The sequence below is a fragment of the Indicator indicator genome, chromosome 20 (assembly GCF_027791375.1).
Source record: "Indicator indicator isolate 239-I01 chromosome 20, UM_Iind_1.1, whole genome shotgun sequence".
In the NCBI taxonomy this organism is placed as follows: domain Eukaryota; kingdom Metazoa; phylum Chordata; class Aves; order Piciformes; family Indicatoridae; genus Indicator; species Indicator indicator.
Window position 1 is genome coordinate 5,834,708 of NC_072029.1, and position 288,358 is coordinate 6,123,065.

Below are 288,358 nucleotides of genomic sequence, written 5' to 3' on the forward strand. Positions count from 1 at the left end.
GAGCATTGACTGTTTGTTAGTGTGAAGAAGGAATACTCCATAGCACCACCAGAGCTACACCTCAAACTGCTAAACAAGAGGTTAAGAAAAACCCAGCCTGCCACCAGCGAGGCCTGAGTGTCCCTTCAGCTGGAGTCTTGGGGAAGGGGGTGTTACAGGACTGCTGCTTTGTTTGTGGACCTAAGCTAAAGGTAAAAAGTGTCTGGTGCATAGCACCTAGCAGGAAGTGACCTTGTTCCTACCTGAGCAGTAGCACAGCAACCAGCAAAGCTGGAAGGGCTTTTGGCTGGGTGGCTTCTTTATCTGAGAGGGGCTGAACACTGGTGTCCAGCTTCTGGTAAGATGGAGAGAAGCAAAGTTGGAATTTTTAGTGAGATTGTCAAAGTTAGGGCATGCTTAAAATCCTGACTTGTTAGAGACTAGTGCCAGAAACCCAAGACAGGGGTGGCCCTGATGGAGCAACCATCAGCATAAGGGCAATAATGAGAAGGACAGTTCTGACATCCAGACACAAAGCCAACTCACCAGCCCTTTATAGAAAGAGACCACATCAAAGCCAAGTTCACGTGAGGGCCAGATGCAGTCAAAACCAACCTTGTTGCAGTGAATGTGCAGATCCTGACATCAAAGACGATGCTCTGTGGCTGATCTGGCACCAGTCCAGCAGAAGCTGATGCTGCTGTCCCTGTGGAATGCCTCTGATGCCAAAGCAGCCACACCGGGCCCTGGCAGCCCAGTCCCTGGTTCAGTATGCTGCCCTCAGCTGTGTCTGGGCACGGTGTCACCAGAGCAGCACAGCACAACTACTCTGCACTTTCAGAGTCACAAGCTTTTGAACTTTCTGCTCCTTTTGTCACCAGAGTCCAGCTGTACTGACAGCAGTGACACCACAGCTCCTGGCTTACAGGAGCCAGCTGATTCTGGCCAGCCTGCGACACTTCCAGTCCTACTTCATCAGCCTCAGCCCTTCAGGTTGTGCTAGCAGGAACTGCTCTTTCAAGCAGCATCCCTGGGTGCCATTTAACTGACAGGTTTTCTGGTGCCTGTTTTTCATAAGCTGCACTGTTAGTCCTACCTGAGGAGAGCTCTTTTAGAATCAGACACTCAATGTTTCCATTGTTTTCAGACCCTCTCATCTCACAACACAGTCACACTACAAAATCTCCTCTGAAGGTTTAGTGAATTCATACACTGACAGCTGTGAAGTTGAGAATAACAGAGCCCAGCCATGGAGATCTCCAGGACTTTACAGAGCAGCACCTGTTTGCCTTTCATCTAGCCCTAACCTAACCAAAATCAGAGCACCACCAACCTTTATAGCACCTCAGTCATATTCTCCTCACTTGTGCCTGGCTCTCAGGTTCTGGTTTTACAAAATCCTTGGCACTTTGGGCTGTGCCCTCATCATGGTCCAGCAATGGTGCCCTCCCTGGGCAGGCTGCCATGAGTGCCCCTTTCTGTGGTGTTCTGCTTGTCCCATCAACATGGACATGCAAAGAGGCTCAAAACAGACTCAGATCTGACTGAGGTAGGTGCAAAGTCATGGGAGAGAAGCTCCAGCACAGACCCTCTAAGACCAAAAGCTTTTCATGCACAAAGTCATAGTAAAAAGGCACTTGGAGCGACAGCTCACAACTGCCCAGGGAAGAAAAAAAAAAAAAAAACCTCCTTTGCTAGCAGGCAAACATTAACATCACTTAAAGGCAATGTGCATTCTGTGCTCAAATTGAAGGTGTAGGAAAAGTTTAAATGCCAAACCTGGAGTGACCTCCATTTTCATGGCCACAAAATTTCCTAAAAACCAGCTCTGGTGGTGGACACCAGAACTACGAGAAAACAAAGCCAGGTCATGATTTAACACTTCTCCAGTGAGCATCAGCTCTGACCTCAGTCAGCACAGACTAGATCCACTGCTAAAGGGGCCAGTTGACTCATCACACAGACAACTACTACCAACCCCAGGAGAGGGCCCTGGAGGTCTTGGACTCTTGCTCATACCACCTTCACCCCACAGCCAAACACAAAAGCTAAAGATTTGGCTGGGCAAACTCCTTTGGCCCTTGAGGAACCAAACATGAAATAAGACTGGATGGAGGGCCTGGCTGAAGCTTCCACTGCTTCACTACAAGAAGAATTCCTCCTAGATAGGGATCTCTGAGCATCTGGTGACACTGACTCACATTCCTCATCCCAAGACCTACACCAGCTCCTACACCTACTCACTGTGAACCTCCCTTCCAGTTCCAAACCACCAAGTCTTTCCATGAGGAACGAGAAAGCAATAGGGAGAGAATCCATCACTTCCATCCAGGCCTGAGCAGCACTTGTGATTAGGCACTGACAGCCATCACTGCAGGTACTCAGCCTGACCAGTGTGCCAGGATGGCCATGTACAGTCTGCCCAGCCTTAAGGATTTCCCTTCAGATAAAGTGTTTGTCAGAAGCACTGCTCTAAGCCTCTCACATGTGAAAGCTCTTACAAAACACAAAAAACAAGAGGAAAAAGTTTCTTACCAGTATCTGGTGCTCATCCTTCTGCCTTAAGTCCCATCTGAAGTCCATGCCAGAGAGAAGCTGAAGCTGCTGGGCAGGCAGTGTGTAATTCCTGCCACACACGGTGGAGGTAGAGCAGCTCTTCAGCTTTTACACAGCAGATTTTAAAGATTTCCTGTGCTGAAGTTCTCCCAAGTTCTTACTACATTTGCCACTGGGTTTTTCCCAATAACTAAATTTGTTTCTCACTCCAAATAGAGCCTGTTGTTATTCATAGCCCCAGCAGACTAGCAGCTCTGCCTTCACTGCCTTGGGGAGAGACAGATCACTCAAGTGCAAAGCTCCCCTCTTACACGCTTGAAGGTTTCTCTCTCTAGGGGTACAGCAAATACCAACAACAACTCCTGTCCTTCCTAGCAAATCAGGCTTTGCAGATTCTGGATCATTCTCTTTGTTCTCTTCTGGGTAGTCTGCAACTTCCCTGACTGATCTACTGAACTGGGCACAGCATTGCAGGTGAAGCCTTCCAAATCCAGAGTGGAAACGAAAGGTGACTTTTATCCTCACAGGCTCCACTCCCTTTGGAACAGCAGAAAGATTCCCATTGCCAGGTATATTTTAAGGAACAACACATCTCCATTTGCTTGTGGTCCTCTACCCCAGTCCTATCAGTGTTCCACCACCAAGTCAACATTCACCCTACCACAGCAGCAGCTTTTTGCTGCAGCCATTTCAATCACCTTGCTTTACAGTTCCATCACCTCTCTTTGAGGGCTCTTACACCTTGCTGAAGTTAAGATTTCCTTGTATCTCTTGCAAACATCTCACTTGATCTCACTCAAGAGTCTTCCTTCCTAGGTGCATCAGTGGCACAGAACCACACTCATGGATCCATCAGCACACAGAGATCAGAGCTCTAAACAGATTTAGTTTCCAGCGCAGTTAACCGGAGAAGCTCTGCAACAAAATCGAGATTGGTTACTTTGTGGCTAGCACATTTCCCATGCTGCCCTCGCTGTTACCAACTACCATCTAGGTGTGACCAAAACCAGCATCAAAGTGTTCCTACGGGCAAAGGGGCACCCATGGAACCCTGTGATCTTCCCTGAACTTTGATGGGCATGGGATGATACGTAGTGAAACGCTGATCTGTCAAAAGCAAGACAGTCGGCAAACAGTTACCAGGGGCTTCCGCAGGAAGTTAACAGATCTTCAGCCTCTGATTTCTAAGTTGGAGTTCATATACATCAGCCTCTGGTTTTTCATTTTAACTTTGAATTAAAGCTCAAATCCTTACTAGAATCCTGGTATTAAATCAGCGTTGGAGTGGAAAGACAATACTTTAAGAAAGCCCTTAATGTTTCTGGCAAAAGGCAATGCTCACTGCTCACATTTATTGCCACTCCTTACAGCCCAACCCCCAACCTTCATTCCAGCATTTTAAGTTTTGCATGGATTTTCCCCCATTTCTGGGAAACAAAAGAGCAAGTAAGGATTATTCACTTTTCTTCAGATATAAAAATCAAACTATATTCAGTGCAAGGTATACACCCCCCCTCCCAACAGGAGAACTCTTGGCCCGATAAATTTAGCTTTTAAGCCTTACTCTGTACTTAAAACCTGCTCATGAAGTCTATGCCTTATATATCTTAATGCCTTTAGAGTTCTTACCCATTTTGACTTTGGCAAAGTCACAGCACTATCAATATCCCTGTGGGGCTGGTAAGGAGCCTGCAGGGCTGGTAACAAAGGTCTGGTACTGCAGGGCACACAAACTTAGGTGAAAGTTAAGGTCAGAATTACTGCTGCTCTCTAACTACAGTCACAATGACATTCCCCGTGGCAGCAGATGAGCTCAGATGGGTATGGTCTTGGAGTCAGAGCTGCAAGAAAGCAAAACTGGTGTGCAGAACTCCATTAGTCTCACGCTGAACAGTTTCTGATCAGTTCTCTTTTCCAGAGCAAATTCCTCACACTGTGTACTCTTTTGTTTCCAGCATGGGTTTTCCTAAAGGTCCACCCATGTTTAAATACCTTGCTGCCACTGTCAGACATCAGCAGGAGCAGCTCTCCAGCACACAAACATCCCTTCATTCTTCAACACACAGAATCAGCATGACAGTAGAAGATTTATTAATATTTTCTTTTCCTAAGGCACATGATGTATAGAAATACTGAGGTACAAAAAAGCAGCTTCCTGCACATGAGATTGAAACCTCATTCTGACAAAGGTGAGCTCCAGGTCTTCTGCTCAGCACATTCAGCTTTTAGCCATTTTTTTCTTTTGTACCAGTTCAACAAGCAACTTGTATCTTGCTATGCACTCCTCCTGAAAGGGAAAACAGAAGTGTTCATTCAAGGTTGGCATTTTAGTGTTGCTTTAACTCTACATGTGCTGCCTCACTCTGGAAGAGGAGAGAGGTGCAAGGGGTTGGGGGTGGGGGTGTTTGGGGTGTCTTTTTGGCTGGGAGGTTTGCTTTATTTGGTGTGGTCCTTTTGCTGTTGCTTGGCTGTTTTTTCTGTAGTTGCTTTGGTTTGGATTTGTGGTTTTATTATCTTGTTGGTTAGGTTGTTTTGGGTTTGGTTTTGGCTTTGGTTTGTTCAGGTTTTTTTATTTGTGACTGAATTTCAGGAGGAAGATCTATGTCTAAGTGAGGAGCACATTAGAAAAACAAACTTGCAAATTCTGCTTCTTAATGGGTAATTAGAGTACAGAAACCCCAGCAAACAGCTGGCTGGTATTTCTTGCCTATGTCTTTAAAAGCAGTGGTTGAACAGTTGTGCTGCAATACCCATTTCAGAACAGTTATTCTGGTGTGAGCCAGGCTGCAGATGGGTTCAGACAAACTTTATGGTCACCAACACAGCACCTACTGACACCAGAGACTGCTGAACAGCTTCAGAGAAACACTCCAAGCCCCTAGCCACGTTTCCTGCTCCCTCACACTGCCTGGCACAAACAAAACAAGGGTTGTTTTTCAGCTACAAGGACAAGGAAGCACAACTAAGCTATCACAACTCTAAGGAGATCTAGCACAGACCAACTCTAGCAGTGACAAAGCTACTGAAAAAGATGATACTTACAAAAAGAGCATGGGACAGATTACTGAGCATGTAACACTTGCAGCTGGGTTACTCATTTTGTTTGCTCATTGAGATGGGTTGAGAAAGGTATTGCAAAAGTGTAAGCAAAGCAGCTCACCAACATTTGGTTACTAACTTTGAATCAAAATTTGGTTTAGAATCTAATTTGTCCTGCAACTGAAGATCTGAAAGGCAGAGGAGAAGTAGGTGTTTTAAATGAAACAGGAGGTAGTTCAGCATTTTCTGCAACAGATCAAACTAATGAAATGAAAATGTATTTCAGATGAACCCAACAAACATGACAGTAACACTCTCTAGGTTGATTATGTCTGGGCTGGGAGGCTAAGTGAAGACCCTCATTTCTAAAGGTAAATCAAACTGGCAGCAGATGGATTTCCCCTCACTTCACACAGAGCAAAGCATACCTTGCTTTTCCCAGGAACACATTTGGCTATCTTATCCCAGCGATCTGCTGTTCCCTTTGGGTACTGCTGCAAGGCCATTTCCAAAAGTTTCTGCTGATTCTGAGTCCACAGTTCTTCTGGGGCACGGCTTTTCTCCCTTCTCCTGCCCTCCTCATCACTCTCTTCTTCCTGCTCTGTGTTATCAAAATCTCTCTGGCGCCTTCCTCTGCCCTTCTCTTCTGGCACCTCTTTCGTTGCCGGCAGACCCGCTTCAGGCGCTTTGACAACCTTCCGTTTCCGAGGTCTGGTTTCACTTGCAGTGGTCTCCTTGTGGTCTGTCTGGACATTCATCTGCTCTGAGATATGATCATAGCTCCCCATCTCCTCCTCTTCCTCCCTTTCTCGCTGGGTGATGATATGGTCTGGCAAATTCACATTGGCTTTGATGTTCTTGGAATTCTGGGCCAATGTTTTAAGCTCAGAGAGCCTGATGACACCTGTGGGAAGTATTGTTGTTACACTTCTGAAAAAGGAAAACCACAGACAAGCAGGGGACTGCCTGCAAGCAGAAGGTGCAAAGAGGAGAAAAGGCTCTTCTGGATTAAGAGCTGAAGGAAGAGGTTCATCAAGAAATCACAGAATGGTGAGGGTTGAAAGGGAGAAGTGTTCTAGATCTGGAGATCTAGTTTGACTCCCCTGCTACAAAGCAGGTTCAACTAGAGCAGGTTGCACAGGAATGTGTCCAGGTGAGTTCTGAAAGTCTCCAGAGGAGACTCCACGACCTCTCTGGGCAGCCTGCTCCAGGGCTCTAGCACCCAAGGTATTTTCATGAAGCAGTGAACTTTGCCAACTAGGAGCTTGCCTGGTCTCAGTATTCTTTTCTGTGAGGGTGATGAGACAAACAGGTTGCCCAGGGAGGCTGTGGATGCCACCTCTCTGGAGATGCTGCAGACTAGGTTAGATGAATCCTTGAGCAACCTGGGCTTGTGGAAGGTGTCCCTGCAGGGGTTTGGAACTGGATGATCTTTAAGGTCCCTTCCAACCCAAACCATTCTATGATTCTATTAGTAAATTATCACACCAATTAAAAAAAAAAGAAAAGCCTGAACAAGTGAAGAAAGCCACAGTAAGTTAGAGTAAGAAAGCCTGGGAGGGTGTAGCTAACTGGAAGCAGTCCCTCAGGATAGCCAGCAGTCCTCTCTTTGCTCAAAGTGAGGCAAGGCTGCAGATGTCTCTCTGAAAGGTGCCTGCCTGAAAGGTGTCTAATGCACTGTGTTTGTGTGGCTGCTACCCAACCACTGCTTTGTATAAGCATCAACAAGCATCCAGAGGCACCCACCTGGAGAACACGTCACAGAATCCTTCAGTTGCTTGGCTTTCATGGTAACCTGCATGGAAACAACAAAAACTATTAAAGGACTGTTAAAAATGACATTATTTGGGCTAGTGAAGAATTCATTAGCAGCTTCCTGCAAAACACTGAACATATATTAAATACAATGAGGCTGATGTTCTCTTGCTGGCTCTGTTGAATCCCAGAACGGTAAAAAAAAGAACTTCCTAGACTTTGTCCTTTCCCAAAACACTCCTAGCTTATTAAAATTACAGAAGCAATGCTATACCTTTGTACTACTATAAGCAGAATACATCACAGGTGATGTTCAAGTTTTGGGTGTTTTTCACTGTTAAACCCTGATTCCCTAAGCTTAAAGAAACAAACAAACAAACAAAAAACAACAACATCACAGAATCATAGAACTATTCCATCTGGAAAAGACTTTTAGGATTATCAAGTTCAACTATTGCTGGATACAAGGAGTAGGAAAAGAAGGCACCAAATTAGTTGTCTTTTCTATATGAGTTTCGCAGTACTGAACAAAAGAACAATGTAACCCAGGCAGGTCCAGATGATGAAGCATGCTAAGGGACAAGCATTCGCTCCCAAAATCAAATACCACAGTCTGACTGCCAAAGATCAGCAAAGCCATCTCCTAAATCGTGGTATTTCAAGAAAAAAGTTTATTACTGAGAATCCAAAGGGTAAGAGCTGCCTGCTTCAACCTCTCTCTGTATACTGAAACCTCTGTCCTGGTGAGAAAGCAACACCAGACTGAGGAGAGGCTGAGAGAGTTGGGGCTGTTCAGTCTGGAGAGGAGAAGGCTCCAAGGAGACCTTCTTGTGGCCTTCCAGGATCTGAAGGGGGCTACAAGAAAGCTGGGGAAGGACTTTTTAGGCTATCAGGTAGTGACAGGACTGGGGGGATGGAACAAAGCTGAAGTGGGGAGATTCAGGCTGGATGTAAGGAAGAAGTTCTTCCCCATGAGAGTGGTGAGAGCCTGGAATGGGTTGTTCAGGGAGGTGGTTGAGGCCCCATCCCTGGAGGTGTTTAAGGCCAGGCTGGATGAGGCTCTGGCCAGCCTGATCTAGTGTGAGGTGTCCCTGCCCATGGCAGGGGGGTTGGAACTGGATGATCCTTGTGGTCCCTTCCAACCCTGACTGATTCTACGATTCTATTTTCATTTTTACTGAAGGAAACAGGTTTCTTTCCCCACCAAAACAAGGGTTTCCCCATCCCAGATTTCTAGACCTCCCTATAGATAACAAAGAAGAGAGGTTTCATTTGAAATTATGATTGTTATACCAAGTGATCTAGAGCCCAAAAACACCACATAAAAATGTCTTAAAACATAGTACTCGAAGAAATTGACAAACTTCTAACTCCTGAAAAAATTTCATTAATGTCTGACTTCATTTTTTTGTGAAAAAGATACAAATTGAAATCAAGTAGTCAGTCTGAGTGACCCAAGGCAAACTTCAAAACCAGTACTACCTGCCCCCAACACAAGAAGGGTAAGGAACTACTGGAGCAGGTCCAGAGGAGGCCAGGAAGATGATTAGAGGGCTGGAGAACCTGCCCTATGGGGACAGGCTCAGAGAGCTGAGGCTGTTCAGCCTGGAGAAGAGAAGGCTCCAGGGAGACCTTAGAGCAGCCTTCCAGGACCTGAAAGGGGCTACAGGAAAATTGGGTATGGACTTTTTACAAGGGCTTGTAGTGATAGGATGAGGAGGAATGGCTTGAAGCTGGAAGAGGGGAGATTTAGAGTGGAGATTAGGACGAAATTCTTTCCAGTGAGGGTGGTGAGACACTGGGACAGGTTGCCCAGGGAGGTTGTGGCTGCCCCCTACCTGGAGGTGTTCAAGGCCAGGCTGGATGAGGCCTTGAGCAGCCTGGGCTGGTGGAAGGTGTCCCTGCCATTGGCAGTGGGGTTGGAACTGGATGATCTTCAATGTCCTTTCCAACCCAAACCATTCTGTGATTTTTCTATACCTGGGATGTGCAACCTTTGATTGCTACCATTTGAGTTTTGAGAAGTCACTAAGTTATGCAACATAAATTGCTCCACTGTGTTTTCTACTCAATTTCTTATCAGAACTTGCTTACATGATTACTTTTCCACTAGCTAACAGGTACCATTGCTTGGAAATACTGTCATTCAAAGCATGAAGCAGTTGTAGAATTGCTCTTCTAGTTTATTATTGCTGCCTGTCCTTGCATAATACTTCAAAATTACAGTTTTCATGTCTATTAAATTATGAGTTTTATCATGGCTGTGAAAAGTTATGCTAGAAGCCTGCTATTACTGACAACAGCTTTCACCAGAGCATCAGCCAGCCCTTGAGAAATCCTGGGGATGGAGATACCTCAAACAATAAGGATCAATAGTGTGAAATTGATTTAAAATAGAAGAGGGTAGATCTCATATTCCTGCAAGTACCAGTACTGCTGAACAGACACACTGCATTAATTTATAGGCATCCACTTTAAAGGTTGCTGTCTCTATGCTCAAATCACTTAAGCATGCCTGTAGCCCACCCAGGGATAGGAGGAGTCACAAACACAGTCAGGAAGGCACATGAATGGTGAAACAGGTTCTCTCAGATGACCAAAAGGAAGATGCTTGATGCAAGCAGTGAAATTGCTGAAGTAGAAATCAAACCATCATACTGTGGGACCTACAGAAAGAAGCCACAGGAACAGCTGACTTCTGAGAACTCCTTTCTGAATTCAGTTTCAATAGCTCTTTAGCTACAAAAAAGATTTTACTGAAAGCAAGTGGGATTAGTGGGATGATTTGATTCGATGAAAGCCAGACGGAGCAGGTCTCCTCCTGTACTGCTGACAATTACTCCAGATCACAACACTAGCTTGCTACTCAAAAAGACACCTAGCACTAAAAACATTCCTCATTGTGACCATCCAGATGTTAAACCCTTTTTTTACCCTGGACACCTGCCATGTCTTTCAGATGGGACAATCACTGCTTCAGAGATACACATGAGAAAAAAAAAAAAAGAAATTATTCAGAGTCAGCTTAAGAGACTCTCAGTAGCACAGGCAAAAGTAAATTTTGCTGTCAGAGGAATGAGACACTACTTTTCACCCTGCAGGGAAGGCAGGCATAAAATACACACAGAATCATGACAGATCTAGAAGGAAACCCCTATAAAGTCAGGTACAGTGATCTTCCTGCTGCCATCAGCCCATCACTTCAGCTGACCCCTCCAGCCCAGCTCTACAGGACAATGCTAATGGGGCTTTGAAGCCTTTGCCATTTGGCTGTCTCCTAGCAGTTTTCTCTGGACAACAATCCACCTTCCTTCCCAGAACAAGGCACTACTTTGATTAGGATTGCAGCAGATAATGGAAAAGAGGTGGCTACCCCAACAGAAACCCCTCAAACTGTGAGTTTAGTTATGGGGCAGTTTAAGATGTGGCCTGCCAAAAAAAGGCAAACTTGGGCTGAGCCACCAGCTGAAGAACACTAGTCTTTCTCCAGGTTAGTTTAAAGCAGCAGCAGATTTGCTCCTGTTTTCAGGAGACAGGGAGAGGAAGATCTTGGCAACTAACGTCCTGCTGAAGTTGGAGACTTCATACTGTGGGTTTTGTTGGGTGTTTTTGTCAGTTAAAATCCTGTTTGAGAGTCTTTAGCTCAATACTACAGGCACTCATGTAAGGGAGGAGTTTGGCTCCAATGCTCATTGCAACAACTGCTTGGACATCTTTGCTTCTTGACTGCTGATGCAAAATACATTACCCTTCCTGAGAGTAAGATGATTAATTCTGCAATGGAATTCTAACCTAGCTCACCAGGTTGTGACATTATGGGACATGACATCAATTCAAGTCACTCTAAAAAGCTGCAGTATCACTCTTTGACCACCCTACCAGCAACCTATTTGGAATTTGAAGTTGTTCCACTGCAAAAGAATAATTTTCTCCTCCCCTCCAAGTATCAACAGAGACATTCTGGTGTGTCTGTGGGATTTGACATGTTTGGAAGACTTCACTCTCAGATTGAGGGATCTACATGACCTGCACATGGTCTAAACTCCATCTTGGATATTCATAACCTCTTTTGGGCCTTGACCCAGAGCTCTAATTTTATACTTCAATAAGCAACTGAAGAACTACTGATTACATAAATATATGCAAGCTGCTAAGGGTGATTGTTTCAGAACATCCACAGTGTTAACTTAGTTAACTCAGACTAGGATACAAAATGAAATGTCAAATAGATTTAAGAAAACAATCTCCAGAAGCAAAAAACCCTAATAAATTAATGAACTTTCACACGTGGATCACTTTCCATAGAGATGCTTTCTTTCTGGCAAGGTAACAAGCTTGCATGTGTCAAAAATAAGAAACCTGTCTCAGAATGGCACATAAAGTACAAGTGCCAACTCCCAGAGTCGAGATTTAAAGATTCAAACTGTTGCTTGGCCATACAAGAGATACTGCAAAAAGACAGCTTGGAAAGCTGCCTGGCAGAAAGGGCCCTGAGGGTGCTAATGGACAAGCAGCTGAAGAGCAGCCAGCAGTCTGCCCAGATGCCCAAGAAAGCCAAAGGCATCCTGGCTGGGATCAGCAATGCTGTGTCCAGCAGGAGCAGGGAGGGGATTGTCCCCTGGGACTCAGCTCTGGGGAGGCCACACCTTGAGTGTTGTGCTCAGTTTCAGGCACCTCAGCACAAGAGAGATGTGGAGGTGCTGGAGCCAGGGCAGAGGAGGGCAAGGAAGCTGGGAAGGGTCTGGAGAATAAATCTGATGAGGAGTGACTGAAGGAGCTGGGGATGGTTAGTGTGAAACAGAGGAGGCTGAGGGGAGACCTCATCCTGAAAGGACATGGTGGAGAGGTTGGTGCTGGTCTCTTCTCACAAGTAATTAATGATAGAAAAAGAGGGAATGGCCTCAAGCTGTCACTGGGCAGGTTTAAACTGGACATTAAGAACAATTTTTTTCACTGCAGGAACGGTCAGGCATTGGAATGTGTTGCCCAGGGAGGTGGTGAAGGCACCAACCCTGATGTGTTTAAAGGTGGTTTGGATGTGGTGCTTGAGGATATGGTTTAGGGAAGACCCTTGCAGAGTAGGGTTCTGGGTGGGACTTGTTGATCTCAAGGGTCTTTTCCAACCTGAACACTTCTGTGTGTGTGAAATAAGCACTGCCCCTCCCCCAGCCTTGCACCCTTGGGTTTTGGCATAATTCAGAATGTGTGCTCAGGTGCAGCCACCTGTCTATTGTCCTGCTGTCTGCCTTACTGGTTTTCTGTACAGAAAGCAAATCCCCATCAGCCCATTTCTGTAGCACAAGTGCACAAGATTAGCGACTGCAGCAGCAAACAGAATCAGTTTAAATCCTGTAAGACAAGTGACTGATATTACTTCACAAGTATGAAATCTGAGATCTCTTTGCCTTTAATTTAAAAAACCTGTACCTAATAATCACATTAAAGTCTGTTTGGCATGCCAGACAGCTTTTACTTCCTCTGTTATTTTTACAATTTGAATGTCCTTTGTAGTTACTGAAATTAATTTATGCCTTTCAGCAAATATTTTTTTCAACTTTTTATCTATAGAAGGTAGCTATTGTCAAGTACAATATATTTCTATGATTTCACATCTAAGTGCTTTTTCTCAATTTTTTTTTAATTCTGTAAAAGCTGACAATCATTAGTATAAAGCTTCATAAGCCTTAGCATTTGTCAAATCAAACAATATCATTTTTTCCCAGAAATAGTAGTTTTGAAGCTCTGTTCCATTAATTATTTGTACTATGTTATAGGGTGTTCACGGTGCTTAGGAAATTCAAACATGACTTTCTGGTTTCAAAATGTCAATTATTTCCTTAAGTACTGGAGGACAGGAATGAAGAACTAACCCTGGAGCAACAAATTCAGCAAGGAAAACAGGTCAGAGAACAGATGTTCAAAGGATGACAGAGCAGTGGTACAGGTAACCAGGTCAGCAGGCAGGATTCCTGATCAGAATTAACTGAACTCTGTTTCCCTTTTAGGAGCAAAACACTTGAAAATCTAATTTATAACACCAACCAACTGCAATAAAAATCACTTTAAAAGTTGTTGAAGCATTCAGTTGTGAAAGCAATAAGAAAGTATTCTACTAAAGCAGTTGGAAACCATTTTTTAGGGGGAAAGTGCTGAAGTCACAACATGCATGTATTAAAATGACAATTAGCCATTTAGATAATTAAACATACTGAACAGATGAGGACAACTAACCTTATCTGTTTAGTGCTGATTATCCATTGGCTGTTAAAAGATGTTTTCCTGAAGGAGAGACCAGATAAACATGCCCTAGATTTAACATGACAAAAGTCAAGGCAATAAGCCCTCTTGCAGCAAGCCCTCTTGCAGCACTTCTGCACCAGGCTGCAAGCTCTGAGCAGCAAAACACAGTAGGGAGGCTGCAAAGATCTTTCTGCTGGTATCACATGAGGCAGCATAAACAAACAGCAGAGCAGAATGAGCTCAGGACCCTACATCATGGGCATAGCTGGTTACTGTTGGATTGTAGTTGGCACTTTCCCAGTGGCCTCTACCACACTGTGTGGATGTGCCTGTCTGGATGGTGAATCTGGTGGGCATACCCACATGGTAATCCTCAGTTGTGCAGTATTTTGGGAATTGCAAGCTTAAAACGTCTACAAAACTCTTAATTTGAGTAGCAGGAAAAGGAAAAAAAAAAATCTGAAAGGAGACTTTGTTAGGAATTACTGGATTTAAGATCAGTCAAGCTAAGGTACATGCAGGGATTACTGACCAGCTATGGTGACTGTCTGGCTTTAATTTTCCATTTTTAAAAAGAGTTCACACATGCTTCCAATTGCAAGGAAGGTTTGGTTTCCTTCCCCTTTCCTCCTAGATAGCTTGTACTTGCTAGTCTAATCACAGACCATATGAAGGACCTAACCTCAGGCAGATTCACTACATTAATGTTGTTTCTCCCAGATGTTTGTGCAACCTGTTCTTAAAAGCTTGCAAATATGGAGCTTATTCCACTGCTTCACCATCTCCACTGTACATCTTTGCCCCTCAATGTCTGACTCTGCATCCTGTGATCAAATCTGAATTAATTACTTTTTGGCTGTAAAACTAACAAAGTGCACAACCCCCTTTTTTATAATTCTCTTTTTATGTAGTGGAATACTCCCATCATCAGTTCATAGCTTGTCTCAGTTCAACAACCTGAAGTCCTTCAGTCTTTCCTTGCAGGTCCCACTTTAGAGACCCGTTCTCTTCGTTCTCACCTGGACTCTCTGCACTGAATCATGTGTTTAAGGGCAATACTGAAAACTAGACACAAACTAAGGGTGCAGATGCAGGGCTACTATCCTTCTGTGTGTATATTCCCAGGAAGATGCTTGCCCTCTTCACAAGGACTTGCTAATTGTTGACTTGTATCTTGCTTGTTATCTCCACTTATCCCCCAGGTTTTTAAGAGCCAGCCCTGGCCAGTTGTTTGGCAGATCCAGGGAGGTTCTCCTCCCCCTCTAATCTGCCCTGGTGAGACCTCACCTAGAATGTTGCATCCAGTTTTGGGCTCCCCAGTTCAAGAGGGACAGGGATCTGCTGGAGAGAGTCCAATGGAGGGCTACCAGGATGCTGAAGGGACTGGAGTACTGCCTGGGGAGGAGAGGCTGAGAGCCCTGGGGCTGTGCAGTCTGGAAAAGAGAAGACTGAGGGGGAATTTGATAAGTGTTTGTAAATATCTGAAAGCTGGGTGTTAAGAGGGAGGGGACAGGCTCTGCTCAGTTGCACCTTGGGATAGGACTAAGGGCAATGGATATTACTACAGCACAGGAGGCTCCACCTCAACATGAGGAGGAACTTCTTCACTGTGAGGGTCCCAGAGCACTGGAACAGGCTGCCCAGAGAGGTTGTGGAGTCTCCTTCTCTGGAGACTTTCAAGACCCATCTGGATGTGTTCCTGTGTGACCTGTGCTGGATTCTATGGTCCTGCTCTGGCAGGGGGGTTGGACTCAATGACCTTCAGAGGTCCCTTCCAACCCTAACATCCTGTGATCTTTTATTTGTGAACCTAATCACCCTGCTGTGTGTCCGTGCCTATATTCCTATGTTAACTTTACCCTAATTTTGACATCTTAATTTTTTCCAGTTTTAGGGAATATGGTCTTTTTGACTTGTACTGGGTTTCCAATAAATTTTCAGTTCCTCTTAGCTTTGTCAGATTTATGTAAGCTCACCTGATTCTGGGTTATAAAAGTCATGTTCTAGAAAAACTAAGAATTTTCCAAGCTGAACAAATCTCTCTGGAAACGAGTTAGACACAAACTTTTGGGGCCTTCTTTGTATGTGAAGAGGCAGTGTTAAAGCTCTAAGCATTAGAAACTTTGCTTCATGCTGTTCCAAAACTTATTAACGTAATGGCAAGAGAAGAACTCAGAAATGTATTTTTAAAACCTCCAAAACAAACCAACCCCCAAAAGCAAGTTAAAACAACACCAGGAAGCTGAAAAGTTCAGAGAAGCCAAACTATCATTCTCCTCAATCACTTCATCCTGCTAAAAAGTGGCCAATAGAAATGAATGTAGTTTGATGTAGGAATTTTCTTTTTTAAAAAGGGTAGGAGTTTAAGACAATTTCAGATGGAATTTCTTTGGAGTGGTTAGAAGGAGTGAATGTCACTGATGCTTTTCTGGTATATAGGAATGGTTTCAGCTTATTCTTTAAAAAGTATTGAAGCATTTTCTAATGCTAAAATAGTTTTCTAACTTTTTTTTTTTCTGCTGAGGAAGAAAGATTTGAGACAGAAGCAACAATAGAAAGATCATTTTGGACTGGATTACTCTGAGCTGTTTTTTTTATTAACACCTGTTTAGCTAATCTACTATTAAAAAGGGTTTCAAAACTTGGAAACAACCACAGTCTACCTTCTCAATCTTTTGTACTGTAATTCTCTAATTGTGAAAGGAAAACCCAAGCCTTACTGCTCTTGATACTTTACAAGTAGAAAGTGGTCTCACATTTTTTTAAACTAAACTATTTCCTGTGCCACAGAAAACGTTGGAAAAGGAAATTCAAATTTGTCCTTGAATGTTCTTCTTGGGACCCAGTGCATTTGCTAGATAATACACACTTCAAACTCCCTCTGACCTGTTAAGTTAGCTGTAAGCAAGGGATTCCCAAACTGCACCACACAAGCTGTGTCAAAACAGGATCTCATACACCTAAACTCCCTGCACCTCTCCCAGTGGAAGCAGGGAACAATTCTTTGGGCCACCCTGCCTACACACACAAACATCTCTTTTTCTGTCCACAAAGTTTAGCAAACCCACAAGTTTCCCCTCCAGGTTTAGCACAACATTTCTTATTCAACTGTGCTGATGTCCAAGCAAAGTAAGAATCTTTGCTGTAAACTTAGATGTTATTCTATGCCATCTTCAACAAATTTAAAGGCTAAAGCTCTACATTCTGTCTGAAACGGGCTGCCCAGAGAGGTTGTGGAGTCTCCTTCTCTGGAAACTTTCAAAACCCACCTGGATGTATTCCTGTGTGAACTACCCTAGGTGATCCTGCTTTTGCCAGGGTGTTGGACAATCTCTGGGTGTCTCCTCCAACCTCTTACATTCTAGGATTCTGTGATCTTGTTCAACAGAGAAGTGGATCATAGAATCATAGAACTGTCAGGGTTGGAAGGCACCTCAAGGATCATTCAGTTCCAAACCCCTGCCACCTCACACTAGAGCAGGTTGCTCAGAGCCACATCCAGACTGGCCTTCAAAACCTCCAGGGATGAGGCTTCTACTACTTCCTGGGGCAACCTGTTCCAGTGTCTCACCACCTTCATAGTGAAGAACTTCTTCCTGACATCCAATCTGAATCTACCCATTTCTAATTTTGCTCCATTATCTCCAGTCCTATCACTACCTACCATCCTCAAAAGTCCCTCCCCAGCTTTCTTGTAGATACTGCAAGGCTACAGTAAGGTCTCCTCAGAGCCTTCTCCTGTCCAGACTGAACAGCCCCAACTCTCTCAGTCTGTCTCCATAGGAAAGGTGCTCCAGCATCCTCATGGCCTTTCTCTGGACATGTTCCAGCATGTCCAAAGAAGGATATGTATCTGAAGCAGTTCCAGTTTCAACAGTTCCGATACTGTTTGAGATCCAGAGAAGTTTCCAGGGAGCTTTTAAGTGTTTCCTCTTAAAAGCTAATAGCTGCAGCTCTATGCAACAGGATGATAAAGGCAGCAGAAACTCCAGTAAGTAGTCTGACCTAGCTTTACCACCAACTGGAAATTTAGAGAAGTAAAAACTTGGGCAGAGAACACTTACATTTATCATACGGTTGGAGGTCACTGGAAGTAAGAAGGATTATACTCACAGACTGTTCTCCATACCTTAAAATCCCTGAGAATTCTTTTTTTGTCATACAAGCAAAATCTCTTTAGAGCACAGACCTTGCTTTCATTTCTCTTTCCAATTCACTAAAAAGAAGAGCATGCTGCTCAAGACTTCTCACTTAATGGAGGACACAAGCAGCTTTGTTTTGTCTTTCCAGTACTGGATGGGTGCAGGTATGGTGACCAAATAGATTATGGAACAGATTCTGAACAAAGAATGTTTTGACACCTGCCTCAAGGAATAAAGCAGACAATGGGTGCAAAAGGCAATCTTAATGCAATGTGAGTTTCATGATGCTTCCATGTAGAACCATTCTGCGTGTCTGTACTATCGGTATGAAGCAAATTAATCAGGTTTTTCCAAAGCAACCTCAAAAGATTTTCCTCATGCACACCACATGCTACCAGGCCACGTGAAATAGTTTTGCTGTTAATATCTGGTCTGTAAAATGCAGCATCTTTTTAAGAAAGTCACTGCACTTTAGGGTCCAGGTGCTTCAGGAGTATGATAAACAACACTAAACAGAAAAATTTCATCATGGTTAGTAGCTTCTTGCTTTCATCTACTTACTTGCAAATATGTGTAGGTCTGAAACAAGAACACAAATGGCTTGTTTTCTAGTATGTGTGAATACCAGAACTGTATAGATGCATTAAGTCCTTAAAAATAACTTCTAACCCCATCTTTTTGTGGTTATATAAAGGGAGGGGAAAAAAATTCCACTTAAGTAATACGTAAATTGCCCAGAAGGCTCTAATGGGTCACATTTCACTCCAGCCATTATTTAAGATAACTCCTGAAATATAATGAAGAACATCTAATGTCAAAATGTACAGCAACAGATTTAAACATTATTCTCATTAACCCCTCCAGAGCCTATAAAATAGAGTCAGCTGAAAGGGCTTTCAAATGGTCCTCAGCAGACACTACATCATGTCCTAGTGATCTATTGCTTGCAAAGGAAAAGTCTTTTACAGCCTGGCCCCTAAGGGTTTTAAGATCATAACACTTAAAATCCACAAGTATAAGCTTTCTTTGATACCTGGTACAATACTATAAAATATGAATTAACAGAGATATTAATCATTTTACACCCTATCATTATTACCCCTGCTATAATCCAGAAAAGGGACTGAAATAGTATCCTGTGTAGCTTGTTTTAAAGTTTGCAGAGATATTTCAGTTTAATTAATGGAAACCACCTGTCTAAACACTTTGGGCTCATCTCGTAAGGACAGCCCTGACACAGAGATGGAATCTTTAACCAAGTCACAAACAGTGGCCTGCAGGGAAAGGAGGCTGCTCCAGCCCCCAAAGCTCATTGTTTTGCTGTTGTTGGGTTACAGTAGCTCAAGTTATAAGCACCAGAATCCCCCATCCAGCTGATCAGTTACAGCTGTTAATTGTGGATGGAGAAACTGGCTGACATCTGCTTCTTGCGTGGTTAGTTAATGGTTCACTTCCAGGTCCTAAAAGGATTGTAGGCTCTCTCGACAGACAATGTCTGCCCCATGCACGTCTGCCTTCCACACTGCCTGTCTTGTTCTGGTTTGTCACTCTCTATACAATGCAAATCCGAGTGAACTCACATCTGCCACTGATCGACCCAATTCGTGAGCAATCTTTTCCCATCGACCTGGGGTCCCCCCTGGGAACTTAACCATACTTCTTGTCAGCTGGCTGAGGTCCTCCTCTGTCCATTCAGGTGCCTGTAAAACATTTGTAAAACATTCATTACACAAGGATATTGGACATATTTTTGTGAGGTAATACACTGAAAAAAAACCCTTTCAAACCAATTAATCAAATAGTGTAAAAAAATTTAATAGTTTCAATTAACTGTGTAGGACCTCCCTGTGCTATTGTCAAAACCACAGCAAATCAGCAGAGCAAGAGTAAGATATTAAAATCCTTAACATCCAAAAAAATGCATTTTGTACGTTGTACACACTAGCATTTAATTTCTATCAATATTTATACAGTAGAGATAATGGTACAGGCAAAAAACAGCAATGCTTTAATTAAAGATTAAATCACAGTCTAAGGTGCAACATTTTAGGTGTCTATTGAATTGCACATGTAAGACAAAGCAAATGTGCTCTGTTTTTATATTTTTTTTAAAGCCTCTAAACAGAACAGTCATTTTAGCTTTTGGTCACTGTAATCATCCCACGTTTTAACATTCTGAGATGACTGAGGAATGAAATCTGTTGATTCTAATATTCCATTAAGACTATTAAGCAACAACCCACAGCCCTCCAGACACGGCTGTGCCACAAAACCTAACCAAAAGCTTCCACTATCCAATGCCCAAAAGACGCAGAAATATTTTGCTCTAACTCATAAGATGATCTGTTAAAAAAAAAAAGGCAAGGAAAAAAAAAGCTGTCTCCATCAAGGCCAAATAAAAGTGAACAAGCAAGGAACAGACACTTACAGCAGTTTAAGGCATGAAATCCAGCTTGCCTCAGAAGGCAAGATGCAGTAACCACCTCTGACATTTGCAGCATCTCTGGCAAGGAGCCGCAACAGAATCTTTGTCCCCATCAGCACTTTGCTGGCTTATTCCTTTTTAAGGAAGGCTTTATGACATACCTCTCCTAATCAGCATTTCCGATAATGAACAGGCACATATCAAGCAGTTTGCATTACAGAGCCATCAGCACAGAACAACAGTCAGAGGTGAGTGACCCCAGGGACCATCTCCACAACTACAGCAAAGCTTCTCCCTGACACTAATCCTGCCTGTCATTCTCCCACTGTGCTCTAACCACGCTGACATCCGCCTGCCGCACTGCAAGCTTAACGGGGCCCTTCCTGACTTTTTACTGTCTCCCCCAATCAATGGTTCAAGCGTGCTCTTTTCACCATGTCCAAATGGCAGCTTCACTCATAATCAAAGTGCATTGCTCCTGTTAAAGGGCTTCCCGAAAGGCTGCACCATTTGCATTCATTTGCAAAGCAAACTACTTTTATTCACTTTGTTCTGCTATCAAGAGTGTTCCCTGAAGCAGATAAATTGGCATAAATACAACCTGCCACTTAAAAGACAGTAAATAATAGCCAATAGTAGCAAGGATTTCATCAATCGTCCTAGTTTGGATCCATGTAGTCCTTTATTCACCGCTGAAAGCCTCGGACATTCATATTCGGATCGTTTCTAATACAAGGATAAAATGAATTATCTATGATGGGATGCTTAAATAACCTGGGTGTGGGAGAGATCTCACACATACATTACAGGCATTACCATACAATCACACTCTGGCCTACAGAAGAAGTGATAAATACATAGAAAATCTCTACATTAACACAATAAAAGTAATCAAGTCCAAACAAGTTAATATAATCCATACACTTATTCATTATACTCCACACCATGGGTGTATTTTATACTAGAATATTCCTCAAGAGATTTGTAGAAGGAAGATTTGGGGTAATGTTTTTACAAAAGTTTTCAGCACAGTAATTTAAACAACTCATTCTTCCCAGATATTTGGTTATAAGCCTTTTGTTCAAAAAACAGTCAAAATTAATACCTCAAAATTGGCCTTAATAGGCTGTGTGCTGTAATTTTCTATTTAATTGCTATCAAAACTTTGTAGGGGGGTTGTTTTGGTTTGGTTTTGTGGTTGAGTTTTTTGTGTGTTTGGGGTTTTTTTTTTGTTTTGTTTTAAATTCAAAGCTATTCTCTTACCATACCTAAAGCATATCTAAGCAACTACACATGGAAACCAAGATGATCTTTTCAGCTGGAAGCTTTCTGCTAAGTTTTATTTTCAGGCTTTTTTAGCAAGCTTTGAGTTTTTCTTGTGTGCTCACAACTTTCCAAAGTATTTGTAAATATTGCAGAACTCATAAGGTTATCTTCCTAACAGCCAGTCAGTCTGTATATCTCTCTATATATATTTAATTCACAGCACAAGAATTCATCAGCTACGTTAAAATATCGACTTGTTAATTTCATTTCAAGATGCCTAATTTTAGGATGTGAAGATCTAAAATATAAATTTGGAAAAAATCTTTGCAAAAAGCTTTCAGGAAACCCACTCTCAAGGGCTAAGGCTGTAAAAGAGCTTTTGTGAATTTGCAGTTCCTCAGCAACAGTTAATTGTGTCTTTAGATGCAACAGCACCTACTGTGATCCAACTACTACAAGCAGCTATGAGGGTGGTCATGGTGTGAACGTATTCTCCCTGTTCTAATCTGTAGCCAACTGTAACTGTGAGAGTCAAATGAATGCATAAACATACTGCTTTGTCACCTAAAACCATGTGTGTCCAATATTACTGAAACACTGGGCCAAAATTCATCTCTACAGTAAAGCAATGGAAGACACCACATGGTGAGGGGACAGCTGTTGTTACTACACAAGCATTCAGATTTTGCATCAAAAAAGCCTCAGTCTGGGATTAACTCCTCATACTGAATGCAAAATTAAAAGTACAGAGTTATGGTTCTCCAGCCTTTAAAATGAAAAGGAGCCACAAGTGCAGATACAAAAAATTCATGGCATTCCCGTAAATAATAATCCTTTACCATGGTTTAGCAAACGGAGCTGGCAGCACTGAAGGATTAGCTCACCCAAACCACTAGGCACCTTCTATAGAAAAGAAACAGGAATGTGGTTTATTGTTTAGCATCACCCTCACAGGTGCATCTGCACTTACCACTTCCACACTCCCTCCTTCTGCACACCACAGTTTGACACTATTCAGGTTTTTTTTGTAAATCTCACTCCGATTTTCAATTACTTCCAAGGCAAATTTTCAGACAGCAAAGCATTTCTTTCCAAGGAAACAGTCTGACTTGTTTAGAGCTCTTAACATTCATGACCATAAAACTGCAGACCCTTTTATTGATAAAATTAGAAAGCGGCTAGTATGTCATACAGTTTACACAAACTTTTAATATATATAGTTTATATATAAACTATACAGCTTATAAAGAAATTTTTACAGTCATTTATATTGACTTGACAACATGAGATAATTGGATTTTTTGAGAATAATTTTAAGCTTTAGACCATTTCTTGCTGTAGATTCCATTAAAATCACTGCTGTATGGAAATTTGGGTCATGTTTTCTTTCCAGCTAGGACTTCGTACCAGGCTTCATCTAATTTTGGTGATTCACTAATTTGAGCATGTCTGGGCCATGACCTTGCAAATAAACCACGAGGCAGAATCTATTTAAAAATACCTGTGCAAGCATTTGTAGAACAAGGGTCCTAGTAAAATCCCAGAGGTCAGGAAACATTTAACCTACAATGTAGTGTTGTTTCCATCTAGTAACTCTATGCAGAATGCAAAAGTTTTCCTGATTAAATTTCTTGCCCATAAGGTCTTATTTTTCTTACAATATACTTCTACATTCTCACAATTTCTTGCTTTACCTGCAAGAAGTCTGAAGTCAGTCTCATCAGCTCTAACACACATCTGCTACTGCAATCCAGCTCGACATGGGGGATCTGCTATAGTTCTAAAGACCTCTTGTGAAGCTCTAAAGATCTGGTACAAGGCATTAATGACCTGAACTCATATTCAAAGCCACACATACAGAGGGTCCTTTGCTCCTTCAAAGCTCTAACTCAAATCTGAGTTCCACCAGCATGGTTTATATTAAGGGAGCCAACAAAAACAAGGGCAGCTCTAACTTTTCAGAGCAATGGTCAAGGCAGACCAGGAAGCTCATCATTTGTGCTCAATGTGTGCAGCTGCAGAAACTTTACAACACTGTGATAACTTAAAAAAAAAAAATTAAAAAAATTACTTCTATTGTTCATCCTTTCCAGTCCCACTCTGCTCTAGAAAAACAGGGCCCATATGCAGGCACCAACAGTAAGAGGAAGGCAAGCATATAGCTTTTTCATGCTTCTTCTCAGACTCCCAATTATTGTCAGCTCAAGAAATTCCTCTAGGCTGATATATTTTATCTATTTAGTAACTCTCAACTAATCTTTCTTTTCGGTATTTTTTTCCAGTCTCCCCTGATACTATGTAAACTTTCTGGATTTGCAAGACCAATTTATGAGTTGCACATGTCTGCTACCCATTATACAAGGAACCATCTGATTTTGCCTGGTTTGAACCTGGCTCCTGCTAGCTTTGATGGCACATAGCCCTTTGCTTTCAGTGAACCAACAGTCTATGCCTACTGACTTCCATGTCACTTCCTATGAAGTGATGTTTTTGAACAAAGTTTTATTTTCCCCACAAACTGTCTCTTCCCGGCTAAAGAGACCTAATCTGCTCTGCTGGTTCCTCATGTAAAAGCCATTTTATGCATAATACAGCCCATGAAGCCTTTTTCTAAGCCACCTACCATTCCCTACCAACCAGCCTCTTTGAAATGAGGCACCAAACTGCATGCAGCAGGAGCAAGCACAAGTTTACGCAGTGGAATAAGGATTCTCCTGCTTTGCTTTCTATTCCTTTCTTAATTTCTAGCATTTGCATTGGTTTTTGGAATGGGCCTGAGGTGATGTTTTCCATTAAGCCAGCACTGATAATTCCTAAGATCTGACTCCTCAAGGATTATGGCTAGCTCTGAGTTCATCTGCTTGTGCATGGTTAGGACAGTCATCCACTATATCAGCATTTGCATCACGTTGTATTTACATGCTGGGGAATTTTTCTGCCAATTTATTGCCCAAGCAGTCAAACTCAGAGGATGACTCTGCAGTTCCCATCTTTGCTGTTCCAAATACTGCTGTCATTGATAAGCACACTCAGCTCAAGGCTCAGCTTTTAACCTTATTATCATGCTTGCCATACTATATGAATACACTCAGCAGCATAATTGCTAGCAGAAACTCAGCTGAACCCCACTGCTAACCTTGCTCTACTCAAAGAGATATTTATTTCTACCCTCCATTTCCATCTTTTATCTAATTACTTATCTGGGAAAACATCCTTCCTCTTATCCCAGGACTGCTTTCTTTCCTTAAGAGCCTACAGACCTTGTTAAAGTCTTCTGGGAAAATCAGGAAGAGTTTCCAGACCACCTTCTCCCTGCATATTTGTTAATCCTTCTACAAAGCCCAGAGGATTTAAGGCACGACTTCTCTTTATAGGAGCAATATTTAGGCCTCCAAGCAGGTCTCATTAGCCTGGTGTTCACCAATTCTATTCCTTATTTCCATTTTTGATAGTTTTTCCTGAATAGATGTGAAATGTACAGGTCTGTCAACATTCCTGAATTCCACTGACAACTTAACAAATAGAATGACATATTTGCTATCTCAGTCCTGAGACACCCAAGAAAATCATCAGTTAATTGAATTATTAAATCATTTTTTTTCTTTGAACTCTTGGTTGCACATCCTCTGGTCCCAGTAACTTAAATAATTTAATCTTAAACAATATATTACATAGGTCTAAAGGACTGTTAGAGATTAATTTTAGACTTTTTCAAAGCAGCTACATGTAAATATGAAGATAAACCAAATTATCTTCAGTTATATCTTAAGCTTGTCAAGATAACAACCTAACCATAATAACTTGGGATCCTACTAATCCTCACAAAGAAGCCTTCAGCATTAAAATCTTAAACAACATACATCATGTAAAGAGACAAAAGCTCTGAGAGAAGAGTGAGAACCCAAGAAAAGCAGCATGAAGTTTCATCTGCCTCAGTATCAGGTCTTCTGCTATGATCAGCAGCAGATGTTTTATGACAGAGATTCTTTCCCTCACAGCTCCTCAAACCAGATTAGGGATTTTCTAAGCACAAAGTTCAACCAGTTCCTGATACAAAGCCAGCAATGATGTTGTCTGCTCTCCTCATCCCATTTTTGCTCAACATTGTAAGTGGCTTTCCACACACTTTCAGTCTGCTTACCACACCTGCTGCCCTGTCATCTCTCTGGTCAACGTATTTCTGTGCTGCTTTACAGCTCTACTCATAATAGAGGAGGGAGAAAGCAACAACAGAACACTACCAGTAACCAGTGTGGTTGCTTTCATTTCTAAACACACCTGGAGACAATTTTGCTGCAGTAGGAGAGTCCATAGGACGAGACCGGACTCCTCAGGAAAAGATTTTTCTAGACCTTGCCTGTTTCACAGATGCTGATTAGTGCTGCCCTGATCCCTGCATCATACCTTGCAAGTCATAGATTCAGAATGGTTTGGGTTGGAAGGGACCTCAAAGATCATCTTGTTCCAATCCTCCTGCCATGGGCAGGGGCAGCTCCTACTAGACCAGGTTGTTCATCCCACCTGTTCCAGGGTTGAAGCCTCTACAACTTCTCCAGACAATCTGTTGCAGTACTGGCCTCACCACCATCATGGGGAGGAACTTCTTCCTAATATCTCATATAAATCCAGCTTCTTCCAGTTTGAAGCCATCACCTCTCATCCTGCCACTCCATGCCTTTGTCAAAAGTTCCTTGCCAGCTCTCCTATAGCCCTCCTTCAGGCACTGGAAGGCTGCTCTCAGGTCTCCCTGAAGCCTTCTCTTCTCCAAGCTGAACAGCCCCAACTCTCTCAGCCTGCCTTCATAGAAGAGCTGCTCCAGATCTCTGATCATCTTTGTGGCCTCCCTGGACCTGCTCTAACAGTTCCATGTCCTTCCTGTGATCAGGGCTGCAATGCTGGACACAGCACCTCAGGTGGGGTCTCACCAGAGTGGAGTAGAGAGGGAAAAATCACTTCTCAACCTACTGGCCACCAGCAGAGGGTAACCACACTAAAAGACCATTTCAGTACTGAACACATCTTTGTGGATATACAGGAAACTCCTCCAGGAACATTTTGCAATCATGTATTTATTTTCTGTTCTTTAACTAAGCATTGAAGATCTGCCCTTTCATCTTACCATTACTTTGTCTCTACCAGAAGTCTTGCTGATAGAACCTGTCAAAAGCTCCACAAAATCAAATCAGACTGTAAAGCTCTAAGAATGAAACAAACTTTTCTTCAAATTCACAGTGGCTTTTTACTATTATTTTAAAATTGGCCCATCTAATAGTATCACTTGCTTCATAATTTAAAAAAAAAAAGTTACCCACTATGGGCTTCATGCTAACCAGTCTGTTGTGCCCAGAATCCCCAATGAGGCTCAGAAATTGGTGTCCTATTTCCATCTCTCATTTCAGGGCTCATTTAAGTAATTGCTACGTTATTAAAAGCTGTATTAAAAGGGATTTAATTTTAAGAATTCTTTTTAGGTCAGCTAATGGTGAAGACAATTATTCCAAGGAGTTTTTTGTTCATCAACTTCAGATGAATGCTTCAGTTTGAAGCACTCCCTCCCCACTTGCCTTCAATACGTGATGTCGGCCTCTTGTCTCAACTCCACTGTAGCAAATATGGGTGAAAAGGATTTTTAGCCCCAGCATCTTCTTGAAACTACTTTATACTACATCTATCTATCTTTCTCTCATCTACTACTTCAACAAAATCCTTGGTAGTGATCCTTCATCTATTTTCTTTCCAAAAAATATGTAGAAATTTTTGTTCCTGGGCTTACCTGCTTTTGGATTTGTATTTGACATGCAAATCTTACCCTCTTTTGCTAAGCCTTTCCCTTTCTGAAACTTTTCCCCAATAATTAAGCAGCTATCTTCACTTTTTGGTCTGAAACAAGAGTAGCTCAATTCCACTGAGATGGGTGTATCTGAGGTGGTTCTATTTCGTACCACGGTGATTATTCATACATTTGACAGCATTTTTTAAGCCCTCAAGCAGTCTGTTAACCTGCCTGAACTGCACGCTAACAGATTATTTGTAAACATTAAAAAAATTAAAAACCTACGTTGCCTTTGAGAGTTTAAACAGATTACAAACCAAAAGGCAAGTATGTCCCTAAGTGTCCCCATGCTTTCTGAAAAGCAAGGCCAGTTGCAATCTACTCAGAAACATCAACTACAATCTTTATGTACATGTCACAGCTAATGCAAGTCAAAAAGGAATTATTATTGAGCTTTCTCATTCCCAAGATGTGCATCTCTATGTATCTATATATATCTATACATGTGTATCTCTCTAATTTTTTTTTTTTGCTTACTTAACTTCAACAGGAAGCCTAAGTGAGCAATAGCTTGTCCCACCATCATCATCAGTACCACAATGCGCTGCCAGGTTACTACTGGACTTATAATGAACTACACCTTAACACTGAAAAATCTGTATTCTAGCAGACAGACAAGAAGCAAGGGAGTGGGATGAAAAGTAAATATAAATCAAGAACCAGATATGTGAAGCAGTGAGACAATTTTTTTTTTTTTAGTTATGTACATTCAGCAAGTGGCAGCTACTTAAAAACCAGTGGTAATCAGTCACCTGGCAGAAGAAGTGGCACACAGTGACTTAAAAATGAAGCACTGGATGAGCTATGTACTCACAAGGCGATTGCTATCATCCTAAATTCATTCCAACATCCCTGGCTTTCACTTCCAACCACTGGTCCTTCTGTGTCTTCCCCCAAGATTGAACTGAGCAGCCAAATTCAATAGCAAGTATTTTCTCCCAGGAAGACATCTGCTAAGCTAATAAAGCCCCTCCAAGTATCAGTAAATACTATTTCCAACCCTTGGATAATTTCTACAGATATTCTTTGTCTGTTTTCCACAATTTTTCCTATATATTCTCCAAATAAGACCCAAAGAGCTCTTACAAGAAGGGGCTGAGGGAACTGGGGTTGTTTAGTCTAGAGAAAAGGAGACTGAGGGGAGACTTTCTCCCTCTCTACAACTCCCTGAAAAGAGGTTGGAGTCACATGGGGGTTGGTCTCTTCTCGCTAGTAACAAGTCATAGGATGAGAAGAAACAGGCTCAGGTTGCCCCAGGGGAGGCTTAGGTTGGAAATGAGAAGAAACTTCTTCCCTGGAAGGGTTCAGAACCAGTGGATCAGGTTGCACAGGGAGGTGATTGAATCCCCATCCCTGGAGATGTTCAAGGCCAAGCTGCACAGAGCCTTGAGCAACCTGGTATAGTGGAAGGTGTCCTTGTCCATGGCGGGGGGGGCTGGAACCTGATGATCTTTAAGGTCTCTTCCAACCCTTTTGGGAAGAATTCTTTGGGGATCTCCCCTCAAAACTGCTGGAGTATAAGATTACCAGCATCTATGATTGCACAAGTACTAGATTTCAAGTAAAACTAGCAATTACAGTAATCTACAAACCTACCTCCAGAAGAAATTTTAGAAGTTATCTATTTGGTACAACAAAGTATTGGTTTAATTTACTACACTAATAGTTTTGGGTAAAAGTTACTGATTTTTACTCAGAGGTTATTCCCTCAGTGGTTTCGGGAAAAAAATATTTTTCCTGTGGTTTAAGAGATGGCATGAAAGTATTGGCCTAACACACCACACACATGAGCATCCAGGTATTAATTTACCTTAAACTGGATGACCTGGGGGAACTTGAGAGAGGAAGAGAAAAATCCTAATACGGAACTTCACACATAGCAAGCTCCCTCTAGTATTAATATAAAAATAGGTTAACCAGTTTTTTTTAATGTCTCAGACACCATTTTCTTCCTAAAGGAAAAAAAAAAAAAAGGAGCTAAAGCTAAAAAGTAGTAAAGCAAAGTCTCTAGCAATATACACCTGAAACAGGTTGTTGCTCTGCAATTAGCTTTCACAGTCCAGGTTCTCCCAGGCTTTGATTCTAGATTTTATACCAAGCTTTCTTTAACCTATAGCCTTTAGGATGCAGCAAAGTTTCAAATATCCACCTCTATCACCATAAAGCCATCTGAATAGTCCTCCTATGAAGTAGATTTTGCTCAAGAACATGGAAAAGTAACTCAAATTACACTGTGTTTTTTTTAAAATTAAACTCTTCTGCCATATTTACATAAAACCCAGCTAATTTTGTTTTTTTCTGTTTGTCATTACAGCAAAGCATGGAGGGGAAAAAAAAAGGTTCTTTCTTGCTGCATTCTCAAAATAAAATTTACTTTTCTATCAGGCAAGCCAGAGGAAAAATGTCATAATTAAATGGGTCATAAATATAACACTAAAATTAGTATTTAAGTCAATGTAATTGAACAGAAATGAAAATCTAGGTTTTAATTGCATGTTACAACTCCAATAGCAGCACTTAGCAGAAAGTGTTAACTCATTTTTTTCATTGTTAGGTGCTTCATGGCAATTGTTTTAACACAGAAAAAAGTGAGAAGCTCTTCAGTAAATTTGATTGTAGGACACTCAGGCATGCAGACCAAATAAACCATAGGTTGTATAGGTAATGAAGTTTGGCCTGTGATACATTAATGTGGAGACAAAGTCCCAGAGAAAGGGAATACATGTTTTTTTTTTTTAATTCACTCTTGGATTTTTAAATGCAGTTCGAAAAGTATTTCCATTTGATAGAGAACTTAATGACTTCTTCAAGAAAGTAAGTTTGTTATTTTCATAAACTTCACTAAAGAAGTTCTAAGTCCCTAAGAGTGCAGGGGGCAACTTTCTGTTTCCTAATTACTTGATATGTTAAAAATCTGTGGCCATGCTGTTAAATTCACTAGAGAAGATGAGCCCAAAGGCACGCAGACACATTAATGTGTATGATTAGTCTTTACTAGTAAGGAGTATTTTTCCTTGCAAGGTTATTATTTGTCTCATGAAGCACTAAGCCGGCTTAGCAAGCGTCAAATATTTAACCGCACTGGGCTGGATGCTCTGCTTTAATCCACTCTGGTGCAACAGGGCTTGTTAAGGGTGTTTTGAAAACATTACCACATGGTATCAAACCCAATCCATACTCTAAATCATCCCCAACCTCCCAGACTGCATCACAGTGACCGAGATACTACTGCACAGCTAATCCTGCCGCCCGCCTGCTCCGCAGCGCTGTCCTCTTCTGCCTCTCCTGTCCTTTGTCCACCTTTTCTGTCCTGCTTCCTGGCACATAAGCATGTAGAGACCTTAGCTCAGTAACTTCTGGATTTGTTACCTTTTTTAACATTGGCCTGCTGCTGGCAATCTGTTTCTCCTACTTCCATTCAGTTTAAACAGCTTATCCAAAATCAGGGCAGGGGTTGTCCTCAATCTAGTTTTGACTATCTCTATCAGAAGCATTTCAATGCCACAGTTGATGTCTAAATAACATTCTTCCTTCCACATCAAAGACAACTAAACTCTTTCACTGGCAGTGCCATCTTGCACCACTAGCAATCAGTTACTGCCTAAAACACTGGAACTAAATCATCTTTCAGGTCCTCTCCAACCCAAACCATTCTCTGACTTTATATCCAGTCAAGACCAGTACAGTTAATAAAAACAACAGCAACCATCAAGCACACACACTAGAAGTCACTTAGTACCCAGATTCTCTATTACTTTCTTTCCAGAGCTCTTGCAATCCATATTTCCCATGTGAAATACGTATTTCCCATGTGTATTTTGTGTCTACAAATGTAGTGGGGAGCTCTTGCTCTATCACCCAGTGACTCCTCCCCAGATGAGAAGGGAGGATCAGGAAAAGGAGAGAAGACCCACAGGTTGAAAAGAAAATGGATTTAGTTAAATAGACAAACTAATACCAATGCACATAGAAAGTATGCAAAGTTATACTCAGCTTACCAAAGGTGCAGCAGTCAGAACATCCAAGAAGTCAATCCTCAGAAGCAGCAGGAAAAGGAGCAGGCTCATGAGGAGTCTGAGCAGGAAGAAGAACCTGAGCAGAAAGCTCCCCTTTCATCAGCACACTTCTCCCTTCACACTGATGGGACACACCTGTAGCCAACTCAGCTCAGCTGTCCTGGCTAACTCAGAGCTCCTGATAGCCTGCAGTCCATGACATTCTGTCCCAGCAAGGTCATTGTGTCCATGTGTGTGTGTTTAAACAAATTAATGAATCCAGATGCACCCATTAACTCTTGATTAAAAAGAGAACACCAGTAAGAGAACTTTGGATGGTCAGAATGTTGATATTCCCTCAAGACAGCTATGTGAAAACTCTGATACTATACAACACATCAAATCTGCTACTTTCCTAAGTAAACACATGTTGTCAGTGCATGCTCACCTTGTGAAAGTCCAAAGGCTGCAGCAAGCCCCAGAATTTCCTTTCCTTTCCCATCATTTCCAATTTCAGTTGGAAATGATGGGAGAACCTCCCCTCCTTCACAATTTACATCCCAAGAACAGTCACTGTATTTAAGAAATTCTGCCTGAACAGAGAGTCCAGAGCTGCATCTGAAAAACTCTTGTGTGTCTATCTACAGAGATGACAACTTTGCACCCCTGACTTCAGCTATTGGGTAGTTTTCAACTGACAGTCTCAAAACACCGAGGACTACAAATGGAAAACACACATTGCAAAACCAGTCAGGCTGACTTATGGCAGCAAGCCACATCAATCACTACTTTTGGGATATAGATTCAGTTGAAAAACTACTGAAAGCTAGAATTTGACACCACAGCATCTATAGCATGGTGTTGAAATCTGTAGGTTATTATTCTTGTCTGTACAAGACAAGAACCTATGCTACTATATTTAATTAGACAGGAAGTTTAAAAACTCAATCACGATCAGGAAACATCAAGCAAATGTCAACTGTATGGCCTTAATCCAACACATATGCAGGGCTGATTGGGTTTTTAACTAGTGTATAAGTGTTTATATAACATATTGTTACTATCTTTAGGAAATGTCCTTAGGGAAATATGTATTTGGCTGTTTGTTTCCTTTGCAAGCTAGACGGATTTTTGGTTGTGCTGTGAAACATTGTTTCCAAAAAATCTTTTTCCCTAGCTGTCACGTCAAATAATTTCTCTAGATCATTTAGATGCTTTTTAATATTCTCCTTAAAGGGTTTCATAGCATAATTCTCCTGCTTGGACAGATTACAGCAGCTCTCCACCCAAACTAGTTCTAGCCAGCCTGAGCATGGTGCATTTGAAAGCAGAATGTTATGGAAGTGTTTCTATTATATAAACACAGTTTTACTTTCTATAAATACAAGAATAAAGAAATAAAGCTTCCCACGCTTTGTTCACCTATCCAAACTAACTAACAGGCTGATGAGAGAAAGGCAGAAAAGGAAAGATAGACTCCACACACTTACATAGCAGCTGCCCAGTTAGTTTTTATTCACTATCTTTACATACTCCTGAACTATTTTAGGCAAAACTAACTCATGCTCAACTCTTAGTACTTGTGGCATTTATCCCAGTCATAACAACTTTCTCCTACCAATCTATAGCTAGAAGAATTTATTTTCTTCATTTTATATTTACAAATACATCTTTTTCTTTGATGCATATCTGCCATAAAACTGGAAAAAAAACTGCTTGAGATGCTAGTTGAAGAATATATCATCACACTCTTATAACTTTACTCTTCCTTGAGAAAACCTGAGGATTGAACCCACCAAGTTTACTTAACATTGCAGATGGAATCATATTTCTGAACCTAATGATTTGATATTCACAGCACAAAAGCAGAGAGGTCTTATTCTAGATTTAAAGATGTGGCTCATCCTCCCCAAGGGAAACTCAATTAAAAAAAAATAAATATCACATTTATTCTCTCCTTAAAACTATTCAAGCCCACAATAAAGTTCATAGTGGCTTAAATATTTAAAAACAGAAGACTGAAAACAAGGTTATTATCTGAATTTAAGGAAATAGAATTCAAAAGGTCATAAATGTATTGTTTCTAAACAAAATAAAACATACACCAATTGGCTGGAAATATGGTAAATACTCTAATTTGCTCGAACTCATCTGCTCTGGTTTAACAGTCACATAAAGAAACAAAAAGAAGCTATAAACCCAACAATGCCTTTGGCTGTTAAGCATGATACTTGAAAAAACCTAAAGTTTTTCTAGTTTTCTTTTGTTCATTAGACTGACTGACTTGGTGCTAGCAGAGAAGAAGAGAAACAGAATCACTACTATGCATTTTAGAATAACCAAGGTGCTCATCTGCTTTTGATAAATCGAGTCCTGTTTATTGTTACCTCACAAACACAGGACGAAAGAATCACTGAAAACATCCAGTTGGAAGAGCCCTCAAAGATCATCCAAGTCCAACCCTCGATCTAGCACTGAAAGGTCAACACTAAACCATGTCCCTAAGCATCAGCTCTACACACTGCTTAAACTCCTCCAGGGATGGTGACTTCAGCACTGCCCTGGGCAGACCATTCCAATGTTTGAGAACCCTCTCTGTGAAGAAAAGATTTCCTAATGTCCAGCCTAAACCTCCCCGGCACAGCTTGAGTGCCTTCTCCACGCTGTTCCAACTGTAGTTCAATATTTTATTATCAAGATCATTCTGCTGCACAAAAGAAACTTGCATACACTGTTCTGTACCTGTTCACTGACCTCAGGCAGGAGCCTGAGTATATTATAGAGGGAGATTTATACATCTGTTTTTAAAAGTGTGTGTAAGGTGAAAGTAGCTTTTGCTTTAACACTAAAAACTCTTAAGTATGATAACTGTAGGAGTTACCTGTAGGGTATGAACTGTAGAGTTATTTTAAAATGCAACCCCCAATATTCTACTGAGACTGATTACAAAATGGTTGCAATAACAAAGCCTGGAGTCTTCTGACTTCACCCTTTTGGTATCACTCCAATGCAGATTTTGGGTTGGTTTTCTTTTTTTTTTTTTTAAATGAAGTATCTTTTCAGTGATACTACATTGCTGAAGAGTTTTGTAATGGCATTCAGAGATTTTCACCTCAGGGTTACTGAATTCAATATGGCCCAGATCAATAGTGACTCAAAGTCATCACCATTTGATGAGAGTGTGGAGCTTAGGTTAAAATGTATTATAAGCTTGGATTAGCTCATAGTGAATAGCTTCATAACTGACACTAACAGGTATGGCTGCTGGCAGTCTCAATATAGAGCCTTCAATTCAATGGGCACACAGTGATTTGCTTTCTCCACCTACAGCAAGCCTAGGGTGAGACACACCAGCAGGAGACCACGAGCACCCTCAGACTGCTAGCTGCTTACTTGTACCTGTCCCAGGAGTAAGAGAGACTGGGAATACAGACACATTTTTCAGATATCCTACTTGTTTCACTGCTTTGAAAAGGAGTATTACTTCAAAACTAGATGACCTCAAGCAGCACACTAAATCAAAATACCCCTCCCCCTCAAAGACCAATTCATTAAATCAGCTGGTTTACACAGCACCTTAATCCTGCTACCATATAAACTGCTTGCTTCAGGAATTAACATTTTTTAAAAGCCTAGAAACTGTACTCAGGTAATCTGTCATATGATGTCTGATTAGAACAAGCACCATGTTATTTGCTACTAAAGAAAAAGCATACTCAGATTTCACAGCACCACAGATGTGGGAAGATTCAAGGCAGAAGAGAGCAGGTGGCAGGCTAGCTGGCAATTATGAAATGTGCAAGATTATAAGATGACTAAAATTTAATTGTCAAAACTATACTTTTTAAGCTAACAAAATAATAATAATAATTTAGCATTTCTGCCAGAAATGCAGAGAGACCTCCTTTGTAAAATTCAAGTTCCACAGCCAGATTTCAAATAAAACCTTCAGGATTAAAAAGCTCACTCAGATATCAATATCCTATTTATGCAACACAGAGATTTGATGGCTCAGGCTGGGAAAAATAAAAACAAACTGCAGTTTAACCAGAGAAGAGATGAATATAAGATGACCACAGCCTACAGTTCAACAACTGGAAAACAATGACAACTACTCTGTTTCACCACTTACCAATGAACTCTGTAAAAGCAATGCTTATGTATACCTTTGCTTTGTGGTACTTCCAATAATCCTAATTTAAGGATAAAAGTAAAGCGTAACAAATGGAACAGAATCACATTACCTAAGCTTCTCAAGCTCTGTGCACAAAAATAGTTTTTACTATTCCTGCTTTAGTAAAATCAAGCCAGGTGCTCCAACACCCAAATGCCAAGAAGTGCTGTATGATAACATGAAAAACAAAAATAATGAGAAACATGATTTTCTATCCATACATCTGGTCCACCTGGAAGGGATCAGGCACTGTTTTTCTCTGCCTTTATCTCCTCTCTACAGAGCAAGTAAATATCAAAAGGTCATTAGTATCCACCCCTGATCGAGAGACAACTTGGAACTCTATCTTCAGAGATGAGCGAGTCAAATAACGATATGGAATGAAGAGGAGATGCCAGTGGGAGAAGATGAAGAATCTGTAAACCAAAAGGAATTATAATCCTGGTCCCACTGAAGATAGCGATAAATCTCCCATTGATTTCTCAAGGGCCAGGATTTTCATGCAACAACGACATCATTCACACAAACAATGAACTCTCGTGAAAACAACCTGTGTTACAAATCATGTAAAATCAAACTACAACAAAGAACATGAGATAAATCCTACTGGGAGAGAAATTACTTGGCCATGATTCACCAACAGAATGATTACAGAAATATATGTATTCTTGCATGAATATTTGTAGATATGACAGAACAAGATCAGATGGAACAAAAAAATGCCTTCTAGTAAGTTGCTCTTTTTCCTTCCAACTCTACCCAATAGGTTGCCCAACAGCAAAGTAAAAGGTTAGATGGTTAGAGAGTGCAATAGTGGCTTAACACCCTATGCAGGCCACAAAATGATGCAGCTGAGAAGGAAGCCCATGGTAACACTCCCTCTCAATTTCCCTTAATTCCTAACTGCCATGCACAGAACACTTTTTCCAGTCAATTTCTGGTGACAGATAAAGGAAAAAAAAATATATCAGAAGCTCAAGCTAAGTAAATTAAGATCCTTATCTCTTCCTAGCAACCCAGAAGATCTAATCTGGGAGTACAAACACTCAGCGACAAAACAAAAACAATTTCAGAAATAAACTTTCCCAGTACTTGCTTTGAAGAGCTTTGTTATCAGCATGAGAATGAGCTTTGAGTAATTCTTCCACAGTCAGACACGGATGGCATGAGTATTTTCAATGGTGCCATATGAATATGCAGTTTAATGCTGGGTAAGAATGATTTCCTATCTAGAAAAGACCCTCAAGTGTCTCATTGCTTCACTTCCATGCTCTCAAATACAGTTGAGTCTGCTCACGTTGTTTTCAGCAGATGGAGTTAAAGAACATGGTACATGGTCACAGAGAAGTTTCACAACTGGTATAGGCAACATGTCCACTGAGGCCAATTCTATGAGGCCAGGAGCCAGGTCCTGAACTTGGGTCACAACAGCCTGATGAATGCTCCAGGCTTGGGAAGCTGGAAAATTGTCTAGTGTAAAACAACCTACCGGTGCTGGCTGACAGCCAGCTGAAGATGAGCCAACATGCTCAGGTGGCCAAGAAGGCCACCAGCATCCTGGCCTAGATCAGGAATAGTATGACCAGCAGGACCAGGGAAGTAATTATCCCCCAGTATGCAGAACTGGTGAGGCCACACCTTGAGTACTTGGTTCAGTTTTGGGGCCCTCACTACAAGAAAGACATTGAGGTGCTAGAGTGGGTCCTGAGAAGGCCACAAAATTTATGCAAGAGCTGGAACCCCTCTGCTGTGAGACTTGGGGTGGTTCAGCCTGGAAAGGGCTCCAGGGAGACCTCAGTGGGGCTTTTCAGTGCTTAAAGGGGGCTGTTTCTTCTTGTCGTGTCCTTTGTCTCATTTTTTTAGCAGGGTCCGTTGTGCCAGGACAAGGTAAACAAAGCAATGACTGCATGCTCTCAACTCTCAGGCAGCTCATCTACAGAACCAAGGAGCAGAGTTGTTACTTTATCCTGGCTTGCATTAGAAACATGGTGGCCAGCAGGAACAGGGAGGTGATCATCCTCCTGTACTCAGCACTGGGGAGGCCACGCTTCGAGTGTTGTGTTCAGTTCTGGGCCATTCACTACAGGCAGGACCATCAAGGTTCTGTCCAGAGAAGGGCAACAAGGCTGGAGAAGGGCCTGGAGCACATGGCCTACAAGGAGCATCTGAGGGGAGCTAGAAGCGTTCAGTCTGAAGAGGACAGCTCTCTAACTCCCTGAAGGGAGGTTGCAGTGAGCAGGGGACAGCCTCTTCTCCTTGGTGTCAAACCACAAGAGCAGAGGAAATGGTTCCAAGCTGTACCAGGGGAGGTTCAGGCTGGATGTTAGGAAATACTTCTGCACAGAGAGGATTCTCAAACGCTGGAATGGTCTACCCAGGGCAGCAGTGGATTTGCCATCCCTGGAGATGTTTAAGCAGCGTGTGGGCCTGGCACCTAGGGACATGGTTTAGTGTTGATCCTAAACTGGGTCGAGGGTTGGACCAGATGATCTTTGAGGTCTCTTATAGGCAGATGTTTTCTGTGATTCTGTGATTTCCTTAAGTGCATGAAAATATGCTCCAGTGTTTAAGGATTCAGTGTTGACCCTTTGCAGAGAAATCAAAAGCTAAGCACATTTGAAGAACAGATTTGTTACAGAAACACACAAGTACGCATCATGCAGATGTACTAAATAATACAGAAAGAGAAAATTAACAACAAGAGAAAGCTGACAACTGGAGTGTCATGAAACGTAGGAATCCAACAGTGGTAGATGATTAAGCAGGTTTTTGCCAAATTCAAACTATTGTAGTAAAAAATTTTAGGTCTGGCTAAAAATGGAAGGATGTATTCTTCACAGGCTTGGAAACAACTAAGGAGTAAGCAAATCTGCAGCACAGAGGAATCAAACAAATGCCAGCAGCAATTTCTTTCACTATTTTGACACAGAAGTCAAAAGGTTGCCCTAACACACCCCAAACACACCACTCTTCTCATCTCAGTCTTACAAACAAGGTACATTTCCAAGTCAGGAGATGAATTTGTAACACTTCTGTTACCTGTGTATGTCAGTTCTAGAATGAAAATTATACATTTCCAAGCCAATATGTTTTAATAAAAGTTCCCAGCATATAATTAGGCTAACTGCCACTACAAACCCTTCTCTCTAGAAAGAGCCTTAACAGTAGGCATAAATCAAATTGTTAGGACTTTGCCTTCTGTCAGATGAAATACACAAAGTATATAAGCCATAATCAAGAGATAACTACACCTGGGTATTAAGTGAAGATTTCTTCTTCCTTTTTTATTTTCTTTTTTTTTTTAAATAGAGAAGGATCTATTCTTGCAACCAAAATATTATTAACTGCAATTAAGAGGAAGAACCAAGCCTCAAAACTCGAGAGCACTATGTTCATTTTTAGTGAACAAGAATAGCATTTATATTAGAAATCATAGAGACCTTTTATATATTTTAATCAATCACATCCTATTATAACAAGATTTCCACTGTCATTGCACAAATTACATTGCACATCAATCTCATCTTTTCCATGATGTCTCTGCCTGACAATACTTCTCTAGACTTCAAGGTGGTGGTACACATACAATATTCCACTTAAGAGGCGAGCAAGAGAACCAATATTGCAAAGGTATAACAACATGGAATACTTTGAACTTACCTTCTTTTTTTGTGTCCTGTTCCTGCCTCCCAGCCAATCATCCATCTGTTCCTCAATCTCTTCAATTGAAGCTCCATGATCATATGATGGGGTATATGCATTTAACTCCAGAGCTGTGTATGCAGGGAATTCTGATTTGGGTTTCCTGACTTTAGGCTTCTTCTCCTCTATACAAAATTAGAAAATAAGTAGAAAAAGTGATGCTACTAATACTGCAGAGAAGAACAATTTAGAAGCAGACCTTGCTCCTCACCTCTTAATGCTTTATTAACATTTCCATTAAGGAAGTAGCTTCAATTTCTTTGTTAAAAATCTAGTTCAGAGTACTATGCAATAATTTCATTTTAATAAAAAAATAAATTGCAGCACCCATTGGCCTCTCTTCTTAAAGAAGCATGCCTTAAAGAGCCAAATGAGACCCTCAGCATCTCCGTTAGCTCTTGTCACTGCTACACCATCAGGCAATTGTGATTAGTATAGGCAAAAGCATAGGGAGCTGTTAAGAAGATGTCAGAAGTCCAGCTGACTTCAAAGAAAGTGCCAAAGGTAGAAAGGTTGAGTTTTTTTAGACAATTTTGTATTACTTTATGGTCAGGTGTGCTGAGTAAAAGCTTCTGAGCCAAGAGATAGCTTTTGTATTCTCAGATCCCTGTAACTACAAATAGTTCTGTTCCAGCACTCACACGTTTAGGAAGATTCAGTGTTTGATCTCATTTCTCAACCTGATCATTGTTCTCTGCTTTCTGTCCTTCAAATAGTAATAAATGGAAGCAGCAAACTTAGAGGACAAGGTGGTAGAACAACAACCACCACCACCACCTAAACCTTAGCAACAGGAAACATATACCCTATATAAGATGGTCTCAAAAGATAGCTTTAAGAGTGATTGAACTTTAGGAAAGACAAGAGGATGAGGATCAGAAGCAGCAGCTCAAACATTCTTCTTGAATTCCTGAGCTGCAGAAAGCAACCATAAACCTCAGGTATGCCAAGTGGAACATTTGCTTTTTCCCCGTTGTATTAAAACCACGCTGTACTCACAAGAACTGGATGCTCCTAATGATGTTACTCAAGCCACAAAGTCTGATCTAATAGCTGGCTGCAGCCAAAAGAAATTCTACTCTGTTGCCATTTTTTCTGAGCATCACAGGAAAATGCCTGTTTTCCATTGAAACCTTCTGAAAAAAAAATCCTAAAGAGGACAGAGGGACTGTTCCCTACAGATTCTGATGCAGAATTCCTTTTCCTAACAGTCTGTGTGCAGGAACAGCAGAGGCAAACAACTCCATGGACTTGACACACTCCTAGGAACTGAATATTTATAAAAGCAATAGATGGGGAATCTGATCAATGTCTATAAATAGATGAGGGGTGGGTGTCAAGGTGAAGGTGCCAGACTCTTTCTGGTGGTGCCCAGTGATAGGACAAGGAACAACAGGTATGAGCTGGAACACAGGAGGTTCCACTTCAACACAAGGAGACACTTCTTTGCTGTGAGGGTGACAGAGCCCTGAAGCAGGCTCCCCAGAGAGGTTTTGGAGTCTCCTCTGGAGAATTTCAAAACCCACCTGGATGCATTCCTGTGTGACCTGCCCTAAATGATCCTGCTCTAGCAAGGGGGTTGGACTCAGTGATCTCTGGCAGGTCCCTTGCAATGCCTAACATTCCATGATTCCATGAAAAGTTTCATGGCACCTTTCAGAAGTCCAAAAAGAGTGGGAAGTTCATATGGATCTTTAAAGTTAAGACAACAACTAAGGATATTTTAAACTTCCAAATGTACATTGTTTAGAGATCTGCTTTAGTGGGGAAAAAAATATCTCTAAATTTGCTTGTAACTGTTAAGTTACTCTTAATAAAAGAAATATTAAGTAGCAATTTGTGTTTGGAACTTTTTTGTAACCTATAGGTATGCAGAGCAAATATAATGGAATAGCATCTGCTCACCCAAAAAAACAAAACTAAAAGAAAGCCCCAAAACCTTAAACAGAATTTCTCTCAATGTTCAGATGTTATTGAAGACAATATTGGTGCAAAATTATTTTTGCCTGTTTCAAAAGATAACTTTTATTATAATCAAATCACATATATTAACATTAAAATGACATCATTTCCCCCCTATATGGCCACATGCAATAGCTTCTGGAGTCAAGAGTTAGGATTTGCAAAGGTAAGTAACAACAGTTCACTTGCTAGTTACTGCAAACATATAGTCTGGTTAAAATATTCTAGGAGGTGACTGTCTACTATTTGTCCCTCAAAATAATGCAAATAGTTATGGCCTGAATGCATCTAAAATTCCAAAATGAAGACTGTAAATCACATAGGCTCCTTCTGTAGTAATTTATAAGTAAGTCTGTAGCAGTATTTCCAGAAGACACTGCACCTTACTTTATCAAAAGTAGTATCTAGGCTTTCTTCAGGCACCTAGGTGAGATAGAAAGACTTAACGTTTAGGTAGGACACCTCCTGTTTGCTGACCATCCAAGGAATGACAAATCCCACCTGGAGAAGATGGCTGCACAATGTGAAGCAGGAACTCAACCAGAATTAAGACTTGTCCCTACCATGTCCCACACATAGACAGAAAGATAGAGTTCAGCATATCCCTTACTGAGATAGTGGATTTTTAAAAAGAAATCAACAGAATTGAAGTCACAGCACCTTTGACACAAGGCTTCCAACAATCCAGTGAGAACTGTTTCACCTCAGAATTTTCAAAAGCCACTTTTCAGAATAGGAAAGCACATAAAAGGGGGTGCAAAGGTAACATTAGAAAGGATTGGAGATAGGGGAAGTTCAGAAGTTATGTTCAGAGCTTCTACTGTACAAGATGAAGTCTCAGCTTAAGGCAGCGAAGCTTTCAGGTGAAGATGGAGAAAGTAAAGCCAGCTCAATAAAACAGAGGAATAGCTTACTCTCACCACTATTTTCTGGGAACATTATGTATTTTAGTTGCCAAATTACAGTGTAGTCACTTTGAGTTTATGAAAATAAGTAATAACTAAAACAAAATAAAAAGAAAAAAGGAAAAAAATCCACAAACCAACAAAACAGAAAAAGCCACAAAAAAAACCCCAAACTCAAAAAAAACCCCAACCAAAGACCAACCAAAGTGCAAGTAATTCATCAAAGTACACAGAAATTTTACTTGCCAGTTGATGTAAATGTAAAGAATTCAGGTAACTTTTCAGAGAAACAAAATGACCACTTCATATAGAAAGAAAGAAAATAAACCAAAACCCAAGGGTCAAACTTCTGCAAAGGAAATATGACACATCAAGCTTACACCTCCTTTCTCTGCAATGCTTCTAAGCTTTAAGCAGCAACAAGAATTCACAGAATTCATAGAAAATATAGTCCAAAAAAGATAGTCTTGAAAAAAATCACAGAAAGCAACTGACTAGCATCTCAGGTTTGATACACAAGAAATATGACCACACACAGGGATAGACAGGAGCCAGTAAGACACTGCATGGAGATCTCCTTTTCTTTCACCATTGTTTGCTTACCTAGGTAACTATGGAAGACAACTAAAACATTTACAAACTAAAATTTGGTGAAAATACGACTGAGAAAAAATAAATTAATCACATGCATGTAGAGCAACACAGTCAGAATATAACAGACTCAAAAAGTCAGGAAAAAATTATACTAAGGTTTTGACAGCCTATTGAAAAAAAAATGGAGCAAACTACATTCAGTATCACTGCAAACATGGAAGAAAAACGTGTATGTTTAAAGTATATATGTTTCTGTACTAAAAATCAAAGGGATTGTATGAATCAAAGAATGTTAAGGGTTGGAAGGGACCTTGAAAGCTCATCCAGTCCAACAGCCCTGCCAGAGCAGGAGCACCTAGAGCAGGTCACACAGGAATGCCTCCAGACAGGTCTTGAATATCTCCAGAGAGGGAGACTCCACAACTCCCCTGGGCAGCCTGTCCCAGTGTTCTGTCACCCTCACAGGGAAAAAAAAGTTTCCCTCATGTTTCCATGGAACTTTCTATGCCTCAGCTTCCACCACTGCCCCTTGTGCTGGCATTGGGCATCACCCAGCAGAGCCTGGCTCCAGCCTCTGGGCACTCACCCTACACATCTTTATCAACATGAATGAGGTCACCCTCAGGCTCTCCAAACTGAAGAGGCCCAGCTCCCTCAGGCTCTCCTTGTAGGGAAGATGTGAATGCAGCACAAGTTAGAGATAGATCTATAGTAGTGCTGTAGTGAGACTTAGAGGCTAGTTTATTTTGGAGCAAATAACTAAAAATGTGCTGTGATGAATCTAATCTTAACTACAAAAAAAAAAAAAACACCCAAACAACTTCTCACAAACTGGAGGGGTTTGATGATGTTCACCTTTCTCTGAGTTATCTATCCTTCCCAAAACTTCCTGTTTCCCCCAAATACCTCACCAGGACCATATGAAAGGCTTAGAAATAAAGCCTCTTCCAAAGGAGCCCCATAATGCTGCATCTTAGTGGAATTCTTTCCATTAGATCTGGAGGAAGTTTTGCGGAGTCAGGCCTCATGCGGTCCAGCTGAAACAATTGGAAACAGCACACAAGCTTGCAAGCAAGTTCAGAATCCTTTCAGCAGGCCAGCTGAAACAATCAGTGAAAAGGATGATACTTAGTTTCCAAATTGTTACCTCTAAACCTAATTAAGTGATCAGAACATTTACACCCAGGCCAACCACAAAAACCTACACATTCTGTGAATGAATCTTCTCTGAACCTGCCTGTCAGCAGAGCATTACTGAGCAGGCACCTGAACGGTGCATTTTGGCAAGGATTAATCCTAAACGCAAGGTATTTGTCAATTGGTTGGAAGGAAATGTAAAGCCATCTTCAGTCGGTTGCCAGATGGCAGAAATTTGGTCCAAATGGTTCACAGTGAAGAGGGAAGTACAGGAAGAAGTAGGAATATGGACTGGCTGGTAGTCTGGAAACCATCAAATCAAAAGTATATTTGAAAATTACACAGTTAAGTACCTTATGCCAAATCTGCACTTAGGAGAGACTGCATGCAAGGAACCTTTGATGTAACAGCTTACTGTTATGGTAAGTGATGGACAAGTGATCCGAAAAGAGCTATCAGAGCAATGGAAACTGAGGTAATCTGTGATTCTGTTAGCAGTAATAACAGAAGAAATATGGTTTTATAATCAAAAGACAACAAATGTTAGAACACTGGATGCAAACCCTGGGTCCAATATTTACCACTACACTGGAAAATTAACTAGAGTACAGAAAATCCACAGAAACTAAAGGCTAAAGAAATGCTTTACATCAAGAAAACCTGTAGATAAATAAAACTTCTTAAGCTCAGAAAAATGCTAATAATGAACTGTAAGCTAAAGCTAGAGAAATCCACACTGAAATTAAAATATAACTATATAACAGCAGAAGTAATTATCTGAACAAACCATGAAGAACTGAAGACATCTCAAGGTTTTCTGATGAGTACTGTAACCTGCATGTAAGATGCTAAAAGCTGAAGTGCCTCCCTGGTACATGTCAAACAAGACAAATCATGGGAATCAGTAGTTTTAGATGATTTCTGCCTGCAAGAGTCTGAAATAAACACGTTATACTAGATGGTCTAGTGATGTCTTCTATTCCTAAATTTCATGAAACAATTTAAAAGCTAACCAAGCAACAAGCTCTACCCCAGACTGGGAAGGGATAAGCTATACCCCCAGGCTGCGTGGAAAGCACCAAGCCTTAATTCAGTGCAATGCATCAAAATCTGGATTTTTCACAGCAGGCACTCAGGTATGGCATGTCCTACTATAAAGCTCTGTACAGAGATAAACACCACTAGATACACCATCATAATACAGAAAGAATAGCAGTCATGCAGCCATAAGGCTAATCATTTTGTATTTCAGTTAAAGCTTGAATAAGGTGAATGAGGGGAGAAAAAACAAACAAACAAACAAACAACCCAACCAAAAACCAAACAAACCCCTCCACACACACACACAAAAGGAAATCTAACTAAGTACTTTCAAGATGGTTTACAACAAAATTGTTTCTTGCCATAAATTTTTCCAGGTGCCTTGTATATCAGGGCAAGAATTCTGGATTTACAAAGCAAATATATTCAGTAACTAGGGAGGTCAGAGGAGTTCGCCTGCAGTACCCAGCAGGTCCTTTAAGACAGGATCTAAAAAGGCATATCTTAAAAACAGATTTATGTCTTTGTACTGAAGGCTAAGGAAAGCAAATATAACAAGAACAGAAAGGAAGGACACTATCAAGACTAAGGATAAAGAAAGACAAATGTGTTTTCCCCCCAAACAGATGTGGTTGAAAGTACTACAGAGAGCAAGAGAGGAGCGGTAGAGCTGCTAGAATTTGCCTTGCTAACTACTCAAACTTGCCAATTCCAGTTTAAAAACTGGCAATCACCTGCCTCCACTGACACTGTATGCCTAAATCTTCTCAGCTTAATGACTCTTCAGTTCAGTTAATACATGCTCTACTCTACACTCCATAACTTAGAAGAACAGGGCTATTTATTGCTACAGAAGCATTTCCTGATACAAGATTATATATATGTGACACTACAGGAGAAGAAGAAGTTAAAAGGAAGTTTATTAATTAAAGCACTTCCATTTTAAAGTAAATTTTCTGCTTGGGTATCTAAATATGAAGAATGCAACGGAAAATGTAAGGCAAACCATTTCTATTTCTTTACATGAACTACCTAGTTATCTATAACTCCACACAAACCTTCATGATTCTTAGAACCATGAAGCCTGCATATTGTAAGTTTTTATTAAAGGTTTGTGGCTTTTTCCCCACGGTTTGTGGCTGAGGGAACTGAGGTTCTTTAGCTTGGAGAAAAGGAGGCGGAGGAGAGATCTTCTGCCTCTCTACAACTGAAAGGAGGTTGGAGCCAGGTGGGGGTTGGTTTCTTCTCCCTAGTAACCAGTGATAGGATGAGAGGAAAAGGCCTCAAGTTGTACCAGGGGGAGTTTAGGTTGGGGATTAGAAAAGAAACTTATTTTCTGAAAGGGCTCTCAAGCACTGGCACAGGCTGCCCAGAGACGTGGTTGAATCCCCATCCCTGGAGGTGTTTGCAAGAGGCAGAGATGTGGTGCTGAAGGACATGGTTTAGCACCAGCCTTGGTAGAGCTAGAGCATGGTTGAACTTGATGATCTTAAAGGTCTTTTCCAACCAAAATGATTCAGTGATTCCATGCTTCTAAGGTACTAATGACAATTTTGAACAGACTGAAGTGATCAAAACCAGTGCATAAGTTCCAGAAAAATATATCAAAATTTTGCATAACACTGACTTACCAAGAAGTTATTTTTTCACACTCCTTATAAACAGCACTTCAATGACATATCAAATACTGTGCATCCTTTAATACATTGCAAACTGTATTTTCCTCCTCTAGTACGCTTCCCTGGTTTTAGTTCAAGCTGCCCACAGAGTTTCAGCAGGAAAGCAGAGAGACATGGCAGTAAACTGGCAATTAGGTCACGAAAAAACAAGCAGTGCAAAACAGCCATCGCTAATCTGCAGAGATACATTTACTCAATTAGATAGATGGAAATATTATGAACTCACATTCCATGGTCTCTAAAACCAAGAAGAATGGGGGCAAATAAAATGCATGCTTGCTGCCTTGCAAACTTTCCTTGCTAATTGTTAAGTGACAATGCAGAACAACACTAAAACAAGCAAATTCGACAGATGCTTTGCATGCAACCTTCAGGAAAATAATATTGTTTTTCCCCTGCCCCCTGTAACACAGATGCAGCTCTTGTTCTTCTTTTAGGACTCATTTCCTTGTAAGAAAGGTAACTGACAGCTGATTCTGCTGCCCAGCAACAGCACTGCTACAGGTGACCAAATGACCAAATGAATTCCATGTTAATTTTCAAACTCTGCTAATTAGAGGTGGTGACTCTCAATCCTTCCTCTTGCTCCTTGCCAGCAAGCCTACCAAGAGAGGACAGAGTGCCAGTCAGTGAGACTGGAAAACTGGTGAGAACTGGCCCCCTGCTCACATGAATGACACTGGGTCACCTGGCAGACATGGAGGTCACATGCCATGTCACCATGTCACATCCAGCAGCATGACAGGGGACAGGGTGGTGCTTCTGTGAGAGGTCAGGGGTGACCTGGAGGAGGATGTGTGCTAAACCTGCACCTCATGTGTGGGTACTGCTACTGGAGTACCAAAAAAAGCCAGTGACTTATGTGACACCTGGCAGAGGAGAAACACTGAAAAGCCCACATGTGGTCTTCCAGTGAAAAACAGGAACGTTCATATTACAATTTTCATGACTTTGTACTTCCATCTGCACTTCTATTTTCAAATCCCAGTCCTTTTGGAACAGCAGTTCCCAAGGAAGAACACATGCCAGCTATTCTGAACAATGGCAATATGTTACTAGCTGACAATTTAACAAGTTTTTAATAATCCAAGTCAAGACCCTTTTCAAGGGCCTATTTTGTGGCAGGTATCTCAAACATAATAGCAGGCCTCCCTTACAAGCATTAAATGCAGTGTTTTGCTAGATTTGGCCTGGGTCCACGATGTTCACTGATGTGATGAATGGTACCCATTTTCTCAAGAGATTCAGCCATGGATAAGTTGGGAATTATCACCGGAACTGGATCTCTGCTGATTTTACAGAATTAATGGATTTTAAGTGCTAAAGACTTATGCATAACCAAAGCTAGCAAATTATTACAGCACACTCAGTGCAGAATAAAGCAACTTAAAAGCAGGCCCTTAAGTACAGTAAATAAAGCAAGAACACATACACAGATAGACAAAAAAAAAACTTTTAAAATTGTCTTCAGAAGAGGGGTAGGGTTAATCATTGTCAAAAGCAAATAACTGGAAGGAAAATCACCTATAATTATTCTGAATATTAAGGGAAATGCTAATATTCTTCTCTGGTCTTTTCTAGGAGTGTAAAGACTTTAAGGCATTTATTTCAACAGCAGGAATCCATCTCCCAGGTCTGCATCCATGCTTTTGGAAATTCAAATTATGTACAATTTCTTCCACAAAAATCAACTCAATACACACAAAGGAAGCATTGAACATATTTTAAAGAAGTATTTATGGACCTAGAGAATACCAAGATGCTCAAAAAGCAAGAGGTCACTTCTGAAAGCACATACTCTGATCTAGACATCTGAGATTTCCCTCTACTGCAAAGCAGCATTTCCAGCAAAGCATGCTTGTGTTGCTACAGTATCACTATCACGAGTTTTATGCTTCTATAGGAGCAAACCAGCAGCCAAAATTAGTCACAAAATTAAAAGCTTCACTTTAACAGCAGCAGAGAAATTATCTATAAAGCATGTATTTTAGAAGATGATACAAATGTTTATTCATATACATCCGGTGTAGTAGGCATATCACATTACAGCTTTGTTTATTAAGACAGTGGTAAAAACTCACTCTGAAGTGTTTCAAGTTCAGCCTTAGCCAGGGCATCTTCTTTCGCCTTCATTTTTGTTTCTTTATATTCTATATATAATTGTCTGGCATCCTTTAAGAAAATGTTGCAATGGCATTAGCATCCTTATACAAACAAGTTAGTGCAATGGATCTTTTTAAAGTTCTCAACCTCACAAAAAAAAAAATACTTAGATACATTCATTTCCTTGAGTTCAGCAATTTGCAGTAGAAAGCAATTGTTTAAAACACAGAATTTTTGTGTAATACAGGTTCAAATGTAATTGTGTTGCTATTATAGACTATGATGCTCAACAACCTGCAAAGTAAAATGATTAGAACCACATTTCTGATCACTACCTACAGCTTTGTATGAGGCCAAGCTCTCACTTCGCACTCATCAGCAATCTGGAAGTTCAAGAAAGAATGAAAAGTTTTTAATTAGAGTTGTGTGTACAAGGACAAACAGAGGCAATTGCTAGGCAGCAGTCAACTTGGTGTGCACAGATGACAGTGCAGCTGCATGCTCCAAAATTCAACTTGTTCCCCTTTGTTTTCCTTTTCTTTTTGTTTGTTTGGTTGGTTTTTGGTTTGGGTTTTTTTGGTTGGTTGGTTGGTTTGAGTTTTGTGCTGTTTATTTTAACCAACTTCTACACTGCTATTCAAGTGGTGAAAATATATATTAAATTTTTTTTCTCCAAGAATTAGACTCTAATCTGAAACCTCTTTGGCAAATTTACACATAAAGCTAGAAGTCCCATCACAAATCTCCCAATAAGGTACACATTTCCAAACTGATGAATTAGTAATTACAGATTTGGTCTGAAAGCTTTTCAATGTGAACAAACAGATTGCTGAAGTACGAGCTCTGAAGAGTTTTACTCCTACTTGGCAGTTTAAGAGATTTCTGTACTCACTCAAAAACAGTGAAATGCTGAAATGGACCAATTATTAGTTATCATTTCCAAGCATGCAGAACATCTATTGTATGAATTCAAAACTATAGTATTAGATAAACCTAATTTTAGTTCTTTATAGCCAAAAATAATGTTATTCTTGTTGTTACATTAACAGTTCCATTTTTTACATATAAAGGATGATTTCAACTTTCATACAGGAAATATTGTAAAACACAAGTAAATATTTTTATAATTTCAACTACAATCCCATACATTGAACAAAATTTAGTCTCATTAAAAACTAAAATAAGACATCTTAAATTCTGAAAAGAAAAACTGAGTCAAGCAGTCATTGCTGCCTCTAATAGCAAAAGTCATCCAAAAACACTATTTCCTCCAAGGTCAACCACAACAGTACTACTTTGCCTTTGACTGGCATCTACCCCTTCAAAGGTACTTGAGGAAGGTGGGAAAATAGGTCAGAATCATGATGCAGCTCTGAGTAGAGCTTTGTACATTTCGGAGACACCTCACCAATACAAGCCAGAGCACCTGAAGCCTAACCCTGACAAATTTCCACAAAAGATCAGTAAGGCTTCACCTCCTTCCAAAATACCTCTTTTTACTCTCTAGCTGTCTCTCCATTTGGATACAGGACAAGGAAAGCTGCGTTTCTCTGCCACATTTGTGTTGGAGATCACCACACACAGAAGAAATATTAAGGAGTTTACATAACTTTATGGTGCTGGAATGTAACAGATGAGAACAGCTCACTTCCTTACAGCTTTGGTTTTGGGAATGGGGAAGGGGGGGGAGGCAGTTGGTAGTTTTAGTAGAATTGGATAAAAAAAAAAAAAGTGTGGGAGGCCTACCATTAACAGCAGCTGTGAAGGCTCTGAGGAAACATTCAGTTTCTGTTAGAACATTGAATTACAAAACCAGGCTCAGCACTGGGTCTCCTTTTCAGCTTATCTGAAACGTGAATTCCCTGCCACATATGGAAACTTTCCCTCTACTCAAACCATCGCACCAGATTTGGATTATTTGCATCATTAAGAAACAGAAAGAGCCCTAAAATGTAATGGTTAACTTCTGCTGTAAGTTGGAGACATTTGGGTTGTGTGGCGTACTCAGGACTCAGACACTAATACCCAAAAAATGCTTTTGTTTAAGGCTATGATTTCAAAATGGCTACAATTAACTGGCATTTAAATTTAACCCATTTGACACTGAAAGCCAATATTTGATGCTAAATTCTGGTGTAAAATCCATTATTGCTTGTGGGATCTCCAGACAGCAGGCACTAGGGGGTAACTGTCAATCTCTCCAGCATGTCAATCACGGAACAATTGGAAATGTGGCTCAGATGAAAATGAGACACAAAAGCTGAACAACAAAGAAAACTAGTCAGAAGCACACGGATGAAATTTAGTGGTACTGTTGCTTTATAGATAGAAAATGGATTATCACTGCAGATCGAGTCATACACAGGTAACAAAGGCAACATTAGCCTTTTATCTTATTAATCAGAGTTTATTATGGCTGATACCATAATCACACACACACAAAAGGAGACTGCACATTGAGGCACACAAGAATGTATACATATAAAGCAAAGCAAAAAAAAAAAAATCAAAATGGATTTTGAAGATTTGAAAATCAAATCCTTCCCACAAAAGCCTAAGAAATGTCTCTCCACAGGTTGTAAATAAGAATTAGAAGACATACCTGAGTAAAGGTTTGAACCACAGACACAAACTGTATGGCTATTAGACCTTAAGTCAAAATGAAAAAACACTGGAGAAGAGTTTAAAATAGGAAGTTCTTTGAAGAAAACTTCTGCCTTACCATAAATTAGCACATTTCAATATATTCCTCATCAGTTTTCAATAGTATCTGTCTAAAGAAGAATATTCGTTTTCAAGCATATTTGGGTTTGGTAGGTAGGGTATTCCAAAAGAGACCTCTGTTCAGATTTTTCACTTTTCCAGAGCAATACATTTAAGCAGTCATTTTGTCTCAATACAAACATTTTAGGGCCCTAAATATGATGGCAATACAGATACAGCCCCTTCCAAGCTAAGGCTCCTTCCTCAAGATTCAGTAATGATTCTTCTTTTAGAGGATCTTTCCCCAAACAGCTCAAAATACAACATCAAAATTATACCTGCTGTGTGACAGATAATAAACATAAGAAAATCCACATTTTTATCCTTCTGGGAGTGGACAGAGGAAGGGGAGACGCAAATCCAAATACAAGGCTTGGAACTGTTCTAACCAAAAGCTCCAGCTTACCTAATCAGAAATATTTTGCTCTCAATTGCAGGAATTTGAGAAGTTTTTTTTTTTAAAAAAAGCAAGACTAATAGATTATTTTTCTTTCTTCCCCATCAAAGCAGTAACATGCATGTAGTTAAACAAAAATAATAATGAAGGGGCTAATAGATGGTAGCTTGTTAGACTAGGATTTCAAATATGTTTCTGAACAGAAATAGAACAAAAAAAAAGTATTAGAAACACAAAAATGCTACTGTTAGAATTTCTAAATCATATTTCAACTGCATGTAAAGGAAGTTACTGTGATTACCCTCATATTTAACCAAAAATATTCAAACAAACCTTGAAGAAAACTAAAACTGATAAACACTTAATGTATTTTTTTCAGTTGTAGCCAGAAATAAGAATAAAGAACACTGAAAAACTGTTGTTCCTTTTTAGATCAGTATTATCTTGTGTCAATAAATTTGAGGCTGCCAAGAAAAAGCTGCACTTGAGTGACAGAGCAACACAGAAATTCTTGCTACCGGATTTTTAAGGGCTTTTTGTTTGTTGGTTGATTGTTTTTGTTGTTGTTGTTTTGTGGGTGTTTGTTTTTTGTTTGGTTGGTTGTTGTTTTAAAAATCCCCAGATACAGGATTTATCCAAACTGTACTAATTCTGAACCTAAAAACTTCAGAGTAAGACCCAATCTTAACTCTCATTGACTTCTGGGGAGGGCGATGAGGTTTTGTTGGTTTGTTTGCTTTGTGGGTTTTTTCTCCCCCTGCCAGTTAATCTTCCTGGCTTTCTGGTCTACCTCAGAAAGACTACAGGTTAGGAGAAATAAAGCAAACATTGCAAACAGCTTGCTGTACTGGCCACATGTGAATCTTCATTACAGAATTTGTGATAGAATCAGCTTTACATTTTAGTTGTCTAGGTGAAGGACTGATACAAACAGAGTTTACACTTAACTGGTAACTTTGCCGCAAACATACTTAAAAATCAGTATATTGAAATAATTTTATTTACATTAACTCTTATTAAATCAATTTATAGGCTTAATGAGAAATATTCGTATAAAAGGTCCTGATTAATTTGTCTGAGTACAGTCGTCTTCTACAATTTGTACCAAAAAATAAGGGAGAGAAAATGGAGTCAAATTAAAGCTACTACAACATCCAACCTTCAATTTGCTACTTCTAGGCAATAAAAATGCCTGCCATTATACCAGAGCAAAAACCACTCTTTTGATGGGTTTATAAACTAGCAATTTCAATGTGTTAGGGCAAGAAATAATGTTTTTAAAAACCCTTAAACATTATGATTTGTAATTCTCCTTGGCACTATTTACATGTTTACTCAAAGGCAAGCTAGTAAATAAATAGGAATTGCATTACTTCTTCCTTTATAATCAGAAAACGTTGCTTTGATTGGAATGATACCTGGTGTGACCAAGCTTTTCAGCTGTGTGCAGCCTGTGGGCAGTTAAAGTGTAGTTCCCAAGCCTCAGATACACTGGGAGAGCAGCAGCAGGCTGGGCCTCTGCACTGTTTGCTGGGTAGTCCACATCCCCAGAGGGGGAAACTGAGGCCAGGCAAGGCTGCCCTGAGATCCACTTGCATCCTGTGAGGCCTCACACACCATTAATTGGGAGGCAGCATAGAATCATAGAATTGTTAGGGTTGGAAGGGACCTCAAGGATCATCCAGTTCCAACTCCTCCACCATGGCCAGGGACACCTCACACTACAGCAGGTTGCTCACAGCCACATCCAGCCTGGTCTTAAAAACCTCCAGGGATGAGGCTTCCACCACCTCCCTGGGCAACCTGTTCCAGTCTCTCACCACCCTCATGGGGAAGAACTTCTTTCTAACATCCAATCTGAATCTATCCATTTCTATTTTTGTTCCATAAAAATATTTTTCTATCTTCTCTTGGAACTGCTCTAACGTCCACGCTGGGTCAGAAGACATACAGTCAGTGATCTGAAGAAGCTGAACAAAATTGGCTGCCGCAGAACAGCAGGCAACTGAAGGCAAATTTCTTTAATGACTTATATTTACTTGAAAACTTCTACTATGCAGCAAAGCACATTTTGTCTCCAGAGCCTCAGACTCTACCCTGTTAGACAAGTTATTTTTGCTCACTTGCATACACCCAGAATACTTGTTTTACCATCCACTCTCCTCTGACCTGCTTCTAAGCTTCCAATTGACCTCAGGGTCAAGAGCTTCATCCCTACTTTGGTTCTCCCAACAGCTGCGAAATAGCAAGAAACAGAGCAAATTGGCAATCACTCGTGCCACACATCCTGAATTGCTTGCTCCCCACAACTTCTATCAGCATTAGTGCTGTACAGTAAGTTGGAACACCTCAAAACCCTGCAAAGCTGGAATTAAGAAGCTATTTAACCTCACTGACTTGAATAAATCCCTTCAAAAAATATTTTTTTAAAGGCAAAAGTTATTAAATGCAATAAATTTTATTTTAATCTCAGATGATGATTTTTATGTAGTCATATGTGAAGAGAAAAACAACCCACAAAAATGTTTGCTGACTTCATGAAACCTTGCTTAAAAGCTACCTTTGCCAAAGGAGATGCCCTGCTGGCAAAGCCTCTTGAGTTTAATGACACGTTGCCAATCCGTTTAAGGCCAAAGCTGAACCATCTCTAAACAGGTGTTGAAATGTAATCATGGATTAAGAGAAAACCTGAGGACAAAATGCCAAGAAATTAAACACCTCTGGGTCACCAGTTTGAATCTGTTCCAGTCTACTAAATCAGCTACAGTAATTACTGTCTGGTAGTCTACAGCAAAATAAATTACTGGCCTTTTTGTTTTAATTCACTCTGTGTTACACAAAGGCCTTCAGAAACAAAAGTTTCAGTTGTAGTTGGAAGTTTTGTTGATAATCTTACTAGGTTCTACCCAGTGCAGCTATGGGTTGAGCTCGAACTGCCTCCTTGCTACTGGGGAGCCACCAGAGGTTCTTGCAACAGTTCCCTGCTAGGATGTATTCACTACGACTACACTGTTAGACAGGGGAAAATTTTCTTAACAAGAACCCATTTCTGTCTCAAGCAAACCAAAGCACTTTCTGCTTCATGTGACCATAAGGAAACACTTTTTCACTGTGAGGGTGACAGAGCCCTGGAGAAGGCTGCCCAGAGAGGTCGTGGAATCTCCTTTTCTGGAGACATTCAACACTTGCCCAATGTGTTGCTGTGTGACCTTCCCTAGATGATCCTGCTCTGGCAGAGTGTTGGACTTGATAATCTCCAGAGGTGCCTCCCCACCCCTAACATTCTGGTGATTCACTACACTAGAGACAACAGCAGGCTCATCATTTAACTAGTAAAGAAAAATATTTCTTAGTGCTGACTGGCATTAATGACGTTGCTATAGAAAATAAAGACATCCATTGATAAGCTCAAGGTGGAGGAAAAGTAGTGGAGAGGAACACTAACAAACACTGAAGGAAGTATTTGTGAAGAATAATTAACACTTTCACAATGGCCACTTCTCTTAAGTTGTAGGTCTGTGTCTCCAAAGTTAAAACTCTAGTTAGGTTTTGGGGAAGAAACTGCCATTTACATGACTGTCCTCCCACAAAAGCAAGGTAAGGTTGACCCAACTGTCCACCCTGCACCGAACTGAAACTCTTTCACACTATCTGTAGCTACTTTATTTCCTTGTAATGACTATTTTCAGTTCCAAAAGGCATTTTAATTGAGTTTTGTTTCTCCCTCTTTTTCCTTTTTTACCTTTTCCTTTTTTTTTTTATTCCCCCCCATTTTATTTTGATATATATTCCTCTTCCAGGTCATTCTTATGAAAAAGCAAAGTATAAATAACCTTAGAAACAATTTACATTATTTTCTGTCTTTTACCTGAGCCTACATTATAAGAATTAAACCTGGTTAAAGTCAATGTAATTTACAGTCCACTTAGTGTTTCTTTCACACCACAGACATTTGGATGTATGGTACATTGTATATATTTTTTTCCCTTTGCTTCTTCAAACAAGCATAACAATGCTGCTTTCACCCCCAAATTCAACTGAACTAAATGTGTAGCTATAAAGACCTATGTATTCTCTCTCAAAACACAATTGTCAATAGTTTTGTTTTTTTTTTTAAAAAAAAACAATCATTTTTTAATTTCTCTCATCCTCCTTTCTCCCTTTTTTCTTCCAGTTTCTTGACATAAAATGCAGACTATGACAAAATGGCACAGGCCATCAGAAGGGCATGCAAACAAAGCATTTTTCTTTAGTAAAGGCCCACCTTAATTATTTTAAGTGCCTCCTTCTGAAATCTGACATTTTGAAGGAGGAGGGCAAGTAGGAGAAAGGATAAATGAGAGCCAGGCATGGGCAGAAGCTCAGCAACCTGAAACCTCAGACAGAGCTGTTTTAAGTAGAATATTCACGTTAATTAATAGGGAAGAGATGGACGCTAGGTAAAAAGGAATCAAATACAAGAAATTGCAACGAGTTTAAACTGACTTTTGCTCCTGATTTTTTGGTTTTGGTATTTTTTGGTGGTGGTGGTTTGGTTTTGTGTCATTGGGGTTTTATCTGGGATTTTTTAATGAAGTTTCCTTAGAGGGAGAACTTGTGTATATAGGCAAGTAGCTTTGCTTGGTGAATTTGAGAAAGTTCAGCAATTTCACTAAGAAGGCTTTGAAAAACACAGTGGAAGAAGTATTGCTAACTCTTACCTTTTTCTAACCCAAACAGGGCTAATTTAAATATGGATGTGTTTTTACTCTACAATGGCATTAATTGCAGATGAATGACAGCCAACTTTGAAAATAATCTGTCAGCTCTCAAATGACTGAAGAAATCATTCAGATTAGCTCAATAAACAACTAAAATCTGTAGCAGACCTTCTTATGTCGACCACTGTAACACCTTGTTAAATAATTTGCATGTGTAACTAGCAAGTATAACACTCCTCAGTATCTGTAGGAGTCTTATCTAGAAGATAAGCTGCCCTAGTGATTCTATTTACACTAAAAGCCTGAAATACTCTGAAATCCTAAGCCTATGTTAATGTATTACTGAAGAGAAAACCACTTCTACTCAAAGCAGGATCTCTGTACACCAGGGTGTAATTGTACAAGTAGAGCTACTTTTTAGCCATTTGTTGGTAACTGCAATTAAGGTCAAAGGTGATAAATCTTAGACACAACTCAAAAAGAGCCCAGAGGTGTCTCTGTCCAATTAACCACAATACAAGATATTTTTGGAACTCTTATTTCAGAAAACATTTCCAACGTGAGATCACTGCTGCTGTTATGCAGCAATTCTTCTTTAAGTATTGTTAATTCGTAAGCTACAGTAATTTATTTCAGTTACCTGAGGTCCTGAATATTCTTAATAGTGAAGACTACTTACATTTTATTGCATTTTAACCTAAATAATTAACAGGTCATATTAAACAACAACAAAAGCCCTGCAGATAAGCGGCAGTGTAATTTACATGTGGGGCAATTCACTCTGGAATTCCACCTCCTCCTTTCCTCCTTGCTCCAAAGCCTTCCAAGCTCTGCATTCCTCTACATCATGCTTCCCTTGGCACCAAATCCCTGCTTGCTGGTCTCCAATTTTCCAAGAGTTATTGGATAGCTTCTTTTCCGCTACCATTATAGATTTTAAATCCTCAGCAAGGAGTACTGGCTAGGTGTTTACAAAGTGTGAAATACCACTTCAGTTGCATTCATCTTTTCTGCCTATTCTGGCAGACACAGGAGCTACATTTTGAACAGGAAATCTGCAATCTGGCATACTGACTTCTTAGCAGCCTATCTTTAAATCACAAAAATGAGAAAATTACAGCTTAGAAAGATTATACCAAGTCCTAATATAAAATTCTTAATCAACTTTGCTATATTCCATCATATTTTGAATATTTTCCAACTGAGGCAATAGACAAAGTACGACAATTATGAAGAAAGTCTCAGAAATGCAACAAAAGCACTTGCTGAACTTAATTCTTTTCCATCTGACTCACTTCAATGACACATGATACAACAGTTGATTTAATTAAGCAACAGCATTTTTGCTTTAAAAACTTGCAAAAAGAAAAGATTCTTTAATGAACTCACCACACAGTTATAATGAATCTTTTAAAAGAGGAAGAGATATTCACTTTTGGATCTCTTCATACGGAAATCTAAGGGCAATAAAAATGGATGCTGGCAGACTACACTTTATTGCATTTAGAACTTTTACAAGCCTTTTGCTAACAGATTAGGAATTGGGAATTATTCTTTTTTCCAACTTGAACATAGGCAGAAATTGAACACTGATGCCATTTACAATGCTTATACTTCAGAATTAATACTCAGTATTTCCACAAACCAAAGTAAAATCCACCTTGCATTGCTTGATCCATATTCATTAGCCACGACAAGGGTATTAAAAACAAATGGGTGCATTCAAGGGAAAAGAAAAGAAAGAGCATGTGATATTAGAAGTTATTGTGCTAACTAATCTAAATATACTTACATTGCCTGAGTATCAGCTAAATTTTAGTTTACAGCACTAGATTAAAAAAAAAAAAAACAACACACAACTGTGGGCGAGTCTGCCACACTTCTGTTTATAAATTACAACCATACCTTTCTTACTTTACCTTAGTCATTTCAGAGATCAATTTATATCATTATCCAGTCACTTTAAAGAAAAAAGCTCACTCAGTCAGAAAAAGTAATTTCACTTTCTTCTCAGATTTGAATGACATTAACATTTGCTACGAAAACACAGCATTTGCCTATTTGAGATAAAAATACGTTTGTTAACAGATAGCTCAGAAGCCACTGCTATTCCCAATTAGACGTGTGTCTGTATAACCCCTCTCTCATCATTTATTCCTATAGTGTTGCCTCACAGGAACTGCTGCTGAATTCCCTACCATATTCAGCTTAATACCCATTTAAAATACATTCATATTTTGATGAATTTATGATATTCTATTTGCCACCAAAGAGTAGATGCGCTCGAGCCAAAAACATCTGTGACAACAAGTGCTATACGTCCGATTATACATAATAATACCATCAAAAAAGTAAGAGTAGTAGAACTTTAAATGATTACTATTACCTGGAATAGCTGAGGTAAAGCTTTCACAGTGAGGCAGAACCATATTCCCAGCTTGCATGGAAGTAAGTCATGCCACTGTGGTTTGTCCAGCACTCTGCAGGCAAATAAAATCGTACCGTTTTCATTACTGCCCACTCCAAGTCAGAACTTTGCCATTATCCTTTAAGATGATTAGCACTTGTCAAGTCCTCCAAAAATGTGAGCAACATAACACTAAAGATATGATTTGAAATTTAATTCAAGTTATGTAACAGCTAACTTCTAATCATTGTGGTATTTTAGTCTCTTAGAAGGGACTTTCCTTCAAGAAAATGAATGTCAGCCACATCATCACAGTTTAAACTCCCCCAAACCTGAAAATCCCCCAAGCCTTAACCAAGTGTTCACAAGTACTGACAAGCAGATATGAAGACTGTAGCATAAACAAAACAATGCATAAAAATTAATGTCATTTGCAGTTCACTGGAGCATTACTCACTGATGTCATCAGCAAAGAGGACAGGCAGAATGGTCTCTGATCTCCATCCTGCATTGATCCAGTTCATGCCCCTGCTGTGTGAACTATTTAAACCCTTTATTTCTTTCTATGAATCGATAGAAGAAATGGTGGTATCTTTTGGAGTGTCCTATAAAGTCACTATTTCTCCATGTTTTTCTTAACAAACAATGGTGCTAGGAGCCTTTACCAACAGGCTTGTTTTAAAGTTAATCAGATAAAAAGCGTTACATCAGACAGGCACTAAAACTCCACAAAAAACTCGTTGCTCAGTAGGGTAATAAACTACAGCTTAAATAAAATCAAATTCGTTAACTGTAATCCAAGGCAAAAATCTTTAAGAAAGAAAAAGTTGTAAAAATCTTCTAAAATCCACTTGTAGAAAACACTGCCCTTCTGTAAGGCAGATACCATTAATTCAGCCTTATCTTTCAATCATTGCTGAGCTGCTGAATAAACAGCACACGTTTATTTACCAATCAAACCCTGAAAACACATCTACAGGGGCACACTTGATGTCAGCAATGGCTGTTACTACAAACACACTTCTCAGAAAATATTTCAAAGATGCAAGCAGAAAACGACAGAACTAAACCAGTAGCCGATAAAACGTTTTAAAACGCAGAAAATGAGAGTTCCTTCCCACCTTTCATTTTTGTCTAGAGCAGCAAGTTTGGCTTCATCTGTAGTCCTGCTGCCTGTTTTTTTCTTCTTCTCCCTCTTTTTTCTGCTAAGCAGTTCATCCTTGATGCAGAAAGAACTACGGTTACAGGTTATCATTAACATGTAAACTACAAATGTTACTGGGACTCTTCTGTGAAGGGTAAACAGTAGAGTAGCATTTATGCAAATGGCTCTAGGGGTCCTACATGATTAAGTAAAATGATCTATCTTAACAATAACTGTTGCCATGGCATCCAGTCTTTAAACACACATGAAGTCCAGTTCTGTCACTCATGTGTATCTCCATAGCAATCAAAGTTTTCTAAGAGGAGAAAGCATTCAACTTGCCTCCTTTCTCATTCATCAACTTCAATAAGGCAGTGGAAAACAAAAAAAAAAAAAGTAAATAGATGCTAATATATGAATATTTTTCAAGTTATGTTTAGGTTTCATTCTAGTCTACTAAGTGCAAGATATTTTTATATAACACAAAATAAAACAACCAGAAAACAATGTAGTTTATAATCCCTAGCCTCTTAACAAAACCCCAAAACAGAAAGCATTTAGAGAAGGATAAAGACAAAGCAAGTATGACTTTCAAATGAGTAAGAACTGATTATTTTTAAACATTGTTTAGGAAAGCTCCAAACTATAGAAGCATATGATTCTGCATCAAGAGATGACAGAAGAGATTTTTATTCCTCTTCCCTCCAGTTAAAAAAAAAAAAAAAAAAATCAAAGAAGCATGTCTTGCTTTTTTATTACTAATTCTAAAAAAATTAAATAGTTTATATTCCTATTCCTGACATGCTGAATATCTCATTCTAGAATTATCACTGCTTTAAATATATTTATGTTAAAATAAAACTAAAAACGGTAAAGATCCCTCCTACTACACAAACTTCTGTAGGAAATTCAATACTAATAATTGAAGCAAGTTTGATTTATTACCAATACTTACCAGCTGTTTTTCCAGGTAGATTGACCAAACCACAGCATAATGACCCACTGTGAGTATAATGAACAAGAGTAATGCCAGCTCAGCATTGCTCATTTTTCTCACCCGCCTGTAGTAGAATACAGGCTGTCGCCAATCTGGTAGTCCATTGATCAGAATATCATCATACCTACAGTAGCAAATACAACAGGCTTTCATGGAGGGATAAAAATTGAAATAAGCCACACCATCCAATTATAAAACAAAACAGATGATAATCCACAGCCTGCTTGAATAATACACACACAAAGGATCATTTGGGTTTCGGGGTTGTGTTTTTTTAATAGAGCAATGCCTTGTTTTGTCAGCTGCTAGGATTGCATCTGGAAACAAACAGAATCCAGAACCAAATGCTGGGGAGATGTATCTAGTCCTTTGCAAAAGAAAAGGAATAGTAATTTAATTGCTCCTGCAACATCCCCCTCCATCCCTTGCTCAATTCATTCACTCCTGAAATAACAGACTTGGAGACATGTAGATGTGTTCTATCTGCTTGGTAATCAGTGGGCCGGTCTCTGTGACAGAACTAAACAAATCCCAAACTACTAAATAGGTAGCAAAAAGTCTCAAACGCTAGAAATCTTTTTTTTTTTTCTTTTCTTTTACAGATTTAAAAGGACTACTGTTGGGGGGAGGGGAGAGGCATCTTGGCTTTTGTTTTGTCCTTTAAGAGCATGACATCCATTAGGTAAAAATGCTGCCAAACTTAACATCCATTCTGTGTCAGAGTAGAATTTAAGTTAAAGGCTTGATTTTTATGTTATAAACCGAAGCTCGCCACTGCTAGACAATTTTGATTTTCTATTTGAAAAAGCTGTCTCCAAACCCAATTTTAAAACTGTTTAATTTTGCTAACACTACTGTGCCCGCACAGAAACCGGTTTATGACAAATTTGTCAGGTTTGCTTCCCACAAACGCCTTGAAATCTCTTCGTGTGTCTGGACTCTTTTATTTAGAGAGCCTGCTGTTATCAGTGTAAAAATTACCCAGAGGCACACATAACGTATATTTCTATTTGTTAACTTTTCAGGGGAGAGTTTCACACCGAAATCTCTTGAGCAGACTCAAAAACCTGCATGTTCACGACGCCGCAACCTGTTAATCTGAAATTGAACGCAACTCATTACATATTCTAATCACAGCGTTTCCAGAATTAAATCTGCACTGAAAGGCCTAATTTGGTGCAACACATTGACCAAAATATTTTAATTAAAAATATTCTGAGTTAGTCGCAGGCCTAATTACAGGAATAGAAATAGGGCCTATATTGTCATGCAGGTCAGTAGAACTCAGTAGTAGGTTTTTCTCAAGTAAATTGACCGATCCAGGAATAATAGCGCAGCTGCTAAACTGCCAGTCTTGACATGTAAATCAATTTAAATGCAACAACTGCACTAGCTACTTTGATAGTTATTAAATTGATACCTTGGAGATGGACTGGGAGAAAAATAAATTCAACAAGCAAATTCTTTTTTTTTTTTCTTAAAGCAAAAAAAGAGGCAATCATTTTCAATTAAAAAAATATACTTTCATTTGGTGCACACCGAAAAGCTGACTTCTGATAAAACAGCCTTTCAAGCTGGCACCGTTACTTCCATGCAAAAGATTGAGCACCTCAGGATTCTGCAATGTTCTGAATGCTACCAGGAGTAAAATTCATCTTACACAATTTGATCTTCCATGACAATTATAAGAATACCAAGATTAATATCCGTTATTGGGAAATTTGAAGTGCTAACTTTCTTCCTCTCCCAGTAAGTCAGAACAAATTAACTACTGATGCCTTAACACAAATTCTGCTCAAAAAAATTCCTTAGACTATTATTTCAAAATAAACCCTCTACTTTACTTTTTGTTTAAGTAGAAGTTTCAGCATTTAAAAATAAAATAACAACACATTTGCTAAACATTTTAGTGTTAGAATCAAGAAAATAATTTAGAAACAAAACCATTTCTAAAACAAATTAGGTCAAAAACATTTCATAAAAGATGCTCTTCCCTGAAATCTTCAGAGAAACATGTAGAATCAAGAGGGAATTTTTTTAAAAATACTACTATAAAATGAATAAGCATTTGCCTTTCTTATGCATGAAAGGTTGTTAACTGATGTACTGAAAATGTGGCTACTGATTAAATAAGGTCCATAGATGCCACTGGTAACAATATAGTGATATGTAAAAAGAGACTGCAAACGAACATTTGGCAACCAGGTTCTTTTTAGAAACTGTCTGGTAAGAAAAAATAAATTAAGACAGCAGAGTCTCTTGCATTAAACACTTTAAACAGCACTCTGTATTTACTAGGCTATGTCCACTGTTCTGAACAACAGTCTCCAAGGATTAAGTCTCAGAATCAATGCTCTATTGATTTTACTATCAATGAGCATTATGGCTCACACGACTGGCCATTTTAAGGGAAGATAGCTTCTATTATAACCCACTTTTTAGAATATATACTGTTAAAAGATAAATCACTGCTTTCAATAGTAATTAAGCTCTGTATTTGAAAAATAAAGATATCAATGATTTTTAGGTTTTCAACTGGAAAATGATCCTGCCGAAACTCAGAAGCTTCCTGTCATTTTTACATCTTGACTTCCAAATTTAGGATGTGGTTTAATTAAAAGCAAGTTTCTAATTAAAGAATTTCTCTATAAAAACTTCTATTAACTATGAAAGGTAGGTAGTTAATCTATGTGCATCAAAAACTACATTCAAAATGTAACTACAAACCATTCTTCTTTTGCTACCCTATACTCTGTGTGAGAAAAATAAAAACCAAGCTGAAAAGGAAAACCACATCTGCAGTATTTTTTCCTCTGACATATATACACAGAACACAGCAGATCTCATGCATAGGAGTATGCCTGCCAGTTGTCTCTGAAATGAAGCAGTCAGCAAGCTAAAAAACCCCAAAGCACCATTACAGAAACAAAAAGACAATACAGTTCCCATATATAACTTCAGCTGAATCTTTATTCTTAAACTCAGGATTCTAGAAAAGGTTTGTTAGTCTTACACCAACGAGAAACCAGCTGCAAGATTATTAACATTTCATTCTTCTGTAAAGTTTCATGAAATAGTTTTAGAGCACTTTGGAGACCCAATTACATTGTAAGAAAAATAAATAATCCATTAGCTGTAGTAGCTAATTACAGTATCATCTATTTTAATATAATTAGATTTTATTTTTCCCTTTAAGGGGGCCACTGCATTTCATACTTTAAATAATTTCAGAGATCTTATATAGTTTATATACTATAAACTAGAATTAATGAGATGTGTTCTGAACTACAGGAGGGCTGCACTGACATTTTTAATTTTGGGAGCCTTTTTTTCCTCAAGCTGTCAAAGACATCCACTGCAACATCAGCCACAACAATTTATACCTCTGAATGCAGATATTTAATTATAATGAGAGCTAAGATAAACACCTTTCTTACTCTAAACAAGTATATCTTGATTCCTTTGCAAATGCTTCCTGTAATCAAGTCCACATTGTTACAGAGCATAGGCTGGAAGGTAAAAAAAAAGCTCTTTGAAATGGAAACAGTGAAATTAAAATCTAAGACGTTTTTTGGGGGGGCACTAATTACAATTAATAGAAGAGTGGAAAACTATCCACTTTTTTCATAAATTAAAAGTATTCAAAGGCTAATAAAATTTATCATTGTCAAGCTGATTTACCAATAAATGCCCTAAATTAAAGTGCATTTCAGGAAGTGCACCTATGTCTCCATACCCTAAAGATAAACTGCTCTGTAGAATTTCACACACTCCACAGTGAGTATACAGAAGATAAAATATTATGTTCTGCTGCTGATATGTTTAATTTAATGCTAAACACTGCTACATTAAACAATGTTGCATGTATGTTTAATGTTAGAATATTAGAATGTTTTGATTATATATCAAAGTGTGTAAGAGAAAAGTACTAACAGAGTAATATTACTATATTCTACTACTACTATTAGTATACCTCACAAGCAACTACACAGCTTTTCAAAGAAGCAAACTACATCTTAATCACAAAGCCCTGTATTGTTAGGAGAGCAACTATAACATTTTAAGAAAGGCTTCTGTCATCAGATGAAGTAAAAAATTGATAACAAATATGAAAATACAAAGCTTTTTGGAAAATAATTACACATAGCTGGCCAGCAGATCTGCCCTTTTAGAACACTGCATACACACACTTAGTACCTCTGCCATTCACCAAATTGTGGAGAAAGCATGTTAGACTCAGTTTTATTGTTTCAAAATAAGCTAACCATAACTCCTACAGTGCAGGACCTTATTCCTGCCTTTACTGATTCCAGTCCATGAGTGCACACCAGGACCAGTGCTGGAGTACATCACTTTGAGATAACACTAAGAGGCAGGTATGGCTCACTTCACTGTACAGTGGCAGAAGCTTCTGCTCACCCTTCGAGGTGGTATAAATCCTGTGCCCCAAAGCATCTGGGTGGCCAGTTGTGAAGGCATTCCCAGCTAAACTGCCAGAATTCCTCACCAGCTAACTTGTAAAAAAATGGAAGTAATTTTCCTCTCATCTCAGGAATTTTTTTAAATGCTTCAAAAATAAAAACTACCATGCTGCCAAGGGAAGGAGAACAACAACCACAAACAAAACCAACACAAACCAACCAAAACAAAAGCAACAAACCAAAAAACAACCAACCAAATAAACCCACGAAAACATACACACACAGAAAATATACCATCCAAACAAAACACCACAAAACCAACCAACTAACAAACCCTAATAACGTGGCAGAAAGCTTTGCTACAGCAGATTAGTCTCTGGAATCAGGATATAAGCCCTAAGAAACAAAGTACAGTCTTTCCCCAGGGCACAGGGGAAACCTTGAGGCTCTTCCACTAGGTCCATCACCTCACACAATTTACAGCCAAATATCAACATCTAGAGTAAGAAGATCCCAAAAAGCAACAACCCTTCCCTTTTTTCTCCTCTGTGCTTGAAAGAAACCTGACAGCAGAAACATTACTACAGGGGGAGCAGCTTCCAGCATGCTTAAGACTCCTTTTAAAGACCTGCTACAACACCACCTTACAGGACAGCTTCAGGTCTATCATGAGATTGTGTAATAAATCTGTTTCCTCAAAGCAACGTGACCATACAGCTCTGCTATTCTTCATGTTATTTCTAAACTCTGCATTTAACTTCCAGAAAATTCTCAGAAGGTAAACACCATTTAATCTACTACATTCATATTTAATCAGCTAAAGAAGCAATATCAACCACACATCCACACTGAACAAGAAAAACACAACTTTGTCTATGTACAAATTAAGTTATTGACAGTGAAATCAATCTAAGTTAGAACAATCTACTGCTGCTTTAACTTCTCATTTGTAATCACTGTGCTGCAGTAATTAACAAGATTCTCACAAGTAAGTTGGCCACATTTACAACGTAGAAAAAGCTTAGGAACAGAATTCATGCATGCTAGTGTGAAGCACTACCATGTAAGGAAATTTCCCCAAGTTGCAAGGAAATTCTTGTAAGCTCTGAAGTTCCATCACAAAGCATATGTAAACAATGTTATAAACAAGAAGACAGGGAAATGTGGGGGCTAACTCACTTTTCAAATGGTCAGAAACTTTTTTTGACTAGAACTTCACAATGTAATTCTCTTGTGAGAGGTGACCACAATCCACCAAATTTCCAGGAGTTCATCTATAAACTACATTTTCATGACACTTCAAGAGTGGACTATCAAGAAAAAAAAAAAATGGACTCCTGCAAAGATATCCACAAAGCCAAAAACCTTTCAAGAAATGCCTCATGAAACCCTGTCTAGACTTGCAAGCCAAAAGATGACTTACTAAAACTCTAACCCAAGAGCAAAACTCTTTCAGTGTCTCGATTTTCTAGATAATCGTTAGTTTAAATTATCCATTTAAAAAATGGGGGAAAAAATAATTCCAAGTAGTCTTCCAGAAAGCAGATCAGTTCTTAATCATATCCCCTTCAGATACTGCTAGACCTGCTCCTGAAGCAGCAAGGACAGCTATCATTTATTTTTAAAAAATATGATGCTATGTGTATCAAAGTTTGCAGTACTGTAGATAATATATCTAGAAGAGAAAACAATGAACTAAGCAACAGAAAACAATGTTGAAGAAGACATACACTGGAAATAATCCCTAAATATCATGCAACAAACCTTCTACTGATACAGTGACACACCTGAGAGCTGAGTCTGTGGCCTGTATTTTCAAGCACAGCTTGGACAGAACAAGCAATGATAACTGGACACACCTCAGTAAGAGGGGATAGAATTGCTAGGTGTCAAAAAAATTGCTCCAGACAACAGCTAGCTTTTACAGTTCTTTCAAATACTGTTTTTAAAGGAGAATAACCAGTGTATCACACAACAACACAAAGCAGCTTCCCCTTTAAAGCCACACAATCTGTACTTAAACATACATAGGAGTTACAAACTCAAACTGTGCAAAGAGTTACAATTAAGCCAAATGGGACTTCAATACATTACTGGCCTGAATGCTTTAAGAAGCTGTGTAAATTCACTCACCTCTGTCTCCTTTCTTCATCCTTCAAAACCTCATAGATGGCCACCAACTAAACCAAAAACAAAGAAAGAAAAAAAAAAAAAAGCAACAAAAGAGTTTACTTTAGGATCAAGCTTATAACATTTGAATAGTAGTATCATATTTTACATTTGCCAACTAATGACCTTCAACTAGTTTTCACTTTTCCCTTCAACACTAAGCAGCAAACTCAGTGACATATTTAAACTGCCAGATACTAAACCAAGCAGCAAAACCTTTTTTTTCCCTCCTCACATCTGCCAAACTGAATCTTGTCTCAGTTCCAAATTAAAAATAAAAGATAGTTTCTTTCCTCCTAAAAGTCTAACTGAAAGTAAGTAGCCTGTATTTAGTCATCAGAAGTGTATTTTTTAAAGGCAGAGCTAATTACAAGTCTCGTGGTTTCACTCTAAAGATTCAAAAGGCAAAAATTGAAAAATTCATATTAATTATTTTCGTTAACTCACGCCTACACATCCATTGAGAGATGATCAGAAATTTTCCCTGCTTTTGGAGACTATTTGTAAGCAGTCTTACTAAAGTGCAAAACACATTTTACTCCTAAAAATCTAAATACTATGTTCTAATTGTTTTTAATATACAGGGAAATACTGAGTTATCCAACAAATTAATTCCACAAAAAGTGTACTTCTTTTTAATCTACCTCTTCAAGAACAATGTAATTCAGTGTTTCATAGATTCATAGAATGGTTTGGGCTGGAAGGGACCTTGACGATCATGTAGTTCCAACCCTCCTGCCATGGGCAGGGACACCTTCCACTAGATCAGTTTGCTCAAGGTCTCAATTCCTACCTAAGTCATTTCAAAGGTGTACCATGGTTCTTACTAAAGTGACAAGATCTTAAATTCTGATTCTGCTTTCCCTAGAAGTTTTCTGACCCCACATTGCACTTACTTGCCTAAACTGTGTTTCTGCATTTTCATCTTTATTCTTGTCCGGGTGTAAACTAAGTGAAAGCTTCCGATACGCTTTCCGAATGTCTGCAGACGAAGCATCCTGCAAGAGGAAAACAAAGCAAACAGTCAGAAACCCACACCCAGAATTTAGTTAAGATGTGGAGACAGTCAGCCAAGGAACTAACACCACATAGTCCGAGACATCCAACAACTAACCCATGCAACAAGCCCACCCTCAATGACTGTACAAGGATTCAGGCCAATTCCTCTCTCATCTTGATTTCCTCCATTACCAGACATCCACTACAACGGCACCTGACAAAATTTTCTTGCTTAAAAACTAACCCAGGCACCTTCTGCACCATTCAAAAGTTCAACTAAAACCTGAAAATTACTGCATGTATTCAAGCAAATTTTTTTGCTCAATTTCTCAAACTCAGGACTTACTGTGAACTTTACCCTTATTAATATTTACATCTAATTCATCACATCCATAGAAGTTCCATTCACCTTCACCACATCCAAAGAATTGTATTTTTCTAAAGCAGCTTTAAATTGGCAGTCTTGAAGCTTTAATGTAGCACTGACATCAATCTGTAACTTAATTGATCTATGAATTGCACATTTTGGGAGAGAAAAATAAAACTCAAAATTTAAAATATATCAGTGATCATGGAACCATAGAATTGCTTCTATTGGAAAAAAACCCTCAAGATCATCAAATCCAACTATTTTCTAACTCTACCAAGGCTGATGCAAAACCATGTTTCTCAGCACCACATCTGGAGGTCGAAAGACCTCCAGGGATGGGGATTCAACCACCTGCCTGGGCAGCCTGTTTCAGTGGTTAGCAACCCTTTCAGGGAAGAAGTTTCTTCTAATCTCCAAACTAAACCTCCCCTGGAGTAACTTGAGGCCATTTCCTCTCACCCTATCACTGGTTGATGAGGGAGAAGAACCACCAGCCACCTGGCTCCAACCTCTTTTCAGGGAGTTGTAGAGAGCAATGAGGTTTCTCCTCAGCCTCCTTTTCTCCAGACTAACAAACCCCAGTTTCCTCAAGCTGCTGCTCACAAGACCTGTTCTCAAGACCCCACACCAGCAGGACATGCTCCAGCACTTCAATGATTTCCCTGGAGTGAGGGCCCCAAAACTGAACCCAGGACTCGAGGTGTGGCCTCACCAGTACCAAGTACCAACTTAGCTGCACAATGTACCAATTTCTGAATCAGCTGCTGTTTGGCACCATAAAGATACCCAGAAATGGAAGATTTAAAGAGTTGTATTACGTAGTATGTAAGTATTACACTCACCAGAAGATCCACAAAGCAACACATTTAAAAGAAGTACTTGTATCGGATTACTAACATGTCCAAGGCAATACCTCAAGAAATCAATTGGTTTATCTGTCAATTTTTAATTTCTTGATTTTCTGTATTTTATATTCCCTGGTGTATTCTTTCTCTCAAAACTACAGATTAGAAAACACCAAAATCCAGATTGGAATTAGCTGTGAGAGGAACAGAGCTGAAATAAGATAATAATTACTGCAATACTATAATTAGCCTGTCAGGCTTTTTATTACAGATCATTATTTTCACTTTCACATTCTCAGGTTTACAACATGAGGCTGTAATACTACCACACACAAGTTTGGACCAGGGATGACAACTAGAGAAAGCCTGGAGGAGGGGAAAGAGAAAAAGTAGGAGAAAATGCAGAATTTGACAAAATTAATCTTTGAAACTGTATTTTAAGGAAGCTATAATCCCCTAAGACCAGGCCAAGTTTCCATGGATCTGAGTTCCAAGTTTCCAAATTCTCTTCTCTGTCAAGGGAAGGTGCTTTTATTACTCATAGGGAAGATTTTCCCTGAAAAGACTGCATTTGCATTCTTCCATTTTTCCACTTTCTAACAGCTCCCAAGTCATATGCACAGCGAAGCAGAATTCCTCTGGTTAAGTACCAGCTTGATTCCAGCATGGTTACTGCCAGTTAGTTGTTTTACACTGTCATTGTTTTATAGGTTTATTTTTAAATCTTGGTTAGGGGGAAGGAAGCGACAGTGACTACATATCTATTTTAAGCACAAAGAACCATTAAATTCTTGAGGTGTAGACTCAATGGGATTATATAAAATAATGTGAAAATGCAAAGTAAGTAAATTAGGGATTGACACCATGATAATTTCAAGAAACTAGTACCTCTGGACCACGTATTTGGGGTAAAACACAGCCTATTCCTTCTCTACCACGCTTCTAGATGGGCCTGGTATTATTTTTGGAACACTCCCAACGAACACTTGAAAATCTGATAAAGTGTATTAAAGAGCTGTCCCACAGGATTCTTGCAATTTCTTCAAACAACAATTTGCACTTCAGTTTTATTTGGGAGCAGTGTGATTATTTGTGTAAAAGATCAGGACAAAAGCTAGCTTGTCTTTTTTGTGCTTAAGCAGACCAAGAGATCCCAAGTCAGCTTCGGAAGAATAAAGCTTCTTAAATACAAATAAAGCTTCACCTGGAGAAGTTGTTCAACCTTCAGAAGTTGAAACAAAAAATTTATAGATTTAAAACACCAGATCATTCATCTTAGCTGCCAAAAATTAAGTCGAGATTGTTTTGTTTTCCCTCATCTACCAGCCCAGTCAGCCACTTCATAAATAACATAGGCCTGTCTTTAAAACAAAATATAATATTTCAACACTGTTATAGCAAATAAAGGGATTCTATTATTCTAAATGGTTGGAAAAGAGGACAATAAGTAATTAAATATGGGATACTGCTGTAAGTCATTTAATTACAACTGGTCCATAAAAATCACAGGATCATAGAATGGTTTGGGTTGGGAGGGTCTTTAAAGATCATCCAGTTCCAAGCCCACTGCCATGGGCAGGGACACCTCCCACTAGCCCAGGCTGCTCAAGGCCTCATCCAGTCTGGCTTTGAACACCTCCAGGGAGGGGGCATCCACAGCCTCCTTTAGGCAACCTGTTCCAGTGTCTCACCACTCTCACTGTCAAGAATTTCTTCCTAATTTCCAGTCTAAATCTCCCCTCCTCAAGCTTCAATCCATTCCCTCTCATACTATCACTACAAGCACTTGTATAAAGTCCCTCCCCAGCTTTTTGCTGGCTCCTTCAGGTCCTGGAAGGCTGCTATGAGGTCTCCCTGGAACCTTCTCTTCTCCAGGCTCAACAGCCCTGACTACCTCAGCCTGTCCCCACAGGGAAGGTGCTCCTCTGATCATCTTTGTGGCCTCCTCTGGACGTGCTCCATCAGTTCAGTGTCCTTCCTGTGCTGCAGACCCCAGAGCAGGAGGCAGTACTCCAAAGTGACAAGCCTGCCTGCTGCCCAATTCCCCACAACGCTGTCCAACACCACACAGGAAGGTGTTACCTGTTCCACACACTTTGCTAAGCAATGCTACCGATGGAAATGGTGGGCATCTTCAAGCAAGGTTCCAGATCCACCCACAGCTGTCCTGAGCAAAAGTTGTTGGTGTTTGAGGAAAGCCTCTCATCACTACAGAACTTCACAGCAGTATATGACCCTAAATAAGCTACAGAAAACATTTTCAGACTAATAAAGAAACATCATACTGAAGTTACCTGTTCTAAGAGACTCATTTATAGCTGACTGATTGTTGGCCACCTTCAGTAACACTTCCACACAGGCTGAGGAAGGGACAGCCTCTGCTCACTTGTGCCCTGTGATAGGACAAGGGGCAATGGATGGAAACTACAGCACAAGACATTCCACCTCAACATGAGGTGGAACTTCGATACTGTAAGGGTCACAGAGCACTGGAACAGGCTGGAGATGTACGAGACCCATCTGGATGCATTCCTCAGTGACCTGCACTGGATTCTATGGTCCTGCTTTGGCAGAGGGATTGGGCCCAAAGATGTCCAGAGGTCCTTTCCAACCCCTAACGTCCTGTGATCCTATGAGTTAAGACTCAGTGTTTTCTACAGACTAAGACATTTTACTACGTTTTTAGGGCAGGAGTCCAAAGATTACAGAGAGAAAACCATGGCCACACTAAGGTTCTGTTTGTTTTCAAGAAAAAGCTCATATGACATGTTGGATGATTTCATTTAAACTCAGAAATCTTGATCAGAGTTTCATTTAAGGAGGCAAAAATAATATGTGTACAGGCATATAGGTTACTAGAAGAAGGAGGAGCTGGCGATGTCATAGACACCTAGTGCCTTCAGTGGTGTCTCCAGCACTGTGCTTCTAGCTGGTAAGTTTTGCCACAAATTAAAGCCTGTCACACTATCTCCCTCATGTGGATAAACACCAAGAGCATTGCCCTACTTCCACAGCTACCTTTTCAAAGTGACATTGTTCCATCACACTTCCAAGGCTGAACACCTCTTCCCACATCTATTCCCTGATAACAGATCTTACATGTCGAGGACTCATTGCAGCAACAGCACACACTTTCACAAGCAGCATCTCCATCCACTATCATACAAGTCACTGCTGCTCAGGAGGGCACAGGCAATGTGTATTTTCAAAATCAAAGCAAAAAAGTACTTTAAAAAAGAAAAAAAAAAAAAAGGAAAATTAACATTCTAAGCTAAAAATCAAACCCACTCAGCTGTCAGCTGCATGTGCACTTGCAAAAAAGGACACAGAGCAGACAAGCCAATGGAGGCAAATGTGTTTTGTGCTAGAATTGGTTCTCAATCTGCAAGCCTGTGTTTGGGTTGGCCACTGTCTGGCCTCCTATGTGTGCAAATATGCAAGTCTTCATGTGGGAATTTCTTAATTCCTAACATTTCACGAACAAGCAGTGTCCATTTGTCTAACTACATGACCCCTTTCAATCTTTTTACACTTCTTCACATAATCCCTTACACTACCAACAAGCATTTTAGCACACAAACAATACTACCACTTGAAGGACTCAACAGTAAATCCAAAACTAAATACATTTCTTAAGGTACTCTGCTGGAATTTTTAATTTTTGTCTAAAATCAAGTTCCCTGGGTGGGGGAAAAGAGGAAACATTTTTCTCACTATTTATGCCATTTACTTTTGGCAATTTGTTCAATTTAGACAACGAAAAATACATTATTAAATCATACTGACTCAGCATCATTTTCATGTGCTCTGGTATGACCGGGAAAGGTTTTATCATTAGATTACAAGCACGTAAGAAACAAAGAAAGAATTTCTTTTGCTGGACAACAGGTCTGGTGAGGAGCAGCTGAGGGAACTGGGGTTGGTTAGTTTGGAGAAAAGGAGGCTGAGGAGAGACCTTCTCCCTCTCTACAACCAAGGAGGTTACAGCCAGGTGGGGGTTGGCCTCAAATTGCCCCAGTGGAGGTTTAGGATGGAGATTAGGAGCCACTTCTTCACTGAAAGGGTTCTCAGCCACTGGCACAGGCTCCCCAGGGAGATGGTTGAATCCCCATCCCTGGAGGTGTTTCAAAGAGGCAGAGATATGGTGCTGAGGGACATGGTTTAGCACCAGACTTGGTAGAGTTAGAGAGTGGTTGGATTCAATGATCTTAAAGGTCTTTTCCAACCAAAGTGATTCTATAATTTCTTTAAAGAGCATCAAAAATTAAATCTAAATAGGCATCTGCCTTCCTTAAAAAAAATAATCTTGCTGTAAACTCTCAAGGATTCAAATCTGTGCTCTTCTGTCTATACAAATTCAGATTCCCACCTACCAAGTTCACTTCCATCCTTTACAATAAGTAGAAAAACTGGTGTAGAACAGTACATTACTCTGTTGCCTTCTATTCCTAATGTAACTATGATTACTAATGAAGCTAAAAAATCCAGCCTCACTGTGGTCCCAAGACAATTGTTGGTGAACACATAACATATCAGATATTGCCATAGGCAAACAGTGATTAGGTCAAGGGGAAAAAAAAAATAATCAATGTCTACATAGTTTTCACTTACCAACATATACAATTCAAAACCTAAATTGTTCCCTCGAGTGCAATGCAGTTATACAACAAGACTTAGTTACTTACAATTTAGCAACTGCTGCTAACACAGTAAATGTGCTCAATTCATCTTGGGTTTTAAAGATGCCTGCTGATGTCTTCAAATAGGTGGCATTATCTTTATTAGCAATGGGAAAGCACGTGGTCCAGAGGACCAAATATGCAGATAGAAATTGTGTTTCTATTGAGCTGCAGTTTGCCCCATCACTTTTAAAGGGTGAAAAGAGAATGACATCAGTGTTATCTATTTCATTGCAGTGTTGCTGACTAACGGTGTAGAATTTTCCACAGTGCCTGTCACTGAAGCTACACAGCAACAAAAAGTGACAACTGTACAAAGCACAAGCTGACTGTACTTCAAGTGTGAATCTTTGGGAGGCCTTTTTCAGCCTTCCCAAACTATAAATCAGACTTGGATAATTTCTGTGCTGGCAGGGGTTTATTCAAGATGCTGAAGGGAGTGAAACATCTCCCTTAAGAGGAAAGGCTGAGGAAGCTGGGGCTCTTTATCTTGGAGGAGACTGAGGGGTGACTTTATTCGTGTTTATAAAGATGTGAAGGGTAAGCATCAGGAGGATGGAGCCAGGCTCTGCTCAGTGATATCCAATGACAGGACAAGGGGCAACAGGAGCAAGCTGGAGCAGAGGAGATTCCACGTGCACATAAGGAAAAACTTTTTCACTGTGAGGGTGACAAAACACTGAAGCAGGCTGCCTAGAGAGGTTGTGGAGTCTCCTTTGCCAGAGACATTTAAAACCTGCCTGGATGTGTTCCTGTATAACCTGATCTAGGTGATCTGCTCTGGCAGGGGGGGCTGGACTCTATGATCTTTCGAGGTCCCTTCAAATCCCTGTGACTCTTCAACAATATTTTCCATTCAAAATTTCTGTGATAAAGCAGGGATAGAAGTCATTTCAGTAACCATCAGGTATACAAGTTGAAGCAGAAGGGTATAGAAAAAGAAACTAAAAGCAAGCTTTGTAAACCACAATCACATGTTTTTCTCCCAAGACGCACAGGCTGTCCCACAAACATTCACCCAACAAGTAGCAGCAGAGAACCGGACAGAATCCACAGCTGCCTACTAAGCATTGTGTCAACATTGCTGCTTTCTACCAGACTGTTCTCTTGTGAAGTCCACAGAAAACCAATATCCATAAGTGTCAGTGACCTAACAAGCATGCCAGCAGGCCAACAATTCAGTATCCAAAGCCCTCATTCCTCAAGCAACGTCAAGGAAGACAGTGTCACCCATCTTAAATGTCTCGTTATCCTATGGGGACAGAACAGCAACCACTGTTGCTCCAGAGCCCTTCCCCAGGTAATTCTTAGGACAGAACACAGAGCTATGACACTTATTCCAACCCATCCCTACTTGGTTCAGCAGAAGCTGACACCTCTTCAATCTGCTTCTGACTCTGAAAGCTTAGCATCATGTGTGCATCACGCACTAGCTTGCATTTGCTCTAGACTTTATGCCTTTTATTTTCCTAACAGAGAGAGGGATACAGAGGGGGGAGGGAGGGGGAGGGAGGGGGAGGGAGGGGAGAGGGAGGGGGAGGGAGGGGGAGGGAGGGGGGGAGGGGAGGGAGGGGAGGGAGGGGGAGGGAGGGGAGGGGAGGGAGGGGAGGGAGGGGAGGGGAGGGAGAGGGAGGGAGAGGGAGGGAGAGGGGAGGGAGAGAGGGAGGGGAGAGGGATACAACAGAGGGAGGGGAGAGGAGGATACACAGAGGGAGGGGAGAGAGGAGATACACAGGGAGGGAGGGTACAGAGGAGAGGGATACACAGAGGGAGAGGGAGGATACACACAGCGAGGAGGGTCAGAGAGAGATACACAGAGAGAGAGAGATAGAAAGGTAAATATCAAACAAACCCACCAAAACCATTAAAAAAAAAAATCAGACTCTTTTAGAAACAAAAAATTTCTGCCATCAGCACTCATAGCCTTAAATGTCACAACACAGCTTCTGTGCACAAGCATCCCTGTTTTCTCAACAGCTTTTCAGAATGTAATTTCCTTTTAAAAATATTATTATTAATAATTTTAAAACCATACATGCATGATGTTTCTACACACACAAATTGCTCAGCAGCACCAGAGGAAAAGCACCAGCTGCATAAAGCAGGTATACCCATACCTAACATGGCTGCTCCTCCAACAGCAGCCAACAGCACAGGACTAGGAAACAAATGAATCTTCACCTGTATAAAGTTGATTTAAACACTATTCCCATACTTGCCTCACATGCATCAAATGCAACCTGCTCCTAATTTCAGCTCTTATGACCAGACCAGTTCCAAGAAGTACACCTGAGTTTGCCAAGTTTGCACTTGGAAAAACATCTATGAGAGAAAGAGTTTTGCAGCAAATTCCAGAGGAGGGAAGGACCTGCTGGCAATTCTGAAGAACATAACTCCAGGAAAGCAAAGCAAGTGTCTCCCAGAAGGCCAAGCACTATCTGTGAACATTTATAGTTAACAGATGCCAGCTGAGTTTTGGCTCCAACTTCTTGCTCTGTAACTTTTCTTCAATTCACCCTTTATTTTTATTGAACTTCTTCCTAAGACGCTCATCTTTTCCAAGGATGTAAAAAGAGCTGAACTCCAAATCTGCTACCTCTCTACAGATGAATGCTCCAACCACAGCCAGGCAGGAGGAGAGATCTGCTCTGCTGCAAACCGAGCCATGTACCTCACGACATTCCGCTGATTTAAACCAAATAACGGCACAGCAGGGAAATACAGAGGAACTAAAAATAATGCTAAAAAGGTGCTTTAATGCTTTTTTATGTTGCTAAGTTTTAAAGCAATTCATGAAATGGAAATGAATACAAACCAGCACAATGTATTCCTGTGAGCTTCTGATAACTGGCACAATCCCTTCACTGGCATGTTTGTTTCCAGGGGAGTGTGTCAAATGAAAGAAGGCTGTTTTCAGCCTAGCATGCCAAATGAATGAAAATTCTGCTGCCTCATGCTTGAGAAACCAAAAAGTGTTCTCCTCAGCACATGTGCACAATTACACCAGCTTAGGTTTTCCTGACCAATTTGAACAACAATATTTGTATTTAATTTTTTTTCCTTTTCTCTTTCTTTCACTTAGATTTTCAGAAAGTAATTAGACAAGAAAAATGGGATTGCCCAAGAGAACACTGTCTGGTATAAAGCTAAGTTCTGATTTAACATCAGCTTTGTCTTTGATACACACAGAACTCACAAAGCTCAAACTCTCAACATTTTTAGAACTACTCTTCAGATTCAAAACAGAAAAGAGCTCTAAAACAACAACTGAGTATATTATTCAAGCCAATACTGACTAATTTGAGGTCTTAACTACTGCTATAGTTTATTCCATTTAGATTTTGATTCTGGTAGTTCAAAAGGCAGGAAGAAGTAGGTCCCCTTGATTTATTTCACGTTTTCCCAAGAACACTGTTACATATTTGGTTTTATTCCATTGTATATATTAGGTTTATCATTTACATATTTATTTAATATTTGTTATGTGTATTTTTATAATATAGTTATATATTTATACCACTTGTGGTATTCCCTTATAGGATAAAGTTATTTCTAGAAAGTTCTCTTGGAAAAGCTGCCTATTGCATCACAGATTTCCAGTCTACAGTTCTCAGGTAAAAATACTGCCTACAATATTCCTGATCCTGCAACACATTCACCGGAGCTACCTTGCTACAAAGACAGACCACTGCTTTTACAGTCACAAAAGCAAAACGTGATGTCTCCTGCAGTGCATTTCTTGCTTGATGCCCTTCTCCCCAGCTAGCACAGCCCCCTGATTTACAGGAGAGGTGACACTACTATAGCCAAGGAGAGCTGAATGCAGCTCACACTCACCATTTTGAAGCATTTGTGCAAGGCAGAAAAGACCTTGGGGTGTTGGATCTGACAAGTTCCAACCTTTCTTGCACCATAATGCCCAAAATGAGCTACTTGATTGTTTGTATCATTTTCTTGCTACATTTCAGCATCAGGCCTTCACTTCCTCTTGCTTATCCTGTGCTCATTCCACCCTTCCACCAGAACTGCCGTCACTGACCCATATGCTCACACACATCTAGCCAGTCTTTTCAAATAGCTGCTTCACAGATTTTTGAAGGGAGATTACTTATGACCACAGACTTAGGTCTTAACAAAAAAAAAAAAAAAAAAAAAAAAAAAAAAAAAAAAGAACAAAATAAAGTAAAAAAAAAAATGCTTAGGCTACTCATTACTGGACTCCTGGGTCACCTGAACTGCTGCTGTCATTTCTGTGACTACACCTTCAATTGGTTTGCAAGCTCTACAACTTTTCCTGGTTTTGAAAGGTGTTTATTATTCTCCCTTCTGAGATCAAAAAATGAGTAATGGGCATATGAGAGACAGTATCTAGGATGTATGGCTGTAAAGAAAATCATTACACAGCCATTCAAGAAGGCAAGAGAGAATAATTACCTCCAACACAGAAGTTTTCCAAAATCTACTTGTTATCTTATGTATACAACATACATGACATTTACATGGTGAATAATCCCCAAAGGCAGCTACTTTCAGAATAAACAGTAATTATTTCTTAGCCACTCCCTCAGCCCTATCAGCAGTGAAGGACTCCAATTTCTATGCCTATACACCCACAGGTATCCATCATAGAAATTTTTATACACACACAGAGGCCAATATAAAAACAAGGGGACCTCCCCAGCACCATTGCTTATGCAATGCTCTTGTTATTGTAATTAATGCAATTGCTGCATAACTTCACAAAGTATTTTAAGAGCACAGATAAATAAAAGCTGTTAAATAAATAATTCTTCTCCTATCTTAAGTAATGTTTTTAACGCACAACATATTTCAAACAAAAACGTGAGTATCATAAAGCTTCTCTTGCAGGTGCAAAAGAAACTGGAAGAAAATAAATCGTACCCTGAATAAAGGATTTAACTGCCCAAAATGCAAAGATGTATCAAACAGATTTTATGAGGTTTGTCCCAGGTCCACTGATAGTCAATATTTTAACAGGCAGGTTGGATTGCAGAACTGCTATTAAACTGGTAGTTAACATTAACCTGAGAAAACCTACAAAGAGAATTAGAACTTAAGACCCCAATCGATCCAAAAGAAAAAAACATCAAAAAGAGAACATTATTTTCTACGACTCATGCTCTACATCTGGACAGAATTAATCACCTCCACAAACACACAAGCAGTTAGGCAGACAGGATCAGTGAATCACAGGCTGAGCATGCGTCGGTGGCGTGATGCTGGCTCTGAGCAGCACAGCCCATCGTGGCACGAGTGCTACAGCAATGAGCAGCCATATGCCACTTCACCCAGCAACTGTAAGACCTCAGCAGATTGCTGTGTCCAGTTCAAACAATGCAGTTATAGGAAGCTATAAGCCTGTTAGGAAAATAAGTCCTCCCCCAAAAATTGCAAAGTAGGAAAAAAAAAAACAACAATAGACTTGTACAGAGAAACTGAAAGGACAAGAGTGACTTAAGCCTGAAGGAAAGGAAATTAACATCTTCAAATAGGCAAAAGGTAGCTTTAAAGAAAAATGCCATAAATACAGAACTGCTGCAGCAAGTGCAGAGCAGAGCCACAAGGGTGATCCAAGGGCTGGAGCACCTCTGCTATGATGATAGGCTGAGGGAGCTGGAGTTGTTCAGCCTAGAGAAGACTCTGGGGGACATTATAGCAGCCTTTCAATACCTGAAGGGAGCCTACAGGAACGTTGGAGAAGGACTTTTCATAAGGATGTCTAGTGATAGGATAAAGGGGAATGGTTTTAAGCTGACGGAGAGTAGGTTGAGTCTGGATCTTAGGAAGATGTTCTTCAGTATGAGGATGGGGAGACTCTGGAATAGGTTGCCCAGAGGGGTGGTGGGTGCCCTCTCCCCAGAGGTGTTCATGCCCAGGATGGATGAGGGCCTTAAACAACCAAGTCTGCTTGAGGGAGGTTGGAGTAGATGATCTCTGAGGTCCCTTCCAACCTAAGCCATTCTATGATTCTATGAATTACCTTTTCTGATTTATCAGGGCTAAGCAGTAACTGTCAGACAGCAGTAGAGGAAGATCCCAGTTAGGCAGCAGGAACACTCCTTACAGAAGCATCATCACTGGCATCACTGGAACAGACTGCTGAGGGCTCCTTTACAAGCAGTCTTGCATACATTTATCAGGCATGACTCAGACTTAACTGGTTCTGTCACAGCAGGGTAGAAGAGGTCACTAACAGTCCTATGTTTTAGAATTTAAATATCCCTTTGATGATCAATTTAATAATTATTTCTGAAAATACTCCAAGTGGATTTACTGCATCTGTTTATGTAGTTTACAAGGTCCTGGCTGAAAGGCAGTATTCTTGTCACACTGCAGATGACAGATGCTCACGATGGAAGAGAAAGAGTTAGTGAGATTTTTCACAACCTCTAAAAGGGTTTTGAAAGGAGTGGCAAATAGCAAGAGGCGAGAGGAAACACTTCTCTGCTCTGAATTTGAAGTCCCAAGGGGCTCTGGCTGCATGCCTTGGACCACTAGGCATTAGGCTTATTTTTCCTGTTCTGTAGCAGTTACTCTGAACTACTCAGAAAGTCATCCTGCAGTGGAAAATGACTTACAAGTCATCCACATAATTTCAGCTTAGAATACGTTCTCCATCCATTATCAGCATTGGACTGAAAAGATAATACAGAACAGCTATAGAACAAGGCTGCTTGAGAATATCAGACAAAAATAAAAGCAAATCAAGCAGGCGTTTCTACAAAAAATAATTAAGGCCTTTTCTTTGAAATCAAGCTATTGCTTTAAAAATATTCTGGATTTGGTTTATTATAAACACCCTTTATTCCTGCAGCAAAAAAACCTAAATAAGGATATGGTAGAACCACTGCTCTAAAGCATGTCCAGGCACAGCAATTAGAATTTCTTTATTTAAGAGAGAAAGCCCAAGCATCTCTCTCAAAACTATACATACATTCGTATGTTTACAACAGATTGATCTATATATATAAAAAATAATACAACATATTTTTTCTAATTGCTTCCACTCTCTTTTCCCTATTATTAAGCTAGCTTCTGTACCACACACTAATATTTCTGAAGGACTCATTTTGCTGAAGCAATGATGTATTTCTTAGCTTAAGGACACTTAAAAATAGCCCTGACACTGAACTTGAGCTTTGAGCTCTAGGTATACCTGAGTTTGCAGTCTTTCATCTGTCCTTCTAGGGTCCAGAAGATGACATGAAGCATTTCCTGAGATCAAAAAGTTTTTTACCTCACTGCTACAAAATTCATTGTTCAGTTTGGAGAAATCCTTAATACCTCTCTCCAGAAAACAACCATAGTTAAATGAAAGGCATAAAATAAAAGATCTCCTGGAGGTGCTTATGTTTTATGTATTATGTATATTCATGCATTATGGGAACTTTGTTCTCCTCCTCCCTCAAGGAAAAATTGTTCCACCATTTCTTTCTGGAATATAGAATAGAAAATATCTACAAATCTTGAAAGCTTAAACAAATTAGGGTAAATGCCCAGGGTGGAAGCAGGGGGGGGAGGAAATGGTTGGGTTTTTTTAGCTTCAAATCCAACTGATCGGAAGAGTCAAAAGGCTGTGTATTTTTAACCAAAATCATTACTGACTATGCTAAGGTAATCTTGAGATTATATAGGATACTAATATCTCTGAAAGCCCTGAAATACATTTATAAATCCATATTAATCAATTCAAAATGCATTTCTATTAGTTTTCTCAAATGCATTGCTTTAAATATCTAGAACTACAAGCAGCATTTATCAAATCCCTTCTTGCTTTATTTAGAATACTTTCTATTGAACTAGTTAGGATTTAGCCCTACCCATCATGTAGGAGAGTCACATAATGATCCCTTTATACTCATTAACTACCATTTTAATGAGCTATTACTACCTCGGGACTCAGAAGACCTCAGGGAGGTTGTAACATGCCACTACCTATATAGTAATTCACTGCTGAGTTAGTACATAGCCTCCTTGAAAGAATACAGGAATGCCCTCCACCACTGCGGCACAGATGCCAGCATCAGCAAAATTTCTGTGTGTAAGACACATCCCAGACTAAAACTTCAGCTTATTGGAGTTTAACTGAGATGTTAACAGCTTGCCTACTGCTCTGGCCCATCACTTTGCTAAAAGTGTTCTAGATTCTACTCCCAACAAAGTGAGCTGAAAGCATGAGCATCCCCTGACCACCTCAACTCATGTTTGATGGCATAAAGCGTGGCAAATCTGATGAAGGGCCAGGGCAGAAGGCAAGAGACACCAACAGACTAAAAGACACTAAAAGACTATTCAGAAAACCTGCCATAAATTAGCCTCAATTAAAAAAAAAAAACCACACAGAAAATTAATTGATAAGCAACTGAAAGATAAATAAAATTAAAGTTAAAAAAATGTGCCTCCATTAAAGTTAAAAATATGCACCAAACCTGACATGAAGGCAATTCCTTCCCCTTCCCTTTCACTAGCAGTTGGATAGAAAATTGGTATTATGGTCGCTACAAATGCTTATCTGATGTTATTTCCAGTGAGAAGGAGCTAAATAATCCTTAGGAAGATAATTACCTCTCAAGCTTTATGGCAGCTGTGGGCACATGCCGTCACACAGTGCCACACTGTTCTCTGAACCACCCTCCATGTTTTTCAAACCAAACCCTTTGAACTGAGCCACAGAGGTCCAAGTGAGAGGCAGAAAGATCATTTCCCTGCTTCTCAAAGCCTCTCCCTGCAAGCAGTTACTGCTCTTCTAGTCCTGCTTTGCACACATTGTTTGCATCAGGGAAGGAGGGGAGTAATTCATAGTGATCCATAAACCTCCTTCTTGGCCTGCAGGAGCCAGAAGAGCAGAAGACAGAGTCAACCCAGTATGGGAGACCCTCACACAAGAGAGCATTCCCCTACAGAAACAGCCTGAAGAACAGCTGATAGGGGCAGCGTGTGCAGGGCTTCTGCTCTCACAGAAACATCCAGAGCAAGGCAGCAGCCAAACCATAGGCTTTGAAAACACAAACAAGTCTAGAGGAGACACAGGGCAGGTCTGCACATGGAGAAAAAGCTGAGATGAGTGTGAAGTAAAGACTTCTCCCTGACACTGTAAGCATTCCTCAGGTGAGTGCACACCTTCTTGCTACAAAAGGCAGTGGGGTATAAACCCATGTGTGTGCCTGCTTCTGTTTATACACATAGACAAATGATGCAGCAAAGCCAAGCCTTTTCTGCCTATCACCACCATCAGAGGACCCAGGGAAGCAAAAGAATAGCTCTTACCCAGCATTGCCTCTGAGTTCACAAGTGACATAGATTGGGAAACACTCCCTGCTCCTGAGAGAAAACTAAGGGGCAAATGTAATATCAGTTCTTCAGCCATTGATACCACTGATACTGAAAACAGTAGCTGTACAGGGCATATTTGCCTCCTGTCATCTCTCATCCACCTGTAGAGACATTATCAGGTCACAACAGAGTTGGAACTGAACATCTAGAAAGAAGAGATCTCCTTCCTCCACTCTATTTTCACTTCCCCATCACAAGCAGAACTAACAAAAGGAATTTTCTACTGACACCTGTATTTTAAGGATACCTCCTCAGTCTGTAAGCAACAGTACAGAGCAGGATAGAGAGCAACAGCCAGCTGCAGGAACTACAAAGTTGTGTGAGTAGCAAGGCAAACACTGTAAAGGCAGAAAAGACCAACATAAAAAAGTATGCCTCTTCCTCTGCCTGTGAAAAAGAAGAATCAGCAGCTGAGTGAGCAGCAATAAAAACTTGGCACAGGTTACATCCCATTAACTATGCTACCAGAAATCTGTTTCAGCCAACTGACCGCAGAAGATAGTGGCTATTACCAATTCATTTAGTTCCCTCTCAACATGGGATTACAGGATTATCAGCATCAAAGACAACAGTGAAAGCTGGAAGATAAAACTGTGGTCCTACTGCCTGAAGTAGAAACATCGACAAAAGCAGAATATTTCAGATGCAAAAGCTACAGGAAAAGTTCTGTGATCACAGTTAAGTGAAGCAAAGACAAATCCTAATGTGAGTTCTCTCCCAAGTTTTCAAGTTTTGAAGTCAAGACCAAAAGAAAGATCAACAGACAAGAAAGTATGTATTTAGTAGGTAACTTTTGACACAAGTGGAGAGGAGAGGAATGAAACTGCAAGCCCATGACTACTGCACAGAAAACAAGCATTGTTACTGATAACCCTACAAGTATCAAGCCAGATTTCCCTCCATTTCATAACCTCAGCCACAGGATCAAATCTAAGAAATGAAAAAGGAAGGATTCCATTAGATGCAATTTTCTCCTCTCATAATTTGCCTTTTTTTTTAAGGGAAAAAAAACAAACCAAAACAAAAACACCACAACACAAAACAGCTGTGACAGAAATACTGTGAACCCGCTCTGAACAGATCAGCCATAGCAAGCACCACCGGACAAACTAAAAGAAATGTTTGCTGCAGGGTGAAGAAACTGAGGAAGCAAGACAAAAAGAAGAAGGGGACTAATATTAATCTGTTTCCTCATCTAGCTCCCCTCTTCCAATTAGTCCCACACAAACCCTGAGCCAACTTCAGGCAGATGCCAGCAGTGGAAGCTGTATACCCCGTGGCAATGTTGACAAAGAGAAGACTGTTGGCAGAGACACCAAAAGGATAAAAATTTTTGGTCAAGTCTATTGTTCTTTGAATCAAGAGAGAGGGCAGTAACTAAAAAAAACCCAACCAACCAACCAACCAAAACCCCAACTTTTTATTCCTTCCCTTTTAAGTATCAAGAGAAGCTATTGCTAAAAATAAACATCGTTAAAGGATGAGTATAATTACATCTGAACTATAAACTTACAGTTTCAAAATTAGGGGATAAGAGCAATATGATAAAAGATACAGACAACAATGATTATTGTGAACAGGTAAAGGAGGCTGGGGAAGAGCTCAGCAGTTCCCTGCAAAGCAACAAGCAGCTGTCGTTGTTATTCCTGCAGCATGCAGATGACGACTGCTTACCCAGAGAGCAGCCAGGAAGGATTTCTTCCTGCACGTTTGTTCACGTGTGGCCTCATCTGCTCTTAGCTGCATGCTGTTCAAACACGTTTGGAAGCCGTGGTTATTTGTTCTGAAGCCCAGCACGATGGCATCACAGTTCATCAATAATACTATTCACCACTGTAATAGTTGAAGAGAGCATGCACTACTTCCTTTTTTTTTATATAAACTGCAAAATTAAGGTAAAGTTTCCAACTATTTCAGGTGCTAATTTTATCTCAAACATAATTTTTTCCAAGTGCTCAACATTCCATAGACTCAGGACACAGACTTTAATCGACTGCAGCTGCAGCTGCAAACCCTCAGCATTTCTGCATATAAGCCCCTAGTATCTCAAATTATGCAACCAGAATTGCAGAGCACTCAAATCAATTAGTCACCACTTGGGAAAAGTTTCGTTTAAACGACTTGCCTAGCATCACATAGGAATTCTGTGGCAGAGAGAGGAACAGAATCCAATCCTCAAGGGCACTTTTCGTCTGACTAGCTTACCCATGAAACCATTTTTTTCCCCCTGCAATCTTCTCCCCCACTCTCTACATACCCTCAACATTTACAGGTTAAACAGTTTTTACAGACAACAGGCTCTTTCAATACATAAGCCTGAAGCAGCATTGGGGCCAGATCTCTCCCTGAGCCTGAATAAGTAAAGACCCTGTAGAATATAATGTAGTGAATTAAAAATCATCACAATGAACAAGCACAAAGAAACCAAATTAAGATTTGAGACATTCTGAAAACTGACATTCCCCAGTTTTACAATATGAAGTCCTGGAAATTTGTTACTGCTCTTCAGCAGTGGTGTTAGGTACATAGCTGTTGTAAAAGAAGACACAGAAACAGGCAGATGTAAAAAGAAAAAAAAAATATATTTGCATAAGCAATGCAGACCTGCTTGATAATACTAACTTACAAGCAGGGCTTTAATAAACCCCAGCTCTCTGAAGATTCATTTTAATTCTAACAGGCCCCACTAAACTGCAGAATGCTCTGGCCAGTTATCAGTCTGCCTATTTCAAATTACAAATCTTAATATAAACATAACATAAAATGGATTATTCCTTCAAACAAGCAGTGTAGCATTTCTGAGACAGGCAGTAGCAGACTGGTATCTGTGCAGAACTCAAACCCAGCAGATGCTGTATCATCCTAGCAGTGTGGGGAGAAATCAGCACACTGAGTGCATCAATTAGGCAGGGGAAGGAGACTGTGTGTTACAAGCAGATGAGCCCAGGTGTAGACAGACAGTTCTGAAACACACAGTGTCCAGGCAACTGATGATTCTCTTACAGGCAAGAGTACCTTTTGTCTCGAAAGACCCAGAAATATTTACCAAGCACTTTCTGCAAGGCATATGTATTTTTATCATGCAAGACAAAGAAGCACAAGACCCAGCACCTTGCAAAATCTCTCGAGTATAATGAAAGTAATGAGATTCTAAAAATAATGGCAGCCACACAAGGAACTGGCTAAGGGTTTTAATTACCAATTCTGTTAGGGTACAACAAAGTTCTGCCTTAATAATTCAGTAGAACTTCTCTACACATGAGAGTACTCTGGAAGCTCAAATGGAGATGTCTACTTTCAGACCACAAATGACTGCAATCATTCTTCATCCAAATTACTGGGAATCTTGTGGAAATAGAATTTGAGGCACGTTTACAGAAGCTGTAAATAACACACAACTGTTTTGCTTATGTCAAGAGGCACTGTTAGCATTTAGCAGTACAAGATACACTTGCAATACTTTTGTATTACCTCCATCTCGTTTTATCATCACATTTAGTAGAAAACATCTAAGAATCTAAAAGCCTCATATGCCCTGAAAGACAAATTTCATCAAACTGAATAAATACGCATAACCAAGTCTTTTCTGAGAAAAAAAAAAAAGAAATTGAAATAAAACCTAAAAGGAATAAAAAATAAAAAAAAAGGAAAAAAGAAAAACAACTCCCCCAAAAAACCCTAAGAAGACACAAGCAAACAAATAAACAATAAAATAAAACCACCAAGACAACAACCAAGAACCTAAGTACTTGTAGCCATACTTTTGAAACACTTTTATATTTGATGTAATTTTCCTGCACTATGCAAGAATAAAAGAGTAACTCAAAATATAAAACTATACTATTCCCACATGGAGCAATCAAAATTTGTATGCAATTAAAACAACATTGTTTTACAGATTAAAATTCCAGCTCTGCAGGTTTCCAGGAATCCTGGGACTCGTGCATGTATTAGATTGGAGTCAAACACGACTGCTGCCTAAACACTGGTAGAATTATGCTCCCAAATAAACTGACAGGCACGCTAAGCTTTTATTCAATAATATTTATAGATCTAGAAGCAGACTTAAATATCCATGAACTGAAAAATTACAGGCACCTTTACAAGCCAGACAACTTTACATCCAGAGAATAGTTTATCTTACCCATGAAAACCTTTCTGTTTGTATTGATCTAGAGCTGCATGAAAGGGTCTTGTTTAGAAAGGATTCTTGACATAGCGAGCGTTCCTTGTATGAAATGAAGAAAATTTCCATAATCATCTTAATTTGGACAGACTTTATGCACAGCACATAGGTTCTAAATTATATGTATAAATTCTTTATATAATGTTCTTCACCTGAAAGGCTTTAACAAAGGGGTTTTTTTAAAGTCTTCACAACCAGCTGCCTCTTTTCAACTAATAACGTTAGATAAAACCAAGCAGGGATCAAAGGGAGAAAAGCAACTCTCAGAAATGAGGGAACAACGAAACGAAGTAGAATAAGGTCCCCCAGTACACAACTATTAGTTTCCATATTACTATAGCAATATTTGTAGAAAAAAAGTGGAAAAAAAATATATTTGACCTATCTTTTAAAAATATGTGCCAGTTAATCATCATTAACAGGAGGTACAAAGAAAGACAGAAGTAAAGAAGCTATAGTGATAAAACAACCAAAAAAGGGAAACTTTTTGCTTTTGGCTTTCTTTGCTGACTGAGTCTCCAGCAATATTTAACTGTGTCTGAAATTTAGGTGAATATCAACTAAGGACACAAAACTTGCTGCTCACTGAATTAATGAGCTGCAATACAATGAAATTAAAATTCTGAAAGGTTCTCTTCTGACAAAATAAAACAAAAACATTGAAAGTTAATTCTATCAGCAATTTGAAGTTCTTCATATTAATTATCCTTACAACAAAAGAAGCCAAGTGCTACAGTTTTATCTTTATCACCTTTTTTCCTTTAATTCTATGATTCTAGTTAATTAGAATAAAATTGTTTAGATCTCTCCACAGAAGGGAAATTTCTGATTATTTTTACTAATTCAGCAGCACTAATTAATGAATTTCTTTTATCACTATAAAGTAAACCCAGGTGAAAATGAACCAATGTAATACTATGAAGTCTTCAGTTCTGGTAGGGCATTTTCCCTTCTAAATGACAAATTTCAGTATTGCCTTTCAATACAGAGTTAATCCTTTGTTCAAAATACACATCAGTAAAAAATCCAGGAATATTCAAGGAAATTTACCCATATATTGCTTGGTATTTTGTACACTTTTATGCCTTTCCCAGGAATTCACTTGTTCCTTCAATCCAAAGAAGTATGAGTTTGAGATTTGTTTAGCAGCCAAGGAAAAATAAAAACACCATCAACACTGTGTTTTTAATGCCATCAAAGAACTTCTGTTTTAATGAGAAATACAAAGGTACAACTAAGAGACAATTCCAGTAAAATTTCAGTTTGAAAATTCCAGTAAAAGAAGAAAGCCAAAGGATTTTTAGAAGATCAATATGAATTTGCCGACTTTCACCTAAAATTGAGACCTTTACTATAGTCTAAAACTCTTAACCAGATATGGAGAACTAAAAATATCATCTTGCTTCTGGGGAATTGCTCCTGCTGCACTGATTAATATAGGAACTATTTAGTACAAACTGGTTATCCTCCAGGAAGCGTGAGAGTTGAATTACAGCCACAGTCCCTTTTTGTGACACTCCTCCCCTGCCTCCTTTTATAAAAAGTGATTTCTTGAACACAAGATTTAACAACTGTATGCAGTCCTACAACATAAATCCCTGGAGGAATAAATTGCCCATCAGAGAAATAAGTTTATGATTTGGATGAACAAAAATAACCCAAACCTAAAACGGATTTTTTTTTCCTTCTAAGTTGCACTTGCTAAAATTCTTGATAATTAACTGGAATAACAACACTTACTTTGCACAAATATATGTATTTTTTACATATCTGATTTTGGGCAATTATGCTGTTCAGCCTGTGAAGCAAACAGAGCAAGATTAACACTAACTTCCTAAACCGAATTTATTTCATGTTCCAACTACTCTGAGAATTTTCTTTGTACCTTTCAAATTCCCCTAAATCGAACAACAGCTGGAAAAGCCTGCAGCACCAAATTGCATTGCACCACAGCAGCTAAGATTTTCCACTGAAATTGAAATAAATGCGGCCACCTCACATCACATAATGGGGTGAAATCTCATTGTTTTCTAACAAGTCTTCCTCAAAACAGCACCGACCAGAAACTCACCTCAGTGCCATTTTATGGCACACAAGAAACTAATGCACAGCTGAAGAAATGCTACACTCCCACAAGGGCATGCCCAGCAAATGAGCCTCCACTGGTTGAAACAACCATTCTAAATATTGCACTGTCTTCAACCCCATCTTCAAACCCTCTTTCTACCCTTACATAGAACATGTATTTGATACTTATTTGATCTGCTAAACTTGAATTTTACCCACTAAGTGTGCTCTGCCTGCCATTACATTCAACCAGCAAGAGCAAGCTGTCCATTAGGCTAACAGATGCCAGCTAATACTAATGTACTTAAATGTTTTTGAAACTTAAGAGTGCCTTTTAAACATGAGTGGCATCTGAAACAGAAGTTACTGATAACTACACTAAATTGTCCACTTCTCTTCAACTGCAAGTTTATGTAGTGCTGCCTAACACAGAACTAGAACAAGGTTGCTGTTGACTAAAATATTTAATAACCATTCAAATTCTTAATTTGCTCAAGAGTTTCTAATACTAGTAACAGGCTGTACATTCACAAAATTAATTTTTAGCTTTTTTTTAAGTGTTCAGCCAAAATCCAGAACTGCAAACCATTAGCTGTGTACTTTAACAAACAAGTTCAATCAAGGTGCTTGCTGTCATCTGTGTGGATGTTTTTGATACTCATTCAAAATCACTTACATGTCAAAGACACTGCATGAAATTGAAACCTTCACTAATGCCAAGGTTTGACCCAAGATCCAAAATAAATCTGCATGTACAGACCCTTGTACCTATACAAAGCGCCAATTACTTCAAATAAGGTTTTGTCTGTGCACTAGAGTCCACCCATGTGGAGCCAATTACTATAGCAGGACCATTATATGGTTCATTTCCCCATACCAGCTTGGCAAGAGGTGTACATGGGTGTAGGGAGTGCAAAAGAACCTTCACTAATAAAGTGCCTCAAACACACATCTGTGCATTGTAATATTAAATATTACAACAAACACTTTGCTGAGACTAGACAATGCTAAACAGAAAATAATCCAGGATAGTTTCCAGTTTGAACAGTGCTCTTCAATTTTCTTTTTGATCCATCTGTAAAATCTAATTATCTTTTTTGTTTTAAGAAAAAAAAAAAATCTAACTTTGTTTAAAAAAAGCTTAATGTTGCTGATCGTTAATCTCCATCTCACCTTTCTAACAAAATCTGATAATGCCTGCAAATGCTGAAATGCTGCAGGGTTTGAACAGAGGGTGTGAAAAAAAAAACAAAAACCAACCAGAATTGCAGGCTCTTCAAGAAGTGCAGTATGTGTGTAACAGCAGAGGCACCGATATTACTTATTGATTATATCTGCTGCCATTCCCTTCCTAAATGGGAAAGTTGCAATTATTACAAACAGGAGCAAACCACTTAAGGATAAAAATCTCTCCCCCATTGGAAGTACTGAAGCTCCATCTAGAGGCTTTTCTTCCCCCACTGTCATTTGTGGGATATGTAATATCACCTAGAAATGTGAACAATATTAAATGTCAGAGGCTTCCTTTGTACCTCCTCTTTTGTTATTCATAATGGGTTCTTGCCCTGAACCTTTGCCTGGTAACATTAGCTCCTTCACTGCCATCAAGTGGTAAGAAACCAAAACTGAACTTAAAAACTTAAAATCTCAATAATCACATTAAATAATCAGTATAGAAGAGAGACAACTACCACCACTGAACATTGAAAATCGTCATGGTTCTAGTCGTTGAAGTTCTGGTGTGCCTACTCTAGGAAGTCTCATACAATAAAATTCAGCAATGGTTTCCAATCTTTTCTTGGAAAGTTCATTTTTACTTCAACTTTAACAAAACAACAATCTACATCTATATTCCCCAATGTTCTATTTTGAACACAAAGACGTCACAAAGTCATTTTTAAGCAACAATATCTGTAATGCTTAACACTCAAAAAACACTGAATTTAGCAGTTGGGAGGAATCCCATAACATACTTTGAAGGAACAGTGCAAACATTTCCTCAGGCTTAGCACTGCCTATTGGCAGCATCTCAAAAGCAAGGAGGAAGAAGCAGCAGCCCAGCTCTTCAGCAGTCCCTAATACAGTAAATATGCAGCTATGTCAGTCTCTCCCTTTGAGTTTCACAGCTGTAATCAACTGTGGACATTTGCTATATTAGGAGCAGCACCACAAGAAAAAGGGACCTACAGGGAATCAAGCACACAACACAACAAAAAACTGGGAGGTTTGTCTACATCAAATAACAGGGAAAAGAACTAATAAAGTAACAGCAGAATGGAGCCAGGCTGCAAGACCCTGATTACTTCAACACAGTGATTGACTTCCCTTAGAACTGCTCCCACAGTCATCCATCACTCCCACATACAATGCTTCGAATTGCAGAAATCCCACAAGGTCTTCACCACAATCAGGAATAGCTCTAAACCAGCCCTCCTAGCACACAGACAGCAGAACTGCATTCACTGCTTCTGCCTGCTCTTCCACACACACAATCTTCCCTCATCGTACTTCCTCTTCAGCAATCACTCCAATTGCCATCACAGAAGATAAAGCGCAAAGACTTCTCGGTGTTCTCCAAGAAAGAGCTATTGAACCATTCCTCTCAAACCCTGTGTCTGCCAGTCTGCGGATTAGATCTGCACTGGGCAAGTACCAGTGGCCGCTCACCTCCTCCCGTCCCAGCAGAGCCAGCTCTCTGCTGAAAAGCAGGCTCACACAAAGCAGCCTGCTAAAGCTTCACCATGGGGAAAGCAACCTCCAGACAGCCAAACTTCCCAGCTGGAAAAGGTCACTCTGAAAGCACTGACTTCTGTGTTTGCTTGGCCCTGCAACCCAGCCTGCTCCTCCAAAGATGCCTCATTTCTAGCCCAGCAATTTTCAAACACAGTTGTGAAAAATGTTTCTTCAAAGTAACCATTGGTATAACACTTACATATTGAAATTCAGATATCAGATATTTGTTTGAGAATGACTGGAGAAAGCCCCAAATAATAAAAACTTAGGACAATTACTACTTCTGCAACACTGGGAAAGCAGGAGTTGGAGTGATACCAACATGCAGACATACAAATGGATCTTCAGAAATGGCATAAATAAGAACCACCCAAAAACTGAACCAAAGACAGAAATCAGTGAAGATGCAGAGAGAGAAATCAGTGAAGATGCAGAGAGAGAAATCAGTGAAGATGCAGAGAGAGAAATCAGTGAAGATGCAGAGAGAGAAATCAGTGAAGATGCAGAGAGAGAAATCAGTGAAGATGCAGAGAGAGAAATCAGTGAAGATGCAGAGAGAGAAATCAGTGAAGATGCAGAGAGAGAAATCAGTGAAGATGCAGAGAGAGAAATCAGTGAAGATGCAGAGAGAGAAATCAGTGAAGATGCAGAGAGAGAAATCAGTGAAGATGCAGAGAGAGAAATCAGTGAAGATGCAGAGAGAGAAATCAGTGAAGATGCAGAGACAGAAATCAGTGAAGATGCAGAGACAGAAATCAGTGAAGATGCAGAGACAGAAATCAGTGAAGATGCAGAGACAGAAATCAGTGAAGATGCAGAGACAGAAATCAGTGAAGATGCAGAGACAGAAATCAGTGAAGATGCAGAGACAGAAATCAGTGAAGATGCAGAGACAGAAATCAGTGAAGATGCAGAGACAGAAATCAGTGAAGATGCAGAGACAGAAATCAGTGAAGATGCAGAGACAGAAATCAGTGAAGATGCAGAGACAGAAATCAGTGAAGATGCAGAGACAGAAATCAGTGAAGATGCAGAGACAGAAATCAGTGAAGATGCAGAGACAGAAATCAGTGAAGATGCAGAGACAGAAATCAGTGAAGATGCAGAGACAGAAATCAGTGAAGATGCAGAGACAGAAATCAGTGAAGATGCAAAGACAGAAATCAGTGAAGATGCAAAGACAGAAATCAAACCAACAAAAATACCCCAACAACTGAAGTATGTGAGAATGTTAAAAAAAGGCAAGAACTAGAGATTGGAATATACATAAGGACTATAACGTGCAGCCCAAAGACACATACAGCTTTAAGCTCAAGGCACTACCAACTGCCTGTTGCTTGGCAATTCAATCTTGAGGCCCAAATGAAAAGCCCAAAACAATTTTAGACAGTTAGTCACAGAAAGCACAGGGGTTAGACAAAGAGGTTGTTCCTGAGGTAACTGAAATATAAGTTAACCAGGGTGCATAGAGCCACTTTGGTTCCTGAGCTGAAAAGACAGACTGAATTTATGATGAGCAGTGAAAGCCACAGTAAAATTTGATGGCAGCAGGAAAACATTTAGAAAAAAAACAACCAGCCACACAATAAAGATAAAAGATGACCTCCAAGATTAAGAGTGACAAGCAGAAGATGACATTGAAGATTTTAAAAACCAAACCAAACCAAAACCAACTACTTAAATTTTACTTCCCAAAACGCTTACACGTAGATCAAGCTGACTGCAGAATTCTAAACAGATGTAGCGAATAACTGGTAAGAAAAAGTAACCAGGGGAAGAGTGTTTTAAAAGTACTGGATAACCCTGCAGAGAATCTTTGAGTGATATTTACAGTTCTTCAGGAAGGGATGAAAAAAAAGAAAAAGAGGAACCAGAAGACAAAGTACAAGTACATCCCTTAGCAGGACAAAGGAGACTGTCAGACTCTTCATTCTTTCAGCCTCCAAAAATTAGAACAGCAACAAAACTTAGCACAAAAGCCATGGAAAGTGTCATCAAGGAGATGCAAACTATTAGCTTTAGGAGCTGTAGGGACTATCACCACAAACTGAAGAACAGAAGGTTCCCAAGATATATTTACAAGCCCTAAGAATAATCAAACATCAGAGTCAGCTCAGCAATTCCTAGCTGTGGCCAGCAGAGACTCCATGCACTGTCTGCCCTCAGTAAAGGGCAGTAGCAGCAACAACGTTGTCTTCTGAAAAAATAAAGCTTTAGGCTTAGCAAAGAAGGCGTTCATTAGTTCTCTGATTCTCCATCACTATCCTAGGATTGACAGTTTCAAGACAGGGATCTAATTTGGGGGGAATAAGGGAAAAAAAAATTCTCCTTGATGCCCAGTGAACTAATGGCTACTGAAAAGTGGAAATCTGCCCCTCTTGCCAAACAGTAATCTAGAAAATGAAACCCTGGTAGGCAGGTCTAGACAGATCTGCTATTAAGTCCTGGGAGGAATTAAAAGATTAAAGAAGAGTTAACATAGGCCATTCCTTTTGAGGATTTGTTTGCATCTTTTCCTGGTAAAGGAAATAATGAAGAGTAACTAAAAATATGCAGAGAGTCTATGGAAAGCATCTGCTTCCTTTTTTTTTTTGGGCCACAGGTATTTATTATTGCAGTAGGAGCAAAGGGCAAAGGGAACTTGCCTTTGCCCTTCCTTGTCAAGAGAAAAGTATCAATGGGACTCTAGAAGGAAGGTGTGTCTAGAAATGAATGATCAACTCACCTGAAACAGTCTAGACCCAGCGTTGTCAGAAAATGGGGAGGCTTTCATACTTTACCTAAACAGTACTACTGAGGTCCAACTTACAGAAACCACAGGACAGCCTGGGACTCCATGAGTAATCCCTGTGCAAGTTGAGGGGTTGGGTGGGGGTTTTATACTGATAGCAAGTTCTGCTCTTGCAGCTGGAATGGGAAATACCTTGCGTATTTGTCTTAGCTAGACTGCAAAATATTGAATACCTGATCAAGATACAATTCTATCCTGACTGAGAAATCAATTTCAGAAACCAACCTAGTCCACTACTGTCCTTCCTGGCCACAGCATCAATCTGATCACGTCTAAGCAGCTGTCATGTAAGACACTCATATCTCATGACAGCAGACAGGATAACCAATACCCTGATAATAATGGGATTCCATTAATTCAATGACAGTGTCTTTGAGTTAATCTGTTAGACGAGAGCACAGAAGCTCTGGCAATGCATCTTACATATTCCAGAACTGAAGACACTTACATTTTACAGGCTTCTGCTTTCTTTAGGTCAGGAATTTAAGATACCATGCCCCTGTTAACAGCCCTCTAAATATCAAACAAATTTCTTTAAATGAATTAAACAGGAAAAAAATGTTGTTTAAAAATCTGAACTTTTAGGAAGGCAAACATATAGAAAACAAATTAGATTGTATCTTAGAAATAAAACACGTCTATCTCTATTCAGTGTTGAATGGAGTTTACATTCATAAATAGGTTTATAACAGAAATTGACATCCTGCAACACAAAATGGCAATCTCTGCAAGAGCACTTTTGCAACAACACTAGAGTCCAAACTTCCTAGTCTTCAAACACAACAACATGAAGGCAAACAAATGTTCTGTACTGAAAAGTTGAAAACATTGTGGTTTAGAACAGGAAGCGTAATACCAAGATTAAAGTTCTCTATTGTTAGCATGCGATAGGATTACCTAAACAGTTTGGATTTACATACAGTCTGCTCAAACTTACATCTTCAGAGACTGATAGAATTAAATATTGTATTTTTAACCCCAAAATCAAGATAAAGACAAAACAATTGTGATAACTATCAACTGCAACACTAAATCATGTTTAACTGCACCTATACAGTGCAATCCATTGTTGCACTCTGACAATCTGGAGCCTATACAGGATGATCATAGAATGGTCCATGCCAGAAGGGGCCTCTAAGGTCATCCAGTCCGACCTCCGCACAGTCAGCAGGGACATCCCCAACTAGACCAGGCTGCCCAGGGCCTCATGAAGCCTCACCTTGAATATTTCCAGGGAAGAAGCCTCAACCCCCACCCTGGGCAACCAGTTCCAGTGTTCCACTACCCTCATAGTAAAGAGCTTGTTCCTGGGTCCAGCTGTTGAGTTAGCTCAAAATAGGAGCTACTCACCACCACCATCTCTCCCATGAAACTGTTCATCTGAACACTGCACCCAATACATGCTCCCTACAAAATCTGACTTTCCAGAAAGTGCAGTGTGATTTCACGTTTCATTACTCCACTTTTCTAGTTACTGTTGCTTTGGGTTCTCCCAGGTGATTTCTCAGTGCTTCACTCCAGATACTAAATGTTAGCAAAGAGCCACATCTATCCTAAATTCACATCCCCTGACATCAGTCAAGGCACATTCACAGCATGGAAACTATGGGTGGGATTACAGGGCTTAATTACTTTTGAAAGTACCTAGCAGTATGAGTTTATCAGGTCCCTGAACAATGAAGAGATTGACTCTACTTAGCAGAAAATTGATTGTACATTAAAACTGTACTAAACCCTTGAAATTCAGTACATTTTATTCAATACAACTTTAATATGTTCCCTTAAAGTATTGCATTTCAAACAAGTTCCTTGCTGCAAAATTTATTCTGGCAAGTTTCTACCTTCTAAAAACTTCCAGAAGTGAAGGCATTTCATAAACCCTCTTCATGTCTTTCTTCTCAACAACATTAGCATTTGATAGAAGACAGAAAAAAATCGACATTGTCACTGTGATTTCTATAACTGAAACAAAACAATAGCAAAATCCTGTTTAAACCAACAGGAACCAGCAAAGGTGTTGCTAGTAAGTGGTACCATCAAAAACAGGATAACTAGAGTAAAATAATCTCATTGTTTCCAGAATTATATACTCAAGTACATCACAGCAAGAACCTTGCTGGGGGATTAATGAATCCACAGAATTACTATAGTATGAAGGAATCATTAATCAAAAGGGGGGGGAGGGAGGGAACCACAAATCGACTCTGTTTAACTCACATAGTAATAAAAACCACACCCTCCCTTTTACCTTTGGAAAAGAGAAAAATTGTCCAAGACTGAGTTGTTAAGGAGTTAACGCTACTTACTCCAGAAAAGCAAACAGAAACAGGTAACATAGTCCACTGCTCCTTCTGGATATCTCAGTTAAAGACCTGAAGCAATGTGCTTAATCATACATGTAGCAGTTGGTCAAACAGGGAAACTCTAACAGCAGCCATTCTCCCTTCTGCAGACCAGAAACTGTAACAGCAAGGTGGTGGATTTTGTGCTAGTTCCAGTAGAATTCATGGAACACACAGATAAAAAGATTGTGTTGACTACCTTGCTAACTTATTCATACAGACTTATGTATCTGTTCAAGCAAACTTAGAGTGGTAATTTATTTGATTTTTCCAAACCTTTTTATTTAAAGCAGGATGCCAGCTACAGACTATGAAAAGGTTCATTCAAGAATAAAGCTACAGCCATGCAATTTAATAATGTATATAACGAGTTTTTCCTGTTGGAGATGCTCACAAGATTCCCACATCAACATATTCTTTGCAGTGAACAGTTCAAGAAAAGCCTGAAATAAATACGCAGACATATGACTCCAAACAGATAAATTAAATGCTAAGAAGTCACCAGGACCAGGGCTTTCACCTGAGATTGCTGAAAAATTGTACATACAAAGCTGCTGACCTACAGGTGAGGAAGGTAATCCAGTGCTGCTGAAAACCTGGAAGGCTGCCAATGGGATTCCCATACACAAACAAAAAAACCCAAAATAAACCACCAGAAGAGATCCTGGGAACTGCTAACCAGAAAGTCTGGCATCCATCCTTACTAAAGGCAGTAGGGGCTATAAAAATGAAGTCGTCATAGACAAGGATAAAGGTGTTTTATTGGAAAAGATGCTGCACAGCTTCTGCAAAGAGAAACCCTGCCCCACCAAGCCACCCAAGTCCTTGGAGTGCATCAGTAAAGGGCAGAGAGAGGAGGGCAAGCAGACACAGTACAGCCCAGTTTTTCAAAACTTCTGACAAGGTTCCACACCAAAGGTTCTCAAAGAAACAATCCTGCAACAGGGTGGGAGGAAAGAGTCTTACAAACAGAAAATTAATGAATAGGATACAAAAAGCAAGGCTTAACGGCCAGTTTTCAGGGCAGAGAACAGGCAGCTGAAAGGTCTCCTGCTGGGGAATCGGTGCTGGAAGTGGCTTTATTCAGCACTTTCAATGACAGGCTGAGGAGCAAAGCATGCAGTGACATCTCACAGCTCACAGGTGACACTATGTTTGGGGTAGATACCAGATACAAGCAAGGGAATGCCAAAACAAGTAATATGGAGGGGAAAAAAAAAAAAAGGGCTAATGTTCAGCATAGGTACAACTATCACTTCAACTAAACTAAGGCTACACAGAGCAGTTTGGAGCTGGCAACTACAAATCCTTAAACAATCCAAGACATTGCTGACAGTTCTCCAAACCACCAGTTGACTAAAAGGCACCATCAAGAATGCACTTCTTAACATTACTGATCCAAAACTGTGGAGGTGGAGAGGTATAGGGGACGAATGGACTGCAGAACATTGCTATGTTAGCATGTTCTGCCCAAGTAATACCATCTAGTGTCACTGGTTCCTTTATGAAACACGTACAAGGGTTATACAGAACAATATAAATAATGAAAAAACAGGCTGGAAATCAGCCAGGACACATTGACAGCATCCAGCACTCTTTGAGGGCTTTCAAGGAGCTTGTGGATGACAGAGTGGTGTCCTAATGAGACCAAGAAGGCTAGGGAATGGAAACAGGCCCCATAGGCATCAGGATCCATTGCTTGAGACACAATGCTAGACTGTAACGTTTGTGAACAAGACCAGGCAAAGGTGTTCAGCATTCTCAAGTGCAAATAACACTTTATCTTAACTGATACCTGTTCATACAGAAAAGAAATCCTGTTTAGAAGCCTTCTTGGCCACATGGGCACACACTGGCTCATCTTCAGCTGCTGTCCATCAATACCCCCATGATGAGCAGTTTTCAGCCACTCTGCCCCGAGTCTGGAGCATTCAGGGAGTTGTTGAGACCCAAGTGCAGGACCTGGCCCTTCATCTTCTTGAACCTCATAGCACAGGTCCTTCTGTAGAGCCTTTCTATGCTCAAGCAGATCAACACTGCCTCGCAGATTAGCACCATCTTCACCAAGTACTTAAAACAGCACCATCAATACTCCCTTAAAGCTTTTCTCTAGGCTAGAAAAACACCTTAATTGTAAAATGACTCGAAATGGATCATACAAGGTTTATCAGTCAATGGAATGAAATTAAGACTGCCTTCAAGACTGCCTTACACAACTTCACAAACATGGCAACCACAATCCACAAGGGTCAAGTAGTAAATAGCCCGCTCAGAAGTAATTTGCAAAATTGCATGCTAGGCTAATTACATGGCTGGTTTAGATACCAACACAGGCACATACCCAAGAACTTCAGCAAAAGTGATGAATTTGGGACAGGCATAAAATATACTGCCTTGGGTATGCACCAGAGGCCACCAGCATGGGTCACGATTCCTCACCAGGAAATTGGTCACTCCCTTCAATGAATTACAGACCAAACAATTTCTAGGAAGGAAAAACAGTCCACTTTTTATTGCTGCAATTTGAAGATCAAGCTATTACAGATACATTGGATACATCCTTAAAGGGTTAGTGAAGTGGGAAGTATAGCAAGGGAGAGCTGAGACATTATTGTTGCTGCAGACAGAATAAAAATTCAAGATTGCTTGTTTTATCTTTTTCACAGCATTTTGCATACTCTTAGTTCCCCTGGGTTCCCAAACATAGTCATTTCTTGATGCTATATGTTCTTCTACACAGCAAGAAAGAAGAAAAATATAATCTGAAAGAAATCAGGCAAGTATTATATGAATGAATTGTCAGGGAAAGTTAACAGTAAATGTCTTTGAAACTACTTAGAATGGCAGATTCTGAAACGCTTTTGTGTCTTTGAGAAAGCAGCCAACAATGAGAGAAAAAAACCACCCTGGATTTCCTTGGACAACATCCAAGCAGAAATTTAACAGGAAACAATAGAGAAAAGCCATTTTAATGGAAAATACAAGTTTTACAAGTCTAGATGTCTCGGTCATTTTTAAATGCATCAACTGTGAACAGAAAGATCAGGGAGTGCTGCGCTGACGTGAGCTGTCAGGGCACTTACAGAATAGATTACATTAAGTGTCAGCAATTTACCCAAAAGTCCAGCATTGTTAAAAAAAAAAGATAATCCAAAACAAAACCACACATACAACCCCCCCCACATTCTGCCCCATCCTCAGTTACAAATCTGAGCAGCTATCAGAAGGGCTTCTCTGTGGTGACTCTCGTGAGCAATTAAACTAATCTGGAGTTTGGAGCAACTTTGTTCTGTAGGATCCAAGTGAATGATCTCAATGACGACTTCAGTTTAATCATTTACATTTTTTATGACAAGCAGTTTCCAGAACTGATGGAACTCTCACTTTCATGATTCAAATAGGAAATTTAAACCCACGAAGCGATGCAGAATTATGTTTGGATAACATACTGAGAAAGAACATACAATTGTTTTTATGGAATGAACTGAGATTACAGCTAAAGCCACTAATGCTATGGAGCTCCTTACTGCCTCAGTGCTGACAGTATATCTGGGGGCTTGTTTTGGCTGTAACTTTCATAATAGAAGCAAATTCTTAAAAGTGAAACAAATACCTCAACACAAAAAAGATGTGGAAATGCTGGAGCCAGGGCAGAGGAGAGCAACATGGCTGGTGAAGAACCTGGAGAATAAATCTGACAAAGAGCAACTGAAGGAGCTGGGGATGGTTAGTTTGAAAAAGAGGAGGCTGAGGGGAGACCTCCTGGCTGTCCACAACTACCTGAAAGGAGGTTGTGGAGAGGTTGGTGCTGGTCTCTTCTCACAGGTAATTAGTGATAGAACAAGAGGGAACAGCCTCGAGCTGCCACTGGGTAGGTTTAGGCTGGACGTTAGGAAAACTTGGAATGGTCTGCCCAGGGAGGTGGAGTCGTCACCAACCCTGGCTGTGTTTAAAGGTGGTTTGGATGTGGTGCTTGGGGATATGGTTTAGGGTGAACCTTGTAGAGTAGGGTTCTCGGTTGGACTTGGTAATCCTGAGGGTCTTTTCCAACTTGAATGTTTCTGTGATTCTGTGAAAACCAACATTTCAGAACCTCTCCCTCAGCCATCACTTCAAATAAATGTCAGGAATTACTAAGATCCCTCACTGTTCAAATAAAGGCCTGCTACTATTACCACCTAGTTGGGTATCATAGAAGTTAATTATTTTTGGCAGTTTGGAGCAAGAAAATGGAAACATTTCATCCTTCCAACAAAGAACTCCGATGTTGCAATTGACAGTGCATTAAAATCTAATGCCTTCCAAAACTACTAGGCCTGCTTAGTATATATTTTTAAGAAGTAAAAAACAATCTTGAAACAGGCTTAGACCATTATAGATGATGTTTAATTGCTAGCCCAACAACTTTGATGCCTCAAAGATGAGTAACTGAGGTATGAATTTGCTCAACGTCATTTCAAGGCACAAGACTTTCAGCCAACATCCTCTTTATCATGCAAAGCCAAAATAATCTTCAAGAATGAAGCAAGAAAAGCCTACAGCTCATAGTTTTTATACAATCACCTGAAAAATGATGCTATAATTGCATTCATGTGAAGCTCTGTCTCACTAGATGATGCGCTTGCAAAGCTTGGAAGACTGAAGCAGTATTACCAACCTAGATTTTCTCCACACATTTGCAGGTGATGCACACTTCATGACTTTAGTAACACTATACCCATGTATGCTAATCTTAAAAAGCAGCAGGGATGGGATCAGCCTTACGTGTTAAAGAGCAACCAAAATATAAGCCTTTGGAGTGCAGTCACAGGGAAAAACAAGCTGCTGACTTTCTGGGTTATATCTCCTTATTTCCCCTTCCTTGTCATCCTCACGTGCACCTTGCCTGCCAAGGAAGACAGAAGACGTGCATAGGTACAAGTAGGCTGCTCTTGCTAAAGACCTGAGAGCATTCCTTGAACAGACACCACTCTCCCTCACATGTGTCTTCCCACTTGAGGGGACTGCTGTGTACTCCAAGCTCCCATAAAGCTCTACAGCAAAACCAGTTTTATCTAGATGTATTTTTTTTTTTTGCTGGATGGTGAACCATAAGGCAGTGCCAGACAACATAACACTGCCAGGCTCAGAGACTGCCATTCTCTCTGAGAAACAGGTTACCAGATCTATGTCCAAGAACTTTCTTTCTGTGAATTCACAACTTTGGAACTGCAGCGAGGCATGCACTGTCATCAGTCAGTACACCTACATAAAACAGATTATGAAAAAAACTATTACTGACAATTTTCTTTAGCCTCCCATAGCAGGTATGTCAATGTGGTGCTAAGGGGGGTAGTTTAAAACCAGAGTTGGAGTTAAGAGAATGGTTGGACTCAATGACCTTGTAAGTCTTTTCCAACCAGAAGAGTTCTATGATGCAATGATAATGCCCCACAATACCATAAAAGCCGCAGTGTCATGCAGCTCATTCCTGACAATGTTCTTGGAGAGCAATACCAAGAGGTAAAATTCAGCACCAGTCACTTAAACTACAATCTTAAAGGTGCATCTGCCTCAATTGTTTAGTGCAGATCAGAAATGCAGATGTAAAGCAATCTCCTTATTACACCATCAACCATGTACCATGAAACAGTCCTGGGGTAGATGAGCTGAGTTCCTTTTGGGTAGAACTGAACTGTATCAACATCAAATCAGCAGCACAAACAACACCCTTCAGCACAAACAGGCACTGAGGCCATGCAGCCACCCTGGAGTCAGTTCAAAAACAAGGAAAAAAAAATCCCTCAAATGCAAACAGTACAGCCACCAATTCCTCAGCCCCAAACACTGTCTTCTCCAGACACAACCCTGGCAGACCCTGCCACTTGCCAAGGTACACACAGCTCCTCTGTCCCAGTCCTCTTGAAAGGAGCCTATTATAGCCCAATACATCCAGCTCACTCAGAGGGGTTGTGGTTTCCCACTGCCAAAGTAACTCAGCTGCTTGGTTCTGTCTAGCAGCTGCAAGAAAGTGCCAACACACCAGGGTCTCACAGGCTACAGGACCAAAATCAGGTTCTGTATGTGCAGTTCTGACCCTGTGATGCAACGTCATCTAGCAAACCCATCATCCAGAACAGCATGAATATGATGCTCTTAGCTCTCTACAGTAAAGCCACATGAATAGACTAGAGTGTGGTTAAAATAAATACATGCCACAAGGAAGGCCAATACTGAAGAAAACACCTCTCAACATTCTGGAGTCAGGGGACTATACATTTATCCACGATGTTGGCCAGCAAGCCTCACCCATGTGTTAACTCTTCCTCAAACCTGAGCTCCCAGAGCCTCTTCTGCTATCTCAGAGAGCACTTAGAGAAGCTGTGTTTGCTTTCATACACAGGCCTAGCAGAACTTTGAATACAAGCCTGTTCCCTTATCTGATTACCAGTAGAAGCCAAAGCCTTTTTCAGAAATGTCTTGGTTCTGACTGGTACATAACATATGCTCTCCACAAGCCCAATCTAGCTACACAACTCCTGCATCTTAACACACCTTCACATTTCCTAAAAATGTCTTGATCAGATCCCTCATATCCAAGAACCAAAGCATAAAGCTTCCAAAGACACCAAGAGGCCTTCCTTACTGCACACCTAAAAGAGCAGAGGAGCAGATAATTAATTCCCTTGGAGCAAACAGTTATAATCAAAAGCATATTTTGGCAAGGTGATCCAGATTCAGCTGATGCCAAGTTGATTCATCCACAACTTATTATATTTATGCAGGTATCAGCTACTGAAATCTGTTAAGAGACAATAAAATTAACTTGGATCAGTTGGTTTGTTCACCATACAAGCTTGTAGCTCCCCAGATATGGCTGGAATTTTTCCAAAAAGTTGGTATCACATTTGCATGTTCTCATTCTCAGGTAAGAGAGGAATTTTAATACTGAGTCTGCATAGCCTCCGGTTTAATTCTGCTGTTCCATCTCAGTTTTTAGATTAACACTGGCTATATCAAAGTGATTACTGAGGTTATTATTACCTCTGATCTGGCAAGAGTTTATGACTATTTTCTTCAGTAACCACTTGGGGGACATGGAAATGTAATCTTTTCTCAAGCCAAAGGTTATCTTCTCTCACCATGCTGCTAGGTCAAACCTCCAGAGAACAGCAATGTTTTAAATGAGCAACCACAATCATCAATTTAAGAACCACCAAAGAAGCAGGAAAGTAGAGCAATTCCCAAATTGTTTAGAACAGCATATACAAGAAGTTTTGTGTTGCTACTATTGCTATGTTACCATTAGATCCAATGGGTTAACAAATAGATTGATTGTGTCCATGTATAAAAATCAGATCCTTCTTAATCTAGGCACTCAATCCTAACACTCGGGGGTTGGACAAGAAGACCTCCAGAGGTCCCTTCCAACCTCAACCATTCTGTAAGATACCTCATCCAGCATCAACTTGAAGTCAAGCACCAAGGACAGTTATTGTAACAGTCAAGCCACTCACAATCTTAGTCTTCCTCTGGCATTCCACACTCACATCAAAACCCATTTCCATTAGCTCATTCTCTGTCTCAGGAACCATTCTTGGAAAACACTACAGCGGCTTGAAACCTAACAGTCTGACAGTGCTGGATGACAGTCACCTGACAATGCCAGGAGGCTTCCACAAGGCCCTCAAAAAGACAAAATGCAAACCCATTACTCCCACATATACAGACCAGCAACAAAACAAACAGAAATAGTTTCTCTCCAATCCCAAGAAATAACCCAGCAGCCAGAGGCTTCACCAATGCTTGCTAGAGAAGAACAGGGCTTCCCATAATGACTTCTGCACCCTGTCAGTTGGGGCCAGTATCAGCTTCTGACATTGCGTTATGAGATTCAACAAACAGCCAGTACCACAATTCTCCCATCAAAACCCAAGCTGCTTTAAAGCCTCATAGAAGCATTGGAGTCATTCCCTCTACTTTTTCAAAGCACAAAATGACACGTTAAAAAAAAAAATTGGCAGCCCTGATGCACTACTAGTAACATACATGTTTGAGCATCCGTTCCTCAGACCCAGAAGTTACATCCTGCATGAGGGAGAAGCACACAAAGAAGGGGCTATCAGGACCCAGTACAAAGCAATGGACACTAAGAGGAATGTGGAAGGGCAGAGGAGGGGAAGGCAAGCTTTGATGAGTTGAAAAATAAGAGATGGTCCAAAGGTATCGCCACAAAGGCGATGCTGACCCTTTTGTGCTAAAACCTGAGTAAAGGGAATAAAACCACTGGCACCAGAACTACAAAAAGTTAATCAGAGCACTCTAGTCAAAGGCATGCCAACTAAAACCATGGTGACATACAAAATATCCAGTAAGCTCCATTAGACCATAGCTTTAAAAATAGCAGAGAACCTGAGGAAACACGAAAACAGTACGTATAGATGTTATGGTAAAGGCAGCTACAGCAGATCTGAGATTTGTGCACTTCCCTTGACCCGATTACAAGGCCAGTTACCCTTCCCACAGGGTAACTTCAGTGGCTGCAGCTGCCTAGTCACTGCAAATCAGAACACCACTTCAGTATCTTGTTTGAGGCTTCAAGCTTAGGTCAGAGGTGGAGAAGCAAGCAGCAGAACAAGACAGAGTGTGGAAGAACCTATAAACCTATACAGCATCCTCCAGCGCTTACAGATTTCTATCAAAGCTCAACTCCAACACTGCACACTCTAGTTCTGTGCTCACAGGTATATTCTGCTGCATGTGCAAGGCTTCTAATACTATTTACACAGGTTCAGTCCCAGGAAAAAGGATTGTGGAAGATATTAAGGAGTTACATCACTAATTGAAAGAAACAAAACTTTGTACCCCTACATCTTCTAACACAATAATTGCCTTTGAGGAAACAAACCCTAGATTTTTAGGCTCATAAAAGTGAAACGTGGGTAGCAGCATTTGCTGTGTTGTATCTATTATGGTATTTGATAGTATTTAACATTAGAAGTTCAAGAAGGAGTAAAAGAAAGAGATGAAATTGACTTGGAATCCCTCAGCTGTCACTAACAACCACAGCTGATAGTTTCCAAAACAGAACCCTTACCTACTGCAGACATTTTCCCTTTCTTTATAGACATGGCCTAGTGAACTGTAACCGAAAACACCTCTATTACCTCAAAAACTACCAGAATTACATCAGAATAAACTTTAAGGTTGTCAGGGAAGCCACGTGAGTAGAGGTGCCAGAAGACAAACAAAGAACAAAGCGTATTTTGGGGACTGTGAGTAAAGTAATAGAATATAAAGAACTGCATATTTAATTTTTGAGGAGAAGAATACCCACCACACTGGGGGAAAGAGACAAAAAGAGTGCTGCATGACGAGAGATCAAGCAAGGTCACACAAGGAGCAGAGCATCTGGAGGTATGGAAGGCCATCAAGTGGAAGCCAGGACAAGTGATACACGTTGAAGATGCCAAGTGGCAGCAAGACCAGCAGCCACATCCAAAACACACACAAGAAACACAGGACAAAACTCCTGGGAACAGGAGTTCCTGTTTTGACTACACCTGTATGAAAATTACCTGAGGTGCACAATAAATGCTTTAAGATAATCTTAAGTGTTACCTAGCAAACAGAGGCAAAACCCACCCACAATAACCAAGATGCACAGAATGTAAACAAACACAACAATCTACAATCCATCACCACAGGAAAGGGTCACAGCCTGCCACATGGCACACGTGAGAGAAAACAGGAGACACAACACATGGCTAAGCACAATCTTAAGCAGACAAGGAACCAGCAGCTATGCAAAATGAGGAAAAGATGAGAAACAGCCATATGCAGGGTATGTGTGCAAAGCAGGAGAAGCCCAGAAGCTACTTCTGTCTAACTGTAGATGTATCTGGGGAGATATTCGGAAGAGCAACAGGCAGCAGGAACACACAAAAGTGCAGTGGGAGAGACAGGGGTGATTTATGATGGGGATAGAAGGATGAAAAACTGAACAGTACTTCAAGCAGAGCTTCTGCAGAGGGCACGGATAGACTGAGGAAGGCACAGGAGGCTTGACCAGAGCCTCAGGAGCCGGAACACGGGGTGGGGGCCTGAGCGCAGCAGCAGAGCGGGGCAGCCGCAAGCGTGCCCGGGCAGGAGGCGAATGACAGCGCCAGGCGAAAAGGGAAGGGGTCGGCGGCATGCCCAGCGCCCGTGTGCCGCGGGGAGCAGCCGGGCGGCGGCGGCGCAGAGGGGGAGGGGGGAGTCAGCCAGCCATGTTCGGCGGAGACAGGGACGGCGGTGACAGCCGAGGCCCGTGCCCCTGCGAAGGGACCGAGGCAGGGGGCGGCAGGGAAGACGCGCCGGGAGATCGGGCGGCGGGCTGGGGGGAGCCCGGTCCTTCACTCACCTGCTGCACCCCCAGGAAGTCGTAGAAGTTCCGCGGCACCTCCTCCACCAGGTCGAAAAGCTCCAGGTCGCCGCTGTCCCAGGCGCGGGAGCGGGGCACTAACAGGGCCACCAGCACCAGCAGCGGCAGCAGCCGGAGGCGCAACGCTGATCGCGGGCGGCCCATGACCGCTTCCTCCGCGACAGCTGCGGTGGCGAGGACGTGGCCACCGAGGAGACACCACTGCAGCCGCGCACGCCCCGGCGGCAGCTCCACACTGAGAGGGAAATAGACAGGCCCAGCCCCGTGGCGGCCGGCCCCGCGCTGGGGGACAGCCCTGCCCCACCCGGCCAATCGCCGCCGCCGTGCACTGTGACGTCAGGCACCCGTGCAACGGCTGGCGCTCGCGCAGTCGACGGGTGGCTGGGGGAAGGGCGGGGCGCTGGCACGAGCGCTCTCCGCGCGGCCAGCCGGGGTTCTCGCGCCCGCCCCGCGTCACCTCCCGGCCCCTTCACCCCTCCTCCCCTTCCACCCCTCCTCCCCTTCCCGCCGCCTTCTGCCTCCCGCCTCCGCCCTCCGGGCAGCCAGAGTCCCCTCATCGCCCCGCTGTCACCCGGGGTAACCCCGCCCGAGGGTAAGCCCCCACAGATCTCCTGCTTCCTGGGAAGCGGGCCCTGTACCCCCGCCCCGAGCAGCCGTCCCGAGGAGACCCTAAGACACTGTCAGCAGTTGTGGCCTCGGGGTCAGCAGCGCTGACCGGGGGAGATTTGTGGGTAACGGCCGGTGCCCGCTGGAGGGAAAGGCGGCACCTGGGAGGTGCCTGTGTGTGTGGCCACGGGGGGACTGCGGTGCCACCGCTTCCCCTGGTGCCCCTCCCCCGCACCAGATCATCCCTGGCAGTGCGTTGGATTTATTAATTCCTGAAGGGTGCATCTGTATCATTGCAATAAAATCACTCCAGCATTTTGTCAGTATCAACTCGATTTTAAAGCTGGTTTCCGTGGACCTTTCATTCTTTCCTTGCTTAAATTAAAGATGAATGCTAGATGAGAAAGTAGATGGAGACTGCATGGCTTAACAATACAAATTATCAATATTAATTCACTTTTCTCCAGCATGGTCAAGATTCTGTGGACACACCATCCGTTTTGTTGCTCTTGAAGCTAGGCCTGCTTCATAACGCACTGTCAAATCTTCTCTTGAAGAATTAAAGACAGTTGCACTCCTCCAGAATATATCCATAAAATGAATCAAGTTTTTTCTCATTTAAAAACAGGTTTTTTTCATTTTACAAAATCCCAAATACCAATCCTGCAGGCACCTGAACTCACGTGAGAGGAGCTAGGCATCGTTTACAAAATCACTGCACAGCAGAGCTCTGCCCTGGATGCTCCATGGGAATACCAAGAAGTGGCTTTAAAAACACCCTGCTTAATTCAGAGTAAGAACTTGAACTAACACAACCATTATCAATTTTCCAACTCATAAAGTATAATGTAGTCTTAGATGTTCTCTTCTATTGAAACCATTCTCTTTTGTGTAAACTATTTAAATATTAATTAGATTAATATTTAAACTCATGTTTCCACATCCCATATGCATGCCCACTGGGCTGCTAGCATCATGATTGTGCCTCTGGCTCTGTTTTCTGAAAAAAAACACCTAAATCCATTTGCTAGGAAATGATAATTTAACCAAGAGTGTTTGACACAACCTCTTTAATTCACCCTTCTGTAAAGGAGCACTTATCTGTTCATTCTCATCATCTTGAAAATGTTTCTGCTTGATCACAGAAGCAAAAAAAAAAAAATCCTTTTTTCTAGAGAGTGACAAAGTAAAGAGAAAGTCATGGGCTACGTAGTTTATCAACTGCTTTGTTTTGCTGCAATGACTGAAGCTGGTATGGATCAGCTTCTTCCCTTGTCCATATTTTCTTAATCTGTTCTGTTTTGCACACCAGTATTCACAGCATAAATTCCCTTTGTTGCCTGCTGTGTCTACATTTTCCTTGCTTTCAAGCCTCAAGCTTTACTGACAAAAATACCAGCTTTACTTTCAAAAAGTTGCCTACTCATAAGGTTGTAGAACATAGTTTAAAGATGCAAAGTACCCTCAGAAGCAAGGCCAAATGAAAAGCTCAGTAAGGCAGTTATTTTTAAACTAAAGATTTTTTTGAAATGTGAGATTTACAATAGTCCACTAGCCTTAATAGAGGCTCTCCAAATTCTTCCCTTCTGCCTCCTTCCATACGTTCCATACCAGTTTCATCTTGCCTCATCAGCTTCTAAGCCTCCCTAGTAAAACTGAGAGTGAAATGATCAACCTCCAAGAGAAGCATTTGTTATCTTGATCTTAGTTTTCACCATTCAGAATTTGTTATGAAGAATTACCCCTCAAAATCCACCTCTGGCTGCTCTTGCTGAAACTGTTAAAACAACTTTCAGAAACAAAACCAGGTGATCTGCTCTGTTCCACTGAGACTAGGAAAAGGTGTCCTGACACTGACCACCAGTTGCAGGTATCTTATGGCTTTGATTTTTTTCCCCAGAGCAACAGCAGATGACAGCTATTTTGAAAGACACATCTCAGAATTCTTCAGAGAAATTATGATTTCTTTCAGCCAGCAGGAATATTAATTTAGAAAGAATAGGGGGGGGAAATGCACTAATGACAGTGGGATTATGATTATTTAAAATCCACACTTAAGAGCTATCTGACATCAAGGTCAGGATACTTAATTTATTTCAATAGGCTTTAACAATGTGGGAAATTTGAATACTCCTTTTTATTCTGCTCCTTAAACCATTAGAAGAGAAGACCTGACACTATATGTAACATTTCTAAAAAGGAATTTTTTTTTTTTAAATTCTAGACTATGAATTTATATATGAGTTTAAATATTTCCATTAAAATCATTCTGTACTCTAAGAATAAAAACTGAAATTTTGGAAAGAAAATGCTAAAATTGTTCCTAAAACACTAGAAGCACCACCATGATAATGACCATAATGACTCTTATTTTCACAACAAGGGTGGTAAAGCACTGAAACAGGTGCCCAGAAAAGCTGTGGAAGCTCCAACTTGTTCAAAGCCAGGTTGGATGGGGCCTTGAGCAGCCTGCTCGAGAAGGAGGTGTCCCTGCCCATGGTGGGGGCGTTGGAACTAGATGATTCCAATGCAAACAGTTCTATGATCTTCTCATTCTTCTGTTTTCCTCTTTAAAGTCATGAGTTTTTTTTTTCTTGATGAGTCACTAGACTCCTTCCCCCTTCTCCAACACTTCAATTACTCCAAATCATGCTAGGCTTCCACAGTGTAGAATAAATCCATTAAATTAGAAGTCTGTTCTCTCCTTCGGTTTCAGAGAAAGCCTTAAAATACAGAACAAACATAATCAAACTCAGCATTGCTTGCCTTTGCTATAAGCCTGCAGCCATACTTGTGAGAAGTTCCCAGGGACACGTGCACTGGCTGGTGAGTTGGGTGACCGGTGACAGAGTTCAGTATTAGTATTGTGAACTCTGACACAAAGGTAGGGGAGAAGGCAGAGGATTATACATTGTTGTTGTTTTGGTTTGGTTTTATTAAGGTCTGAAACTACTCATGTTGGGAGGCATTAGTATCTTTTCCCATGACTCAGACTTAATATTTAAATGGCTAGAGGATCAGAGAAGGGTTTGTAGTTCCATTTGTAGTGTCCACTGCTAGGCAGCTGCTTTACTTCAAGAACACAGAGAGCTCTGAAGGCAAGGATCACATTTCCTTTCTCTGCCCCGACTTTGTCTGCACATGCAGGCAGGTATCACCGCACCAGGTACGCTCAGTCACAAAGCTCTCCGTCGCAAACCGAAAGGGAAAGCAGCATATACAGAAATAATTTGTTTAAATAAATCTCTGTTCTGATGCTAATTGACAGTAGCACCCGAGGCCTGAGGCATGAACCAGTTATTATTAGCGTTTTTAACAGCACTGAAAGACCAACATGCTTCATAAGCCCAGTAGGATTCACACGCTCGCCTCTGAATAGCTAAACAGCCTCCGATTTTGATGTCTCCAATGAATAGCAGACGTCCAGGGGAAAGAGCTTATTAAGGAAGGGACCACCCCTTTTCCTCCTAATGAGAAAACCTTATCTCCAGCCATTCCAGAGCCTGCCTGCTCTGCAGTCTACTCCACTCTTCTGCCCGGGCTGTTCGGCTGAAGTGCACTGCATAGTTTTGCACAGTAACGTTAGTTTTCTCTGCTAACAGAGCTGGCTAAAGAGTTCCTTGTGCCCTCCCCCCACCTCTGTGCCTGTTTGCTGTGCTAATTCATTTCTGTGTGAGCCACGGCAGGAATCGAATAGCCAGAAGACTCCAGGTGTTTTTGCAAAAGGCAGCTCACACACATCCAGGTCTGCGCACACATATGCATCCATGGATTCCTGTGATCCGATTTACAACACAGCCCACAAACAGCTGCGGTGGAGGAGCAGGAACAAGAGGGCAGAGTAGGCAAGGAACTGCCTGGTTTAAACTGGCTGTGCCAGTGAAAAGAACCCCTTTGCATAACCACACTCAAAGAGCCGAGAGCAAGCTGCCCCCTGAGCCCTGGGAGGAATTCTGTTCCACAGCTGGCAGGACTGCTGGAGGACTTGCACCAGGAGAGGGGTCTCCTGCAAAAGCCAGATTGCAGTAACCTTGCTTTAAGGGGTTGTGTACTGCTCTGTCCTGATGGGCAATCAATCCTCTGGCCATTGCTTTTTTAAGATATTTTTTTTAAAGCCAGATCATTTTGCAAATGCAGTTTTGAGTGTAGCTGCACTAACAGATGAATGGAGTGGAGACCAAGGGAGGGTAACACCCAGCACGGCAGTGATTAGAGAGGAGTGGGACAGGATCACTTCAGAACCACCCTGCCCACTGAGAAGTTTGTAAGCAACATGCCAGTTGTGTAGAGCAGCTGCTGCCTTAGGCCAGACATAGGTCAAAATAAAGAGAAAAAATGTGGGAATGGAAAGGGAAGCAAAAGCAACAGAGCTGAACCCAGAAAGCTCTTACAGTTCATCAGACATGAAAAGAATGTTCTTTAGGAAAGAGCTAATTCATGCCTGGTCTAAGCAGCTCAGTGATCTCTTTTGCTCTTTTTTAGCTACATTACTGGTTTATATTTTTTTTCCTCCTTTGTCTTTACATCATCATGCTAAAACCCAAACAGTCCCTGCCTGCTGAGCATGCCATGCCCTGTGATGCTGTTTTCCAAACAAAAAAACTACCTGAAATCATATTAGCAGCATACAAGATGACTCACAGAGTGTGGGATAGGAAAAGAAGGTTCCTCTTCAGAGTATCAGCCATACCTTAGCAGCACAAAGCCAAAACATTAAAGCCGTGATCATTACAAATGACCTTTTGCCAGCATGAGTGCATTTTGCTGTGTGACCCAACAATTGTCTGTCATTCTGGTTTAATATGTATTTTCCAGAAGAAAAACGTCAACATAGGGAAGCACCACCTTAGGCAGAAATTTAGGAGGCACAAGAAGTAAGACAAAACAAAATCAGTGATTAGAAGGCTTATGCCATCTTTTTCAGCAATGGATTCTTGACACCTCTCAACATGATTTGTGGCTTAAACTGTAAGTGGATGACTTCCAATGTCAATTTTGTTATTACTGTTCCAAGAACAACATCCTGGTGCTACATGTGGAGATGTTCAGCATACGCAAGCTGAAAACCACTGGACAACTTCTAGAAATATGTACATCCCTTTCAAAGTGGCAATCCAGGGAATGTTATTCTAGCTTCCCAGAAGGAGAGCTCACACTGTATGGACAACATGACTAATCTCCAGAGAGGAGCATATCTAAAGATGCTGTGCAGCTGAATTCCCACAGTCCATAACGTAAGACCAACTGGAAATCAGGGGTTCTCAAGACTACACTATGTTCTTAAGACATCTCTGATAATCCCCCCCAGTAAAAAAAAAAAGAAAAAAAAAAGAAAGAAAAAAGAAACATAATTTTTAAATCTTGAAGGTCTCATACAGCTTTCAAACAGCAATGCTAATTCCTTTTGTTCTATTCTGCAGTGATTATCAAAGATTGATGGAACTTGTTCATAACAGGATTATTCTTAATTATATGTGACACATTAAGTATTGCTTAGCAGGTTTTTACTTGCACTCAGTGAAGCAATTAGTATCTCTTTTTTTTTTTTAATTTCAGGTAAATGTTCCTAAAAGTGTTTTGTAAATTTTTTTTTTTTTCAAAATTAATTCACCACCAGGGGGCAAAGAACCAGTTCTCCAGAGAGAAGATTTTGTATCGGTTTCATACATGCATGACCCTTCCCAAGGTCCTTTTCTACTTCACAGTAATTGCAGATGTGATTAAAAAAAAAAAGTGTGCAGACCTAAATATACACCAGAGACAAATTTTTACCTTAATTTTTACCTTTTTTTTTTTTTCCAGCTTTGACTGCTCCAATGGCAAGAAAATAGCTGGGAGAGCAAATGATGAACACAAAGAGGTAGTAGAAGATGGCTGCTGTGTGAGAGCTGCTTTGGTTCTCTGTGCACGTGGTTTTACTGTGCCTCCATCAGGTCCCACATTGTGCTGTGTCTTGTACCAACTAGGCACTAAATAAGGTACCAACAGTGATTCAGTACTGCAAGCAGCATCCTAGCACTCAGCATAGAATCACAGAATCATTCTATGTCAATTGATTATAATTCCCTGCACAATGCTTTCAGTGCTGGTTTGTTCCTGCTTGGGCCCTCCATGTATTTATTGCTTTGCCACAAAGGAGCTGATGTTAGGAAGAATTTGATCTGGCAAATGAAAAGAAGAAGTTTAAATATCATCAGAGAATTTGCTCATTGTTATGCAATGGATACAATTCTCTTTCTTAGTACATCCCCCATTTATTAGCATAGGTATGTTTGTGACATTTGCTAAGGTATCCTTCTGAGAAAGGAAGATAACAGCACCACAAGATATGTTGGAAGCAAATCCAAACCCCAAAATACATCACTATAGCCTAAATAAGTACACAGAACTGTGGCCATGCAGAGAGAGCACAACACACCATCGGTACAATGGAAGAGCTTGTTACAGCAGATACATGTAGGAATTAATCCTGGCCAGCATTTGGTCTGTGGGATATCATTTCAATAAAAGGATTGAGTCTGTTCAGAGAGTGAATTGAAAGCTATGAGAGATGAACATAAACTACAATATTTACTCAAGACTGATGTATTTGTGCCATAGATTTTGTTTGTGAGATAAATTGCTGTCTGGTTCAGAACTGTGGATAATACTTTGAAATTCCCTCACCCTGTTCAATAAAATTTTTCAATAAAATAGAGTTTAGGTTACATCTTTTTGACGTTTAAGGCTAGCAGACTGTGGTTATAGAGTGCAAAACCAGTGGAACTAACTAAACACATGAAGACCATCAGCATGATATGTCTTCATTTGTCTTTCCAAGAGAGATCCTGTAAAAACTCTTCAAATTTATACTAAATAAAACAATGCATTTAATTGTGATTAGAAAAATAAATCCATTAACACCAGAGGAATTCCAGTCTATACAGATACCAAAAGAAAAACCTAGGAAAGCCAGACTGAACTGAATAATCACAGTTACAGACACAGCAAAAAAAGCACATAGCTAAGAACCAGTATAAGGAAATAAGGCTGGATTATTCCATGATTATATTTACCCAAAGGACAACTTTTAAATCCTACCCACAGCTCCACATGCAAACATGTATCTGCTAAAATAAGCACTATTCTGTCTAATACAGTTTTCTTAGATTAATATGATGTCAAGTAGAGATGTTTGCTTCCTGCAGTCACTTGCTGCTAAAAAATCTAAAGTTCAGTGTTAAACATATCACAGCATCTTCCTGCTGATGTATTAGATTGTATTGTATTGTATTGTATTGTAGTATGGTATGGTATAGCATAACATAGCATAGTATAGTATAGTATAGTAATAGTATAGTATAGTTGCATCAAGAGAAGCATAGCCAGCACGTTGAGGGAGGTGATTCTTCCCCTCTACTCCACTCTGGTGGGACGCCACATGCAGTACTGTGTCCATTTCTGGAGCCTCTATTACAAGAAAGATCTGGAGATGCTGGAAGGTGTCCAGAGAAGGGCCATGAGGATGAGCAGAGGGCTGGAGCTCCACTCGTATGAGGACAGACTGAGAGAGTTGGGGTTGTTCAGTGTGGAGAAGAGAAGGCTCCAAAGAGACCTTATTGTGGCCTTCCAGTATCTGAAGGGGGTACAAGAAAGCTGGGGAGGGACTTTTTAGGGTGTCAGGTAATGATAGGACTAGGGGGAATAGAGCAAAAATAGAAATGGGTAGATTCAAATTGGATGTTAGGAAGAAACTCTTCCCCATGAGGGTGGTGAGACACTGGAACAGGTTGCCCAGGGAGGTGATAGAAGGCTCATCCCTGGAGGTTTTTAAGGCCAGGCTGGATGTGGCTCTGAGCAACTGATCTAGTGTGAGGTATCTGTGCCCACAGCAAGGGGTTTGGAACTGGATGATCCTTGAAGTCCCTTCCAACCGTAACAATTCTATGATGCTAATATTATGTTATGCTATGTTATGTTATATATATTTATTTATATTATATTTAAGTTTCCTTCAAATAATAACATAAATAGCCCAAATTCTTCCTTTCCTTGTATAGTTGTGACTTCCATTTGCTCTCCAAAAAAAAAAAAATTCATTAAAAATAAATAAATAAAAATAGAGCAGGACACATTACTTTCATTACAAGTGCAAAATGTTATTTTCAGAAAACCAAATTACTGTCCAAAGCACTTTGCCAAAATTCTGCAATATAATTTCTCATAAAATCCCATTAGCCACTGCAATTTCTCCATAATTAACCTCTCCAGTAAGTAGTCTTTAACAGAGCTTTAACAGCTCTCAGTGATGGAGGGGAGGGAGGCATGTTGTTGTTATTATTTGGTATGAATTTCACTCACTACTAAACTAAAAGTCAAGCCGAAGATTTCTGATGCTAAGAACCTGTCACTGAAGATAAAAGCTGCCCTAAACACAAAGAACCGAACAGGTCCAGATCTTAGAGCAGTGGATCCCCTCTGGAATTCTCCTAAAGCAATGTACTTTTAGGCAAAGCTGTCTACTGTGAACAGCCATTTCCAGTCCTCCTTAAATATGATTTGTCACTGAAAATATTTAACCTCTAAATTCTAAGATCCAAGTGTCTGAGCTTGTCTTGCTGTTTACTTTTTTCAGTCACTGTAGTCATATAGAAATATTTCATGTTCTGTCTATGCCCTTTAATCACATTTTCTTCCTGTATTTGCATTCCCTCTCACCTCCCCTGTGCCTACCGTGTTGTGATACCAAATAAATATTAAATATGTTGTACTCATTTAGTTCTTCTTAACCAGGCATTCAATTCACATAACAAATAATATTCCTGTGGGCAAATATTAGACAAGGAACGTGTAATATAGAGTGTTATTTAGAAAAATATATTTAATGAATTCTATCAAGTGTGAGGTATAAATATTGACTTCACCATGTGGCACATACAGGTAGAAATCACTTAGTGGAAGCTCCTGATATATATTCTCGGTCACTGGAAGCTTGCAGAGCACTTGCACAGTAGTATTACCTGGATCCACTTTTATACTTCCAGCACAAAGCATCCAAGAGTTACAAGACAAAAAAAAAACCAAACTATATTGAATGGTTAGTCAATAGCATGCAATCCTCCCCACACCCAAACTGTGACAAGCAACCACCTTTAATAGCTGTGCTAATGGATGTGGTAGACAAATTACAGATCCACTTATTTTCTTTCACTTGTGTTACAGAGACCAAACAAATATTCTCTTATTTTTTGACCCATAATGCAAATCCCAAAACTCACACCCTGCAAATATTAAGGAATTTGATATCAAATTCCCTTTCGTACAAATATATCCTTGAATACATATATTAACGTTAAAGAACAGCGCTCTTCTCCTTATTGCATTTATTTCAGGTTTGCTTCTATAGCCAAATTCGATTTTTCAATGTTGTTTTTGTTGTAAAATATTTTTTTAAAAGCAGTAAACAAACATCAGACTAACAGAGTTCTAATCAGTGCTGGATCAAAGTGCTGTTATCTCTCTCTACAGGTCAGGGAAGGACTCCATTATATCACTTAAGCACCATTTAGAGCTGAGTAGGTGATTTATTCTTGCAGCACGTTAGAGGAAAGGGCAGAAGGAATTCTCTTTGCAGGACCTCCTGCTGGGTCCAGGCTGCCCTCCCACAACTCGCATGTCAGTGACAGATAATTTATGTGCCACCAGCCATCGGTGATTGCAGTCCTATTAGACACCAAGCTGGAGAACACACATAGAAAGCCAGGACAGTGCCAAGTAACACACTTCTGTGTGTGCCTAGCAAATCCTGCACATGGCAGTGAAGCAGAGCAACTGAGCATGCCCAGCTGAGCTGCAGTTGTGACCTAATTGCTACCACCTTACAGAAGAGCTCATGTCCTACATGACAATCACACAAGGCACAGAACTTCCATGCTGGATGCTGTGTGTTACAAGGGATGTCTGTCAGTCCTAGCTAAGGAAAGGCATGGTGTCTGCTCTTCCCTATGCTGCTGGTGTGAGGTTTGCCTGTGGGGAGATCCTGGCAGCACAGGAACTGCCATCCTGTCTGTCCTTCAGCTTTAGAGACCACCAGCAGCTCCCTGCAGCTGTGCTCACCCTTCCTGGCACTGTCCCCCATTGCTTTGCACAGCTTCCTTTTCCTCCCTCTCTCCATCTGTCCCAGCCCCTCCACATTCCTCCAGTTCAGCTTGGCACTTGTGCCAGCCTCAGCTGTGGAGAAAGGACCTGGGCATATTTGACCTCCATTGGCACATCCACACACAGGGCAGCACTCAGAGCTGGGGCCCTCTTGCTCTCTCCTAATGCAGGCCCAAGAGCCACTCCTGCTGCCTTTTCTGGGAGACAAAAACCAACTAATGTAGGCCAGGCAGACTGGGACCGAGCATTTGGTAACCTTCCAAAGGCTACTGATAAATGGACAAGTTCTAGCCAAAAGTCCTACACTGCCACTGACTTCCCTTTAAGGTAGCTTTTTCTTTGAAAGAAGTGGTCTTTGGGACAAACCCACCATGTTCTGTCAGCAGCTCCAGCTGAGAACAGGTCAAGCACTCTGGCCATGAGAAACAAGCCAAAGCAGGTCAGTGGAGCAGGAGATGTCTCTGTGACCAGCTGCTCTCTAGCCAGCTGACAGAGGTGAGGAATGCTCCAGATGCTGTAGCTAGTGTAGAGCAATCCTGCCCTAGTACCTTGCTGAAGTTTTAGGTTGAAGAATGCACAGGGGGTTAATAATAATAATAATGAGGTTTTCCACTTAAAAGATTAACTGTGCCTTTTTGGTCCCTGTTTTGATTTGGAATGATTTTCCCTTATCCCTTGGGAACCTGTGTGACTGTTGTCTGGTTTCCCAGAAGGATTAAAATCACGACCTAGGCCTTTCTGCAATTCAAACCAAGATAACCTGCCCCAGCTGTGCCCCATATCCAGGCCCAGTAGCAGACTCTGACCCCACTCTTCACACTGCTTTTCCTGTTCCCACTGAGCAAAGGTGCAGAATTCAGCAAAATGGTGACACTTCCATAACTACAGCACTTCCCATCTGTGCTAAATCCCATCCCCTCTATGGTCTTTAATTTAGAGTACAGGAATATTGAAACCAAAACTGCTCTGGGAAGAGGCATGGGTGCAGCAATGGGTCCCTCCTGAGCTGGAATTTCTCTGTGTCCTTATAGGAAATGTTAAATACTGTTGTAGTCTGCTTTCTAAAATTTCACTCCATGGCTCACTGCTGAAGATAAGAATCTGTTAAATTATATTTTTAAAAATATATTTGCCTTGTGGAAAAGAACATTCAGCAAACATTTTGCAATACTATGTATAGGGCAACTAGACACACCTTCTCCTCCATATTAAGAACAGTAGAAAATAGCAGTGGCAGTCAGAGAATCATAGAACGGCCTGGGTTGGAAGGGACCTCCAAAGGTCATCCAGTCCAACCCCCCCTGCAGTCAGCAGGGACATCCTCAACTAGATCAGGCTGCCCAGAGCCCTGTCAAGCCTCACCTTGAATATCTTCAGGGATGGGGCTTCCACCACCTCTCTGGGCAACCTGTTCCAGTGTTCCACCACCCTCACAGTAAAGAACCTGTTCCTAACATCCAATCTAAATCTGCTCTTCTCTAGTTTGAAGCCGTTGCCCCTCATCCTATCCCCACAGGCCTTTGGAAATAGTCTCTCTCCATCCTTCTTGTAGGCTCCCTTCAGGTACTAGAAGGCTGCTATTAGGTCTCCCCAGAGCCTCCTCTTCTCAAGGTAAACTGGAAGTGATGGTCACAATACTCTCCTGGCTATCATTTAAATACACTTTGGTTATATAGAATCGTAGAATTGTTTTAGTTGGAAAAGACTTCTGAGATCATTGAGTCCAACCATCAATCTGAGACCACCATGGCCATTAAACCATGTCCCCAAGTGCCATGTTCACACATTTCTTGAACACCTCCAGGGATGGTGACTCCACTGCCTCCTTGGGCAGCCTGTTCCAATGCCTGACCATAAGGTTATTCCTAAGGTTCCTCCCTGGGAAACCTATTCCAATGCCTCATCGTAAGTTCAATTTTGTTACTCTTTTACCCAGGCTGTCTCCTGAAACCACACCTCACTCCAGAATATCTTGGGTACACCATCAACATTTGTGCCTGTTAATAGAGTGATCTTGACTTAAAAGGAGATAAATAAACTGGTCAGTTTAAATGTCTAAATTGCCTTTAGCCATCAGTCCTCTCAGCGAGAGAGCTGTAATTACCATGAAACACCCAGGGAGGCACTTACCATTGTTGCTTTCTTTTGTTGTTTTCTTTTTTTTTTTTTCCTGTGTTATATTGGGACTTATAACAGATTATACTACAGTTACTGTAAAGCAGTATTTCCCAAGTGGAAAGCCTTCACAAACTATTTATTTCCCAAGTGGAAATCCTTCACAAACTATTGTCTCTCATCCTGTTTGCATGCGTTTTTGCCAGCAAGCCACCAAAACATTCCTTAGACAGTGTGAGAAGCAGCATAAAGATTTCTTTCCTGAAAGCAACTTTTGCAGCTGAAGAATGGGCATGTTGCATCTTATTGTTTTCTGGCTACATTTTGTCTTTTTTTTTTCTGAATGATGAATCAAACAAAATGGTGGTTTCTCAGCCACAAGGGTTTTAGAAACATGATATTTAATTCAATCTTTTTTCCTTAATAACAAAGTATTGTACCTGTAGTCTTTGTGCTCGTTGTAGACCAGAAGCTTTGCCAGGTTTCACTCAATCAGAAGAAGATCAGTCATTCCAGAACTGAAAGCAGTTTTCTGGAATACCTCCATAAAAAACAACATTGAATAACTTAACTGAGTGCAAGGACTTCTAAGTTGTAAAGCATTACAAGGCAATTTTTAACCTTGGGCTTTTAAATGTGATGCATAAATATACCATTTCATTCCTTCCTCGTTTAACTTCAGAGACAGTTTTACATACGTAACACCTACGAACATTAAATAACACTCATGGTAAAAGGCACTTAAAGAAGGATTCCAGTTTGAAGTAGTTCTTGCTCCTTTCAGCCTTGCCCACCTGATGGAGCAGAACACGTGGATCTTTCCCCACCATTAGTTTTTCTTGAGCTGTAATAATGATTTATTGTACTTTTAAATCCTGATCTGGAGTTGTTTCACTGCCAGCTCAGAAGACAAGATAGTACCAGCAACAGAATAGATACACAAGTAGAAGAAAAGATAGCGAGTAAAGGATATCTCAGAGAAACCAGGACACCATGTCTCTAACTCTTCAGAAATACCCTAGAAAATGGAAGTAAAGCAGGGCAAGAATTTGTTCTGTTCCTGAGAAGATGAAAAAGTAGCCTACAAAATACTCCCAGTCCAGTGTACCAGGTTAGATGAGTAGCCTATGTGCAGGTGAGAAGGAACAAGACAGCTGTTACACAGCACTAAAGAAAGAGACTGAGAGAGTTGGGGCTGTTCAGTCTGGAAAAGAGAAGGCTCTGAGGAGACCTTATTGTGGCCTTCCAGTATCTGAAGGGGGCTACAAGAAAGCTGGGGAGGACTTTTTAGGGTGTCAGGTAATGAGAAGACTGGGGGGAATGGAGTGAAAATAGAAATGGGTAGATTTAGGTTGAATGTTAGGAAGAAATTCTTCACCACAAGGGTGGTGAGACACTGGCAGAGGTTGCCCAGGGAGGTGGTGGAAGCCTCATCCCTGGAGGCTTTTAAGGCCAGGCTGGATGTAGCTCTGAGCAACCTGATCAAGTGTGAGGTGTCCTTGCCCATGGCAGGGGGTTTAGAACTAGATGATCCTTAGGGTCCTTTCCAACCCTAACAATTCTATGATTCTATGACACTATGAAATGAAGAGGATTCATCAGTTACAGGAAGGCAATACTAAAGAGGTACCAGTTTTCTATGAGAAATCAAAAAGTGTGTGATGCTTTATAGGAGTTAAATTGTAAGTTCGTGAAGAGATGCAATTGCAAAACCAAACTGAAGACTCTATAAAGTCCACAAAATGCAGAAAGAGACAAAATGTAGACCTACAAAGCAACCTTTGTAAGAAGTAGACCAATTCTGCAGAAGTCTGCAGACAATAGCTGAAAAGAAGCAACGAAGAGCTAGGAAGTATAAATCATAGCAAAAAATTTGCAAGAGACTGCTACGTGCAAAGACTGGATTATCACTTTGAGCTTGAAAAGACTGCCCACAGGTGGATACCACACACAAGTAATACTGTATTTGAACTTACAGCAAGGCTGGAAATTAATATCCACTTGTGTGGAATACAAACAAGAAAAGCTCATCTCACTGGAGTTGTAAATGTGAACTGCAAGCCAAGGCACAACAAAATTCAGGACAGTTAACATTTGTAGCCATTTCAGAAATGAAGCATTGTATCTGTTTGAGGACTGGAAATGTTAGATACTAGATGATGAAGCAAAAACTGAAGGAAAACACAAATCCAGGAAACAAAAATAGAAAGGAAAAGCGGAACATAATGAAACAGATAACGGACTAGAGAAGTACCACAGGAAAGGTTGTTTATCTGCAACTCTTTTTCTTTGAGATATGTAGCTGAATGTCACTCATGCTGTTGGTGTAACTATGTCTAAACACTCTAGATTGCATCTGGAAGGGAGGAACTGAGGACCATTGTGGATCTCAACAATGTGAGAGTCATGGCTGTTCTGGAGAGTCTCATGCTCTTCCAAACCAGGAGGTCTTGGAAGATGTGGTCTCAGCTAAAGGTGAAGATCCAACCTTTGTAGACCTACATCTGACCAAACCACATCTCAGGAGTCAGCAGACTCTTTCTCAAAAGCTGACACTGCCTGAGAACTGTTGAAACACACATTCTTCTTGCAGGGGGGAAGGCAGACAGGTGGCTGAGCCTTTGAAAGTGGTCAGCATCCTGCCTTCAAACAACCCCTGTTAGGGCCACTAATCATTAGCTGCCTGACAGAATGGGGGTCTTTCTGTCTGTCCTGCACATTTGTCCCACCTTTATGTGCTACTTTAATTTTCACTTGCCACAAGAACTCAATTCTCCTCTCTTTCACCAGCACATAAGAATATGGATTAAGTTGCAAAATTTAATACACCCAAAAGATGAAAATGTTCATGCTCACTTTCATATTTCTTTGTTCTTAGCTGTAAAATGGGGATAGTAAATTTAACAATACAGCTCACATGACTCATTAGGCTTCATTAAGATTTCCACAGATTGTATTTTTCAGCTACCAAGTGTTATTATTTTTATCTCTCTCCCTCTGATGAAGGGATTTGGAATGGCTTTCAACATATTTCTTATCACATTTGCCTTTTATTTTTTTAAACTTGGGCATTCAGGATCCTGCTTCTTGAAAGCTCTGTGTAATATCTGGGTTGATAGCACATCTTGAGACTCTTCTGAGATAGCCCCAAGTGTTTTATACATATACTAAAACAACATTCTTTGGTTAAAATTAAAATACAACCCCCCCAAGTCCTACCTCCTTGGCTGAGAACCACAAAAGAATGCACTTGTGACCTGGAGGAGCCTGCAGTTTGTGAGCCTGGCCATCTAAATTCACATTATGCCAGAAGTTGTATTTAAGATAAATCATTAAGGTTGTGATGACAAATACTCAAAAGTTAAGTACCAGAATTAGGACCAATTCCAGAATAAGTTGCTACCCATTCATTTGACAGTAATTTCTAGACACAAAGCTAAGAGTTCTGTACTGGGTGCTTAAAAAGTTGCTTTGTAGGACTGGCTCACCTGAATACTGCTGGACCTTCTTGTGTCAGCACAATTTTCCCAGTTCTTTGTGAACCACACTTCTGAATAATTCACCACACACCCCCCAGTGCCTTAATGCCACGACAAGCCCCCTATACTCCCTACACAAGCCTATTCTCAAGTAATTGAGTTGATTATTTTGATGCCCAAATGAAAAGGTTCTATGGAATCTATGCAGTGCACTTTTCTTTTGTGCGCAATAATATTCTACACTATGCTGACAATTTTAGGGCTTTAAATCACCAGAAGAACAACTAACAACTCTTTATGATACCACAAAATGGCTGTATTGTATTCTGAACCATAAAAGGCTGATGTGAAAATTATAGCTGAGGTTTTACCTCCGGGGTGGGTTTTTTTCATTTCATTTGTCTGTTTTCAGGCTACTTACAGATGGATTTTCACCACGACGTAACAAGCAGTGGCAGCAGCTGAACAGAACCTTTCTTTACAAAGTTAATATCCTTTCAGCTTTGGCTGATTTTGAACCCAAGGAGGGTCCTTGGCAAAATAAAAATAATGAAAACGTTCCATAAAGCAAGTAAAAATTAAAGAAATATATAAACAAACATATTAATAAATATTTTTAACTCATTCTTCCTGCTAGCACTGCTTTCTTTGAAAATTGTGATCTAGTAAAAGCTTTCATGAAGGAAGCCCTAGCAAGCTACAGGGATAAAATATTTTTCCTGCTTACCGGTTTCCCATTCAGCACTATCAGTCACAACTTCTATTCCCTCGCTTTTTTTTTTTTAAAATCCTAAAATTCTCCCATTACAGAGCTCCTAATGATGCTCTATGAACCACCCACATTCCCAGTTAAACTCTGCTTCACATACCTTAGTGGGCCTTAAATGATGTACAGCTGTGAGCATGACCCTTTGCCCATTATGCAGGTGTGGGAGGATGGACTGTTAAAAAAAACCACAAGGCCCCACAGTGCAGAGAACCCTGCCTCACCCTTCCTCCCCAGCCTTGCTCAGGAGGGCCCTGAGCAAGCTCCTTGTATACTGCTTTGGCATTCTACCAAAGCCACCAGGAATGGGAAAGTAAAGATTTATCTACTGGCTGTAAAAATATGACCCAAGATGAATCGTAGAATACCAGGTTGGAAGGGACCTCAAGGATCATCTGGTTCAGCCTTCCTTGTCAAAAGCACTGGCTAGCACAGGACAGCACCTTGTCTATCAGAATCTTAAAAGTGTCCAGTGTTGGGTACTACAGCACTTTCCTGGGAGATTATTCCAGGCTGGTTGTCCTTGCTGTGAAAATTTCCCCTCTTTTGTCCAATGGGAATGTCCCCAGCAGTATCTTGTCCCCATTGCCTCTCTTTTCCATGTGACTCCTTCTAAAAGGGGAGTCTCCATCTTCTTCATAGCCACCCTTTAAATACTGAAGCATGGTGATAAGGCCTCCCCTACACCTTCTTTTCTCAAGGCTGAACAAATCAAATGCTCTCAGTCTTTCCCCACATGGCAGCTTCCCAGTCCTTGGATCATCTTTATGGCTCTTCTCTACACCCTCTCCAACCTGTCCATGTCTTTTTTGTACAGCAGGGACCAAAACTGAATACAGGACTCCAGGGTGGGATAATGATTTCTTTATCTCTTCTGGTGATGCCTTTGTTGATGCAGCCCAGCATCCTGTTGGCTTTCCTTGCCATGGCAGCACACTGCTCACTCACACTGAAACTGCTGTCCACCAGGACTCCCAGGTCTCTTTCCACAGAACTGCCCTCCAGCCAGGTAGATTCCAGTCTCTGCTGCATTCCTGCATTGTGTTTGCCCAGGTGCAAGACCTTCAGCTTGTCCCTGTTGAACTTCATAAGGTTCATGCTAGTCCACTCTTCCAGCCTATCCAAGTCTTCCTGCAGGATGGCTCTCCCTCCAAAGGATCCACTTCCCCATTTAGTTTGGTGTCATCATCAAACCTCACCAGGTATACTTGATCCCATCATCCAGATCACTTAGGAAGATACTAAACAGCGTTGGGCCCAATATTGATCCCTGGGGGACTCTGCCAGTTGGAAAAGGAGCAGCCTGTCAGCTAGTTCCCACCCACTACACAGACCACTCATCTAGACTGTGATGCAAAGATGAACGTTGGAAGCTAACATTCAAATCCATGTGCCTTTTTCTTTTCTTTTTTACCTTGTTTTGTTTTGTTTTTTTTCTGGGGGGAAGATCAGATTGCCCACATATTGACTGCTGACCTACAACACCTTCTTGGCAATCTTGAATTTACATAAGGTTTCTTTTTTTGTTTGTTTTTCCAAATGCTGATTTCCATCCATGAATCTATGGGGCAAGCTAGATGCTCCACTGAGATGAGCAGCTTTTGTGTGTGAATGACAACAAGGGTTCATATGGATTTTTATTATGCAGATTAAATACTCTCTAATTACACATAGTGGAATACTCCCTAACAGTCTGCTATGTTATGTCAATAATCCATTACGATGTGAATAGATGCTTGGTAAAACTTCTGCTGAAAGCAAATGAGCCCTTATCAGCTTGTTGGAAAAAGCTCAACAGGATTGTAGAGAGACAGTCTCATGAACTGCTCTGGAAATCCGGAGAAAGATCCTGAGGTGCTAAAGAATCATAAATACTAGTGAAAGCACAGAACTTCAGAACTAGACTTCACTTTTTTTCCTTATGCATTCCCCGTGGCAGCAGGAGCAGTTCCACTAAACCCCCATGGTGTTTTGTTTTCTTGCCACAAACAAGTGCTCAGTGATGCCCAGTGACAGGACAAGGGACAGCAGTAGAAGTTGAGGCATAGAAAGTTCCATGGAAACATGAGGAAGAATTTTTTCCCTGTAAGGGTGACAGAACACTGGAACAGGCTGCCCAGGGGGGTTGTGGAGTCTCCCTCTGTGGAGATATTCAAGACCTGCCCGGATGAGTTCCTGTGTGACCTGCTCTAGGTGCTCCTGCTCTGGCAGGGGGCTTGGACTGGATGAGCTTTGGAGGTCCCTTCCAGCCCCTGGCATTCTGTGATTCTGTGATTTACTAGCCATGCTAGTCCAAACTCAGGGCCAAGCCCATAAAGACTGGAGTTACACAAAACCTCAGTTGTGGCCCTTCTGAATTTTGAGGTGCCCGATTCTGCACCCTCAGCAATGTTGTCAGGATCTCCATCTGTGTGACACACCTGCACGATCCCCAGAGCTGATCGGAGTGATGCTGAAAGGATGCCTCACAGTTTCAAAGGAGTACATTTGTGGCAATTCTTGGGACCCCCCTTCTTGTTTTTTTGATAAAGTCACTGCAAAAGATATGATGAAAAAATAACAGAGGAAAGGAAGACAATTTGCCTGTTGATCTAGCATTTCTTGAGTTCCTACAGCTGGTGGTGCATGTCAATCATATTTTATTAGCTGGAAACAGAGCAGTTGGATGGATCTTTTCTCTGGCATTAAGGTAGATCACATTTTTTGCTCTTACCTGATTAACCTTTATTGCTACTGCTTTGGTTTACCAAGATAGAGTTTGTCACTCTGCAGTCCTGTGTTGAATGAAATCAAATGCATTGCAGGTTGACTCATTTCACTGTGCTCCCCTCTTTAGCTCAGTATTGCAGATTGTTACTCATTCTGAATAAAGCAGTCTCCAGATGAAACAAATAAAGCTTATTTACAATCTAACAACAATAAAAGTCAATGTGAACAAAAATTTACAGGTTGCTTTTATTTGTCTTTTGATTTCCAAGTCTTTAGAGCATACATGAACATGGTTGCTAGCATTGTTCTGCAGGCAGGGACTGACTTCTAGTTAATTAAAGTTGGAATTCTTGCTGTAATCATGTGAATTTAAGAGTTGGGGCTTTGAAAACAAATACTAAATATTCTCTGACTCTCAGGTGAATCAAGAGTTATCAACACTCAGCTGCAGAGCTGCATGAATCACTGTGAAATTGATTTTTATCACATGGTTCCACCATGCATCCTGTGGGCTTTTTTGGGGTTTTTCCATGCATTTTTAATACCTTACCTGCTCTCTGGCTACAAATCCTTTTCCCTTCAGCAAATTCTAACTTTCTAAACACCTGGGCAGTTTCAAACACCTGATACTTAACTTCCATCAGCCTTCTAGGAAAGTATTTTTTTTCTGTGTATATTTTTCTGCTACAATTATATACTTCTGAGGTACACTATTCAGTCTCAGAGGATGAATAGTTGAAGGGCTAAAAGTGAGAGGTAATAGATACAGCTTCCCTATAGGGCTCAATGCTTGCTTCTGTCACTAGTAACGGGTATCCAGCACTTAAATGATCACACTTGCATTGCCCAAAGTTATTTTAGAATTGATTTGCTTTCAAGTTCTGCTGCTTAAACTCACTTCAAAAGATTTAAACTGCATCTTTTCAGGCACATTAATTCTACTGAGGCAAGTGCAATTCCATCCTGCAACGTGCTTAAATCTTTTGCAGAATCTTGGCCTTACAAACATGGCCCTAGAGGTGGAGAATCCCAAAATATTTTAAATCTAATATAACAGGAAAGGGAAGGGAAGGGAAGGGAAGGGAAGGGAAGGGAAGGGAAGGGAAGGGAAGGGAAGGGAAGGGAAGGGAAGGGAAGGGAAGGGAAGGGAAGGGAAGGGAAGGGAAGGGAAGGGAAGGAAAGGAAAGGAAAGGAAAGGAAAGGGAAGGAAAGGGAAGGAAAGGAAAGGAAAGGAAAGGAAAGGAAAGGAAAGGAAAGGAAAGGAAAGGAAAGGAAAGGAAAGGAAAGGAAGGAAAGGAAAGGAAAGGAAAGGAAAGGAAAGGAAAGGAAAGGAAAGGAAAGGAAAGGAAAGGAAAGGAAAGGAAAGGAAAGGAAAGGAAAGGAAAGGAAAGGAAAGGAAAGGAAAGGAAAGGAAAGGAAAGGAAAGGAAAGGAAAGGAAAGGAAAGGAAAGGAAAGGAAAAGTTAATGTGATTCCAGGTATATATTTGTGTGTGTCTAGACATATACAACTATTTTTTTCTTGTTGCTTGCTTGGAAGGATAAATCCATTTATATATATCCTTGTAAGGAGATGATGTAGATATAGATACAGAGATGGAGATGGAGATAGAGAGAGAGAGACAGAGGTAGAGGTAGACAGAGACAGAGACAGAGACAGAGATACACACATAAGACTAGCTGAATTCTGAGTTTTATTCAGGCTGTTTCTACTGTCCAAACACACAGTTCCCAAAACATAACTATTTTTTTTTCAATGAGCAGAATAACCACACTCCCTATTTACTTGGTTAATTGGCTAAATGCCATAATTCAGCTTCATATTTTTAAAAATGAGGGGTCTCTATTAAATAATTTGACATAAATCACGGAGGGATTGAAGAACTGTAAACAATTAATAATGATAAATAGGCTGCAATTTGTTGAAATAGATGCAAAGAGGTATCTAGGGAGATGCTGAAGAAGTCAGTGTTGAACCAAATTTACTGCCATCATAAATGTTCTAAAGGGGCAGTTAATTAAATGAATATATGATATTTTTAACATTTCAACCTAACCAAAGATGGGGGGAAAAAACAGTAGCAATCAAAAGAAAGTGGCAACATGAGATAATTTCAACTGAAATGTAAGATAATTATCTGTGAAAGAGTAATAATCATAATTATCTTTCCTTCACACAATTCTCTTCATATTTAGTTATGGTTTAAAATACATTCAAGAACTGAAGACACTGTTGGCATCAGAAGCCTGACACACAGGCTGTTAAAATGGAAGGGAGCCTTTCCCTTAATGCCAGCAACTTTGGCTCCAGCCTTACAAGAATCCCTGGATTTGGGATGAAGTTCATGTAGACAGTAATAGAAACCAACATATGTTAAGGAATACAGAATAAGGATAAGGTAATAAAAAAAATGGCAATTTTTCTCTGTACTGACACAACAATGGTATAATTATAATGAAGTCACATCAGTATCTGTGGACATGGGGAAGGGTAAAATGCTTAAAGTAACTTCTTTGTATTGCTTAGTCTTTTTTCTCCCATCAGAGCATGAGAATGCACAGAGCAGGGACGGTTCTGGGATTATTATTTATCCTGCCTACTTCAGAAAACACAGTCATTTGTTTTCTATGGATTTTCATAGATTCATAGAATAGTTTGGATTGGAAGGGACCTTAAAGATCATCCAGTTCCAACCCCCTGCCATGGGCAGGAACACCTTCCACTAGTCCAGGTTGCTCAAGGCCTCATCCAACCTGGCCTTGAACACCTCCAGGGAGAGGGCATTCACAACCTCCCCCGGACAACCTGTCCCAGTGTCTCACCACCCTCACTGTAAAGAATTTCTTCCTCATGTTGGAGGACAGGGCTATAGGAAGTCAAAGAGCTGAGGAGAGGTCTGTGTTAAACTAGGAATGTCTGAAATCTAATTTTCACATAACATAATCTTCCTGAGTGTGATGTGTTAAGTATAATAAATGAACAAGCACACAGTACTTTATGCATAAGCAAAAATAAATCAGTGCAAAGACCCTGTAATTCATCTGGTCAAGAAGACTTATTAGACAAGGTCAAATTACATGAAAATCAATCTTCATAGCCCAAATCTGATTTGCATTAGTAGATAAATGTTTACCATAATTCCAAATCAAAACCAAGCCCATACCGTAATTCCTTCATCCATGCTCAGGTCCATGGCACCCAGGGACAGATTGTAACTTACAGAGGCTGTGCCTGAGCTGGGCTCAGCCAGGGGACCTGTGCAGAAATGCTGCTCTAAGCAGAGAGACATAAATAATTTCTGCCTGGCTCTGGAAAAAGTCCTGAGCCACCCCAAAGCTATTTTATAATCAATGAAAACTAAGTCTAATAAAATGTATTATTTTCCTTTGTCCTTTCTTCTGTCTCCAACAGGAAGAAGAGCTGCCCTCCAGTCCTTATCCCCACTTGACCAGATGAGAAATTCAGCCTGCTCTCCCATTTCAGAGGGCTGTCCTAGACATGGACTTCAGCTTGCAAGCAGTTTGTCACCTTGCAATAGACCTCCTCTTCTTCAGTTATATGAGCTGCACTGAGGAGTGTCTATGGACCTCGCCCGAAAAAGCTTTAGGAAATGGTTTGAGGAATGCCAAGCAGATCTATTTTGATTTTAATGGTTTGGGGTTTGTGGGTTTTGTTTGTTTGTTTGTTTGTTTTGGTTTGGTTTTTTAATCTGGAACTATTTGCCACATTCAGCTCATGCTTGCAAATGACTTTGGCTGTCCTCGGATTTCTTTTGGTGGAGGAATAAATCTCTAAAACCCCTGAATCTCAGTCTGATTGCATGTGACATCAGACTTCTCTGAGAATGATGCTCTGCCAGCAGCTGTAGTCTCAGGCAGACACCTGCCCTCAGGAGCAGCAAGTTTAACCTGTGCTATAACATTAGCACTAGGAGATGCTGCACACTTGCTCCCAAGGAAGCTCTGGGGGGCTGGAGGATGCTCATCAAAGGATGAAGGTTGCTATAAGCACACATGTGCTGAAGATCCACTTTCAAACCCTGCCCAGATTCAATGCTAACACCTACACTGAATTTTCTGTCCTAACCTTTTATTAATGAGAAAGCCTTAAAATGTGGTTTGTGCCTCCATATTTCTCAACTGAATTCAAATAATAGTTTTGTCCCATTTGAGCCAAATCCTAACTCAAGCTGTCTGGCTGGGACACAAAGAGTGGACCCATGCCAGTGGACAGCACTGTGCATCCTGCTGCAGTCTGAAAGGTCTTCTTGGGAGGCTGGGAAAGCCTGGAACACCTCAGTCTCATCTTCACTTGCTTACTCTTTCCAGAGGTTTTATAACAGCACCTCTACTTTCTGCTCTATCCAAAACATGACAAATAATTAGAACTTGCTTTAAAAATTAACTCAAAGATGTAACATGATTTTAGAGGTGCTGGAGAGCCCAGCCCACTGCAGGAGCACATATGTCATAGAATCATAGAATTGTTTCAGTTGGAAGAGACCTCTAAGATCGAGTTCAACCTTCAAACTAAGACCACCTCAGCCATTAAACCATGTCCCAAAGTGCCATGCTCACACGCTTTTTGAACACCTCCAGGGATGGTGACTCTAACACCTCCCTAGGCAGGTGTTGTTCTTCCAGATCCTCAGTTCCTTCACAAAATACTGAGATAAAGAAGTATTGAGAGGATCTGGTACCTTACAGAGTATGCCCTTAAATTTAAATCCTCAGGCAGCTGCTTAACTACTCCATCTGGACAGAAGCAGATCAGAACTCCCAACACTGCCAGTGCCCACCTCTGTCCTCCCCCCACCTCCTCAACTGCTTTCCAGTTAATTTATGTGGGAGGAAAGACCCTTGGGAACTGGCCTTTAATACCACAGCTGTAATCTGCTCTGAGGCAAGCACAGAGACTCCTGCTCAAGGATTTGATGTCTGCAGAGCTGTGTGGTAGTTAGGTCTGGTTTTATATTGCCCCTCTATTTTTTTACATTGTTTTCTATTGACTTTAATTTTAAAAATTAAAAAAAATTGGGAAGGCTGTTATTTTTCCAAAAAGGAATAAAATTTACAAATAGAGAACTGTTTGCCTCAATAAAAGCTCAGTACACATATTAGAAAACAAAGAAGAGGATGGTTTGTTTTCTTTAAGCTAGAGGACAGGAAAGTTAAAATTAAGGATTAGAGTTGATGTTTTCCTCTAGTTCCTAAGGTACCAGAGCACTGGATGAAATCATAGGATTTTTCCCAGACTTCAAACACTTGAGAAATGCAGTTGCATTTCTGAGACATTTGCTGCTCAGCCCCACTGCTTCTACTCTGTAAGACAATGAACCCACCACTAAGTGCTTAAGTCAGAAATCTTTCTTTCCTTTTTCTTTCTTTTTTTCTTTCCTTTCTCTTTCCTTCTTTTTTCTGTCTTTTTTCTTTTTTCCTTCTTTCTTTCTTTCCTTTTCTTTCTTTCTTTCTCTTTCTTTCTTTTTTCTTTTCCTTCCTTTCTTCCTTCCTTCCTTCTTTCCTTCCTTCCTTCCTTCTTTCCTTCCTTCCTTCCTTCCTTCCTTCCTTCCTTCCTTCCTTCCTTCCTTCCTTCCTTCCTTCCTTCCTTCCTTCCTTCCTTCCTTCCTTCCTTCCTTCCTTCCTTCCTTCCTTCCTTCCTTCCTTCCTTCCTTCCTTCCTTCTCTTCCTTCTTGAGCTAATCAGGATCATTCTAGTTGAAACCCCACATACCTCTCTAAGAGTAAAAAGTTCTGTTCAGATGTCTTGAGCTTCAGCCATCTCCTCCAGATTTTCTGCATGGCTTGAGTGGTGGGCTGTGTTTCCAAACTGTGTACAACAATATTTCTTGCAGATGTCAAACATATGCAGTAGGAAAATGAACTGCATGGCAAGCTCTGTGACTGTGCAAAAGTGACTTTTGTTATGGGAATTCCCCTTTCACAGGGAAGAGAAAGGGCTAGATAAGGACGTGGAGCTCCAGAAAGAAGATCCTTGATGTCACGCTTCTGCTGTGTGCAGGGATGAGGACTGGCTGTGCACAGGCTTTGCAAAGAATCAGAACAGCATCAAAGAACTGCATGATTCCATCAGCAAATTCTTATTAAAACAAAATACTCCTATGAGGCTGGGTTTTGGGTAACACTCAGGTCACATGCACGAGTAACTCTTTTTTTAGGTCTTATTAGATGCCAAAATGTGTCACCCAATTGCTCCCTTCAGCAAGGGCTTTTTCTTTCCTGCTTTTGGTGATAAATGGATGCGATTTCATGTCTTCACATTCATGTGAGACCAGAGTAAGACTAGAAGAGTTGACTGGGGAGGCAAGGCATGCTTTTACCTCTGACAGCTGCACAGTTCATGGCCTCATGTCCTTCTTCAGACATGGGAGCAGTGACCTTGGCCAGGCGGTCCCCCGGCGTCTCATGCTTGCTGAAACAACCTGTCAGACCACAGTTCCGAAAAACCAAATGGACAGCCAGCAACTTACAGGCTTTTGGGAGTGACTGCAGCACCTTTGAACCCAAACTCATGGTTTAGGAGGTAAAGCAGAGCAGAACGAAGTAGCAGGATGTGTTTCCATGAGTAGATAAAGGTACTGCTGATATGTGTTCCATAGATTCTGAGTGAAGGTAGCTCGGTCTTTCTGTCTTTGATCCTTGTGTGTGGTCCATCTTTTGCTGGCTATCAAGGCTAAGCCTCAGTTTTCCACACTCTGTTATGAATTATCTCTCTCCCTTTTATAAGGGTCTCTTCTTCTTGCTCTGACTTTGGCCCTGCATCACTTTGTAACTAAAAAAGGGTCTGTATTCAGTCTTACAGTTTGCTACTACATTTGCATCCAAACTGCACACAGCTTGCACACTACACAACCCAATTTCCTCACAAATTCCTTGCCCATTAGTATTTTTGTAATCAACAACTGAAAGACAAACAGGAACATAATTTTTACAATGCATACATGTATTACCTGACCCTGCTGCATGTCTTTTGTGTGCTGCCATGAAGACTGTAGCTCAGTCTTATTCTCAGCCAAGAGCAAATGAACAACTGAGTGCTGCCTATTCGGTCATGTCTCTAATCTGTGGTTGCCTACAGTACGTGACTGACACCTATTTCATTCATAGTGACTTGTAATTGATATCCCACTGAAAGCTTGTCTGCTGAAGGTTAATTTTAGAAGATTCCACCTGAAAATGTGATGTTTACCCTGACAGCACAGGCAGAAGGCAGCGCTGCTGGTATCCATGCTTCTGCCCTCAGTGAAATCCTCTTTCAGCCAAGGAACAGAAACAAAACCTTAAGCACAAGACCCTACATGATCACACCTAATCAAGATGACACAACTCCCAAGCACGGATTATGGAACACTTAGAGAGAACTCTCGAGTCACTTCATGGTGATTACACAAGTTACGCAAATACAGGGCAAAGACAAAATTTATCAACATGTTTGAGAGAAGTGGAGCAGCTCTCGTGAGTGCAATGAAAAGGCCAGATCAAAGCAGCAGCTCATGAGTCAGAGCTGGCTGCCAGGACTGTGTCAGCTGGCATATTACCTCCCCAAGCACCTCCACATGCCCAAACACTTACTCTATAAACTGTCAGCCCACCTGTGTTGGAGGAGAACCTCGCTTTGATGGAGCTCCAGAGATCATCTCAGAGAGGTGCCCCAGAGCTGACATTTAACTCACAGTACTCCCAGCAGGAAGGCAGCCGAGGCTGGGTTGTTAACAAATGCCTGGCTTACTTCCTGCACCTCTTTGTCACCACCAAAGCAAGAATTACTATAATCTTTAAAGATTATTTATTATTAGTGCAACCAGAACTCCAGTTTAGAGACCAAGGCCACCTGGCACTAACACAGAACAAAAGAGACCCAACTCCAAAAGTTTTCGAGCTAAGCATGTTCCCTGGGAATGGTCTTCTAATGGAGTGAATATCAACAAGCTGCCTTGCCTTTCCTCGTGCAACTCACAGAATCATAGAATGGTCTGAGTTGGAAGGGACCTCCAAAGGTCATCTAGTCCAACCCCATCTGCAGTCAGCAGGGGCATCCTCAACTAGATCAGAGTGGCCAGGGCCCTGTCGAGCCTCACCTTGAGTACTTCCAGGCATGGGTCCCCAAACACCTCCCTGGTCAACCTGTTCCAGAGTTCCACCACCCTCATAGTAAAGAACCTGCTCCTAACATCCAATCTAAATCTGCTCTTCTCCATTTTGAAGCCATTGCCCCTCATCCTATCACTTCAGGCCTTTGCAAGCAGTCTCTCTCCATCCTTCTTGTAGCCCCCTTCAAGTACTGGAAGGTTGCTATTAGGTCTTCCCGGAGCCTTCTCTTCTCCAGGCTGAACACCCCCAGCTCCCTCAGCCTGTCCTCATAGCAGAGCTGCTTCAACCTCCTGAGCATTTTCGTGGCCTCCTCTGGACCTGCTCCACCAGGTCCATGTCCTTCCTATATTGAGGGCTTCAGACCTTTACACAATACTCCAGGTGAGGTCTCACCAGAGCAAAGTGGCAGAATCACCTCTCTGGATCTGCTGGCAGCACACCTTTGGATGCAGCCCAGGCTGTCATTGGCCTTCTGTGCTGCAAGCTCACACTGCCTGCTCCTGTCCAGCTTCTCGTCCATTAGCCCCCCCAAGTCTTCTTCCACTGAGCTGCTTTCTATCACCTCATCCCCCAGCCTGTATTGATAGCAAGGATTGTTCCAGCCCAGGTGCACTCCCCAAAAAAGAAAAGGGACACACAAACGATTTGTATTTTGCTGTCTGTCAGTGGTGGAATTCAGCAACCAATGCATCTGACAGCGGTCAGATTTGCTCCAGGAGTGTTGTACTTATGGAATAACCTGGCCAACATTCTTTTTGCATACTTACACTCTTCAGATGTTTATTTATGTGAGGTGACAAAGGGCATAGGGTGAATCAACATAAAATTTAGCTCTTCATGTGCAAAGCACTCATTGTTTATTTCCTTTTGCCAGGTTAGTTGGAGCAGTGTGTTTTTCACAGTTACAGCCGACAGCAAGAGAGTAACTTTGGCCTGATGCTTGTAAATCTGTCAGAATCTCACTAACAGTTCTATATTTTACCCCAGCATTCAAATAATGGTTAAGTATTTTATCCTTCCCAGTCTTTTCTCCTCTCTCCACTGACCTCATCCCTACCCTATAAGCTACTGCAGTCTACAATGAGCTGCTCTTTCTTCTTCGTCTTCTCTACTTAGTCCTGACATCCTCTTCTACCAAGTGTTCTTTCTCAGTGTCTCTCTCTCTTGTGGGGTGCCCTTCTCAGTCTCCTTAAAAGTGAGAGTTCTTAGACCACAACTAAGTTGATAGAGCTGCTTTCATAACTTGCTATCAGAAGTGGACCTTTATTTACTGGATTCTGGGGAGATACAGGTAAATAAGGTTCTTGCATTGTTTTACCTCATGGCTCAGGCTTTTCTGAACTCTTAATTTCTGAACAATTGCTCTTCCAGTATGCTATAAGCAGAAAGCTACTACTTTATCTGTACATCAGTAGACTACAGGACTCTAGCACCAAAAATTGGAGACCGTGCTGGTGGTGTTAAGTCAAAACAAGCTGCAAATATGACTGTTAGCTTTCAAGCATGCCTGATTTTACAGATTTGTCCTGTTGTCCAACAGCACTAAAAAAATCCAGAGAAATATTCCATGCAATTGTAAAAATCATTTTCATCCTTCAGTTGCATATACTAACATCTCCTACTGCAAACACTTCATGTTCTACTTCCTCCAGAAATAATGCTTAGACTTACATAAAGGCCTTCAATTTGATTGTAGATAAAGTTATAAAGCAAGACAGTTCTTCAAATGGAAAAACAATCTTCGCTTTGAAGAGAGTTATTTCTGTTTCTAAACATAAGAGGACACTGAGGTGCTGGAGCATGGCCAGAGAAGGACAAGAAAGCTGGTGAAGGGTCTGGAGAACAGGGCTGGTGAAGAGTGGCTGAGGGAACTGCAATTGTTTAGCCGGGAGAAGAGGCAGATGAGGGGAGACTAAAAGGAGGTTGCAGTGAGGTAGGGGTTGGTCTCTTCTCCTTAGTGTCAGGTCATAGGATGAGAGGAAATGGCCTGAAATTGTTCCAGGGGAGGTTTAGGTTGGATATCAGGAAAGATTTCTTTGCTGCAAGAGTGGTCAGGACTTGGAACAGGCTGCCCAGGGAGGTGGTGGAGTCACCGTCCCAGGGGTGTTCAAGAAAGGTGTGGCCATGGCACTGCGGGATATGGTTTAATAGCCATGGTGGTATTAGGTTGACAGTTGGACTCAATGATCTTGAAGATCTCTTTTAACTGAGACAATTCTATGATTCTTTGTATTCTTCATGCAGCAATTCAAAGATCACAATCAGGGAATGGGCACTGAATGGCTCTTCAGCTGTAGCTCTGGCTGTGCAATCCAGTACAGTTCAGATGTGCTCCAGGGGATGCCCTCAGAAAGAACTGCTGCTGACCTAGCATACCTTCTCCATGGTCTAAGCCAAGGGAGCAAGAACTTCTACATCTTAACCAGGAAAACAAGCAATATAATCTGCATTTTTCCAGTATTAAATTTATCTATCTTCATTTTCAGTTTCCAACATGCCAGTGTAGACTGGCAACTGAAAACAGCATCAGAAGTCAGCAGGGTGGAAGCTGGAAGGAACTGGAGGTCATTGTAACAGGGAGAGAACTGGTAAGAAATCTCACCTAGTAGAAGCCCATGCTTTCAACATTTTGCTAAGATGCTCAGGTACTTCAATAGTTAATGCAAACGCAGCTGTCATAATTAAGCTTCAGATTTGAGTATTCTGCTGAGATGAAAGGTCCCTCTTTTCACACCATCTGCAGACTCAGGCAAACAACACAGCAACTCTCCACTGTCTGATGGGGTTTTGGCGGCTTCCCTCTCAAGAGCATGGAGACAACATCCAGCTCTCTGCATCTGCACCACGGGTGACAACAGCACCTTCACAAAGCTTGGCTGAGATCTGTTGAATGTTCATCGGTTAAAAGCAGCCAGTGAGGGACTGCGACAGGCTGGCAGAGAAAAATACTTAAGAATTTTGCAACCATACCTCAGGTTCCTCTGATGAATGTGCCATTGTTAGCCAGCAGGGCTCCCTGACTCCTTGAAGCTGTACTAGAAATGGGTGTAGAGCAAGGAAAGAGTGATAACTAAGGGACCCTCAATTCTTTCATGAGCCTGAATCCCTTCTATTATGGTGCTGGAGATGCTTATGATGCTGTAGTAGGAATGAGTGCCACCTGCTACCATCTCGTTCTCTCCAAGAATCACAGAATCAGAGAAACATTCAGGTTGGAAAAAACCCTCAGGACCACCAAGTCCAACCATCCCTGCCCCATGATCCTGTATGCCATGGTGCTCATGATAGGGCTGATGCTGTTCCAGTGGGAAATGCCCACAGCAGCCAGCTGGGAGCTAAGGGTCCAGGCTGTGCCCCAGGGAGAAGAGGGAGAGTGCTGCTGTGCGAGGTAGGTTACAGAGTGCACAGACAGGAACAGCGGCCATGGTGTTATAAACCAAAGTGAGCAAAGGGGACTACAAGCTACAGGGAACTTTCTTAAGTGAGAGAACAAAAGATGAAGCAGAGTTCTGTAGCAAGACTGGATTCTTCAGGCAGAGTACCTGAATGCTTAACACAGTCCCCCGTAACAACAAAGACATTGCTTGCCCACCTCTACAGAAAAATTTCTCTGCTGTGTGTGATCCTCCTCTCAGGCAGACACAACTGCACCACTCCACATGCCGGGAGGTTCCCAGCAGACACCTTCATCTACAGGAGGTAAGTCCCTCTCTCCTGTCAGGCTGTGCACTGGTGACCAAGGCTCAGCTTTTGCCATGCATCTGGCACCTCCTCAAACCCTTCCAATGAGACAGGAGAGGCAGAGCAAATCTGTGACATAAAAAAGATGCTGACTTTAGCGCACAGCTTTTCAGAGCACCGTGCACTGTAACATCAGCACAACCATGCTGTGCTCACAATCCCTGATTCAAAGCTTCCTTGGCCAGAAGACTCCCTCCAGCCCTAACCTTTCTTTCTCTCCTCCAAGCCCTTTCTTCTCTCCCGGTTCAATTCAAGTGACCCATCCCTCAGCATTTGTCATCAGGCTCCATCCTGCATCCCTCTGTGCCTTCAGGGTGTCTTCTTTTTTCTCTGTTCCAAGAGCTCCAAGGTCATTCACTGCTCCTAAGGGAACCTGGTTTTTTTCTTCAATCCCCAGACATCAGACATCTCTAGACCCCTCTGTCTATTCCTCTGTCTATCTTCCTTCATGGTTCTCTCTTTCAATTTGCAAAACCTTCACTCTATCAAGTTTTAAGCAACAATATTTGAAGGGAATGGACAGGAAATTCCCATGCCCATAATTAAATTTCAGATGTAGGGCTGTGTGTGCCTTCGTGTCCTCACTGACAAATACTTCTCATAATGAGCCACAGCTAGTACAAATCAAGTGACACAAAACCTGAAACGATTGGAAAGAAAAGAATGTGACTCAAATACGTAGGACCTTTCTTTTAGCACAGAGAGCTTTTCATTGTTAAAAATATGCTTGAATACAGCATTCAAAACCTGAACAAACTGATTAAGCAGGGACCAAGTCAGTAAAGGAGCGGCAGGGCTCTGTGTTATCATGTGAGAGGCCCCGGGTTGGGAATGACAGAGGCTGATGATAAATGGCTGCATCGTGGCCACGATGCCACAAGTCTCTGTGGAACAATACTGGCTCTGCTGCCCTTACTTGACAGCTGCACTCAAATCTCTGCAAACAAGAATTGCTCCAGAAGGCCAGTTGCTCTTCTCCTGTTGAAGAAGTTCTCTGGGGAATACACAGGGTCACTGGCTAGGTGTGGGGAAAGGGATCTCCAGTGCATAGCTTCACTCCACGTTCTGTCCCTTTCCATTGCACCCAAGAACCTCTCTTCTACCATGGAATGGACACAGAGACATTACTTGCCACTGGAAAATGTGTCTAGCAGGTGATTTAGAAAACAGCCAGTTTTGTTGTGCTAGCAAAGGCATCTCCTAAAGCCTCCCCTTAAGAAAAGGAAGTCATGATTATTTTTTTTTATTATTTTGCCCTCTGAGTTGAATCTGTACAACCTCCAGTGCAAGTGCATTGAACAACTTTCTCTGATTAAATACCAATAAAATACCAGCAGAAATCCACCAAGGCAAGAACTGCTTAAATACAGCATCAGCTAAATGCAATCAGTTACCAGTTCATTGCTGTGTATTAAGACACACCAACAAAGCTACCTGGAAAGTACCACAGGTTTATGGGTATAAACTTTTCCTCTAGTCTGGAAGAGGTTGTTCTTACTCAAGTTCATAAGGAAAGGACTTCCAAGGTCTCCTTTGGTTTGAAAATATGGTGAAATGGTAATGCTGGGTTAACAGCTAGACTTGATGATCCTAAAGGTCTCTTCCTACCAAAATGATTCTGTGATTCTGTAGTGATGACCAGCTACAGTGTTGGAAGTGAAAGGGCACAATATTATCCAGAGCAACTAAGTTTTCCTTTCTATATGCCCTCGAGTAATATTTTGTGTTTGAATTCTTTGTGGGCAGAGAGAATAGAAGACAGAGTAAGAGCTTGAAGTCCACATGCCAGACTATCCAAAGTTCCAGCCTGTGGAGCTGGCCAGAAACAATGCCTTGCTTAAAAAAATATTAATCACCTTACAAAAATCTGTTTTCAAGTTTTAAGAAGTTTTCTCTCCGCTCCTCCTCTCCCCCATCCCCTCCCCTTGTTTTAATAAAATTATTTTATAAAAGCAACAGCATTTTAAACAATTCCTGAGCCCTTCCATGTCTCAGCAGAGGGGTACTGTGGAACTAAGCACTGGCTTTGCTCCCTTTAGAGGTTAACGTGCTGGGAATAGCTCTGTGTGCCAGCCCCTGGATTATCAAACAACAGCCTTGACTACACCTTAATAAGAACACATTTTCCACTCTTTTAAGTTCTTTCAAGCTGCACCTTGAGAAGTACATGGCACCCTATATAAGGATTAAACTGGGGGGGTTTAGACACAGCCAGTGGTTAAGGTGGGTTTTCATCACCTTCTTACCAGCAGGAGCCAATCTGTGGGACAGCAAACTGCAACACTAGCCTTACAAACAAAGCAAGGTCCCGTGCTGTAAACCAAACCCCTCTCTGCTGTTGGGTTATTCAAGAAGCCCCATCAAATTGTTACCATTATTTATACCCTAGTAAAACATAGAGGTCTCTTTCAGGTTCCATGGTGCCTGATTCCCTACACACAAGCAATGAAACTCTGCTCTAAAGCTGCTGGTAAAATGAAAACAGTTGGGAGACTAACAGAATTGGTAAGGAATTCTTTTCAGGCATATGCATGGTTTAAATGTTTTCTTATAGCTGCTGGCATGGCAGGAAAAAAAAATACATGAAACCAACCAGGAATTTCATTGTCTTTAACTGAACAACATGGCACAAATCCAGTGCTGATAATCCTGGATTACGGTGATGGTGGTCGAACTGGTCCCATCCCAGACTGCCTCTCCCAGTCCCAAGGTGGGGACAAGATGCTTCCTTCCTCCAAGAAAACAGGATGGAGGATGGATGTTCCAACTACAGAACTGGCCCTGTGTGCCTGGAGGCTTCACACATGTGGCAACACTTTGTACAGGTGCTTGTGAACATGATACCATTTATTAGTGTTTCTCCTTTCCCAGTAAAGCAGAATCAGAACTTCCATTTTCAAAGTTCCTTTTTACTAACAGCTGCCACACTTAAAAATTTAACTGTAAGCTTTGGTTTTGTTCCTTCTGATTTCCAGAAAGAAAAAAAACATTCATTTATGTTTTTCATAGACTCATCTTTATGTAAATATGCGAGGATCTACACCTGCTTTTGCTGAAGAATGGACCAGGTATCTCCTGTGTTGAAAAGCAGCTTTCTCCTAACAAAGAGGCAAAGACTTCTCCCAAAAATCTTAGAGACACTGGATTTCTGTATTGGAATCACAGAACCATTTAGGTTGGAAAAAAAATCTTACTTTGGAAAAGATTCTTAGGTTGGGAAAAAAACCTTTGGTTGGAAAAGATCATCAAGTCCAAGTGTTAACCCAGCCCTGCCAGGTCCCTCAGCACCACATCTACACAGCTTTTCAATCCCTCCAAGAATGGGGACTCCCTAGGCAGCCTGATCCAGGCACTGACAAGCCTTTTGGGTAAGGTATTGTTCCTCATGTCCAACCTAAACCTCTCTTGGTGCAACTTGAAGCCACTTGCTTTCATCCTGCCACTTGTTACTAGGGAGAAGAGACCAACACTCACCTGGCTCCAACCTCCTTTTCAGGGAGTTTTAGCCTCCCTTTCTCCAGATAAACAAACCCAGTTCCCTCAGCTGCTCCTCACCAGCCCTGTTCTCCAGACCCTTCACCAGCTTCATTGCCCACCTCTGGACATGCTCCAGCACCTCAATGTCCTTCTTGGAGTGAGGGCCCCAAAACTGAACACAATATTAGAGGTGTGGCCACACCAGTGCTGAGTACAAGGGGATAATAACTATGTTGGTCCTGCTCATCACATGACTCCTGATCCAGGCCAGGATGCTGGTGGCCTTCTTGGCCATCTGGGTACACACTGGCTCATCTTCAGCCAGCTACTGATCAACGCTCCCAAGTCTTTCTCTGCTGGGCATTTTCCAGCCATTCTGCCCCAAGCTTGGAGCATTCATGGGGTTATTGTGACCCAAGTGCAGGATGTGACCTTGGCCTTGTTGAACATCATAGCACTGGCCCATTGACTCAGCCTGTCCAGGTTCTTCTGTAGAGCCTTCCAACTCTCAAGCAGATCAACACTCCCTCCCAACTTGGTGTTGTCTGCAGGTTTACACTTGATCCCCTCATCCAGATCACTGATAAAGATATTAAAGAGAACTGGCCCCAGCACTGAGCTCTGGAGAACCAACTGGATTTAACTCCATTCCCCACCACTCTTTGGGCCTGGCCATCCAGCCAGTTTTCAACCCAGCAAAGCATCCACTCATCCAAGCCATAAACAGCCAGTTTCTTCAGGAGGATGCCATGGGAGACAGTGTCAAAGGCTTTACTAGAGCCCAGGTAGATCTATCCACAGCCTTTTCCCCTCATCCACTAAGTAGGTCATTCACTATAAAATACTGATCACCATTTTATAAAGTTTACAATCTTGATGAGACATAAGCACAGAGATAAAGTTTATTAAAACCCCCATATAACACAAACACAATACTTTTTCAAGCATCATAGAAAAAAAAATCCAATCCTCCTTTTTTTTTTTTTAATTTTCCTTTTCCATGTTATTTTAACTGATTAATGGTAAATATTCACCTGCAATTTATGCTGACTTAATCAGCTGGTTACAATATTATATGCAGATGAAGAGAGGTGATTCTGCCACTTTACTCTGCTCTGGTGAGACCTCACCTGGAGTACTGCGTCCAGTTCTGGAGCCCTCAATACAGGAAGGACATGGACCTGATGGAGCAGGTCCAGAGGAGGGCCAGGAAAATGATCAGGGGATTGGAGCAGCTCTGCCATGAGGACAGGCTGAGGGAGCTGGGGGTGTTCAGCCTGGAGAAGAGAAGGTGTCCCTGCACACAACAGGGGGGTTTGAATTAGGTGACCTTTAAGGTCCCTTCCAGCCCAAACCATGATGATAGGACTCTATGATTCTATTTTACTGCCTTCTCAGGAATAAAACACAAGCAATATGCTCTGCAGGTGCCTGAGCTGCTGTGTCAGCAGATATAACTTGGGTTGATGGAGCTGCAGAGGAGTGCAACAGATGAGCTGAATCTTTCTGGGCTTGATGCAGAATGATGCTTCAACACTTGCAGACTTTTCTGTACTCTGCCTGTCCCAGCACATAACCCAGTTCCTCAGGCAACTCTTCAGACCCTACATTTCCAGTGCAGGGCTCTTTCTGTCCTAAGCATATGAAGAGAATTTAGTTTCTCAAGAATATCCCTGGGAACCAGCTAAACAAAACAAACAAAGCCATCATACATAGCTGCCTGAAAATGTGCTACAGCTAATGCTTGCACAGGAAAATTCCTTCAGAGAGCAAATATTTTAGGACCTTCTGGTTACCTCCACTTGCTGGAGCATCCTGGAATCACCTCACACTGCTTTTGGAGTATTACTAGCAGTGGCAGCCTGCAGTCAAGTTTTATTCCCTTTCTCTGGGCTGGTCCTTTCATCTTTTTTTTCCCCTTCCTTCCATCTGAAGGTTATTTATGCAAGTGTGACATGCAGTTACAGTAAAGTTCCTTGCAATGAATGTAGTGCAAGGCAGTGGTAAATTCCATTCCAAAATCATTTTGAATTCTAAAGGCTCCATTTAAGGGATAATGATGGGAGCAAAGGGCATTTCTCCAGGATTAATCACTGGCTGGGTGAGATGATAGCCCAAGGCAAAGCCACGGGCCATTAACCCCTGCAGGTCACCTTATCCCTACAGGAAATGCACTGGGTCAAGTTCACTGTTGCTATTATAAACTCTTATAGGAGAAAGGGGTTACACTTCTATGTTTATAGATGTCTTCTATTCCCATGTTTGTAATGATAGAGGATAGCTTTTGGCAATGCCTCTATATTGTACCACGGAGAGATGTAAAAACAAGTTCTATTGTTACATTTGATGCCAAAGACACAAGTGGATTTTTAATGTTTACAGGGAAACATTTAAGATTCTCTGCAAAAGAATGAAAAAAGAAATGACAGTAGAATATCACATAAAAAAGACTCAAGGAAATGGCACTAGAAGGAGGGACCCTCTCTTTAGCTGGTGTAAATCATCTCATCTCTTCTGAAGTCAAAGGAACTACACAAATCCACTCCAGCTGAGGAACTTAGCCAGAAGCTGAGGAAAAAGCAGACTGAAGTATGAATTTTAGGTCTGCATCACATACCATCACATAAAGTAGCAGCTTGTCCAAAACACTGCTAAATGGGATTTATGTGCTCATGGGAACTGCATTTTTAAAGTGGTGTCCAAATCAGCTATTATTTAAATAGCTCACAGTCCCACAAACCTCAGACAGGTCCAGCTTCCAGCCAGGACACCAGGCAAAGGTCTTCAAGCAGCACATCGCAAGGGAAAAAGATCCCAGTGTAGCTGTGTGGGGTGGAACAGAGCAACTTTTGCTCACTGTTTTTCTTGTGCTGACATAAACAGTACCTCCCCCAGAGTTCAAACTTGGATCCAGAACAAGACCATGCAAAATCTTTGGGATATACAAATCTGAAGATCTTCCTGAACAAAGAGAGAACAGTGAGGGTCAAACCAGAGCTGGATTTGTATCCCTTGTGCCTGCCCTCTGAACTTCTCTTGGGACATTTGAAAGAATTTCAGCTTTCATTAAAGAGCAAACAGTCCTTAGCTCTCTGCTGGAGAGCACTGCAGCCACAAGCAAGTTCTCCAGTCTCACTGCTTGTGGTGGCTGCTCACTTCCCTTGGGGATGCACTGGGTACCTGTATCCATTTGGAATGCACAGCCTGAAACTCTCTACCTCCAGCCTCTCTTTCCAGAGGTGGAGCTGGGATCACTGGTTTTATGATGCCCCTGCAGTTAGCAGCAGTAATCCCTTCTATAAAATTGTTTCCTGATTGAGGACTAACACAGGATTTTGGCTACTTCTCCACAGACTGAAGGGAGTTCAAATGCTCTTAGCTCCCATCTACAAGGCAAATCTGTTTGGGACCATTTAACTCCTTTATTTTGAAGGTGTGCTGCAGTTCAGCAAAGAAACTAAGATCCACAGAGCCACAGAAAGCCATCAACAGTACTTGTCCATACCTAGCAGTGGAGGTGATGCCTAATACAGGGAGCCCTCAAGTCCAGCAGCTACTCCTCCAGCAATCCCTACATTTACCCAGCTACAATCATATATCCAATGCAGAAGCAGCCTTGCAGCAGCCAGGATGTTAAACTCCCTCTGAAGCAGACAGAAATTTTGCTGTGGTTCAGAACTGTGAGGTTTCCCCATTAATGTGCCTTTCCCTTCAAGACTCTCCTCATGTCCCTCTGCCCTGGGGAAAGGGAGATCATAGAATGGTTTAGTTTGGAAGGGACCGTAAAGATCCTCTAGTTCCAACCCCCCTGCCATGGGCAGGGACACCTTCCACTAGACCAGGTTGTTCAAGGCCTCATCCAACCTGACCTTGAACACCACCAGGGAGAGGGCATCCACAGCCTCCCTGGGCAACCTGTTCCAGTGTCTCACCGCCCTCACTGGAAAGAATTTCTTCCTAATCTCCAGTCTAAATCTTCCCTCTTCCAGCTTATAGCCACTGCCCCTTGTCCTATCACTAGAAACCCTTATGAAAAGTCCCTTCCCAGCTGCCCTGTAGCCCCTTTCACATACTGGAAGGCTGCTATAAGGTCTCCCCAGAGCCTTCTTTTCCCCAGGCTGAACACCCCAACTCTCTCGGTCTGTCCCCATAGGAGAGATTTTCCAGCCCTCTGATCATCTTGGTGGCCCTCCTCTGGACCCACTCCAGCAGCTCCATGTCCTTCATACGCTGGGGGTACCAGAACTGGATGCAGTGCTCCAGGTATAGTCTTGCAAGAGCAGAGCTGAGCAGAGGGGCAGAATCACCTCCCTCATTCTGCTGCTCTCACTTCTCTGGATGCAGCCCAGCACACAGCTGCCTTCTGGGCTGCCAGCGACCATTGCTGGCTCATGTTGAGTTTTTCATCAACCAACACCCCGAATTCCTTCTCTGTAAGACTGATCTCAAGCTGTTCTCTGCCCAGCACAGATTTGTGCTTGGGATTGCCCTTATCCGGGAGCATGACCTTGCACTTGGCCTTATTGAATTTCATGAGGTTGGCATAGGAAAGATGAGCATGGCTGCTTGTGCAGGCTGCAGGTCCCACACACACATGGAGGAAGCTCCTTCTGACCACAGTCAGGTGCTTCACTTCTTGAGAGAGCTCCAATTTCAACTGGAACTGTCTCTCCTGCTCTCAGTTTATGAGAGTAGGTAGCTCCCAGACCATCACCTGGGTTTACTTATTTCCCATTTGGAGGCGTGCCTGCCTCTCCTCACACTGCATACAGTGTCCAGACAGCTAACAGAGTTCTGATTTCCCCAAAGAGTTTTAAAGCTGCAGAGGAAATCATACTTCCACCATTTCCTTATTTCAGAATGCTACACTTTGCAGATTTAATGCTCTTTGAATGAAATTTGTAGGTGTAATACAAACATCCAAACACATTAAACATCCAATAATAAACTGCAAAGTAAATATAAGCACAGCAGCTCTCACCAAAACAAAAGCTTTCTATTTTGCTGTTAATTGACTAAAAGGATTTGCTAATGCTGAAAAGAAAATCTAGTATTGATATTTAAGAAAATACAGCAAAAAGATAGTAATCTTGTGGGATCAAGTAGCTGGGTGTCAGAATATTTGATATGTGATCAGCCATACAATTGCTAATTAAAAGCTAAACCAACATTAAAATAACATAAAAGGTTGTGGTCAGACCACGAAGAAAAGCTGTTACCTCCATTCACTTTCTTTGCTTATTCTTGTGAGGAAAGACTCATTATGTGAGTGGAAACCAACTGCTCCTCATGGTCCTGACCCCTGTGAAGATGGAGACCAGTATAAGGCAGAGCTCAAAAGGAAAATCCCAGCAGTATCCTCAGCAGGGCCATCAGCACAGGGCTGTCTGCTTCCTACCAAAGCCAGGACAAGCAGCAGTGGGCACAGACAGTTTTCCACTGCTCGTCCTCCCATGGGGAGCACGCAGGCATTTCACAGCACCAACCCCTCCAAAGCAGGGAGGAACGATGTAACTGCGATGCCAGACTTGATCTCTCCTCCTTCTCTCACTTTCCCACTTGCTTAGCAAGACCCAAAGGAAAGTTCCTGCAGAATGTGAACAGAAAACACCCCACGTGTCTGAGCTTGGGCCACCTCCACCTCTTCTCCAGTGGAGAAGAGAAAGCAGGGAGAGGTCTGGGCAGGCCTCTTGCTTCCAGCACTGCTTGCAGGTTGCACAGCTAGCATCAGGCCCCAGGGATTTTACAATGCTGCCATGCCACAAGTCTGTTAACTCCCCACTCAAGGATTACCGAGCAATGGTCACTTCTCACCAGTCACAGTTGCATGTGTGAAGTGGTGCCACTGAAATGCCCTCCCTGCTCTGTTGTGCCCACCTGTCCCCTTTCCTATATTCCTGTCTTTGCCAGCTTTCTGGAAGAGATTGTCTCTGTTACATGGAAAGAGCAGCTCTCAACTGCCAGTCATTAATGCCTCAGTGCTGCTGCAGTACACAACAATCATTTTAGTAACAGAAATCAGCACGCTCGGGAGATGAGAAAGGGACCAAGACAAAAATATTTTAATCACAAGATCACAGGATGTTAGAGGTTGGAAGAGACCTCAGAATATCGTTGAGTCTAACTCCCCTGCCAGAGCAAGACCACAGAATCCAGCACAGGTCACACAGGAACACATCCAGATGGGTCTTGAAAGTCTCCAGAGAAGGAGACTCCACAACCTCTCTGGGCAGCCTGTTCCAGTGCTCTGGGACCCTCACAGTGAAGAAGTTCCTCCTCATGCTGAGGTGGAACCTCCTGTGCTGTAGTTTATATCCATTACCCCTTGTCCTATCACATGGTACAACTGAGCAGAGCCTGTCCCTCAGATATTTACAAACATTTATTAAATACCATGTAAGTTAATTAAAGAAATGAGAGAAGTAGAACACAATTTGTTGCATACTTGAATGCTCACTCCAGTTACCTCCTGCAGTTTAAACCCAAACAACTGTCGATGGGTTGAAGTTTGGGGGTTTTTTATATCTATATCTATATCTATATCTATATCTATATCTATATATCTATACCTATATATATTGCTAACCATTTTTCATCTGACTGTTAAGAAAAACTGTAATGATCACATTTTGAATACAAACTTCCACTGGGAAGAAAATGTGGTGGGCAATTTTCTTTCACATCTGTGATGGAAGATGTATGATGTATTTGAAGTCTGAGTCAGGGGGTTTTCTCACTGATTTTTTTTTTTTTTCTCAGAAGAGCCAGCAAGTAAGATTTGTTCATTTTACTGTTCTGCATTTTTAAAGAGAATGAACTGGGTTGGGTCATCATGAAAAGCTGAATAATTTGATCTTTCTGTGCTTTGGCTAAGTACTGCTACAGCAAGAGGAATTTGGATCTCCCCAGGAGCAGTGCTCTAATGACAGGGTACCACGGCCCAGCCCCGTGGTAAGGGAGCTGGACTTGGGCCCACACTCACTTTGTGTTTAGTCCAGACTATAATTCTCTCATGAATGAGATTATAAACTGTGCAGGTCCGAATCTTTGCCCTACCACACCAGCTTTATGCTAATTGTACTGTGTTACACTTCAATACAATGCATCACACACCAGGGATGGGGAGGGAGGGAGCAGTCAGGATCAACACTGGGGTTTTCTTGCCTGCATTTTAGGCTGTGTTTGCTTAGCCTCCAAGTCCAGGCCATGTTCAGAAGGCCAGCTCATCCTAGCCAGCATATTTCCAGTTTGACTGATCAACTATTTTAATTTAAAATAAATTAACAGATCAAGAACCACCATTAAAATATTAATACATTATAAATGTAATGATAAATGTATATAGTAATATTAAATCACAGTTATCCTGTTTGGATTTATTACAATGAAAATGTGATCTATATATTCAAGCACCAAGGCAAAAAAATATGGGAAGTGTCATCAGTAGTTACAGCACATAATGTCATAGAATTGTTTTGGTTGGAAGAGATCTTCAAGATCATTGAGTCCAACTGTCAACCTAACACCCCCGTGGCCATTAAACCATGTCTCCAGGTGCCACAGCCACACATTTCTTGAACACATCCAGGCATGGTGACTCCACCACCTCCCTGGGCAGCCTGTTCCAATCCCTGACCACTCTTGCAGCAAAGATATTTTTCTTAATCTCCAATCTAAACCTCCTCTGGGGCAATTTCAGGCCATTTCCTCTCATTCTGTCACCTGATAGTAGTGAGAGGAGACCAACCCCTACCTGGTTCCAACCTCCTTTCAGGGAGGTGTACAGTGAGAAGGTCTCCCTTCAGCCTCCCTTTCTCCACACAAAACAACCCCAGTTCCCTCACTGCTCCTCACCAGATCTGTTCTCCAGACCCTTCACCATCTTCATTGACCTTCTCTGGACACACTCCTGCACCTCAATGTCTTTCTTGTAGTGAGAGGCCAAGAACTGAACCCAGTACTAGAGGTGTGGCCTCACTGGTGCCGAGTACAGAGGCACAATCACTTCCCTGGTCCTGCTGGCCACACTATTCCTGATACAGGCCAGGATGCTGTTGTCAATACATACAACAGCTGTGGCCACTTGAACCTGAGGAGGTTCTTCCTCTCTATTCTAGAATCTCCAAAGGCTTCATTAAAGCATTTAGGTCCCATCCTCCACTCATCTACATAAGTAAAAGGTTATGAAGGTCAGCAGACGTCAAGCAAATTTAAATGGGTCTAGAATATAGAAATGAGAAACGCTTTCCTTTTATACCATGAACATTAGGTTAGGCAAAAAACTGTAGATGAAATGCTAGTCTAAAACAAAATCCTTTTATGTGGAATGCTTGTTCTGTTATTCATCCCATTACTTAAGTTGTCAGATGACATCAAACTAAAATAGCTCCAAATATATTTGCTAGATGAATATTTTCTGCCTTTTTATGACATCTTGGATATCAGAAGAAAGTTCTTCCCTGAAAGAGTTATTAAATACTGGAGTAGGTTGCCCAGGGAGGTGGTTGAATTCCCATCCCTGGAAGTGTTTCAAAGAGTCAAAGATGTGGTGCTGGTTTAGCACCAGCCTTGGTAGAGTCAGAGAATGGCTGGACTCAGTGATCTGAAAGGCCTTTTCCAACCAGAACAATTCTATGATTTTAGGATCTTATTCTCAAACAGTCGATGTGCTAGTTTTACTCACATAAGTAGTGTGATAGATCTGACACAAGAGAATACCATAGCACATGGCAAAGGAATTCTGATGCTCCTCAGTGGCACTTTTAGGTGCTACTGATGTAGCTTTGTCTTTAAAATGTTCAAGATAAAAAAAAAAAAAAAAAGCCAAGAGTACTTATGTTTATATTCCTATTCACAAACAAGGACCTTGTATCTTTAAACAGTGACACACTTTATAATGTGAACCAGATACATTCTTTACCTCAAATTACTTCACAAACACTGTAGATCATCCAACAATATGAGCAAAATGTCACTGTGTTCATTTAAAATAGCTATTTGTGAAACGTCTGCTACTGGATTTTGCTTGGGGCAAAATGCTTTATGAAATTATTAATTCTCATTAAATTCTAATGATCCTGCCTGAAAAGAGCAGAACTAATTAACTGCTCCATTAAGGTTATTACTTACTCCTGATGAGGCCTGTAAATGTTTCAACTTTGTTAAGGCAAAGTTTTCTGACCTGCAGTTCCCAGCCTTACAAGGAAGTTTCATAGAATCATTCTGGTTGGAAAAGTCCTTTAGGATCATCTAATCCAGCCATACTCTAACTCTACCAAGGCTGGTGCTAAACCATGTTCCTCAACACCACATCTCTGCCTCTGAAACACCTCCAGGGATGGGAATTCAACCACCTCCCTGGGCAACCTACTCCAGTATTTAATAACTCTTTCAGGGAAGAACTTTCTTCTGATATCCAAGGTGTCACAAAAAGACAGAAAACATTCATCTAGCAAATATATCTGGTAAGAAGTTTGGTTTTGGGAAGAAATTTCTTCTAATATCCAATCTCTCCAATAATCAAGTCTTCTAATACCAGAGCTATCCAATCTTCTAACAAAAAGGCAGGTAGGTCATGCTGGTGGGAAGGATCTGAGGAACCTGCATAAGACCAATTATGTGTAACTGGGGTTGCCAATGGGCAAGCAGCAACCTTGGTGTCCTTCCCTGCCAAGGGCAGCTTAGCTGCTGGTTCCCTCCAGGTCAGTAGGGAAAGTTTGTAGTGCCCCATCAGAACTTTGTCCATGTGGCTGTGTGATCTTTTAAGCTGGCAACCCATACTGGGGTTGGACCAGTGTTTTGGCAGCCTGGCAGACCACAATCCAAGTTCCTATCTATATAGGCTTGTCTGGGAACTAGTTATTGAAATTATCTTCTACTTACCTTCTCTTTGAAGATTTGGACTGCAGTGACTCTGTAGTTCTGCTGTCACTTGTAAACCTGACATGACTTTGCTACCTCACCAGAAAGCTGTGAAATACAACGATGAAGGTGAGGCACTCACTTCTTGTGCCTGTTGGGGTCTGATCCCTGTACCTCAGGAGAGATGGCAGAGCTATCAGCAACAGCAGTGCCTGCAAGGGAGTGTCCTCCCTACACCATTTGCACACTGGGCTCAAGGGTTCAGGACAAATGGACAGTTTTAAAGGGTTACATGGTCACCTCCACAATCAGAAGTGCTATCTGCTACAAGAAGTGAGCTCCCCAGTACAGGCCATTAACAGGTAAAATAGCTTTGACAACAACCAGTTCCAGGAGGTCCAAGACCACTGCGACTCACAAGATATCAACTTATCCCAGCAACACCAAAGGAGAAGTGTTAATCAGACCTGGGGAGGAAAGCAAAATGGCACAGCTGCCTTCCCACCTGAGCAGGGCTGAACAAATCAGGTACAAACATTCCTGTGTGGGAGAGAATTTAAATCTACACCTGTGAAAACTTTCCATGCCATGGCCCTGTGCTCACCTGGCCAAGAACAGAGCTTGTTGTTGCTCCCCCAGCTCTGCCCAAGAGCTGCTCCAGACAAGTATCAAATGCTTTAACCCATCAGATAATAACTCAAATGGGAAAGTATTAAAGAAACTGAAAAATTTATTACTTTTATGAGCAAAGATCACAGTTATTACATTATTTACATGCACTAAATTATTTAGTTTTCAAATTATTTGCTCAGTTTCATTATTAAAACATTCTTCAAAGTCTAAGTGGGGTTTTTTTTGGTGTCTTTTGATTGATCTTTTCTGTGTGGGTTTTGTGGGGTATTTTTCTTTGGGTTTGTTGTTGCTTGGTTTTGGTTTGGTTAGGTTTGGTTTTGGGTTGGCGGTTTAGGTTTTTTGGGTCTTTTTAGAGCGGGTTGTTTGGGTTTGGTTGTTTTGGTTTGGGTTGGTTGGTTGGGGTTTTTTGGTTGCTTGGGGAGTTTTTTTGGTTGGTCAGTTGGGATTTTTTTTTCCCCCAGAGTGTTGGGGTTTTGTTTTGGGGTTTTTTTTGGTTAGTTGGTTTGTTTGGTTTTGTTGGTGTGAGTGTGTTGGGGATTTGTCTATTTGTGTAAATTTTTCTGGCTTTGTTTGTGGGGTTTTTTGGGTTTGTTTTGTGTAGTTTATTTTTGTGTGTGTGGTTTTGGTTTGGGTTCTGTTTGTTTGCTTGTTTGAGGGTTTTTTTGTGTGTGTCTGTGTTTGGGGGGTTTTGTTTGTTTATTTAGAGGGTTTGGACTTTTTTATTGTTTGTTTTTATTTTATTTTAACTTTTTATGTGTGGTTTTGCTTTGGGTTTGGGGATTTTTACTCTGGAGAGAAGACTGAGAGGGGATCCAATAAATGTCTATAAATATCTGAGGGCTGGGTGTCAGAAAGAAGGACAGGCTCTGCTCAGTTGCACCCTGAGATAGGACAAGAGGCAATGGATGGAAACCACAGCACAGGAGGTTCCACCTCAACATGAGGAGGAACTTCTTCACTGTGAGGGTCCCAGAGCACTGGAACAGGCTGCCCAGAGAGGTTGTGGAGTCTCCTTCTCTGGAGCCTTTCCAGCCCTGTCTGGATGTGTTTCTGCGTGACCTGTGCTGGATTCTATGGTAGTGCTCTGGCAAGAGGGGTTGGACTCGAAGATCTACAGAGGTCCCTTCCAAACCCTAACATCCTGGGATCCTGTTTGTTTGTTTGGGATTTTTTTAGGGTTTGCTTTTTTCCTATTCAAGGGAAGAATCTTTTCAGAGAAATCAAATACTTAACAACACTCCCCAGAGAGCAAACAAAATTTTGTAAACATTTAGCTCCTATTACTCATAGAATCACAGAATCACCTGGGTTGGAAGGGACCTCTAAAGGTCATCTAGTCCAACCCCCCTGCAGTGAGCAGGGACATCCCCACCTAGATCAGGTCACCCAGAACCTTATCAAGCCTCAACTTGAATATCTCCAGGGATGGGGCCTCAACCACCTCTCTGGGCAACCTGTTCCAGTGCTCAGCCACACTCATTGTACTCCCCAAGGAACACCTCAGTTTGCACAGGCTTCTGTCACAACAAAACCAAAAAAAAACTCCAACCAACCAAAAATACCAATATACACCATGCTTCTACTCATTGTATGCCAGTCTCAGCCATTTAAGGACTGAGAATTTTGGATGCTTCTCTACCACAACCTCCTACCACCCGAATCACTGATGGCTCTGGGAACACCAACACTTTCGCTTTTCCTGTGTCTCCCTTTTCAGGCACAGCTAATACTTGGGAGATCAGCTCTCAAAAATGTTGGAAAAGATTTTGCCAAATGCCTGCCATGGCAATATTTGATAGCATGGGTTCTCCTCACACGCTTCACCCTTCTCCACTTTCTTCTGGTCTCCACTTTCTTCTGGTCTGCCACCTAGGATGGCAGGTGACCCATTGGGATGAGACAGTACCTCCTAGGCTAATAGTTAAATGCACTTTGTTCAATGATGTACAGGAGGCATGATCCACACCAAAGTCAGCATGGTTGTTTTGAGCCCCAAGACAACTGCACAAGGAAGTGTCTCCAAGTGAGGAAACCAAGTGATGTTAACTTTCTCAGCAGCAAAAGCAGCAATAGGAGCTAACACACACTCAAGACCATAAAGCAGGACTCTCCATGCAAGCACCACTCACAGTCCTGGGTTCTGCTGCTTCCTGGTAGACACATCATTGCTCCTGGGTGAGACCTGGCTCCACCACCCATGTCAGTGTGGTGTTTCCACCACCCACATACTCCCCAGAGGGCTGTGACACTTGCAGAGGGCTTCCAAAATAGCAGCTTCCCGACCCATAACATTAAAAGCTTTTGAAAACATTTGCAACCAATGTTATAGTTAATTAAACCCAGATTTAGTCTATTCAGTCATTTGTTCTGTAATTTTTACTTTTTTTGTTTAAAGTTTAGAGTTTTTTTCCAAGTCATGCATAAGCTTTAACTGTAAATATATTATCTGTAGCTCTGATCTTCTTCCAGCATCTACCAGGAAAGACAATTCTCAATCTCTGAGACCTAACATGGATCAGAACATCTCAAGGTGGGACCAGTCCCATGCCAGCAGAGAACCCCATGCCAACTCATACAGCTAGGAAATAGTATGGTCCTCCAAAATTTCCATAGCAAGAGTTTTAGGAGGAGATCCAAGGACCCCATCAGTAAACCTCACTGAGTGGGTGATACATTTACAGTTGCCAGATATTTCAAATGGCCTATCTCTCACATATGGTTATTAAGCTCAACAACTCCAGAAGTAACACAAACTAGATACACCACAAAGTTTGAAGCTCTACTCTGCTCAGGACAAATACAGAGAAATTATATGACACAAGATCACTTGTTTTTTTTCTCCTCGACAAGAAACCATTATTCATGCTTTTCTTTACAAATCAGTGTTTCTCCCAAGAAAGAGAAGTAAGTTGTCATAAGAAAAAAACTGTCTATCCTGAGTTTCAAGCAAGGCTTTTCATTTTTTAAGCACAGTCTTCCCAGCAATATTCATTTACCCTGGCTCCAAAGCAGCAGCAGCAGCTCTCATGGCTTTTACCTTGGGCATGCAAACAAGGAAATCTCAGTTAAAATTAAGCTCCTGCCCACCAGGGACCAATTATTGATTTTCTTCCCTCCTTTACTCTATGAATAGAGCAGATGGGATTTAGAAAACATTTGGAAAAAAAAAAATTAACCTATTAAAAACCAGCTGCAGTGAGCTGTAAATATCAACACCAAAAAGAGCCACGTCTGGCCTTCATTTCTGGTGACTACTATAATTTTGTTGAGAAATGAAGGGCCTACGCTCCCTCAATAAGGTCACAGAAACATCACCATGCCTTGAAGAACAACTGGGATCACAGACATCCTTGGCAGCTGCAGGCACCTACGCTCAGCACTAGCCCTGGATGAATGAATCCCACCCAAACCCAGAGGTAACCAACTGCTGCTATGGCCCAGAGGCTGGCAGCAGCTGCTACAGGAGCTGTGGGCTGTCCTTTGCTGCAGAGAATGGCCACTTTGTCAAAAATTAGAGTTTGAAACCCGCTTGTATCAACCTGTGAGAAGTGAACTTATGTCCAGTACAATGAACCCCCACCACATGAACTGCTTGGGCTTGAAAGCAAGCAGAAACTCATTTATTACTACAGCAGATACCAGCAAGCCTCATGTATGCACCAAGAGTTATTTCAGTGCCTTACACTGTCTATGGTTAGCCCCCATCTGAGGCTAAACCACAGCAGTTGCTCTATCACCCACTGACCCCTTCCCAGCAGAGAAAGGGGATCAGGAAAAGGAGAGAAAAGCCACAGGCTAAAATGGATTTAATGAAACAGCCAAATTAATACCAACACATGTAAAGTTATATCCACAAGACTTGCTCTCCAGACCCCCTACCAGCTTTACTGCCCTTCTCTGGACATGCTCCAACACCTCAATGTCTGTCTTGTAGTGAGGGGCCCAAAACTGAACCCATTACTCAAGCTGTGGCCTCACCAGTGCTAGGGACAGTACATGGGGACAATCACTGCCCTGGTCCTGCTGGTCACACTGCTCCTGATACAGACCAAGATGCTGGTGGCCTTCTTGGCCACCTTGGCACACACAGGCTGTCAATCAACACCCCCCAGGTCTTTCTCTGCTGGGCAGTTTCCAGCCATTCCACCCCAAGCCTGAAGTGTTCACGGGGTCATTGTGACCCAGGTGCAGGATCCAGCACTTGGCCTTGTTGAGCCTCATTCCACTGAGCTCAGCCCATCAATCCAGCCTGTGCAGGTCCCTCTGGAGAGCCTTCCTACTCTCAAGTTGATCAGCAACATATAAATGTGCAGGATACACAAAACTCACAGCACTCAAAAATACCACCACAATCTTAATAGAAATCAAACCCCAGGACTCTGTGCCACATATGCATAACCCTCCATCTTACCTAAATTTCAGTCCTATACAGATATGAGAGTTGCAAATTCTTCTTTTTCCTTCTGTTAGAAGATGTGTGCAGGGCTAGGTATGAGAGTCATAAGGTGGGATGTTTAACCTTAGGCTGTGGGGGGGGGAAAGAAGAAAAAAAAAAAGAAGGAAACCTGCAGATCCTGCATCCAGAATAAATACATGATCCCATTCTCATAAACATTCACTTCTTTAATCTGTTCCAAAATCCACCAGAACTCTTACTGGACTTCTCTTGAGTTGAGGCACAGTGTTTAAAGGCTTGTAGAATAGTTATCTCATGAAATTTAGTAAAATCCCTTTTTTTTAAAAGTCAGATTTGATTACTCACTGGAACCTGACTGTCACCATTTAGCCTAGCATTAAATGTCAAAAGAAAAGCTAGTGGGCTTTTAACATCTGTTCTTTCTCTCCTTCCCAGTGGTTTAATTCCTGTTTAATGAGTAAGAATTCTACCATTTTTCAAACACAACTTTGGTTTCTGAGCCTTTCTCCTGTGTTATTTTGGATTCTATTTTTAAGCAATGAAGTAATTTTCTTTTCTTTTTTTCTTTTTTTTTTTTTTAATTACTAGCAGTCTGAATGGGGCATGCAGCATAAAGTCTCAAAATATTAACCATTTCTATTAATCAGAGACAGCTACTTTTAAGTATTTTATCTTAAAATTACGCAATTTACCTTTCAATAAATCTAATCATAGAATCATAGAATTGTTTTGGTTGAAAAAGATCTCCAAAATCATCAAGTCCAACCATCAACCTAAGACCACCATGGCCATTAAACCATGTCCCAAAGTGCCATGTCCATTTCTTCAACAGCTCCAGGGACAGTGACTCTACCACCTCACTTGGCAACTTACTCTAATGCCTGACCAGAAAATGATCTGTCAGGAAAACATGATAAAAAGAGATTTTTCTACAAATTATCTTCAGGAATCCTTCTGCCTCTCTCAGGTGCATTTTTAATGTTAGTAAGTGTGAGGTATTATGGCCTGATCTAAATCTAACCGTGCAAAAACTTACTAAAATTAACATAGAGTTCTCAGCTAAACCTCAACATTAATAATTTTTTCTTAAGCGCTGGATTTTTACTTTTAAAAGTTAAATTTAAAAGCACAAGAATTCCAAATTGTAGACAGCATGGAAACCCATTAATGCAAATTACAGGATCAGAGAATCACAGATGATAGGAGTTGGAAGGGACCTTCGAAGATCATCGAGTCCAACCCCCCTGCCAGAGCAGGACCACAGAATCCAGCACAGGTCACACAGGAACACATCCAGACAGGGCTGGAAAGGCTCCAGAGAAGGAGACTCCACAACCTCTCTGGGCAGCCTGTTCCAGTGCTCTGGGACCCTCACAGTGAAGTTCTTCCTCATGTTGAGGTGGAACCTCCTGTGCTGGAGTTTAAATCCATTACCCCTTGTCCTATCCCAGGGTGCAACTGAGCAGAGCCTGTCCCCTCCCTCTTGACTCCCAGCCCTCAGATAAACGTTTATTAAATCCCCTCTCAGTCTTCTCTTCTCCAGACTAAACAGCCCCAGGGTCTCAGCATCCCCACATAAGGCAGTGCTCCAGTCCCTTCATCACCCTGGTAGCCCTCGATTGGACCTTCTCCAGCAGATCCCTGTCCTTGCTGAACTGGGGAGCCCAAAACTGGATGCAATATTCCAGGTGAGGTCTCACCAGGGCAGAGTAGAGGAGCAGGAGAACCTCCCTGGATCTGCTGGACACACTCCTCTCAATGCACCTCAGGATCCCATTGGCCTTCTTGGCCACCAGGGCACATTGCTGTCCCATGCAGAACTTGTTATCCACCAGCACTCCCAGGTCCTTCTCCACAGGGCTGCTCTCTAGCAGATCACCTCCCAACCTAATGAATAAACCTAACTGATGAATATGTTATTTCTAACGAGAACAGGCAATGTCATTCTGTGATTGTATTTTGAGGTTACCTTCTAGGAAATGTTCCTGTCCTTAAGACCAAAATGTGTTTATCATAGGATCATGGAATCACAAAATCATAGAATCCATCAAAAATTAAGAAATCTGTGGTCATAGAATCATAGAATGGTTTTGGTTGGAAAAGGCATTTAAGATCATTGAGTCAAATCATTATCTAACTCTACCAAGTCTGGTGCTAGACCCTAATTTCACAGAATCATAGAATGTTAGGGGCTGGAAGGGACCTCCAAAGCTCATCCAGTCCAACCCCCCTGCCAGAGCACCTAGAGCAGATCACACAGGCACACATCCAGGCAGGTCTTGAATATCTCCACAGAGGGAGACTCCACAACCCCCCTGGGCAGCCTGTTCCAGTGTTCTGTCACCCTCACAGAGAAAAAAAAAATTCTCTTGTTTCCATGGAACTTCCTATGCCTCAACTTCCCCCACTGCCCCTTGTGCTGGCATTGGGCATCACCCAGCAGAGCCTGGCTCCAGCCTCTGGGCACTCCCCCTGCACATCTTTATCACCAGCAATGAGGTCACCCTCAGGCTCCTCCTCTCCAAGCTACAGAGCCCTCAGCTCCCTCAGTCTCTCCTCATAAGGAAGATGTTCCACTCCATCACTTTTGTGGCTCTGTGCTGGAGTCTCTCAAGCAGTTCCTTAACGTCCTTCTTGAACTCAGGGGCCCAGAACTGGACACAATATTCCAGGTGCAGCCTCAGCAGGGCAGAGTAGAGGAGGAGGAGAACCTCTCGACCTACTCACCACAGCCCTTCTAATACACCCCAGATTTATGTTCACTGATCACTAATTTATGATAGTTTGTAATTAAATCATTTTCACATAAATTTTACCATGTGTCATATGGTCAGGCACAAACTTGAACATAAGAAGTTGCCTCTAAGCATAAGCATGAGCATAACTTAACAGTGATGGAGCACTGAAGCAGGCTGCCCAGAGAGGTGGTGGAGTCTCCATCTCTGAAGACATTCAGAAACTGTCTGGACATGTTCCTGTGTGACCTTCTTTAGGTGAACCTGCCTTGGAAGGGGAGTTGGACTCAATGATCTTCAGAGGTCCCTTCCAACTCCTACCGTTCTGTGATTCTGTGATTCTCTCTCTAAGACCAAGATGAACAACAAAATCTAGGGAAAATTGCTGCTGCTTCTTTTGCTCTTCAGTGTGTTTAATGATCACAGATCTGAATGCTGTCATACAGCTTGACATACAGGAGCTATGAAATGCACTTACAATTTATTGCCTCTAATTAATTACACTCACAAACATTTACAAGGAAAAAATGGTACCAATAAACTGCAGACCTTTTAAAAAGAACTGCATATTACTTGGAAATTACAGGCTCCTCAAGCAGCTTCAGTGCTGCACATGGGGTAAAGAGCTTCTTGTTCAGCTGGTGAATTCTCCTCCTGGGCCCAGCTCTGAGAGCTCTGGCTGCATTCCTCAGCACTGCAGTGTTAGCAACACCAGGATTTGGTTGTGAGTCTTGGTATAGTTGTGGTCTTGTGATTTTTTTTTTTTGTTTGTTTAAAGCTTCAGAGCTCAGAATGATCAGATTAAGTGAAAAATTCAGCTTCCTTTTAACACGATCAACTTCCAGCTTCATTGGAGGAAAGGCTAAGAAGTTATATTTGCAACATCTTTGGGATGCAAAAGGTAAATACACTCAATGTTTTTTTACAGCAGAGACTTTCTAGGCTGATCTGTTGGGTTTGTGTCCTGTTTCCTGGTTTTAATGCTCTCCATGGATGATGTTAATAGTGGAGTTTTATGTCTAATGTTAGAAGAGCAGGCAGTCACCCAGCAGAACTAACAGAGCCTTTATAGGCTTAAGTAGAGCAGAGTTCCTCCTGAATCCCTCTTAACGACCTGCTGCAAAAACCATTGCTTATATAAATCATTGATTAGCCATAGCAAGGACGAAGCTTTGGTGGACTTTTCAGTTAAAGAAAAGTGATAGTAAACTTCAAACCCACTTATTGAAGAGAGTGAATTGGGTCAATGGAAATCCCCCAAAGCAGGGAACACATTTCACAGAATCATCACTATAGAATGGCTTGAGCTGTCAGAGACCTTAAAGATTGTCTAGTTACAACCCATCTGCCATGGGAAGGGATACCTTCCACTAGACCAGGTTTCTCAAAGTCTCATCCAGCCTGGCCTTAAACACTTCCAAGGATGAGGCATCCACAACTTCTCTGGGTGACCTTTTCCAGTGTCTCACCACCCTAATAGTAAAGAATTCTTCCTAATGTCCAATCTAGATCTGCCCTGCTCTAGTTTAATACCATTGTCCCTCATCTTATGGCTTCCTATCACTACAAGCCCTTGTAAAAAGTCCCTCCCCAGCTCTCCTGTAGACGCCTTCAGGTACTGGAAAGCTGCTATAAGGTGTCTCTGTAGCCTTCCCTTTTCCAGGCTCAACAGCCCCAACTCCCTCATCTTGTCTCCATAGGGGAGGTTCTCCAGCCCTCTGATCATCTTCATGGCTTCCATTGGACCCTCTCCAACAGTTCCATGTCCTCCTTGTGTTGGGTGCTCCAGGGCTGGAGCAGTACTCCAGGTGGGGTCTCATAAGAGCATAATAGAGGAGCAAAAGCTATTTCCCAAGGGCTTTTTTTTCTTTCTTTCTTTTTCTTTGTTTCAATCTAAAGTTATAATTTACTTTAAAATGTGATTAATTCCTGACTTCCCCAGTGCAAACCCTGGGCAATGTCCAGCCCGCACTGTTGTCCTCTGCAGTCTGTAAACAGAATTAAACAATAGCATTGCTAAGTGCAAACTTTCCTCATTCATCTTAATGGACTGTTAATTATGACCACTTAAATGCCCACAGGGTTAACCCTCTCCCCGCTGGCTGCATCTCACCCAACAGAGCAGTTTATAGATGCTGATTTATGTCCAGTAGAAATGTAAAACTTACCATCGATATGTGGTTAAGTGGACTAAATTATTAATAAAGTTGTGATTATAGATTATGCAGCCACCTGAAAAATCTAATAATCCTCTCCTGGAGTTAATTCTTTCCAAGGATTGAAGCAAAATGCTGCTTTCGGTGTCAGCACAGCAGCGCTGATGTTTGAGGGTTGTAGAGGTTCAAAGAAGATGCTGTTGGGTTTGTAGAACATTTTCAGGTAACAGAAGGGTTGTTAGAGTGATTGGCATTGCACAGGGTTCTCAAGCACTGGAACAGGTTCCTCAGGGGGGTGGTAGAATACTTGTCCCTGGAGGTGTTTCAAAGAGGCAGAGATGTGGTGCTGAGGAACATGGTTTAGCTCCAGCCTTGGCAGAGTTAGAGAACGGTTGGACTGGGTGATTTTAAAGGGCTTTTGCAACCAAAAGCATTCTGTGATTCTATGATTCTGTGGTTCTCTAATTCTGTTCTATCTTAAGTGACGTGGGAATATGTAATGGCAGGGTATAACAAAGCTAGTTGGCTTTTTTTTTCCCTTCAGTTCAGAAATTTCTACAAAGTCACATGAGAGACTAAAGATAACTTATTTTTTAAATGAGGTAAGTCTTGTAAAAATTTCTCATTCCTGCTTATAAGATGATGCTACTAATGGAATTAACAGACACTACTAACTGAATCACTCTTGTTTTTTCTTTTTTCCTTTTTGCAGGGGGGAGGATAGGGGTGGGGGAACCCAACTGAAACTCCCACTGGTTTTGAGAAATTTAACAAACCAGTATTTGGAGTATAGCCCTGACAGGAGCTAGATTTTTAGTACTGTATGTACCACAAATTAATTTTGTATTCCTAATCTAAGCTCTTCAAAAGTTCTAGGGCTAGTTTCTTCTCTCTCAAGCAAATGGATCTGCTATAACTCAGGCAGTCTTAAGATTTCATTAAGGCTCCCTGGTTCCCCACATTCCCACTGGCATCACTGGTTCGTCAAGCCTTCCAGCCTGCAGTGACCGTGTCCATTTCTCCTGCCCACACACAGGTTTTTCAATGATTCCTTCCATCAGATCCTATGGTTGCTTCATGCTTGCACAAATCCCAAGTGTGGCCAAGTAGAGATATTACCAAGACAACACTTGGCTACAATTTTGGTTTTAATACCTGTATTACAGCAGCCACCTGGAAGAATGCAGTAAGCTGGCTAGGACAGGGAAAAACAAGAGTTCACATCATTTACACCATTCAAATCTTTTCTCTTATGCACCTCCCCTGTGCTGGTGGTTAAAACCACGCTACCACTGCCTATCCTTACAGCGTGGATGCTCAGTTTTGCAGCCTGTTTCCAGAGCACATGGGACCAGTCACCACCACCACTTCACAAGGGTGAGAAAACAGCAACAGACTTGCCAAGGAAAGCAGCTCTGAACACAGCAACTGTTTCCCCAACCCCTGAGAAGCCAACAGCTCTTTGTGCTCAAGCACATGGTCACTTTTCCCCATTTCAGCACTTTACTGGTATTTTTGTAAAAGAAGGAGTTGTAAAGGAGCAGCCAGGCCCATGTGGTCAGCACGGAACGCTGTGCGTGGGACGGTGCATTGGGTCTACCACCACTCTTGAGACCCCCCTGATAGTTACCATAGAGATAGCAGGAGCCACAAAGAGCTTCCATCACATTACTGGCTGGGAGGGGGGCAATTTGTATGCGTGAGCCCTGCTGGGACTGAAAGAATGCAGAGGAGGACAGGAAAGATAATGGAGAAAAATAAGTGGAGAACACAAAAAAATGAGAAAAATGGAAGGAAGCAGAGGGGGGAAAGAGAGAGAGATGGGAGGAGGGAAACCAAAGGGAATGAGGGATCTCAGAAGCAAAAAAGCCAGCAGACACCAATGGGAAATGGAGAGAGAAAGCAGGTGAGAAAAATCATCTTGTGCAGACAGTACTCATGTCACTGTCCAACAGGAACCGCTGCTCCAGAGGAGCTCAGCCAGCAGCACAGGCAAGGAGGGATGGGTGGGTGGATGGATGGATGGATGGATGGATGGATGGATGGATGGATGGATGATGGATAGATGGATGGAACACTGAGCTATGCCAAAAGCACTGCTCCAAACACACAGTGGAGGAAGGAGACAGGGTGACAGAAGAGAGAAGGAGGAGTTGCTTTCATATGCCCATGGGTGAATAGCCTGAATGTGGCTCTGGCTGAGCCACCACCACAAAAGCAAACAGATTTCTTTCTTCTTTGGACTCCTTAACCTAGGGCACTGACAGCTTGAGGCAGAGGCTTTTCTTCTGAGAGCTGTGACTGCCTGGGGCTGGTGGGGATGGAGCTTTGGCAGCTGCTTGGGGTCTCCATGAAAGCCCAGGCAGCCCCCACAGCCCCAGCTCTACCTACCCTGCCATATTGCTGTGCATGCCTGCAGAGGCACTGGAATACACCTCGGTCCATGCTCTAGAAAGGCTGACGAGAACATTTTGAATGCCTAACTAAATCAGATTAGAATCCAAAATAAGAAATGGGAAATAGTCCCTTATGGGTGTCTAAGTGACCTCTGTATTACTGCAAACATCTGTAGTTCCTCTGCAGGTGAGTAATGGCATGGCCAAAACCTGCTTGTCTGTTCTAGCAAAGCCAGAGAGAAAGAGAAAGATAATAAATTGCATGCAACACATAGCCAGTAACAGTTAAAGGGAAAAAAAGTCTTATTTGGTGGTCCTGTACCTCCCAAAAGGGAAGGGTAACAAAAGGTGTCCCGCTTCTGTGATGTCATCAATGCCACAGTCTTGCTCTGGGGCACAGCAGCTCCCTTGCAGGTCACCCAGGACACTCACAGCTTCAGCTGGTGCTCAGCTTCAGCCCTGGGATTTCAGGGTGTCAGCAGAAGAATGCCCCCAAGGTCAGCAGAGCATTAGGCTGCTGTACTACACCAGAGCCTCATGGCTGAGTGACAAAAAAAATAAAATTCCTGGGGACCATGACCATCTGCTGAGTTGTTTTAAAATGCACCTGGTTTTTCCTAGTGGGAGCATCTCAGTACTGCCTCACCTCCAGAGCCAGCCCGTTCAACCCCATGAGACTGAGACAAAATTCCTTACATTTTCACTAAGAGAAACAGGTTGGAATAGATGCAGTGAAAATCAGCATGGATAATCAAAGATCATCCCCAGCTGCCAACGGCACCCACTGGCCTGACCATATTGTGTGCTCAGCCTATTACAGAGACCAACTGAGAACTGATTCTGAAGGTGAGGCTTTTTTAATGAATCATAGAGTGGTTTGAGTTGGAAGGGACCTTAAAGATCATCCAGTTCCAACCCCCCTGCCATGGCCAGGGACACCTTTCACTAGACCTGGTTGCTCAAGGCCTCATCCAACCTTGCCTTGAACACCTCCAGGGAGGAGACATCCACAACCTTCCCTGGGCAACCTGTTCCAGTGTCTCACCACCCTCACTGGAAAGCATTTCTTCCTAATCTCCAGTCTAAATCTCCCCTCTTCCAGCTCAAAGCCATTCCCTCTCATCCTATTACAACAAGCTCTTGTAAAAAGTAATGAGTTCCTATTATTTTGGTATCATTCCACTTTTCAAGCCAACTGTCAAAGTGGCCATAAATTAAATTTCTCCCTTGCATATTACCACCAAAGTCAAGCTAACCCTGAGATCAGCAGCATCGCCTTTGAGTTAAAAGCACACAGATGTCTGAGTAACAGTAAAATTACTGAAGTATGTAAAAGCCTCTAGAAATGCTGTAAAGCAGCTTCTCCATATACAGCAATGTCACCATTTTAAGTCAAATACAATGTGATTCTAGCTTAAAAAGCCCTCCAAAGCAACACAAACTAAATTGAAAACACTTTTGGTTCAGAGGAATATATTCTTTCCATAAAGCTGTAAACTACATCATGAAATTGGAAAACCAAAAACTGTGAAGGGCCTGTACAGAGAAACCCAAAGAGTTTCATGCACAAGCTCCCAAACTGTCCTGTGCATTAGAATTACTACTTTTTCTTTCTTCCCCATGCAATTTATAATACAGAATCATTTCTCAAAGAGATGGATGGTGTCACCCTAGCCACAGATACACTCCAGGATTGCTCCCAGCCCTTCCCTTATCATCACCACACGTGTAGGGAGTGGATCCTCCAGTGAGCCAGTCCAGTAGTTTCCATCCAAGCCCCAACAGCCTCAGGCTGCTGAAGTCATTAAGATTTTTATGTGCATCCACCAGCCAGATGAGTCCTCATTTCCAAATCCCCTACAATTTTTTTCCACTACAAGAAAACTTTCCAAAAGCTGGGTAATAGGCCCCAAACGGTTCTTTTGGCACTAACGTGAACTGGAAACTAAAGAAGCATCCAGCAGGTAATTTGTACAAGTCTCTTAAATCTTGAAAATTAGGCTATTCATTTTCTAATAATAAATCTTTACTGCAGCTAATCTTATCTTCCTTCCACAATAAACTCCTAATTATTACCTCTCCAGCCAGCGTATCTGTGATTTTAAAGGTGTGTGACAGCAGTAAAAGCAAGTCCTGGATCCTATGACTGAGAAAGGGAAATACTTAGGTCAGGCATACAGAAGATCCTTGTTTTTTTAAGCTCTGAACAACATGATATAACGGAACAAGTTACAAGCTGTGGGCAAACTATTCATACTAGAGAAGTCAAGGACAGTCACCACTCCTCCTGATGGCTCTGAGGATGCTTGATGAGACCTGCACTGCCCAACTGAAAACAAAAGAGAAATCTTTTTTTCCTTTTCTTTTCTCTTTTCTTTTTTCTTTTCCTTTTTATTTCCTTTTCCCTTCCCTTCCACTTCCCCTTTCCCTTTCCCCTTTTATTGTTTCATTTCCTTTCCCCCCCCCCACCTCTTTTTCTCTCTTCCTCTTTCTTCATTTTAACCTAGACCTGGTCAAACCTAGAATCCATTACTAAATACTGAAGGCAAATGAATAAAACATTTTTGCAAATATTTGTCTAAACTGAGAACTTCACACACCATTAATTACAAGTTTTATCTCTCATTTCTCCTAAAGTACCTCAGGGCTGGCAACCCCGTGAGGCCCAACAGTACCATGCACAGTGTGTGTGTATGTGTGTGTGTGTCTATGTGTGTGTGTGTGTGCACAGACCTTTTCTGTACCATTTCCACTCTGCTGAGGCAAAGCAAATTATGGAGAGTATCTGTGGAGCTAATTTTTTAATTTCAGAATATTTGTATCACGCAGGAATAAAACAATGTCAGATGAAGTATGTCCTCACATAAAAGGGAAGATACAAATTCTGAATACCAGCTACTTGTCTCTGCCTATTCTCCATCAGGATATAGTAAAAGGAGTATTTTACAGAAGTGATCTCAATAATACATCTGTCTGAGAACACCAGAAATGTTTGCAGGGAATCTGTAAAAACAAAAGGAGACCAAAACTGATCACTCCAGTTCTGCCATTTGATAACTGCACTGCTTTACAACCATCTTTTAAGCAGGATAACAGATTTAACTGCACTGATTTTTAAACAGATCTATTTAAAAGCAGCACTCAGCTTGTTAAACCAATTATTCTTTAGCAATATATGCACTACTCTGATAAGCACTTAATAGTTGTTTGCTGAGCCTGCTGTGGCAATGACCCAACAAGAAAACAAAATAACCAGAATACTCTGTTCACATACCAAGTGAAAAATAAAATCCCCAGTCCCTTTGATTATTTGGAAGTTGCCATTAGAGTTTCCTTGCCCTTCTGGAAGGTGTGGATAGAAGAATTCCCTGCTTCTTTACCTATTAAGGTGCAATTTAGCTCTCAAGTTTTGTCACCAAAGCTATGAGGATGATAAAGCAGCATCTTAACAGAAAAAAGTCCATCTCCTGTAACAATGCTTTAGGTCTATTAAATTAAATTAACTTTATGAATAAAAACTTTATTCTTTACAGGAAAAGCATTACACTGTTGTTTTCCTTCTTGAGATTGCATTTCTTTCAGGCAAAAAATATATATTCTGAGTCATCATTAAAAAGGTATTTTTTAATTGATCTGCTTGAGCAAGCAGTTAAGTGAAATTCATTCATTTCTTCCATTTATTTCTAAAAATTTTTTATTAGTATTATTATTTTTTTTAATCCTTCACATTTGATAGACAAACTGCAGAGGGATATCTCCTTAATCCTCTTTGTACCGTTTCCTCCCTGGAACCTTACATACCTTTCCCACATAAATCGCAGTTTCATGACATTTAAATGCAGTTCCTTAAGCTTGCAACAAATCTGACACAGCTTTCCTCTCTGGGCCCTGTAGCAGTCCCCAAATTCACAGTATCATCCAATCTAGTTGGCATCTTCCTCTTTCTTAGATAACACCACAAATTGAACTGCTTTCATTTTCAGAAGAGCTGCCCATCAAGAAGCCAGCTCCTGCTTTTCTAGGTTATTGTTTCTAGTCCATGCATTTCTTTTTTTTCCTGACAAACACAAGTTTGTAATTTCAGCCTCTGATGGAGCTTGTCATTTGCATCTCAGTAATTCTGCTCACTCTGCTTTTCACAAATACTATTCTTTTGAGATTCCTACATGTTCCAGTTGCAAAAACTGACTAGGAAGCACCTTGTCTTCACAGTGCTTTTTGATGCAAATAGTCCTAAGAAATGCTGTACAAACATAAGGATGCCTATGAAACAGATGCTAAATATATTTTAATGTATCAATCCATGGGGGAAAGTACAGCATGGAGAAATTAAATGTCTGGATACGGAAAGGAAAAGCTGTAGCAAGGTACTGAAATAATCAGGAACTGCATATGCAGAACCTCAACATTTTCTTGAGCAGTAAGAACAACACAGTTCTCAATAGAAACCTTATCCTGAGCAATTACGATTAGAAATTAATTAATTGACATTAAAGAAATCAGTAAATGAATGAATTCAAGCAGTTCTACCATGCAGTCATATCCTTTACTCTTCAGACAATGCTCTCAAGCCATCCCTGCATGATTTTTATTAGCTGTCTTTGGCTTTTTTTAAAGTGTGCTGTCCCTGCTGAGCTTATCCATGAAGGAGCAGGTCCAAAATAAGCAAAGAGCAACGTGGAAATAAATAAATAAATAGTCCCATGGAAGGAGCCTTTTGGAGCCTGTGTAGCTGAATCACTGACTTATTGTCTCTGCTCTCACCACACAACCCCCATCGGCTGGCTGTTCCCCCCCCCCTTTTTTTTTTTTTTTTTGTTTCCTTTTTTTTTTTTTTAAGGCAAATACATTTTTTTAAACATTTGGGAAGGCCCAACGAACAGCCTTAGAATTCTTAGCAGAAAAGGGAAAGCTATTTTGCTGTTATGTGAAAACAAGAACTATCTGAAATCAGCATGCTGTATTTGTTTTCACCATCAGTTGCAGGGGGGAAGGTAAATTAAAAATAAAGACAGCTGTTAATCCATTTTACTAAAACGGAGGGGTGGGGGGGGACCTTCTAAGCCTAATTTCAGCCTACAGTTATTTTTATGGCTAAACAATTAATCCTGAGAATAAGTCGTTCATAACATCAATACACAACAAACTCTGAAGCCAGGGCCTGATCCCATTTCCAGGATAATCGGTGGGAAAAAACTCCTTTCACTTCTGTGACAGCAACAACCTAACAGTCCGATTAAAACCACAAAAATCTTTACAAATGCGTTCTGGGTGAATACAGCCCAATTGTTTGTTTATGTTGCATGGGCTCGAAAAGTCGTTGTTTTTTTTTTCCCCAGCATTACATGTGACTTACATCGATGCAAACAAATCAATAGGGAGCGTGGGGGGGGGGGGGAAAGCAGCATCACTTGGGAGAGGTACTAAATTTCCAGCCCCCAGCATTCATCTGATGATTATTTATTGCCATTGTAGGGAGAGGAAAGGCTGTGGCGCCCCTTCCACTTTCCCTGCTCCGTGCCAACCGAATTCTACGAGGACTGCTGTTGGAAATGGAAGGCTACAGTCATCTTAACTATGCTGTTTCCCTCCAACATCCATTTTGTTCCAAAGAAACACTTGCCAGAGATTAAAATATTCAAGATGGCTGTTTTCTGCACCCTTTCTGCCAGCTCTACAGTTTTTCGTCTTTCAAACATTCCGGCTCCTCGTCTCTATTTAGACTAAGGAATATTTAATTCCTTTCGCTGCCCGCCTCCCGAGCCATTAAATCCTGGCCGAACTTCAAAGAAGGGGGTTGCTTAAATTCTGCTCCGCTCCCAACCCGGGCGCAGCGTTCCGGACGCCGTTTCGGCTGAATGCCCACCCCCCCACACCCGCGCTGGGCCGGAGCTCGCCGGCCTAGGACACCCCGGCGGGGACATCCCCGGCAGCCCTCCGCCACGCGCTCAGTCCCGCCGCCAGGGGAGGCCGAGGCCGGGCCCGGGCTGCGGGGGGAGCTGGCAGCGGCCGCACCTGGACTTCCGCGCTGGCCCCCGCCGTCCCCTCCCGGGCTGCAACCGAGCAGCTGTGGGGCGGAGCGGGAACCAAGGTTCCTCTGCTGCTGCTGGAGGGGTGATGGGGGGAGTGCGGCTCCGGGAGCGATGCAGCCGCCCCGCTCGCTAGCAGGAGGCAGCGGGAAGCCTCGGGGTGCGGGGGGGGAAACACGCATCCCGCCGGCTCCCACGCACAGTTCGCCTCTCCCCTGGGGTTTCCCGTGGCGGGGGTAGAGTATTCTTTTGACCCTGTGTGTGCCCCCCTCAGAATAATGGAAGGGGTCGGCTCCAGCCGTGCTTCCCACCCTCCGCCATGCCTCCTCTGGACGCGGCGAGGAGGGGGCCCCGCACACCGCCGGGCTCCCACCAGCCGAGCACCGGGCGGAGGCGGGCAAGCTTCTTTACTCGCCCCCCCACCCAGCCCGTAGTGCGGGGATCGAACTGCGTCCTCCGCCTCGGCTTCATCGGCGGCTGCTCGGCCCCAGCCACCTGGCACCGCCGCCCCGCGTCCCGGTCCGAGCGACGCCCGAACAAAGAGTGGCGGTAGGCGCTGAAGCTTCTCCGGGCGCTGAGGCTTCTCCAGGCGCTGGGGCAGCGATGCCGGGTTGTCCGCCGATGATGTCCGCAGGCTTGGACCCAGCGGCGGCGGCTCTTCCCCAGCTGCGTTAGAAAGTGGTTGGAATAGGAGTTAGAAATGCTAACGCTTAACTCGGTGTTTGTTGAGCGGTCACGCTGAATATGGCTTTCCCTAGAAGTATCAGATGATGCAGTCGTTAATTATGTTTAAAACAGCGTTTTTCCTAAACTGCCGATAGATAAATGGCGTAGTAAGCATCGGATGGGTTATTGGGGTACGTTACACAGATATGCGAAGCTTTTTCTTTTCATGGCCGAGAGCCAAAAGCTTCGCTGACCTCTTAAAAAACCATACAAAGAAAGCTTCGATTCCTTCTCTTCGCCCCAAAATGAATGAGCTTTCCCGTTTTCCACAACCTTAATTGGAATTAGTCAGTGAGCAGATGGGATGAGGCACTTTCCATGCACCAGCTTTCCACTCGCACAAAATGAGTTTATCAAGCGCTGCCTGAACGTCGCTCTGCATTACTGAGCCCATGATGTGCATCTGAAAGAGCCTCCTGCAGCCGTACCTCGGGAACCCGGGTATGTTCACGCACCGCATCTATTTTAACAGCTTTGCTGGTGGTCACTGGCACATCAACGTGCCACAACTGGAAAGAGCGTTACAAACCTCGAGGTCAGCAATAACCGCCTCTATAAACCGCATATGTGGCTTTCTAAATAGAGCAGGACTTATTTTATGGGAGCAGAACCGCCAGTCCTACCTCCTGAAGCAACAGTTCTCTGAATTTTAGCTCCCAGATTGTCATCGCCGCTGCTGCTTTACACTGACATGATCGATTTGGTGGCGATTCCTGCGAAGTCTTAGTGCCTGCCTTGTAGCGAGACAGTTCAAGCTCAGGGAAGTGCAGGTTTGAAAAGTCGCTGTACCCTGAGAGGCTTTGCTGGCTGCAGCGAATGCGGTGCCACCCGGCTAGAGTCGTCCTTCGGCTGCAGACAACGTGGCAAGAGCAAGAAAAGGATTTATATAAATGACTAATTAAAATTAAAATTCTACCGATCAGTAGGAAATACGTATGGGCTAAGTGTGGCTAACAAGAATAGGTGGGTTCCGCAGCCAGCTGTAACTACCCTGCTGATACGCGGTTGGCAGTCTTCACAGGATATTTTACCCAAAAGATGCCGGTTATAGGAGGCGGGGGGGGGCGGTAGAAAAGACAAAAAAGAAAGTCAGCGAGCTGCTGCATCAACGATTTTGGGTTTGTTACTTTGCGAAGATCCGTCGGTGTTTCTAAAACGCGTCTCTGTTCTCCCTCATCTCAGCGGGTGAGGGCCATCTCTTGTCATCAATGGCAAATCAACGGTACAGTCTGACCTTTGCGAGGGCTCTATTCTTTATTCAAAGGATAATATGAAATACTGCTGGGCTGGGGAGGAAGAGGGCATTTTTAACTCGAGCTGTGTCCAGCTCCTGGCAGAGTTGCTGTGGAAGGCTGCTTGAGACCTGCTGGCGGGCTCGCAGGCAGCCAAGGTGCCAGCTTCTAATTGACACGTTTAAGGCGAAGCTTCCGACGTAATTACTTTTAACATTCATTTATGCAAAGCGGCTTGGTGCGAGCAGGGCGAGCCCGGAGCGGCAGCGCTGTTTGCCAGCGGGCAACGAGCCTGCAAATACCTACCCTGTGTCCGAGAGCGGGGCCGGGGCGGGCCGCGCTCCCGCCGCCAGGCCCGGCTCTCTGCGGCGGGGCTACTCGCCGCGCCTTCCCTCCTGTTTAGGCTAGGAAATCACACTGCCGGTGACCGCCGGGGAGCGGCAAATTGCCGAGGGTGCTTCTGCGCCGTTGAGAGCTGGCATCGACGGCAGCTGCTATCAGAACTCTCCCGCAAACGGCTTTTCCCCCGAGCCTCGTCTCCAGCCCAGGCTGCCGGCGGCGGCTCGAGTGTTGCAGTGCCGTACGCAGTGTCTCCTGAAGCTAACCCTTATGGCTCGGCACGGTCATTAGCGATCATTACGCAGCTCAAATGAGGTATTTGCCTTTGCACCTCCCAGCGCGGGGTGTGAAGAAACTCCCAGAGCCCCTTGTCTCCAGCCAGAGCCGGCAGCTGCAGCCTCGCCGGCAGCAGCGCACGGAAGGCGGGGGACAGGAGAGCGGGGCGAATCTGGGATCCTGCATCAGCGGGTCGGGGGTGTGAGGGCAGGGGGCAGCAGACGGGTCCCACCGGGGAAGAAGCGACACGACACCCTGGGTATGGAGGCACAGGCCGGGAGCCACCTCGCCCCGCAGCTAGCCCGCTCCCTGCCAAGGGCGCAGCTGGCGCTGCTGTCGCGCTCCGCCCGGCTGCGCTCCCCCGGCGGGGGCCCCCTTGTCCCGAAACAGGCGGCGCCGGCACGGCCGCCAGCGCTAATCTTACATCCGCCCACAGCACACACGCAGAAAACGTCGGCCGGCTGCAAGGGTTTTGAAAACGGCCGAGCCTAAAAAACGGGAAGGCGTCCCTGGGTGGGCTCGAACCACCAACCTTTCGGTTAACAGCCGAACGCGCTAACCGATTGCGCCACAGAGACTCTCGGTGCGCAGTGTCATCGGGGCACGGCTGATGGGCGCCTTACCCTTGCCCCGGCGATCTGCGGGTCCCGATGCACCGAGCTCCGCGCGCATAGGTCGGCACCTAACTGTGAAACTCTCGGGGAAAACGGTGGCTTCTCTTCCCCCAGCTGAAACGACAATCTAATCCCCCAAATCATTGTTCACAACGGCGTTGTTTTTTTGGGGGGAATAAACTCTGGAATCGGGAGTAAAACCAGCTGCTAACTCGGTCATTACACATGCAAGCCAAAATGTAATTCCCGGATATCATTGCAAAACTACCCGATTAATCTGTTTAAAAGGCTGTCTCTACCTTTCCAAGCGCTCGAGCACAGCAGCGAGGAGAAGCTGACGTTCCTCTTACCGTCTCGTCGAACTGTTTCCCACTTCACCTCAATGCGCCAAGGACAGAGTTTTCGCCAGTTGCTCACACACCTGAGCCAGCGTTTGCCCCTTTTCTTTCACAGACTGTTTGCATCTCTTTGAAGTCTTACATCAGTAGCTGCTTCATGTTGTCCCTGTGGCTCCATGATGCCCTCTCTGCCTGATGGCTCTTCGGAGTCGAGCAGGCACATGGCACCCACTACACGGGGATTGGTGATGACTCTTTCCAAGCAGATGCTGGTTATCTCCTAGTCTCTGCCCACCCAAGAAGTCACAGTTCACATTCCTGAAGCCACAGTCTTCAGCAAGAGTAAGAGCAAGTTTCTCCGTCTCTCGTATTTTGTACAATACTTTGTTCTTCAAGCCTGTGAGACTTTGTTCCTCATCCCAGTAACTTTAACCTGAGCATTTCTTGTCCACAGCTCAGCCCTTCCAGTTTTTTCAGTACTCTGAAAAAGAGTTATGTAATTGTCAGCGTTATTACAGTACTGTTCGTTTTTTGTTTTGCGTGTGGTTGGTAACTTACTGATCAACATCTTTTAAAACACAGAGGAGAAAGACAAGGTATGTAAAGCCCTCAACAGTAATTAAATTAATTCTTTTAAAGATTGCTTTTGGGGGTGTCATGCTTACTGTGGTATGCTCTTCTACCCAGATTTCTGCTGTGCTCGGTGTCAGAAGAATCAGTTCATGGGCTGGACCACTTCTGTTTTCTGTGTGTAGGACAAGTAAATGGTCCTGTGCTTAGCTCTCTGTCCTGAGGAGAAAGAGAAGGTTTCTGTCAGTATCATCCCTAGAAAACAAGAGGCCAAGTGCTGTTTAAGGCATGTAGAAGATAGAAAGAGCTGCTGCTTCAGATCAGCTGTCCTTCCTAATAGTGTTTTGTTCCCTGCTTCTGGACAGCTCTTTTCCTTCTTACATGTTTTTTTTCTGAATCATATCTGGAGTTGCTTAATTTTTTCCCCCCAATATGTAGTGTAGGTAATTTAAATCCCACTATGTGATTCACTAATTATAGATTGGTTTTTGGTTTATATTTTTATTAAAACATAAAATTACCTGAATTATCAAGATATCGCTATATTAAAATATTACACTAGGTGACAGAAAATTACTTTTATATTTTATTATAAATATTTTATAACATTATTGTTATTTTTGAGATCCATGAACATAGCCTGTTCATTGCTATGACATCTGTGACCTTCAGATACAAGCTTTGGTTCCTGAATCTCAGAGGAAATTAGTAAAGGACAGAAGGTGAAGCTGGGTGTTGTTTATGAATTTTATAAACATACCATGTGTTTATCCTCTGTACAGGAAAGTAAGTGCAGTTAGTCACCCATTTCTAAAATCAATTTAGTAGGATATAACAGAAATAAAAGAATTTTCTCACTGATATAATTACTCATTAACTACCATATTTTTACCATTTCTGAAAGGAAGGGACCATTTACTTCCCAACAGCCACATGTTGTTTATATTTTATGAGTCGGGTTTGGTCAGTTATTTGTCAGCTCTTGAGTTACAACTTGGCCCAAACTACAAAAATTCATAGTCACAAAGAATTTTGGAATAGCTACTCAATTTCTGCATAAACATATTTCTGACTCCTTACTTTGTAACACAAGTCTGTAAGTGCACAGCTCACCATCCAAAGATTTCTCATGTTTTACCTCTGTGTTTTGGGTTCTTACCAGAACAAGGGCGTTAAAATAAATGGACAACTAATATAATTCCACATTGCTACTAAAATGATTAAAAGTAGAGAATAAGGTTTCCATGACAAAAGTTTTTCCTTCGTGGAGCTGCAAGCATCAAACCATGGAAAGCATTAATCCTGAAGACAGATCCAAAAGGTTGGAAGAACCAGGTACTAGAGGCAGCGTGGTTTGATCAGTTGTAAGATTTCTGTTAATTCTTCAAATAAAATGCATTTGGAGGGTTTTAATTCAGTTGGTTGTGTACAGATTCTCTGCTTTTCAGATATGAAAGAGGATTACAGTGGGTTTTTAGGATTTTATTAAATAAATACTTCTGTTCTTGGGTCTGTTAGTAAAGTCAGAAAAGTGTTGGAACTGACAGAACATCCCTGCAAATAGGATCAATATACGTTAAAAGCAAAGAAGTAGACTGAACAATGGTATTTTACTGGCCTCTCCAGCTCTCTTAGCTCTGGCTTCTCTTATGATGCAAGTCACACAAAAACAGGGCTAAGTGAGGAAATGCAGAAATCTTGGGGTATTGCTGGTTGCAGACTGTTGGGCAACCAACAAAATCAGCTGTTCTCCTGACCTCCATACCCATGTTTACCAAAAGGAACTGGCATAGGCTGCCTGGTTCTGGATAATGAAACATGTAGTTGCATTTAACCTCATGCTCGGGAGAGGCAAAAAGTTGTTTCAGAGTGACTTGTGACCAAATTATAGAACAACCATTGCTGTTGTCAGTAATTTGGCATAAAGACTGCAGCTCTGAGTAAAGCAACAACCAAACCAAATAGAGAGGGCTGCATTCAGAATTGATTTTCAGATCTCATCTGACACATTTTAAGGGGAATTTTGCATTGCAGTTCCTTGCAATCTATCTGTTCTGACGGCTGAAAAGAGTACAATCACTATGGCAGTCAGTTTAATAGTTGACACACACAGACACTCAGAAGATATTGCTTCAAAAAAGTGAAAAGAAGAAAAATTTACTGGCATTAGAAGTGAGCACAATACCAAGGAAAGAAATAATGATACTTCTCACATAGTGCCTATTTCTCTAGAGCAATTCTTACTAGCATGGTAAGAAAGGGAGAAATTTGTGATCCTTGCAGGTTTTTTGTACTGCACCTACTATGGGTGCTTAAGAGTTCTTAAAATAACGGTGAACATCATGAAAATAAGCACGAGTCTTTGGCAACTGAACTTCGGTGTTGTTTCTACAGACCACACAGGAAGCAGAGAAATTGCCAGCCTGTGTTTTCAGGAGCACCAACCTACCATAGCATTTTCTGAAGCCCAGGGTTCAGATTTAAGTTCTAAACACAGGCCCCAGTTTAGGAAAGCAGAGCAACATGAAAGCATGTGCTAACTTCAAATGCAGATTACTAGCATAGAATCATAAAATTGTCAGGGTTGGAAGGGACCTCAAGGATCATCTAGTTCCAACTCCCCTGCCATGGGCAGGGACACCTCACACTAGATCAGGTAGTAGCACAGTACAAAAGTATTTTCTTAAACAGGTTATATTTACGTGGGGAAAAAAAACAAAGGGCAAATTTTAGAGCAGACTTAAAGCCACTGTTTGCTAAAAATGGAGAAGAACACAAAATCTGTATCCTTGTAATAATTAGGAAAACACAAATCCCTGAGATATGCTCATCAGAAACCTTTTACCTCAGTTCTAAAAGTTATTTTGCAGGTGATCACACTAGTGAGCTTGCCATCTGTCCAAGTGCTGTATAGAATTCAGCCAGAACACCCATGTCTGAAGGAAAGGCATTGAGAAAGGAAAATGCAGGCCCCAGAGATATCTGGAGCCACTCCAGATTATTTCCAAACAGGAACCTGATCTGTTTGGCCAGGCAGCAATCTTAAGAAACCTGTCCTGACAGACTGTATTGGCAACATCAGTTTTGGAGGCCTTAATCAGTTTCAAGGAGATCAGGCATCAAATTCGGGGTTTGTTGCTCTTGTCAGGATGCATTCACAGGTTTAGAATGTTCTTGCAGTGCCTTCTAGAAGAGCTCTGTATGAAAGATGACACAGGGGTCCAAAGAGCACAGAGAAGCCATTATATTTTAGCTCCTCCAGCTACACTTATTGCCAGCTATCAAAAGATTCACAGAGGTTTCTAATCCTAGAACTCTGTTGCCAAAATGGAAGGAGATTATGATACCCCACTATGAAAACCAACTTGAATTCCCATGATCATGGTTAGCTCCAGCAGAATTCTAACCCTCTTAACCACCTCTGGTGCAAGGAAGCTTCTTTTGCTGTTCCCTGGCTGACACTTGCAATGTGAGCAGCATCCTGCAGAGCCCAAGGACACTAAATACATTGGTGGCCTGAACCTGCACTCCTCTTTCTTGGAGTTATAACAGGAATGGTATATGAGAGATATGTCTTTTTTCTTACGAAGATTATGTAAGAGAGATTCAGCAGAGAGAAACTAAAAGCTACATCTGTCTTTCTGTCTCTATTATAACCAATCTTTTATCTTCATATGGTGTCAAACGTGGACAGATGCTACAGTAATGAGACCTAGATCAAAATCTCCCAGCAAAACTAAAACTAGCTCTTCCTTTCCTGCAACTCAGTGGAAGAGAGAGAAGTTGGTTGAAATAAGGGACAATATATTTCCACTGTTCTATGAAATTTCGTGATCATTTAGCATAGACAGAAATTCCTGTGGGTGGTGGAATATTTAAAGAATAATTTAGGAAAAAAAAAAAAGAGGAACCTTTAAACCCTCAAATTAAATATACCCATCCTAGTGCCAAGTCTAAAAAGAGTATGAGGTAGAGGAAGATAAGAGTATGGAGAGTAAAGAAATAAGAGACAGATTTGTAAGGAAAAAAAATTAAGAACAAGGAAGAGTGGGAGGGGAAAAGAAAAAGAGAACAGAAAAATGAAAGGAAGTCTGAATTAGCTCATTTCTTAGACAGGCCATATTCCTGCTGCTTTCCAAGATCTTACAGTGGAAAGGAAACAACATATTTTTGCAGTTTCAACAGCTTGTGGTGAGACTGAAGGCAAAAGGAGAACACAGAGGGAACTGACCTCTCTCCAATTGCTCCTGTCCTAATGGATGGTATAATCTCCACCACAGCAAAGGAACAGAGAAGGCACTTAGTGAGTTACTCACAGCTCCCTGTCCCCTCCTCCTCCTCTTGGCCCCCAGCTTCTCAGATCTTTCTATTAAACTTTTAATAGTAGGGACCCCCTCACTCAGGGCAGCACTGCAGTCATTCATTAGTGTCCACCTAGGGAACAAATAACTCTTTAGCTGCACTGTAGGTGTCCAGCTTGCTTTGTGCCTGGAGGGGGATTTGTAATCGAAACAGGGAAGTGCAGGAGCAAAGAGAAAAAATGGGCAATAATAACCCGTGAACTCGCCTTTCATTCAGGTAACACACAAGACACATGTTAATGATTTCAGCTTAAGTACCAGGCAGAGAACTAACTGTACACTAACCAGGCAGAAACCACCTGCATGTGCCAATGCAGCCAAGCAGGGACTTCTTGAGGAGGGGACAATGAGAGGCAGTTTGCTGAATTTGCAGGGAATTGGTTTGGGTTTACTTTATTGTTCTTCATCTGCAGCCTTCACCCAACTGGGCTGACAAGTTAAGATTTTTCCCAGGTCTTGTATTTTAGGCTGGCTGCACAGACTATTCCTGTAACTGGATTAGGAGAACCCATGAATATTGAGACAGAATGCGCAGGAATTTCAGCAGCTCTATGGTCTAACAGGACTAGAATAGCAGCTAGTTATGTGCTCTTATGGCCTAGATTGCCTGCATCATTAAGATGATTTTAAAATACAAATTAATTAAAGCAGAGACAAATAGGACATGGGTTTTGCTTCCTATAATTTCTGTCAAAATGCCTGTCTGAAGAACCAATCAAGCAATCTTTTTATGCAGGCACTCTGCTTCATTTGCCTCCTTCATATTTTTGGTGAGGCAGCCATTTGCTCATCTTTCAGTACCCTCAGATGAACACATCAGGCTGCAGCACGTAATAGGTAGAAGACAGCCAGAGAAATACCAGGGAATAAGGATCTCTTTAACAGAGAAGGGAGGGCTGTAGACACCTTTGACGATGATGTTTCCTTTTTCATCCCTAAATATTTGCAATCAATATAGCTTCAGTATTGTGCAAGCTAATCAATAATGCAGTGACAATGAAAGAGATGTGAGGGTCTTTTTAGTGGCTACAAACTGGCAATGATGCTTTGATGGCTCCTGCCAAGGATTTATCATTTGTTGGATAATCTCCTGCAGAACACTGTGAGGCCTGAGAGTTTAATACACAACATGGCTGTAGAAAGGAAACCGGACAGGTGACTGCATTTTATTTCAATTCCCTATAGCATCATGTGCTAAGAGGATGAAAGGTGAAATAAAAACATATATGTGTCTGAAAGTATGAATACAGTGTACAAAGCCCGTTGTTTGGGCATTTAGTATAGCTGAACTGGTCTCTACAAGGCAGGACAGGTCAAAGGTGTTATGAGGAGCCACAAGTCTGTTTTGCAGTTGTCCTTGCCATGACGGACTTCAGAGGGACTTTATTATTAACTATCATTACCAGACTATTTTAGAATTTATTTCAGAGACATACACAAGCTAAATCTCTCTCCCTTTCCACATGCAGTTCACTAACTGTGAATAAAATGAAAAAGAACTTGCCCCTAAATAAAGAATACTTTATAAATAGAAAATAAGAATACTTAATAAATAGAAAATAAATAGAAAATAAATAAATAATACTTAATAAATAGAAACAAAGAATACTTAATAAATAGAAATACATAATAAATAGAAAAAATAGAGGTCACATCTCTCAAGTTTAATATTTTTTCAGCAAAATGCCCTGGGCTTAAGTGACCAGAACATTTACTGAGAAGTGCCAGCCCTGGGGGAAGGGATCTTCCATTCTGTAATCTCTGCTGCTGTGCAAGACACTGCCACTCACTCAGAGCATAATCCTCCCAGAAAAAGGAAATGCAGGTTGTGCACAGCAGCATATCCTGACAATACCAAAGTCCTCCTCCTTCTCTTTGAGGCAGTGATGCAGAGCCCTAATAGTAAGTTCAGGAGAAGTCAAACAACATGTAAAATCTCATAACTTCACCTGCACAGGAACCCTCTAGGCCTGAAAGGACTAAAACTGTTCATTTTCCTGTTTTCCCTTCTCCTTTCTCACTTTTCGACCATTACACAAAAGCCTTTCTCGATTTCCTCAAGTTAGTGTGACAATCATTCCTCCAAATAATTATTACACATACATGAAATTCTACTCTAAGCAAAACTGGTATGTTACACACTGCAATGCATCCAAATTGCTACTGGAGAGGCTCCCAACCATCCTGCATTACCACACCTCACAACTATGTGTTTGTCAGAACAACTCAATCCAGCATTTTCAGATTTCCATACAGCCAAGCAGTAGTTGTGACAGCTTTTCATTTTTTTTCCCCCACACTTTTATGTTAAAATACTGTACAGCCGCTCGCTTTCAACAAGTAGTTACCTAGGTGTAAATCAAAATATGAGAAACATATGATCATGTGCAGCATATTTTGTCCTACAGCCCTTGTCATTGCCACAGTAACTAGCTTTAGAAAGTTCTACTGCCACTCAGAGCACTTTAACAATCGTATGCCTTCCTCATGCAATTGGTATTTCCATATTCTCAGAGGTTTGATGTTTTTATTCTTTGCAGTTTATTAAAAAAAAGAAAAAAGGAAACGAAGAAACAACACCCAAAGCCACACAAAAGAGGAATGCAGCCTGTCAAAGCACCTAGAAATTGTCAATATCTTTTTGTTTAAATTCAGATAGCAAACACATTACTGTTAAAATCAGTGAATTCTCAATGAAATTGTCAATCCACCTTAAAACATTGTTTTTAGATGGGTGGTTTTTAAAGCTTGTTAAAATATTATGTCAAAAGCCTCAAGCTAAAACACATCAAAATGAATGAAGACATTAAGGACCAAAATTACATTTGTGCTTTTTTATGACTCACAGTATCCAGTTCAGTGGCACACAAGCAGGTCTCTGACAAAATCAGTCTCACAAGACTACAGAACCTTTGAAAAACACCATTTCTGCCGTCTTCAACAGGCTTTTGCAGCTTGGTAGGTACAGATAAATTCTATTCCCTACAGCCAATGGTCGTTAAAGACTCTCCCATATTTCTCTTAAATTGCATAAATTGGAAAATTGTTCATTTCCTCTTCCTCCAGCTCTGTTCTCATGTATGATGAATTTAGGCATGTTTTGCTGAAAATGGGTATGAGGTTATGCTCCATACAGATATGTCTGCTGAAAACAATTCAGGGAATTAAAAATAACCACGGACTGCAAGTGACCTTTTGTAGAAACCACGTCTCTCTACTTTTACATTCCTTAATGATTGTTAAGAGTTTGGCGACTGGAAGTGACTCAAGAATACAACACAGAATCATAGAATTGTTTTGGTTAGAAAACACCTCTAAGATCATTGAGTCCAGCCATCAACCTGAGACCACCATGACTGCTAAACCATGTCCTGAAGCGTCATGTCTGCACATATTTTGAACACCTCCAGGGACAGCACCTCTACCACATCCCTGGACAGCCTGTTCCAATGCCTGACCACTCTTGCAGTAAAGAAACTGCTACTAATTTCCAATCTAAACCTCCCATCAGAAAGCCATTTCCTCTCTTTCTGTCACTTGATACTAGGGAGAAGAGACCAACAGCCCTTTGTCTCTAACCTTCTTTCAGGGAGTTGTAGAGAGTGGTCTCCCCATCAGCCTCCTCTTCTCCAGACCAAACAACCCCAGTTCCTCCAGCTGCTCTTCGTAAGACTTGTTCTCCAGACCCTTCACCAGTATTTAGCATTCAGTTTGTATTATTTACAGTGTCAGTGGTCTGTTTACAGAGGTTTATGATCCCCATCCTTACTCAGATGAATAATCCAATCTCATGTAAGTCTGCTGAATGAGAGATGCAGGACTGACTCTTTCATTCTGATACAAACACAGTAGAAATGGGAAGACTATATATATATAGTGAATGCCTCCTTAGTGGAGCCAATGTGTCTGTTATCTGAACAGAATTTATAGGCAGATGAGCACAGCAGTGTTGAATCCAAAATCCTGACAAGCTCCAAGAGCTCTGCAGTACTTCTGATGAGAGCATGTTACAATTAGATCTGTGTGGCAGGTACCTGCTCCTCCCCTAAGACAGAAAGTTCACTATCCCAGCATCACTGTGTGACTAAGCACATTTTACAAACTTTTGGTTCAAATGGTAATTCTAGTCAACATAAAAATCACAGGCTAGGATGTATTAAGTATGGCTTTACCTCTGTGAGAAAAAGGAATATATATAACATCAATTCAATTTTTAAACTAACTTTTTAAAAGCTAAAATTAACATGGAAATGTTTTTTAAACTAAAATCATGGGGTTTTTTTAAACTAAAATTATCACAGAAATGTAGGGGTTTTAAACTAAAATAATCATGGAAATGCAGGTTTTGTTCATTTTGAAATTAAATAAATGGAGAATCAGAACTGCAAAAAAACATTTCTGTGGCCAGTCACCTTCTGAGTTGTGAAAGTTAAATTTGTAAATATATATCAAGAGATTATCACAGTATATTAGAGGTTGGAAGGGACCTCAAGAGATCATTGGGTCCCCCCTGTCCTGCCAAAGCAGGATCACTTAGGGTAGTCTGCACAGAAATGCATCCAGGTGGGTTTGGAAAGTCTCCAGAGAAGGAGACTCCACAACCTCCCTGGGCAGCCTGCTCCAGGGCTCTGTCACCCTCATTGTAAAGAAGTTTCTCCTCATGTTGAGGTGAACTCTTCTATGTTCAAGTTTGAACCTGTTGTTCCTTGTCTTATTACTGTTATTCATAAGGATTTTAAAATAATAAATCTGAACAACACACAGAATAGGTGTACATATAAAAATGTGTTAGAAATAATACACATTTCTAGTTCAGAGCAGATGCAGTTATTGCCAACGTCTTCCTCACTGATACTTTTCCTTTCCAGTTCTAAGGTTTGCATACAAAGTTTGTGCACATGGATTTCCTGGCATTTTCAGGATCTCGCCTTAAAAATACTCAAGTAACTTTCTCAGGGGCTATAGTCCCTCTCTGCTCCAAAGCTTCTCATCTTAGTAAAGCTGCTTACACACTTGCAGAATTAAGCCCTCGGCATAGATGCAGATACATGTGGCTAAATGAGATCTGGCTACGGATTTCACAGTGTGGCATGCTGTATTGGATGAAGCGACAAAGCAAAGGTGACTTGTCCTATGGGAGCTGTAAATATCAAGCATCACATCGCTGAATAGTTTTGCTTTATGAACAGCATATATTTAAAGTCTTCAATGGAAGTTTCCTTTGAATGATGAGAGGCTGGTAAATTCTTAAAAGATAATAACAATCAGCAGTGCAGCAGTTCTCTGATGGTCTGTAATTACCCAACTGTCCACTATTGGAGTGACAGCAGCGAACTACTGCTCACCGTTAGTTTATTTTTATTTAAAACTTGTACTTCAAGTAAGAATCTATGAATTACAAGCAAAACAAATTGCTTACTCAAAACACTTCCCACAGAGGCTTGGTTTCTCACATGCATTAATCTAGTTGAGATATACATGACATTTTAAGTGGAGGTTAAACCGATGTAAATAAATGCAATTATGTGAAAGCAAACAGGATTCAGTCACATTCATTCCTGCATGGCATTATCACACGTTTTTTCCCTGATGTGTGTCATGAACAAACACAACCACAGGAATTCCAGAAGGCTGTGGATTTTAAAACTTCCTACCCATGTGAAATTTGATGATACGGCACTGCACTCTTTATTTTATATCGTTTGCCTGAGGTAACACCTCGTGGAATTGTTTTAAAAATAATTACCTGGAGAACTGCTTCAGCTAGAGGGATGGCAAAAGGTTTGAATTTCACAGACTTTTTTTGCTTTGCTAATAAAAAGGTACAGATGAACCCCATGCACACCTTGAGCCCCACACACAGGAGGGCTGCCGATCCTGACATTACAGACGAACCCCACGCACACCGTGAGCCCCACACACAGGAGGGCTGCTGATCCTGACATTACAGATGAACCCCATGCACACCTTGAGCCCCACACACAGGAGGGCTGCCGATCCTGACATTACAGATGAACCCCACGCACACCTTGAGCCCCACACACAGGAGGGCTGCCGATCCTGACATTACAGATGAACCCCACGCACACCTTGAGCCCCACACACAGGAGGGCTGCCGATCCTGACATTACAGATGAACCCCATGCACACCGTGAGCCCCACACACAGGAGGGCTGCCGATCCTGACATTACAGATGAACCCCACGCACACCGTGAGCCCCACACACAGGAGGGCTGCCGATCCTGACATTACAGATGAACCCCATGCACACCGTGAGCCCCACACACAGGAGGGCTGCCGATCCTGACATTACAGATGAACCCCATGCACACCTTGAGCCCCACACACAGGAGGGCTGCCGATCCTGACATTACAGATGAACCCCATGCACACCTTGAGCCCCACACACAGGAGGGCTGCCGATCCTGACATTACAGATGAACCCCACGCACACCGTGAGCCCCACACACAGGAGGGCTGGTAATCCTGACATTACAGATGAACCCCATGCACACCTTGAGCCCCACACACAGGAGGGCTGCCGATCCTGACATTACAGATGAACCCCACGCACACCGTGAGCCCCACACACAGGAGGACTGGTAATCCTGACATTACAGACGAACCCCATGCACACCTTGAGCCCCACGCACAGGAGGACTGGTAATCCTGACATTACAGATGAACCCCACGCACACCTTGAGCCCCACACACAGGAGGACTGGTAATCCTGACATTACAGATGAACCCCACGCACACCTTGAGCCCCACACACAGGAGGACTGGTAATCCTGACATTACAGATGAACCCCACGCACACCTTGAGCCCCACACACAGGAGGGAGCGTACCCTGATGGCCACCATCACGAGCTTTCTGTGGGGGAAAACTCACCCAGACAGGTTTCAGTGCCCACCAGTACTCACCCCACCAAGTCCTGCTCCCTTTCCAGAGAGCCCTGCCCTCAGCCAGCCCAGGGAGCCTGCCATGGTCCTCAGCTGCCGCAGTGCCCACCACAGCAGCAGTAGTGCTCCTTCCCGCTCTCCTCCACAGGCACCATGTGCTGCTGCCCAGCCCAGCACAGCCCTTCTCTGCCTCACACCCATGCCTGCCTCGGGGCCAGCTTCTCTCAAGCCCCACTAGCTGTCTTCTCCCACTTCTTACCTCAAAGTACCCCCTCCACCTGAGGACAACCACCCTGGCCTCCACCCTGATGCCTCACAGCACTATGTGGCAGCAGCTCCTCCATCTTGAGATCCTCCAGGAGGGGTAGTGGTCGACAGCCCCTTCCTCACCCACCTCTTCTTCACCAGCCCCTTCTGCCAAGAAGCAGCCTTGAGAGGCAGCTCTCTTCCACCACTGCAGTCCCCATCAGATGGGTGAGCCTCAGGCTGCCATGGTGAGGAAGTGGTGGTGGCTGCCTGGAGACTCCAATAGGTGCAGTGAGTCCTGCTGCCGCAGGCCCAAACCCGCTGGCTCATGACATGTGAAAGCAAGCATTGTGTGCACATATGTGTGCATATAGACATGCATGTGCACATATACACCTATACCTCTGCATTACCAGTGCTTTGTATCATTCTCACAGAAATCTCCCAATTTATGTGTAAGCAAAGCCTAGCTGTCACCAAGCAAGGCAAAAACGAAGTTACCTTGATCTAATGCTAGAGCCACTTCAAAAGCAGTTATTAAAAACCAGAAAGACATGCCAAAATCACCAGCTGTAATCTCACAAACTTTTATAAGGGATTTAAATTTCAAAAGTGAATTTGTAAAGTTTTTTTTACGCTTTTCTCAGACTCAGTGCTGCTTTAGTTTTACTACCGTGGAGCAGCCCTTGATGGAGCATTTTGAAACAGGAGCAAAAAATCATTGCACACCCCAAATAATATTGAGGAGCCATCAAATTTTTGTGTTTCATCCACTGTGTAGCTCAATCCTTCCTCTGCCAAAGACAAAAATACCTCAGGCTTTTGCCATTGGTGTCGCTGGCTGCAAGGTCAAGCTGCCCACAGCAGCAAGGTTTCACAAACTGGTTAAGTGCTATGACAAAGACTCTGGGACACAGTGATCTTATTATACTCAGCAGGGGCAAAAAGTTCCACTCAATTTAATGCACCAAATCATTTCAGCCACTGTTTTTCCCTTTTGCTGTCACTTGGGTCTTCTGGAAATTATTGAAAATAATACAGAAATATGAAATACAAAATGTTAGCTTGACATCCTCTCGATTTCAGCTAATGTTGTATACAAGGAACTGAAAAGAGCATCATAAAATCAAACCAATAATATCAAAATCCACAGGAAGGTGATTAACTTTCTGTGTGCTGATGGTTGTTTGAAACACAAGTTAGGAGTAATTGCAAAAGGAACAATCTTTCCAAAATCAAACCAGTGTGTAGGGACACTGTTGGCTTACAGCACCACAGCGAAAGGCACTTACCATTCTTCCTACTTTTCTATAGATGTGGAGGCATAAGCATGACCTTGTCTTTTTTGTTTTTTTTCTCCATTTGAGAGGTTATCCAGAGGGTAGAAGGGTGCTGGGCTCTCAGAAGCAGTTTCCTACAAGACAGGAGATCTCCCATGCATTTGCAAAAGTGTTACCGTATAAGGGCTAGTCGCAGTCACAGTCTGGCCCATCTAATCCATTAACCCAACCAGAGATCAATTCCTGAGAGAAGTCTATCCCATTTTTTAAGGATGGCTTTGTTACCAGCGTTGTAAATCTAGCAGTAAACTGTTGAGAAACTCTATCCTCTCTCAGATTTAAAAGAGCTTTACAGAAAACGGATCTTGGGGTATAGGGAGACACAGGGCAATCTGTCTCCAAATATTTTAAAGAAGAGTTTTTCTACCTGGAACTAAGAACACATTTTTGTATTCATGTAACTAGCACAGTTTTAGGATGTTGTTTTTACCATTATTTTGATAAACCATAGCTTTGTGTGGTCACTCTCAAAAAATACAGGCAGGAATATTTTTGTCGTGGTTGCATCTTCAGACATACATATTTATAACTCTCCATTCCCTTGAATGCTTCACATAAATAGCTGCTCAGTGCTTGTCATGTTACATGTCTTGCAGATCGTAAGAACAAAACAAAAACAACAAAGAAACAATGCCACAAATAATATTTAAAAATCCAAGCTGCAAACATGAAAGATAAATCTTCAGGCGTTCACTGGGAGCAACCACAAATCTGAAGGCACTGAGACTGAGTTATGCTTTGCTTTCCTCATACGTAGGGATCCAATATAATAGATGTCATGCCACTGGGGATAAAATTACTGAAAACTTGTAGTTTTTTTGTGTAACTGTATTTTATAGTGGGAGACTAATTAAAAAGAAAACAAAAAACCAAACCAAACAAAAACAATCATCTTTACCTCTGTAATAAAGTTCTAGCGTGCAAAGCTTCAGTAAGGGACTAACCTTAATTTCTTCTCTCCAGTCACATGAACCTGGTCATAGTCACAGTTATATATACCCTGTCACAGAGCCCAAGGGTCAGTATCTACTAATTCCAGTGGCTACTGTTACAATATTCAACCAGCGAAAGTTTCAGATCAGAAGCTGAAAGTTTGAGACATTTATGAGTGAGAACAGAGGCTCCTAATTTAAAACGTGTGTGACCTTACTATAGCATTTGGGGGTTCAGAATGTTCTTATGTACTTCGCCTAATGCTGCAGTTTTACAAGACTCCCTCACTTCCAGTCGTAAAACTATGGATTGATTTACATTAACTGTCAATTATGAAGAATAGATCTCTGAGAAAAGCAAATTTCCATGACTGTTTGAACCAGTAACAGGCAAAATAGTTTCTCCTTAGTGCAAAAGCAGAATAAAAACCTGCGGCTAACCCTTAATTCCAGCTGTTAGCTACCATTTTTCACAGCTGTGTGTATTTTTTTTTCAGAAAGTGCTATAAATCAGAACGATTGTGTACATGTCAATGATACCTCTCTTTAGGTAAAATAATCTTATGACAGGATTATATTCTTATACATAAGAATTCTGTCTCTTAATCAAAGATAGATTTATATCCACATGGGCCTGTTATTCAGAGATTAACAAAACATATTCAAATGTAACTCTGGGCAGCATGATCTAGTTGAGGATGTCCCTGCTTACCGCAGAGGGGGTTGGACTAGATGACCTTTGGAGGTCCCTTTCAACCCAGACCATTCTATGATTCTATAATTCTATGATCTAAAATCACTGGAAGTCTTGCAAGCATAATTGCCCTCTTCATGTGTGATATAACAACAAAAAATACCACCTACTCCTGCTCCCACTGAAATCAGGGGCACATTCCCATTTACATCACTCACAACTGGATTAGAGCTGAAAATCACTGTTGGAGCTTTTGAAAAATATCATATGTATTTTACTAATCCAAGTTATCCCACAATTTATTGGAAGTATCTTTTTTTTAAATTCCTTCCTAATTAGCCCAAATAATTAAAACAAAATTCAGAAAAGTGTGGACATGCAGAACATTTTCCATAATTTCTATTTAGCCATAAGTTTTGTCCATAATTATAGCTTAGAGTATAAGGATCCAACTCAGAAACCTGGTGCATCTAACCATTTTCATTAGGAAATTACTTAATAAATGACAGAATGAAATAGAAGTGGAAGGCCTGCACGCTGGGATATATCTCATTTTCTCTGATGGGAATTAGTGTCTTGCTGATGAGCAAAATCTTTCTTTATTTAATCATGTGCACCTACAGTAATATAACCATAAAATCTGTGTGAGCAATTATGATCAAACCTTCAGCCCTTACGCAGCCAAAACAGCCATGATGATGTTGCCTGAGGTTCTCACTCGTAATGTTCCAGCAGCTTTTTTGATAGAAGCAATATTAATAAATGAACTGACAATGAAATCATTAAAGAAACACAGCAACATATTTCTAATAGCTTGCAAAAGTTTAATGCAGTTACCTAGCCATGTCTGTGCATCAATGGCCACAAAAATCTCAGAACAGGAAGGTAAAGAGCAACCTGAATTCTTTATATGGATTCTGCTTCAGATAAAACCAGTCACATGTTATTCGAAGTATTGAAAACCCCCGAAGTTTTAGTGAGAAAGAACAGTGCAATAACTCAAGAAAATGAATGCCACTAGCAGCTTTTCCTCTCTTTTTGACTGCAATGGTCAAGAAAATAAATGAAGAACAACAAGACAGAATCAATGCAGTGGCAATGGCCTAGAAAGTAACTCCAGTTTTTTGAACTACTAACTTTTTGCTTGGTGTAAAAGACAATGACAGTAAGCACTGAATAAATACAAAACTTCTCTGGGATTGCTATTTTCTTTTCTTTTTTTTCAAGATGAAAAATGCACTGGCTTGGAATGTTTATTTGAACCAGCTGTATGGTATTACTATAGAGAGTCAGGAAGTGAATATATTCTTTGGAAGTCCAGTATCATAATAAGTTATTCTAGCAGCCATGGTGAATGAACAGAGGACATGCAATGTGATTTGGCAGCTCCAGCATGCACACTGCACACACTCCTAAATTCAGGCTCCGCCGCAGCTGGAAGTTACCAGCGCTGGGTCTTGCTTGTAATTAGAAAAGGGACTGATAGAAACAGAGCAGAATCAGAACCAGTATCAACGCTTCCTAGCACACATGACAGGACTGAGCTTCTCTGAAATTAACAGAATGAAATCTGACTGAGATTCATAGATTCATAGAACGTTTTGAGTTGGAAGGGACCTTAAAGATCATCTAGTTCCAACCCCCCTGCCATGTGCAGGGACACCTTCCACTACACCAGGCTGCTCAAGGTCTCATCCAGCCTGGGCTTGAACACCTCCAGAGAGGAGGCATCCACAACCTCCCTGGGCAACCTGTTCCAGTGTCTCACCACTCTCACTGAAAAGAATTTCTTCCTAATATCTAAATCTGCCCTCTTCAAGCTTCAATCCATTCCTCCTCATCCTATCACTGCAAGCCCTTGTAAAAAGTCCCTCCCCAGCTTTCTTGTAGGCCTCTTCAGGTACTGGAAGGCTTCTGTAAGGTCTCCCTTTGAGCCTTCTTTTCTCCAGGATGAACAGCCCTAACTCAGATCTGTGAATAACAGGATCAGTCTCACCACGTAGGACACCTCTTTTCATTCATTATAGTATTTCATCAGGTCTTTTGTCTCCTATAATTTCTGCCACTGTGTCCTGATTGCTATAATGATGGTAACACCATGATATGAATCACGGGAATGTCAGAGAAATCTCTATTTTGTCAGAAATTCCCATGGCAGGCTGGTGTGCACAGGTTGTAGGGAAGGAAGGTTGTATAGTCAGATATTCTGGTTAAGAGCAGCCATGAAATGTGTTTATATTCTGAATCTCTCTCTCATAAAACTATTAATGGTGAAATCCTTCATACCACTGCAATCAATCTCTCTGTAATTATTTAATAGCTATGCTGAGGCAAATCAAATTATTCTCATAATCAGGGATAATATACAACACATTTTGCAATCTATCAAATAGAAGATCACTTGCTTGTACTATTAGTGTCTAAAGATTGTGGTGGGTTGACCCTGGCTGGACGCCAGGTGCCCACCAAAGCCACTCTATCACTCCTCTCCTAAACTAGACTGGGGACAGAAAACATAATGAAAGGCTCATGGGTCAAGATAAGGACAGAGAGATCACTCACCAATTACCACCATGAGCACAACAGTCCTGACTTGAGAGGGAAAAAAATTAACTTATTGCCAATCAAATTAGATTAGGGTAATGAGAAGTAAAACCAAATCTTAAAACAACTTTCCCCCACTGCTCCCTTCTTCCCAGGCTTAACTTTACTCATGATTCTCAACCTTCTCCCTGCCAGCAGCACAGGGAGACACAGAGTGGGGGTTGTGATCGGTTCACCTCATGATGTTTCTCCTGCTCCTTCCTCCTCAGGGAGAGGACTCTTCACACCTTCTCCTGGTCCAGTTTGGGCTTGCTCCCAAAGAAGAGAGTCCACTGCAAACTTCTCCAGTGTTCTCCCCATCAGTGGCAGTACTTCATTAACTGCTCTGGTGTGGGTCCTATCCACAAGGGTGTAGTCCTTCAGGAATAGACTGCTCCAGTGTGGGACCTCTACAGGGTCACAAGTCCTCCCAGCAAACCTGCTCCAGCATGGGCTTCTCTCTCCATGTGTCCACAGGTCCTTCCAGGAGCCCACTCCTCAGCAGGTTTCTCATGTGGTCACAACCTCCTTTGGGTGCATCCATCAGCTTGGCATTGGGGTCCTCCATGAGCTGCAGGTAGGTATCTGCTTCACCGTTAACCTCTGTGAGCTGCAGGGGGACAGCCTGCCTCACCATGGTCTTCACTGTTGGCTACAGGGGAATCTCTGCTCCAGTGCCTGGAGCACCTCTTCCTGCTCTTTCTTCACTGACCTAGGTGCCTGCAGAGTTGTTTCTTTTTCATACTCTCACTCCTCTCTCCAGCTGCAGTTGCTGTTGTGCAGGGGGTTTTCCCCTTTACCCAAATACGCTACCACTGTCACTGATGGCACAGCCTTGGCCAGTGGCAGGTGCATCTTGGAGCCAGTTGGCATTGGCTCTATCTGACACAGAGGAAACTTCTGGCACCTTCTCAAAGAAGCCACCCTTGTAGCCCCACCACCAAAACCTTCCTAGTCAAACAGAATACAAAGATGAACTGTTGTGCTTCAGCATTATTAGTTTTATGATATTAAGCATAAAGTAACTATTTAAAGTTAGGTGCTAAATTTCAAGGCTGGATGCATATTTTGATGGCAAGACAATGCAGGAATGTAAGTTATGACACTGCAACATCTAGGAATAATAGGGTAAATGAAAATTATCAGAGCAGATGTTTTGACTTTAAATCAATATTCTCTTGCTAATGTTGTCACAATCTTCTGGTTGCCTAAATATGGATTGCTGTTGTTATCAGCCACATCCCGTCATTCTTAGGCAACTTTCCCAAAAGGAGAAAGGGGAATTTTCTTTGAGTGACAGACGCAAAGTAGTGACAGATGCAGGATTCACTATTTTTTTATCCTCTGTCCACTGTGTAAAATATCATGCTGTTCAGGAACACTTCTTAGTAGACAGGACAAAAACCTCTTCTGAAAATACCACTTTTTCCCAGATTTTTCTGTTTTGCCTTCACAGAGCAATATAAATCTTAAAAATTAACTGAATGTGCAAAGAATTTGTCTGAATTTCTTCATGCTTAAAAGCTTTAAGCTTTGTGCTTTAAGCTGCTGTATCTTTGTTTTCCTTAAATGGCATAAAAAATTTATTTTCCAAAATAGGACCAAAGATGTATCATGGTTTAGCTAATTGAAGTAGCCTATCCATTAAATACAGAAAAATATAGATCTGTTACTCACTGGTATAGTTGGCACAGATACATAGATACCAGCTTGTGCTGGGAGATATTCTGGACCGAATACTAATCTGATCCATTGCACTTTAAATAATAGATTAAGCAAACACATACTCTGGTATGTGCTTATTTTTTATAACAGATACTGTGTACCTGGTAGAACAATTCCTCTTAAGTTAACCAGGTATTTTACTATACTCACAGAGTATTTAAAAACTGGACTAGATAACACTCTTTTGGGTCTAATACAGGATGTTCTACATTCTGACTGTTTGTTTTTTGTTTTTTTTCCAGAGGACTGTAATGTAGCCATAAAATATCAGTTTAAATAATGAAATTAGATTACTGCCATAGAATGCACATTTGGTTCCATTTCTATATGCAGAATCCTTACAGCAGTTTTCCAGTAGAATGTGGCATGGTGGTCCCAGTGATGTGGGTGGGTGGATGGTGGGAAGCACAAAGCAGGACTCTACCTCCAAGCCTGAGCAGCATGACTTGTTCATCCTGATCAGCTCTGTAACTTCATGGTGTGAACAGCCTTTAGGTTTGGAAAGTTCTAACACTAGTAAAGCTAATAGGTCATTCAACTCCAGCATTCTTCCTTTCTCCTCTGACTGCTGTTCTTCATAGGCACATTCAAGAAATCTTGCACTGTCTCCCAAATAATGGTCTCCAGTTTTACTCTGCCCCATGAGAAGCTGGGGAAATCAGACCAATCCTAACATTAACTGGGTGGAGGTTTTTTTTTGCACTTGGAGTAAGGCAAGTGGCTGGGAAATGAAGGCCATGGGGAAACAGGGGAGAGGGAAAAGGTTTCTGACGGTTTTCCCTGACACTGGGAGAACTCCACAGATGAATGCATTCTTCTCAGTCTCATCACACAGCATGAGAGAGAAAATCCTACCACAGAACCTCCTGGGGTTTCCAGCCTCTCCAAAGGGCTTTGCCTTAGAGAGGATTCCTTAACAGGAACAGATGTGATAACAAATGAGCTTTAGAATTGTACCCTGAGAGGTGTTGACCATTTTCTGAGAGCTGTTCATCCTCCTGTGTTCCTGACTTTAGTCTGGAAACCTTGAGATCCTGCCTTACAAATAAAAAAAGGTCAACAAACAAGAAAAAGAAAAATAGAGCATGAGACTTAGAACCAAAAAAAAGCAGGGGCAAACCCAAAGTACATACATGTTGTAAGAGTCCTCCTTTGCTTTTAAAGAGAAAAATCAAGATGTAAAGCCAAAACTCAGTATTATCTTCATCTCCAAATCAAGAGAAAAAGAAATCTTTAATGGACAAAAGCCTATCAAATGCTAATACAATGAAAACTGGGTTCAAGATCCTTATTTTTTATTCCAATACTAATTGCACCAAATGCATAATATTAGATAAGGTAACATTGACATATTCCTGTGACTGTGCCCACATATGCTGGGCAGCATGAAACCCCACCTTTCCCAATGCCTGCTTATAGGGTAAGTGGTACACACAGAAAGCAGAGCATCTAGGGAAGTCCAGAGAAGAAGCTGTGAATGCAGTCCTACTTCCACAAGCATGTGAGGGGAAGATGGGAGATTGTTTATTTGTTCCCCTTGGAATTCACCAGCTACAGTGACAACTTTCTCAGCACTGACTTCTTGTAAAGCTCCTTGAAATCAAGACTACGACCATATCCCATGACTAGCATGAAGCGAAAGCCACATTTCACCCATATGCTCACTTAGGTTTATGTTGATGACTTCAGGCTGTCTCAACTAAGTCTCCTTGGGGAAAAAAAGGCTAAAAGAATAACAATATACTCACTGGCATTCCATTTTTAAGGCAAGTTTGGAAAAAAAGTGCTACTACAATGACAGGCTGCATCTCATTCATTGCCTGTGAGAGGCAGAGAAGACAAAAAGGGGAGGGGGAAGCAGGAGATGGAATGAGACAGAAAGCAGAAGCAGAAACAAAGATGCAGTATCTGGAGACAAAACGAAAGGAGGGATGTGCAAGAGATGCCTCTTCCTACATTTGTTAAAAATAAACATGCACTCAGACCATAAAGCTGACATGAAAAGCACAGGCAGGCTTATTTGGTTTTATCCCTTCAAGCAATGAAATTATTTCCTTTATGATTTTTTCCCTGTCAGTTCCTGTCCTTTCCTCGCAATGCCTTCTCCCTTCTTGCTCGTCTTTTCTCCTTTCTCTATTCAGTGACATCTTGCTTTGTTCCTTTTCCTTTGCTTCTGTCTGCTTCTTTCTTCCTTTCTTCTCTCGCTCTCCCTTGTTTTTTGTCTTGCTCTTTCTTTCCCATGTGTTTCCCGAGCGCAGGAAAATCATGAGCACAAACAGAGGAAAAAAACTGTTTTTTTTCCTGGTGCTCCTTTTCTGTCCCCATGTGGTTCTGAGAGCTGTAGCTCTGTTAGGTTTTAAATCCACATGGGGAAGCCACTTGTACTCTCATGTGTTTTAGAACTATCTACAGTAGCACGCGGCAGGAAAAACATGTGGGAAGGGAATGTGTTGGAAAAGTGGCTTGTACTCCCTCCAACACATGGGCCACATTTAACAAGGTCAAGGGACAAGTGTGGCTCACAGGCATTAGTTTGACCGCTGCTATTAAAAGGATCATGCATTCTTCTTCCTTTTACCTGCACACGCTCTGCAGCTAATCACTCACCCGAATGCATCTTGCAGAGTTTCAGTTGTCTAGCTTTATTTTTAGGCTAGACGATCAGCTTAGAGTATTTTAGGAACAGATTAGCATATCTTTTTTCCTGAATTGACAATTCCAAGATAATGAAGGGTGTAAATGTACAAAGAGAGGAAACTTCTTTCTAACCCCCCCCCCCCTTTGTCTTCCCTCCTGCATGAAAGCATCACACATGCTGTGACTGAGCAGACAAGAGCATGCCTGTTAAGCTGGCTGGTTGTTCCTAAGGCAGATACTTTCTGCTGAGGGTTCCTTCTGAACTTCCCTGCTATAAGACCAAATTCACACAAAGTGTCTGTGAACTGTTGGTTCACGTTATGCACATTTTGACACCTTTCAGCTGGCTTTCACAGATTTTCCAAGCACCTGTTCCACTACAACCCGTCTTTTTGGCAGCAACCAGTACCAGTAAGCCCCTGATTTTCTTTCCTGCTTCACTCAGCTGTTTCTAACAATGTACATGTCAAAAAATATAATGAAGTGAAAGGAGGCAAATGCTGTCCAGCTCTTCTAGATATCAAACCACACTTCCTGCAGAAAAAAAAAAAAATGTTCACATTGTTACACAAACTAAACCGTTCTTGCCTGTCAGTCATTTCTTGGGGGAAAGGTCCAGCTCACTTGCAAGCAGGCTGTTTGCCATGTGAACAGATGGGCACGAGCTTCGACAGCCAAGAAATGATGGATCAAACTTTGAAATTTGTTGCTCACTCTCCACTCCAGTAGTTTCTAATTGGCCTCGGTGGAACTTTATGGCTGTAAAAGTGTTATAATGGCAACAACATTTGACTGAACAAATACACACTCCATGTAGGTGCTGCGAGCATGCTGACACAATCACGACGACGCTGTTGCTGAATGTCTGTTGCAAGCTGACGTGGCTCTCTGAGGTTAATGTGTTCCTATGTGGTGAAGGGGAGCATCTAATGCTTATTTTGAATGGTAGTCTAAGATAAAGTCTTTTGTCTGAAATGATATTTTTTAATAAATATAAATATAACCATTTAAACAAAGAATGTATTCATTTCTGTCTTACAATAAGCATAAGGCAAGAGGAGGTAATGATGCACTGTTTATAATATATTGTCTAAATTTGTTATCACCTCTATAAAAAAAATATGACTAAAGATTTAACAGAGCAATTTGACCAAAATTAAATTATATTTGATTGTCACTAACAGATCAAGAAAATAAACTTTATTCTAGAAGAACAGTTTCCCAGCTTGCTGAGTGCTGCTATGGCAATATACATTCACCCCATATTCCTGTGTACTGAGTGAAAATATAGGATCTGAAACAATGCAGATTTACCTTTGCATCTCATTGATACACTACTGTAGTTCTGGGTTTGTTTCATCAGCAGTTTGAATTATGACTGAAGAAATGCTCACTTTACCCATGACTTCTTACACTTCATATTGGTTACATGTAGCTTTGCAATTTTAACTCTGTCTTTCTGTTATTATTTTGACTGTATCGACATCTTATTGTGTTAACTAATACCAGCAGTCACAAACCAGGATCTTAACATTTAGTTTATGCTGTAACAGGAATTTCTTGCCTTGTGCCTCTTTCTTGTATCCATTTTGACAGGTTCCTGATGCAAAAATAGTTGAAAGGTTCTCTGAGGTGCACCAATATGAAGCAATGATGATCAGACTTAGGAAGGCATTGTATATTTAATAAAATCACACATATAGTAAATGTAGAGACAATATTTTTATAAGCATCTACACAACCCATCTCATTAATTATCTTAGGGGAAAAAAAAGGCAAAGCAATTTCCCAGGATCTCTTCCAATTTTTCTCTACCACCTCAGGCCCAGTGCTATTTGGTACAGGCAGATTAGGGTAGCTGATGATTCCTATTGATTTAAATGTTGTGCTAGGAAGCCTAAATCCCCAAGAGCAATAGAATCTCCCCTATCACTATCCTACTGCTTATTGACCTAATTCACTAACCAACCATCAGGGTTTTCTCTCACAACAAATAAATCTTGCATGAAACAGACAGAACATGGAAACTTGTAGTTTTCAGTAGTGTTGCCAAGATAATAAACTTAGGGTCACTGAAGCTTTCTTCTTTGTTTTCTCAGACTGACCACAATGTCGTCTGCCATTTAAAAATGGGCAAAACCCACATCTGTATTTTTAACATCAAAACTATTTCTACAGTTTGAAATTAACTCATAGAAATGATGCAGACAGTTGAGCAGGTGTAAAATGCTCTGTATTTTCATGCTCTGATTTGCCTCTGAGTTATTGCTGGAATGGGTGTTGAACAGGTCTAATGGTTGCATCTTTATAAACCACTAACAAAGATACTACTCAGACCCAGTGTTTACTGCTCAAAAGTCTGATAGTTGGCAAACTTCCTCTTTCATTAATTGAGCCAAACAAGTCAAGAATGATCCAGGGTTTGCTGTGCTGTTCTGAGTCTCAAAGGGCAGTCTTTTCCACTAAAACTTTTAACTCAGGCTCTGCAGATGCCTGCAAGTGAACTTCACTCTAGGTGATTTTACGGGCTTGAATACTTCACTTGTTTAGGTGTAAAAGCCAGGAGTCTAAACTCTGTCTCTGTAAAATGTGGTCGTCACTAGATATGAAATATGTTCACCAAAAGAGAACACAAAAAATAGACTATGTTAAAAAAAACCCTTCCTGCTACTTTGATAAGCAGATCTGCTTCAGAGAAGAGGCCTAATTCTGCTCCCAGTGAAGTTAATTAGAGTAACAGCAAACTCCTAAATTCCTGTTCCTCTCATCAATATGAAGTTAAGCTTTTATCAATGTAATTTGAAGCAGTATTAAAAGCAATAAATGCTAATTTATAATTGTTGGTATTATCAAAGCAAGATCATTTGCAACCATAGGTAACTGTGCCAGATTTTTATCACATTATAAAGGTTAACATAAGTGTTACAAGAGACATCAATGAGCTATGCACGCTACGTTTGCTTCTGGTTAGATAAGTATGCTTTGTAGTAGTTGATATTCCCTCTAGATAATGGATATGGGCCAGATTCTTTGCTGACACAATGCAATATGTGTAACTTGAAGGCAGATATGCTGATTTACACTAGCTGCAGATCTAGCCCTAGTATCTTTAGATATAATAAACCACCTTAAAGAAGTCCATTTCCTAACTATTACTCAGCTACTCCTCACTATTGCCAAAAGGGAACCGCGAATGCCAAGGGCTGCAGGATTTTATTTATCAAAGCTTTTTTTAAGGCATCTATCATTTTGGCATGCAAGCCTTGCTTTATGATGAGAACCAAACGTTTTCATGAGACAGCAGGATTCATTCTAAAAAAAAAAAAAAAGAAGAAAATAAAGGAAGCAAAGCCACATAGTGCTCATTCATGCTGTAATATCTGTTCCTGTTCCAGCTGATCTTTTTTTTTTTTTTTTATGAAAACTGCACATTATGTTAGCAGATTTAGGTACTTTTGCTGCTTTGGTCCTGCTGAACTGTATAAAGAGAATTAGAAATGTTAGACCATGCATCTCTTTAAATACTGGATTCCTGATAGCTCACTGTTTGTATTTCTGTATTTATCTACCTTGATAAGAAGCTAACTAAGTGCAGAGCTGAGACGATCACATTGCTGTTGATTATATAAATACAAAATTATTTTTGCCAATTAGGTGCTATGCTAAATAACGTTTCTAAGTCCTGACATTAAAGATCTGGTGACAAACAGTACCTAAAACACACAGCCTAATTTCCCTTTGAGGTTTATCTATTTTTGCTTACATTTGCTGGATGTCAGCTTATTATAATTACTTTCCTAGACACATCTCTAGCACTAATGTGACAGACTGTGAACGCTCCCTGACAATAGAGCATAATATCCTCTTTGCAGGCTTCCTCTAGCAAGGCTACAATCTTACCATCGAATGTATAAACATGTAAAATGGCTTACCTAAAACACAGACAAATTTAATATGTATTTGGTTTACTGTTTAAGAGCATGTAGGGATTAGACATTTATAAACCTAAAAGATCAGGCTAGAAGTAAAGTACTTTGGGTACTATGTGTGACATCTATATCGGAGTGCTGCCCAAGTAGCCAGAGCAATAGGTGCGACTTTCAAGGGACTGTAAATGATAGCGGGTCATTTGAAAAGTACCAAAAATTTCCATTGAAAAGCTACCACCAAAAAATGTTGATTACAAAGAGAGAACACCAATATAATTACTGAGAAGCATTTCCCAGCATTGGTATGTGTAGGACAAACTAGGTTCATCTGTGACACAGGACTAGACATGGAATTACAGTAGTAGTTCCACTAAAGCAGCAGGAATCTTTGTATTTCTCCATCAGGCATTAAAGGCAGCATCTTTTGTGCAGGCCTCATTTATAAAACCCCATGAATTTAGTCAAAGACACTTGAGTTTTATCTGAAGAAAGAGCAAATGCATTATGAACTCCATAGCTTTATTTCTCTGTGAGAGAAAGAGAATGACTGAAAACTCAGTAAATCAAGAGCTTCCACTTCATCAGAAGGACTTTAAAATTTGTTGAAACACACAAAAAGACAAAGCTGCTATCCTGGAGGATGCACTGTACAGTACCTCACATGCTTGAATCCTTACATCCTTTTATTACTCAGGTTTCTGTGTCATCTTAGATATAAAATGTACAAATTGCCCCTGTGATTTTTCTTATTATGTAATTCCCAAGAAATAATGACATACAACTGCAAGTAATTTTAAAAATAGTTTTGAGCTGATACACATTTTAATAAAATACGGGGGAGATGGAACTTGTACATTATGTAAGATTTTTCTCAAACTGTAAGAAGTCAGAGGAGCAATGATGTCTTAAACAAGGAGGACTTCTTTGGCTGTCTCTAATCCTGAATACCTAAATAAGGACTGAAATATTAATAGCTTAAAAGTGTGCAATTTAAATGTGAAAGCTCTAAAGGTTTTTTGGGTTTTATTTTTGTTGTTTGGTTGGTTAGGGTTTTTCACAGCCTAATATGTGGCTCTTTTCATATATGAGGGGAAAATCAGAAGATTTCAAGTCTTGACAAATAGAAGCTAGAGTCAAGTCAGAATAAAGGCAATCTAAAGGTAAATAGATAAACCATGCTTCTTTTTAAATAAATTAATGCTACTTCATTAAAAAAAAAATACTATCTAGTCTCAAAAGTGTTTTCCAGGTTAAACTTGGAATAAAAATTATTAAATGCCTAATAAAAATTTATTCAGATACTATAGGGTTTACGTTACTGAAATAAATCAAGAGCTTCCACATATTTAATTAAAAAGCTAATTTCCTTTGCTCATAATCAGAACTATTTGTGAGCAAATAGAGTATGCTTTATTGAATAGTCCTTGTCTGTAGCCAGACAATGCATTTATTTAAATTAAGACATACCAAAAAAAAATCTGGAAGTACAAATTTTTTTTTTGTTGGTAGCATTTGTTGTAAGTATTACACTTTCACCAGAGGTGAGGGCTGTTGACAGCAATTGTACCAAATAAATAATCCATGCAATGGCTTGGTTTGAGGCAGTTTTTTACTTACTATATTGCAATTTCGTACCTGTGACACAAGAAAAATTTTCCTGGGCCTTTTGAGATATGCAGACTTCTTTTTTCTTTGGTGCTATGATCGTGTCAGTCTATGAGTATCACTGGGGTTTTCTCTTCAGATATGAATCCTGTAAGAAATAAATTTTGTAGAAAATAATTACTTATATTTTAATGTTCTTTTCTGCTTCAAATATTTTATTCAATAAAATATATCTTATAACAAAGAAGACTCAATAACAACTTACAAGGAAAGCTCTAGAGGCATTCTGCTAATGTGTGGATAAAACTCTTGGAAGTCAATAATAATTTTGCAGATAACTGACACTAGAATATCATCTTAAATCAATGTCCTTTAACTCTGTGAAGAGCAATCCACAGAAGAAAAATAATGGCTAACCTGAGGCTTTTCAGAAATACTTATTCCTGCTCTTAAATGTTAGAAATTAGTCCTCTGGACATGCAAAGTGATTATTCCCTTCATTTTGAACAGTTGCATTATTTTGTTTTGGCTAACAAAGTGCAAGCTGTAAAACACAGCATCCTGCACGGACTGAGGTAGTTTCTTTCCCTGATTAATTAATATCTAAGTATTAATACATTTCCTTCATAATTTCTTTATTCAATATACAGTTTAGCTTCCTCTTAAAAACTGTCATGAATGGGTTTTTTTAATGCCTATGTGCTATGCACACGTAGTAAAATATGATAGCAATCTAACAATCTGACTCCATCTCAGATCCTTTTTGGAGGGGAAAAGGGAAAGAAAAGAAAGTCAGGCTGAGAGGGTGGGTAAGGAAACTGAAAATATAAATTTTGTGATAAAAAACAGTTAAACTTACATGTGCTAGAAATTTTTGCAATGAATCTTTATCAATTGTTTTGGCTTTAAAGCTAGATTTTAATTTATAGATTTCAGTCTGCTCTAAACAATAAGGGGGTGTTGAAGAATAAATTTCTGTAATGTGTGATCATGCCATATGTGTACATTTCTAATGTTCTGAGGGTGACTATATCGTTTTATAGCCTTGGTCTCTTTACCTTTGTAATTCCACATATCTGAGCTTTGTCCTCTCCTCCATTTTATGTTTTTTATTCTCCTCCTTTTTACATTGTCTTTCCTTAGGTATCCTGTCTCTATTTGACAACCATAGAAAAAGATTTAAAAAGCCTTACTTTGCCAACCCACCTGCCTGTTGCCATGTCTTTCTTTTTTTTCTGGCAAAATACAAATTACCAGGACTTCTGTCATCCAAACGACTGAATTTCAGAGTTCATCAGTTCAGTTGTATTCCTTTTTTTATGCCAAAGAATCAGTGATATTACTTCAAATCACACCCCAAAACTCTAAGCATTCATTCTTCACGGTATCATGAGGCCTAATATTGTACCTACACAATGTGTTAAAATTTAAGGGGCCAATCCTGCAGCCAGCATGATTCTCCCTATGATCTTGGGCATAACCAAGACCTAGGTATGCAAACACGTGGGGTTTATAACACAGTGACCACACAACCATCAGTGCCTGAAAACTGAGAAGGCAGAATTACCAATTACCTGTGTCCTGCATCTGTAGTGAAGGAGATGCACACTCTGCCAAGCACATGCCAAGAACTGTATTAATATCACCAAAAGTAAAATAATAAAAACCAAAAATCCCAGTGACGATCTCAAGCACGGTGTGATTCAGATACACATAAAATGCGATGAAGTCTAATCTTATTGTTCTTGCCACAACAAAACTTGAACTGGCTTCCAAAGCCGGACTAAGCCCTTAGATGGCTGATTGCAATTAGCGAGAGCTATGGATCCAGACACGAAATCCTAACAGCTTTTTGATTAAATGAGCTACCAGTCAATTACTGTGAATAGTTCAGATGAAATGAAATGTGTTCCTTCAAAGCTTTTTCCTAGTGAGAAGTCCAGTCCTCTGACAGCAACGTCAGCCTATAAATGGACGCAGCGCTGCTTGGCAGATGATAGAAAGAGCAGACTCTGCTGGCTATTTTAATTTAAGTTGTTCTGGAATTCTGTACTTTATACATACTGCTAGCTGGCCTGCTGTCATTAGCAACGTTATTTGAGATTAAGAACATGAAACATTTAAGAGAAATAGTTGGCTCTACTTTTCAAATGTTACCAATTTGGCAAGAATTTGCAAAGTCGGTTGTTTTTGCATTTCGTGTTGTCTGATCTATATCTTTGTTGGGAACAAAAGGACTTTCTTTTTCACGTTATATGGGCATTATTTTACAGCTGAGAACCTGTTGTAAAATAACAACAGAGGCCTTTAGCTCATACTTTAAAAATTTTTTTTTAGGCTGAGCAGCTTTCGACATTGAATTTCTGTGGAAGAAATATTCAGCAGGACTGTTTGTTCAGTGAAGATGGTCAGATTACACAGTAATGCTCCTCTCCATTCAGAATAGTCACACATGAAGAAAAAAGCCAGTATCTAAAATATTTTGAGTGTTTCAGCTCCAGAGGTTGTAGACATCATCATTTATGTGACGTAATAAGGCTTTACCAATGTTTGATTAGATCAATCCTAGCTGAGATATAAACACACATTGTTCCATTGTTTGCTTGTAAAATGTTTCTGGAGTGCTGTGGCAGCATTTCAATAAGCAAAAAAAAAAAAAAAAAAAAAAGGTAGCATGTCAGGTTAATGCTTCACATGAGGAATTTGTTAGTAGCTTAAGATGGAGATGGTTTTAGAGAGTATTTGTATGTCTTTGCTGTGCCCCCAGTGAAGGCTGTATGATCTCTCACCATTTTATTCATGTGAAAACGTGCAAGAAACTTTACTAAAATCACAGAATTGTTTCAGTTGGAAAAAACCGTTAAGACGATTGAGTCCAACCATTCTCTAACTCTGCCAAGGCTGGTGCTAAACCATGTCCCTCAGCACCACATCTGTGTGTCATTGAAACACCTCCAGTGACGGGAATTCAACAACCTCCCTGGGGAGGCTATTCCATAATCATCGAAGTAGTTTGATATACAGATCAATAACCACAAGACTTGAGGGGTAGGGGGGAATATGTATATAATTTAAGCGGGTATTTCAGAAGTAGAATATTCTCTAGGGAAGCTCTTCCCCAAGCTTTAAGTCTTGCAGAAATGTATAGCTTGGATGTGCAGACTGTAAAGGCTTGCACCGAGATTTCCTGAGACAGAAGCGCTGATAAACCCTCGCTTCAACCCCCAAGGCCCGTGTGTGTGTGTGTGTGCGTGCGTGTGTACATTCCACCACCGGGGGCAGGAGAAGGCACCGGTCGTTGACGGCTCCGCAACCGCGGACCCCTCAGCGACCGGCACCTCCGCCCGCCCCCTTCCCGCCTTTTTCCCCGCCCGGCTCCGCCTCGTCACGGCGATCAGCTGCGCGCGCGTGTCACGTGGGCGCGTGTCGAAGGTCACGGCGCCCACAATGGAGCTGTCGCCTTACGTTCAGGGTGGGTGGCGGCTGTTGGCCGACCCCTGCCGCTTCACCCGCCGGCCTTACGCTGCTCTCCTCCGTGCCGCCTTCCGCAGCCTCCTCGATCACTCCCATGACGGGCTGGGTAAGGCCGTGGGAAGAGAAGGAAGACGAGGGGGGGGGGGGTGGTGGTGTATGTGTATAGGGAGAAGCGGCGAGGGCCGCGGAACGCGCAAGCCTGCGCCGTTCTCCTGTGTGTACCACCACCGGCGTGTGTCCGCGGGTCTGCGCAGGTGTCCACACCCCTGCCCACGGGGAAGATCCCGCTCGGAGCGTCGGCCGCGGACGGCTCCAGGGTGCCGCTGCGCGGGGTGTCATCGCTAATGCGCGTTTGCTTCATTAAAGCGTCAACACGCCGAAAAGAGAAGGGAAGGGGGAGGGTGGGTTCGGCTCCCCTGCGCGATCCTGTCGGCGTGGCGAGGCAGGAAGGTGGGTTACCCCCGGCCGCTCCGCTGCGGCCCCGGTTTTTATTCGTGCGTGGACACTTCTTAACGGCAAAGCCCGGCGTGGTGGTGTGCGGCCGTGCCGTTAATTTGGGGTGTTAATAACCCCGCCGCCGCTGCGCGTGGTGCGGGTCAGGGGCGGGTGGGCAGCCTCTCGCCCCTGCCTGGCCGGTGGCGCCAGCTCAGCTCCTCGCCTTTGGCAACAGGCTGCTGAGAACCGCGGTCGGGGCTCTGGGAGGAAATTGAGGGCTTTTTCTTTTTATTTTTTTTTTTTTTTATCCCCTTTCTCCTTTTTTTTTTGGTATATTTTTAATGGGAAGGAGATGTAGAGACGGCAGGCGGGCAGCGCTGAACCGCCCCGCCTGGTACAGTTTGCACCAGATAGAGCTTGAGTCCCTCTCCCACCTCCTCCTCCTCACACCTTACCTGCTGGCACCATCCTGTCGTTTTAAAACACCAAACGTGTTTCATTTTGAAGCTTTTCAGGGAAAGATACCCTTCAAAGGGGAGCAGCAGCTCATGGCACTGTCCACTAGGATTTGGCAAATCAAGTGTGTCATCAGTAATTCATTTATTTTAGATGATCCAGACCTGAAAGATATTGACCCTACAGTATTAAAACATTGCCATGCTGCAGCTGCAATGTGTATTCTGGAGGCAGGGAAGCATAAAGCTGACATATCTGCTATAAGGTACTTGCACTTGGAAGCTACCCCATTGCTCTAGCAGTTGTTTAACTGTGCTGCTGAGTTAATGTTAACAGAAAACTAATAAAGTCTTTTTTTCCCTGTAGCACGTGTCTCGAGGACTGTAAACTGGACAAAGAGAGAATAGAACAATTTTGCACCGAATATCAGGTTTTTAAAACAAAAAATTTAACCTATTTATGTTTTCTTTCTCTCATAGGAATTTATTGAATATAGCTTCTTTTTTTTTTTTTTAATTTCTCCAGAAAAACAAGGATGCATTGGAAATCCTCTTGGGAAGGTAGGTCAGTCAGCACAGATGTATAGTTTTAATTGCAACTACTTTAAAAGTGTCCTGGAAAACACCTTTGCGTACTTTAGGTGATAAAGTAAGAAATATTGTTCCATTTGAAAAAAAAAAAAATTTTGCCTTTTTAACAAACTTCAGTTGTTCTTTTGGAATTCTGCTTTTAAGAAACTTTTTGAACTTTTCAAGAAGCATTACAGGGATCATGAAAAAGTTCTGTACTGATGGATACTTGAGTAAATGGCATTTTCTTTTAGCACAGGGAACTTGTAACTGTTGTGTCTTTCAGCATAGGCAGAGCTCCTCTCCACATAACTGATGTGTCCTGGCGCTTGGAGTATCAAATCAAGGTAATTTTAACACATCAGGTTGTTTTTTTTCAGTCCATTTCAGTACTGAGATCTGACTTTTTTTTTTTCTGTGCTGTTTGTTTTTCATTTAGAACAATCAACTTCATAAAACTTACCAGCCTTCCTACTTGGTGACCTTAAACATAGAGGTACCGTACTCCCAGCATGCTCAGAGGCAAACCCACAATTTCACACTGGTTGTTTTTTTGTTTTTTTTTTTTTAATAAAACAGTCACTGTTTTGTTTCATTTTGTCTTCAGAACAGTGATTCAGGATCACACCCAGATGTTAGTTTTAGTTGCACGATGGAACAATTACAGGTACTTCTTTCCTTCATTGTTGTTTTATTGCTCAGCTCCACTTGTAGCTGTATATGTTTTTAATAACTTGCCAATCAAAATTAAATCCTAGATGCTATTATTAAAAAATAATAATAATAATCAAAGGCTTGGAGGGCAGGGGAGAAGCTTCCATTAAAATTATTTGAGTGTAGTTTTCCTGTCTTCTCAAGTAAAGCTGCAGAGTAACTGATTTTAGTTGTATGGGGAGTGTTTTACCTACATGCATAAATATTTTGTCTGTTTTAATAACTGTTAAATATATATATGGGGGAAATAAATAATTTTCTGGAACTCTTGACTTCCCATGCTTTAGAGAAAAGATTAAAGAAGCTGGTTCAGTAATTTAAATGTCATGATTTTAATGGGAAGGGAAGGCTCTTCAATAGTGTTAATGACATGTAAGAAATGTACTGAAATAAACCTTGATCTTTGTTTAGCGCTTTAAATGTGTAACTGAACAATAGAAGCATTGTAATGCTTGGAAATGCCCAAACTGGAGGATTGGGAAGAGGGGTTCAGGAGAGGGGAAAAGCAAGATACTAAAACTTGGGGGTTACACCTCTGCTCTTTTCATGTGTGTCTCCAAAGCCCTCTTTCTCTTCTTAATGAGTAATTTTGATCACTTTGCTCAAAACTTAGTTAAATCTGATGTGCTGCGGCTAGAGAATGGTCCTAGTACCAAATTGCACTCCAGATATTTCCAGTGTTTTAGAAATGTTTATAGGACTTCAAAGCCTAGAGCAGATGTCAGCATTTAGCCATCTTAGCCTATGTGCTAAAAGTAGTCATCTCTTTTAGTAGATGATAGATGTTAAAACCTGTTTTCCTTGACTTTCCTTGCTCTGTTGTTAAAATAAGGAGCTATTTAATTACTCACTGGCATTGCCCATCAGTTGCAACATTTCTTTGTGGTATAAGATGCTGGTTTCCAGTGCCTTTCTTTAAAAAAATTACTCTGTTCCTCTAGCTGACCTTGTAAAAAAACACGTTTATTCTAAGGCAATATTTCACCTCTTAGGATTTAGTTGGAAAACTAAAAGATGCTGCAAAAAGTCTAGAAAGAGCAACTCAGATGTGATGGAGGGGTGTCAGCCTGCCGAGCTGGAGTAGTCTCTTTCCTCAGAATGTCTTCTAAATGACAAATGTCTTTCATCTCATGATGAAAACTTGTGTTGTTTGGGGTGGTTTGGTTTTAGTTTGTTTTTTGGGGGTTGGTTTTTTGTTTTGGTTTGTTTATTTTTCAATCTATGCACTTGATACTCCTTTCTCGTGCCTTTTTTGAACTTTTGTTAGGCAAATATTTAACTGTCGTCTTTTCAAAGCATCCATTCTATTTTCTGCTTTTTTAAAGCTCTCATTGATTATTTTTTTCCCTGGGAATCTAATAAAGTTTATTTGCTCCTGTTCTGAAATTTCTCTGACTGAATTCGCGGTACCTAAAGGGAAGATGCTATGAGCTCAGCTCCATGAAGCAAAAATCCTTTTCCTCCCCTGCCGTTTGCTTAATTGCCCCCCGCGCTGTTATTTCTCTCCAGCCGATCTAACGTTTCTTCCAAGACTGAAACCGGTTGAGGCCATAGGGACTCCCAATTTAATTTGAGGGCGGCGGGACATCTCACGGAAACCCGGGGCTCCGCGGTCGAACAGAGGCGGGTGCAACTCGGGATCGACGGCGTTTCCCCCATCGCTGTGCCGCTCGGTGCCCGGCGATGGGGCCGCTGCTTTCCCTTGGCGCTCATCCTGCGCTGCCCCCCGCTCCGGTGGCCGCCGAGGAGCCGCTCGTTGCCGGCCGAACCCCGCAGCCGGCTCGCACCTGCCAGCGAGAGGAGAGCGGCCCCGCGAAGGAAGCGCGGAAGCGGACGGGCCCTCGCCGCCGCGGCGCCGGGCTCTTCCCTTCCCGCTCTTTCGCGCCCAGGCTGCGGGCGGCGGCTTGTCCTTGGAGGTGGTGAGCGGCCGCGAGGCTCTCCCCGCTTCCCTCCTTCCCGCTCCGGTGGCGGCAGCGCTCGGCGCTACCCGTTCCCTCCGCGGGGCGGGGACCGCCGCGGATCCCCGCGACACCCGCTCGAGGGGCGCCAGTGCAGGCTGGGGCCGCACCGACGCTCTGGGCGGGAAGGCGGCGTCGCGGCCCGCCGAGGGGACGTATCGCCCCGACACCGGCGGCCCCGCGCAGCCCCGACGGGGCGGGCAGCAGGAGGGCAGCGCGCACGAGGCGCCGGGAGCGCGAGGCCGCGGCGGGGTGTGTTCCCCCCCCTTACCCCCCCCCGCCGGGATTTGCGACGGGACGGGGCGCCCGCGGGTGTCGGTGTCCGCGCAACAAGTGCGCGGAGGCGAAGGCGGGGGGTAAGAGGGAGCGGGCGGTGTGTGGGGCCGGTGCCAGCGGGGGCTGCGGCGAGGGGAGGATGGAGAGGGCAGCGCCAGGGACGCACCTCGGCGGCTTCGGGGAGGGGAGGGGGGCCGACTTCGAAGAGGTGAAGGGGCGGGGGGTTGTGAGGAGCGGACGGCGTAGAACGGGCGGAGGCAGCGCGGGGGGAAGGAAGCATCGGGCTGCTGCGGGCGGGGGGTGGGCGGGAGCCGCGGAGCAGGAGCGGGGCCGGGGGTCGGGGGCGGGCGGCGGGGAAAAGGAGGCATCGGCGGCGCGCGGGCGGGCGCGTGCAGGGCCAGGGGGAGGGGAGGGAGGAGGCAGGGGGGGAGGGAGGGGAGGGGGCGGTGGAAGGGAGGCGGGAGGGAGGGGGGGGATGCAGAGAGGCGGGGGCGGGGGGGAGGCGGAGGCGGCCGGGTTGCGGGATTGGGTCACGGGGAGGCTGCCGGGCCCCGGCGGCAGCGCCGCTAATTCCCAGGCCGCCCTTAAGGAATGAGGCGCCCCACGTGACGCTGGCGGGGCGGGCGAACTCCGAGCCATTTTGGGGACGGTGTCAGTTTCCACTCTGTGTGCCTTCAGCGTTGCATTCTTCCCTCCTCCGCCCTCCTCCCTCCCTCCCTCCCTCCCTCCCTCCTCCCGCCCGCCAGCCAGCCCGCCCTCCTTCCCTTCCCCGGGTCCCCGCCACCAACTATGAAATAACAACAACAATAATACTCTAGCAGCAGCAGCAGCATAATAATCATAATCATAATAAAAAAAAAAAGGAACGCGAGCGAGGCCGCGAGGCGGAGCAGGGGGGCAAGAGGGAGAGACAATGGGCTGGTGGAGAGAGGACCCATCCGGACCGGGGAGACTTTGCGCTCCCAGCGCCTGAGCCACCGGGGCGGCGAACTCGGAGGGAGAGCGAGGGAGCGAGGACGGCCCGGTGGCCGAGAGGAGCAACCCCGGGTGTTTTGTAACTAAAATGAGCGGAGCGCAGCGGCGGCGGCGGCGGCGGCAATAAGCTTATTGCAATTGACAGCGTCTGCAGTTCATTTCAAGATGGCCGCTTGGCTCACATTCATTTTCTGCTGAACGACTTTTAACTTTCATTGTCTTTTTTGGCCGCTCCGATCGTCACCCACCGGCTCCGTTTTCCGGGTACGTATGAAGGGAGGTGTCGCCTTACCAAGGGCGGGGGGCTCAGGGGGCTCGGCGGCGGTTTTCGGCCGATTTGGGGGCTGCAAAGGGGAGCCTAGGTGTCCCCCGAGCTCTCCGTATGGGAAAAGCGCTGACAGGCTGCTCCAGCCACACGCACACATATAGACACGCAGCAGCAGCCTGTGCACTCGCTCGCGTTACGCGCCCACATTTGCAAATTTTAGTTCCTTTCTTTCTCCAGACGCCCCCTAAAACCTTTCTGTGCACATGGCCCCCGAGGAGAATATTTATATTTCCAGACCCTGCTGCCAGCCCGGCCTGAGCGCTCTTTGTTTAAAGGCAGATTTTGATTAAACAGGGGCGTTCGTGAATTCTGGAGCTGCCTGGGTCAAGTGATTTCAGTTCTCCCCGAAAGAAATGTCTCTGGGGCAGGTTAAAATGTCAGATAACCTACCCATTTTATAGGGATAGAGCCAGCGGGGGGTAGCGATCCTCCTGGAGGGGTTGTTAGGCGTCGGGGCACCCTGCAGAAAATGTTATTAACTTAAGTTGGACAAGTACTTGTGTGAAATTGGATGGGTTGTAAGATGGCGGTTCCCAGTTGTTTCCAATGTCTCCTCTTACATTTCTGCTCTAAATGCTGAAGTTTGGGGGTTTGTGTCTGCTGGGAGAAGAAAGGAGTTGGCAACACCGAGAAATAACTTTTCGGGGGGGGGGGTTAAGGATGGCAGTTTGGCTGCGATCTTGGGGAGCTGGGGCGTGCGGTTTGCTGGAGCCTTTGGAGCAAAGGTGATGTGTCTGTGGGACGCAGGGGTTGGGGTTTTTGCATTTCTTTTCTCTGTTGGTTTCTTTTTTTTTTTTTTTTTAACTCCTGAGCCCGGGAAGGGTGAATTTACATGAAATCTTTTGTCATGTCTTAAAGATGTCACGAGTGGGCTCCTTGTGTTGCTTATGGGCAGCCCTGGAAAGTTGCTGGTGGTGTGGTTTTTTTGTGACTGTATGGCCTTGACAATATGTAGCGCGGGTTGTTATTGTAAATATTTGAAAATTAGAGAAAAATCAACAGAAAAATCACTTTTCTGTAGAAGTGACCAAGTCACTTTTCAGCCTCTAGAAACTTTGTTTCACTCTTCCACTCTTCAGAAAACTCGAGGAAAACCTTGGTGTGGGTGCCCATTTGCAAGCTTGGTGTTAAATGGATTTTTTTTTTGCCTAATCTGTAGTGGTCAGAGCAACTTATTTTATGGGACTGTCCCAAAGACCAGGGAAATTCGGGAAATACAATTCAGTGAAGCTACTTTTAGTGTCTCTGTGCAGTACGTCCTGGAAACTGAGACAGACCTTGTGCTACAGTTTGCCAAAAGATACAGAGGCTTGACCTACCTGACCGCCTAGATAGTGCAAAATCAACATTTTTGTGTATTTTTGCAGCAGGCAGATCTTGTCCTTTGCCTAGTTCTAGGGAGGAGATTTAAGCGATTTGGGTCCTTTTGCACTCCTAATATCCAAGTCTTTCCCGGTTGGAGCATGGTGGGGCAGAGCTATCTGAGCTGCATGTGCCCTCCTCTAAAACATATGTAGCCATTCTTAGGCGAAAGGGGAATAACAGTCTCGCTAGTAAAAGTGGCTCTGACTGATAATGGGTGAAGATGTAGAATGACGGCTGCTTTATTCCCAAAGAGAGAGTTTTCCGAGAGCAAGGAGATGGGTGCAAAGTACACAAACCTACTCGAGCGATGCTTCTGGGTTTTATCTATGTATTTTCTGTTAGAGACCTGTCGAGCAAGGTTTGATGGCTTATTGCCTTTATGGATTTTTTATAACGTAGCTGATTCTTAGCAGGAGAATGCACTTCTGTTTTTCTTCATTTTGACACAACCCATTTCAGGCCTCTAAATATCAGCTGGCTGGCAGTGTTTGCTCCGAGCAAGTATTATCTCCGTGTATTTTACGTTTAGTTGTTCCGTGTGTCAGTGTGTAAATATATATATTGTTCAGGCTGAGGGGCTCTTTTGTGCTAGCCATGTGAAGTGTTGGTATTCGCTCTGCTATCAGCACAAGCTTGGGGGGGGGGGGGGCGGGCGAATTCAATCTGAAAGGGTTTTTCTCTCGTACCAAAATATTAAGATCAGACTGCTGTAGTAGAGCCTTCTGCGTTGGTGTCACATACCTGCAGGCACAGACACTGGTGTGCGTGCGCCTGTGCGTGTGGCTTTTGGGGGAGAAAAGTTAAGTGCCTGGTTCAGCTCGCTGGAGAAAAATCACTGATTCCAAAGCCGGCTCAAAGCACGTTGAAAATGTGCTAACTTTAGGCAATAAATAATCCGCGTTTAGGGGTTGCTTCGACAAAACAGGTTTCACGGTTGAATTTAATCCCCCCTTCCTTCATTTTAGGAAGGGGCTACTCCTGCGTAGAATAAACGTGTTTATGTCTGAAAGGGTTTGTCCCAGTCTGGGAGGGCTTGGGAAGGAATTCTCGGTCAGCCCGACTTGCGTGACCTCGGCCACTGCTGGTTTAAAAACATTTTATCTTTGATATCAAAGATTTTTGTAGATTATAAGGTGGTGAGTTGAACAAATAAAACACAGACCCGAGAAAGCAGCCTGTCCATGACTAAGGACCCAAAGGCACCTCAGAGTCCACGGCTTCAGGGCTCTCCAGAGGAGCTCAGAAGCTCGGGCTCTGCCTTTTCTGGGAAAAGCAGACCCTCGGCATCAGTTTAGAATTAAAAAGTGGAGGGTCAGGGACCCTGGAAGCGACATTTAAACCCCAGCTACAATGCAGCGGAGGTCTTGCTCTCCCGCACGGGGCTAGGAACAGCTTTGGGGACCTGGTTTGGCTTGGTGCTTCTTGCAATTCGCTTTTCTGTGTGCTGACCGGCTGTGGTTTGGTGGTGGGGAGTTTTATCTGCTGCTCACCCGAGGCTTCTCCTGCAGCAGCAAGAGAAGTCTGCTGGCTGGGGTTGCTCGTTGGCTCTGTGCGCGCTTCTGGAGGAATATTGTACCCCTGTCTTGGGCGATTTGGCCGAAATTCAAAGCTTCTAGAAAGCTTAATGTGTTCTCTCTCTCTCTCCTTTTTTTTTTTTTTTTTTCCTGCTGCCTAACAGCGAAAGTTTGCGAGTGGCTGGGAAGACCCAGCATCTTGAATCTTCGGCTCGCAAGCTCTGCCTTGGGAAGAGTGGGGACCAAGGATGAAAGCTGGTGTGCTGGGGGCACTGACAGGGGAAAATGAATGGCTTGCACCGGAGCAACCTTGTTACCTTGCATTTTTCAGGGTCTGGCTGACAGAAAATAATTTACTCTGCGATCGGCGTGGCTGGCAGAGTTTTTTCCCTCGGTATACTTTCCCTTTTACGTCTTTCCCTCTCATTTCAAATGGCATGTGTGCATCTTAACGCTGGTGCAAGTGCATCCGATGGGGGTTTATGGATTTCAGACTGTGAAAATGACATTTGTTTTTCACTCTTGCCGCTGCATTGTGTTGACAAGGTGTTGATTTAGCTTCAGGAATGATCTGGTCACATGGTTCTTCGCATGTTGTCACTAATGTACCGTTTAAAGTTGGTTTGGGCTTTTTTCCTCCCCCCCCCTCCCCCCTCCTCGGTGTACTTTATGGATGAAAAGGGGGTCTGTTTAAGGACCCGGAGACTCGTTTTCTCCTGCCCAAACACCTTACTCTGATGCTGCAAATCTCTTTCCACCTTTTGCAAAACTTTGCACTGCGCTCGCTTCATCCGCGGGAGGCTTTTCAAAGGGGAGGCAAAAGAGGGGGAAAGGAAAGAAAGAGAGCTAGAAGGGGGGGAGGAGGGGGAAGGAAGAAAGGAAGGAAGGAGAGAAAGGAGGGAAGGGGAGAAGGGGGACAGGGGATGCCGGCGGCGCAGAGCGGGGCTCGACATCCCGCGGCAGTGCGGGGGGCTCGGTCCCGGCAGTGCGGCTCGGCTCGGCGGAGGGAGGGAGCGTAGGGGGAGAGGAGCGATCTCAGACCAGCTCCTCGCACCGAGTCGACGTGGAGAGAGGCCCCTGAGAGGATCCGAAATGGCCGAGGCTCGGGAGGAGCCTCTGCTCCTCGCCTCCGCCGGGCTTGAGACCCCAAAGCGCGTCTCAGACCCACGCCTGGGGCCGGCCCCCGACAGCTCGGGCCGGCCCCGCTCCTCTCCCCAGGCACCCTCGGGGCTGCGGCACCCCGACCGCGCCCGGGCTACCCCAGCCCCCTTCTCCCCTCTCCCCTCGCCCTCCCCCTCTCCTCGCAACCCGGCTCCCAGACCCCCGCGGGCTCCTCGCCTCCTCCACCCCCTCCGCCAGCCCCCGGGCCCCGCGTCCCACCCCCTGGCCCGGCTCGGCTCGGCCCGGCCCGCCCCCCGGCCGCCCCCCCGCCTGGCTCTCGTGTGTTCCCAGCGGTGGCAGGATGCCAAGTGTAAGTGTAAGTTGCTATAGCAACCCCCTCGGAGAGCGGAGCAGATCCGGATCGGCACCGAGCGGCCGCGGCAGCCGCCCGGACACCCTTGGCGGGCCGGCCTCGCCGCCCCGGTGTCCGGCCCCGCTCCGAGGTGCGTGTGTCCCCCCCCTGCCGGTCCCTCCCCCCCCGCCGCCCCTCCCCGCTCTCCGGAAATGCCAGGGCAGCCGCACCGGGAGGCGCTGGTTCCCCTTTGTGCTGCTCGCCGGCAGCCCCAGTGCCCGGCCGGCCCCCTCGTCCCCTCCCCGGAGGTTGTCGCCGCATCGCCGCCCGAACGAGCTAGAGCCTGCCGGTGCCGCGCCGGGCCGCGGGAAGAGCCAGTACCCGCTGGGAAGCGGCGCGGTGGGTGCCGCCGAACGATCGCGGCTCCGCGGGGCTGCGCCCAGGCCGGCCCGACGTGGTGCGGGGACATCCCGCCGGCCCCGGGACCGGCCTCCGCCCGCCGCCGTCTCTACCGCCTTCCGTGCTTTCTCTTCCCGTGCGCCGGGGATGCGACTGCTCGGGGGGGACCGGACGCGCCGGATGCCGGCACCTGGGACCGCCGCGCTCGTCCCCGCTGACCGGTGCTCTCTGTGTGTATCTTGCAGAGCTGCCTTTCGCCACGCCAAAATGCATCGCACCACCAGAATCAAAATAACCGAGCTAAATCCCCATCTCATGTGCGTGCTCTGCGGCGGCTACTTCATTGATGCTACAACCATCATTGAGTGCCTCCACTCCTGTAAGTACAACCGGCCGCTCCGCGCTCTTCTCCCGACGCTTCCCACCTTTCTTGGCATGCCGGGAATTAAAAAAAAAAACCCCAACCCTCAACCCAAATCCCCCGAGGTGCCCAAGACCGCTGCCCCTCCGCCTCCCCGACGGGCTGGGAAATAGGTGGCCTGGCCACGGTGCAGTTTTTTCTGATGACGGCCCTATGGTCTTTGTTAAAGTAATAATATATGTGCTCTAAGCGTCTCCTTTTCATGGTAATTGCAGCTTATTTGGGTATTTGTTTAGCTTAAGCAGCGCGCTGCTGACAATGGACGATTTGCTCTCGCTTGCATAGTTTAGAAAATCGCACCTATAGCTCTGCATATCTGAGCTTCACCTCCAAGCAGCACTAAAAGGCTTTCGTGTTTGACTTGCAGTCTGTAAGACCTGTATCGTGCGTTACTTGGAGACCAGCAAGTATTGTCCCATCTGTGATGTCCAAGTTCACAAAACTCGACCACTTTTGAATATAAGGTAGGAGGAAGATGCAACGAGCAGCCCACACCTCCTATTTTCCTTCTGGTGGGGAGACCAGCAGCAGTCGTGTTGATGTTATCTCCTGGTCAGCGATTTAAATGTGAAAGGACTTGTCAATTTACAAGCTAACTCCTCTGTGTGCTCTCTCTTTGGAGTTTTGTCAATGGTTGAAATGATTTCTCTGGATGAGAAACAGAAAATTATTGTTAGTCATTTTTTTTTCCACATGGCCAACCATTGATGCGGTGCCTCTTCCCTCTCCCCCACTCTCATGGGCACCACCCAGATAGCTTCCACCCCCACTTTCTGTATCCCCCAGATATGCTTCACTCCAGCCTTTGCTGCTAGTTAGGAAAACTGCTGCTGAAACTTTCCAAGCTAGGAGGCAAAAGGCTTTAAAGCATGCTTCTCCTTTCAGAAACATTTTTCTTTTCAGTTACTCTTTTTTTCTCTGCTTTCTAGGGAGGACATGTATCTGTCTTTCAGGCCTTCCTTCAGTCCACAAGAATTATTTTTCGTCTGTGGTGACAGAGATGAGTTTTGGTTTATAGGGGTGCTTAGAGCAATGTTAGTTTGACTGCAAAGTCTTGTCAGTGAACTTTTTATGACTAGCCTCCCACTTGGTAGAAGATGTCTCACTGTTGTAAAAGATTAGAAATGAAGAGCTGCTGCTTGGATTAAAACCTCTCTTCATATGCCTAATTTTACCTTTTGGGATTGTTCCTTTTTCAGGTCAGATAAAACCCTCCAGGATATTGTGTATAAGCTAGTACCAGGCCTTTTCAAAAGTAAGTAGTGAAATTGTTGGTTGGTTGGGTTTTTTTCTGGAGCAGAAAACCAGACCCAGAGCTGCTCTCCTGTGTCAATGCCAGTAGCTACAGCATATATACTAAAAGAAATATATGTGCTTTTTCATCTAGATGAAATGAAAAGAAGAAGGGATTTTTATGCTGATCATCCGTCGGCTGATGGTAAAATCTTCTCATTCACAACTTTCATGAATGTATCACTGACCTGGATGCTTCACTGTTTCCTTTTAAACTTACAAATCCTGTAGTACCGTGACAGAATTTTAAGAACTAAAGTCAGCGTAATCAAAGTTTATTGTTTTAACAGTCAGGTAGCTTTAATTCATAGTCTTACTATGGAGATTTATCTTGGGTTTGGTTTGTGTTTTTTTTTTTTTTTTTCTTGTTGCTGAGAATTGTCATCCTTCCTGATTTGAATTTCAAAATGTAAATTATTGTGGAAATTTCTGCGCAGCTGCCAATGGCTCTAATGAAGACAGGGGAGAAGTGGCTGATGAAGACAAAAGAATTATAACAGACGACGAGATAATAAGCTTATCCATTGAGTTCTTTGACCAGAACAGGCAAGTTCCAGAATGGCAATATTTTATGTTTACCTGACTGATAGCTGCTATCTTTGTTATTTGTTGTAATCATTCCATTTCATCTCACAGACTCGAACGGAAAGGAAATAAGGAGAAAGAAAAATCAAAGGAAGAGGTAAATAAGTTTTCCTTGCTTTAGGAGAGACAAAACACACACAAACATCTTTGGGGCAAATTTGCAGCTGAAAAAAAATCCACATGGCTATATGTATCTAGAACCTGTTATGGTGCGAGGTGTGGAAGAGGTCAAGTGTCTTCATATAGCTGTAGATGTAAACAACTATTTAAAACAAGCCCAGTATGACTTTTAAACTGGAATTTGATTTTTCTGGGTCATATTCCGTGATATGTTATTTATTAATTTATTTTTAAAATCACTGTGTTCTAGATGTATCTTATTAAAAAGAGATTTGTTGTGAAATAAATAGCTTTATGTATAAAATCAGCTGCCTTTTTTAATTGCTTCTTCTGGAAGTGTAATTTACCACTTATTTCTATGGTTCCTCATGAGGCAGCAGAAGCTGTTGTATTATAATAAAGTGTTTATAATGTGTAAAAAAAAAAAAAAAAAAAAGACAACCAAGTTAGAGTACATCTTTGGTTGTAAGTCAGTAGACTCATGTTCTTTCCTGTGCCATCAGGTGAATGACAAAAGATACTTGCGCTGCCCAGCAGCAATGACAGTGATGCATCTAAGAAAGTTCCTGAGGAGTAAAATGGATATACCAAACACTTTCCAGGTACCTTTGGGGAAAGGGGGGGTGGTATTTTTTTAAGTCAGTCTTGCTATTCTAAGCCTAGTAATGCTGTTAGCACTCCTCATGACAGCCATCTCCAGCAAGTGCTAACTACAAGTATTTCTGGTTTGTACAAGACATCAAGGGGATTAAGAACATTATTTTTAAGATATCTGCAGAGTTTGGTCACACTAATTTTTTTAACACTCTGAATATTGAGGTATCAAGAAGTAGTTTGTTAATGTGTTCAAAATATATCAAATAGGTAAGAAAATTCCCTGTTCCCTGCTGGTTTGGTATCGTGTTTTATCAATTTTCTGATGTATATGGCAGCAGGGTTGCTTTGACCTTTAGGGGTGAATGCCTGGATGCACCTTAATGCGAGGATTCATATCTTGAACAGATCGATGTGATGTATGAAGAGGAGCCTCTGAAGGACTACTACACCTTAATGGATATTGCGTACATCTATACCTGGAGGCGGGTGAGTGACCAGCTTGCTTTCCCCAAGGGGAAGGGGTGTGAGTCATGGCCCTGGGAGGGCACTTACCAGGGTCTCCCCTTTGCCTTGCAGAATGGGCCTCTCCCGCTGAAGTACCGAGTTCGACCTACTTGCAAGAGGATGAAGATCAGTCACCAGAGGGAAGGCTTGAATAACAGCGGGGAGCTGGAAAGTGACTCTGGGAGCGACAAGGCGAGCAGCCCAGCAGGAGGCATCCCTTCCACCTCCTCCTGTTTGCCCAGCCCCAGCACGCCGGTCCAGTCTCCTCATCCCCAGTTCCCCCACATCTCCAGCACCATGAACGGCACCAGCAGCAGCCCCAGCAGTAACCATCAGTCGTCCTTTACCAACAGAGCACGGAAAACATCGATAAATGGCTCCTCAGCCACTTCTTCTGGTTGATGTGCCAACCAGGCTGCCGCCCCCACCCCTCCTTTATATAGGTCTCTCCATGCCATTACAGCTTTATAGATGCTAATTCATGTGACTATCGTCCAAATTGCTTTCTTTTGTAGTGACACTGAACTTGGCTATAAAAGGTGGACTAGGTGACATTCAGGATGGACTTTAATGGAAACGCCAGATTGAAATGTAAATTGTTTTCAGAGAACTGGGAAGCAAACAGAAAGTTACACCTTCACCTGTTCTGAGTGATGCGGTGTTGTTTCCATCCTCATCATCTGGACTGGGAGGGGGGTGTCTCCAGAAGCCGACTCAAATCCCGGGAAGTAGTTTGTTAATCCAGACTAACTCCTCCTCCTCCTCCATTGCGTTCTCTTCGATTGTTATTGTTCTTATGCTGTTTTGTGAACCTGTAGAAAGCAAGTGCTTTTTCATCTTGGAAATCCAACGAAATGGAAAGAATATGCATAGAATAATGCATATATGTAGCCATGTCACTGTGAATAACAATTTTTTTTTTTTTGCGTACTAGCCATTTTGATTCTTATGTTGCATCTTTTTACTCCTCTGTTGCTGCGCAGAACCGATCAAAAGTAAACTTCAGTTTTACAATCTGTATGCCTAAAAGCGGGTATTTACCGTTTTATTTACTGACTCGTTTAAATGATTCGCTTTTGTAAGAATCAGATGGCATTATGCTTATTGTACAATGCCATATTGGTATATGACATAACAGGAAACAGTATTGTATGATATATTTATAAATACTATAAAGAAAATATTGTGTTTCATGCACTCATGAGATGGTTGTTAAATTCCTGAACTGGTTCGACCCTTGCAGATGCCACCTGGTTGAGCTCTGTTCACATGCTGCAAGAAATCTTTTGCACGTGAGAGCTACAGTATTGGGAAAGCACATCCAAGTCTCTGATAACCTGGAGGCAATTGGCAATCTTAAAAGGATTTTACTGGCTTTATTTTTCTTTCCTTTTTTTTTTAAATTTTTTCCAAGTGATATATTTTTACTTTACCAAACGTTGAAGTGATGCAGTGAAGAAAAAAAACAGACAAAAAAAAAAATAGGGGATGTGGAAGTCTTTGACCTGTTTGATTACCTTTTTTGTTGTTTGGTGTGGTGGGACTGTGTTTTTAAAAGCACATGGAATCATTCTAGAAGCCATAAACCATTCGGTATAAATTTTAAGGAGCCAGCAAGTGGCTGGCTGAAGGCATATTATCTAAATTTGTTTTAATATATATGTATATGGTACAGTACTAACTTCATTAAGAGTTAACAGGTACTTCGATATTTCCGATAAATTGTGGAGAATGCCTCCTCTTTAATGGCCTGCAAATAGGTGCATTTTATTAGAGGCTTCTGAGGGTGTTATATTTTTTTTTTCAGTAGAAGGAACTTTTCCATCCTGAACTGCGAACAGCCCAGAACACTGTTCAGTTTGTGCTTTGCTTTGGTCGAACTTCGTGTGTGTTCATCACCCATGAGTTATACATTTGTGAGGGTGTTTATTCTATATGGATATTGTTTCATGTTTGTACGGGAAAATTGTAGTTAAAACATTTCATTGTCTCCAGTCTGCAAAAGAAGCACAATTCTTATTGCTTTGTCTTGCTTATAGTCATTAAATCATTACTTTTGCATATAAATTGCTGTTATTTGTCCCGCTTGTTTTTATAGACCGGGTGATTGCAAATCCTCCTCAAGGTTATTACTTATTGATGTATAATGTCTTGTTAAACAAGAGTTGATATTTTTTTTCCTGTAGTAAACATGTACAGTTCAATTTCAACAGTAAAAACTTCAGTTTTATATACACAAATAACTTTCATTTATAGCTGATCAAAGAAATAAATAAAAGGGATAATTAATTGAAAAAAAAAAATAGCAAATGACCTCTGTTGCTAGTGTGGTATCAAAGGACAAGCATCTTGTTCCCACTGGAAGTCCTGGGTGCACAAAAGGTTTGAGTGAACAGAACACAAGAACACTAAAATAACAAAAGAAAATTGAAAAGGAGAAAAAAAAAAGTAAAAGAAAGGGGGGAAAATGAAGAAGTTGCCATTATTTATTATTGAAAACATTTGCTGTTCTTTATTTGACTCCAAACTATTCTTGAAAATAAGCAAATGGTATTCTCACATCCCAGTCGGACACAGGTTCTACCTCCTGTCTGCTCCAGCTTAGCCTAGGTTGAGGTTCAGTGGCTGGGGAGAGAGAAACAGACTTTTGGTGGTGACGAGCACCAGGTTCTTCCTGTGCTGCTCTGGATTTCTTCTTAGAGCCTCAGTAGAACTAAATACGTTTTACTGTAAAGATACCTCCCCGTGTGGACAAGTGTCCGTCCTGGCACGCTTTCCTCAGCTGTACGAGTTAATCACACTGTGTTGATTGAGCTAATTCATCCAAAGAGCAGCATAGGACCTGCAGCAGAGGCTTGTGCCTCACCACACCCATCAAACCGCGCCTATTGACACCGCGAGTAGCCAATAATGACAACCTTTAGCACCAAAACGGTGCTAAACTTGGTCTTTGTTGAGTGTCCACGACGCATAGAAAGCAGTGAAACAGGAGTCCGGGTCCCTTCCAGGTTTATTCAGCTCCTACAGCACCTTGCGACTTCTCCCACTTTGACATCTCCCGTCCGAAGAGGAACAAACGTTTCCAGCAACTCTCTTGCCCAGCCGCAGAAGCCGACGAGGATGTTTGTGCTGCCATTTGAAACTTTTGTTCTGCTGTTGGTCCTGAGCAGATGGCAGTGCCATGCGTGTGTGTCGCTGAGCACAGCCGGCAGGACGACCAGAGATAGCATCTCCACGTTCTGCTAGGGAAGCTGCTGTGTCAACCTCCTCACTTTAACAGCGTTTTACTTCGCAGCTACACAGCGAACGGGTTTCCTTCCTGACAAAAGTAGGTAACCCCCCCTCTCTTTGGAAAGAAATGTCAGCTCGGTGTACGCCGAAAGAACTTTCTCACTACGCGACGCTGCGTTTGTACAGATCCAGGGATAGAGCCGAAGTCTTCTGAGCTTGTTCAACAAGCGATCCGATCAAAGGGAGGCAGGGGCGGCTGTGCCCGATGGAAAATGACGTTTTTCTGTCTTCGTCCGACCGAATTTTTCCGCCCTCTTCATTTGCCTGCAGCTCCAAGCAGCATTTTTGTCCCCGGCCGGAACGGGGAACAGGCGGTAACGATCCAGCTCCGGGGACAGCGAGGTCGAAGCAGCAGAAAGAGCTCCACAGGCTCCTGGAGAAGACAGGCAGAGGCAGGGCGAAGGAATGCAGGAACGGGCAGACGGAGAAAGAGCGGGAGCGCCGGGAGATTGCTCACCGAGTGGTGTGTCCCCCAGCGCCGAGCACTGCTCGCGACTCTACGGGCCGCTGCCGCTGGGGTCAATGCCGGCGGGCGGGTACAGCCAAGCAGCTCCCGGGAAGCGGCCGCGTCCTGCCGGCGGCAGAGAAGAGCACGGGGCGGCTGTCGCCGGGGCCCCGGGCAGCGCCAGGGAAGCCACGGAGGACCCGGCTCCGAGGCGGCGTTCTCGGGCTCCTGGAAAGGAGGGGGACACTGAGTCCCGGAGGCGGAGGCGTCTCTTTCCACCCGCTGGCGAGGAGCTGTGCCCCTGCTTTCCGAACATCGCTTCTGGACGGTTCATTTCAACCACGCAGAAGCTCCTGCAGTTCCGATCTTTGCCACCACATCGATTCGGGAGGATCGGGCTGTCTCGCCCCGCCTGGCTCCGGTTTCCAGCCCCGGCACAGGGCAGGCAGTGGCAGCGGCCCCCGCAGGCAGGTACCGCAGGGGCGGTGCGGACCCGGCCAGCACCTTGCCCCCTCCCGCTTTTAATACGGTAAAATTAGGAGACAGTGTTTACTCAGATAAGTGTTTCCTGTTTCCGCTGTTAATTTTTAACGTTCTTGCCTCTACTCTAGGTACTTAAAACGGATTTCCTTTATTTCACTAAGAACAGTTTCTTTTTCACCTCCCCTGTCTGTCTCCCGCTCCGGGAAGGACGCGCTCCGCACTCCTCAGCGGTGCGGGTCCCCGCTTCCCGCACTTCACAGTCGTTGCCCCGCTCGGAGAGCACCGAGCCGCGGGCGCTTTATGTTTTCTTAATTCGAGGATTGATAGGATTCCGGCAGCGAGGATTATTATTATTTTCCCCCATCTCCGGCTCCTTCACTCCCTTCTCGCCCCACAACTGACACGGGGAGTCCCATCAGGACAACAGAAAAGTCTGCTGAAGCTCGGTCGGGACCTTCTGATCCCGCCGTCCGTGGGGAAGGGATTTAGTATTTACTGAACAGCGACGATGTAGGCTGGAAAGAAAAATAATTCGGCAACGGGTAAAGCACGAAGGACTCGTAATTCCCACGCCAAATGGAGGCTTTCCCTCCCAGGGAAGATGCCGGTAGATGCCGCGGAGCAGCGGGCGCGTCGGAAGGGACAGCTGCAGCCACGGAATGGCCCTGCAAAATCCGAGAGCGGGTGCCGGCGGAGGCGGGCACTGCCTCAGGAGTTGTCAGCATCCCGCGGGCCTTCTTGTGGTGGGGCGGCCTCCCCGGGGCCACGGAAAGCAGGCGGAGAGCAGCGGTACGACCGCGCTTCGCTCCGCGCCCGCGGGGACGCGGATTCCCATGCTGGCGCGCAGATGCGCCGTTCGGTCTCGCCGGTGCCCCGGCGGAGGCCTACGTCCCGCCGGCCGCGTCCCCTCAGCCCCACTGCCCCGCTATGGGCCGGGCCATCTCCGCGCCCCCCGCCGCCCGGGCAGAGGCCATTTTGCGCCTGCGCAGCGCTGGCCCCGCGGAACTTCCCTGCGCGCCGCCAGATTCGAACGGGGTGCGGCGCGCTGGGACCCTTCTTCCCCTGCGTGCTCCGCGTAGCCCAGCGCCCATGTGGGGCGCATTCCCGCTCAGCTTCCGCCGGTCGCAGCAGGCCGCTGAGGGACGCTGTTCCTCCTGCTTCGCCACCGAACTAAGTCGAGCCGGGCCAGGCAGGGGGAAGGTGGGCACAGATAGCAGTAGCACACTGGCCTCCGCAGCCCTCCGCTAAGGCGCAGAGATGCAGCCACGGCTCCGCACCGCCGCGCATCCCGCCTGCCATTCTACCTCGCACGATCCGGCCCTTAGGGGTCCGCCAGCGAGGCTGGGTATTTAGGGATGTGCGTGTAGGGACGCGGGCACCGCGACGGGGCTGTCTGGCATCCGTCAGCCGGCTGCGGGGCGCCGCGGTCCCGTTCGCCCCTGTGGCAGTGACCCTGCTTCCCTTCCAAGGCCCGCTGGCACCAGCCCTTCCCAGGGCACGGCAAGGGCCCCGGAGCGCCCCGACTTCCCCTACAGTGGGGAAAGGGCCGCGGTAGCCATTTGGCGCAGGTATTTTAATGGCACGCAGTTGAATATCGCACCTCGTCTAGAGAGACAAAGGACTGGATGCTCCTCATCTCCAGGGACAGGCAGATGCTCTCCCTGGTCCCAGCGCTGTGCCGGGGGGATGCTCCCCAAGGAGCGGCCGGGCGAGCACTCCCCGGTGGCAGAGGGCATTTTTGCAAGGGCAGAGGACTCCTCTGCCCTTCTTCCACCGCACCAGCCGCCAAGGTCCGCACGCCGCAGCCCCGCTGAAGGAGGCCGAGGCCAGGAGGCACCGCCCCGTATCCCGGAGCCTCTGCTGAGCGCGGAGCTGCCGGGTACCGCCGCCAGCCCCGGCAATTCTCACTCCTCCCTCTACATGTGCTGGGGATGCTCGCGAGGTGCCTTCTCGACGAGGCACTTTCTGATCTGTGAGACAACATCGTGTCACGTATTCTGAGACTGTTGGAGGGCTCCGAAATGGGATGATCTATAAAAAATGAAAACAAATAAAGGAAAAAGAAAACACACCCTACCTCAAAGTGTTCCCGCATGCACAACATACTCACACACAAAATTAAAAATCTAGGAAATGTGGGAAAAAAACCCAAACAACCAGCAACAATAAAAAAGCCCACAACAACATAAACAAAAAAACTCAAACCAATTAAAAAAAAAAAACAACACAATCAAAAAGTAAGTAAAATGCTGCAAGGGAAGGTGTTGGTATGGGCAAGGTGCAGGGCTGATGGTTGAGTGATGCTGCCGCGCAGCAGCTGCCATTGCATGGGGTGCGGAGCCTACGCACAGCCTCCGCGGGTCGCCGGCAGCCCGTGAACGGGTGCTGGTGTAGCTAACCCGGACATGTCCCACCAGGAGGGACGAGAATTCGATTTCCCAGGCTGTTGGCGAGCTGGCTGTGGGGGACTAAGGGATGTGGCTGGAGCTCCGGGGGCCCGAGCTGCTGTTGCTCGAGCAGGGGTCGTGTCCCCAGGCAAGTAGAGACCCCGGGCACCGAGGAGCTGGCAACGGCAGGGACCGGCGGAGGCGAGGCAGGCTCTCAGAGCCGAAAGGGATGCCTACAAGCCACAGGCTGCCATTTTGTCTCTTTTAAGTGGGTTGCCTTTCCCCTATCTTGGTGCGCAGTGCCCGGTGGTGGTAGCGGCGTCTCCCCTTGCCCTGCCCCTCCTTGGCCGCCCTCCGGACAGGCAGCCCGGGGAGGTCTTCTGGGGAAATCGGCCCCAACCCCCCCAGCCCTGGCGTTTTCTTTGCCACCTCCGCCCTAGGTGCTCGGGGTTTGCAGGCTGTTCAGCTGATTTGTTGCTAATAGCAACCACACGACAGCGATTTGCAGCCTTTTCTGCTGCTGGTGCCTCTCGTTACACCTTCTTCTGCAGACCGGGATATCGTCGTCTGGCTGCTGCCTGTCCCCACCCCTCTAACCACAGCAGCCGGGAACAATGATGGGACAGGAGGACGGGGCGCCGCGGGGCGAGAGGCGGGTTCCGCCGTGCATCGCGCAGATTTGGTCCTTCTACATCAACAGCTAAATACTGGCAGGCTCCCTACACCGCAGCCGCGTAGACTCCGCGTATTTCGCATTGTTTGGGAGCATTGTTGCGAGCTGACAGCGCCCGCAATCTCACCGGCACCGGGGGCGGGGGGAGCGCCGGGTTTACATATGTAGATGCGGGCAGAGCTCGGCGCCGATCCGGCACACACCCTCCCCCGGAGCAACAGACACAAAGGAAGACCTCGTTCCTTTCAAGTCCACAGAATAAATTAAGCTCCGGCTTTCAGTTTTGGAACGTCCCAAAATATTTGTCTTTATTTATTTATTTATTTTTTTCTTAATGGCACTGCACTGGCGCTGCCGGTTCCGCAGGAAACCAGAGGTGTAACCATACGCACGTGGTGAAAAGGGCTCAGCCCTAGCAGCTAATATTTCCTGGTTCCATCCTGCAAGTCAGGCTGAAATGTTTTGCCCTTTCCCGTTTTCTTAATTCCTCATCATTTTTGTTCTGCTCTTGCCTAGCCCAATGGAGAAGCACCTATCTCCTCTGTCAAATCTCCGCCGCTGGCGTGTTCATGGTCACCAGTGTCAGCTCAAGCGCCAGCGTCACCCTCTTAGGTGAAGAAAAAGGAGAAGTCCTCTTTCTGAGCGCGTTTGAAGCACCTCGACGTTTTTGTCTACTCCTTGTAGAACTAATTTACTCCTTGTAGAACTAATTTACTCCACAGGAAAGTCTCACGAGCTAAACTCACCACCGAAAATTTGGAGGGGACCCCGGAAGAGCATAAATCGGTGGAGCTCGAAGACAAAGCTCAGGGAAGAGAAGGGACCCTCCACTGCCACGGTCCCTCTGACAGAGTTTCTGCTAAAATTAGGTAGTGGCAAAGACCGACTGAAAATCGACAGTTACATTAGTCAGTGATTCACATCTTGCATTTTAGTATTTTTCTCTCTTTCTAGTCAGAGTTGGAGATCCTTCACTCAGCATACTCTCTTGGAGAGACTCAGTTCCCTACGTCCCATTCACTCATACTACCCTTTCCACGCTTTCAACTGCCACACTTCTCTAAAGACCAGAGCTTCCATCTCCGCAGGAGCGAGTGGCGGAGTTTGTGCGTTGCCCTTGCCACCAAACACTCTCAGTCGCGTAAGGATAGGGTAAAAAAAACTTATTTCTGTCACCTTGTAAATATCTGCTCAGTGCCCTGAACAATTCGCCAGGCGCGTGGCTAGCGGAGGAGAGGTTCCAGAAGCATCTCGGGTGACGCGGGTAGAGGGCAGGAGGTGGTCCCGGCTCCATCCCGTCTGTCCCGCAGCCCGGCAGGCATCCCGGGCAAGACCTCGCCTTTTCATCAGCGTCGCGCAGCTCTAAGCTGTAGAGGAACAGCCATGGTTCAGACAGTCCTGGCACCGCGGGGCAGGAACCCCGTCGAGGGGCAATGTGCCCGGCTCTGGACGCGCCACCCTGCTGCGGGTGCGATACCTGCCGAGGACACGGCCGCTGCCGTGCTGGGGCTGAGCCACCCGTTGGTTTGCCCAAGCAGGGAATGCCCGCAGGAAGCTCCTGTAGTAGCCCTCACCCTCAAAAAAAAAACCTCCAGGAGCAACCTTGCCCTTCGCCGTCTTTGGGAAAATGCTGTTTCCCCGCCTCGTCACGGGCGTATTTCCGAGTGAATCAAAGGCTGACACTAAAGAAATCTCACCAAAAAGGAAATGCACGTTATTAATTTGGGTAATTGTTACCTTTTCCCCGTGCCCCCGGTTTACTTTTTTTAAGGTGGCGCGTGCAGTAACGCAGTCGTTACTAAGAACACCCACCGAACGATACAAGTTTCCTACTAATGAGCACCCCAGCAGCAGGCAGCGAAGCCTCACAACTACGTCATTTCCATAAATGATTTTCCGTCTTCAGCTCTTTTGCGAGAGCGGTGACATTTCCGTAGACCACATTTGCATGGTGTTTATTCCTCCTCATTATTATTATTAACCGCGTGAAGAGACCCTCAGCATCAGGCAACGAAGTGTAGCAGCAAGTTTTGGAGGTGCTCAGGGTGCGTTTGGTTGTTTAGCTTATCCGCACATGAGACTTAATTAGACAGATAAATCAATTCACCTGTAACAGATACATCTGCTTTAAAAAAAAACCCGAAACTCTGGAAGTAATTAATCACCGTTTGTTTATTTATTTATTTAAAAAATTTTGTTCAACTGAAGAACAGAAATAAGTATAAAGAAATGTGTTTAACAGCTGTTGCTCTCTCAAAGTACACATGGTGATAATTTCACAAAATATATGATTTAATTTGTCTCATTTATTTGGAAAGCGCAGCACATCGTCTGTTTTGTTTATTTGCTCAAAGAGATATTTTTTTAAATTTTTTTTAGTCCCACATTAAATACTCCTGGAAACACATGGCTCGTTCTAAAAGATGATTCTGCCTGTTACCCCAACTCTTAGCTGAGCAAACCCAGAGGAAGTGACTTACTGAAAGGAGATTGTCTTCCTTACACTTATCAAACTTTTAAACGGCGTCTGAAGTAACTTCAGTCTTTCAGCTCTAAGGTAGGAGGCAAAACTTTATCCTGCCTATCAAACAAGAGAAGTTTGTCGCTCAGCTGATTAGGTACATTGAGGGCTGTGCATAACAAAATACCAGCCTCGGGAATCCGGAAGGCACTGTGCTTTAGAGTGGGGGGCATTTATTATGGAGTAGTAACTCTTCTGTTGTGGGTCACGGTTTCACTGGGAGCAGCCCGATCGATAGCAGAGCTAACCAGTAACTTCGTTCATAGACACTCCACATCTTGCGAACCCCTCTTAGAGGTTCCTGAAGGAGATATAGAGTCTATTTCTACCCGGATCCTGAGAACTCGGATTTGTTTTTGCAGCCCCACTGTTTGCATTAGTTGCTACAGACCTCCAAGGTTATGTTTACTCATAGATGCAATCGTGCCTTGGCCGGCCGGTCATGAAGAGAATTATTCGTAAAGAGCCTTCGCAAGCCGGGGGCACCAAGATGAGCACAGTGGAAGACAATATCTGGCTTATTTACCGCAGTGATACGCTGTGGGAAAAATAATTTTAAAATAGTGGTATGGTGCTCAGGAATAGCAAGTATCTGTGCTGGGCAAAGTCAGAGGGCTTCTGTCGGACCGACTCTTCCTGTGCCCCTTCCTGCGTTGCTTCTCCCTTCATGAAGTCCCTCATTCCCAGCCTCCCGCCCCTGCGCGGTGGCGCAGCCCCGACACCGCGCGGGTGGCTGCTCTCGGGCGAATCCTTGACTTTCCGCGGGTGTAGGGAGCGACCAGGGACTTCCCCCCGTCCTCCACGGTACAACGCAGCAGAGGCGATGGCTGGAGCCCCGGTACTCAGCGGTACTCCGCGGCTGTGGGCGGGCGGCGGCTTCTGGCTCTGTACGGAGCGAGTTTATTCCTCGGGCGGCGTTAGAAAAAAACCCCAGTGTGGGCCGGGGCGGGGGTTGAGGCAATAGCGGAGATCCCCGAGGAGGAATCGCAGTAGTGGCAAGAAATATATATATATAAAAAAATTAAACCAATGGACTCTCTTCCCGTGGAGCAGAGGCTCGGCAGGGTGCAGTGGGGGCAGCCAAGGGATCGGCACAGCCTGCCCTCATTCCTTAGTTTATCTTTTTCTTGCTTTTCATTTCTCCCCGATCCGAGAAGCCGGTGTGGGGAGCAAGAGCCAGGAATGGAGACCCCGGGACACAGTCGGGGCGGCGAGCCTCCCCCTCCGGGCCCGTCGGGCCCGTGGCAGGCTGCGCAGCAGTGGAGTGGGACAAGGCAGCAATTTGGGAGGTACGGGCGGATCGAGGTCCGCGGAACTCCGAGCCTCCCCCCATGCAGTGCCGAGGCCCGAGGGTTTTGGGAGGAGCTGCCCGTGTGGGGGCACCACAGGGGACACCCCGTGGATCTACTACCTACACATCCTTCCCCGCCGAGGCGCACCTGCGGAGCGGCCTCAGCATTGCTCCCAAATGTCAGAGGGGGCTGGCAGGCCTCACCCGGCCCCCGGGACCCCTCCGGCAGTACCCGCGCAGCGCGGCAGGACAGCAGCGGCTGCCCGGGCAAGTTCCGAGGCGCCGTTCTTTCCCTGTGCTCCCGTAAACAACAGCTTCCTGCGCAGGGCTGAGCGCATACAGCTGCTTTATACGTTCTGCTGTAACTTCGCGTCCATGTATACCCAGAGACGCGTCTCACTCCGCGGGGTATGTGCCGGTGGTACAGACGCGGTATAGAGGAGTGAATTCCTCTTTCCACAGACCCCCGTACGTCCCCGCGAATTCTCGTCGGTGTCTCCACCCACACCTATATATCCACACCTATACATTTAATACGCTCGTGCCATTCGCCGCCCCACGCCGCCTGGCCTCTACTCCCCGCCGGCGCTCGGCCACTGGCTGACATCCAGCGCCGGTAAGCGCGGAGCAGCGCGGGGGTCGGGCGGGCACGGTGTCGTCACGGGCGGAGTCGGCGCGGCCCCGCCTCCCGCTGCACAGCTTCCGCCTGGTTGCCAGGGCGACGGGTACACAGTGCGATCCTGCGCGGCCGCGCAGCCCGCCGCACCGCCGCCATGACCCAGAGGCAGGTCTTGCAAGGTAGGCCGTGGCTGGTACTGGTACTGGGGCTGACGCTGGCGTACTGGCGGCGCAGCCGTTAACCGCTGCCCCTTCGCTCGTCCCGCAGTGTTCGAGCAGTACCAGCGCGCCCGGACGCAGTTTGTACAGGCGGTGGCCGAGCTTGCCGACCGGCCGCAGAGTATCGAGAGCCTCCAAAACGCAGGTACGTGCCCTCCTGCCGCTCTCAGGCTACCGCACCGTCGGCAAAGACCGGGCGGTGCGCGGCCGCGGGGATTTCCGTGGCGCTTCTCCTGACACCGGCCGGCAGTTTGGGGCTATCAGAGTGCTGCCCTGATTTTTTTCTTCCTTCTTCATGCTGGCCGCTTAGTTTCTAAGGATTTTCTTTTCCTGGTGGGATTTATCCCGGTCCCCCTACCCCGCGGTTCTTCCTGAGCGGCTGGGGCGCCGTGGCGAGGGGAGGTTGATGGGCTCAGCGGTTGCTGGTCGTTTCAGCGCTTGATTCGAAGTCGGTCTCTCTGGTTGCCGACTCCTAACTACTTTTTATTTCAGGTGAAATTTCCTCTATATAACCAAATTCCTTTGCTTCCTTGTGCCTCCGGCCGAGCTCTAAGCAAAACACAGAACACGGAATTCTCCGCGCAGCCAAGGAAAGCTGCTTTCAGAAGTCGCAATTTTTATCCTAGCTTTACGAGTTGTTCCTGAATTCTTCAGTGTTTTGTTTTTTTTTTGCCGGCAGGTTTGCTCGATTTAGAAGGGCTTGGCTTGTGTTATGTCGCTGTCATGGGATGTCGTGAGCCAAAGTGAGCATTTTTAGAAAGAGGAGTTGCTGGAGCACTTCCACCAGCTGCTGTACTGCTGGCATCTGGCAGAGCCACCCAGCTTGGCCACAGCTCCTGAGCTCAAAAGAGGAAAAAGCAGCACTCAGTAACGGATTACCTGAAAGACATTTTGAACGAGAGCTATGAATTGGTAGTTGGTTTACCATATGGTATTGACAAATTGATTATGTTTGGGTTTCTCTTGATTTTGTTTTTAATACCTGTTTTCCAAATCTAGTAAAGCTGTCAGTCTTGTCTGAGAGACAGTGGGATCAAACAAACAAACAAAGCCAGCAAACGAATCATGTAAATACTTTCCACTTTATCTTCTTGTTTTTACAATTGTTTATTAAAATGATTTGATTGAAAATCTCTCACTTAAATTCTTATTAAAGAAACATTGGCTTTGATTATGGGAGTGACACGGTGACACCAGGCCTTTTGTATTACCTTCCTGTGCCTCTTGATTTATTTTATTTTCCATCTCTCAGTGAATTAGTGCCACTGCTTTAGTTGATATAAATGATCTGTTTACCAAAGGGACATCTTGACCATAGGAATAATTTATGTCTTGTTTGTAAAAAGGAGCCCCTCTGTGTTCATTTACTGATCTTAGGCATGTTTCTTACAGCTCAGTGTTTTTAGAAATGCAGAAAGTTTCTGCTTGGAGGAAACAAAACAAAATGTCAAGCTGATTTTTAGTTGCAGTCTATTTCTTCTTCAAATAATTATTTGATGTAATATGGTTGGTAGCCTTACCTCAGGACTGATCTGTTGCTTGTGGAGAAGAAGCAACCATGTCAGGGGCCAGAAACTTTCTTTTACTCACAGCTTGTGTTGGTCTGAAGGTTAGTTTTACAAGGGTCAGGCTCTGGGGTAGCAATGTGGAGATGTGCATTTTTGCCAGCTTATCATGCCCCTTGGTTCATTCTGGCACTGATCTGCTTTTCTGTAGGCTCCCATTTTTTTCAGATGCTGGGGAAAAAAGGGAAATATCTGCAAATACAGTGTTTCCTATTACAATTTGTTTGAATGGCTGAGGCCCTCAAATATTTGACTATCTTCTTCAGCCTGTGCTTTAAAACTAATTCATAGTTATAGAATTAAAATGATAGCTGCTAATTTTGACCTTTTTGGATGTGTTTTTTAAACTTCCTAAATGAAATGTGATGAAGTGCTTTTGTTTGTTTTAAAACAAACAAACACCCCCCCCCCCAAAAAAAAACCCCCAAAACCTCCGACCAAATAAAATGTGATATGGTCCTTTTTAAAAACAATTATTTTGAGACATAGCTATCTAGCAGGTAACTGGTCTTGATCTGGTGAGCTCTGGAGCAATGATTTGAGAAAGGAAAGTGTCTGTACATCTATCTCTGTACAAATCCATGCATAAAAGGGCTGGGGGCTTGTTTCTTATTCTGGTGAAGAAAATTAGCTAACCCTTAGGGAGATCACTGTTTTAAGATGTGGAAAGTCTTTGCCTGCTATATTTTCCCAGTAGCTTTAGGAGTCAGGGCACCTTGTAGCGTTCTTCTTTTGGATCTCAAAAGTTGTCAGGGTTTAGTCTTTTTCTGTCTGAAGCAGGAAGCAAGATTATTGTGGCTTGAATTTGATCAACAATGAGCCTTGAAAACGTACTTTAGTGTACTCTTGTATTATTTTCCTCTCTTTTTATAATCCTTGAAATATCCTAAAATTCAGACTGGCAGAAGTGAAAGGTCCTACTGAGCAGAAATCTCAAAAGTAGTTGTAACCAGGGAACTGGAATCTGGCCCTCGACTTTGATACACTTAAATGGCAGTAGCTCTCTCCTGGTCAGGAATGTCCTGGTGGGTTAGTGCCTGAGAGCTCAACAGCTTTCTGGTGGCAGGGAAGTGCAAGGAATTATCAGAGGAATTCCTTTGTCAGAACTCATTCCTGTTTTCCAACTCTGTGGTTAGCTTTGATAAGATTGTTCCTTATGGTTAAATACTACCATGAATAATAATTGTAGGATTTGGCGTTTGAATGTTTGATTAATGGATATTTGGAAGAAAAACCAAAACAAAACCCAACCCCTTCCTTTAAAAGTCCTATTTTTTTTTCTGACACTTGGAACGATGTCAGATTATTAATTCATCAAATCTTGTTTCTGGGCTGCTGAGTAATGGGAGAAGCTTCTTTGTTAGTGACAGTTCTTTAAAAACAAATCTATTAAGCTGGCAGCTACAGCTCCTGAAGTTTGGTACTAGAATACATTATTGAGCTCCACACCCCCTCATTCTCCCCAAATTTGAAATTCTAGAAAACAGAGCTCTCTCTCTTGCGCTGAGATTTAGGCAGCTTTCAGTCTTTTAGGAAATGTAGGAGATAATCTGAACTGATTCCAGTATGTTTCCAAGAGTGGTAGTCACTGAGTGTTTACTTCTTCCTTCATCTGCCTTGTGAAGTGCAGCTTTCTGTAAAGGAATTATCCTTTTGAAGTAGTGTTTTGTTTTGATTTTTTTTTTAGAGGTACTTATAATTCAACATTAATAAATGTATCAGAATAAGACTTGAATTACTTCTGGGTATTCATTTTTGTATTATCTGACAGTACAAATTGAACTTTTATTTGTTTACTTTGCATTAGAGCTTGTGATGATGGGATCATTGCTTTTGTTTTGTAAATTATTTAAGGATATTGAAATTAAAGAGTTTAGTAGTGCAAGCTTAGCCTTTGGCTTTAAAGACAGGACAAGATTAGGTCTTTAACCCGTTTCTTGGGGCAGATAATCTTCTGTGGAAATCTTGAGGAACATGCAAAAAGAAAATGAAAGCTGCGTGGTCTATCAGCCAATGTGTTGCCATGAGACTCTGTGAGCTGGGGTATTTTTATCATCTCAGCCAGATAACTTCAACTTCTCTTCCTCTGCCTTGCCTGTCTGCAGTGTTCCAGGAGAGTTCCATAATATCAGTGTAAAGGAAGACCCTTTCCCAGTGAATCTCTTCCAGCTGTCCTCTCACTCCATCAGCTCACAAGCCAGGTCTCCTTCCCATTCTGTCTGCTATCAAGTTGCTTCCAAGGCCTTACACTCCAACACTGCAATCTATTATATTCCAGGTCTGTGTGTTCTCCTTTTACCTCTGGGACTCTTCTATTCCTCAAATCCATGTTGGCAAGAGGCTATAGCCTGAGGGCATGGCTTCTCTGCCTCAGACTAAGGGTTCCATCACAAACCCTTGTGATGACATGGCAGATTTCCCCATTTCATGGTCTGGTTTTATGCAAGTAAAGGAGGAGATGATGTCATGAGCATGAGTTCTCTCCTAGCTCCAGGGCTACCCTACAGACAGCAGGTTTTGAAAGCTGCATTGCCAGGTCTTTGGAGTGGTTCTAGGAGTCTTTATTTTGAGAAAAGCCTGCTCGGATTTATTACCTAGATCCAATTATATTGACTATTTCTGCCCATGTTTTTCACTGTTCTCTTTCTGTATTTTAAATATACCTATTTGAAATGTGACAGTTGGACCCCTGGCCCTAGGTATGACTCTGGGAAGTGATTTCAGCATGTAGCTTCACATTTTAAATAATACTAAGGAGTGTGCTCTGATAGCACAGTGCTCTGTAGAAAGGCAGCTATGAGCACAGGGTGTGTAGAAAGGATGGTTGTTGAGTCAGCTGTGCAGAAAAAGAGCTGCTCCCCCAAAGCATCCATCCTTGTCCTCTCTGGGACTTGCAAGTGGATATGCATGGACAGAATTCAGTGCCTCCATACTACCAGTTTCAACATTTGGATTTATGTACCCTTCTTTTGTGAAGGATGCACTTATTTTTCTTTTTAAGATTATTTATTTATTTATTAAATTTGAGTTAAGACCCCTGCTGAGCTGAAGTGGGAGAGAAGTATGCAATGTGGCATGAAAGGCAAAAGCTTATCTTTGGAGTTGTAGTAGTGAGGAGAATGGCTTTCCCCAAGGAAATGATGTAGTGATATGCCTGATGAAGGGAGGAATGAGGCTGTGCATTAAGGAAAGTACCAGAGATGACCCAGAAGGAGAAAGTAAATGCAGCTGAAGCTGAAGGACTGGATTTTTCTGGAGGTCAATTAACTGAAAGTTCAATTGCTCCAGGTTTCTTCCTTTTCTCAGCCTCTTGGCCTATTAGGAGAGGATTTGCATGTAAAACTTCAGAGCCAGAATTTGTTAAGAAGTGCACTTTCCTCTTAAAAAGTGGCCTTTAAAAAAAAACAGTCCCTTGTGACCACCTTGATTTTGGTGTGTCTGTGAAGCATTGTGTGGTGGCTACTAACTAGCTCCGTGAGGGGCATTTTCAAAAACTCAGTCCTCTTGGAACAGGATTAGTTCTGCTGCATTATTGCAGAAACAGGGTCTGGGAAATGATCAGCCAGATCAGCTTTTAAAGAGGAGAAACTTACTGTTCCTCGATCCTTCTGAAAACTCCAGCCCTGCTGTCAGGCTGACTCTGCATTATGTCCCACACCATCTGGTAATTGCTGTACGAATTACTGGATTACCCAGAGTCTGTGTTACCAAACTGTATTCATGTTCTCTTTGATATTTGAAGGATTGTAGTTGTGTTGTGCATGGAATTCTCGCAGTGAGGAGCCCTTTCTTGGCATGAATCACACTTGAGGAGCCTGTACTTGAAATGTGTGTACTATGGCGTCTCTGGGAGAGGCTGTCAGGATGAGTGAGTGTGAAAGTTCTCTCACTATTCTGGGAAATTTGTTTTAAGTCTCTTACTTAAAACTTGCTGCTGGGAAAACTTGCTTCTAGGAAAGAGCAGCTGAAGATTGGGAGTTAGGGTGAGGCAGAAGTAATTTTCCATTTTATTTCCTTGTTAAGTCAGCTGAATTTGATATCAGAAGCCTAGAAAAAAGTCAAGCTGATCTGATGAATATTTGAGTGCTGATGTTAGCTCAGTGAATGAGCTCTGGCCACCTGATCTTGTTGAGGATCCCCCTGCCTGCTGCAGAGGGGGTTGGACTAGATAACTTTTGGAGTCCTCTATGATTCTAAAGTCCTTAGTGCAACAGGCAGCACCCAAAAATCGGAAGACAACAATTTGATCTGAAGCATAAGTTACAAAGACAGCATCTTCAGGATAAGAGTGTGTCCAGAGACAATAGTAGCATTGAATGATGTTTTTTTTTTCCCACTTATATTTTAAAATGCAAATAAGTCTTGTTTTTAAAGAAGGAGAACAGGGTAGGAGTGGGCAGCTTCAGGCGAAGTAATGGATTTCAACTGCAGAATGGTATTTCTCTGACTTGTGACTATTCAGCAAGGGTTTGGTGGAAGTGGGAGGAGAGTAGATGGCTTCTGTATGAATTCCAGGTGGTTTTCCCCAGGAAATCAAAATGACCATTGTTATTTCCAGAATAGTGACCGTCTGGCCACAGAAACTTGGGATGAAAAAAATCTTGGAAGCTGCTGCAGCCCTGAGTATTTTTTTTTTCTGGACAGGCAGCAGCCAACATTTGCTCACTAAAAGAAAGTGTCAGGCCTCTGTGCAACAGCTCCACTTGGAAAGTGTGTGTTAAGGGTGATTCAGCTTCTAAAGTGTGTCTTTCTTTGAAACAAATCTGAGTGGGAAACTGAGGACAGAAAGAGAGGGATCATTCCTTGCCCAGTGTCAGTCAAGGCTCTGTGATGCAAGAGAGAATATTTGGCAGTAGTTCTCTGTTACCCAGTTTCTGAGTTGCTAGTGGGAACTCTTCCAAAACAAATCTAGTCCAATGGTTTAAATGCCTTATTTTGTAAGTTTGTTTTCTGTATTGCTGCCTTTGAGTGAGAGTTAATGAATTTCCTACTTCTGTCACAACAGACTTATTTAGAAGAAGACCAAAGGGCTTGCCTAAAGTATTGGGCAGCAAGAAGCTGCTTCTCCCTGCTGTGTATGGCCCTGTTCACTTGAGTGAATGGCGAAGGTAAAAGGAAGTGGTTGGAAGGTTCTTGCCTGTTTCCCTGCTCTAAGATAATGTTAAATAAATTTCAGTTTAATTAAAAATGCTCTCAGGAATCCTGGCTCAGACTTCTTTGGAGGAGAGGCTGTAGACAGGATGGTCAAAAGAAGCAAGAGATTAAATAGAGGAGCTCATCAAATACAGCAGTCTTTGGGAGGAGGAGCTGGGTTGGGCCCTGGACATGAAAGTCTTCTCCTGTGTCAGGCACATCTCTCCTTTACAGTACTATCTTCAAAAGTCAGAGAAGGAAAGGTCTTGGTTTTCTTATGGAGCTCTTTTCATACTCTCAGAATTATAGAATCATAGAATCATTAAGGTTGGAAAAGAACTCTAAGGTCATTGAGTCCAACCATCAACCCGACACCACCATGCCCACTAAACTATGTCCCAAAGCACCATGTTTTGTGAACACATCCAGGGATGGTGACTACCTGGGCAGCCTGTTCTGATCCCTGACCACTCCTTCAGTAAAGAATGTTGTCCTAACATCCAGTCCAAAGTTTCCCTGGTGTAACTTGAGGCTATTTCCTCTTATTCTGTCACCTGATAATAGGGAGAAGAGCCTGAGCCCCAGCTCTTTCCAACCTCCTTTCAGAGGTCTGTAGAGAGCATTAATTAATTGTTTATTTTTTTCTAAGTGCTATAGAGAAAGAAATAGTTGTTTTGCTGAAGATGTAAAAATCATGACAATGGTTAAAGCTTCTCAAGAAGGTAGTCCTGCAGCGTGGTCAGAGATGATGAATAACATAGAAGGTGGTTTTAAGGAAAGTGAGAAGAAGAGGTAGAAGCTTTCATGTTCAATGCACAGGCATTATCTAGGCGTATGCACCTCTCTCAATCCTCAATTATTTGATGTCAATAGAAGGTTTGTACAGCACCAGGAATTGATTTCTCTTTTTATTTTTCCTCAGAAGTTCTTATCATGGTAATTATTTGTTCACTGTCTTTTCTCACACTCAGATATCACATTGGGAAATTACAGTTTCCCCAAGAATCAGCAGTGTTTTTTATTAAACCTTTTCCATCCATTCACTTTCCTCCCCCCGCCCCCACTCTGTTTTAGCATCTTGTCTCCTCTCTTCAAACAGTAACTCCCATCTCACTTTTCATCTCTTTCCTCACCTTTGGCTTCATCAGCTTAAAATAATTTGCAAGTAGGTTTTGTGCTGACACTTAAATGTCATCACCAAGCTTTTACATGGTTTGTACTACCATGAAATGAATGGCCATGGGGTATAGGCATGCTGCTTGGAAGCATTTTCAGGCTGAAGGCTTTCCATCAGTTCATCTTGAAAATACAAATTATGTGAATCTCCTCTTTGGGACAACTCAAAGTGTATGAATATGTAAACTTTCTTAAACGTGGTTTTGTGTTTTGTGGTGTCCAGATAAGTCATGCAGGCCAGAAATACATCATGTGGTCTGGATCTAGCTTGTGGGTTCCTCCTGTGGAAAATGATTTAAGTCTGTGTAAATTTCACAAAATTTTGAGACTGAACTGTCTGCCCCATCCTGGTTGAATATCCCACCCACCAAGCTCTTGACTTTTCTAAGGCCAGGATACTCTACACTGAAGTGTTCCTTGCCCTCTCCCATGACCACGCCTATCAGTGTCTATTGTACCAGCAAAACTAATTTTTTGGGTCCATTTCCTCCCCTTTAAAATTTTTTTAAAAATGATTGGTTAAATAATCTTGGGTTTGTATTAGCTCAAGTTAAGGGCTCAAATGTGATATCTGTACACCAAATACAAATGCACCACGATCTTAAAGATCTTTTCCACCCAAAATGGTTCCATGATTCTATGATTCTTCCCAGCTGTTCCTGCTTTACACAGTCAGTGTAAATGGAGTTGGTATAACATGATGTCCCCTTACCAGTTTCTGCAGCTGTTTGGCCATTCAACTGGTGGTCAAATTGGCAAGGACAAGAAAATGCCCTTCCTTAGAGGATGCAGGTGACTTGTTAGAGATAGCTCCCTATAGATGATATATGGGGTCGGCCCCAACTTACATATTTATTTGTTTTCACTTTTAATTTGTAGTGTAAAATACTTAGTGCATTTTGATAGGAAGCATAAGTTGCTTAAGAGATTTTTACCTGCTGCTTGGGAGAATCTGTGTGAAGGTGTCAGGGTGGTGACCACGTTCTGAAGTAGTGATTTCTGCAAAGTGCTGAATGAATTCGCATTGATCTTGCAGTTCTGGATGATCTGTTGGCACACAGGAGGCCTCTTACATCTCCCAGTGGCTTTAACAGAAGTGAGAGTGGGCTCCAGTTATACTTCATCCCTATTTCCATGGGTTCTACATGTGCATGGTCAATTAGTGTATGTGACAGAGCCATTTTTTTGTGCTCTTAGACATTGCAATTTCATTTCCCTGTTCTCCTGTATGCCCCCTTGAGATCTGTGCTATTTTGACTTGTGAACATCCTGGGAGGCCATACTACAGCAGTGCAGCTCCTGTCTGGAGCACTAACCTTCCCAGAACAAATTCATTAGTGGTCAGCGTGGCCTCCATGGTTAGTTTTACCACCCCCACCCCCTCCACTCTTTCAGAGCTGTGTATAGATTATTAGGTTATTTTCTTCTTGCTGGGAGCAGTTTGGTTTTAATTTAAAATAAAAGATCTCTGTGGAAATTACACTGCTGCTCAACTTCCTTTTTTTTTTTTTTTTTTTCTTTCCTCTCTTCAGAGTGCCCTTCTATAAAGAAGTATGCTAGAAGTGTTACTTGCTCTAGCCTCCATGCCTTTGCTGCTCTAGGCCCCCAGCTTTTCCTTGTCATGGTGTGCCTGTCCCACACTTGGGAGTCATCTGCCATCAGGCAGTGGTCTGACTGTTGCACCCGAAGACCTTTGTCCAGTGCTTATAATCACATGAGCCCCTGAGAAGGGAAGTCTTGCTGTCTCCCACAGTCACCCAGCTAAATCTTTGTCAGGAAAAAAAATAGTGGAAAGCTGTGAAACAGCTGATGTGGAAATTTCTCACTGTAGCTCTGAGTGTTTGGTGTTTGGTTGCAGCACTTCTGCATCTTGAGGAAGCAAGGACGCATTGGTATAAAGCTCAGAAGAATTAATTCATGAACCTGGCTGGTGCAAAGAATAACAGTACAAATAATTTTCCCTTCCTGGATCTTAAAAATGTTTATTTATTTATTCATTTAAAACATAACTATGTGGATCTCATTTATATCCCTATTGAAGAGTCTTAGTTTAACTGCAGGAAGAGCTTCCATGTACAGCGTGGTCATCTTTGGTCATCCTTGCTTCCCTTCACTGAACCTTTTTCAGTTCTGCTCTAGGGAAGGGTGTTAAATGTTGATTAGATTGATACAACAGCATTGTGATGCTTTCTCTTTTCCAAGTAATCTTGCGTGCTCTGGATACTTCTGGAGGTAAAGTTTCTTCTCCACTACTGAGCAATGAGCTGGAATCTCCATGGAACTAACAGTCTAACTGTTCTGACACAGAGATGTTTCTCCTGGCTGGTTGTGATCTTTTGGGGATCCATCACTGCATATATAAGATTGGGATTGACTTCCCCACATGTGCATCACTTTGCTTGCTATTTTTAAAATTAATTTCCTAGTTGCTTAGAATTTCCCTTGCTGGTGCTACCTTGAATAACTCTGAGTCATTTGCAAGGTCTCACCTCACTGTGCTGTTCCAGATCATAGAGGAATACAAAATGGCACATGTCCCAGCACAAAAGCCTGCAGAACTGCACTGTGACCTCTTCCCTCCTGTGGCAAGAATGGAAAGTTTACTCCTCCCACTTCCTATTTTTAACCAGATGTTTATCCATCTAAGGACTTTCTTAGGCCACGGCTGCCAATGGTTCATGTCACAGCTGCTTACTTCTCCTGTAATTTTAAGTATATATTTTAAGACCACCTTAGAGAGCAGACTTTCCTGTTCTTTCACATTTAACTGATATGCTGTGGAATCCTCAGTGAAAACACATCATAAATGACAACATGACAAGAAAACCTTCAACTCTTCTATCTGGAGTGTAATATATTGTTTATATTGGTCCCATTGATAATGACAGATGAAATGTAATGTGGTGTAACTCAACACAGAGGTTCTGCTGGCATGCTGGATGAAGGGCATACCAATGTCAACTCACCAGGATCTCCAGATGGGGTTTCCTGTGCATTTAACATGTGCATTTTATGTATGTTTGAGCATACTTTGTTTTCTTGTGTATACTTTAAGACCTATATTTTATAGCTGTTTGAATACAGCTAATTTCTACACATGACTTTTTTTTTTAATGTTTCAGAAGTGGTTTGTACCTATGCAAAAAGGGCAGAAACAGTGCCATGCACAAGCAGTGCTACCCAACTCCTGACTTCGTTTCAGTGGAGCACCTGGATTTCCTACAAATTCTTCTTTTCCTGCATGAGTAATTTAATAGGTTTCTATGAAAAAAAAAAAAGGCAAACTTTTAGAGAAAATTATGCTTACCAAATGGGCTTTTCTCTTCCTGGTGTGACTCAGGTGTGATGTCTTTGCTGAGACCTCTTTTGGTGGATGTCGTACCAACCATTCAACAGACCGCTGCTTTGGCTCTTGGGAGGCTTGCCAATTACAGCAATGACCTGGCAGAGGCAGTCGTGAAGGGAAACATTCTTCCACAGCTCCTGTGTTCATTGTCTGAACAGAATGTAAGGCATCATTGTTTTCTTAAGGAATCATTTGTTGTTAACTGTTGCCCAGGCTTTCTCTATCAACCGCCTCCTGTTAGTCTAATACAGCAATAAAGGTACTGCAGTCAGACAGCATTTCTGTTTGAGCTCCTGAGAGAGCATTGTGTGCTCTGTGCCTAACTCTGACTTCAGGCAAGCTTGGCTTTAAAATATTGTCTTACCTGTTAGCACACTGTAGGAAGGGTAGTCATGGCACGTTTCTGGTTTTTGAAATGTTCAATGATGTTTTATCAAAGGACCCTCTTGAAAAATGAGACAATTTGAGAGCTGTAGTGATAATTGACTAGGATTTATTTATAATACCAAATGCTTGTAAAATGCATATAAAAACCTGAACTTTGGTAATGCAATATTTAATATTTCCAAACACAGCCAAAACCTAAACTTTGGTAATGCAATATTTAATATTTCCAAGCACAGCCAAACCCTGAACTTTGGTAATGCAATATTTAATATTTCCAAACACAGCCAAACCCTGAACTTTAGTAGTGCACTGTTTAATATTTCCAAACACAGCCAAACCCTGAACTTTGGTAATGCAATATTTAATATTTCCAAACACAGCCAAACCCTGAACTTTAGTAGTGCACTGTTTAATATTTCCAAACACAGCCTGTTGGAAACCTGTAGCATGAAAAATATCAAACCACTGACACAGGAAAATACACTGAAAGGTTTTAATATTCTAATTTGTTGGAAAGAAACAAACAGAAAAAAGTGTAGTGACAATTGCAGTGCAAATAAATCTGGTCGCCTCTTCTTCACCTCTTCTTGCTGTTTTTCTTCAGGTTGTGTACATATTTCAGCTTTCATGTTTTAGTGATCTTAATCTTCTTTAACTTTCAAATAAGGTTCCTAAAACTGGAAGGAAAAAAAAAAAGAAAAAAAAGATGCAGCTGAGAGTTAAGTTTATTAATAGCACAGCCGTACTTGGATTGTGGTTTTGATTTATTAAATTTAGGAGAAGGATTTAAATGGAAGTAGAATTTGGAAAAACCATAGATTTTTGTTTTACATCCATAATTGTAAGCTTTTTTTGCCCTTTTTTTTTTTTTTTTTTTTTTTACATCTGGTCTTTGCTTATACAATTAATCTTCAATTAAAAAAAAGGCTAAAGAAAAACCTTGATGTCAAGGTACTGGTATGGTACGGAAAGGAAGTTAAGGTTTTAGTTAGACAAGTTTATAATTATGGACATTTTATTTCTGTCTTTAGGGGGAGAATGGGAACAAAACTCTTTATCCTCTGTTTTGGTTTGAAAACTGCCCCCTCTGCTACAACTCAAAGCTCTCACTAAATTAGCCTGAGTACCCTGATTTATCTCTTCCATGCTAAGGCAGCGCTGTCGGTACATGGAGATGGCTGTAATTCAGAATCACTTGGGGCAGCAGCAAGATTAGTGTGAGGTCAGGGAAAGCCTACTCTGCCTTGGTGACTGAGGGCAAGTGAAGGAAACTCATTATCCAGTTCATGCAGAGTTTAGCAATGCACAGAGTTTACTTCCCATAGGCAAAAAAACCCCAAACCCGGATACGTTTCCATTCCTCTCAGTCTTTGTGTAGCAGCATCTATATTTAAGGAGCAGATTCTTTGAACTCACAGTAAGTCCTGATTCTAATGATTTATGGAGAACAACTACAGGGTCACATTCCAGATTAATGTTTTGTCAATTAAAGTGAGCAAAGTACAATTTTATATTGCTTTCTGATTGTGCCTGGGAGTACAGTTTATTTGTAAATAAATGTGTTTTGAATAGTAAACCCAAAGAAGTGTTTTCTCTGCCAGGACCATAATAGCTTAACAGGAATTACATAAAGTAATGTATTTGCAGAGGCATAGATTGGTGTAAACAACTATAGCTCAACTGAGCTCAGCAGAACATGTAATAATTTACATTAGCTGGGGCCCTGGCCATTTGTCTGCACTGTTGCCCTTAGCTTCTGCCTCCCCTAAATGATCTGCAGTGCTTTGCTTGTAAATTATGGAATCATGGAATTGTTTTGGTTGGAAAAGCCCTTTAAGATCATCGAGCCCAACCATTCTTTAACTCTACCAAGGCTGGGGCCATTTCCCTCAGCACCACATCTCTGTCTCTTTGAAACACCTCCAGGGATGGGGATTCAATCATTTCCCCGGGCAGCCTGTGCCAGTGGCTGAGAACCCTTTCAGGGAAGAAGTTTCTTTGACTATCCAAACTAAACCTCCCCCGGTGCAACTTGAGCCATTTCCTCTCATTGTGAATTATGTTTAAGGTACTTGCTTGTAGCCCTTAACCTAGGAAGACAGGATTTTTGGCATGAGGGACTCATACCAGTGGTGATTAAACTAAGGAGGGTCAGGGCATGCCTTTGAGCACTGGAAGATAACTGCTCTTCAATCACTACTGTGCCAGTGCCAAACATTGGACTACTTGGCAATACCTGCATGTGGTTGAGTGGGTAGCACAAAACAAGGATGGTTTCCAGCAGTATAGATGAGACCATTCTGCTTTGAGGGAAGAGGAGTTTAGGTGGATGGATGTGGTATGCTGTCTCACTTTCTCTCAGAGCCAGGGAATGGGCATGAGAGACATTGCAGATACTCCTCTGTTGCCTTAGTGCTTCAGATCAGACTTTTGAAGGTGTTTGGCACCTTGCAGGGTGCACAAAAGCACTCGCATGGTTCTTTGTTTCTCTGGACTCAGTCTAGAAGGGATTTAGGCTTTGTTTTGTGTACCTTCAGAGTAGGACTGTAGCGCTGTAAGGTGCCCAGGCTCCCTGTGCAGAGGAGGGGAACATCAGGCATCTTGGAATGAGATTAAAGCATCTGGCACAGAGAGATAGTGCCCTCAAGATTGTCCAGAGGGATGATCTGTCAGCTGCCAGGCTGCAGAGCATGCTCCAGGCCCAGGGATCTAGCAGTAGATCACTTGTGTCCCATTCCATCTTGAATTCATTGCTGCAGAGTGGCTTCATGAGGAAGGGGAGCTGGCTTTCTCACAACACAGTTATTTCTGGCCAGAGGACTTTAACTGGCTCTGGATATTGGAAAGCAGGAGAAGAAATTTAATCTTCAGCTGCCACGTTCCAGGGATAGGAAACTGCAGGAGAAGATTGAAATGTGACTTTTTGGGGGAAGCCTTTAACTGTGCTTTTAGAAGAAACTACCACCCCTGCTGCAGTTTATGTGGATCACCATGACCTGTGCAGCATCATACGTTCAAAATGGGTTTGGTCCAGCACTGAGGGAGATGAGTAGGACCAAGACAAGTGCTTGGATTTACTTATGAGAAAGGTGCCAGGGTGCTTAGTCCTGTCAAAAGTGAGCTGGTTCTGGACACCTGCAGGAGTAAAATTGCAGGCTGCCTGGTCAAAACCAAGAGTCATCCGGTGCTGGCTGTTTGGTGGGATGGGTTTTCAGGATCTTAGATGTGGTCTTAGGAGATATTTAGGCATTTCAGGATCCAGATCTTACACCCTTTTGTTGGATCTTACTCTCTGTGTCTCAGTCTCCAGTTTGGAAATGTCAACAATGTCTTCTCATAGAGATGTTTGGAAGGTATAACATTAGAAATTGGGAAGTCTTGCAAATGTCACGGATGGGTAGAATTATTTTAGGAGCTTGCCCTGCATAACCTGTGTAATCTGGTTAAATATAGTAAGAGCTATTGTTTTTGCAGCTCTTGCCATTCACTACTCACTTAAACAAACAGGCTTATCTAGACTATTATCTTTCCCCCACATCCTCTTAGCCCTCTCATTTTTGCTATTTGTTTGTGCACTTACTGTAAATTTCAGATCATGAGCTGTCTCAAAGAAGGACTGTAGGTTCATTGTTTGTGTGATGTCTGATGGTCCTGATTTGAATCTGTATGAGATATTGCTGCTACTAAAAAAAAAAAAAAGAAAAAAGTCTAATTTATGCAAGTCTGTGCTGTGTTCTGCTTTGAGCTACTTGATGTTAGTAAAAGCTTTTTCTTTTTCTTTTCTTTTTTTCCCTCCTGCTTTGTACAGCGTTTCTACAAGAAAGCAGCTGCGTTTGTGCTAAGAGCAGTTGGTAAACATTCTCCACAGCTAGCTCAGGAAGTAGTTCACTGTGGAGCACTGGAAATGCTTGTGATTTGCTTAGAAGATTTTGACCCCGGAGTCAAAGAAGCTGCATGTTGGGCACTTGGGTGTATTGCCCGGCACAATTCAGGTAACAGGTTTCACATGTGTTATCTGGCACTGAATCACAGAATTGTCAGGGTTGGAAGGGACCTCAAGGATCATCCAGTTCCAACCCCTGTGCCACGGGCAGAGACACCTCAACCTACATCAGGTTGCTCACAGCCACATCCAGCCTGGCCTTAAAAACTACCAGGGAGGAGGCTTCCACCATCTCCCTGGGCAACCTGTTCCAGTGTCTCCCCACCCTTATGGGGAAGAACTTCTTCCTAACATCCAATCTGAATCTACCCATTTCTACTTTTGCTCCATTCCCCCTAGTCCTATCAATACCCTAAAAAGTCCCTCCCCAGCTTTCTTGTAGCCCCCTTAAGATACTGGAAGGCCACAAGAAGGTCTCCTCGGAGCCTTCTCCTCTCCAGATTAAACTGGATTAAACTCCAGATTAAACTCTCAGTCTGTCCTCATAGCAGAGCAGCTCCAGCCCTCTGATCATCCTCGTGGCCCTTCTCTGGACACATTCCACCACCTCCAGATCTTTCCTGTAATAGTGGCTCCAGAACTGGATACAGTGCTCCAGATGGGGTCATACCAGAGTGGAGCAGAGGGGGAGAATCCCCTCCCTGGCCCTGCTGGCCACACTTCTCTTGCTGCAGACCAAGCTCTGCTTGGCTCTCTGGGCTGCAAGTGCTCACTGCTGGCTCCTGTTGAGCTTCCCATCTGCCAACACCCCGAAGTCTTTTTCTTCTGGGCTGCTCTCAAGCCAGTCCCTGTCCAGCCTGTATCAGTGCTTGGGATTGCCCTGACCCAGATGCAAGACCTTGTACTTGGTCTTGTTGAACTTCATGAGGTTGTCTTGTGCCCATCTCTCCAGCCTGTCCAGGTCCCTCTGGATGGATCCCTTCCCTCCAGCCTGTCTGCTGCACCACTCAGCTTGGTGTCATTGGCAAACTTGCTGAGGGTACACTCAGTGCCACTGTCCATGGCAGCTTAATGCCACGTGGGAGTTAAAATACATGATTAGAATCATGGAATCATTTAGGTTGGAAAAAAACTTTAAGATCATTGAGTTCAGCTGTTAACACTGCCAAGTGTTCATAAATAGAGTAAGAGACTTCTTCTTTACTGTTATAATGTTTTAGATTTGGAATAAACCTCTACTGCAAGTACCTTTTGTGAGAAAGTGGTGTACCTGACACCAGCAATGTTATGAGAGGTGCTCTCTGGTCATGAGATGTGCTCTAAGAGGAGCTGCATTGGGTGTGTGGCCATGAAACAGCACTCCACTTTTTTTTCCTCCCTGAATAAATTTCACAATCTTTATATATTGTGTAAATGTTAGTGGGGAGCAAAGTTTCTTTTCCTCAGCATTAGTTCTTATTTAACGTACACAGTAAAATGGAGGAGATTAGGTAGTACCAAGTTTCATTCAGTTTACAACACTGCATGCAGGGTAAATGTTCCAAAGCCTTTGCTCTGACTTTATTCTCATTAGCTAGCAGACCACAGTCTTCTCTGAGAGTCAGGAATAGATCCTAGGAATCCGATATTGAGCAGTTCATAGCTGTCCCAAGCAGTTGTATAACTCACTGGCACTGTCATGTTCCTATTTAAAAGCTGATCCATGTGGTTGATAATTCTTTTACCAGCTATTTATACAGTTCCAGTAGAAGTTTAGAGCTGTGAATCAAAGGACTGAGGGAAGAAAGTGCTGGCTGGAAAGGATGGGAGAAATGGCTTGGGTTCTTATTGTTTAAAGTCAAATTTATTCTAGGATCATAATATTAACTCATGCATTTATGTTTGGGTTTGGCTCTAAAATGTACATAGACTGAATTTGGAAGTGATTTTTTGCAATTTTTTAATCAGTATGGAGTGTTGGGCTTTGGAAAGCATGTGGGATTTTCTTTCCCACTTAGAGACTTAATTTACTGGGACAGACTCCAGCATTCTCAGCACCTTTCTTGGACAAGAAAGCCAAAGGCATCCTAGCTTGGATCAGCAATGCTGTGTCCAGCAGGAGCAGGGAGGGGATTGTCCCCTGGGACTCAGCTCTGGGGAGGCCACACCTGGAGTGTTGTGCTCAGTTTTGGGCACCGCAATCCAAGAGAGATGTGGAGGTGCTGGAGCCAGGGCAGAGGAGGGCAAGGAAGCTGGGAAGGGTCTGGAGAATAAATCAGATGAAGAGAGACTGAAGGAGCTGGGGATGGTTAGTGTGAAAGAGAGGAGGCTGAGGGGAGACCTCCTGGCTGTCTACAACTATCTGAAAGGAGGTTGTGGAGAAGTTGGTGCTGGTCTCTTCTCACAGGTAATTAGTGACAGAACAAGAGGGAATGACCTCAAACCACAACTGGGTAGGTTTAGACTGGACAGTAGGAAGTTTTTCCCAGCAAGAGTGGTCAGGCATTGGAATGTGCTGCCTAGGGAGGTGGTGGAGTCACCAACCCTGGATGTGTTTAAAGGTGGTTTGGGTGTGGTGCTTAGGGATATGGTTTAGGGGTGAACCTTGCAGAGTAGGGTTCTGGGTTGGATTTGGTGATCCTGAGGGTCTTTTCCAACCTGAATATTTCTGTGATTCTTAACAGGCTGTTTTTTTTCTGAGGAACAAATTCATTCTTGGGGCACCTCTGTGGTAAACATATTTTGCTCATTAGTGTGAATCCCACCCTTGGTGGAAAATAATTGTTGCTTCTGTCTGAAAGATGTTTGTGTAAGTATCAGTGGAAAATGTTCATGTGTATCAATGTGTGTAGTGTAAGGAAGTGTGTGCCTCTGTTACTCTCAACATAAACATTTCTGTAGTTTGGTTCTGTCAGTAAATCAATATTGCCTCACTTCCATTGCCCTTCATGATATTCACTGCATGAATGCTGGAGGATCTTTCATAGAATCATAGAATCAGTCAGGGTTGGAAGGGACCACAAGGATCATCCAGTTCCAACCCCCCTGCCATGGGCAGGGACACCTCACACTACATCAGGCTGGCCAGAGCCTCATCCAGCCTGGCTGCAAACACCTCCAGGGATGGGGCCTCAACCACCTCCTTGGGCAACCCATTCCAGGCTCTCACCACTCTCATGGGGAAGAACTTCTTCCTTACGTCCAGCCTGAATCTCCCCACTTCAGCTTTATTCCATTCCCCCCAGTCCTGTCACTACCTGATATCCTAAAAAGTCCCTCCCCAGCTTTCTTGTAGCCCCCTTCAGATACTGGAAGGCCACAAGAAGGTCTCCTTGGAGCCTTCTCCTCTCCAGACTGAACAGCCCCAACTCTTTAGGTTGATCCAGTTCATCCTGTGATGAGATGGAGGTGATGTTGGAGGTATTGAAGACAACAAGCTCCTCATACAAATTTTGGTTCTATGGTTGTGAAGTATTTATTTACTGAGAGGGAAGGGGTGTGTGTCTCACGTCAGTTTATGCCAGCAATAAGAAAAGCATTTTCACATATTAGGTTGCAATTGCCAGTGTTGCTGAGCTGCAAGCACCAGGACAGAGACAAATCACTAGATGTAATCAGTTAAAAACTCTCCCAACAACAAAACAACCCTCTTAAAAAACATATGAAAAAAATTGTTCTTCCTCTGCCCAGCTAGGACCAGTTTGGGGGATTTACCTTCCTCTGCAACAGAGTAACAGGAAGTTTCTAAAATGCTTACTGAAAGTAGAGGAGTTAAGCTGAAGAAAGACCACTCTGTGTATGGTATGTTTCTTACACTCCTACAAGCATGCCTTTGCTGCAGGATATTGTTGGAGATGGGATACAAAGATATATGGACCTGTTCACATCAACATCTGGTGGTTACCACTGGAGAAACCCTGGATCAGAGTCACATGCTTGTGTTGACAAAATTTGGCAGTTCTGATTTTCTGCCATTAACTCTCTGTGGACACATACTGCAGCTTAGACTAAAAATAGAGTGGAGTGTGAAATAGTTTTCCCCACCCACAAAAGGTTTTGCTCAGTTTCAAGAATAATTTCAGTTCCAAATTGGGACAATATTAAGAATTAATTCTTTTTTTAATCTTCTGAAAAAAACAAAAACAAAAAAAAAAAAAAACCAAACCAAGTAGGGAGTAGGGAGGGTTATTTGCCCTAGCAAAAAAAAAAAAAAAAGTTCCATAATTAGGGCATATGTCTGTGATGTATGTGGGAGATAGATTAAAGCCCTGATCTGTCTTAGGCAGGATATGAACCTCTGTCTCCCTGAATTGCAAGCAAAGGTTCTCAGCATTTTGGTGGTAACTGTTTGCAATGGGAGGGTCTCTCTGCTTTTAATCAGAAATTCCATCCATGACCTGGCAAAGCTGCTCTCTAGGAACTGCAGTGTGTGTTCTCATGAGAAGACTTCCCTCTTTTTTTCCTGATGAAAACATTCTCTGGTTAGCATTGAATCACAGATCAGCCTAGGTTGGAATAAACCTTGGAGATCATCTGCTCCAACCTCCCTGCCATGGGCAGGGATGCCTCTCAACTAACTTGGTTGCCGAAGGCCTCAGCAAATCTGGCCTTAAACACTTCCAGGGCAACCTGTTTCGGTGTCTCACCACCCTTTCACTGAAGAACTTCTTCCTAAGATCCAGTCTAACCCTACTCTCTCTCAGCTTCAAACCATTCCCTCTTGTCCTGTCTCTAGGCACCCTCATGAAAAGTCCCTCTGCAGCCTTCCTGTAGGATCCCTTCAAGTATTGGAAGGCAGCTCTAAGGTCCCCCTGGAGTCTTCTCCAGGCTGAACACCCCCAGCTCCCTCAGCCTGTCCTCACAGCAGAGATGCTCCAGCCCTTGGATCATCTTAGTGGTCCTCCTGAGGACTCACTCTAACAGCTCTGTGTCCTTCTTATGCTGGGACGCCAGAACTGGAGGCAGGATTGGAGGAACGATGACATTTTACATTTTGTACACAGAATGTTCCCTACTGTCTCCATAAAATATCTTAAAATGTAGGTCATCTGTGGGCAGATGTCTCCAGAAGGCCTGTGATATTTTAGGTCAATAGACATCTCAGGAGATTTCAAAACACTAGAAATCTTGGCAGGTCATATTCCAAAATCCAGGAACAGTTCTTGCAGTGCTTCTCTGACTTTAAGATCCATTTGAGGTGAATTTCAGATGCTGATCTTACTCCAAAGGATCCAGGTCAGTGTGCTGTAATTTTGCTATTCATTATTTCCAGTGTTTGTGTTTGAACAGAAGTGTGAAGTGTTTCAAATGCCATCAAAATACCATCGGGTCTGTGAAAAGTATTTGGTGAATTTTAACTTAGACCATACACAGTTATCTAAAATGCAAATTTCTTACACTTCAGATATGCAGATAACTTAGTTTTCCATTTGCTTTGCCTACATCAAAGTTGTAATTCATGAATCATCTCATACCTGCTTCAGCATATTGTAAACTGGTAGGAAAAAAACCCTAAACAACACTGTTCATACTCCAGCAGATTGCTGAGAGTGGAGTTATGCTTATTTTCTGTCATGTGGTGGGAATCTTAGGGTCACAGGATAGCTCACCTTAGAAGGGACCTCAGAAGGTCTCTAGTCCAGCTTCCTCCTCCTGCTCTGCTCTTGTGAGGCTTCATCTGGAATATTGTGCCCAGTTCTGGGCCCTTCAGTTCAAGGAGGGAACTGCTTAAAAGAGTCCAGCAGAAAGCCACAAAAATGATTAGGGGAGTGGAACATCTCCCTGCCAAGGAAAGGCTGCGGGAGCTGGGGCTCTTTGGCTTGGAGAAGACTGAAAGACTGAGAGGTGACCTCATTCATGTTTATAAAGATGTGAAGGGTGAGTGCTGGGAGGATGGAGCCAGCCTCTGCTCAGTGATGCCCAGTGATAGGACAAGGGGCAACAGGTGTAAGCTGGAGCAGAGGAGGTTCCATGTGAGTATAAGGAAGAACATTTTCATTGTGGGGCTGCTGGAGCCCTTCTCTGGAGACATTCCAAACCTACCTGGATGCATTCCTGTGTGACCTACTGTAGGTGATCCTGCTCTAGCAGGGAGGTTGGACTCGATCTTTCAAGGTCCTCTCCAACCCCTAACATTTTGTGTTTCACATCTGCAGTGTCTCCCTTCGCCAAAGTCTTCCTCATGGTTTAATGGCCATAGTGGTGTTAGATCAAGGTTGGACTTGATGCTCTTAGAAATGTTTTCAAACTAAGATAATTCTATGATTCTATATTGTTCTGGACAAAAGCTACTATTTTATGGTGGGTTTTGAGTTTTAGTTCTCTTACATCTGAGCATACACAGGATAACATTTCCTACTTTTACTCAGATAGGGATAAGTTCTGCTTCTTCATCATGTAGTTGGACAGGTTTCTTGAGCTGTACCCCAAACTGAAGATTCAAGCCCAGGATTTTCATAATGTTCTGTGCAATTCAATGAGGTCCTCAAATTAGTTTTTCTTAGTTGTCTTTCTCCTTTTCAGCTATTAGTCTTCTCTTTGCCCTTACAATGCAGTCTTGGCATAATGCTCAGAAGAGTCTCTTTCTAATTTGTTCCAGCTCTTTTAATTTCTTTGACTGAATATTTATTAAAAAAAAATCTTCTTGATAATTGTATTTTCTCCTTTAACTCTTTCTTAACCTTCATGTTTTACACCTCTGCCTGTGTTTTGTAATTGGGTAGTAAACCTTTGTGAATTCTTTGGTATATAGACTGAATTAATGATGTTCTGCCAAGTGGGAAGGTTAATTGAGTCTCTTTTTGAGAAAGAATTACAGTTGTCATAGAACTATTAATCCATGGAATCGTAGTTTTGAGCTGAGTTTGCAGGAGAATGTCATGAGAAAATCTGAGAAGATCTACATTTTCTTTTGTCCCTGCCTCAGCTTTCCTGTTTTTCTGACAGTCTGTTTGCTGCCTGTCTTTTGACACATGGTCCAACCCTTTAAGTTGTAAGTTATTAGCCATGAACCTTATAAACACCACTGGAAGAACAACCATTTTATAGAATCACAGATTCACTAAGGCTGGAAAAGACCTTTAAGATGATTGAGTCCAACCATAACCCAGCTACCATGACCACTAAACCACGTCCTAAAGCACCACAGTTACAGCTCCTTGAACACCTCCAGGGATGGTGACTCCACCACCCTGGGCAGCCTGTTCCAATCCCTGACCACTCTCTCAGTAAAGAAGTCTTTCTTAATGTCCAATTTAAACATCCCCTGGCACAGCTTAAACCCAATTCTTCTTGCCCTATCGCAGGTGACTTGGGAGAGGAGACCAACAGCAGCCTCACTACCTTTCTACAGCTACCTCACCAGCCTTATAGGTAGCTGTAGAGAGCAATAAGATCTCCCGTTAGCTTCCTCTTCTCTGGGCTAAACAACCCCAGCTCCCTCAGCTGCTCCTTGTATGACACGCCCCGAACCCTTCACCAGCCTCACTGCTCTTCTCTGGACACATTCCAGGACTTCAATGTCTTTCCTATACTGTGGTGCCAAGAACTGGACACAGTACTCAAGCTGTCAGGTCAGGCTGTCAGGCCTGGAGTTCCCTGGATCCTCCTTTGGCTGTAACACTGGCAAGCCTCCAGTCATCTGGCACCTCCCCGGTTAACCAGGGCTGCTGAGAGATGATGGAGAGCAGCTTAGGCAAGCTCCTCTGACAGTTCCCTCAATTAATTAACCATGGCCAACAGTAGCCATCAGTATTTAAATGATATCAGACTTCTAACATCAAGAGCTTATCTAAATTGGATCAAATTTAGTTTGCTCTTTTAAAGTAACTTTTATGGTTACTTTTGCATGCCTGGGCTCAGCTGTGACCTTAAAGTATTGCTCTTTCTCTCCCTACTTGAACTGAATGATTTCAGCTCCCGAGGCATCAAAGAAATCCATTCTAGTAGTATCCTGTCCCTCTTGATTTTCTGATATTAGTATCTCCTAGCAGACTGAAAGCAACTGAGCTGGTTGCTCTGAAGCTGATTCTGAGGCCACTGTGGGATTGAATCATGGGGAGTGTTGGCCAGTAGTTCATGATGTATTCCACTTGGTCAGTGTACAGCATCGAAACACGATGTGAAGAAACCAAGTATGGCTTTTTCCATGAAAAGTTGAATGTAGCTTGTACCACTCATATTGAGGAGCTAGTTTTCAGGTTTGTTTTCAGATATCTTTAATTTTACAGAATCACAGGATACTAGGGGCTGGAAGGGGGACCCCCAGAGAGCATTGGGTCAAATCACCTAGGGCAGGCCACATGGCAACACATTAAGATTGGCTTTGAAAGTCTCCAAAGAAGGGGACTCCACAACCTCTCTGGACAGCCTGCTCCAGGGCTCACAGTAAAGAAGTTTCTCCTCATGTTGAGGTGGAACTTTCTGTGTTCTAGTTTATATCCATCATTCCTTGTCGTATTACCAGGTGCCACTGAAAAGAGCCTGTCCCTGTCCTCTTGACACCTACCCCTCACATATTTATAAATGTTAATAAAATCCCCTCTTAGCCTTCTTTTCTGCAGACTAAACAAGGTGTAAAACAAACTACAACATTTGAGTTTTGTTGGAATCTTACAGTTTGTCTTTGGAGGATGCCCACTCTACTTTTTCAGTGAAACAGTTATTTGAAAATTGAATCTTGAAGGGTTAATTTTGTATCAGTTTAAGAATGGCTGCATTATTTATTATATTTTTGTGAGGTGGCATTGATGCTTCAAAATATTATCTTAGGGAAGAACACACAGTGTAAATATTTGACTTGTCACGTGTTGGAGTGTGTGGCTATAACTCACTAATTGAAAAGAAATCTGGCCAGGAACATTATTTGGATATTAGCAGCATAATGATGACATGACTTAGAGATTTCTTGAGAAACTATATTGGTCTATGTATATTTAATGAAGTACACGAGATTTTTCTTAGTATGAAAATCTCCTTATGGACGGACTATAAATCAAAAGCTAAGTTAGGGGCTTGAAATACAACAGCCATATGTTGCCATGGTACTGTAAGTCAAGATAAATGTTAAAGATAATAATGGATATGCATAATAAGGTGTAGCAAAACTGAACTAAGAACCTAATAGATTATTGAATCCCCCATGATTTTTGCCACCATTTTAAAATAGCACAGCTTGGTTGTAGTATAAATTTTTCTTCTGATAGCCAGCAATATTTATTTTAGGACTGTGATTAATGCTGCATGCAGGGAGAGAGCTAATGAATGTCTAATAGGGTAATTTTTGTCCCTGTCAGCTAATGATATGCTGTGATTTATTTATTTATTTATCTATTTATCTATTTAAATCCCCCCCCCCCCCCGTAAGGTGTTAGTTAAGGATATTGTGCTATTCTCAGACACACAATATCCCGCTGATGATATTTCTCATTTGTCTAATTGTGTCTGATAGCATTTTCACATCATTACAAATTCTCTCTTGTCCCATGTATGGAGCCAAAGCCTAGTTTTGATCATCAAGTTCCATTCTGCCCCCCAATCTTTTATGTAAGATTTTATGTCTGGTTTTATTTTATTTTATTTTATTTTATTTTATTTTATTTTATTTTATTTTATTTTATTTTATTATAGATATATTTCTGTTTCTGGCATTTGATCTATGCTAATATTTGCCTATCATTTAAAGAGGGTAAAATGCACTCTAATTAGGTGGTTGGTAAAATTTTGGTACTTTGGCTCTCTGTGTTGTTGTTAGCCATGCATAAAATGCTTTCCTATTGATCAGTGCAGAATAGCCAGGGTTTAAACAGCTGACATCTGCTTACTTTAAAAAAAGAAAAAGAAAACAGAATAACAAACCATTTCAGCCTAATCTACCTCAAATGTGTGCATGTAAATGGGGGTCCATCTATTGACCTGCATTCTTTTCAGTTGTGGATTGGTCCACACGGTTTATGAAACCAGGAGGGCTGATTTGAAATGCAGATGTCGAGACAGTGAACTACTCCCTCCCCTTTTTCCTTTGCTGTATCTGTCAGGGTGAAAAATGGCTTGCACAAGGGTCAGTCACCCATACTCACTTAATTACTTTCCTTGGACCTACAGAACTGTCACAAGCTGTGGTGGATGCAGGCGCTATTCCTCTTTTAGTGCTCTGTATCCAGGAGCCAGAAATTGCTTTGAAAAGGATTGCTGCCTCAACTCTCAGTGATATTTCAAAGCATTCTCCAGAGTTAGCACAGACAGTAGTGGATGCAGGAGCTATCGCTCACTTAGCTCAGATGATCCTCAACCCTGATGCTAAACTGAAGGTACATTTAAAAATTATTATTAATTTTTTGGGGTTGTTTTTTTTTTTTGCTTTTTTTTTCCATCTCCAAGTCATTATTTGATATCGAATCAAAGGCACTGATGTGCATATTTGTTTAGGAAGATCTTGGTTTGGGTGTTAAGAAAATGTAACTACGCAGTGACAAAGAGTTTTGGACATGTTCACAGATTTAGCTAGTGGGTAAAAACTGCTGCTCTGTGAGGAACAGCAAAACTAACCTTTAGAATGGATAATATGATTTATATTTTTAGAGTTATATAGTGTACGAAGAATACAACAGATATTTTTAGTAGATATAATTTGCACAGTTCAATCACAAAAAAGATTTTTGCATATTTAGAGTTATGCTTTAAATCAGTTCATATTAAACGTATTAATGTCTTTTAGAATGTGCTGAGGTGAATAGCTGTTGCCAAAGGTTGAGTCACTGGAGTTCAATTGGCAAAATATTTGTTCCTTCATATAATTTTCCTGTTTTACTCTAGCAGGAACAGAAGACAACATTAAAAAAAGCCACTTCAGACAAATATAAATTCTCTAATGTTGAAGTCTGACAGACCAAACTGATGCAAATAAAGCTACTTTCTGTAGGTTTCACTAGATTTTAAATTACAGTTCTAAATGGTGCACATACATATTAAATGACAGTTCTAAATGGTGCACATACATATTAAATTACAGTTCTAAATGGTGTGTATATATATATATAAAAACAATATATATAATATATATTAGAAAAAAATAGATATGTATTAAAAATTTTATATATATATATCCACAATTTTTTAATACATGGGCAGCACGAGTGGGATAAAACATAAAAAGAAACTTTTATTCAGGAACCAGCGAATGTTCTGTGCCATTCTCTTCGTGCCTGAATTGACTCAGTGAATTGTGAAATAGCTGCAATTGTTTTCCCTGCCCCTGCTTTGTTTTCCTTGGTGCAGTCGGTTTTCGGAGCGCGGGAGGAGTGTGTGTCGTGGGGGTGTTTGTGTACTATTGATTCTTATAACCATTTTTGTTTACTAGCGTCAGGTGCTGTCAGCTCTGTGCCAAATAGGAAAGCATTCAGTGGATCTTGCAGTGCTGGTGGCTGAAGCAGAAATTTTCCCAGTCGTGCTCACATGCCTGAAGGACTCGGATGAATACGTCAAGAAAAACGGTGCAACTTTAATTAGAGAGATAGCAAAGCATTCGCCTGAGGTAAAACCTTGAAAAATGCAAATACAAGGTCATATCATCAGAATTTTTACACTTTAAATAAAACACAGGATTGTTCTGGCATTTGCTTTTCGAAAGGGAGGGCAAATAGCTGTTTGGTGTGTTGGCTGGGGAAAGATGGAAATGCTTGCTGATATGAGATGTGTATTGAATAAGAATTGGGGTAGGAAAGTGAGAATGGTGCCGTGTCTACCTAGCTGCTTCCTTCCAGAAGATAGCTGTGCAGAGAAGGAGTTTTAGGCTGACAGCGATTGTCAGTCCCAGAAACTAAAAGTATCATGAGAAAAGCATTGCAGAAGTCACACTACCAGCTAATAAATGACAAGATCATCCTTTAACAATAACAACAATAACAATAATAAGAACAACAACAACATCATCATCAATAACAATAATAATGAAGAATTATTACAATTATAAATATTATTATAATAACATTATTATTATTATTGTTATTGTTATTATGTGGTGAGACCCTGGAATGGGTGGTGGTTGAGGGCCCATCCCTGGAGGTGTTCAAGGCCAGGCTGGATGAGGCTCTGTCCAGCCTGATGTAGTGTGAGGTGTCCCTGCCCATGGCAGGGGGGTTGGAACTAAATGATCCTTGTGGTCCCTTCCAAGCCTGACTGATTCTATGATGATGATGATGATGATTACTATTGTTATATAGTGTGTGTCTTTTTTAAAAGATCTGCTGGGGTGCTGGGATCACATTTTAATTTTTTTTTTCCCAACGGCAATGAAGGTAAAAAACTATTTATTATGAAACTGATCATAATTTCTTTTATTAGGTGGAGTTATTATTGAGTCTTAGCATTGGCAGTGCTTTTGCCCATAGTTGATACAGGAAGGTGGGGATTTTTGGCAAAGTCAACACCAAATGAACAGGAAAACCAAATAATTATAACTATGTTAATCTGCCAGGCCATAGGGCTAATTAAAAAGCTCTAAATGTGACTCTGGAATGAAACACAAGCACCTTGTTTGTGGAACACACTAATGGTGAGTGCAGCCATTTCAGAATCATGATAGGAGTGTTAAGTGAGAAGTGTTTGAACATGATTATTGGGCTGTTTCTTCAGCTTCTTTAAGCTGCTGGTGGTTAAAGGCTGCAGTCTGGTCACATTTCCTGCTTCCCCTCTGCACCTCATGAGCAATGCAACTTCAGTGTCTCAAGGAAAAGGGAAGAAATTCTCAAAGGCAGGCACAAGGGTCAGAAGAGCTGCTAGCAGAGGATCTCCCTGCAAGCAGAACTGGCCACTGGCTCTCCAAAGGAGCTGTAGGAAGTGTATTGGTGATTCCAGGTTTGATTTCAGAGTGACAGTGATCTCTGTCCATCTCTGCGTTGGCTCTATTCAAGCAGAGACAACGTGCAGCAGAGACAGCTCGGCAAATGGTATTTCTGGAGGAGCTGGCTCTGCCAGTTCTGGGAGCACTGTGGCTTTAGGAGCTCAGCTCTCTATCTGCTTATGCTGTCAAATTCATGTGAAGGCCAGGATCTGGGTGACTTGCGACAGGACCTAAGGGTCACAGCACTGGGCAACGTGTAGGGCCTCTGTGCATCCAATGCATATGGCTGTGCTCAGATGTAGAACAAAAAAGATGCAAACAGACTGGAAAGTGCCCAGAGAATGACCACAAGAATGATCAGAGTGAAAGCCCTTCTTTGTGAAGAAAGGCTGAGGGGGCTGGGGTTGTTCAGCCTGGAGAAGAAAAGGCTGAGGAGAGACCTTCTTACCATGGTACATGGTAATATGTACATAAATGGTGACTATCAGGAGGATGGAGACTCTCTTTTTGACAAGGAGTCCCATGGAAGAGAAAAGGGATGATGCGGACAAGTTACTGCTGGGAAGATTCCTGTTGGAGTCCAGAAGAAAATGTTTCCCCATGAGAGCAGTCAGACATTGGAATCATCTCCCAAGGGAAGTGGTGGATTCCCATACACTGAACAGTTGTGAGACTCAGCTTGCCAGGGTGCTGGGCCAGCTCATTTCAACTCCACTGTCACCTAGAAAGATTGTAGCAGATGATCCTTGGGGTCCTTTCCAACCTGGCATTCTGTGATTCTGTGACTTGGTTTTCACTGGCTGCTGTTCACAATTGTGTGAACATTTTTTTCTGAGTAATAACTCTAAATTTCATCTAGCTGCTTCCTGACTAAACCAATCCCCTTTGAAAGGCTCCAAAGAAATCAAACAGACTGGAAATCCACATGCCCCATTTTTTTTCCTTTATTTTGACTTTTAAGAACACAGGGTTTTTGCCTTGGAATCTTTGGGAAAAATCATAGATACCTAACAAGACAGAAGAAAATAATCTAACAGGAAATTTTGTTCATTCCTCTGGATTGCTGGTATCATACATCCTTTACTGCTGTTCCTCAAGTGATGTGAGAAGTGATACCTTTTGGAAAGAAATGTGATGCATAGCTTGAATGCAATTTATAGAATCATAGAATCACAGAATGGTCAGGGTTGGAAGGGATCTCAAGGATCATCCAATTCCAACGCCCCCTGCCATGGACAGGGATACCTCACCCTAGACCAGGTTGCTCAGAGCCACATCCAGCCTGCCCTTAAAAACCTCCAGGGATGGGGCAAGGCTATGTAATTTGGCATTCTGGGACAAACCATTGCCCATCAAGTGTGTTCTCTGGACAGCACCCTCAGAGTACCCCAAAACAGCAGAATGGTGTAGTCCAGGTTAGTTTTGCACATCTATAGCAGTTGTCTTTGGTGTCATGCCTCAGTGTGGGGGATCCACAAAGGCTTTTATGCCACAGAAGTCATCTAGAATGCAGGTGAGAGAAGGGGTGGGCCCTTCACTCTGTTCTTGCACAGAACATATGATGTTGGCTTGGGAATGAGTGGGCACTAGTATGAAAGAATATCTATCTCAGCAGGTGTGTCTGGTTCAAGGGCATTCATGAATTAGGCTCTCATTTGGATGTTCTTTTGGTGTATTCTAATGGAATTGGCAATATGTCATTCCATGCTATACAGCATTAACAATTCACACTAAAGTCAATCAAAACCAGAGTTTGCAAAGCAGCTTCATTCCTGAGGACTTGATGGTGCAGTTGGTGCCCTACAGTCTGCAGGACACATCACTCTTATTCAGGTTTGATTCTGTAAATGGGGAATGAGAAGGACTTTTCTAACGGGGTGCTTGATGGCTGTTGATACTTCACAGTATCTAATCTCTTCATTTGTCTTTTCAGCTTTCAGAGCTCATAGTCAATGCAGGTGGAGTTGCTGCTATGATTGATTGCATTGGCAGCTGCAGAGGCAGTGTCAGGCTGCCTGGCATCATGATGCTTGGCTATGTAGCAGCTCATTCAGAGACCCTGGCCATGGCAGTGATTGTCTCCAAGGTTAGCTATCACTTTTGTCCTCTTCCTATACTTATTCAGTAGTCTTCTGGGGAAGGAGATGCAAATTAACACAGGCAGAGGATGCATTCTGTGACAGAATGATGTACTTGCTGTTGATGAATGTCCTTTTCCACACCTGGAATGCTGTGTCCGGTTTTGAGTTCCCCAGTTCAAGAGAGACAGGGATCTGCTGAGAGTACAGTGGAGAGCTACGAGGGTGATGGAGAGACTAAACAGCTCTCCTATGAAGAAAGACTGAGAGCCCTGGGGCTGTTTAGTTTTGAGAAGAGAAGACTGAGGGGGGATCTTATCAATGTCTATAAATATCTGAGGGGTGGGTGTCAAGATGATGGGGCCAGGCTCTGTTTGGTGGTACCCAGTGAAAGGACAAGGAACAGCAGGTACAAGCTGGAACACAGGAAGTTCCACCTCAAGATGAGGAGAAACTTCTTTACTGTGAGGGTGCTGGAGCCCTGGAGCAGGCTGCCCAGAGAGGTTGTGGAGTCTTCTTCTCTGGAGACTTTCAAAAACCACCTGAATGCACCTGTGTGACTTGTCCTAGGTGATCCTGCTTTGGCAAAGAGGTTGGACTCGATGATCTCTTGATGTCCCTTCCAGCCCCTACCATTTTATGAATCTATGAGTCTCCAAATATCATTGCCTGCACTGCTGAAGTTGTGGCAATCTGATTAAAGTGTGTCTTTATGAAGTTGAGTCTTCTCTGAAAGGTCCTTGACTAGTTTGTGAGCCTCCATTTGTATTACAGTGCAGTGTGGTGCACTTGCATGGATACAGTAAACAAGTCAGTGAATTTAGGTAGTCTGTTTCCTCTTAAAATAGATATTTGTGTCCTCATTAACCTCCTTTTTGAAACAATGATGTCAATGGTATGTTCTTCATTGCACTAATGTGGCCCTGCTAGAACTGCTTAAGTAGCCTTGCAACAGAAATTTTCAAACTTGAAAAGCCCTCAGTTTCTAATGCAGTGTGGTTTGATCCAGCTCTGCAGGTGATGTGTCAAAGGAGAGAAGATATACATGTGAGGTTTAAATAAATTCTGCTGGGCAATCACAGAATCACAGAATGTGAAGGGTTGGAAGGGACCTCTAGAGATCATCCAGTCCAATCCCCCCCTGCCAAAGCAGGACCATGATACAGAAGGAAGAGAATTTGCAATAGGTGAAATTAGTGCCTGACATAATATTCTGATGTGCATAGTGCTAACTGATGACAGGAGGAAGGAGGGAATTTCTGTAAGCATTGTTGGCCCATTTTCATGCTATGGCAGTCATTTAAACTACACTGCATGAGTGGAAACAACAGAACAACAAAAAAAGGAGGAACAGAAACGTCTTTTAGTAGGAATGCAAGATAGAAATGGAAATTGCTGCAATATAACATCAATAATTCCACAGGGAATGTAGGAGTCATAAAAAAACCTACTCTTCTGCATTTGAAAACTGAAGAAATAGACACTTTTTTTCTTGCCCTCTCTGGAGGTTCATCCTCTTTGGATGTGTGCCTGTGGTTCTCCACTTCCAGGGATGCCTAGAGCAAATATCCTCCTACTGTTGAGTGTTTGACATTAAGTGGGATGAATCCAGGATTGAGTTAATGAGGAAGCACCTAAATGCTAAGATTCCTAAGAGTAATAATTGTTGCTGCCATAATTGATGGGAATGCAGTGAGAGATTTTATAGGGATCTGTGCAAACTCTTAATGAAATTGAATATTTTTATGAATAAGACACAAAATAAAGCCACAAGCAATTAAAAAAAATTGGTTAAGGGGAAACTAAGCTTGTGGAGGACAGGGCTTGGTGAACTGAAACCATTTGGAATGGGCTGCCCAGGGAGGTGGTGGTGTCACTGTCCCTGGAGGTGTTCAAAAAAAGATTGGATGTGGCCCTTGGAGCCATAGTTTAGTTGTCATGAGGTGTTAGGTATTACCTAGTAAGTTGGACTTCATGATCTCTGAGGTCTTTCCAACCTGGCTGATCCTGTGATTCTGTGAAAGAAATGGAGTGAGGCATAACCAGGTGCAGTTGCATGTCTATGGTGCTGTGATGTGAAGTGCTAGCTCCATTCCACGGTATTGTGTCCTGGAAAGGATGAATTTTGGAAAATAGTGTTGGGGATCATACTTAATCATGGTCTTCTGCTGCAGTGCAGTGGCAAAATCCCCTCAACAACTCTGTCCTTGGTGTTGTTAAGGAGTAGAAGATGAAGCATTATTGGAATGGAGAAATTAATCTATCTCTAGGACTAATACAGATAGGTCTGTTGTCTGTATTTGAAAAGGATCTGGAAAAAAACCTGCAGAGTGTGCAGAAAAGACTGAAAAAGGATCCAGGGGATGTAAAAAAAAAGGTTTTCTAGTTAGAGGTTTAGTAGCCTTACCTTACCTGAAGTGGCAGGATTCCTGTTGAAGTCTCCTGGCGTAACACACCAGCTAGTAAATAGCTCTGTAATCCTGTGGAGGAAGGGTAAAAACTGTGACCCTGAACTAGAAGAACTTCAGTAATGGCTGGATGTGAGTGAGGGATTCTTCATCTCTTCATGTCTTCAGATCAAGAGTTGAAATCTGTCCGGAAGTGATTGAATGAGACAAACAGGAACTACTGCACTCAAGAAGTGGCTGATAAATTGAAATGCGGAGCAAAAATAGAAATGGGTAGATTCAGATTGGATGTTAGGAGAAGTTCTTCACCATGAGGGTGGTGAGACAGTTGAACAGGTTGCCCAGGGAGGTGATAGAAGCCTCATCCCTGGAGGTTTTCAAGGCCAGGCTGGATGTGGCTGTGAGCAACCTGATGTAGTGTGAGGTGCCCCTTCCCATGGCAAGGGGGTTGGAACTGAATGATCCTTGAGGTCCCTTCCAACCCTGACAATTCTATGAAACAACAACAACAAGACTCAGGCCCTTCTGGTCTTAATCTGCTTCCACAGATTCATAAACACTGAAATTCTTTTATTTCCAGTCTGACAAGACTGAAGCCTTTACTCTTAGTACAGCCTGAATTGTGCCATATATTCCTTTATCCTTTAAACTTGTGTTAGCTTAAGCTGCCTTCTGTCTCAGAGCAGTGAATCTGTTTCTTTCTTTAACCACATTTATTAAGATTTATTCAAAATTCTTGCTAGTCATGATGTTGTGAAAATATGCCAGCAGTAGCATGCCTTCTCTTATAGCTTATTTTGGAAGAGTGTAAGCTGAGAAGGGGAATTTTCTAACAATCTGTAGCAGTTTCAAGTCGTCCTTCTCTGGTGCAAATCTGTAAAGGTTGTGCTTTCGATTGCTGCTACAGGGAATACCACCACTGTGTGCCTGCCTTCTAGAAGAACTTGAAGATCATATTAAAGCAGCAGCTGCTTGGGCCTTGGAACAGGTTGGAAAACACACTCCTGAGCATGCACGTGCTGTGGCGGTGGCAAACGTGCTCCCCACGCTGCTCGCGACGTACATGGACCCCTCCAGCTCAGCAGATCTTCAGCTGAAAGCAAGTATATTTGTAGTGTCTGCAGGGTGAGGTATTTATTGTAATCAGCAGCATTAAGTGCTTAAATCTGCTACATGAGATGTGCCTTTATTGCTGTTCCAGGCATGGATTTCCTGGGTGTAGGGTGCCCAAAGGCTCTGTCATATCTGGGGATTGGCTGGTGTGTAATCAGAGATTCATAAAATGGTTTGTGTTGGAAGGGACCTGAAAGATCAGCTAGTTACAGCCCTCTTGCCATGGCCAGGGACACCTTCCACTAGATCAGGTTGCTCAAAGTCTCATCCAACCTGACCTGGATCAACTCCAGGTTGGGGACATCCACAACCTCCCTGGGCAACCTGTTCCAGTGTCTCACCACCCTCACTATGAAGAATTTCTTCCTAATCTCCAATCTAAATCTCTCCTCCTCAAGCTTCAATCCATTGCCCCTTATCCTATCACTACAAGCCCCTGTGAAAAGTCCCTCCCCAGGTTTCTTGTAGGCTCCGTTCAGGTACTGGAAGACCACTACAAGGTCTCCTCAGAGCCACCTTTTCTCCAGGCTGAACAGCCCTGATGTGGTGCATTCCAAATCACATGGTACAGTCACAGCAGCCTAGTCCCTCGTTTTCTTCCCAGTCTAGAACAGAGTTTTGTACACCCACAAATGCTATCATTTCTTGTGAGCCACTCATTTCTAATTATCTACCTTTTTGTTTGTTTTAAGTATAAGCTCTCATACCAATTATTGTAGTCCTTGGAGTAGATTTTGCTTATTTACTTTTATTATAATAAAACTCTAACAAGTGCCCAAAGCTCTGCTATAGAGAACATGGAGCTGTGCACATTTGGGTCCTTCCTTCTGTGGGTCCTAGTAGAGCTGGGCTTTAGTAAAGTGAATTTTTGAATGCCAGGAAGGGAACGTGAGTGTAAAACGTGACAAATTATGGTCTCCTGTGTTGTACTCTGCTTCTATGTGTTCCACTGGAGCATAGAGGCTGCCCAGGGAGGTGGTGGAATCCCCATCCCTGGAGGTGTTTAAAAGAGGCAGGGATGTCATTCTGCATGACATTACAGAATCACAGAATCAACAAAGTTGGAAGAGACCTCCAAGATCATCAAGCCCAACCCTAACTAATTAACTAGACCCTGGCAGTAAGTGCCTCATCAAGGCTTTTCTTAAACACCTTCAGGGATGCTGACCCTGTTACCTCCCTGGGCAGCCCATTCCAATGGCCAATCTCTCTGTCTGTGAAGAACTTAGGAAGAAGTTCCTTCCTGTGAGGGTGGTGGAACACTGGAACATGTTTCTCAGAGTGGTGGGGGAGGCCCCATCCCTGGAGACATTCAAAGTCTGGCTTAATGGGGCTCTGAGCAACCTGATCTAGTTGGGAATGTCCCTGCTTACTGCAGGAGGGTTGGACTAGATAACCTTTAAAGACCCCTTCCAACCCAAACCATTCTCCTGTCACTTCACTGCATACAACTCAAGCAGTTTTGGAGGCTCCAAGCTTGGAGGTATTCAGATCCAGATTGGATTGGGGCCTTTGAACAACCTGGTTTAGTAGGAGGAGGTCCCTGCACCATGGCAAGGGGTTGGAACCAAATCATCTCTAAGGTCCCTTCCAGCCCAAACCATTCTATGATTCTTTGTGGTGCTGAGGGACATGGTTTAGCACCAGGCTTTAGGTAGACTTGGATGGTTGGACTCAGTGATCTTAAAGGTCTTTCCCAACCCAAACAATTATGTAACTTTCCTGATCTGTAAAATAACTTTTGTAAAGTCATTTTCAGTGGTCACTAAAATATCAAAGCTGAATTAGCTGTACCCAAGAGGATCATTACTGCTTGGAGCAGTCAACACTGATTCTGTTTGCAGACACTAAGAACTGATGTACAACTCTTCCACTCTCTTTCCCTCCCTGCCTGGAAAACAGTGCACTTTGCTATCCCAGACCAGCAGACTATCCTAGTAAAGCCACTTCTAAAATACACAATCTTTTAAAATGTGTTTTGATTTAGTTTTCTTATTTTATTACAGTGCTTCAATTTACTTAAAGGATCTCCTCCTGCTCCCATTGTAGTTAAAGGAAAATTGCATGACTCTGAAGATAACATAATAAAAAATCTGATGCACTGTAGGTTTTGAGGTTTAATAAAGCTAAATAGAAAATTGATTCTTCATTAAGTGACCAGATAGATACCATAGTTTTTATTCAGAAAATGCTCTTTGAGAATTCTGATCAATTTGCCTTTTTTTTTTTTTTTGTTTTGTTTGGATCAGACTTCAGTGATACAGAACATGAATTCCTGTTGTTTTCATTTATGTCTTACTGGAGAAATTTTATTTTGCATTTCAATAGGCTAAAAAAGCCTTAAAGAGCATCCTTCAGAAATGCACCCATCTTCCAGCACTGGAACCATTGCTGCATGATGCCCCTCCCACTGTTATGAAATATATTATTGAGCAGTTTAGTAAGGTAAGAAAAGGCTCTGCTTGATGAATAATATATAAATTGTTCTCCATTTAGCAATGGAAAATTTAGCTCTCATTCCAAAGATGAAGTCTCTCTGAAGGTCTCAGTTGTTTTCTAAGGATCCTCAAACATCCCCTGCAGCAGCAGTTTGGAGCATCCCATTCTTTTGTCTGATAAAGTTGGATAATGTTTCATCTGGATCCTGCCATAATTCATCCTCAGACTGGAAAACCAGTTGCTTATAGCAAGGTGTTTTGTAATTCCTTGCCTCCTGAGACTAAGTGGGATATTAACTCATGTGCAAATATTTCACTGAGCCGATGTGTCACATCAGTCCCAGTCACATCTGGTTTAGATAAAGCCCAAGCTGCCTGTACAGGAATGCCTTAAGTGAGGCATCTGGGTCAGGGCAATCCCAGGCACTGATACAGGCTGGGCAGGGACTGGCTTGAGAGCAGCCCTGAAGAAAAGGACTTGGGGGTGCTGGTGGAGGAGAAGCTCAACAGGAGCCAGCAGTAAGCACTTGCAGCCCAGAGAGCCAAGCAGAGCCTGGGCTGCAGCAAGAGAAGTGTGGCCAGCAGGGCCAGGGAGGGGATTCTCCCCCTCTGCTCCACTCTGATCAGACCCCACCTGGAGCTCTGTGTCCAGTTCTGGAGCCACTATTAACAAGAGGGATCTGGAGGTGCTGGAACATGTCCAGAGAAGGGGCACGAGGATGAGCAGAGGGCTGGAGCTCCACTCATATGAGGACAGACTGAGAGAGTTGGGTTTTTTCAGTCAGGAGAAGAGAAGGCTCTGAGGAGACCTTTTTGTGGCCTTCCAATATCTTAAGGGGGCTACAAGAAAGCTGGGGAGGGACTTTTTAGAGTGTCAGGTAGTGATAAGACTGGGGGGAATAGAGCAAAACTAGAAGTGGATAGATTCAGATTGGATGTTGGGAAAAGTTCTTCCCCATGAGGGTGGTGAGACACTGGAACAGGTTGCCCAGGGAGGTGGTGGAAGCCTCATCCCTGGAGGTTTTGAAGGCCAGGCTGGATGTGGCTCTGAGCAACCTGATCTGGAGTGAGGTATCCCTGCCAGTGGCAGGGGGGGTTGGAACTGGATGATCCTTGTGGTCCCTTTCTAACCCTGACAATTCTATGATTCTATGTTGCAATCTAGAGTATGAAGGCTTCACCAGTTCTATCCTCAGTAATTTTCCAAATCTCAGTTAAGTAATTGTAAAAATCCCAAATCTTTTCTCATCCCTCTCCAGATCTGAAGCTGTTTGTTGTTAACTGCATTGTTGGTTTGAGCGCAGCTTGTTTCAAAATATTTCAAATTGTTTAAGTAACTGCTAACTAACCAGGAGATTTCCAGTGTCTGCAAGGTTCACTAGCTGTTTGGGAATCCTGCTATAGACTCTCTCTGCAGTGTAATCTGCTAACAGGGGCTGCCAGGTTCTCTGGAAACAGCCATGGAAAACCCCCTTCCTTGGCAATCAGCTGTGATTAGCAGGGCTCTGGAAGCATTGGTTGCAGTGCAGGTTCCTGAGTACACTGTCACGCCTGGGGCTGTCCTGCCTTCTTGCTAAGTCTGCACAAAGACTGCAGATTTGCACAGTATCCCCTGCTTCTTCCTTCTGTGTGCTGACTGGAGCTATTGATGAGCTGAGTGCATTGTAATTGATTACCCAACATATGGATTCCAGCATTGTTGGTTGCTGAAGTGGTTTTGTAACTTTCATGGCAGCCGATGTCTTTTTTGTTTTAGTTTTGTTCTCTTCTGTTGTGTTAAACTAACTACACTTGTCTGGTGTTTGCTGTTCTGGAAGTATATACTGAAAATTAAGTTCTCTGCAGTAAAAGTATTTTTCTCTCCTGTACCATAGCTTGGGAGTTTCCAGTTCTTGGAGCTGTGGTAGTTCTGTGGGCTTATTTATAGCCCAGTAAAAGGCTTATTTCCCAGCTGTGCTTAGGGAGGGATGCTCTCTGTTCTTGATGCTGGACTGTGTTGTGTTAGCATCATCATTTTCAGGGGTTATGCAGTTCTGGGTTGTCTCAGTCTGGCCTGGGGGAAGGGACTATGTCTCAGAGGTGCTGTCTATCTTTAGGGCTTCTTCCAAGAGAGTTTTCTGCTGTCTTATCCAGCCTGGGAGTCACAGTGTGGAGGAGGAAGGCAGGGAAAAGGAGCCATATCCTGTCTCCTTGCTAGTTCCTCCTTGGAAGTTCTTGTGGGAGATAAGTACAAACAGCCATCTTCTCAGTTCCCTCAACCAAACCATCACACTTGGTCCTGACATGCCTGTGGAGCACGTAACAGGGAGAAGTCTCTCTGCTCCCCTGTGTTTTTCTTTACCTGTCTGTTGATTTTGTACAGCCTGGAGGGACCAGGGGAACAAAAGCTCTTTGCCTGTATGCATAGCAGAAATCTCATCCTTCTTTTCCTCCATCCTTTTAGGCAATCCCTTCCTCCTCTGAGGCTCTTGGTTTACCCTGAGATGCAGACAAATTTATGGCTTTGTCTGGCCAGTGTGAAGCTTACAAAACGGTTTTGCTCCCATAGTATGTAACTCTCAGGGCTGGGTTTAAACCTCTCTGATTTTGTTGTAGATGCAGCTGACATCTTGCATTATCTCTCTTGGTTGTTTTGTTGTTTGTCTTTTGTTTTGGTTCGCAGTTTCTTTCCTCTTTTCTATTGAAAAGATTTCTATTTTTATTTCTTTTTTTTTAAAATTATGTTTCCTCTTTTATATATATATATATAATTTTTATTTATTTATTTTTTAATATTATTGCAGCTCTGTGGGTCTATGAACTACAGCCTGCCGTTCTCCTTTGCCCAGCCCCCACTTCCCTCCCTCCCTGCTTCCCTCCTTCCCTCCCTCCCATCCTCTGGACAGAGCTGCATATTGGCATCACTCAGGGAGCACAGAATGCATTGTCTGATCATTTCTGCTTCTCATCCCCTTTGGCTGCAGAAACTTCACATTTTCTGCTTTGTGTGTGTGTGTGTGTGTGTTTGTAAAAGGCTTCCATGGCTACACAGTGTGCTGTAGGATTTTAATATCTAGGAATTTAATAGCAGTGCAATGCTTCAAGGCTGCATTGTTCACTTGCAACAATTCTCAGCATTGTTTTCCGTGCACTAATCTATACTCTATCGTTATAATGATATAAAAGTCTGCTCCACAATTAAACTGTGGGAATTGACATAAAAGACCCCAATAACTTGGTTTAAGTGGAACAGATGCTGTTGTTCTTCCATGCCAGCGTTCTGCTTTTATTATCTATTTAATCTCCACAATCTTATTGTCTCCCCAGGAACAATTCAAGAAATATTATTTACGGAAAGATAAATATTCAATTCATTACTTTTATCTGTGTTACCTATTAAAGGGCAGGTTCCATTATGTTCTAACCAGAAAGGGCTGGCTTGTGAGATCTTTTTTTCCTCCCCACCCCCCTGCCTTGTACAACTGGGCGTTAAAACACAGTAGTCATTACAGATGTGGTTCCTCTGCTCTTCCATTTCATCCATCCTCTGAATTAAAGCCAGATAAGCAATATTTGAGCCTAGTAGTGTAGAGAGTCCTTTAAAATAGAAATAATTTTTTTAATGTATTTTTTTCCTGTGTGTAGGTGTTACCACATGACAGCAAAGCACGCCGGCTCTTTGTGACCACCGGTGGGCTTAAAAAGGTGCAAGAAATAAAAGCAGAGCCTGGGTCTCTCCTTCAGGAATATATCAACACCATTAACAATTGCTATCCAGAGGAAATTGTAAGGTAGGTGGGGGGAAAAAAAACAATCAAAATTTAGAAATTATTTCTTCAGTGTTTTTATTTATTTGTTTTCACAGAAAGGAGAAAAATGGCACAAAGCAAGGATTTTAAATGTTATTTTCACTTCTGCATGAATGCTGGCTTTAATGAAACAGCCTAACATCGGGTTAACTGCCCCACTGGTGACACAACTGCTAGACACTGACTTTTGAACACTTTCTCGATTGTTTTGGAATCAATTTTCTTTGTCTGTAAACAAAGAGCAAATCATCAGGCTCTTGTGAGAAGCTGGGATGAAGAGGCAGTCCTGCACTGCCCAGCCAGGCTCTGAGGCTTCAGCACAACCACTCTCACATGCATGGATGTCTGTGGGAAGCTTGGTTTATCTTGGTGACTTATTTATGGATTCCTCAGGCTTCAGAATACTGCTGGTGGCATCTTTGGTTGCATCCTTGACTTCCCTAGAGCCTGTCTTCTGAAGCAGTGTGTTCAGAGGCTCCTTTGAAACTTCCTCTGATGTACGGAGGGTCCAGAGTCTCTCCTGCACAGTTGCTCTGCCCACAGCTGCCCTTCCTCCCCCAGCCTCATCATGAGGCTTAAGTGTTATATAAAAGGACCATACACCAGCTGTCTGCACTAAGTTGAACTTTGCCCTTAATGAATACAGAAACACTATTAAATAGCTTACAGTCAAAATGTCACCATCCTAAATTGTAATAATGAGAGAAATGCCCTCCTAGATTCTAGATACCCATTTACCAGTCCTTCACTCCATCAACACATCAAAAGGATGCTGTACTCATGCACTCCCTCTACAGGCTCTGCAAATCTGCATCATCAATTTTAATTACAGCCACCAAGTTGCTGCTAATAGCAGCTGCTAATAGCAGCTAGGAACTAAGTCAGGCAAAATGAAGCCCTGTTTGCCCCCACAAGGAAAAGCAGTGGCTGTTGCATGGCTAACAGCAAAATCATAAAGAAACTTCGTTCTGCAGCTAATACTTCAGAGGGGAAGAGGATGTTTGCTTGCTTTTCTGGAGACAATGTTGGTTTTGTTTAAGGCAATTTATTCCCCCCGCCTTGTAAATGAAACTGGGTTACTGGTGTAGGCTGGGATGTAATAAAGAAAAGGGCCCCTTCAAGCATCTCCTGCTTGCCTCTTTGTGCTACTGCCCCATGTTGGTTGTGCTGCCTGAGGCACTGCTGTTATAATAGACTCCAGCTCTGGGTTTGTCCTGGAGACCTGTTATTTTAGGCTGTTTGCAGGCTGAATATAATAACACAGGGAGAAATTAGCTTTACAATCAGAGAACTAATATGAGCCTTAAAAAGAATCACATGATGCAGAAATCATCCAGAAAATGAAAATGAACAAGGTGAAGGGATCTTCCTTGAGTGTGAAAACATTGGGGATTTCTACTTGAATACATTTTTAGGCATGCATTACATGGAAGTCTGTTCCTCTTTCTTTACAATTAAAGCTCCCAGGACTCAGAGATGCCAATTTACATAGCTGCAAAGCCAGAAGTGTACTGAGGATGTGTCTTTTTAGAATGACACAGTAATAAATTTCAGATACTTGCAACCTGGAGAAGAACCAAATGCAGCTCTGGTGATGCTTACATATTGGAAGCATGGACCTGGTCCATTGTGGAAACCCAACTGAATGACAGCAGGACAATAATGGCACCAGAGAGCCTTACTCTAATGAAAACCTATTGGATAATCTTTGTCCTTGAGTTGGCATTAGGGAGAGGAGGTCATTGTGATAATTTTTTGTTGTTGTTGTTCCAGAATCTATGTCTCCTGCATTGATGTAGACTTCACATTAGCTTTGGGGTGTGTGCTTGTGTTTGATGAACAGCAATGCACTGTTGTTGTCTGGCAGCCTATGGCTCTGTGTAAACTCCTGGGGTTTTTTATTAAAGGCCATGATTTCAAAAGAAGTTAACATCTACACCTGTAAATGAAGGAAAGACCTGTGGCTGCTGGCCCTTTCTAAACACCAGCCTCTTAGCTACATGGCTTCCAAGAAGCTAAAGATAGTTTTGACAACCTGACTTCCAAGTGTCAGCTGGAAACATCTTAAAACATTGTAGAGGAGTGACTGCAGAATTCCTTGCCCAGTGCTTCACAGGTGGATTTGCCCCTGATCAATAGAAATATGAATGGTGTTTCATTACTTTGCACAGAATGTGCCTTGTAGTCTAATGCACAACCAAAATGTTTCTTTTTTTTTTTTTTTTTTTTTCCCCAGGTATTATTCTCCTGGATATCCTGAGATGCTTCTGGAAAGAGTGGAAAATTACCATCCAGCTTCAGAAACTTGATTTTTTTTTTCTTTTGAAAGTTTTGTTAGAGCTGTATTTCACCTTTCTGTCTTTATGACTGTACCACAAATACAGCTCCTGAAACTCTTGATTCTGAAATCTCCTTCTACTGTTCCAACTGCCGAATGAGCTCAGCAATTCCAGCAAGCTGCACTTTCCTCTTTATAAACTTGTTTGTGGCAAAGATTTTGCTCTTTTTTGTTTGTCTCTAACACTGCTACCAGATATTGCAGCACATAGGAATGAAATTCCATGCAGGGGGAGGATGATTTATCACAGAAGCTTTTTTAGAGGCAGCCATTTCCTTTTCCTTCCACAAGAAAGGTTTGTTATTATCTCATTCAAATTTTAGCCTTCTCAGTACTGTAACCATTTTCCCCTTTTGCCTTTGCATATTGTTTAGAGCTTCCCAAGCTTCATGAGGGGGGAAAAATTTGACCCCTGTGCCTTTTCTAATTATGGAATCTATTCTTACTGGGCTATCACCTACTGCTAGCTTTCAGAAATTGAAGTGATGTGATTTTACATCTCCCACCATGTTAATAGCTGCTAAATAATGAAATAACCAGATCTGGTGGTGATAAGAGGGCTGAATTTGGCATGATGGGATAGTGTGGTGGTCCTGGCATGGTAGATAATACTTCTGCAAAAGTCCTCCTAATCAAGGCAGGATTCACTGTGGAGGGAGGGAGCAATATACTATTTGGTGTATGCATTGTTGCTCCTCTGGGAAAGGATGGAGAGAACTCAGAACTTCCATGAGCACAACAAGAAGGATCCTGGGAAGTTCAGTTTCTGTCACTCAGAAGAGAGGAGAATTGCTTGGCTGCAGGAACACTTAGCAAAGTTCTGAGCACATTCAGAAGAAACTAGGGGGTGCTTGAGTCCTGCTGATTTGAGTGGTGGGGTGAAGGCTGCTTGCTGCTTAGTCTTCAGGATCTAAAATTGCTGCAAAATTGAGCTGAAACACACTTGGAACTTAGTCTTGAAGTTGCAGATCACATCAGCATGGAAGCTACTGGAGGTATGAGCTCTTGCTTGTCTGGAGAACATCCTGGCAATATTTTTCCTTCTTATGTGGAATGAAAAGGCTTTTACATACTGTACTGTAGCAGCAGGCAGAGACATACAACCCTTTAGGATTTCCTAATATCTGACTGTCATTTATCATGTTTTGTTCTTTTAACCATGCAGCAGGTATGGCTTTTTCCTTTTTTTTTTTTTTTTTTTTTTTTTTTGTGGTGGGGGTGTTGTTTGTTTGGGGTTTTGTTGGCTTTGTTTGTTGTTTTTTATTTTTATTCTCCCCCTCCAAGAATAATAAACAGTGTTTCTGGAATGGGATGTTGGAATACTGGCAGCCACAAGGAAAGACAATATTTGAAAACCCCTGCAGGAGAGAAACTTGTCTGCATTCTTAAACATATTAACTGAATGAGTTTATAAAACAGGGATGGTCTCTTCTATTACTTGTAAAACAGGAGCCAAGGCTGACTGCAGTTGGAAATGATTTGCAGTGGCTTTTCTCTGCCAAATCACTATTTTGTTTTATTCTTGTCAGCATATTTTTTTCAGCAGTTCACAGCAGCCCTGATGGGCTATCTCATGTTAAGGTTTCACACTACAGAGAGCTGTGCTCCTGCTGGGAGGTCCTTGGTGCTTTCAGACTCTCCTCTTCAGGAGGAGCAGGGGATGCACAGTACCTGAGATGGGAATTGTTGGTGTCGTGAGTGCTGGTATGGAAACCACACCAGCTGGGTTCTTTTCCTTTGCCCACATCAGAGTGAAAACCCTTGGAACTGACTAGCTTCTACCAAGTGCCTTTTAGTTTTTTGATGTTTATATTCTGACATTATTAATGCTAGGACACAAATGTGAGGTCTGTGTAAAATACTGTTGCAATAATGATTTTCTCCCACGCATTATGGATGTTTACAAATCAAACCTTGCACAATCCCGAAGAGAAAATGTAATCAAAAGGCTCCCAGGCAGTCTTGAAGGATCTGAAGCCTTTCTTTTCCCTGCTGGAACAGAAGTGGTGCAGAGGGCTGAATGCAGTTGCAGTGCAGATGGGAGGCAGGGTGTGCACGGCGCTGCGTAGCCAGAGCTGCATCATGTGCCTGGGAGCACACCCACCCCACACAATGCTCCTGCCGATGTTTTGTGCCGCCAGAGCACAGAGGCTTCTGTCCCCTGACAAATGTGCTCCTGCTGTGTCGCGCTGTGCTACACTGTAAGGATTCCACAGGGTTAAATTTCAATGCCTAAACAATTTGTTCACAGCCTTTTCACAGTCTTTTTCTGATTCCTGACAAAGGAAATGATTGCACGAGGCAAACCTTCAAAGCGATCTGATTGTGCGGAGCACAATCTAAATCAGACCTGCAGAAATACATCTTTACACCAGCCAGGCACTTCTGTCCTAGCCCTCTGCCTGTGGCAGGCAATCACAGAATGGCCTCTTGTTGCAGGGCTCTCCTGGATGATGCCACATCCCATGAGGCTGTGGCAGTGGAAACTCTCCTCCTGCGTGCTTTGAGGCTCCTCATCTCTCCTTTGCTGGCAGGCTGCTTCCCTGCACTGTCCATGCACCTTGTGGCTGGAGGTTCCCTGCTGACAGGCATCTGCACAAGGCAGGTGTAGCCCTTCACAGCAGGGTGATCCCTAATTTGTACCTGAGCCTTAACATTATTAGGGCAAGAGTAGCTGTCTTCCTGGAGTGCTTCATAAGCTCTGATGTACAGCATTTCTGTTCTTTCATTTGACTTAAGTCCCCATCTAAAACCATATTAATGTTTGCAATTGCTGCTCTGCCAAGCTTCAAGTGCATATCATTTGTCTAAATTTCATAGAACAAAGTGGAGATTTGCTTTTTAATTCCTTGTGAAAGTGCTGTTCCCACGCTAGTTTGTGGCTGTGATGCTGCAGAAGATGAAGAACAAGGCTCCTTTTGCAGCCTGAGCCTGACACCAGCTCTGGGTGTTTGTCTCAGCAGTACCTACTTCTGAGCACAGGGACACACAAGCATTTCAAGTCCCTCTCATGGAGGTGGCTTATTAAGACACACAAAGAAAATTCAGCCAGTGCTTTGGCAGAAACAACTGTAAGTGGAGACAGCCCTTAAATCATTTTGCCAGTTCCTTTGACTGCAGCATTGGGACTTTTCAACCCAAGTCTTTAAAGATCTTCTCTGGGGGCCCGAGCCATGATTTTTGTCTACGTCACTACAGCTTTTATTACATCTGCAGATGTAAACCAGGCCCTTGAAAGACCATGTGGATGTGTAAAACTTGACCATATTTCGTTCAGTGGATGGATTAACAGGCCTACAAAAGCTCCATTCTTTATCTGAATGACTGGAAACCAAGAGGAGCTGAAAAGGGGAACTTCAAGGAGTTCAACTCTTGTGCATATAATACATTCTGCATTTCCAGAGGGATTTACCAAGGGATTGCTTTGTCTCATCTGAAGTGACCAATCTGCTGGAGATCTGCATCTTAACAAACAAACGAGCAAAATGTTGAAGGAGCTGAATGGAACTGATGAAGGAAGGAATTAATCTCATTTGGTAAAGTAAAGCATAAAGTTACTGTAATTAGGATGTGGCTGGAGTGTTCCTGGTTTGGTCCAGGGGTTGTGAATTTAGCTTGACCAAAAGGAAGTTTTAGGCATGGAGGCTGATATGGGATAGCCTTCAGCTTCTGGGGTAAGTTAATTTACAAGAACCCAGGGCAGAATGGCTTTCAGATAGAAGAAGGAAGATTTACACTGGAGATTATACACTAAATTCTTTCCAGTGAGGGCGGTGAGACACTGGAACAGGTTGCCCAGGGAGGCCATGGATGTCCCCTCCCTGGAGGTGTTCCAGGCCAGGTTGGATGAAGCCTTGAGCAAAGTGGTTTAGTGGAAGGTGTCCCTGCCCATGGAAGGGGGATTGGAATTAGATGATCTTGAAGGTTCCTTCCAACCCAAGCCATTCTATAATTTTATGATTTCTGAGCATTTAGAGGTAGCTGGCTATTGTCCTTTCAGGTGAGGAATCTGTGAAAGCATGTGTGTCAATATTTTCCCCAATGGCTGCTTGGTGTCCTGTATCTTAGTTGTTAGAGTTTTAGACCTCACCTTGTGATCAGTGTAGAAAGAAAATATGTGAGTAGCACTAGACTCCAAAGCCAGTGGTTCCACTTCTTGCATTGACATAGGTTTGCTTTTGTGGGCTTGGGTAGCTGTTACAAATCCCTGTGTATCATCATCTTCAGCTGTGAAGTCTGTTTATACTCCTTTGTTAACTTGCAGAGGTCCATGCAGCAGAACTTAAGTTCTTTACAACTGATTCACAAAGGAATGTTGTTCACAAACCTGCCAACGTTCAGCTGAGAGACCTTTGAGATGTGGGGGTTTGGGATTTAGGCTGAAGTAAAAAGGCAGTGGATTTTGTGCTGGACAACAGGCTGACCATGAGCCAGCTATGAGCCCTGCTGGCCAGGAAGGCCAAAGGCATCCTGGGGTGCATCAAGAAGAGTGTGGCTAGAAGGTTGAGGGAGGTTCTCCTCCTCCTCTGCTCTGCCCTGGTAAGACCACATCTGGAAGACCGTGTCCAGTGCTGGGCTCCTCCGTTCAAGAAGGACAGGGACTTGCTTAAGAGGGTACAGAAAAGGGCTACAAAATGAGTAGGGCACTGGAACATCTCTCTGACAAGGAAAGACTGAGAGAATTGGGGCTGTTTGGTCTGGAGAGGAGAAGACTGAGGGGGGAGATTTCAGCAATGCTGATCAATACTTAAAGGGTATACTTAAAGGTGTCAGGAGGATGGGACCAGCTCTTTTTTAGTGGTGCCCAGTGACAGGACAAGAGGTAACAGGCACAAATTCAGATACAAGAAGTTCCATCTAAACATGAGGAGAAGCTTCTTTAATTTAAGGGTGACAGAGCACTGGAGCAGGCTGCCCAGAGAGGTGAGGGAGTCTCTATCTCTGGAGTCATTCAAGACCTGCCTGGATGTGTTCCTGTGTGACCTTCTCTAGGTGAACCTGCCTTGGCATGTGGTTTAACTCAGTGATCTCCAGAGGTCCCTTCCAACCTCTACCGTTCTGTGATCTGTGAGTTTCCTCCTCTGACAGAATTTGCAGGGATCTTGGAGAAAGAGGAAATTACCCTGTCTGCCATGACTATGCTAAAACTATTGATGTCATTTTTGTATAACACTGAGCTGCTAATATTGATGCTGCTGTGCTGTACTCTGCAGTCAGCTCTATAATTTAGCTACTGAAAATGCTAATTACGTTATTACCGCTGCGCTGTGTCTTGAGATCCTGCACAAAAGATTGAATTAGAAAATACAGATAAGCAATAGCAAAGCATATTGCCATGATGAGAATGTCTTTGACACTGGGAAGTGCTGGTGTGCTGCCTTTCACAAGAAGTTTGGCCACAACAACCCCATGCAGAGCTACAGGCTGGGGTCAGAGTGGCTGGAGAGCAGCCAGGCAGAGAGGGACCTGGGGGTACTGATTGACAGCAGCTGAACAGGAGCCAGCAGTGTGCCCAGGTGGCCAAGAAGGCCAATGGCATCCTGGCCTGGGTCAGGAATAGTGTGGCCAGGAGGAGCAGGGAAGTCATTCTGCCCTGTACTCAGCACTGGTTAGACCACACCTTGAGTACTATGTCCAGTTCTGGGCCCCTCAATTTAAGAAGGACATTGAGATATTTGAACGTGTCCAGAGAAGGGCAGCGAGGCTGGGGAGAGGTCTGGAGCACAAACCCTGTGAGGAGAGGCTGAGGGAGCTGGGGGTGTTTAGCCTGGGGAAGATGAGGCTCAGGGGTGACCTCATTGCTGTCTACAGCTACCTGAAGGGAGGCTGTAGCCAGGTGGGGGTTGGTCTCTTCTCCTAGGCAACCAATGACAGAATGAGAGGACACAGTCTCAAGCTGTGCCAGGCTCAAGGTGAGGAGAAAGTTCTTCCCAGAAAGAATAATTGGCCATTGGAATGTGCTGCACAGGGAGGTGGTAGAGTCACTGTCCCTGGAGGTGTTCAAAAAAAGATTGGATGTGGTACTTGGAGCCAGGGTTAGTTGTCAGGAGGTGTTAGGTATTAGGTGATAGGTTGGACTCTGAGGTCTTTTCCAACCTTCTGTAAAGAAAAAAAAAAAAAAAAAAAGTTCCTCTGACCTGGGTTAAACCCATTTCATAGCTGCTCTGTGTTCCCTCCAAGCCAAGAGGTCTGGTCACGAGGCTTGCTGAGCACTCAGTGAAGTGCTGAGGACCATGACTGAGTGTCTGCAGAGAAGCTGGTTGTGTTTGCTACCATGCATCAGCAAGCTATGGAGAGGAACAATGTGAGGGTGCTAATGGCATCTTCATTTCCACAGAGATTTTGAAGGCTTGCTTTTTCTTTGTTAAAAGATCCTTGTTTCTACCTCCAAAACAACTTAAAGAAGAGGCACCCAGATTAACTTTAGCTAGTCCATGTTTCATTCCTTTTAGAACAAAAAATACATTTTGAGAGGAGGGAATGCATGGACAGCAGGTGGAGAGAGGTGATTCTGCCACTCTGTTCTGCTCTGCTGAGACCTCACCTGGAGTACTGTGTCCAGCTATGGGACGCCCAGCAGAAGAGAGATGTGGACCTGGTGGAACAGGTCCAGAGGAGGACCACAAAGATGATCAGAGGGGTAGAGCACCTCTTCTACTAGGACAGGCTGAGAGAGTTGGGGCTGTTCAGCCTGGAGAAGAGAAAGCTCCAGGAAGACCTTAGAGCTACATTTCAGTTTCTGAAAGGGACCTACAGGAAGGCTGGGGAGGGACTGTCTAGAAGGGCCTGTGGTGATAGGATGAGGAGCAATGGTTTGAAACTGAGGTAGGGGAGATTTAGGTTGGACATCAGGAAGAAGTTCTGCACAATGAGAGTGGTGAAGCACTGAAACAGGTTGCCCAGAGATGTGGCTGAGACCCTGCCCCTGGAGACATTCAAGGTCAGACTTGATGTGGACCTGATCTCATTGGAGGTGTCCCTGCTGACTGCAGGGGCTTTGGACAGGATGGCCTTTGAGGATCCCTTCCAACCCAATGCAATCTATGAATCAGTGGAAAGTGTCTGAATGTCCTTCTTGAAAACAAGGTTCTTGATTATTTTCTTTTTGTGTCAAAAGCACAAAACTCTCCATAATCTTATGGCAAGTTTGGTGCCCTTTCCCCTCAAGGAAAGTTTTGTCCTCAGTGCTACAGGGCAGTAATGTGTTTCATCCCTCTTGTCCTATTTATAATTACATCTGATGGCCTCTCTACAAGTTCACCCTTGAATATTAGGACAGTGTTAAAGCCATTATCTAGCAAGATTCAGCCTTTCTTTCCCCCCCCCCCCCCCCCCCCCACAGTGCCATAAATTATATTACTATCTATTGTTAAAAATTAATAATATGCAACATAGAGGTCTGGTGGAATCCTGTTAATGAGAACACTGAAGCTTCATTGACTTGCAATATCATTATTGCTCCCAGACAGGTTTATAGCCTTGTGCAAAGTCTGTTGGTGTTGGTTTAGATGCAGTATTTATTTGGTCACACCCAGCCAAATGTTTCCTTACTAAATTAAAATAAGTGCTGGTTAGTTCAATGAGCTACAAAGATATATGGAGTAATTTCAGGTGCTCAATCACAGCAAATAAGCCCCAGCAATGGAAATGGGTAGAGGGTCAGCAGTGATGGCTATTCTAGAGTGAATAGCAACAAAGAGGGAGGGGAGTTTACTGAGCTAGGCAAAGTTAATTTTTTATGACTCAAGCAATGTATGAAATTTGGAGAGAACAGCTCCTGCTTGTAGCCTGCTCTGGTCTTTATGGAACCCCTCCCTTTGTGGAACATCCATACACACTGTGGACAGCCATCAGGGAATGGTAATGGTTTCTGTGCTTGCTCTCTCTAAAGCATTTTTAGTGGCTGGAGTCTGCTGCAGGTCGTTGGCAGGGCCTTTGCTCACTGACACAGCTTATGGAACTGCCTTCCATTAAAGTGAGCAGCACCCACCTGAATCACAGAATCCCAGAGTGCCAGGTTGGAAGGGACTCCAAGGATCACCTGCTCCAACCTTTCTAGGTAATAGAAGAGCTGAAATGAGCTGGCCCAGCACCCTGGCAAGCTGAGCCTTACAGCTGTCCAGTGTAGGGGAATCCACCACTTCCCTTGGGATGTGATTCCAGTATCTGACTGGTCTCATGGGGAAATATTTACTTCTGGAGTCCAAGGGGAATCTCCCCAGCAGTACCTTGTCCCCATCAGCCCTTGTCTTCTCCATAGGACTCCTTGTCAAAAGGGAGTCTCCATCCTCCTGGCAGCCACCCTTTAGGTACTGGTCCATGGTAACAAGGTCTCCCCTCAGCCTTCTGAACACCCCCAGCTCTCTCAGCCTTTCCTCACATGGCAGGGCTGCCAGTCCCCTGAGCATTCTTGTGGCCCTTCTCTGGACACTTTCCAGCCTGTCTGCATCTTTTGTTTTGTATAGTGGGGACCAAAACTGAATGCAGTAAAGAATCAGGCACTGGATCTATAGTCCTGAGCTCCAGTTTGGGTCATCCCCCCACAGTTATGTATATTTTTATATCAGACTACTACTAACAACAGCTGGTACCATTTTTGCCATTGACTTGAATTATCATGAGGCTGTGGATCATTATTTTTGGTCCAGCCTTTCCCTCCAAGTGTTTTTTTAAATCCTGGTTTTGTGTTGGTACCAGTGCAGTGGGTTTGGTAGAATTGCTGTTTAATTTGCACTAGAAGAATGCTTTAGCAGCTGTTTTATAGCAATTTAAAGTATTCTGACCTAAAGGACTCTTCTTAAGAGATCATAAAGTAGTTGAAGAGGTGAAAAAGTCTGGGACTGTCCTCACTTCTTCTTTTTTTTTTTTTTTTGCATTTTATGTGTTTCTTTTTAAAAAGAACTTCCAAAATGGCTTTATAAACATCTTGAGTTTCTCTGCAGAATGCAAATGAGAAAGAATGCCACTTTCCTGGGACTTGTGCTCTGAGAAAAATGAGTTTTTCATCCTCTGGCTTATCTGGAGTTCTAATAAATTGTGCTGTCAGCTGGATTCCTCCTGTGTGAAAGCAGACAGAGATACGTCATTGCACACCTAAAGGAAGAACACACAACTACAAACCCAACCTGAAATCTGGATTTTTCTCCTGCTCCTCAGAGACCACAAATAATTTTCTGTACTCTTAATGAAAGGTGTTTGAGTCCTGCAGGAGGGGCACACCTCAACCTGAGCAGTACAAAGAGATCCTTTCATACAGAACTAAGCCACCTGTCAAGGCTGTGGTGTGAACCCCCCCCCCCCCCCCCCCCCGCAATAGCTATTGGAGGAACGGAAAAAAAAATCCACAAAACTAAAAGGTAATTTGGGAAAATTCACTGGTGAGCTAATGAAGCTTCAGCTGGCTGTTCAGTCTGCTGCAGATGGAATGAAATGTGCTGGTAGTGTGCTGGAATCCTGGGGTGACAGGCACGTGAAGAGCACACAGGAGATGGATGTTTGTTAGCTGGAGCTGCAGCCAGGCCAGCCTGCTTCTCTGGGGAGCTGCTCCTGAAAACCCTCAGCCAGCCAAAAGCTTTTGTTGATCTGAGGGTGTCTGTGTGCTGAAGGAAGGATCCCCAGGCATATGGCAGTCAGATGATGGTGGTGCAGCTCCTGGGATGTGCTCTGGGCTGGTGGAATGGTTGAATGACTAAATCATAGCATCATGGAATTGTCAGGGTTGGAAGGGACCTCAAGGATCATCCAGTTCCAAGCCCTGTGCCATGGGCAGGGACACCTCGCACTACATCAGTTGCTCAGAGCCACATCCAGCCTGGCCTTAAAAACTACCAGGGAGGAGGCTTCCACCCTGGGCAACCTGTTCCAGTGTCTCACCACCCACATGGGGAAGAATTTCTTCCTAACATCCAATCTGAATCTACCCATTTCTACTTTTGCTCCATTCCCCCCTAGTCCTATCACAACCCTAAAAAGTCCCTCCCCAGCTTTCTTGTAGCCCCTTCAGACACTGGAAGGCCACAAGAAGGAGAAGATGGAGCTTGTAGCTATGAGAAATGACCCACTCAAGAGCCCCCAGCTGCTGCCTGCTTTTCTCCCCTTGATTCACCTGGCATGGAATGTTGTGTTGTGCAGGGAAGATGAGCTCAAAAGCAGTGCAGGAGGAAGGCAGTAACACATCAGTGGCACATGACAGTGGTCAGCATCCCCAGGAACAGGGGAAAGCTGAAGGTAGCAGCGGGCACAGAGGAGGTGCCCCCAGCTTGATGAAGGTAAGAAGCGCTGTAAGAAAATGAGAAGGGAAGGAGGACAAATTGGCTGAATATTTTCTGTGGTAAAAACAGCTGGAAGAGCATCTCTGGAGACTGAGAGAAAGCAGAAGCAGAATGGAGAGATCATCATCATCTGTCCATGCTTATAATGATGACAGATATGACAGCCTGCCCAAGCCAGGCGTTCCTGTCCTGCTGTGGCACTTTCTCTTCCCAGAACAAAGCTCCTCAGCAGTTGCTTCGAGCCCCCCCCCCAAAAAAAAAACCCCTGACATCTCTTACTGCTGCCTCCTGTGCTTTTATTTACTGCCCACTGTTTCTTTTCTGCTTTTCTATCTTCCTTTCTCCCCATCTTGGTGATGAGCAGGGAAGAGCACTACCTGCAAAACCACATTGTCTGTGAGAGGACACAAGAAGAGGCTTTGCTGGCTTCCAGCCTCTTTGCTGAGCTGGCTCTTCTCAAGAGTCTCTTTAAGCAGCATTTGTCCCTCTTCAGATGTCATTTAAGGAATATCTGTGTTGAATAGTTGGGCCAAAACCTTTCCATGTGGTGTTTTTCTAGCCCAAATGGTAGTATTTAGCCATGTTCTTCAGGTTTGTGCTCATCTCTTCTGTTAAATCCCAGTCTAGAGGATCTCAGTGTAGAGTTGTGGTCTCTCTCTCTCTCTCCCCTTTTACTCCAGTAACTGCCAATGCTGATATTCCCTTCACACCATAGGGAACATCCTACTAACTATCAATTATCTACCAATAGCAGATGTGAGACCTGGGACAGACAGAATCACTGAATGGTAGGAGCTGGAATGGACCTCTGGAGATTGAGTCAACCCCCCTGCTAAAGCAGGGGAACCTAAAGAAGGTCACACAGGAACATGTCCAGGTGGGTTTCGAATGTCTCCAGAGATATTTTATCATCACCTAATGTCTATGCATCTTCTCTGTATTCTGCAGACCACTGTAGGAGAAGTCATGTGAAATGTCTTGTCCCTGTGGAGGGGAGATTGGGAAAGAGTAACTGGCACCTAAGGACTCCAGAAATTCAGCAATCTGGTTTGACACTGAAAAAATGAGTTACTGACATTTTTCTGGATGGTGATTTCCACTCCTGAGTAGAGCTCCATTCAGTTCCTGACTACTGGTCACCCTCACCCCTCAGCCTTGGGGACAGGGAGGGTCACACCAGGTTGACTCCCAGACAGGTTCTCTAGAAGGGCTCCTGGGAATTGCAGACCAGGAAGTTGCTGCCCATCTTTGCTAATGGCAGCCTAAAAATGGGTCTAAAAAATTCAAGTCACTGTAGACAGGGATAAATGTGGTCTGTTGGGACCCAGGCAGGGTGGCTTCTGCAGGGAGATATCCTGCCATACCAGCCCAGCAGTCCTCAGAGTGCATCAGTAAATACAGAGTGGGTTCAGCAGGCACAGAGCAGTCCAGCTTTGAAAAATCTTCTGGTGAGGTTCCACACCAGAGTTTATCAGAGAAACCAACTTGGCACAGGATGGAAGGAAAGGTTTACAGGAAAGACTGGAGGCAGGACATGAAGCAAAAGGTGAAGTTTGTTACCTCTCAGGGTGGAGCACAGGCATCAGCACCGTGGGACTGATGGTGGGATGGGGTTTAATCAACATTTCCAGTGGGTAGTTGAAGAGGGGAGCATACAGAGGAGTCCTCAGGTTGGTATGCCTGAGGTCTTTCAGGCAAGTAACTCTAGAAGGACTTTATAAAAGTCAGCAAGTGGCCAATGGATCCATAAGCAGATGCTAGAAAGGTTAGGCACTGATGAACCTCTAACATCCAAATCCAACAGCTGGGGGTGCTGGGGCAGTGCAGAGAGGATGTGCCACAGAACATGACCAAAATTTCCTGCACCTGGTAGCTAGCACTCCCTGCTGCCACTTTTGGGGACAGGCTTAGGGCTGTGTGGACCATTGGTCTGATGGAGCTGTTAAGGTCTTCTGTTCTTGAATACTCTTCTGCACATCACCCCAAGCCACTTCATGGTTTCAGTGCACACTCTGATGGGGCAAATTCCTGGCCTAGCACTAAGCTTGGGATGCAAAACCCATGGAGTCCCATTGCTCCCTGGAGAGAGTGCAACAGAGAGCTACCAGGATGCTGAAGGGACTGGAGCACTGCCCTATGAGGAGAGGCTGAGAGCCCTGGGGCTGGTTAGTCTGGAGAAGACTGAGAGGGGATTTAATCAATCCCCTCTCAGATATTGATAAATATCTGAGGGCTGGGTGTCAAGAGGGATGGGACAGGCTCTGCTCAGTTGCACCCTGTGATAGGACAAGGGGTAATGGATTTAAATTACAGCACAGGAGGTTCCTCCTCAACATGAGGAGGAACTTCTTCACTGTGAGGGTCCCAGAGCACTGGAACAGGCTGCCCAGAGAGGTTGTGGAGTCTCCTTCTCTGGAGACTTTCAAGACCCATCTGGATGTGTTCCTGTGTGACCTGTGCTGGATTCTATGGTCCTGCTCTGGCAGGGGGGGGTTGGACTTGATGATCTTTGAAGGTCCCTTCCAACCCCTAATATCCTGTGATTCTATGATCCATCGCTCCATGGAGTCCCATTGCTTCGGTCCCCAAAGCCAGTCCTGCCTGCCTGCCTCCATGTCTTCCCAGCAGCTGACCTGCTGGCAGGCTGACCTGCTGGGCATGCTAAATATAAAGCCTTTCAAGGACCATGGGACAGCTAGAGAAGGAAACAGCCTTTGCAGATGTGCTCTCACACACGTGCACTCTCTCACTTCCCCCTCCCTTAGCAGCCCTTGAAGAGTAAAGGTCTGTGCAAAACCAACAAACACTTGACTGGAAAATCCCTGCTTTCACCTCCTCACCTTCCCTTGGATTTCTCTGGGGTTTGCAGAGCATTCTTTCAAGGTCCAGCATCACTCAGCTTTCTGTTCTTCCTTTTCAGCCTGCTTGTGCAAGCATGTCCATTCCTGAGCTGCTTTTCAAGGCAGGCTCTGCTGGTTCTTCTCCTGCCTTTCCTCTACCCATGTCCTCTCCAGACCTGTAGACCCAGCAGGGTCTGGTAGAAGTCAGTGTCTCTGTCTGCCAGCTCCACAGCCATGCTTTTGGTAGCCAAATCTGGCCGGAGTCAGTCCCACAGCAGGGTCTGCCCTCAACCACAGCAGGGCTATCTTAATCCACACAGAGGGTGGCTGTCAGAGCTATCACTGCCACTGCAGCCAGCTGGGCAGATGCCCTGCAAGTGCCACCTCCCACTGCCTTAAGTGTGTCGGTGTGAGCTGAAATTCCCCCCCCCACCAACAATAACCAGGCTAGCTCAGTCTGGAAGCAAATGAAAAGCTGTATTTACAAGCAGAGTCTAAAATCTACAATGAAATGCAATGAATATGTACAAATATACAAAATTCACAACATTCACAAATATATACAATCAACAGAAAAAGCACAATCGATCTCCCTTTGCTTCCCCCCAAGGGGACCCTCCCAAAGGGGCCTCTCTCTCCCAGGAGCTTCCCCCCCAGACCCCCCTGGACAGAGAAGCAGAGTTAGTTAAGCAGAAAGTTGTTAAC

General features: G+C 42.7%; 4 protein-coding genes and 1 non-coding gene across 5 annotated transcripts; 3 read left to right on the forward strand and 2 right to left on the reverse strand.

Moving 5' to 3' along the window:
- Positions 1–4,753: 4,753 nt before the first annotated feature.
- On the reverse strand, positions 4,754–115,993 carry DNAJC1 (DnaJ heat shock protein family (Hsp40) member C1). The gene is made up of 15 exons (XM_054389961.1): positions 115,980–115,993; positions 114,899–114,917; positions 108,932–109,041; positions 108,273–108,621; positions 68,422–68,523; positions 67,490–67,536; positions 60,894–61,059; positions 59,916–60,013; positions 58,774–58,867; positions 48,506–48,596; positions 39,065–39,231; positions 19,292–19,411; positions 7,321–7,369; positions 6,003–6,478; positions 4,754–4,822 (listed from the first exon to the last, which is right to left on the reverse strand). The coding sequence occupies exons 1-15, from the start codon at positions 115,991–115,993 to the stop codon at positions 4,754–4,756; spliced, it is 1,971 nt and encodes a 656-aa protein (XP_054245936.1).
- Positions 115,994–174,733: 58,740 nt separating this feature from the next.
- Positions 174,734–174,807, reverse strand: TRNAN-GUU (transfer RNA asparagine (anticodon GUU)). Its single transcript has one exon. It is a non-coding gene; the product is annotated as a tRNA-Asn (tRNA).
- A 31,348-nt stretch (positions 174,808–206,155) lies between these two features.
- COMMD3 (COMM domain containing 3) lies at positions 206,156–209,534 on the forward strand. Its single transcript, XM_054390006.1, has 8 exons — positions 206,156–206,288; positions 207,227–207,338; positions 207,440–207,503; positions 207,599–207,633; positions 207,929–207,989; positions 208,082–208,138; positions 208,250–208,309; positions 209,349–209,534. Exons 1-8 carry the CDS (start codon positions 206,156–206,158, stop codon positions 209,406–209,408), a joined length of 582 nt encoding a protein of 193 aa, XP_054245981.1. The 3' UTR covers positions 209,409–209,534.
- A 2,280-nt stretch (positions 209,535–211,814) lies between these two features.
- On the forward strand, positions 211,815–220,546 carry BMI1 (BMI1 proto-oncogene, polycomb ring finger). Its single transcript, XM_054390008.1, has 10 exons — positions 211,815–211,829; positions 216,870–217,003; positions 217,413–217,509; positions 218,245–218,300; positions 218,433–218,483; positions 218,776–218,884; positions 218,975–219,020; positions 219,547–219,645; positions 220,046–220,126; positions 220,217–220,546. Exons 2-10 carry the CDS (start codon positions 216,892–216,894, stop codon positions 220,544–220,546), a joined length of 981 nt encoding a protein of 326 aa, XP_054245983.1. The 5' UTR covers positions 211,815–211,829; positions 216,870–216,891.
- Positions 220,547–232,008: 11,462 nt separating this feature from the next.
- On the forward strand, positions 232,009–274,513 carry SPAG6 (sperm associated antigen 6). Its single transcript, XM_054389962.1, has 11 exons — positions 232,009–232,033; positions 232,122–232,217; positions 243,287–243,453; positions 247,488–247,671; positions 257,643–257,848; positions 258,898–259,071; positions 262,313–262,465; positions 265,773–265,964; positions 268,307–268,423; positions 272,041–272,186; positions 274,441–274,513. Exons 1-11 carry the CDS (start codon positions 232,009–232,011, stop codon positions 274,511–274,513), a joined length of 1,533 nt encoding a protein of 510 aa, XP_054245937.1.
- The last annotated feature ends 13,845 nt before the right edge of the window (positions 274,514–288,358 follow it).

Excerpts from the sequence above, each read along its gene's own strand:
- BMI1 (XM_054390008.1), top strand. The coding sequence starts at position 216,892 with ATGCATCGCACCACCAGAATCAAAATAACCGAGCTAAATCCCCATCTC. Across the intron at positions 217,510-218,244 it reads CGACCACTTTTGAATATAAG|GTCAGATAAAACCCTCCAGG; the intron begins GTAGGAGGAAGA and ends TTCCTTTTTCAG. Across the intron at positions 220,127-220,216 it reads ACATCTATACCTGGAGGCGG|AATGGGCCTCTCCCGCTGAA; the intron begins GTGAGTGACCAG and ends TTTGCCTTGCAG.
- SPAG6 (XM_054389962.1), top strand. The coding sequence starts at position 232,009 with ATGACCCAGAGGCAGGTCTTGCAAG. Across the intron at positions 259,072-262,312 it reads TAGCAAAGCATTCGCCTGAG|CTTTCAGAGCTCATAGTCAA; the intron begins GTAAAACCTTGA and ends TTGTCTTTTCAG. Across the intron at positions 272,187-274,440 it reads TATCCAGAGGAAATTGTAAG|GTATTATTCTCCTGGATATC; the intron begins GTAGGTGGGGGG and ends TTTTTTCCCCAG.
- COMMD3 (XM_054390006.1), top strand. The coding sequence starts at position 206,156 with ATGGAGCTGTCGCCTTACGTTCAGGGTGGGTGGCGGCTGTTGGCCGAC. Across the intron at positions 206,289-207,226 it reads TCACTCCCATGACGGGCTGG|ATGATCCAGACCTGAAAGAT; the intron begins GTAAGGCCGTGG and ends CATTTATTTTAG. Across the intron at positions 207,504-207,598 it reads AATTTTGCACCGAATATCAG|AAAAACAAGGATGCATTGGA; the intron begins GTTTTTAAAACA and ends TAATTTCTCCAG.
- DNAJC1 (XM_054389961.1), bottom strand. Across the intron at positions 108,622-108,931 it reads GACGGCTGCTCGGGGCGGGG|TGCACGGCGGCGGCGATTGG; the intron begins GTACAGGGCCCG and ends CTGACGTCACAG. Across the intron at positions 68,524-108,272 it reads ACTTCCTGGGGGTGCAGCAG|GATGCTTCGTCTGCAGACAT; the intron begins GTGAGTGAAGGA and ends TTCCTCTTGCAG.